The sequence below is a fragment of the Mytilus californianus genome, unplaced genomic scaffold (assembly GCF_021869535.1).
Source record: "Mytilus californianus isolate M0D057914Y unplaced genomic scaffold, xbMytCali1.0.p SCAF_4, whole genome shotgun sequence".
In the NCBI taxonomy this organism is placed as follows: domain Eukaryota; kingdom Metazoa; phylum Mollusca; class Bivalvia; order Mytilida; family Mytilidae; genus Mytilus; species Mytilus californianus.
In genome coordinates, this window is record NW_026262690.1 from 40,044,835 (window position 1) to 40,333,192 (window position 288,358).

The window sequence follows — 288,358 nt, forward strand, 5'->3', positions numbered from 1 at the left end:
CTTTTCTCATCACTTGGCGTCCGTCGTCCGTCGTCGTTAACTTTTACAAAAATCTTCTCCTCTGAAACTACTCGGCCAAATTAAACCAAACTTGGCCACAATCATGATTGGGGTATCTAGTTTAAAAAATGTGTTCGGTGACCCGGCCAACCAACCAAGATGGCCGCCATGGCTAAAAATAGAACATAGTGGTAAAATGTAGATTTTGTCTTATATCTCTGAAACCAAAGCATTTAGAGCAAAATCTTGTTTATCAGGTCAAGATCTATCTGCACTGAAATTTTCAGATGAATCTGACAATCTGTTGTTGGGTTGCTGCCCCTGAATTGGTAATTTTAAGGAAATTTTGCCGTTTTTGGTTATTATCTTGAAAATTATTATAGATAGAGATAAACTGTAAACAGCAATAATGTTCAGCTAAGTAAGATCTACAAATAATTCAACTTGACCAAAATGGTCAGTTGACCCCTTAAGGAGTGATTGCCCTTTATAGTCAATTTTTAACCAATTTTTTGTAAATTTTTGTAATCTTTTACAAAAATCTTCTCCTCTGAAACTACTAAGACAAATTTAACCAAACTTGTCCACAATTATCATTAGGGTATCTAGTTTAAAAAATGTGTCCGATGACCCCGCCCGCGAACCAAGATGGCCGACATGGCTAAAAAATAGTACATAGGGTAAAATGCAGTTTTTGGCTCATATCTCTGAAACCCAAGCATTTAGAGCAAATCTGACAAGGATAAAATTGTTCATTAGGTCAAGATCTATCTGCCCTGAAATTTTCAGACCAATCAGGCAACACGTTGTTGGGTTGCTGCCCCTTAATTGGTAATTTTAAGAAAATTTTGCAGCTTTTGGTTATTATCTTGAATATTATTATAGATAGAGATAAACTGTAAACAGCAATAATGTACAGCAAAGTAAGATCTACAAATAAGTCAACATGACCAAAATTGTCAATTGACCCCTTAAGGAGTTATTGCCCTTTATAGTCAATTTTTTACAATTTTCATAAATTTTGTAAATTTTTGTAAATTTTTACAAAATATTTTCCACTGTAACTACTGGGCCAAGTTCATTATAGATGGAGATAATTGTAAGCAGCAAGAATGTTCAGTTAAGTAAGATCTACAAACAAATCACAATCACCAAAACACAATTTTGTCATGAATCCATCTGTGTCCTTTGTTTAATATGCACATAGACCAAGGTGAGCGACACAGGCTCTTTAGAGCCTCTAGTTATGAAATTTTACTGTTTTTGGTTATTATCTTTACTATTATAATAGAAAGAGAGAAAGTGTAAATGGAAATAATGTTCAGCTAAGTAAGATCTACTAATAAGTCAAATGATCAAAATAGTCAATTGACTCCTTGAAGGAGTTATTGGCCTTGAAACGTTTATTTTTTACATTTTTTCGTGCAAGTCTTCTTACTTTTTCAAAAATCTTCTCTGAACCTACTGGGCCAAATGCTTCCAAACTTTAACTGAATGTTCCTTAGGATATCTAGTTTATAAATTTTATCCGAAGTTTTGATCCATCAACAAACATGGCCTCCATGGCTAAAAATAGAACATAGGGGACAAAAGCAGTTTTTGGCTTATATCTCAAAAACTACAGCAGTTAGAGCAAAAGTGAAAGAGAGTTTAAGTGATAAATGGGTCATGAAATTGTCAGACGAGTTCGACAACCCATTGTTGGGTTACTGTTGGAAATAGTTTATTTTTATTAAATTTTACTGTTTTTGTTTATTTTCTTTAATATTATAATAGATAGAGAGAAAGTATAAATGGCAATATATGTTCAGCTAAGTAAGATCTACAAATAAGTCAACATGATCAAAATAGTCAATTGACCCCTTGAGGAGTTATTGCCCTTAAAACGCTTTTTTTTTTTACATTTTTTGTGAAAGTCCAATTACTTTTTCAAAAATCTTCTTCTCTGAAACCACTTTGCCAAATACTTAAAAGCTTTAATTGAATGTTCCTTAGGGTATCTAGTTTATAGATTGTATTCAGGGATTTGATCCATTCAAAAGCATGGCGGCAGTTTCTCAAAATCGGAAATAGGGGTCAAATGAAGTTTTTGGCTTTCATCTCAAAACTAAAGCAGTAAGAACAAAACTGACTTAGGAGAAAGTGTTGAACAGGTATAGATCTACCTGTCAAGTAATCTTCAGACCAATAGGACAACTTATTGTTGGGTTATTGTCCAGAAATAGTATTTTCTAGTAAATTTTACAGTTTTGGGTTATGTGTTTAATATTATTATAGAAAGAGAGAAAGTGTAAATGACGAAATTGTTCAGCAAAGTAAGATCTACAAATAAGTCAAATGCCTGAAACTGAAATTATAGCCAGGTGAGCGATATCAGGCTCTCATGAGCCTCTTGTTTATAATTACAGGCACTTGTGAAAATTTAATTACACATATATACTTAATGACAAGCAAACTATTTAGTTTTTGCATCACCTATAATGAATGATATATTTGTTAATTACATTGAAGAAGTTTATGTTCATACTAGAGTGAGTAGATAAGTTTCTTGATCAATAAATGCAAAAGGTTTATTTCTTTTGATTCTGAATTTATTAAAATACTTAGCATCTTTTTCTGAATGTTGTTGCATTACATTTTAATGTGATATACCTGTTTGAGACAATCTTTTAGCAAATTAGACAATTTCTATTTATACACATTTGTAATGTTTGAAAAAATAACAAAACATTTTGTTAATCAAAATACGTCTTCCAATTTTACATATATTTTATTTTACATTAAACCTACACATCAGGCATGGGGTAATGCAAATTTGTAATTGTAATGCATGGTAATGCATTACATTTTTCCAAGTAATTGCATGTAATGTGTAATGCAGCAATTTGTGCATTACATGTAATTGTAATAAAATGCATTACTGTAGCAAACAGTTGTGTAATTTCATGCATTACATGGCATTACATGTCATTACTTTCACATAGTACATCTTTAACATATTGTTGGAGTTTTAACTAAACCAAATTTAAGATTTCTTGATTAACTAAGAATATGTTAATCATTAGAATATATTCTTTATTTCATCTTATTTCATACATTTTCCTGCATAAACAGATTGATATTTGAAAAGCATAACTGTATTGTTGTCATAAGATCAAAGAATAGCTTGTCTTGCTTAAATAAAAGATAATTAAACTTTGTTATAAAACACTAATTAGTTTGTTTTACAATCAATATTTTCACCATTTAGACAATTGTTCATTAATTAAGGTCTAATTCACAGTAATTAAATATTTCGTTTAAAATAAAAAAAAAAAAAACCAAAAAGTATATTTATAAAAGTAAAGTCAACATTAAGTAATAATAATTAAAATTGTAAAAGTCGAATTAAATAGACTTTTTAAATGTATACGTATATTCAATTCATGGAACAGTTACTGCATATGCTAGAATCTTTTGTGACTTCTAGTTGTTTTTCAAAATGTTTAATTTTTCTATTCACTTAATAAAATTTTCAAATGTAATGTGTAATTCAAGGCATTACTTTGCAAAAGTAATTGTAATATAATGCATTACTTTGATAAATGCATGTAATTGTAATTGTAATATAATGCATGGTTTGGTCAAAGTAATTGTAATATAATGCATTACATTGCAATGTAATTCGCCCCATGCCTGCTACACATATTGCAATAGCTGTCTTCTTGTTTATTTTTAGTTTTTTTGCAGTACAGAAGTATGAATTAAAATCATTATGAAGTTGACCTTCATATTCCTATTTTTTGTATCCTAACTTTTAGTAAATTTAGCAGATTTTGTCATTCAAATAGAATGGTATCTGTGTCAAGGATAAAACCACTTTGAATTGTTCAAAATAGTATAGAATGTAGAATTACTACTGTGTTCTCAGTCTTTTATTTGATCCTTAGGACATTTTAATTTGGATCCATTAAGACAAGCTTTTTACTTTTTGTATTATGTTTTTGTCGAGCCTTCGACTTTTGTCGAAAAAGCGAGACATAGCGATCCTATACATTCCGTCGGCGGCGTCCACAAATATTCACTCTGTTGTTAAAGTTTTTGAAATTTTAATAACTTTCTTAAACTATCCTGGATTTCTACCAAACTTGGACAGAAGCTTGTTTATGACTCATAAGATAGTATCCAGAAGTAAATTTTGTAAAAAACAAATTCCTGTTTTTCCGTATTTTACTTATAAATGGACTTAGTTTTTCTGCCAGGAAACATTACATTCACTTTGTGGTTAAAGTTTTTTAAATTTGATAACTTTCTCAAACTATCCTGGATTTCTACCAAACTTGGACAGAAGCTTGTTTATGATCATAAGATAGTATCCAGAAGTAAATTTAAAAAAATAAAATTCCTGTTTTTCCGTATTTTACTTATAAATGGACTTAGTTTTTCTGCCAGGAAACCTTACATTCACTCTGTGGTTAAAGTTTTAAAAAATTTTTAAATTTTCTTAAACTATACTGGATTTCTACCAAACTTGGACAGAAGCTTGTTTATGATCATAAGATAGTATCCAGAAGTAAATTTAAAAAAATAAAATTCCTGTTTTTCCGCATTTTACTTATAAATTGACTAATAGCTTTTCTGCCAGGAAACATTACATTCACTCTGTGGTTAAAGTTTTTAAAATTTTAATAACTTTCTTAAACTATCCTGGATTTGTACCAAACATGGGCAGAAGTTTATTTATAATCAAAAGCTAGTGTCTAGAAGGAAATTTTTATTAAAATTTGTACTTGTTTATCCATATTTTACTTATAAATGGACTTAGTTCTTCTTCCAGTTAACATTACATACAGTCTGCAGTTAAATTTTTTTAAACATTTATTAGATTCATAAACTATCCTGGATTGTTACCAAACTTGGACAGAAGTTTCTTACAATAAAAAAATTGTATCGAGAGGAATATTTTTATTAAATTTTTTCCTCATCTCATTTTTGTTGAGCCTGCGATTAACAGCAAAAGTAGGCGAGACACAGTGGGTTCCGCGGAACCCTTACGATTTTTTTTTATTTTTCAATACAATACAGATCAAGGTAGCACGGTAGTATTTGCATTCCAGAATTTAGGTTGCTCTTTTGTGTACTAAAGTCAATGTATCTGAACATTATGATTGGACAAAAAATACAGTATCAACTGAACATACTTTCCCAAACTGAGGGATGAATCAGGTGTAGAAAAATATGAAGTAATTTTACATACAGATGAAAATGAATTTTTGAGAATTTTTTTAAATTTTGTATTCACTGCACGATAAAAGACCTAAAAGCACTAGTGGCCTTAGGTTCTTAAAGATAGCAAAAAAAGTAAACGGTCATGATACATATTCAAATTCATTTCTGAATAGTAAAATGAAAGTACTTCAGTTAACTGTGAATGTAGAATTTTTAGCAGTGTTAGAAAGTGGTGAAAATTCTAAAAAGGCTATCATTATCCCTTATGGGCCAGGAAATACTACCGTGCCACCTCAATAGACTATGTTCATATTACCGACTTTTGACTCCGGATTATATAATTTGTCGACTGGTTACCTTGGACATCATTATACCAAGTCAGGTAAGAGCAAGCGAAAGAAGTAAAACCAAGCTTTCAATCGGTACAATTTTTGGGGGAAATTACCTGGTTAATATTTTTTTTCACTACAAAATCATCGGAAAACAGTAAACGTTCCCCTCAAATTACACCGATTATATGTTTGATTTTACTTATTTTGGCTGCTCTTACTTGACCGAGTACCATGATGTCCAAGGTAACCAGTAGACAAATTATATAATTCGGAGTCAAAAGTCGGTAATATGAAAATAGTCTGAATGCATCATATCCATATAAATATTTCAAATGTTATTGGAACATTTGTATTTGAAACTTAGTCACATGATTTCCACTGTCCATTTCAAGAGTCAAGATTGTCATAGATTTATAAATTTAGTGTCAATAACACGTGGTATTTGAAAGTTAATGTATCTATTTCTGCATAGTATGCATACACATTTCTTTAGGAAATTCTGCTTTTTAGAAATAAAGTCTTGAATTGGACGAATCATATAAACATATCAGTAAAAGTCCAATAATTTGTGGTGTATTTTTTGTATTTTATACAATGGAAATATTAGTTGTAACAACTGATTGTTATTAAGTGTCTTGTATTTTTGTTGATGTAATTTTTATTTGTTGACTTTTATATTCTATAGTTGTATTGCACTAATTTTGTTATTGTGCTAAATAGTAATATCCAGTTATGGTTCTAGAATTGACAAATTAACTGTCATATGTAGCATTTTCATACACATATATATATTCAACCTGAATTCATTATTTTAGAAGTGAAAAGATCTTATTTACTTATAATAAGGCAAAGTATAAGTAAGTGGGTACATCAACTAAAAATTTGTAAAATAGGTCACTTTAGATTTTAATTTCTTAAAATTCCATCCTCAGAAGTTTGTATAAAAATGATATTTTATTACCTGTTAATGGTTATAACAAATATTTATTTATATTACTGTATTTGATATTTCATGGAAAAGATAAATGCTATAAAAATGTTGTTATTTAATAACTGCATTTGGTATCTTCCTGTAAAAGACATCAGTTCCCTTATATATAGGTTGAAGTTATACTCAAAAATTTTGTTTGTTTTTTTTTTCTTTTGAAAATTTGTGCTATGTTTTTGAGTATTGCACAAGATTGATATGTCTTCCTGAACTGTTTTTTACATTGCAATATGAAATCTTCTATGAAGTACATCAACCAATAATAGAGATTTTTATATCATCAGTTAAAATACTTTGGGCTAGCAGTCAGTTACTGCTGTGTTTTTGTTATATATCATATCACTATTTAATAGTTAAGTGCCTTAACTGTACTGATTTTGTTATTTGATCTTTTATGTACATTTTGTAAGTCTATTTATGGAAATTGGAAAAGACGGTTGAGATTGAAAAAAAAACATATTTAACCTGACAAAATATTTATGTGCCTGTCCCAAGTCTGGAAATATTAGTGGTTGTTTTTAAATATGCCATTTCTTAATAATTGTTTAGCTCACTTGGTGGCCCTTTGTCCTTCAATGTAAACTTGGGATAAAATGTCTCCTCTGAAACTACTGGGCCAAATGAAATCAAACATTACCTGAACGTTCCATAGTGAATCTTTGTTTAAAAACCATCTGATGATTTCATGTATCACCAAACATGGCTGCTGTTGCTAAAACGAGAATGTAGGGGGTAAAAAGCAGTTTTTGGCTTATATCTCCTAAACTAAAGCAGTAAGAGCAAACCAGACATTAGAATTAAAATTATCAACTGGTCAAGGTCTGTCTCCTTTAGAATTTTTCAGGAAAATCTGTTAACCCATTTTGGAGTTATTGCTCTTGAAATTTAAATTTTAAGCAGATTTCACAGTTTTTGGCTTAAATCTCAAAACTACAAAACGGTTACTGACAGAAAAACTGACATAGGAAAACAATAATCAACAGGTCAAGGTCTATCTCCTACAGAATAATCAGGTAAACCAAACTTCCCATTTTGGAGTTCGTTCCCCTGAAATGTAATTTTTTTGGTTATCTTGGAAACTAATGACCAGAACAATAAGATCTACAAATAAGTCAAAATGGCAGAAATTGTCAATTTACCTCTTATAGGAGTTATTGCCCTTAAAAGACATTTTTAGCACTTTTTGAAGAAACTATAGACTAATTTCAGCTGTTTAAAAATTTAAGAATGAGTCAACATTGCCCAAATGGTCAATTGAACACTTATAGGAACCTATTTTTGCAGAAATCACAATACATAGAAACTGTTAATACCAAAAATGTTCAGCAAAATAAGATCTACAAATAAGACAACTTGATAACATAAAAAGTACAAATGTGTGCATATTTCCACAAAAATGTCTCTTCAGTGGTGCTTGAGGCCAAAATATTTGAAAATCCAAAACTAATATAAACTTTGAAGAGCTGATCAAACAAAAAAGAACCTAAAGTATAGCCAAATCCTGACAAGGAATCAGAGCTTTGCATGAGGGAGATATATTCCTTGATTTAAAATGATTTCCAAAATTTTAATTACATCAAATTTCAATCAAAACAATGTCTGTATTTTCATGCCAGTTCTGAAGAACTGGGTACCGGGCTGGTAATTCCCTCATGGACAAACTGTTGACCTGCAAGGGTATGACCTAGCAGTAGTAATAGAATTGAGAATGGAAACGGGGAGTGTGTCAAAGGGACAACAACCAAACTAAAGAGCAGAAAACAGCACAAGGCCACCAATGGCATTTTTTTACAAAGTGAGCAATTCAGGCTCTTGGGAGCCTATTGTTTATTATTTGGAGAATTAAGTGTTGAGGGTAGATCTAAAGAGTTTCTGTTAAAGGAGCAGGGGCAATAAGGCCCTTATTTGGCCCAAATATTACTGCAAATTTAAACATTATCATACATATTCTTAAATTTGTCCTAACTAGACTAAGGTACAAGGTATTCAGAAAATAAAAACAAATTTCTCATTTAACGAGTTACCATGTCAACAAACCATGACAAAATTTGTTTATTTTGTAAAATTTCATGATTTTCATCAAATTTTAAGTACATTTTAGATTAGCAAACTATGTGCGCACCCAAGAAACAACTTTATATTTGGTGAGATTATGACAATAGTTATAATAAAGCTTCTCTTAAAATGTTTTGTTGTTTCTTGGCTGCGCACGATGTTTCCATAATGGAAATAACAATGGAAAACTGCATAAATTCTGTATTTTTCATCATTTTCATGAAAACGATACATATTATGATGTAATTGTGATGTCATCAGATAAATAATCTTAAGTTTTTCATTTATATTTCTTGGCTCTATGCATTTCCAAACATTATGTGCCAATTTGAAATAGTTTTCAAACATTATGTTTTCTTGGGCCAAAACCAGGCCTTTAATGCCCCTACTCCTTTATTCTCAACTTTTTCAAACACAACACGATTTAATGATTGACATATTGTATCAACATTTGGCCACTTTAGAAGGTTTATATTGCCCTTTGGATGTTTTTTAGCTATATGCGTCATAATATGTTGCTGCACCATTGACTTATAATCAACATCTTCATTTATTCATATGATCAAAAACCATATCATATGACCTTTATTGTTCATTTTTATGTTGTTATTTGGAGGAAATGTGTTTCTGTAATCATTAAACAGATCTGAAATTACTGTACATTTTGAGAAATGAGAAAACATAAAAGTGTAAATGAGTATTCATTGAAAACTTCACATTTTAAACAAATTTATTTGTACTACCATTTCAAAATTAACATTTATTTATCAAATAATGTTCTTTCTGCAGACAGAAAGGGATGCAAAAAATTAACAGTTTTACTGGAACTTTTTTTAAAATATCTGAGAAACCTAACAAACAAAGATTTTTTTCATCACTTTTAGTATATACAGACACAACATATTATAGCCTTCTCTATTGTACAGTGACAGTTGAGCAACAACATGATTTGTCAGTGTTCTTAAATGTCTATTTAAAGTAATCAAAATTTAAATTTGTAGAGAGTTTAAAAGAATAATATTATTTTATCAAATTATGAACTTTTATAAAACCTTAAATGGACTGACATATTTTTCTTTGATTCTGTGTTAGGAAGAACATTTTTTTGTGTTTTCTAATGATTGCAGTTTTATGGTTTACTCATTTCACGAATTGCACATTAGTTCAAAATCAAATGTATGATATTAATGCCTGTGAATAGTAACTTTAAGTGTTATTAGTTGTCTTTTTATGACAGGGATTTATGCTTGCCTTTGATAATAAAAACATGAAACTTTTCTTCGTAAATTTATTTAACTTTGAGTAATATGAGGCACAACATCCTTTGATGCAGTAGTTTTATATTTTTATTAAAACTAAAGTTAAATCTGTTTAAACTTAAATAAACCATTAAAATTATTCTAGTGCTATTTTTCCAAAATGACATTTCAAAAATAAAAATAAAATTGGTATATGTTAGGCCCAACTGGCTCATAGGACCAGCATGAGCTATTTGCACTACTTTTGTATGAGCTGACCTTCCATCCTTAAGATATATATGTTCACCATTGCCTTTGATACAACTGCACAAATATGAATTTAAACCATACTTGAAAGGAATTATAGAAAAAGTTTATTATTTTGTTTTTATAGGACATAAACAAATCCACTAGAGGCAATTGGTGATTCTGACTGGAACAAAGCAACTTTTTAAACTGTTTAAAAAAACACCAAGGTTACCTACTTTTGATAAGAAAAAATTATCCTCCTAGAGAAATATCTTTACAGTAAACATTATGATTATAAGTCACTTTGAATCTAAAAACGGAATGCAATGTTAGACTAAATCTAGGTCAGTGAAGCATAATATGAAGGTTAAAGTGACCTAATTCTGGTAGGACCCTGTGAATTCTACTTGTTGCATCCTTACAGAAAGTTTGATTGAAGGTCACTCAGTATTTGAATACTATACTGAACATAACCAGAGTCATTGACACATAAAATGACATTTTAATGGGAAGCTGCTATACTTCCTAAAAGCATAGTTATGCCTTGTTATACAATTATGGATCCATTGGTAATTAGAATTGAAATCATGGTTCAAACCTTATTCAAAGTCACTGAATGGTAAAATATAGGTCAGTATGGCCTAATTTTAAACCAAGCTATGATTGTAAATCATTTGTATGTGAGAATTAACTGTTGACTTCAAAGTGAACTACAGTTAAAGAAGCTTGAATTGAAAGGCAAAGTGAAGTAACTTTAGTAGGAGGCAAATGTGCTCGGATGGATTCCTTCATCTAGTTACATAACTATAGGTAACTTAGTATCCTAGAACTAAATGTTGACACAAAACTTAACCAAAGTCACTGAAACGAGAAAAGTGGTGGGAATAACCAAATTTTGGTAAGAAATTGTTCATCTCCCATTAACATATTCTTACATCTGTTTTTTTTTTTTTTATTAGACTGATATGAAAGTAGGTCCATATATATCTAAAAAAAAATTCTCATTTGATTTGTTTTACATTTGTCATTTTGGGCTTTTTATAGCTGTTTATGCAGTTTTGATCATTGTTGAAGGCTGTACAATGACCTATAGTTGCAAACTTCTACCTCATACTGTCTCTGGTGGAGAGTTGTCCCGTTGGCAATCATACCAAATTTTATTTTTATATTGTCTCGGATGTAAACCTTTGCAAAAGTCACTCTTAAAAGTGTGAAATGCAAGACAGAAAAAATCTAAACTTGGTAGGAGACTGGTAAAAATGTTGAAAAACAAATATTTAGCCTAAAAATTATGTCATTCAAAACTATACAGGAACTTGGTGGCCGAGTGGTTTGTAGTTCATCCACAGTGATCATTAGCCAGTCAACACTGAGGTTGTGAGCTCAAAACCCCTTGTGGCAAGATACTTCCAACTTGTATCTTAAAGTCGAGGTACAGAAAATGGCCTGTGTAACAGATTTTGGTAAAATTTGCTTACAACTTTGGCTCAATGAACTATAACTGAAAATAAAAAAAAATAGTGCATAAATCATCATAGGGTTACGGTGAGACCAATTTCTTTTTATGGTATGAATCATTCAAACTGGAGTTCTAGGTGAAAAATACCACAAAGCATAGACAGAAAAGAAGGTAACAGATTTTTAAATACACCAAAAACAAAGTTAGTGACCCTATGATTATTTGTCATCATCAAACAGAATTTATGTATCAATAACATATTAATTTTTTTTTAGAAAATTCTATGGATTTGTTATTGGAGATTTGATGATTATCTAAGACAAAGGATTGCCAGTTTTCCTGCCTAAAGCTAAGGTTGGTGGTTCTCCACGGATACTCTGGCTTCCTCCACCATTCAAGCTGGCCGCCATGATATAGCCAATATTGCTGAAAGTGGTGTTAAAGACCAACAATCAATCAAAACTATATGAATCCCGAAAGTAAAGAAAAGGCTCCACGGAACCTGACTTGATATAAAAAGAAGATGTGGTATGATTGCTTATGAGACAACTCACCATAATAGACCAAATGACACAGAAATTAACAACAATAGGTCACCCTACGGCCTTCAACAATGAGCAAAGCCCAAACCGCATAGTCAGCTATAAAAGACCCCCAAATGACAAATGTAAAACAATTCAAACGAGAAAACTAACGGCCTAATTTATGTACAAAATAATGAACAAAAAACAAATATGTAACAAAGCAACAAACGACAACCACTGAATTACAGGTTCCTGACTTGGGACAGGCGCATACAGAATTTGGCGGGTTAAACTAGTTTGAAGGCGCCGACCCTCCCCTAACCTGGGACAGTGGTGTAACAGTACAACATAAGAACAAACTATAAAAATCAGTTGAAATAGGCTGAACTCATCAGATGGATACAGATAGAAATACATCTAACAAAAACATAAAGTGGATGTGGATGGGTACTTGTACATCCCAACAACAAAAAGACAGTTAGCACAGATCTGAGAGTACTCGCAGTTACTGACAGCTAGTTCAAAGTAAATAACAACTAATAAAAAAATCTTGCATCTAAGACTAAATCTGCATTACTTTGGTTGAAAAGAAATTTAACAATACATGTAGTAACAAGTGGCTTGTAGAGTGTCTTTAAATCATTAATCAAGAATTTCTCCTTGTAGTAAGAGAGGGGAAGTTTTTTAAAAATCTGCTCTTCAAAACATTAAACTGGAATTTTTTCTGTAACCAGTATTCAAATCATCAAGTTAAAACGAGAGATTCAGTTTTAAATTTTTATTTCGCATATAAAAATACCAATAATTATATTATAATATCACAGAATCGACACACTCCATCTGGCAGTTCTTTATACAAAAATAAATTACAGCACTAACAATTCTATTTCAGCCTATCTCCAAAATCTATTAATCTATGTGCCCATTAGAATTATTATGTATAAAACTAAATTTACAATTAACATATATATGTCTCTTCATATTGGTCAGATTTAAACAAGAGTAAAAACTTCACAACTAAATAGTTATTTTCAATAATAAACTAGAAGTAAAAAAATTAAACTGAATTAAAATAGTTCTTTTATTTTGTTCCTTTTTTCATAACCATGATGTATTACAACTTCTATAAACACTGATATAAAATAAAAGATTAATGAAAAACCATCAAAGGTTAATATCATTTCCAAAAATCAATATACATGTATTACAAATATTATTTCAGGCAAGATATAAAAGCATATCTTAATCAAATTAATAAATAACATTTATGATACAACTTTACAAGCTTCTAGTTTCTCTAACATGTCAATTGACCAAACCAAACCAAAAAAAACTGGTAAAGGCTCCTTTGTGAAATATACATATCAGGTATGCTAAATGTTATATATTCTGTGAAAACAAGAAAAACTTCTTCATTTTCTAATTAGACTTTGATATTAGCAGTACATTTCTAAAGAAATATTTGTCCTACATGTATCTATATTATTTTTCTCTCCTCGTTATATGCGTCACAATGTGGCAACCCTTATCTGATTGGTCATGAGCTCTGCTTCTTCTGTAGTTGTTTCTTTCTCATGTTTTCTTGAAGCTTCTACAATTGAAATAAGATATATTATCAAACTCATTTTCATATCCCACAAATGATTTAATTTTTGTATTCACATATGAATATAAATCAAACAACTTTGAGACAAATCTATAATAAGATAACAGCTATATTAGTTGAACTATATCTGTTGGTTTGTAGCTTAGTTAAAAGAAAGTATCAAAGTTTACTAGACTATAAAAAATGCTCAAAAACTAAATTTACATGTCTCTTATACACAGGTAATACGCTTTGTACTGACTGCCATTTCAAAGTCTTTTTTGCAATATTTCTTTCCATAACACAGATTGAACAACATTCTGACTCTAAGTAGATTTAATTTTGCATACCGTTTCATTTAAACTATATTTTGGATTTGAAGCAACCTTGAAATTTCAAAAAATCATGAATAAAATATTCATAAATTTAAGGAGGATTTAGTGTTGAACATCTGTTAAAGGGGCATAACTTCTGAAAAGTATAAGCCGCCATAGAGAAATCTGATTGCAACCCAGGAAATGTGTTACAATGTTCAAGCAGCAAGATGGTGAGAGTTGCTGATGTGAATTAGTATCCAATTAATCATTACATAAATTGTGATTATATTCGGTCAAGTGGCTTTAAATATGCTAATGTATTAGAAAAACATTTGTAGATGAATGATAGAAGGGAGTGGATGCTAAGTGATGGTACTACCTTGAATAGTCTTTGATAAGGTGGGCTAACAATGACATATATTTAGTATAGTCCAGCACATAAGATAGGTTGGAAGTCATGCTTTTTTCTCTTGTGTGATTATATTTGCAAAGATCCAATAATAAAAAAAGCAAGGATGTATATTTTTATTAAGATATTGTTTCTGCAAATTGAAAATTTAATGCTGAAAGTCTTAAAATATATATAAAAATATATACACAAAACTTGTTATTTGTTCAACTCCTTATTTTAGCTACTAATATCCAGAAATAACTCTCTGAATGCAAACAAAATGTTTCCTTAAGGTGGTACCAAACACCTTGACTAAAATTAATTTGACTCGTTTAATTTTTATGAAAGTTTTGACAAAATATTTACTTTGACCCTTTGACAAAAATATAAAAATTTCAAACTTGAACCACACACTTTATCGGAAAAATTTCATTGGATATATAGCAGTTTGACAAACACTAATTTTGATCATTGAGAAGCTTAATATTTCCTTAACAATATACTGTGATTAAAACGTTCAGCTGATTTTTACAGAGTAATTTCCCTGTAGTGTTATGTACCACCTTAAGTAATATCATAAATTGAGGTAACGTCTTGAGGAATATGATGTTATCAGACATAAAAATATTGATTTTTAAAATCTCATAACTTTTTTCCACAGATCCATATCCTTACTATAAGATGTATGTAAAATATACTAAGCACAAAAGAGAGGATACACTTTAATTTGTTTAATGATAAATGTTCAGTTGTTGAAAAGTAAATATCATTGATTGATACTTTTTGCATGGCTTTTGGTTATAAAATCAAAATTGTACACTTTGGCTAAAAAATTGTGAAACAAGGTGATTGACAATACAGCATTTCTATTTATTGTCTTTCTTGCCAAAAAGTTGATAAAATGGACAAATGACTTAAATGGCCAGGTTGCAAAGAAAATTTCTTAACCAACCTACAACGAGCATTCAAATATATTGAAATATATAATTGGAAAACTGGGGAAATAAAATCATAAAACAACTCCATTATATCTGGAAAAATTTGAAAAGAGTTCCTTATATAAATAATTCCGTAATAGCAAGTGTTCAACCTTGTTTAAGCAAGTCAAAAAAGGACATAAAATGCAAAATTGTTGTTAACTAAATTTTGTTTTTTTCAAAATGTGATTTTTTGTACTTATTAAAGTTGGTTTTGGTTTTGGTTAAATCTTGTATCAGATCTTGTAACTGCACGTTTTATGAGTGGGTTAATTGACACACCTATATAGCAAAGTGTGACAATTAGGTCAAGGAACTGTAAATGGGCTATATATGTAACACTCAGAAACGTGTCCTTCCCCCCAAACGTGTCTGATTCCCCCAAACGTGTCCACATAACGTCACTGAACTGCAAAACATGTCTAGTTGTAAAAGGGCGCCAAAGCGTGTCATTTGTATAAACGCCCAAACGTGTCCAATTTTTTTATTAAACACCCAAACGTGTCCATATCAAGCTTAATTGTTTTCTTTTACTGGAACTATCATTCGTGTCCATATTATAAATACATAGTTTATTTGGTTATTGCTTTTTCATTAACGTATAATCATTTTACTATTTCATTAAAAAATAGAAATACATTACTTTAGGTCTTTTTTAAACTGGCAGTCTAACCTGGGTAAAAGTGGGGGCGTCAGTTTCGGCTACGTTGGATCCAGGCTCAGTTAAATTGTAGATATTAAATTAGATACCTCTATGTCCCATTCTCTGTGCATTAAAACCTTTGTAGCATTTCACTCTTTCATGGTGCCATCAGTTGTATATTGGAAGGCAACGTTTTTTTTAAAAATTTCCACAACTTTTATTTAAAACGGCCTCTATTACATAACAGAGAATGAAGTAGTTTCTTACTGAAGTCATTAAAAAATTGGTCTTTACTCGCTCTTAATTTTTTTAGATTAAAATCCCAACTAGTGTTAATCCCGAATAACCGTAAAAATTTAGGCCCAATCCTAAATGTCCGGTATGATGATAGAACTTATCTACAGTATTTATTGTTCACATGATGTCGTTCAAATAATGCATGACATATTTGGCACTGGACGTTATGTCTCTTGTTCGTGTGTCTTTAGTGATGCTCGAAACCTACAATTTATTAAAAAAAAACCTGATAACCATGCAGTTTATAATTTGAAGAGCTTTTAAAATATCAGAACTGTTGAAAAAATGGAAGTCAATTCTGCTGATGTGCAATATTTGGATTAATATAAAAGGCATCATCGGAGTTTATTAGTAAAAAATAATTTACATAGTAAATGATTATTTCAACTGTACTAGAATTATTTGTATGTTCGCTCTAAATGAGCATGAAATACTTGCACTGGACAAGTAATTTCAGTCAAAAGTTAGTTCATACCGGTATGTTACAGATTAAATTTGCAATTATGATAATCATTAACAACCAGTATTGAACAAACTAATGCTAATAAATGACCACTTAGTCAACTGTGTCCCCCATCGTAGAATTGCCGTAAACGTTATTGATTTCATTTAGAACATACATGTATTAGCTCTAAAAGACGTGAGACGTTCTGGCGTTTTACAGTGGACACGTTTTGGCGAATAACAATTATCGGACACGTTTGGGGGTTATGAAATTGGACACGTTTGGGCGATATCAACTTTTAAGGACACGTTTGGGGGAAATAGACACGTTTGGGGGAAATAGACACGTTTGGGGGAATCTGACACGTTTGGGGGGATGGACACGTTTGGGAGTGTTACATATATATATATGTCAGTCACTGGACCATGACTTAGGGGGAAGGGCCTCAAAATAGTCATCAAACTGAAATGTACTGACAGTAATAAATAGTCATCAAACTGAAATGTACTGACAGTAATGCAACTTCATACAAAATATCATTGATTTATCACAAGTAGTTCTTATCAAACTAACTTTGGCAGAAAACTTAAAACCTATGACAGGGGCATAAAAATTGTAAAAGTCTTATAACCCCCTTATGGTCTAATCAATATAGTGGTATATTATGGTCAACAACACATGATCCCAAACATTCCTATTAAATATGATAGCTTTGTGTAAAATGGACTCAGAGGTGTTGTATTCACAAGGTGTCATTGTTACAATACTAAAAAATGGTAAAAGTTCTATACTCAGACCTGTCAAGATTGTAAAAAAAAAAAAAAAAGGAGTGCACAATTTCTCGCCCGCTTTACTTTTCATGATTTATCTTATGTTGATAGTCCTTAAGATAAAGTTTTAATACAAGTATCACATAAACTTGACATTATCAATGATCCATGAAAATGAGGTCAAGGTCAGTTGAACCCTGCAAGACTGCAAAAAGTATAGTTGACCTATTGCTTATAGAATCTTATAAAAAGACCTTACTACTGAAACTTAACATTGACCAATGAACCATAAAAATGAGGTCAAGGACAGATGATACCTGCCAGACAAACATGTACACCTTAAAATCATTCCATTCACCAAATATAGTTGACCTGCTTATAGTATTAGTAAAAACAGACCAAAACACAAAAACTTAACATTGACCAATGAACCGTGAAAATAAGGTCAAGGTCAGATGAAACCAGCCTGACTAGCATGTACACCAGACAATCATACCAGGTTGTAAATACAGCTGTTTCTCAAACCACGCCTCTTTTGGGGAGATATATAATATTCATAGATATTTCGTTTTGTTTACGTACTGGTTCCCAGATATGATCTCTATGTTTCATCTCATAGAGACATAACTTGGGAATGTTACCAGTATAAAAACATATTGTTGCGGTGAAAATTGAATTCTGAAGTAGGCACAAAGTGAAGGTAGGGGTAGTACACAATTTTAGTATAAGTTTAAACTCTAACAAGTTCGGGGCATATAAATGTTGAAAATATGCCGCACAGCCCCATGTTTTGACTTTTGAATTAAATAGTAGTGCATATCAACTTTCCATTCTAGGATATAATTTTTTACGACACTTCATAGTAAAAGTGGCACAGTTTTAGCCATAAAGGGAGTTCCTATGGGAAATTGCATTGTCTATATTTACAGAAATGCAACCTCCATACACCAAATATACCATAGTTGACCTACTGCTTACAGTTCTGAGGAACAGACCTTACTTTTGAAACTTAACATTGACCAATGAACCATGAACTGAGGTCGAGGTCAGGTGAACACTGTCAGACAGACATGTAGGCCTTGCAATAGAACCCATATACCAAATATAGTTATCCAATTACTGATAATAAGTGAGAGGTTCACATATCAAAAACACTAAACTTTTTAGTGTCACTGAACCATGAAAATGAGGTCAAAGACAACAAAAAAATGACAGACAGAAAGTTTGTAACATAAAGCATCTGCATACATGGTATGAAGACTCCAGATCTTCTAGCCTCTGAAATGTAAAGCTTAATACAAATAGTGTACTCCCCCAGATTGCAATCCTTATGTCTCGCATTCTAAGACTTTGTCAGAGGCGAGACAAAAAAGGCACGGTCAACAGAATATGGCAATTCCTACTAAGTATGAAAGCTTTCTGTCAAACAGTCTCACAGTATTGATGTGTTTCAGACAAACAGACAGACAGATAGGCCACAGTCCAGCTTGGGACAAAATCCTTTATATTTCCAACAAACAGTTTAAAAGTGTATCCTTTCACTTCTTGTTTAGTATATTTATATCAGCTATTTACTTAAGACTTATTCTGAAAACTACAGAGAGACCTATTATCTCAACAAACATTTAATTATACATGTATATAAACTACAATTAACTTAATATCTACCTGATACTATTACCTGTTTTAGATCATTTGGTTGTAGTATACAAAAGTATTTTCTTACAAACTAAATCAACAAGGAATTTTGTAATTTTTTAAACATTTTTCACAGGAAAACATGAAGAGTCCTTTTCTTTCACATTATTTTTAATAACATTTATAAGCATAAGCAACACATTTCACAATACATTTATGAAATTTCTATAACATATAGTAGGCAATAATTTCATCTGAAAAAAAATAAAAAAGACAATTTTTGTTTTTGATTGTTTCAATGAACTATTAATAGTCTTTGGTCAAAATTAATGCTCACTTTTTAATCAGTCTGAAACATGTGTAGAACTAGACCACAAAAATTTTAATAATTGAGATGACTTGGACTTCTTTCAAGCTAATTGACCAAGACTGTCAGTGTTGCCCTATTCAAACTCTTCGAGATAAATGTTAACTATTCAGATTATCTAATGATGGATTTTGAGAGTTCACTGTTTATGTAACCAATTACCATATATATATTAATCTGATCTTAACCCCTTTATGCACTACAACCAACTATTAAACTTCAACACTTAACAAACATTTAGTTATATGTAGAAAACACACACACACATGTGTAAAAACAACACTATAATATGATACAAATAAATGTGACAGTTTTAAAGTACCAGAATATTAGTGTACTCACACAATGGTATCTCACTCCTGTTAGCGAGTAAAATGATCAGTTATTAGGCTGGTTTTATATGGTTTATCATGATTTATGGATTGATGAAACATGAAAAAATGCAAAATTGAGTTTTCTAGTGAATGATATCTACTTTCTATCAAATACAGGCTAATGAGTGAAAAAGTTTGTGTCTTAAAATATCATATCTCATCCACTTAATCCAAAATAAATAGTTTTGCAAAATATCTTCCTAAATGTATGGCAAAGACATAGACTACGATAAAAAAACAAAAATTTTTGTAAAGAGTAATTCTGGAAGTTTTGCTTATTCAATTGAAATAAAAAACCGATCTAAATACATTAATAGAAATTAGCAAAATTATGAAAAATATATTTTGACAAAGCAAAAGATTTTTATTTTTGTCTTTGCAAATTAACACTGCAACATACTTTATCACAAGTAGACTATTCAACAAGTTTGGTTTTAAGGAGAATTTTACACAATGCATATCTGTAGAATCAATAAGGAAGATCCTTTAAGAATGAGATTTTTTGTTTATTTGCATTTCTGTGTCAATAATGATATGTGTTTCATGCATTATATTGTGTTTACAGCTATAATCCAAAGAACAAAGAGGGTATGGTATAGGATAATAGGACTTTAAATCATACACCCAATGTATAATCAGGGAAAGTCCTTCATAGGAAATAAATTCAGTAGAAAACCGTCACCTTGAAACAGGAATTTTTGACGTATATTTGGAAACCTGAAATTCATGAAGTAAATATGAATGCAAATACTAAGCAATGAATGACTAATGACTGAGTATAGTTAATGATTATTTTACTGTACGAGACTGCTTACTCAAGATGTGAAGATATTAACCATTATTAGTAGCATTTAATAGTCACAACTCTGATAAAATTAGTCTTTATCATTTCAACAATGATTTATATTAATTTTCCTATGTTACTGACAACATCTTGAGTACAACACATGTTGGTTTCTGATGTCACTTATTTGTAATCAATCATAAATTCATAAAACGGAGAAATATTATTTCACCAATAAGTATCAAGGGAGACAATTTACAAAATGCTCTGCAAGGATTAATTGTATCCTCTCTGAATTGTTACTTTATAATGGGTAGATACGACACTGTTTCTTAATTCATTTATCTTTTATTATGTTTATTGCGAACCCAATGAAAGTTTTCCACAGTGCCATCTCTATCTTGACCAGGTATTTAAACTTTTGCAAGTTCACCTGTCCTATTGAATAAATACAATAGCTATTGTTCTCTGTGTAGTTTATTCTCTGGGACCTTTAAATTTCTTCTAAGAGAAATCTATCATTCATTGATTAAATTACCTGAGTAAAAAAAAATTCTTACATGTAGACAAAAATACTTTTTTTATACTCATTAATTGCGTGTGATGATGTAGTTATTCAATATTAATAATATATTTTCATTCAGTTTAATATAAACATTGATTCAATCATAAAAAGTTGATTTCTGACAAAACTTTCAACATTGTTCCTTTTAAAAAAAATTTGTTTGACATGAATAAGAACTTGAAAATAATGATGTTTCAAATTAAGATCTTCTTAAATGTATTTTATAACCAAACAAAAAAAAAAATCAAATTTCAATAGAAACATTGATAAAACTTTTTTTAGAAATCAACTTTTTATGATTGAATCAATGTTTATATTAAACTGAATGAAAATATATTATTAATATTGAATAAATACATCATCACACGCAATTAATGAGTATAAAAAAAGTATTTTTGTCTACATGTAAGAAATTTTTTTTACTCAGGTAATTTAATCAATGAATGATAGATTTCTCTTAGAAGAAATTTAAAGGTCCCAGAGAATAAACTACACAGAGAACAATAGCTATTGTATTTATTCAATAGGACAGGTGAACTTGCAAAAGTTTAAATACCTGGTCAAGATAGAGATGGCACTGTGGAAAACTTTCATTGGGTTCGCAATAACTTTGGGGAGACCAAACTGTCCCCCCTTTCACCTTAAGACAAAAACTAGTTTTGTTATATATTTACTGTAAAAATTATTAAATAAAAAAAATGTTTCTCATTATTTTAAATATAACCCTGTTTTTTTCTCATGTAACCAACATGTGCTGTATCTAGTTTAATGTTTTGACACAGTTAAGAGTTATCTTTCTTGGTACATACTGCTGTCTTTGGGGCATTGATAGTAAACAGCTGAATCATTCTCTGTGTAATACATCAAAGGTTGTTTACAAAATGTAGTGAGATAAAAACAAAATACAATAAAGTGGACAACACGCTTGACTGGCCAGTACTTAAAGAATATATCCCTCAACAAATAAAAACAAACTCCTTTCTCTTCTCTGTTTCAGTAGCAAGGTTTTAATCAAATATATAACTCAAAGACAGACCCCTTATTTGCCACAATTCTAAAAATCTATAAAACAAGAATGTGTCCATAGGACACTATGCCCCTTTATGCTATCACATTTGCAACTTCAGTCAAAACCCTAATGAGGCATACATTTTAAAAAATGCGCACTCAGAGTCAGTAAAGTGACAACTACTTCATGGTAAACGACTTCTTTAACCTAAAACTAAACCTAATACTGGTCAGAACCAACAGACATACAGACTGTTAAACGATACAGTCCCCAACACTTTGATTTGTGGGCAGGAAATAAAAAGAACATAAACCCTGGTATCGAACATTCCAACCAATTTTTATAAAACATGAGTGATAATTGATATCAACAAAAGTCCAGTCCTAGTAATGGATTTCTAAATTCAACCATTGTTTCCATTCATGCAATATAAAAACAATACTGGATGCACATTGCAAATCAAGTAGGCAACCATTTAAAAACTGAGAATTACAATTAGGTTTACATGAAAAACAAGGAATTTCTACCTAATGAAAAACTAATAAAAACTGTGCACATCACAATGCAATATACATACTTTATTTGAACTAGTAAATGAACACCTCTTAGAAAACTTCACTTCCTTCTATGTAAATATAAAAATAAATTGGCAAACTTATCTTTTATTTCTTTTTGAACCTATTCTTCAACAAAAGGAGCAAGTAAGAGTTGACAGATTATAACTTCAAACATGATGAGCTGACAAAAGTACTAAACAAACAAAACTAAAAAAAAACATGATAAGATTTGTTTAATGACCTCATTCATATTTTTAACTTTGAAAGCCAATTCTTACCTTTATGACTTTTTGGATCTATCTAGTTTATTCACTGACCTATATCAATAGGGGTTCCTTCAAAGATATGTCTCTAAATTACTGGCCAGTCATGCTAAATCTTTTAAACACTATTCCACAAATAAGAATAATTTTGATCTGTTCATTGAACATATTCACATTTGTTTAAAGGTTGGTGAAAAAAAAAAATATGAAATCATCTATTTGTTAATTTTTTTCTTGCATATGATACACAATTTAGAACCTTAAGTCCAAACTTTTCTTAAATGTGGAATGATGGTGAGTTTTTGCACTATCCTTGCATTGCTCTTTTATTTACAGGTATGGTTTACAGACAACCTGTGACAGGAATATACAAATATGTATTCACTTACAAATAATCTTGATGGCTGTGTATAAAATGAAAATAATTCAAGCTAAATATCAGAAAAGCTTTAAATCAAATCATTTTCTAAAGTAATATACACACTAGCAGACAAAAAATATGCAAATAAAACTGCAAGACACAAAGCTTTTGATTTTATGTCTATTCTAACCACTGAGTTAATATGAAATCCATATCACAAATGAGATTTGCAAATTCCCAGAGAAATTAAGAGATGGATTGTGAGTGTTTCAAAGGTTCCAGAAACTGTTTTCATGGAATTAATCTATTAAATTACTAAATTTAGCAATTTTGATACAGAAATTGAGATCAATTTATTTCTAGTTTTTTTCTTCATTTACTTATAGACAACTTTCTATTAATCTATCTTAATTAGAGTAATATATTTTACAAATACAGATAATCTTTTCAAACAAAATTTTTAAAACTTATATAAGGAAGGATATTCATAAATTATCGATGGTTTTACAAACAAGAGGGTGTTTCTCAGCTACAATCTCATAGGAGTGCGACAGCCCTAAGGTGACATGTGGCCAAGAAACATACTCAAGTTTGAAAAACCATCGATAATTTATGAATATCTTTCCTTATATAAGTTTTGAAAATTTTATTTAAAAAGATTGAAGATATATAAACCCATACATCTATGGATAGATCAATATAAATTTGTATATATTTTAACAATATGTTTATTGATATTTTTCCTACGACGTCATTGATGTTTACATTGACAATGGCACATGCGCCCTTAGTTTCTTTTGATAATTTTCTACATGATATGAAAAATCATCACAAAAAAAGGATCAAAGGAAAAATACACAAAATAACGCTGACTCAAATTATTCAGTTTTCATAAATGTATATTTTTGCAATATAGTAAAGTTTAGCAAGAAAACAAGTATGGTGACCCCATTTTTTCTGAAAACATTTATAAAAATAACAGGATGTGGCATGATTGCCAATGAGACAACTCTCCACTTGAGAACAAATGACATAGAAGTTATCAACTATCGGTCACTGTATGGTCTTCAACAATGAGCAAAACCCATACCGCATAGTAAATCTTAATCACATCCAATATTAAAATAATTATTATGACAGTTTCTAGAATCCAAACTAAATGAAAATTTAAAAGCTATGTGGGACAAATGAACATCACATGTTCTTTAAGAAATATTAGTAATTCCCTAAAGGAAAGAATATAATGCAACAAGGTTGAATTTTAACTATACATCACTTGATTATATAGCTTTACATTGTATATAAATCTCTTTGATGTAAAAAGAAAATAAAGAGCTGCACCATGAGCACATGATACGCCTGTAGCCCTCTTAGCTTGTCTTTATGCTTTAAATGAATGTATATGATCAACTAGAAGTATGTGATTTTCAAAGATTTTTCAAAGAATACTGTTCCATAACTCCACAATGTCATATAAAAAAAAACAAACAAAATGGAGCTTATTTCAATAGATATAAACAAGTCACCAAAGTTTCATGAAACCTGTTCAAAGTGTTTTTGAGTTATTGACCGAAAACCTTTTATATGAATAAAATCCAAAAACTCCAGAATGTAAAATTAGAAATTTTTAAAAATCGAAAGGGAACTTATGTCAATATATATAAACAATTCACCAAAGTTTCGTGAAAATTGCTCTAAGTATTTTTGAGTTATAGTCAGAAAACTGGACAAAAACCATTTTATGAATAAAATCCCATAACTCGGAATCGTATATAATCTAAAATTTATAAAAATTGAAAGGGAGCTTATGTCAATAGATATAAACAATTCACCAAAGTTTCATAAAAAGTGGTGAAAGCGCTTTTGAGTTATTGTCCGAAGTGTTGACAACGGACAGAAGGATGGACAGATGGGCAAGAGGTATACCATAATACATCCCCTCTTAGACGGGCGTAAAAAAACTATAAATAGGATTTATAATTAAACTCAGTGGTTAAATGAAAATTTCTCACCAATTTGTTTGCTATTAACTTTGTTTGCAATCTTAAGAAGCTGATTTTACTATTCTACTCAAGTCTTAGATACAAACCTTTTGGAATTCTTTGACTTTATCTCTACTAGCTGCAGCCCTTTTTTGTTTTTCCTCTGTTGTCTCTCGACTCTTTGGACTCTTCTTTTTCTCCTCATTTGGGGTTTCCTCAGGTTCCTCTATACCCAGTCTATTTTGTAATCTAAACAATCGAGGGTTGTATGCCCTATAAGTCAGTAAATCAACAGAAAAAAGACAAAATAAATCCCCAGTTGCAAGTGGAAGATGGAAACTCTGGTTCCCATCATGCCTCAGCTGTGATGCATGGTACAGCCAAATATATGGCCAGTAAAGATTAGATGTTGCTTCTTTCATAAAAAGATGTAATTGCTTTTGTCTTTAAAAAATAGAACTGTTTCTCGTTTACAAAACTTACTGTAGTGAGTATAGCATGGTTATACTATATCTTCAAAACCTAAAAAAAGGATTTCTGTACACTAATTTTCATTGGACACTTTTTAGAATTTGAATATGCAATTATTGTCAATATATTTCAATGCAAAAACTTTGATCATCATTATATTTGTTTGTAATTTTTTAAAAATCAGGTATACTAGTAAGTTTTAGCAAGAGATTTTATTTTAAAGATTCTAAACTTTATCAAATCATCAGTGTTACAAAAAATCTTGCAGGCACTTGAATATAAAGACTTTTGTCAGTATGCTTATAATTATGAATAGGTACTGTGCATTATTGATAATTTAAAAAAAAAAATGTCACTTTTATGTAAAAGCTATTCAACATTCAATCGTGTCTGGCCATATATTCAGCATACCTGACACCACCTGATCAATAGGAACCTTAATCTCACCTACAAATATCAATCATTACATGGTTATCTTGCACCAAACAACCTTGTTGGATAAATAAATGATTGAGAGGAATTGTAAAATATATTCTCTAAACCTGACAAATCCAATAACTGTTATAGATGAATAATTGCAGATCAAATATATAACCATGATTCCATCTGCATGAAAAGTAATGATAGTTTTATGTTTATTTTCAAATATTCATAAAAAAGTTTGAAAATACTCATTTAAGTCTTGGACATACAAACAAGCTAAGTAAATTTCCCTGTTTTTTTTTAATTTTAAATTCATGGTTACAAGTTTGATTCAGCCAAAATCGTTGCTACATTTTTTTTTTAATTTTAAAGTTTTAGAGGACCATGATTTCTATAATTATTTTCCTGGTGAATGATAATACTAAAATTAACAGTATCCAACAAGATTTTCCTGTGCCTTTGGGAATATAAATCAATTTAATTTTTGAATTCTAACTATTATTTTGGAATGTGAAAGTGGGCACACTCAGCCATATTAGAAACTTGGTCACATGACATAGAACATCAGTTAAATGTGTATTGTGAGTCACTGCATTTTTCTTTAAGGTCAAACACTGCACAATTATTTGAGGGTCAACTATATGGGAAAAAATAGGGAAATGGTGTAATTCATGACAAAAACATTACAAAACCTTAAGTAAAGTATGTGTTGTGGTTATTTTCCTCAAAGTCTAATAGTGAGGCCTTTAACATGGATCAATAGCTCACACCTCACTGAGGAAGTTCAAGATGAACCCTAGCACTGGTTTGAGGGAAACTCTTTGCTTAATTTATTTTAAAAAATTTCTCACTTTAACCGTATTACTCAATACTGTATTTGCCAAAATATTAAAGTCTTTAAAGTCTATAGCTACTATTAACAAAGAGACATATCTGACCAGCAAGACTAAAATTGGCAATCAAATGGGTTTGAACAAACTGACCTAAAATTGATGCCCTATCAAGAGTATTTCATCTTCGACTGACCAATTCACTACAATTGCAAAAAACTCAAAGTCAAAGGATTATATCTGTGATGAGAAGATGGATCAATTTTGAAGTGTCTCCAATGATCTAGACCTGTTCCCACAGTTTAGTAGAGACAACTAATTATCTAACACCAACATTGTATGTTAAAATACAAACACATGAAGACAGAGTTGAACTAGTTTTCTGAGTAGCCAAATTCTCCACTTTTTATATAGATCAACGGAAACAAAATTAACAAAATTTATTTAAAAAATGTGCAATAAGAGTCAACATGATTAATCCAATGATATCAATATTACAGATTGTGTTACCATAGCCAACATGTTACATCCAATCCATGTCAAATCTTTACAGGAAGAATTCAACTCATAATTATTAAAAGGTCTCATAATATTTCTACTCAAGAGGCTGTCAAAATGACAGCAAATGGGTTCTCCATACATTAATAAGTTTGTCATTGTTAAAGCAAACAAGGGCCAGCATTCCCGGACAGCATAAGTGGAAACCAATATATATTCATACATGACCAGAAATAACCTATTAACATTTGAAAAGAATCTGTTAAACCTGTTGCTAAAAAAATGCAATGAAACAAAAAACAAATAAACTGTTAACACAGAGATATGTCTCGCCTATTTGTTATTTTGATAATGCAAATGTTGAAATTAAAATAACAATACTTTAACATGTAAGTTATGCAAATATTCAAAGTCAATGAACCAAGACTGAAGGTACAGGGCTAAACAATCTCCATGGAAATGAGATGTGCCAATGCTAATATAAATATATACCAAATACCATTGACTTTTCATAAGTTATTCCCTTTAAACAAACCTAAACACAAACATTGTAAAAGTTTCAAAGTCAATGAACCATGATGAGGGGGTGGGGCTATATAATCTCCATGGAAATGAAACTTGCACATGCCAATACATTCGCATACCAAATATCATTGACTTAACATTAGTGGTTCATCGTAAACTGACCTAATCACAAACTAATACATGTAAACTAGGCAAAAGTTTCAAAGTCAATAGACCATGACTGAGGGGTAAGGACCAAAAATTCTCCATGGAAATGAGATGTTCTAATGCTTATACAACTGCATACCAATTATCATTGACCTTCCACTAATGGTTCCCCTTCAACTGACCTAACCACAAACTAATACATGAAAACTAAGCAAAAGTTTCAAAGTCAACAAGCATTCTGAGAGTATTGCATGGCAATACATAGTCCCCTACTGGTTAAAAATTCATTGTTCTGGAACAATATGCTAACTTGATCTATTACTTGTCGTGGTGTAAACTATATAACAAATATCAAGTCAATATCTTCAAGCATGACGGAAAAAAGTGTGGAAAACTTATTATTTAAGTGAATTTTCTAAGTCCAAGGACCATAGCTCTGCACAAAATCATCAATGGAAATTCAAACTTGATATGTAACTCGTCATTAAAAATTTAAAAACCAATTATCAAATCAATATCTTCAAGCATGACGAAAAAAAGTGAGGAAAACTGATTATTTGAGGGAATTTTCTAAGTCCAAGGACCATAACTCTGCACAAAATCTTCAGACCAGAAAAAAATTCGAACTTGATCTGTAACTTGTCATGATAAAACTATGTACCAATTATCAAATCAATATCCTCAAGCATGAAGAAAAAAAGTGCATATACTAATTATTTAAGTGAATTTTCTAAGTCCAAGGACCATAGCTCTGCACAAAATCATCTGACCGGAACAAAATTTGAACTTGGTCTGTAACTTGTCATGATAAAACTATATACCAATTATCAAATCAATATCTTCAAGCATGACGAAAAAAAGTGTGGAAAACTGATTTGACGGACTGACAGACAGACAGACAGACAGACAGACAGACAGACAGACAGACAGACAGACAGAGTGCAAACCTAAAGTCCCCTTCGACGTCGGTAGGGGACTAATAAACCATGACTGAGGGGGCAGGGCCAAATAATCTCCATGGAAATGAGATATGCCAATGCTTATACAACTGCATACCAAATATCATTGACCTACCAATAGTGGTTCTCCATAAACTGACCTAATCACAAACTAATAAATGTAAATTAAGCAAAGTTTCAAAGTCAATAGACCATGACTGAGGGGGCGGTGCCAAATAATCTCCATGGTAATGAGATGTGCCAATGCTAATACAACTGCATACCAAATATCATTGACCTACCACTAGTGGTTCATCATAAACTAGACCTAATCACAAACTAATACATTGTTGACGCCGCCGCTGCCGGAAACAGCATAGCTATGTCCCTCTTTTTGACTCTGTCAAGGCGAGACAAAAACAATACACCATTTTTCAATCAATCAAGGAAGTAATAACAAAGCAAACAATGTAAATATCAGACTGACCTAAATTTTTTCATGAGAAACAACATAACAAAATTAGAAAGAGATCAGTTGAATGGCTCTGAAGTCATTGTACGGAACTGTTTGGGACCCACCTACCAACTATCTAAAATTATTAACTAGATTCTCTGTAGTCACAGTAGATAATTTTGGCAAATATCGGTACAAAGTTTTGTAATTTGTAAAAAGATTACCTACTAGAATTTTCCAAGTATTAAGGGGGGTACATTAAGTATTGATTAAGAACATGAATGACAATTTCTGCAAGTTGGGCTGGACATTTATTGTGTAAACTATTCTCTCAAACTTACATATTTATTAGTACACCAAAGTTTACTTTCCTATAATCACTTCTGTAAGGATTTTCTTTTAAATTTTAGTTTTGTCTTATAAAAGGGAATTAAGACTTCTTTAAGATGCATGTTTTACTCAAATGGAGTGAAGAAATTATCTGTTAATCCAACCAGATACCACCATAGAACAGTGTAGTTTTTTAAATGATATTTATAATGAACATATGAGGATTCATTAACATAAAATTGTTTAAAGTAAAATCCATATATTTTGTTTTTCTTTCAATAATTGATTTTTTCCAATCTAAAGATATATAATTTGAAATATATTGTAAAACATTTGATTAATACGAATAAAAAAAAGATAAATAGTCGCAACATTAAAAATGTATTTGATATATATGTGGTAAATCAGTTCACATGCATACAATGCTATTTAATTCTTTTTAAATAATCTCAGCAAAGATGTGTTTACATGTATCATTTTACGTATAAATACATATGAAATAGCATACATGTACATGTAGCATGCATCTATCATGCTTTTATATGTTTCAGTCTACAACATCTTTGAATAGTTTAACAAAGTCTCCTCAGAGCAAAAATAGCTAAGACAGATAGAAGCTCTTTTCAGCAGCAGTGATTAAGAAATTTAAAGCTGTAAGTACTCCCTAAATAATAAATTGAAAAAAAAGTCATATCAAATTTGGTTTCTTTTGCTTAAAAATTTTGAATTCTCTCAGTCTTAGAGCATTAAACATTTCTATTGCTAATAATGTCCAAGATCTGCAAATATTAGAAACAAACTCGTTAATTTTTTTCGTGCATTGTTAAGAAAACAACATTAATTTGGAAATATCAACGTTTTGTGAATGTAGGCAAGGCAGGGTGAGGATATTATCAACATTGGCAAGTTGTGCACACTTCACACCAAATAACAGTGGATTAATCAGTGGAAAACATGGGTGATAAAGATAGCACTGGTATTATCATGTAATAAACAAAATGCTCTTATGGTTCAACATTTTGTTTACGAGTCAAAATATCCAGTCTCTGGTTAAACAAATGTAGGTGAGATTTTTCACAAACTTTCTTGTTTTCTATTTTATGTGTTCTCTAATATTAAAAATATGATATTTTTCTTAACATTTGATTTGTAGAAGTAAGTCCACATGATGCTTTGCTAAAAGTTAAGTCTGATGGCATCAACGTATCAAGCAGCTACAATCGAATAACTATATAACAACTGCAGTTTATTTCATTTGCGATATATCAATCAACAAGAAGGAAATTGGTTGAAGACTTTGACCTTTGTCTATATACTTCCCTTTGGTTGACATTATCACAAAAAAATAACATAAATATCTAACAATTTTGGTTGCCAAATTTTACCTTTTCAAAATTTGCATGGTTTTTACCAGAAAACAAGAACGTTTGTGACTTAGCTGCAACTTCCACTTACAAGCCCATATCCCACACACGAAATGCTTCCACCCAAAATTACAATAGCTTATACATCTGATATATATAGCAGAAATCTCAATAAAGGAAATAGTTGCCACAGAAAACTCAAAGGAAAGAATCAATATTATGTTCAATAATAGTTCAACTGAAGCCATACCTAAAGTTATACTAAACACCATATTTAAGAAGTATGCTTACATATTTTTCCTGATAATTTAGAGAACTATTGTCAAGCAGTTTTTGCAGTACTTTTTGGATCAATGAGGAACTGATACAATGTTAATTTGGTTTTCCTAAACATAACCCTATAAACAAATATCTCACAGATATATTACTATTAACTCATTAACAAATATCTCACAGATATATTACTATTAACTCATTTTAAATGCCAATATTGTATCAGATTTTTGTAGTTCCCTCTCCAAAGCATATATAAATTATCTGTGGAATAATTGATATGTAAATACAGTTCTTATATGATGTTTAATCAATTTCACATTTTTTTAAACAACAATATGTTTTTCTGAATTATTTTTTGTCTATTCTGTATGAACAATTTGAAAAAAAAAATTTTGTTTTTTGTTCTAAACAGGTCAATGTATAACTTTATCAAAATTTCTAATCTATAACTAAAATTTCTAGCTCACAGAAGCAAAAGCTTATCTTGTGAATTTCCTTCTTAAGTAGCAATCTATATCAGAAATGGTGATAAGCCCACCCAAAACATGATAAATGAAGCATTGAAATTTGATCATTCCATTTTATATAGCCAATGATAATGATGAATATATATTACAACATAAGATTATGTTTATTTGTACTGCAACTATCTTTATCCACAAGGTTCCAGTGAATTATTTTCAATGCATAATTATTTTTGTTTGTTTCCCTAAACAATAGATAGCACTTAGATTATTAGGTACACAATGAGAAAGCACTGACAAATACTGGAACCATTGTAAATAAAGAGTACAGTACATGAATACAGTTACCATGCACCAATGTATATGATTGGATATGTTTTACCTCATACGACGTTCATAAGCTTCATCCTCTTCACTTCTGGAACTTGGTTTAGGGAATTCTGTAACTCCATTTGGAAAATGAGAAGATTGCTTTGGTGGTGGAGGAGGCCCTGAAATATGTAATAATTGGTAAGGACATTAAATTTTCTCTATTTTTTTCAATTTTTTTTTTTCCTTTTACTGAGACATACCTATTCTTGTATTGAGACACCTTATTTTTTTAAGTTGATAAGAACATATCATTTCACAATGGTATCATTTTGTGCTATCACTGTCAGGTCAATGATTGATAGGAATTGTTTTCCTCTAGTAACATAGTGTATAGCCCTCACCAAATGTACAGGAAAAACAGGAAACAAACCTGTGACAGGATAAACTATCGACGTACATTTCTCTTTGAAAAGCATACTGTTCTATTTACAGTTGAAATTGCAAACTAAATGAGGAATAGGAATGATTACAAAAGTAAAGTCCCTTTGTTCAAAAATGTACCGTCTCCTTTAAAAATAATAAGATGTTATGATTTCAGTTAAATGAGTTTTAACACCATAAGATATACAAAAGTATATGAAATGCACTGAAATTCTATTTCTTGTTCTTGTAGAATGTTATAATTACTTGTTTCTACTTCAATTAATTTTTGTTTTTTTATAGTTTTATTTTAAACAAATGATGCAAGCTTTGTCACATAAGATTAACATGTTAACTTAATGTCCCTTCAAAAAGGATCATTAACTGCTTAACAAACCTGATGATTTTACAGCTCTACTTTTCTTCCATGAAGACAATGTTTTAGACATATGAGAATTTCCTGCTGGTTTTCCTCCCTGAGATTTCCCATATATTCCTGGTTTCCCACTCAAACTGGTTCCTGTTTCTGCCTTCTTTCCTATGCTATATGATGACACTTTTGATGACTCCTTTGCCTTTCCATAGAAAGATGGAGATGATTTACTCACAGAAGCTGGTTTAGTATTGATACTAGGTCCTGGCTTATTCTTTGTTGTTACCAAAGCAGAGTTATTTTTCTGAGAAAATGATTCAGATTTTGCTGAATTGTCATCTTCATTGGAAATTTGCCTTTTCAAGAAATCCCCAAGACTAATAATACCAGCAGATTTAGAATGTCCTAGAGATTTCTCATCACCACTAGATGTTGAAATTGATGGGACAGATCCTGCACTTCTAGGCTGAAGAGCTGGATTCAAATTTCCTGATGACTTTGACTTGGAAACTGCTGTCACTGGCTTCTCAGATTTTTTATTAACTGAATCCTTCTTAGATACATGCTTTGGTTCAGCAAGCTTAAAACTAGGTCTTGCACCAGCTGCCAAAGCAGGTAGTTCTTGTTCCCCTGATAATTCTGATGCCCATGTTAATGGTGCCTTTGGTTTTATATCAGAGTTTAATTTCATAGAAAATGATAATGTTGGACTGACTACAACAGGAACAGCTCTAAACACAACATCTTCCCCTGCATCTCGTTTCACTGAAGGCATTGATTGCTGTCTTCTTTCAAATGATTCTTGTAATGTCTGACCAGCAAGGCCTGAGTGGTCCTCCTCTTCCCCTACAAGTGTATAGAAATGTATATGTAATACATTAACAGGAAAAAATAATGCAAGTCTAAAGATTAGTGCAACAAAACAGATTACAAATTAAAAGCAATGATACCATATTAAAAGGCACATATTTTGGCACAACAAATAGCCTTTGTTGGTGCAGATCTTTAGACAAAAATTTTTAATTTTTTAAGGAACATAACCCTAGAACGGTAAAAGTGACATTACCAAAATTCAAACATGCTCTGTGTTTTGTTGTAATAAGCATTGTGAATAAGTTTCATAGCATTTGGTTCAGGCAAACTAAAGTTAGAGAACGGAAACTTATTTTGAGATGTATTGACGGACAAGGATAACACTTAATGCCCCCTCTGCTGCGGTGGGGCATAACATGTGAAATATTGTAACTACTTCCTTTTATCTTGTTATTTTATAACACTGACCTTTTTATGTTCTTTTTTTCATTCTCAATTTTTAGTTTTGATTTTTAAAAGAAATGGACATTGCTAAAATGAGGGCTGCAAAGACCAAAATAAACTGTGATGTAAACAATAATTTTGAAATATCCTTTCACCTAAAATAGTAGCAGGATACCATATTTGTAAACTACTATTTGTATACTGGTAGTAAAATGGCCGATTACGAAATAAACTATATATCATTCCCATTGAAGTCTACAAAGTCAGTTAACTTTATATGGAGATCATAGATATGATGATACCTTTATCCTGAGGTAAATCAGGAAAATCATTCTCTGTTATGTCTGGAGAACTCCTTGCACTTTGCTCATGTTGTTCAAATGACCATACTGAATCATCATTATTGCTACACTCTGATCGATGAGTGAGTTGTCCTTCTTGATTTATGCTGACTTCGGAACTTTCTGTTACCAATGTCAAGTCTGGTTCATCAGAAATACCTGCTGTAGTGTCAAGCTGAATAAAAAAAAAAACCAATTGAAACAAACAATGTAAATAGTTTTCACAAACTTTCAAGTGTCCTGATATTTGTTTGTTTTTATAATAACATGTACATTTTAGCATGTTTTGTTCTTTGAATAATTTATAATAAAAAAGCTAAAAATAATAATCTTAATATCAGAAATTGTTTTTTTTTTTTTAACAAATTATGGAATAACAGTGTTTGTACTTTTAAAAATTTATCATCTTTTTATTAATTATGATAATGTTTTAAACATTTGCATATGTTGTTTCAAATATCATGTTCTGTCTGACCTATGGAGTTGGCACCTTACATTAGCAGTTTTAGGTGCTGTCTGACCTGTAGTGATAAGGACCCAACAATAGCACTAGTATGAAGTGTCTGACCTCTGGTTATAGATGCCTTACTAAGCAATTTTATGCCGTGCCTCTCCTTTGGTGACAATAACAGTTTTATGTAGTACCTGACTTTTGATAGTAGTTTACTCTGATGCCTGACCTTTGGTGATAGAGGCCATAGCATAGAAATTGTATGTAATGCCCAACCTTCTATGATATTTCCTTTCAATAACAAAGCTTTATTAACCAACTTACTATAATATGTATAGAAATGCCCATGCTTTATAAATGGAAAATTTCGCCAACTGGTCATTATGAATGGAGAAATTGCTACAGCCAGTCATTACGAAATCTCAGTCATGCATTACGAAATCACACCCGTGCATTACGAAATCACAGCCATGCATTATGAACAGATGAAACGGGACATCGATTAAATCAAAATGTACGTTTATTTCTTTAAATAAGTGACAACTTTTTTTAAATTTATGAAGGTTGACAATCAACTAACATTCCATTATTTGAAAATTACAATTCAGTGACACATTGTTATATTGATATATTTTTTTATGTTAATTAAAAAAATCAATGGTATTTTCATTCCTTATCTTCCATCATGTCCATGGGCACAGTAAGCCAATACAACATTATACATTTAGAGTTCACTTCAAGGTCTTCAACATTGGGATTCAAACTCAACAGACAACGGTTAACAGTCAATGCAAAAAGAATAATTGATATATGGTCTATTCCAGTTGTCAAAAATGAAACTCAAAGAACAAGTGCACACACATAAAAACCAATTCTATCTAAAAAATAATGCCATGTTTCATGAACAAACACATATTTAATTATAAAATTTGTCAACAGAAGCATCAAAGTACATATGTTTTTTTTTCCATAATGGCCCTGATACATATATCCTTAATATTAATTATGGACTCTGACTGTTCTTGAATGAAGTTGGTTAATAAAAGTATCAATATATGGACTTTTTCATATTGGCCCTGTAACATGCCCTTGGAATTAATAATGGCCTCAGACAGTTGTAATGGCCCTCAGTGTTGCCTCTGGGGCATTACAACCATCCTTGGCCATTATTAATACCTCGGGCATGTTACAGGGCCAATATGAAAAAGTCAATACATTAATACTATAATATTGCTCCTTACATTAGCAGTTGTATGAAGTGTCATGGTTTCATATGAGTAACATGCTGAAGACTTACCTGTGACAACCGTGATAGAGCAGAATCTCCAAACTTGTGTCCGACACTATTATCTATAGAGAGAGAATCAACTGTCTTGAAGTGGTCCTGTGTCATATCAGCACTAGAAGCTGTGATCATCATTGGACTTACATCATCTGTCACATTAAAACTTGACTCTGATGTCTCTAGCTTTGTTGATATCACTTCTGGCTCTAATCTCAGGCCCATCATTTCAATCAAATTGTTATTGTTGCTATTCTGATTATCATTTTTCCTTTCAGGCGTAGATTCTGTTGATTGTTCTTCCCATTCTTTGTTTTTTGTAATTAACTTTTTGTGTTTTGCAATGAGATCTCGAGATTCCCGTATCAAATTGTCCAAATTTGCAAATTTTTTCTCTACAATGCTGTCATTATCATCATTTGTAGAATCTAATGCATGCTGACTGAGAGACAAATTATCTGTAGCAGGCATTTTTGAAGTATGCATTAAATCTGAGTCACTTAGCTTTCCATGGGTCAAAGATTTTTCATTTGTTTGAAGTGAATATTGACTTAAATGTCCATCAACATGATCATGTCCTGAAGACTGAGTTGTCTCCGCAGTTAAATCAGTGCTAAAGCTATATTGTGTCATGGATTTGTCTCCCTTTGATAAACTGAAGCCAGATATTTGCCTTGATGGATCAAGACTATGTTGACTAAGTGAGGAATCATCTTTGGTGTCTTGGCTAGCAGAAGGTTCCAAACTATACTGGGATAAAGATTTAATTGCTTGGTCAGGTGAAATATTTTCTGTGGTTTCAATACTATATTGACTAAGTGGTGACACATTTTCTGACCCAATGGTGTACTGACTTAGTTCTTTACCAATCAAAGTAACTCCTGGTGTATCAGATTTTAAACTATACTGACTTAATGTGACACCAACTTTCTTTTCACCAGACCCCTGGTCCGAGAAATCAGATCCAAACTCACCACTTCTTGAAACAAATGCAGGAGTTTGGTTTGAACTGATGCCAAAAGATTGAGGAATAGCTCCACTTCTTACTTGGATGTCTCCTGGAGTCAAATCATACTGAGATGGTTCTGACAATAGTTGTGATGACATCTTATTTTCTGTTGTGTATGGTGTGCTGGTAAAACCACCCTTTTCTGTATATTTGCTGGAATCAAGATCTATTAAATCATCACTTGAATTAGGCACTGAGTGATCTTTTGCAGTGAATTTAAACTGACCAATGAAATCAAAAGGTCTATTTATTCCACTCACAGCATCTAGATCCATGTAACTACTTGCAGATGTAGCAGTTGATGCTAAGCTTTCACCAGTTCTCAGAAGTTTGCTGTCTTCAACATTGTCTTCAGCACCGCCCAATGGGGATTCTCTAGCAGATGATTCATTAACAGCAGAACTTGAAGTATATCCCCTTGAACGATCATCACTGGAAGACTGTTCCATCTGTCCAGATTTTTCAAGTAATGGATACTGAGAAAGTTCACCTTGTTTATTTGATCTCTCTAAAGGAGTTATTTCTGACAGTTCTTGTATATTCAACCTACTGGAAGAATCAGAAGAAATACTTTCATCTACATGCTTAAAGTTACGACTATTGAATGAGCTGCCAGGTTTTTCTATATTTGGTTGTTCTATTTTCATATGAAATACATCATATTTCCTGTCCACTGGACTTTTACTTGGTCGTCTATCATCTGTCGCTTGATGGTTGAGTTTTTCCTGACTAGAAGAATTAAGCACCCTAGAACTTGGTTCCAGTCTAGAATCTGCTGATGTTTTACTACTGTCGTCCATCTTCATGGAATGATATTGTCCACTGTAGCTTGATAATTCATCAGCCCATGACATTCCGCTACGGTATGAGCTGTCACTACGGCTATTGTCTCTTCCCTTTTGATTGACAACCTTAAAAGCTGGGGCATCTGAAGGAGAGTTATACTGCGTAGATACATTACTGTCACTAATAGGACCTGAAATTATAACAGTAGGTATATAATGATAATCTTAATAAGTATAAATTTATGTACATGAATATTCATAGAGACTCTTCAGAAAAATTCTTTCCTGTTAAGGTTCTAAAATGATTTTTTTTTTACAAACAATTTTAGTATTGAGGCTATTTCAAAATGATGATGTAAATAAACATCCTTCAAATATGTATATGATATTAATCTATTTTCAATTATTTCATACTTTTCATATGGTCCAAAAAAATATCATGACAAATAGTTCATCTTCCAAGTAACTAAAAGCATGATATTCATTAGGGCATTATTATCATAGTTTAATTCATACATGTTCAAGTTATTGAAAGCAACAAAATGAATCTGACATATGTACATTGTATATGAAATCTTTTCCTGAGTACCATTACAATTACACTTTTATAATTGAGCATGCTTTTAACATTACATAGATAAAAATATAAAATGAAATCTACACAAATATGTGATGAGAGAATATTAAGTGTGTGTTTATGTGTGCCCAGCTGGTATGTGGTATTCTTAGTAAATCATAACGAGGAAACAGATCTTTTCATTTAATTATGAACTTGTCTAAATGTAAACTGTTTTGTTCAAATGTAAGCTTACCATTCTCACACAAAAAGAAAATTAATATCATCAATAGTAAAATTTCCTGAATATGTTTTTGTTTGTACTTTTGTTTTAATAAATTTGAAGAATGAAAACTTTGAATGACTTCGAATGCACCTAGATGGAGAAAAAAATAAAAAATTTGTGGAAGCTTGATTTGGTCATTTTAACAAATTCTGCGTTCAAGCTTCCAGAAAATATTAATGTTGTCAAACACTTAAATTTGTGCTTAACCTTTCTCTATGAAATCCATGAAAAACAGTCCTCAACAAGAAATAATGAATCCACAGTAATTCAACTTTCCAAATAATGATTTCTAACTTTCTGTATAAATAAATGGGGAATGTGTCCATGGGACACAGATGATGCCCCCGCTTGCATATCATATAAAGTTATAAAGGGACATAACGGAAGAACTGTAAAAGTGACGCTACCCAAATTTGTTATTGATCTGAGTTTTGTAGTAATAAGTATTGTGTATAAGTTTCATAACATTTGGTTGAGGCAAACTTAAGTTTGAGAACGGAAACGAAAAATTCAGCAATTTTCCCTTTTGTAAAGGGGCATAACTCTAGAACGGTAAAAGTGACACCACCAAAATTCATACTTGATCTGTATTTTGTGGTAATAAGCATTGTGTTTAAGATTCATAACATTTGGTTGAGGCAAACTAAAGTTAGAGAACGGAAACCAACTTTGGGACGTACGGACGTATGGACGTACGGACGGAAGGACAAGGGTAAAACTTAATGCCCCCTCCGCTACGGCGGGGGCATAAAAACTCTTTCAATAATTCTTTATGTGACTGTCAGAAAAGAAAGTCAATCTTTCAGTAGTAAAATCTGTTTTGCTAGATTACAATAGGTGTTTTGGAACAATTTTTTATACATGTACTGAAAATGAAACTATCAGGTCATAATTATATGTAAATAATATTATTATACATATAATGTATTATTAAATTATAAAGTATAAGGTGCCATTAATATTATCTGAACTAACCTGTTGATAAAGAATCAGGAGTAAGTGATCCCATGGATAATGACATGTTACTCCCTGGGGTGCCTCCTTTCTGTGGGGGTGTAGCAATATTAGCAAAAATATCATTGGTTTGTTGCTTCAGTCGATCTACAACACTAGGGTCAAACTCTCTAGCTCTTTCAAGTATCTGTTCAATTTGCTGAGTTTGGTAGCCAGTCTCTCCTGCAGTCCTAGGATAGGTGGGTGTGACAAACTGTTCTTGTGGTTCCTTTTCCTCTGGGATAGTTCCTGTGGACAAGTGGTAGGAATCCAATGATCTTCTTGACACTGAACTGCCACTAGATGAAAGGCTTGGCTTTCCAGATTCTAAAGATCTCTGTGCACTCCTTGGAGTATCTACCTCCTGTTCAATACAACAAAGTATTTTAAACTCGACAGAAATTCTTGAGGGAATTTAAGCAGTTTTTATAATTTATTCTTGAAAATTAGAGGGCTATAATCATAGTACAAAATATCTACAATTCAGAAATACAATTCCAATCTTTCCATGTCTTCTTTTGAATTATAACAACACACACTTTTTAAACAATTTATGCCAATTTTTCTAGATGACTTTTGTATTTCATTGGGGAACACTGCCCTGAATTGTTTCTTGTTGTTTCTTACCTGTATGGTACTAAGCTCATGGGGTCTATGTTCACCAAGAAGATTTAACTTTTGTTTCTGCGGTGGACCTCTCAGGTGTTTAGTTGTCAAGATATCTCCTCTTCTTTCCTCATCAGTGTCTACCTCTGTTGTTGAATCTAAAAAATTTAATAAAATTCATAAATTTCACCACAATGACATTATCTGAGTGTTAAGAAACAGTCACACACAATTGAAAAAATCCAATATTTCATATAGAGTGATTTACTTATATTTAATACGATTCAATAACTAATTAATTAAAAATTAATTGTCATTGTCACAGCTCTAATATGAAAAATTAATGAGTTAAAGTAAAAGAGATTACACAATTTCAAATCTTTCTGCTGCAATATCATTTTCAAAATACTGTATACACTTCTTGTATGCAGTGTAAAATGTTTCAAAATAAGTATTAAATTCTAAATAATATAATCCCACCTGTCACTTAATAAACAGTGGTCACTATGGAATAATTAATTAATTAATTCATGTCAGTTAGAACTATAATCTGTAGTATGAATTACCTTGGAAACTATGGTCTTAATTATTGATTTATACTTTAAAATTAGTCTAAATAAAAACCTCATTAATATCAGCCTAAATTTTACAAATCATAATAGAAACAGTTCAAACACTTTGTTCATGGAATAATGACAGTTATAATCACCATTTTGTTCTACGGAAGACACAAATATTTTGAGGAAAATTTAATCATGTAACATATACATTTATAATTCACAAAAATTTAATGACACATCCTAATAACAATCTCACAGTTATTAAAAAAATATCTTCAAAACTAGATCGACTTCTCTGTAATACATATCTGTGTCCATATGGAACACCCCTCCTTTTCACACTATATTCCTATGTTCAGTTAAACTGTAAATTTGTGGTCAAAACCCAAATTTAACATATAATTTGAATAGTTCATATCATAATGTACAGATGTACAAAGTTTCAAGTTGATCTGACCACAGCTTCATGGTAAACTACCTTAACCAAAAACTTTAACCTGAGAATGTACTGATTCAGTGAACCCTGAAATTATGGTAAACAACTGTAATTGTGCATATCATATTAAAAAGTTCACATTATAATGATCATGTATACTAAGTTTCAAGCTGATGTTATCACAACTATCATAGGAGGGACGTACAAACTATTGATAAACATTGTACTGTTGAAAAGGAGTGTAGTGGTGCAGTATTATTGAAATACACCTTGGTATTTAAAAATAAGTCCTTATTGCACAATGTAAAGTCATTCAAGTCCTAAATTTAGACTAAGTGAATCCTATCCTACCAAAAAGTGTTACATAAGGGCCTTAATGATGCAAGGTCACTGATATTTTACGAAAAGTCTATGTAAAATTGAGCTTACAACTTAATCAAATTTGGACTGATATAGAGAAACAACCATAAAACCTATGTCCAAAATAATATGTCATTTAGGAGGCAAGAAGTTAAAATAATAATTGAAAATATCAGAAACAGCTATCTATCACTTGTAAATCTCGATAAATACAATTTCTGATAATAACTAAAAGTTGAGAACTAAAAGTAATGGAAATATGCATAAAATAATTGCCAATGAACAAAAAGAAAACAATAATTAATCAATTATAACTTGTGATAAGTATTGCATATTTTTATTACAATACTCAGATTGGAAGTTCCCACCGTTTCATTTCTTATGAGAAAGTGGGACTCATGTTTGAATTTTGGATCTCAGTAGTTGAAGATTAAACCCTATAAAGTCACAAAATAATAACAAGGCGTTACATACCTTCTGAAGTGAAATCAGGAGTCAATCTTTTCTCTTCCTCTGCCATCTGGTATTTAAGTCTTTCCTGTTCAGCATGTAGTCTAAGATGTGCCATATCATGCCTCTGTAATATGGCCTCTTTCTGTTTCTGTATTTCCTCTAATTGCTTCTTTAACTCCTGTTGTCTGTTATCATATATTTCATTTTGATCTCTTCCTGTACTCTGACTTGATGTATCCATATCAGATTCTGCTGACTGGGCTGATCGTCTTCCATTCATTGGTAATTTAGGGCTCCCTCTGTCTGTAGATGATGACATTACTGTATCATCTAAATCTCTTCTATCATCTGTTTCCATTGTAGAGTCAAATTCTGTTTGTCTAAATTTTCCACCAGAATCATGAACCTGAGTGTAAGGTGATTCTTGTAGAGATTCATCAAAAGGAAGAGACTTTTTAACATCTCTAAATTTATTATTAGTCTGACTTAGTTCTGGTTTACTGTTTATCTCTTTCCCAATTCCCAATCTTTGTGCATAGTATGGATCTGAAGCAAGTTGTGTCACAAGTGAAGATATAGCTGTCTTACTTGGTGATAGTTCTGTTGTTTGTGCAATTGTCTGGCTTACCTCAGGTGGGGGAGGAATATTTGCTCGACTATCTGCTGCTGTGATTTGTTCATCTCCTTTGTTTGTTTCAGGAGATTGACCAGCTAATTGTGGAAATCTCTGTAGTAATTCCTGTCGCCTTTTTTCAATTTCAGCTCTGGTATCAGCAAGCACTTTTTTACTTTGTTCATGACGTTGTAGTAAGTATTGTTGATAATCTTTAATCTTTTTAGAGTGGTCTTGTTGAGCAGCATAGGATGTTACTGGTATCAGACCAACTGTGGATGGAATGGGAAGAGATGGAGTAGGAAAAGTTTGTGGGTAATACTCTCCAGACGACCCAGATAATGAACTCATTGACAATGAAGGATGATGAACAGACTCATGACTAAACACAGAAACTGGTGCTACACTGGGCGGAATATATTGTTGCTGCGACTGTACTGCTGGCTGCCTCACTCCAAAACTTCCAGCTTCATGCTGGGTTAGGATCTGTGAGAGGGCTGAGGTGTAGGCTGGAGGCTGAATTCTACTACTCACATTTACCGATGACAGTGGTGGCATGTCACCCTGTTGTCTATGAGACAAAGGAATATACTGCTTTGGTAATGATGATACAACTGGTTCTCTTGGCAACAGAGTAACTGGTATGGGATATGGTTGTTCTGATACTGTCATACCAATTCTGTCAGTATGCTGAACTGGCATGTGCTGTTGTATTTGTGGCTGGGCAGTACCAGCTGTTGTCAAATATGGTTTTGCTGTGATGGGACCAGTTGACAATGGAGGTTGATGCATACTTTGGGGTACAGACCAAGAATATCTAGAGGACATCTGTTCTCTTGATGTAGCATGTCCATTCATTAGCTGGGTATGTATTGGAGGATACCCTTCATTATGAGCTAGTCTAGATTTGGCTGTTTGTTTGTAAGCAGCATGCTCCCCTTCTAGAGCTTTCAATTTCTCCTCTAACACTCGTTTTTGGTTTCTGTAAAAAATCAATCAATGAAGATTAGAAAACAGTAAATGACCTTTTTGATGCCATGTTTTCATCAATGATAATGTTACAACAGTAGGACTTTTCAGTTAAAATGGAAAGACAAATTAATTGTATTCTGTCAAGATATTGCAAAATCAAATTCCTATTCTGCAATTTATTATGTAAAAATTTTATCTCTATGGCATCTTGTTAATTCACCTTTTATTCTGAGTGAACAACTTAAACCAGACAGTTTTAAATTTGGTGAAAATGAGGCAAGCAAACTTCAACTTGGTCAAGGTGAGACAAAAATTAAGGAAAAATAGGAAATAATTATTTTTGTAGATTTTCCATAAATGTCCTGTTATCATTCAGGCAAAGACAAGAACAAAGGAGTAAGTTCGGTAAGGGCCATATTTGGCCCAGACTATTAAGTTCAATGTTTCAAGCTAAAAAATGTTAAGCTGTAAAAGACATTGAGGAAGTTAAATAGTACTTTTTTTGTCCTAGCTTTAAAGTGTTGGTTTTTACATCCAAAATAGGCCAAAAATATAGATTTTTGCAATTTTTGACAAAATTGTCTGCATTTCAACTAAATTTAGGCCTAGGAAACATAAAGTGCAGGTATCGACAAACTAAATATTCAAGTCAGATATGTAAAAGGTTATAAAAAACATAATGTGAAAAGATCTTTTTTGTTTACGCATGTGCTCTATATTTCCTGTCCAAAAAATAAATGGAAATTTACCTGTTTTCATTGAAGTTTTGTAGAAAATCAAAATAAGTGCTATTTGTGACATCATGAATAGAACGCAAGAAGGTAACATATCAATAAACAGACATATTTCCTTTCTAGTCATTGTATTGGCTTTGATTTGTTGTGATATTGGCCCATAAATACTTATTTGAAATTGTAGCTAGAAATAGGGGCCGTTTAAGGGGCTTATCGAACCTACTCCTTTATCAAAAAAGCAGATACTTAAAGGAAAGCTTCATTGACAATGGATAATAACTGTAAAATGGTGCCAGCTGCTTCAACTGGACTTGCTGAATAACAAGACTCAACTTTGCTAAATTTCTGACAATTTGTAAAGGATACAAGATACTGAAAGCTAATGTGTGCACTTTATCATGAAATAATGTGTGAGCTATAAAAACAATACAGAGTTTAGAATATAAGTTCAACCAGGAAATCCACAGTAAGTAAAACCAGTTATAGATTGGACACCAAACAGCATCAAATATTCTACTGTGACAAGCAATCTGTTGTGTGATGTAATGTGAAAGCCAAAATGCAGTATGTTAGAACACCTATGTGCAAAAAAGTTTGTCACACTTGATGACAATGGTTTCAATGGAACTGTAATAAAATCTGTCTTCTTACACCAACCCTTAATACTTTACAACAACTGATGTGGAATCTTTTGTTTTAATTCCCCCTTCTTCTTTTAGATTTATTTAATCCTAAGGTACACATAACCTTTATTCAAATTTGTTTAAGGCAAATAATATCAAAGATATTTCAAAATAACCTAACACACCTAATGACAATTTTGTCCCTCTAACTGGTCTTAATGATAGCAAAAATCAAAAAAAAAAGAAATTCTGATCCCCTCTAGCTACTTATACATGTATTGACAACTCTGTATCTCTTTACCAATTTTGAATAGGCAAAGTTTATATCTTAAGTACAAGCAAAAGGGATACTTCAATGAACAATTGTATGACACAACAATCACTGCTTATAACAATGCTGTTTCTTCTTTTTTGCTTCTCTAGCACTTATTTTTGCTTGTTTTATGTGACATTTGTATGATATGTCAGTGTTAATTTAAACATGGTGTTCAAGTCAAGTTACAATCAGACTTAGCCACAGCCTTTTAAAAGGTTTTCTATACAACTTTGGCATGCTGAGCTAATGATTCTTAAAAAAAATTTTTTTTATAATAACAAATATCATGGAATGAATATTCTTAAAACAGATGCATATTTGTATAGAATGCACATAAGGCAACATTCTTAAAACTATTAAATTCATCATATCTCAATACTAAATCCATCATCTAACCTGCATTCCACTATTAAAAAAAACAATTCATTGATATCTTTTAGAAATTAATATGTTGTTGCTAGATGAATTTCTGTTTCATTCATATACAACGAAAATAAGGCTGCCTTATTCCATTTTGATGTATCAACAATTATATTGCTAGATTTAAAACGGAAAATGTAAAAAGGAGTTCAAATTGTAATGTAAAATAAAAAAAATTAAAAAATCTGTGACATTGCCCCTTTACCATTCCTTGACCTTAAGTGTATAAATGTGGTATTAAGGATTAAAATATAATATGATCTCAAAAGTCAAGAACATGGAAAGATGAATAAAGGTAACAGAACATTGGTGGAAAATTACATTTGAAGTTTTTAGGAGGGATATATATGCTTATCACCCTTGATTGATGAGGAGGAGAGAAATGTGATAATGACTTTGTTGATTGCTTGAGCATGAATACTTACATCATGTTAGTACCGTACGCCATCAGATTTAGTATCGGACTGTAAAGTTTAAAGTATCATTTTATTTTTTTAGGTTATCAATCTGATTTACATTTTACCAGTAGAATATGTTCTGGCTGTTACATATTAAAAGGTATATGAAATAGGTAAAAGTCAAATGTCTGTTAATTCATGACATTTTATTTTATGTCAAGTAAAATCAGATCAGCTCTGATGATAACAGGGATAAAAGAAGACTCTATCCAAAATACCAAACTTATTTTTGTGCAGTTTTGATATCTCAGGATAACTTTTTATAGGATGGATCCCTTTAAAAAAAGGACAAAATTCCACTTCATAATCTTTAAAATATTTTTTTTTTGCAAACCTGATGTTCAAAATGTTTAAGCACATTAATTCTGAGTCTTTGATATCTTTTTATACTAAAATTGAGTTATTAAGATTAATCGTTTAAACCTCAAACCTCAAATTGACGGATCCTATTAGGTCCTGTTGAAAACTTGACACCTCTCTGTTATATGTAAAAAAGATCACAACTTACTCTAACTCTTTCTGTTGTTCTAATACTGAGTCAACAGATATGTCTCCTGTACTTTCAGGAGCACTAAGCTTGGTAGGAACCTCATCTGTTTCAGTACCAGGAACATGTCTACCAGGTTCAAGTACCTGCAAAGATAATATGTACATTCATACATTTAAAAACATGTTTTCACTGAATATTCAAATGGACATAACACATGACTATTTAACATTTAAAAAGACCTCAGTAAATGTTTCTTCAATTTATCAAATTAAGTTTTCATGGTTTCAAAAGTAATGCTTGCTCTATAAATGCAATGAGTAATGGTATATATTAACAATACCATTTTGAGTGTACCATATTTATATTTTTCTCAGTGTAAAAGACTGAGACTGCATAATATACATGTCATAATCAATAAATAAGTCGTCATTCAGGTCATACAATATAATGTACTGCTAATTATGAAAATCATACTTTTGATATAATCCCTTATTTAAGAAAGCACAATGGTTTATCATTATAATGTCATGATGGGCTTCCATACAAAGTACTGACATCTGATTAGTTTTAGATGATGATCATACATCGTACGATACATACCAAAGGATGAGGGTGCAAACAACTACAGGATATATAGCATTCAACAATAAACAAAACCCATACAGTAAGCTATAAAAGGCTCTGGCAAATCAAATTGTGAAACAACTCAGCAGTCTCATTTATGCTTAAGACAATAAATGAAAAAACAAATATAGCAGACAGCAACCAACGACAATAGGAGTCAATATCTCTACCTCCTACAAATAATGTGGGAAAAAAACTGTAAACTTGTAAAAATATTCTACAACTAAAGGGGCATAATTCAGCAAAAAAAAAAATCACCAATTGAAAGAAACTCAGATTTGATCAGTAACCTCTTATTACCACATATAAAAAAAATAAATAAATTTGTCTATTACTGGTACAATAAAAGCGCACAAATTAATTCCTCGAAACTAATTCCATGAAATGGCTACCTATCAGAATGAGAGACAATGGTTACCATGATTGTTACTTTACGTAACATGAATATATGTAAAAAGAAAAAAAAAAGAAGGTAAATTTAACCTCCTTCAGAAAAAAAAAAACCACAGCAAAACTCAAGCTTGGCATACGGACATACAGAAAAACAGAACAGACCACTTTAATTTTTATCTGACAAGGGACTATCACAATTAATCTGTAAATACTATTGTTCTTCGTCATATTGGAAATGAGCTTCTTTATTTATCAAACTACAGTCATTTACATAATCGGGATTCAAATGGAGGATAGTGGCGGATCCGGGGGTGAGTTCCTGGGGTTGGAACACCCCTTTTTTTTGACAATCAATGCTTTTGTATGGGAACGTATGGTTGGAACTCCCCTTTATCCTTGGTTGGAACCCCCCTTTTAAAAATGGCTGGATCTGCCCCTGGAGGAACAAAGGATTGGATTATAATATTCAGAAACCTACCTTAGTTGTAGTATCATCAGGAATATTGAGATCAACATTAGATTTAGATATCCATTCATCTCTTTGGGATTTTATTTTATCCATTAATTTCTTCAACACTTTTTCTGAAAAAAAGTGAAATAAATATATCATATTTTTCACCAAAGTTGTAGACTGTTAAATTATCAGTTTAGCTCTGCAGCTACAAAATAAATAATCCACTTTAAAAATAGTTTTAGGTATATTACCTAAAAAAAGAGAAGCAATGTTGAAATAAACTTCCTTACATCCTTTATCTATCATTTGCTTTTCTAAAAAGTCAATTTGAACCCTCTTCTAACCACAAGAAATTTTTTTTCTGGATCAAACCTTTTCTTAACATTTACAAAAGAAAGCCTTGTTAAAAATATCTGTTTGCAATAAGTTATTTTTGTATGCCTCTATGTTACAAATTTCATACAAATAATAAGCTAATTTTTCATTCATCTGTCCTTTTAGAAACTTTATCTAGAGTAATCTAAATAATAAGTCTTGAAATGAATATTGCTCAAGTGAAATAGGTACTATGACTTTTCTTTAGATTTAACTGAGACAGGCATCAGCTATCTTTTAAAGCTTATCCTAGGTTGCAATCTGATTATACCTGGTTTCTTTACTGGTGACTTTTCTCCCTGTGCTCTTGGTATATTAGTCATATCTCTAAGAACTGGTGGAATTCTGGGTAATGTAGGTTCCTGGACAGGTGTTCCATCTGTCATTATGGATACCTCTAATGATTCTGTTGTAGAAGGTGTCTCTGGAGGTGGGTGTGGGTCTAGTGCTAAACTTAAATCACCTACATAATCTGAAAATGATTTTTTTGAAACGTTAGATTTCTTTATTGTTGTTAGTGCTTTCACTTAAGAACTCAAATGACTAGGGTGGTTAATATAAATATATAAACTGAAAGATAATTGTTGCTTGGGACACAAATGTGCATGTAATGGGTATTGCTTTAAATAAGTCAATGGAATGATTTAATCTTTTTTTTCTATTTTTATCTTCCATTTTGATTAATCAATAATTTCAATAAATTGTTAACACAGAGATATGTCTTCCTGTGTAACCTAATAACAAACTTTCAAAGTTGTTAATGCCATGGACAACAGTATACCTAAGTCGTGTTTCCTTTTTTTTTAACTGGAAGGGAAAACTCCTCTGTTAACCTATGCACTGTGTGCTAACAAAAGTATGACTATATATATTGAATAAGAGAAAGTAATATAATGGAAAAAGAATGTTGTACAAATATCTACATTAAGAGATTCGTTATTGAAGAATTGTGTTGTACCTTTGAAATTGTATTTACAGTATGATTTCCCGTAGTATCAATTATCCAATATTATTCATTTATTAATTTCAGCAGTATTTGTTCCCAATTATTTGGTAATCAATCTTTTTGTACTTTGTATTATGAGATGGTTAATTGTTTTTATTTTGTATATTAATTAAACAATTTTTAAACCATAAAGGCATTTTATTTTTTGTTGGTATTAAAGAGAACCTACCTGTTTGAGCCATGTACATGTCTTCAAATGCTGTTTCTAAATTTCTTTGGTGGTCTTCTCTGTCTTCTATCCTTCTGTGAGGTGGCTCAAAAACTTGTTTCTGTTAAAACAAAAATAGTTTAAATAATAATCAAGGCACATAACAAAACAAGTAAGATGCCGTCTAATTGATGGCTACCAGTTGTAGACCAAGGTAACTCAAATGTTGTTGATGTTATAATGTATCTTAGTACTGGACAGAGTGATTTTTCTTATGTAAACTTTTCAGACAGAACCTTAGGTTGAGGTTAAAAAAAGATCAACCTTCTATACTTTCCCAAATTTGGGACCAATTATCAGAAACATTTTATTTATTTTTCTTTTGGTTGGGGTCAAGTTCAACTGTTTATTGACAAGAACCATTAATAATGTAATATATCATCAAATTTAAAATATCTGATTTTGAAATAGAATTTTTTTATCAACTTTCCCTGTCACATGCAACTAGTCATGTTTGTTATTTAGATTGGCTAGTAAGGTCATTGGTAATAGGATACAAATCTAATGGGAAACAATCATTAAACCATTTTACCAGAACTTAGTCCAGACAAGCCATGTTTATTGCAATGTTGGTGTGTTCAATTTGTGTTATAGCTGGGATGGTTTAATGGTTGTAAGACATCAGACAGGATTTCTGACTAAGCAATCTACAACCATTTCAAACAAGTTTGTGTCAAACTGGATAATTGGAATCTGGAGCAGTCCATGGAAAACAATTGTGGATGAAGGACATATGAATAAAAGTCAAAGTGTAATCTAGGCGTTACAGAGGAAGCATTAAATCACATAAAATAAATAGATAACCATATGTTACACAATTATATTAAAAGTAACCAAATATATATGTCAAGTAAAACGTCATGCAGCAAATCATTTAAAATTAAAATTCTCTTAATAGAAATAGCTATTTAATGGGAAAACAAATTAAACTTAAGGAGACAGTAATCTTACCGGAATGTTTGCAACAACATGTAACCTCCTTTCTCTGTCTGCTCTCTGTAAATCACTAAGGTCCATCAGCATCTTATCATAGTCCTAAAAAGTTCAAATTACTTTTACAAATTATTGTAATATAAACAAGTATATTATACAGAACATACAACTTGTGAAAGACATTACTAAATGAAAAGTCATATATGAAACTCAGAAATCACTTCTTTGCCCTTAGGGCTGTTCCATAAAAACATATATGGGACCCAGGGAAGGCAACTTAAATTTTCAACTATGGGTGGGTATGAAATATTGTGTTGTATGGGTTAAAATGTATGCAGGACTCCAAAATCGCTTCTATGGGGGGTCACTCTGTTTGCAAAGTGCCTTCCCTGGGTACAATGTATGTTTTAATGGAACAGCCCTTTGATCTAATGATTTTTTTTTAGCATTTTTACACTAATTTTATCATAAATTTGGTATATGTATGTTAGATTCAGATTGATGTCCAGTCTCTAATAGATGTCCCTTTCTCAAATAGACGTCCAATATTAAGTTACGTTCTCAAATCAGTGTCCAATATTTTTACGGTCTTATCAAAGTCCAATGTGACGTTGTGTTTAACCAAAACAACATCCGATCAATCAGAGTCTCCTCTCAACGATGGCTAATATCATTTAATCATTTATTCTGAGTTTGATCTCTGTTTATATTATCTATATAGTTATGTCTTTGTGTAAAGCCGCTTAAAGAAAATAATTGTTTTTATATATCTTTATACTTTACAAATCATAATGACTTAATTAACATATATGAGAAGGAACAACAAATTAGGCACTATACTGTCCCAAATAATCAATCAAATAAAGCTAGAAGGACACACATAAGTAAATAACAATAATACAAACACTGATATCATATTACATGTACATGAATTAAATATTTTGTTGAAAGAAGTTAATCCACTCGATCTACATTGTGTTATTCCCCATATATCCATATAAGTAAATGACATTTGGATATAAGACAATGAGACAAAAACCCAACAACAAAAATAACTGAAAGACATCTAAGGGACAAATACAGTCTCAAACAATATACAGAATAAAACAGTACAGTCAATTGTTGAAAAGTATTATTATTTGGACTCTGCAAGATTTAAAATCTTATGTTTTTTAACTATTTTTTTAGTTTAAGATTCAACCAACCATTTGAATTCAGAAAATGCCTGTATTAAATTAGGAATATGACAGTTGTTTTCATGAAATAAAGTTGAGACATCTTTATGGCAAAGTTCACAAAAAGAACGTCAATTAGAGAGCCATATATTGGACGTAGATTTGAGAACAACAAAAAATATGTCAATTAAAGGAGCATAGAATTAGCCATCGATTTGGAATCTTATTTCATTATGATGTCAGATTTGGATGTTGATTTGAAGAACAGACTTTAGTTAGAGAACAGACGTCAATCTGAGTCTTACATATATATTTCTCATCATCTTTAAAAATTTCTATTTTTCTTTTTTTTTCAGAACAGTTACTCAATGAAAACGTACATGACTAAGTATTTCTTTTTCCAGAGCATTATTATGTCTGACTCTCGCCCTGGCCATTCTGTCATTACTCAGTCTGACTAACTCCTGAGATCTCTCCCTAATTCTCCGCTCTTCTTCCTCAGCCGCTGCTCGCGCATCTTCCTGTAAAAGTTTTCATTATATATGAATCATAATTTGTATTAAAACATATGCTGACAATACTGTAACTGGGCTCATTTTGTCTAAATTATCAATGATTTTTTTTTTATCAAAAGAGAATATCTACCGGTATATTATTTTTGTAATTGTATCCTTTCCAGGGTTTAAACTTTACTTTAATCATTGGTTAAATCAACTGAATAAAGGACTTCTTGTTTAATCCCTACATTTCATTTTGTGAGATTTTTTTGTTTTTTATCATAATACTCTTTAACATGTGAAAACTGTCAAATACATTTCTTATATAAATACAAATAACATTATTTTGATAGAATTAAAAAACAAAATTTACACTTAATATTTGACTGAAATGTATCCTTTCAACCATTACAACACCATATGTATCTTATTCAGGTTAGGCAAAAAACTGCTATATCAAATAAGCAATGAAAATAATAAATATCATACTAGTTAAAGTGTGTAAGGCACAACTTTCTGCAACTATAAGAGCTTAAGTAAAGGTGCATCAACTGGAACAGCCAACATTAACATCTCATTTTCTCTTGTTATGTGGAGAATTTGGTGTTGATGGCAGATCTTTTTAACAATTTTTGTAGATTCAGAATGATAAAATTAAACTTTTTACCCACCTGTGTTACAGAAAATTAAACTTTTTACCCACCTGTGTTACAGGATTAGCCTTATCAATGGAATATTGTTCTAAAATATGGTAATGTGTTGTTGTAAAATTATCTACATCAGTCATCTTTACTGGTTTTTCTGCAAAAAAAAATAATATAAAACTATACAAAAAGTCTTGTATAAAATTAGGGCTTGTAAAGTGCAAAAAAACTTAATGAAATCTCACTTAGATGCAAATCAATAAATAAAATATGAGGAATATGACTTCACTAATACTGCCTCATTACAATTCAGAGTTGTTTATTCTTCTCTTCTACTAGTCACAATGAACAAATTTGAGAAAGAATTTTCCTAAAAAATACATTTCATGTACAGTCGAACCTGTATAAAGCAGTCACTCATGCAATATTGAACGTGACCACTCAAGAGAGATGACCTTTTTTAAAAAAGGTTCAGAAAAAATCTGATTCTGCCATTGCCCAAGGCAGGGATCACGCTAAATTGTTTTAGTGTTTTCAATCGGTAGTTATCGTTCTTGAAGCAGTGAAATAAAAAAAAAAAATGGCAGATTCTGGCAAATTGTAAATTGGAATAGAACTTTCAAAATATATTAATATTTGTGGAGAAAAAAGTCGGTGATACTGTTTTCAATGGAAACTGAAAAAGAGTAGAACACAAGGAATTTATGAATTCACCTCCTAGGCCAAAAAAAACAAGAGTGCACACGCTGAAATGTCTCGCCTTCTTTACTAATCATTGATATTATGTTGATAGTCCTAAATATAAAGCTTTATTACAACTGTCACATAAACTTAACATTAACCAAGTAAACTAAACATTGACCAATGAACCATGAAAATGAGGTCAAGGTCAGATGAACCATGCTAGGCAGGCATGTACAGCTAACAATTCTTCCATACAACAAATAGAGTTGACCTATTGCTTATAGTTTAAGAAAAACAGACCAAAACACAAAAACTTAACACTGAGCAATGAACCTTGAAAATGAGGTCAAGGTCAAATAAAACCTGCGTGACTGCCAAATAGATCATAAAATATTTCCACACACCAAATATAGTTGAACTATTGCATATAGTATAAGAAAAACAGACCAAAACACAAAAACTTAACTATAACCACTGAACCATGAAAATGAGGTCATGGTCAGATGACACCTGCCAGTTGGACATGTACACCTTACAGTCCTTCCATACACCAAATATACTAGACCTATTGCTTATAGTATCTGAGATATGGACTTGACCACCAAAACTTAACCTTGTTCATTGATCCATGAAATGAGGTCGAGGTCAAGTGAAAACTGTCTGACGGGCATGAGGACCTTGCAAGGTACGCACATACCAAATATAGTTGAACTATTGCACATAGTATTAGAAAAAAAGACCAAAACTCAAAAACTGAACTTTGACCACTGAACCATGAAAATAAGGTCAAGGTCAGATGACACCTGCCCGCTAGACATGTACACCTTACAATCATTCCATACACCAAATATAGTAGACCTATGGCATACAGTATAAGAAAAACAGACCAAAACACAAAAACTTAACTATAACCACTGAACCATGAAAATGAGGTCAAGGTCAGATGACACCTGCCAGTTGGACATGTACACCTTACAGTCCTTCCATACACCGAATATACTAGACCTATTGCTTATAGTATCTGAGATATGGACTTGACCACCAAAACTTAACCTTGTTCACTAATCCATGAAATGAGGTCGAGGTCAAGTGAAAACTGTCTGACGGGCATGAGGACCTTGCAAGGTACGCACATACCAAATATAGTTATCTTATTACTTATAATAAGAGAGAATCTAACATTACAAAAAATCTTAACTTTTTTTTCAAGTAGTCACTGAACCATGAAAATGAGGTCAAGGACATTGGACATGTGACTGACGGAAACTTCGTAACATGAGGCATCCATATACAAAGTATGAAGCATCCAGACCTTCCACCTTCTAAAATATAAAGCTTTTAAGAAGTTAGCTAACGCCGCCGCCGCCGCCGGATCGCTATCCCTATGTCGAGCTTTCTGCGACAAAAGTCGCAGGCTCGACAAAAATATGTGTGTTTACGGTCACCTGACTGACCCTCATTTTATCGCTGTGACCCTAACCTTTTATGGCAATTTTCTGAAATTCCGGAAATTACCGCCTTTTCCGTCACCGGTATTTAACATTTTAAACAACAACGGCAGCCTCCAGTGGAAACAAATTACATTTAAATAAAATGCTTCGCTGGGGCGCAGCTTGATACGACTGCAGAGGTCGAACCCTGAACAGTTGGGGCAAGTATGGACACAACATTCAAGCTTGATAAAGCTCTGAATTTGGATTGTTATTAAATATTTGACACAGCTTAGGTTTCTGACACAGAAAGAATGTGGTCTAAGAACTTGAATTTTTTTAATTTACCTATTATGGTCCAATGTCCAAAATCAAAATACATGGTTAGATTCAGCATATCAAAGAACCCCATATATTCAATTTTTGTTAAAATCAAACAAAGTTTAATTTTGGACCCCAACTTGGACAAACTTGAAAACTGGGCCCATAATCAAAAATCTAAACACATGTTTAGATTCAGCATATCAAAGAACCCCAAGAATTCAATTTTTGCTAAAATCAAACTAAGTTTAATTTTGGACCCTTTGGACCTTAATGTAGACCAATTTAAAAAACGGGACTTGAAATTAAAAATCTAAATACATGGTTAGATTTGGAATATCAAAGAACCCCAATAATTCAATTTTTGATGAAATCAAACAAAGTTTAATTTTGGACCCTTTTGACCTCAATATGAACCAATTTGATAGCGGGGCCCACAAATAAAAAATCTAAATTCATGGTTATATTCAGCATATCAAAGAACCCCATATATTCAATTTTTGTTGAAATCAAAACAAAGTTTAATTTTGGACCCCAACTTGGACCAACTTGAAAACTGGGCCCATAATCAAAAATCTAAACACATGTTTAGATTAAGCATATCAAAGAACCCCAAGAATTCAATTTTTGTTAAAATCAAACTAAGTTTAATTTTGGACCCCAATTTGGACCAACTTGAAAACTGGGCCCATAATCAAAAATCTAAACACATGTTTAGATTCAGCATATCAAAGAACACCAAGAATTCAATTCTTGTTAAAATCAAACTAAGTTTAATTTTGGACCCTTTGGACCTTAATGTAGACAAATTTACAAAACAGGACCAAAAATTAAAAATCTAAATACACGGTTAGATTTGGAATATCAAAGAACCCCAATACTTCAATTTTAGATGAAATCAAACAAAGTTTAATTTTGGACCCTTTTGACCTCAATATGAACCAATTTGATAACGGGGTCCACAAATAAAAAATCCAAATACATGGTTAGATTCAGCATATCAAAGAACCCCACATATTCAATTTTTGTTGAAATCAAACAAAGTTTAATTTTGGACCCCAATTTGGACCAACTTGAAAACTGGGCCAAAAAATCAAAAATCTAAATACATGTTTAGATTCAGCATATCAAAGAACCTCATATATTCAATTTTTGCTAAAATCAAACAAAGTTTAATTTTGGACCCTTTGGACCTTAATGTAGACCAATTTGAAAACTGGACCCAAAATTAAAAATTTAAATACACTGTTAGATTCGGCATAACAAATAAATAAATGTGATCAAAGATTTTACAAATCTAATGCGCCATACTGTGCAATTAAAGATTACTTCTTGAAATTTTTCAATATTTGAAATTTGAAAAAAAAATAATATTTGAAGAATAATTCTTTTTAATTTCTGAAATCTGAAATGAGAAAAAATTGACCCCCCACAATTTCTTTTTATCCCCCCCCCCCTTTTTTCCCCAAAAAAATTCTTTCCCTCAAAATATGGTCATAATCTCAATTCAAATTTCCAATGGAGTTGGCAACCATAATTACCCATTTAAATTTACCATAGTGCTAACTTAATCTATTTTATAATAGAATTAAAAATATACTGTCAAATCTTTCATATGGATTTTTTTGTAAAAAAAAAAGATGCAACATTTGCAGATATTTTTACTGGTCTTCCTTTATAGATATGCATTTCTTTAAACATAATTTAAAAGCAGTGTAAGGGAAGTAACCAAAACGTTGTATTTTGATTACCTCCCTTACACTGTTTTAAATTATCTTTATTGTTCATTAACCATTACTTTATACATAATTTAAAAGCAGTGTAAGGGAGATAATCTCAATGATGTATTTGATTTATCTCCCTTACACTGCTTTAAATTATGTTTTGTACAAAAGTATTTGTCCATTAACCAGGACAACCTTGTTTTTCCCCCTTTTTTGCCCCTAATTCCTAAACGGTTTGAGCCATAACCCCCCAAAGCAAATCCTAACCATCCCTTTGTGGTATGGAAACTTGTAGTACAATTTCAGAGAGATCCATACACCGTTCCACAGTTATTGTCTGGAAACTAGAAAATGCTTATTTTTGGCCCCTTTTTGGCCCCTAATTCCTTAACTGTTGGTACCATAACCCCCAAAATCAATCCCAACCTTCCTTTTGTGGTATTTAACCTTATGGTCAAATTTCAAAAAGATCCATTCACTTAAACTAAAGTTAGAGTGCGAAAACCAGTATGTCTTCGGACGACGACGCCGGACGACGACGACGCCAACGTCATACCAATATACGACCACAAAATTTTTTTGCGGTCATATAAAAAGACAACAGTGCACACGCTGAAATGTCTCGTCTTGATTGATTTTATGTTGATAGTCTTAAATATAAAGCTTTACTACAAATATCACATAAACTTAACATGATCCAAGAAAATGAGGTCAAGGTTAGATAAACCAAACTGGAAATACATGTACACCTTACAATCATTCCATACACCAAATATGCAAAGTTGACCTATTGCACATAGTATCTAAGAAACAAACTTCACCAAGAAAACTTTACATTGATCAATGAACCAAGGCTTCCAAAACAATCATATATTAAAATGAGGTCAAGGTCAGATGAACCCTGCCAGACTGACATGTACACCTTACAATCATTACATGCTTTAAATGTAATCGACCTATTGCATATAGCATCTAAGAAACAAATTTAACCAGGAAAACTTGACCAATGAATCATGAAAATGAGGTCAAGGTCAGATGATAATTGCCAGACAGGCATAAACACCTTACAATCATTCCATACAGCAAATAAAGTTGACCTATTGCTTATAGTATTAGAAACAAAAACAAAAACTTAACATTGAGCAATGAACTGAAAAAATGCGGTCAAGGTCAAATAAAACATGCCGGACTGACATGTACATCATAAAATATTTTCATACACCAAATATAGTTGACCTATTGTATACAGTATTAGAAAAACAGACCACAACACAAAAACTTAACTTTAACCACTGAACCATGTAAATGAGGTCAAGGTCAGATGACACCTGCCAGTTGGACATGTACACCTTACAATTATTCCATACACCAAATATAGTAGACCTATTGCTTATAGTATCTGAGATATGGACTTGACCACAAAAACTTAACCTTGTTCAATGATCCATTACAGTGTCTTCTGTTTCTCTGTATGTAGCTATATGTATCAAGATACTACAATTGAGCTCCCCACCCACCAAAAAAAAAAAACCAAAAAATACCTATCGACCCTAGTTTTTTTCAGCATGTGACAGTAAACTCACATATTTTTTTCCCCAGTAATTTGGTTGCAAACGGGTTCCAATTCTCATTTTGACTTTGATACTGAACACATATATTTTTTTCATGATTATATTGGTAGTTAAAAACATTAAAATGGCCTTTATCAAAATTTGAAATGATGATTTTGTGGAAAAATAAGTTGACCGCTGTATAAAGAAAATGTTTGGGAGGGTCTAAAAGTGACAGAGACAAGTGACAGCTAAAATGATGTGAGCATTAAGGCAGGTTTGAATGTACTGTAATAATTTATAGTCATTTTGCATACTGGGTACTTTTTGAAATTTAGACATCCCAGTTAACACTTCATTTTATAAATTTTTAAGGAATTTCCAGCTATCAGATATATCAAAAGAAACATTATATTGACTGAAACAGCCGTGTCCAATAATCAACTATTTTGAAAGCAAACTTCGGTACTGGTATTTGAAGAATTACTTACTTGTTGGTATGTTGATATCTAGAAGTGGATCAGGATCTGGTGGTGGCAATGAAGCTATCATAGCAGCTCTTTTTCTCTCTTCCTCTAAAGCAGCTTGTCTTAAATATAGAAAGTTAAACAATATTAAATAATTGATGAAGCCATTAAAATGTTTCAATAAGCTCATTTGATATTTGAATTCTTATGTTTGACAAACTGACTCTGGGATGTGACAGTTGACAGTCTTGCCATCACTGACATTTAAGGAGACTGTGGTATGAAAAATTGGGTCAAGATTAATAACATTAACCTTAGCATTTGATATTACCCTGCTGTAAATGCTCAACAACAAGGTACAAAAGAAAAGACTGGTTGGTCCTGATTCAAAATGATGCTTCTGATGTCTGAAACACATAATAGAAGGTTGAGTGACTAAAAACTAATTCAACCCTGCCACATGTTTATGTGTCTGTCCAAAGACAGGAATCTCATCAGAGGTTGACTGAAGTCATATTTTAGCTTTTTTGCCCTCATCAGGATTTGGTATTGATGTTAGTTCTTTGATAACTGAAGATCTTGCAATATTTTATAAACACATATCTCTAATTGATGCTCATTTTTTACCACTATACATGCTAAATGGCTTTTGAATTTTAGGTTCATCATTTCCTCGTATATGACTAAAAGGAAATGTGGGGTATATGTCAATGTGAAGATAAAAAAAAGACACCTTTTGCTTTGCAACATTTCATGGTTGTTGTCTTAAATAATGTCTTCCATTAATTCAACAAAGGGTAAATGTCATACCTTTAAACATTAGCTAAATATGATTGACAAATTGTCATTATCAATAACAGAAGTTTGCACTATAACTTTTTTGAATTTCTTAATATATTTTTGATGTTCAAGAAACACTCTACATTACCTAGCTTTTATTTGTTTTGTTTCTTCAAATTCGCGAAACATTCTTTCCCTTTTGAGTTTGTCCATGGCTGCTGATCCCCTTGCTTCAGCTCTTCTGTTATCTTCCTTCTGTAGAAGTTCCCTTTCTTCAGTTCTGTCATACTGTGTAAGAAACAGAAAGTTTCACATTTAATGAAATTGTATTGCAAAATATTTTAAGATATCCAGATATTATAAAATTCTAAATACCCATGAATATCACCTGACAATTGTATTCTGAAACTTGAGCTAGTTCAAATGTTTAAATATCAGAAAGTAAGAAAGGATCTAAAAATTGTCATATTTGTCAGTAATGGCTTAAATTTGGGCTTACCATCTGGTGTAACTTCCATTACATGAGTCCCTTCTACTGAGCTGTTTTTCCAATTTAATTTTTGGCCAAGAACAATAATAACACTACTTTTTGTCATCAAAATACATGTATTCATTTTTTTATGTCTATCTTCCTTACAAAATATCAATCTGAGATTTTCCCAAGCCAGCAGGTTAGAAACAAGCAGAATGATCTATAAAAACATTTTTTTAAACTACCATAGTATGCCTTAATAAAAAAAAATGAAGCATTACATGTAGGCCAGAGTTACATACCTAGTACTATATATATATATTGAATGGATTTATACTGTCCCACACATCTTTACATAAAGTTATATAATCTCAGGTCACTCAATTTGGTCTGACCATTATATGAAATATCTATAACTTACTTGTTCGACTGCCTCTTTATGACCTTGACCTATGCTTTTCAATGAATTTTCATACTGAGTCTCTAACTTCCTAACTTTTTCATCTTTCTCTTTTTCTAACTGATTCTGAAAATAAAGAATTACTTCTTTTTAGAAAACGTCTTTTTTTATTAATTCATCATGTTTAATAATCTGACAAATACAAGTAAAACATCAAAATTTGTAAACTGGATAATCTTATTAAGATATAGGCATCTGAAGTCAATATATTTCAATTTCTATGTTCATTAGCCAATGTTCACTTTCACCAAATGATATAAGTAAAATGTTCAGCATAGTTTACCTGTAATTCTACAGCCAATTTAGTAACTTGTCTGTCTCTTTCTAGTTTAACAGCTTGTCTTATCTTTTCAGCATTTTGCTTGGACTGTTCTCTTACCTGTAAAAGACATGTAAAACAATAATAAATACGACTCAAATTTAAAAAAAATAGCAGAGTGAGGATGCTCAGTGTATACCTGTTTAATTTGTAGATAAATATAGAACAGAATGGAATCAGAGTTTATTATCACTGATAAGGAATCAAATGTAACTTATTCTTAGATCTAACATTTTTCTCTATTTAATGTATTTTTTTATAGATTAAAGCAAAAATGGTAAAGAATCTTCATGTAAGAGCAATAATTCCTAGAAGGATTGATGATTTTGGCCATTTTGATTTATTTGTAGATCTGGTCTTGCTAGTTCTTTTTGCTATTTTAAGTTTCTTTTTATCTACAGTCTTACAGTTTTTAAGATAATAACTAATAAAATGCTCTGCTGGGCGCAGCTTGATACGACCACAGAGGTCGATCCCTGAACAGTTGGGGCAAGTATGGACACAACATTCAAGCTTGATACAGCACTGAATTTGGATTGTGATTAAATATTTGACACAGCATAGGTTTCTGACACAGAATGAATGTGGTCTAAGAACTTAAAATTTTTTAATTTACCTATTCAAACCATATCATTATTATTTGCTTTTATATATAAATCAGAAATAACCAATTAAAAATGGAAAATTTTAAAGAAAAAAAAAATCCCTCCCCTAAAATTTTTGAACCCCCTTATGATTCATCAACCCCAAACTCAATTCCAGCCTTCCCTTTGTGGTATGGTACCTTGCAGTACAATTTCAGAGAGATCCATACACTTGAACACAAGTGATTGTCTGGAAACTAGAAAAATGCTTGTTTTTAGGCCCCTTTTTGGCCCCAAATTCCCAAAACATTTAGGGCAATTACCCCCAAACTCAAACCCAGCTTTCCTTTTGTGATATGGAACCTTGTAGTACAATTTCATAAAGATCCATACACTTACACACAAGTTATTGTCCTGAAACTAGAAAAATGCTTGTTTTTTGCCCCTTTTTTGCCCCCTAATTCCTACAATTTTGAGGCAATTACCCCAAAAATCAATCCCAGCATACCCTTTGTGGTATGGTACCTTGCAGTACAATTTCAGAGAGATCCATACACTTGAACACAAGTTATTGTCTGGAAACTAGAAAAATGCTTGTTTTTAGGCCCCTTTTTGGCCCCAAATTCCCAAACGTTCAAGGCAATTACCCCCAAACTCAAACCCAGCTTTCCTTTTGTGATATGGAACCTTGTAGTACAATTTCATAAAGATCCATACACTTACACACAAGTTATTGTCCTGAAACTAGAAAAATGCTAGTTTTTTGCCCCTTTTTGGCCCCTAATTCCTAAAATTTTGAGGCAATTACCCCCAAAATCAATCCCAGCCTTCCCTTTGTGGTATGGTACCTTGCAGTACAATTTCAGAGAGATCCATACACTTGAACACAAGTTATTGTCTGGAAACTAGAAAAATGCTATTTTTGGCCCCTTGTTCCTAAACGTTTTGGGCAATTACCCCTAACTCAATTCCAGCTTTCCCTTTGTGATATGGAACCTTGTAGTTCAATTTCAGAAAGATCCATACACTTACACACAAGTTATTATCATGAAAATAGAAAAATGCTTGTTTTTTGCCCCTTTTTTGGCCCCTAATTCCTAAAATTTTGAGGCAATGCATTAACCCCAAAATCAATCCCAGCATTCCCTTTGCGATATGGAACCTTGTGGTATAATGTCAGAGAGATCCCTACACTAACACACAAGTTATGTCTGGAAGTTACAATAAAATGCTTCGCTGAGCGCAGCCTGATATGACCGCAGAGGTCAAACCCTGAACAGTTGGGGCAAATTTGGACACAATATTCAAGCTTGATACTGTCTGAATTTGGATTGTGATCAAATTTTTGACATAATATAGGTTTCTGACACAAAATAAATGTGGTCAAAGATCTTATAAATTCATTGCACAATACTGTGCAATTGAAGATTTCTTCTTGAAACTTTTAAAAAATTTGAAATTTTAAAAATTTTGAAAAAAAAGTATGAATCCCTTAAAAAATTTCTTCCCCCCCCCCCCCAACTTTTTGAAACCCCCCTTGGAGCAATAACCTCAAAACTCAATCCCAACCTTTCCTTTGTAGTATGGAACCTAATGTAGTACAATTTCAGAGAGATCCATACACTTACACACAAGTTATTGTCTGGAAACTAGAAAAAATGCTTGTTTTTGGCCCTTTTTTGGCCCTTAATTCCTAAACTGTTGGCCCCATAACCCTTTAAATGTATCACAACCTTCTACTTGTGGTATTAAACATTGTGGTACAATTTCGGAGCAATCGAAATACTGATCCACAAGTTTTTTTCCTGAAACTAGAAAAATGTTTGTTTTGGGCCCCTAATTCCTAAACGGTTGCGACCATCATCCCCAAAATCAATCCAAACCTTCCTTTTGTAGTATTGAACCTTCATAAAAAATTTCATAGCGATCCATTTACTTAAACTAAAGTTATTGTCCGGAAACCAATATGTCTTCGGACGACGACGCAGACGACGACATCATACCATTATACGATCCCAAAAAAATTTTTGCAGTCGTATAAAAACTGCCTTTGGTTGTGTTAGGGCCATTCAAAATTTGCAGTGAGTTGTGAACTTTTATTTCAGTGTTACAGGCCTCCATTTGACTTTAAAATGAAAAAGTGCAATAAAGTGCTCTTCCTTTACTTAGGGTTTTGTGTCATGAAAGCACCATATCAATTCTACTAATTACGCTCTTCGGCTCTTCGAGGATATAACTTTAGCATTCTATTTGCCGGAGTTCGACGAGGCATAATAATTAACTCCCTTCAAAGAGGTCAAATTCCTGACCTATGACGTACTAACATGCTCATATAAATACGGCCCAGCTACCTGTGAAGCTCATATTTATTTTCCGAGCGGCGAGGTATATGCTTGTGAAAATTTTTCTCTGAGACGTTGTCCAGATTTATGAAATAAAAATTTTTAACTGAGAACGTTGTTCCAGTTCTTTACAAACAGAAAGTTATAACTTGAGACGTTGTCCAAGTTCCAAATTTAAAGATACCTTTACGCTATCTTTGTTTTTATCACCTGTGTACAGGTGTGTTGTGTACAAATGGCGGACGACGATGTGTTGTCGCTTTCAAACTCAGGTTGTGAGGACAATCTTAATTCTGATTTAGAGAGTTTGTTTTGTGAAAATACACAAAAGATAAACACTAGGGCAGATTCTCATAATGTTGAGAAACCTACATGTAAAACTAAAAGCAGGGTTATCAAGGGAAGTGCATTACCCACTAAACGGAAGTTGACTCCCGCTAAAGGCCCTAAACAAAAACAAACTAAACGTTCAACAAAGTCTAATGTCGAGGACATAGACAAGTTGAAAGATAAGCTAGGGATTGATAATCTCAATAGAAATATAGTTTCTTTAACAGCAGCTTTTCAGAAACATATTACCGGGCCAAACCCGAGCACCTTGACGCATTCCAGTGTTGATACGGAACGTCATGAGAATAGACCACGAGATAATATATCCGTGACACTTAATAAAAATAGACCGGGTGTTGAAAGTAATGAAAGGGTACAAGTACCTACACCCAGGTCAGAGTTGATCAGCTGGGGTGACCATGATATTGGTAGCGACCCAATTCACAATTATGATTTTAATGAATTTGATACTGATTACTTATCAGATAGTTATAACCCTAACATGGGTTTTATAACACCACCTGTAATTGGTGCTAACCCAGCTGATGCTTTTCATAGAGCTTTTAATGAGCCTACTAGTGAAGTAGACAAAGGTGAGGTTTTCGATGAAAACCCTGAAGATACTGAGTGGAACATTCCTCAGCTTAATACAGAGGAGAAAACTGGGCCCAAAATAGGGACAAATCTATCAAAAGCAGTTAATGCTTCCTTGTCTATCAAATCTAGTAAAGATTGTATTACTGAAATAACAAAAAGGCATTTAAGGCCTGACAATTGTTCCTTGATGGTTGTGCCCAAGGTGAATAAAGAGATTTGGGAGAATATCCCCAGGCAAGTCATTCTAGTGATGTGTACCTGCAAGAGGTTCAAAAATCTATGATGGCAGGCATGGTGCCTATTGTTAATCTTGCAAATCAATTGGCCATTAAAAAGGAGCCAATTGATCCTTCTATAGTCAAAAGTGGGTTATCAGACTCCATTAGCCTTATGGGCAATGCCTATTATAGTTTGTCTATGAAAAGGCGATATGATATTAGAAGATTTTTGAACCCTAGGTATCAGAGAGTTTGCTCACATGATATTCCAGTTAACCAAAATCTCTTTGGTGACAATATTATGCCAAGAATTAAAGAGCTGGGCGATCCAACTAAGATCCCTATTGGCATTAATAGTTCTCGTCCAAACAGGAGATACATGTCTGGAAGTTTAAACTCCAGAGGCCCTGCTGCAGGAAGCGAACAGCAGCAGGGCAACAGGCCTACTTATCTGAAAGGCCGACCTCAGCAAAGGTCAAGAGGAAGAGGACGTGGTTTCCACCTTCCAAGACGATAAAAGACGTCAATTCTATTTCTAAGGTAAGAAAATTAAAGAAAAGTTTCTGGAAAACAATTACATCTGACAAATGGATACTAGATGTTGTCGAGGGATATAAGATAGAATTCTTACAGAAACCAGTTCAATATCGTAAACCGAAAGCTATTTCGTTTTGTACGAAAGAAATTGAACTTGTAAATAAAGAGGTTAAAACCCTTTTGAAAAAAGGAGCAATTGAAAAAATTCATGAAAGTGGAAACGAGTTTATTTCAAACTTATTTCTGGTGCCGAAAAAGGATAATAGCCTTCGGCCAGTCATCAATTTAAGAAAATTGAATGAATTTATTGAGTATCACCATTTCAAGCAGGAAAATTTAACATATGCTTTAGGTTTGATACAGAAAAATGATTTTTGCTGTTCCATAGACATGAAAGATGCTTATTTTAGCATTTCAATTCATGAAAATTTCAGAAAATATCTATGCTTTTACTGGAAAGATGATTTATATAGATTTACGGTTTTACCATTTGGTATTGCTTCTGCTCCAAGGGTCTTCACAAAAGTGTTGAAACCTGTTTATGCTCTGTTTAGACAGAATGGCTTCAGATGTTGTTATTATATTGATGATTCGCTTTTGATGAATCAAGATTACGAAAAATGCTCTAAAGAAGCCTCAATTATGGCCAATGTTATTGAAAAACTTGGTTTTACAGTCAATACCAAAAAATCTGTAGTAATTCCAACTCAACGTATAGTTTTCTTTGGTTTACTTATTGACACTGTCAAATTTAGAGTCTTTTTGACTGATGAGAAAATTGAAAAAATTCTTTATTTTTGTAATTTGATTTTACACCAGAAAAGAATTACCATCAGGTTATTTGCAAAACTAATTGGATTGATTATACATGCATTTAATGCTGTTTTACAAGGACCTCTACATTATAGAAATTTAGAGCGAGATAAGATAGAAAATCTTAAAGGGTCAAACGATTATGATAAAATCATAACTCTGTCTGAAAAAAGTAAATTAGAACTTAATTGGTGGTTAAAAAATGTAAGAAAATTAAATGGAAAACCAATCAAACAAGACAATGTTCTGTTCTGGATAGAAACTGATGCCTCTCTAAAAGGATGGGGTGCTTGTTATGAAAAACAAACAGCTGGTGGTCGTTGGACACATCTAGAATCCATATGTCATATTAACTTTTTAGAGTTATTGTCAGTTTTTTATGCTTTAAAAGCCTTCTGCTCAAAATGTAGTCAATGCCACATTGGAATTAAATCAGATAATTCTACAGCAGTTTCTTACATTCAATTTATGGGCGGTATGACATCTGAAAAACTTGACACTTTAGCCATTGAGATATGGACTTGGTGTTTAGATAGAGATATCTTTCTAACAGCTCAGCACATACCGGGAAAAAGTAATTTACAAGCTGATAAATTATCAAGAAACTTTTCTGATAATCATGAATGGAAACTTAGCGAACCTATTTGTAGTAGGATTTGTTCACAATTATTTACTCCAAATGTGGATCTTTTTGCATCTAGACATAATGCTCAAATGAACAAGTTTGTATCCTGGATTTATGATCCAGAAGCAATGAGTACAGATGCCTTTACTTTGTCATGGACAAATTTTGAACCATACATTTTTCCTCCTTTTTCTCTAATAGGGAGAGTTCTGAATAAAATTTCTGCAGATAAAGTACAAAGAGCTATATTGATTGTGCCATTTTGGCCAACTCAAAATTGGTTTTCTTTACTGATTTCAGCTTTGATTTGTAATCCTATTAGATTACCAAGACACAAAGATCTTCTCTACTTGCCACACACAATAGAGTGTCATCCACTGTCAAGAAAACTTGTACTTGTCGCATGTGCTGTATCAGGAAATCACTGCAAAATTCAGGATTATCAAGATTCGAAATATCTATTATCTTGTCCTCATGGAGGCCAGCAACAGTTAAACAGTATCAGTATTGTTGGAAAAAGTGGACAGTTTGGTGTCATGAACAATATACCAGTATTTTTCGACCGTCTGAAATAGACGTTATAAAATTTCTAACCACTTTAGTGAGGAGAAAGTTGTCATATTCTCTAATTAATACATTTAAATCTATGTTAGTTCAAACTTTGATATATTTTGGTGTCACTTGGGTGAATAACCCAGTTTTTCTACCTAAGTTTTTGAGAGGATATTATAATTTAAACCCTCCAAAACTAAAATGTACTTTTACATGGGATGTCTCTAAGGTTATAAAATTTTTAAGTTCTTTAATGCCTTTGGCAAATTTATCATTAAAGATGCTTACGTTGAAAGCTATAGCACTTGCGGCACTTACAACTGCTTCTAGAGCTCAAACTTTAAGTGCACTAGACATAAGATACATGGGAAAATATATTGATAGGTACATTTTTTATATTCAAAAGGTTCTAAAAACCTCTAGGCCAGGAGTGCCTTTACCAAAAATTTATTTTATCAAATATGATAAACCAGAGTTATGTGTATATCTAACTTTAGAAGAATATGTCAGGAGAACAAGGAATGTTCGTAAATGTGACAATTTGTTTATTTCATACAGAACTTTTAATAGTGTAACAACCAGCACTTTAGCTAGATGGCTTAAAATGGTTTTGAGACTTTCAGGAGTTGAACATTTTTCCGCTCATTCATTCAGGAGTACTTCAACATCTGTTGCGTATGGATCTGGAGTTTCTTTGAAAGAAGTTATGAACACTGCTAATTGGTCAAGTAGTAGGACCTTTTATAGATTTTATCATAAGGAAGTTATCCGAGATAATAAATTTGCTCATGCTGTCCTGAACGATGATAATTAATATTTTGAGTATAGTGTGAACTTTGAGTACAGCTATTGAACATTGATTAGTTATTGAACTTTAGTGGACTTTAATTTTGTGAAATGAATCAAAATGATTTTGTTATTTGTAGATTTTGTTGAATTAACAGTAAAGTTAAATGTTATTTAGTTTTCTGTTTATCTACGCCTTGATTAGTTTATGCCAACTCTTTGAACATGCTAAAGTTATATCCTCGAAGAGCCGAAGAGCGTAATTAGTAGAATGGACTCTCATCCAAGCATAACTTGGAATGTGAAGGATGAGAGTCATTCTAGTAATGGAGCCTGAGGCTCAAGAGGATATAACAATTACCCACCCAGTTTTTGAGGGTATTATTATGCCCATCCCATGAGATGTGGTTGCATAAACAAACTTTAAAAATATGAGCTTCACAGGTAGCTGGGCCGTATTTATATGAGCATGTTAGTACGTCATAGGTCAGGAATTTGACCTCTTTGAAGGGAGTTAATTATTATGCCTCGTCGAACTCCGGCAAATAGAATGCTAAAGTTATATCCTCTTGAGCCTCAGGCTCCATTACTAGAATGACTCTCATCCTTCACATTCCAAGTTATGCTTGGATGAGAGTCCATTAGTGTATTTAGGTAGAATGTCCATTTATGCATCTTTTTTGTTAATGATACCTACAAAGGGACTCACTTTACTATATATGTTTCGGATAATTATTTCAAATTTATGCTTTTCAAAGAAAATTTTTTTTGGGGATTTGGTCTACACACGTTTAATTGATTAAGTAGGAACATAATTTAAAAAACATCGTATTGTATCTGTTAATATTACAATACTGATTACTGTTAAGGCCTGAAGTCAGAATTTAATTCAACTTTAAATAGCTTTTCAGGTTTATTTATAAAATCCGGCAAAATGAGAATACTAATTAATACTAACGCCACTTTTAAGTTACTTATCAGATTATTTGTGGTAATACACTAATCCATAATTCTTGTTTTACCTAATACATTTTGAAATAATATGCAATTCATAACTTTGATAATAAAACTTGAATAAGCACATCAAATGAAAATATTCAGGTCAAAATGTTGTCTTTTACTATAAAATATTTGCTATAGAATTCCTAGAAAGTGTGAACAGGTAGTAATGATACGATACTGTAAATTCAGAAATTATTGCGATGTTTAATTTTTATTATTGCGAAAAATGCGACAGGGTTATAATCGCAATAATTTAGACTCGCTTTTTGAAATTTTTTATATGAATTAAACAGGATTTTTCTCAATATCGCAAAAATTAAAATCGCATTTTAGTCTAAAATGACAAAATCGCAATAATAAATGCACGCAATAATTTCTGAATTTACAGTATTCAAGTTATGAACTTATGATACTACAAACCTGGCCAACATATAATATACTATTTAGTCTTTTTATAAACAAAACATAGTGCATAACAAGATTTATAGTATCATGTGTTTGTTCTTAAACTTTCAATTATTTGTTCTCTCTCAGAACACACACTAAAAAGTAAATTTTCAAGCAAGTATTAGCTTTCCTACTTGTCTAGCTTACTTTTAAATAAATATGCCATGTTAAAAAAAAAATTATGAATACAGATGCAGCAAACTTAGATTATTTTAGGCATGTATATATATATGTATCAAAGAATTAACAATTGTATAGAAAATGCAGTAAATAACTTCATAGATCTAAAACTTAGGCGAGAATGAAAAAAAAACTCATCAAAGATCCAAGTTGATAATTTTTTTTTTTTTATGCCAGACGTGCATTTTGTCTTCATAAGACTATCAAACGGCACTCAAATTAAAACAGTTGAAATGCCAAATACAAAGTTGTAGACCTTTACAGATTATATCTATAATTTTAATCCACTGTCAATACAAAGCTTCTCTACTGGAGATTCAGCAATGTTTTCTAGATTATATGAATATTAAACTTTGAGGTTAAATTACTTGTATAATTCTCTGTTTACGTCTTCGCTCAGTTTCATCTTTAACTAGCTGTGCCTCTTCATTTGGACTCAATCTATACTTCCCTCTTTTAGCCTTCATAGTACCATCTGAAGTGTAAAACATAAAACCATTGTCAGTAATTCATAGCACTTATTTAATATATATCTGAGTCTAGTGATGTTCTGATGATGGATTATAATTGATTGTTGGTGGATAAAGCATACAACTACTAGATAATCAATTGTAAAAGGAGAAGGTCTGGTAAGGGCTTATTTCGGCCTAAAATTTGAAGTTCATCTGATGAAAGATTTTTGACATTTTTTAAACACTTAAGTGTCTACTTCAGTTGATTCAATTAGTTGTTGTAAAAGATTTGGACTGATTTGGTCATAAAAAACGCTCAAATTCAACCTTAAATATGAAATTTCTATCAAATATGCAACGTCACTTTTCAGATGTTTTTTGTCTAAAATGGAAGTGGCCGCATTCGTGTACACTCTCAGTATTTATATATGTTATGTATTATCATTTAATACAACATATACTTAAATATTAAGACTGAACAAAAGTGCGGCAACTTCCATTTCAGACAAAAACCGTCTTAAAATTAGAACAAATGTTAAAAATTGTGAAGATATCAGTATGTTTGCATGAAATAATGATGCTAGTACCTGATGCATGTTCATTGTATTATCAAAAACAGTCCATATTTTTGTAACAAAAGTATTCTACTTTCCAATAAATAGCTAAAAGTTTACAATTTAACAACTTTGTAAAAACGCTATATTTTGGGGCCAAAAAGGGGTCTTACCGGGCCTACTCCTTTCATAATTGATTATAATCACTTATAAATAAATATTATGAAAGGCTAAATTGGAACCCACTTTGGATGACTGCAGTATACATACATGTAATATAGCTGCAAATATGTTCTAAATCATCAACCAATGTGTTTTTTTGCTAATACAGTACACTTCAACACATTACTTTTCATTTGTAATGTTATATATATAAATAATTGAGAATATCAATAGTCAATAAGAATTAAATCTGATTAAAAATATTTTCATGAAAAAATAAAATACAACCTCATATTAAAAGTTGTATATATAAAAATAAGATGTGGTATGATTGCAAATGAGACAACTCTCCACAAGAGACCAAATGACACAGAAACTAAAAGGTCACCGTACGGCCTTCAACAATGAGCAATGCCCACACCACATAGTCATCCAGTGTGTCCAGAAATTTGCAATTTGTGAGTATAAATAATAATTTAGATGATAAGTCTTACAAAATTAGTTTAGAACAAGAATGTGTCCATAGTACACAGATGCTTCACTCGCACTATCATTTTCTATGTTCATTGGACCGTGAAATTGGGGTCAAAACTCTAATTTGGCATTAAAATTAAAAAGATCATATCATAGGGAACATGTGTACTAAGATTCAAGTTGATTTGACTTCAACTTCATCAAAAACTTTAACCTGAAGCAGGACAGGCGGACGAACGGACGGACGAACTAACGAACACATAGACCAAAAAGCATAATGCCCCTCTACTATCGTAGGTGGGGCATAAAAATTCTGGCAACAAGTTAGCTTCAAATTTGTAGAATTAACATGATTAATATGAAATAAGAAGATGTGGTATGATTAACAATGAGACAATTATCCACCAGAGACCAAATGATGAAGATGTTAGCAACTATAGGTCAATGTACAGCCTTCAACAATAAGCAAGCTAAAACAGGACCTGGCATAAAATTTTGCTCTGGATACTGTATTTTGGTCATCAACAAGCTTCTGTCCAAATTTCATAAAATTCCATGAAGGTTTGACAATGTTATTGATGACTGAAAAACTTTAACCTCAGACTGAGCCTACATGTTGATGACACTGACGCTGACAACAGAATTTAGGATTGCTACATCTCACTTTCGCGACATAAACGTTGCAGGCTCAACAAAAATGATTGTATTTGTAGCTCTCTAACTCTTGGCCTGGTTGTTCAAAAGTGTCATTACACTGTGCTAAACTGTCTTTAGGGTGTCATTAAAATTTAACGACAATGTTGAACAACTGTTCCCAGGCAGCTAAGAAATCAACATTAAAATATGAGTAAAGTTAGGGACAATGGTAGTAAAACCCCAAAATAAATGTGCAGCTGATTATAGCTTATGGTTGACAACAGATTAAATAACACTATATCTGGCCAAAAAGGTAACCAAACATCCTCAAAGTTCTTATCTTGTTATAGAAAAAAGAGAAAAAAAACTTTGTAGTACATGTAAATACATTTTGTTCTTTTTATATTCATTTTTGTAAAAAAAAATCAATGTATTGTCATCATCTTTGATACATGTTTATGAAGGATAAATAATGAACATTTTTCATATAAAACATTTTCAAAACCTTATTATAAATTTTGTAGCTGGACATAAGTTGTCAGATAGTGTTTTGAGCTTTACAATGTACCAACACTTCATTTAGGAACATCTTTATATCTTTCCCACCGTAATGTCATCCTTAGCAAGCTCATTTCCTTACTGTTAACTGTTTTTGAGGTAATACATATTGTATATATATATATATATATGTATCTGACTAAACAATGATGTTCACTTCTGAGTAGTTTATTATTGATAACATATGATTTCCCCAAAACATGAGTTACATGACAGTCTTAAAAGTAAGATACATGTAATTAAACTTTTGGATCAGACAGACTGAATGTCAGGTATAAGTTACTATAACAAGCTCTCTATATCTCATTTGCTCAAAGCTACTTTCACATCTTTTCATCAGATGTGCTTGTTTTCAGACAAAACTACAGGTGCTACATATATGACATATATATGTCTGCCTGTTATATAAATATCGATTGCATTGATCATTAAAATGATATTCACAAAGCAGCTGACACTGTTCAACTAAATTCAATGAAAAGCTTTGTCCTACTAAACTGAAAACTATCACAAATTCATATCTAAATTTGCCCAACCAAATAAGAATGATATCTTTTATTTGTGTGTGGTGTAATGACAAATTCAGCTGATACCAACCTTTCTGACTATCAGTATCATAGTAATAATCCAAAATGTTTATTGAAATGACACTATCATGTTTGACTACAAAATTCATCACTTCACAAACTATAAACTAATTTCGTGATATACATAATTTTATAGGTGTAAATTTTCAGTATTCAACACTCTTCATGCTCAACTTTTACTGATAACTATACAATGAACAACTTCTTTGGGCCTAATTCTCTATTTAAATACGGTTATTTAATATCAAAGTAATCAAGTGCATCCCAAACAATAAGAGATTTTTTTTACAAACCAATTTATCATTTCATTTAATAAAAAATATATTTATATATAAGCATGATAAGATAAGGTTTTAAATAGTCTCTGCTGAGTTGCTTTGTTTTCATTATCAACAGATAAATCTTTAACCCTTTGTAAATTTTCACAAATATTAAACCTAATGAAGAATAATAAATTAAAGAGGTCCTAAGTTGTCAACATCAGTTATGAAAATTGTTGGCAATAATCCTAAGTGTCAAGGCTCTACTTAATACAAGATTTGTGTCAATGTAATCAGAAATGGTCCTGGTCTGCTTTATAGTATAAAAGATATGTGAAGATTGTGTATCTTAGCTCAGTGTTGACTGAATCACTTAAAAGAAAGCACATAAAGACTGAAATCTACCTGCTTTTAGGGTATGTTGCTATTAAATGCAGACATTAAGACTACTATAAAATCTGCATGCAATACAGAAAGTTCTAAAATCACAAAAACACATGATTGCTCACCAATGGTATAAATATTCAGTAAACAGGAAGCAATGAATGTGAAAATGCATCACACAGTATAGTACCTCTCACATGAACCTTGATACCAAATTTCAGGAAGCTCCGATTCATAGTTCATGAGGAAAATGAGACACAGGAACAGATGTAAAACAGTATATCCCTACAGATTGGAGCAGGGTTATCATCAGTAAAATTCTTAACAGTTGTATCTATAGCATGGTACATGTAATAATGCATGTTGACATACACTACCTATTTCAGTGCACACTCAGGAACATGCATAAACAACAAATGTAATATATATATGTTAAGCAATTTCTTGCAAACGATCAATTCTGTTCATACTGTTTACAATTCAAGTATTTTAACTAGAGCATGAGAGGTTCAAAGAAGTGTAGTATTGTTTAAATGTGATCTACATGTTTACACCAAAATCACTACAGGTCATTTCAGAATACTTTTAACATTTCAATAACAGAACAAAATGCCAATCGAAATCCAAAAGTTTATTACAGCAATGTTTGTGAGACTACACTAGCAAAAATTTTTTTATAAAAGAAAAGTCTGATACATTATTTCTGTCAAACTTGGTTCAGACGGGCCATATATTTTCTAACAAAGGAAATCTGTATGGTATAATTGCTGTCAAAAAGGCAATCCCGATACAATATAATAAGTCTACCAATCATCTTCCTTTAAAGCTCTGAAAAGGGTTTGACCTATAAAAAAAAACTAAGTCCATTTATCAGTAAATAGCGGAAAAATGAAAATAAATATTTTCAAAATTTGCTCTGGATACTGTATTTTGGTCTGACATAAACAAGCTTCTGTCTAAATCTCATAAAATTCCATGGAGGTTTGACAAAGTTATTGATATCTAAAATAAACTTTAACCACAGACTGAACCTAAATGTTGCTGCCACTGCCAGAATCTAGGACCGCTATGTCTTGCTTTCGCGAAATAAATTTCACAGGCGTGACAAAAAGATCTCATCAGATATGTCAGATACATGTATGTAAAAATTAGAGGTTTACTGTTTATTTCATACAGAATCAAAAGGACAGTGGAAATGTATTTTAAATTTATTTTAAGAAATTTAGTTATTGCAAAGGTTGATGCAGTAATGGTAATACTAATACACGACAGAAATTACACTGAGGGACACAAAAATGCAAACGTTGATGGCACAAACAAACAAAATTTTTATTAAATACTGGTATATGGGATATCATTAACAATTCGACACATACAGACAGACAAGAAAGATGAGGATTAGAAATAGTAAATACATGTAGTGCATTAAAGATGAAATCTTTCTTCTGCAAATCAGGTAAAATGATGCAATAAAAAAACAATAACAAAAAGAACATGGATGTTTTGCTTCCTGATATTATACAGGAATAACCCTATATAAAACCTTTAGCTGAGAAAATCAAATTACATGTATATTCAAGTTTATATTGAGAACTATAAAGATCAAAAGATCTTTTAAACAAACAATGAACTGAATGTATTCATCTTTTATAATAACTATGCAAAAGGTTCATAAATATATTTAATGTCTTTTTTACATGTTAAGCATCTTTAATCAAGCTAAAGAGAAAACTATACACCTAAGTTGTATTAAAATGACATCTGACATGATACAATTTTGAATACAAAACATCTTTATATGTATATAATATCTTTATGATTTATTACATGTTTCACATTTCAGTTATAAAAATTAATTAAATGTTTTGGACTATGAATTTGAAGCTTCTTTTCAACCTGACATGAGAGCTTTTCAGTTTGACAAAACAAACGTAATCAGTTTGTGTTCTTTAACACCTGGTACATCATGTACAACTAAGATTATACAGAGAACCACTCTGAACTTCAGCATTTATAAAAATGTTTGTTTGCTGGAATTTAATGATTATTTTTGAATCCTTTCATACAAATTCCTTAAACTTGTGGCCAGTTTTACTAGTGAGGAAAAAGAGAACCTTTGGTATCAGATACTAGAGGGTTTAATAAAAGGAATTTACTCAAACACTGATTGTCTTGTAAATATTTAATCATTATCTAAGCTGATATGAACTGAACAGAAACTCAACACCTAACTGTAACATTCTAAAAAACTGGCAGTATACAAATGTATGCTGAAATTATTTATGTAGTAAAAAGCAAAGTAGATACATAATATAATAATAAGGAGATGTGATATGGTTGCCAAATATCCACTAGAGTTCAACTGACAAAGATAAAAGCAATTATAGGTCACCCAACAGCCCTCAACAATAAAAAATCCATAATGTATAGTAAGTCATAAAAGGCCTGGACATGTGAAACAATTTAAAGGAGAAAACTAACAGCATTTTTTATACAATACAATATACAAATACAAATCTATATGACAGACATGAACCAACAACAACGACTGAATTACAGGCTCCTGACGTGGGACAGGCATATAAAGAATGTAGCAGGGTTTAATATGAATGTGAGCTAGCAACACTACCCCTAACCAAGAACAGTGGTGTTACAGCACAACAGTTAAACAATTCATCATTTAAGTGAAATCACTCCTTTAAAGAGTCTACTCACCATTCAGAATATTTTGACTTATTTGAAAATCTTATAATTTTGCTATTTAAATCGTCTATCTATCTATTATCATGAGTATAAGTTTTCAAGATAAAAGCTAAATGCAAAAACACAAAAAATTGGTAAAAAATTCGTAAGGGTTCCGCGGAACCCAGTGTCTCGCCTACTTTTGCTGTTAATTGCAGGCTCAACAAAAATGAGGAAAAAAATCAATAAAAATATTCCTTTAGATACTATCTTTTGATTGTAAGAAGCTTCTGTTAAAATTAGGTATAAATCCAGGATAGTTTATGAATCTAATAAATGTTTTAAAAACTTTAACTGCAGACTGTATTTAATGTTAACTGGAAGAAAAACTAAGTCCATTTATAAGTAAAATACGGATAAACAGGTACAAAATTTTAACAAAATTTCCTTCTAGATACTAGCTTTTGATCATAAACAAGCTTCTGTCCAAGTTTGGTACAAATCCAGGATAGTTTAAGAAAGTTATTAAAATTTTAAAAACTTTAACCACAGAGTGAATGTATTGTTTCCTGGCAGAAAAACTAAGTCCATTTATATTACAGTGTTCTCCCCAGGATTTTTGGATAGCACCAGGGTAACGCGTGTGAACAGCTTGGTGAAATGATTCATACAATCAGTTGTGTCGCGTTGCGTCGCTATATTTCTAGTTACTGCAGTTTTTATGTCTCTTGTTTAGTTTTAATACTGTGGTACTGTGTTATGTCAGAATATTATTGGTTAAAAGATCAATAAACAGTTTGTATACTTTTAATATTTTTTAAAAATAAATATAACATGATTCATTACATAATATTTATCTAAATTTAAAGTAATTAAATTTTTTATAAAATCCATGATCAATAAAAATAAAATATCATTCAAACAGGAACATATAAATTGTTAGATATACTGTTCCCAGATTCAATTTAAAAAACTTTCTAGTTTCTAGAAAGAAAGTTGTTGTATGTGAAAGGATTCCTGTCATAAGGAGATTTAAAATTAACAAGAACAAAATTGTGTAATAATTTAAACCAGTTTCTATCTTAAATTTTAATAAAAAGAAATTTTTCATAAATTTTAAAACATTTTGCCATAGATTTCATCTGGGAACAGTATATCTAAATATATATGTTCCTGATTTCATGAACATAGATACAGACTTAATATTGCACTGAAATCTAAATCTTTATTTGTCATGATCCATTTAAAAAGAATTCCTGAATCTATAAATATATCTTAGGTCTATAGATCTTTAAGTAGCATATTCAATGTCAACAACAAAGTCTCCCTATTTTCCCGCCTAAATGACAGGAAATAGATATAAATAGATTTAACATGTGCTTATGGATTAAAATTACAAGATCACTTCTGTTATTCATTAATGATCATATGGATATATATATCCAGTTTGAAGGTACAGTCATGCATTTTATTTATAAAATAGAATAGATTGCAGTTAATTGTAAATAATCTTGAATATTCTACGTGAACTAACTGGGTCATGTGATCCTTCCTCTTTGGATTACTTGTTGACAGTTTGAAACCGGAATATCATGTAATAACTATGTCATAATTAAAGATAATTTTGGCCATGGTTTAATCAGAGACATATCAAACTATAATATAAGTATTGAGCTAACTTTATAATGTACAAAATATGTACCGTCGTGTGTACAACTATCGGGTCAACACCGTTTGTTTACAAAGTATTTGCCGACTTGTCAGGTGGTGAGTGAAGCCTTAAAATAGTTATCTTTGATCATAAAGTTATGATCTCTAAATTAAAACACAAAAGAATCATGTAAAAAGTGTTAATTACATCGATTAAATCCAATCAACAAAGGTTAACCACATAAAGGTAAATCGATCACGTGGTGTAAACAATCCGTGTTGAACTGGTTTGGACTGGTCAAATTTCACCTGGAATTTTATACCGCACGGAAAAGTTTTAACAAGTCGTTTAAAACTTTACCGATTTACGATTTTTTAACTGAAAATTTTAGCACCACGGAGAAAAATTATACATCGCGGTAAGAACGATACCACCACGGTGAAAAATTATACATCGCGGGCCCGCGGTCCTTTAAGGGCCTGGGGAGAACACTGTTTATAAGTAAAAAACAGAAAAAATGAATTTTTTTTTTTAACAAATTTACTTCTGGATACTATCTTATGATCATAAACAAGCTTCTGTCCAAGTTTGGTAGAAATCCAGGATAGTTTAAGAAAGTTATTAAAATTTTAAAAACTTTAACCACAGAGTGAATGTATTGTTTTCCTGGCAGAAAAACTAAGTCCATTTACAAGTAAAATACGGAAAAACAGGAATTTTATTTTTACAAAATTTACTTCTGGATACTATCTTATGATCATAAACAAGCTTCTGTCCAAGTTTGGTAGAAATCCAGGATAGTTTAAGAAAGTTATTAAAATTTTAAAAACTTTAACCACAGAGTGAATGTATTGTTTTCCTGGCAGAAAAACTAAGTCCATTTACAAGTAAAATACGGAAAAACAGGAATTTTATTTTTACAAAATTTACTTCTGGATACTATCTTATGATCATAAACAAGCTTCTGTCCAAGTTTGGTAGAAATCCAGGATAGTTTAAGAAAGTTATTAAAATTTTAAAAACTTTAACCACAGAGTGAATGTATTGTTTTCCTGGCAGAAAAACTAAGTCCATTTACAAGTAAAATACGGAAAAACAGGAATTTTATTTTTACAAAATTTACTTCTGGATACTATCTTATGATCATAAACAAGCTTCTGTCCAAGTTTGGTAGAAATCCAGGATAGTTTAAGAAAGTTATTAAAATTTCAAAAACTTTAACCACAGAGTGAATATTTGTGGACGCCGCCGACGACAAAGACGGAATGTAGGATCGCTATGTCTCACTTTTTCGACTAAAGTCGAAGGCTCGACAAAAATCATCATTAATCGACAATAACTCCAATATGTATCAACTGAAGATTTCGGTTATAGTCTGATTTGAAGTTCTTGTCTTGCTGATAATTTGGGATTATAAAGTTTCCATCTATCTTTTATAATTCTAAGATATTAGACAATAAATGTGGATAGTGTCCACATGTGGACACAGATGATGCTCCCGCTTGCATATCATATAGTTATAAAGGGACATAACTGAAGAACGGTAAAAGTGACACTACCCAAATTTGAACTTGATCTGAGTTTTATGGTAATAAGCATTGTGTGTAAGTCTCATAACATTTGGTTGAGGCTAACTTAAGTAGAGAACAGAAACTAAAAATTCAGCAATTTTTCTATTTGTAAACATGCATAACTCTAGAACGGTTGTGTATAAGTTTTATAACATTTGGTTGAGACAAACTGAAGTTAGAGAACAGAAACGAAAAATTCAGCAATTTTTATGTTTATAAACGGACATAACCCAAGAATGGTAAAAGTGTCGCCATCAAATTTTGTACTTAATCTGTATTATGTAGTAATAAGCATTGTGTATAGGTTTCATAACATTTGGTTGAGGCAAACTAAAGTTAGAAAACGGAAACAAAAAATTTGTACTTGATCTTAGTTTTGTGGTAATGAATATTGTGTATAGGTTTCATAATGTTTGGTTGGGGCAAACTTAATTTACAGAATGGAAACTAAAAATATTGCAATCTTTTGATTTATAAAGGGGCATAACTCAATAATGGTTAAAGTGACACTACCCAAATTCAACTTGATTTGTGTTTTATCAGTGGAAGTCAAAATTAAACACTGCATTGTATAAAGCATTGATTGTAGTTGATTCAACTATAATCATGGACAAAGGAAGATAACTCCAATTTTAATAAAACGCTCCGCTGGGCGCAGCTTGATACGACCGCAGAGGTCGAACCCTGAACAGTTGGGGCAAGTATGGACACAACATTCAAGCTTGATACAGCACTGAATTTGGATTGTAATTAAATATTTGACACAGCATAGGTTTCTGACACAGAATGAATGTGGTCTAAGAACTTAAAATTTTGAAATTTACCTATTCAAACCATATCATTATCATTTGCTTTTATATATAAATCAGAAATAACCAATTTAAAATGGAAAATTTTAAAGAAAAAAAAGGAAAAAAGGAAAAAAAAATCCCTCCCCCAAATTTTTTGAACCCCCTTATGATTCATCACCCCCAAACTCAATCCCAAAGTTCCCTTTGTGGTATGGTACCATGCAGTACAATTTCAGAGAGATCCATACACTTGAACACAAGTTATTGTCTGGAAAATAGAAAAATGCTTGTTTTTTTGGCCCCTTTTTGGTCCCAAATTCCTAAACATTTAAGGCAATTACCCCCAAACTCAAACCCAGCTTTCCCTTTGCGATATGGAAACTTGTAGTACAATTTCATAAAGATCCATACACTTACACACAAGTTATTGTCCTGAAACTAGAAAAATGCTTGCTTTTTGCCCCCTAATTCCTAAAATTTTGAGGCAATTACCCCCAAAATCAATCCCAGCCTTCTCTTTGTGGTATGGTAGGTTGCAGTACAATTTCAGAGAGATCCATACACTTGACCACAAGTTATTGTCTGGAAACTAGAAGAATGCTTATTTATGGCCCCTTTTTGGCCTCTTATTCCTAAACGTTTTGGGCAATTACACCCAAACTCAATTCCAGCTTTACCTTTGTGATATGGAACCTTGTAGTACAATTTCAGAAAAATCTATACACTTACACACAAGTTATTATCATGAAACTAGAAAAATGCTTGTTTTTTGCCCCTTTTTTTGCCCCTAATTACTAAAATTTTGAGGCAATGCATTACCCCCAAAATCAATCACAGCATTCCCTTTGTGATATGGAAACTTGTGGTATAATATCAGAGAGATCCATACACTAACACACAAGTTATGTTTGGATGTTCCAAAAATGCTTATTTTTGGCCCCTTTTTGGCCCCTAATTCCTTAACTGTTGGTACCATAACCCCCAAAATCAATCCCTATCTTCCTTTTGTGGTATTGAACCTTATGGTAAAATTACATAGAGATCCATTCACTTAAACTAAAGTTAGAGTGCGAAAACCAATGTGTCTTCGGACGACGAAGACGCCAACGTCATACCAATATATGACCGCAAAAAATTTTGCGGTCATATAAAAATTACTTGATATTTAGAAGAAAAAAAAATTTTGCAATTTTTCCATTAATAAAGGACATAACTCTAGAACGGTTCAAGTGACGCCAACAAACAATCAAACTTAATCTGTGTTTTGTGGTAATAAGCATTGTGTATATGTTTCATAACATTTGGTTGAGGCAAACTTAAGTGAGAGAACGGAAACTAAAAATTTTGCAATTTTTCCATTTATAAAGGGGCATAACTCTAGAACGGTTAAAGTGACACCACCAAAATTCAAATTTGATCTGTGTTTTGTGGTAATAAGCATTGTGTATAAGTTTCATAGCATTTGGTTATGGCAAACTCAAGTTAGAGAACGGAAACCAACTTTGGTACAGATGGACAAGGGTAAAACTTAATGCCAACACCGCTACGGCGGGGGCATAAAAAAATGCATAAGGTTGGTAAAAAACCTCATTAAAGGGCAACAACTTCAATAAGAAGTCATTTGACAATTAAATTTTGGCAATGCAAACTTATTTGTAGATCTTGTTTTGCTGATCATTTTTGTTAATAGAAGTTTCAAGATAATATGTAAAAAAGAACACAAATTGGTAAAATTCCTCATTTAAGGGCAATAACTTCAATAAAAAATAGTCTGACAGTTTTGACATAAAAGGACAGTAGGTAGATCTCAACATTCTAAATATTTCTGTCAGATTTTATCTATCTTTCGAGGTATTGAAGATAATAGACAAAACCAGCATTTTACCCCTGTGTCCTATTTTTTAGCCATGTCGGCCATGTTGGTTGACAGGCAAGTTCAGCAGACTAATTTTATAAACTAGATACCCTATTACCTAATGATAATGTGTCCAAGTTTGGTTAAATTTGGCCTCATAGTTTCTATGGAGAAGATTTTTGTAAAAGTATTCAGACGACAACGACCACAGACACCAAGTAATGAGAAAAGAAAGGGCCAAATGAGCTAAAAACAATAGACATACACAAAGCACTGATATAACAGTTCTCATAGTTACTGAAAGCTTAACTTCAAAGCCAATTATAATAAATAAATAAATCATGGGACTGCATAAAAATGTAGAAATACATAAAATATTTTAAAACATTAATTTTACAAGAATGCATGCATTGTTGTGCTTTAAACATGCACTAACTTGTAATTCAAAGCAGGGATCACCACAGGCTATTTTAATTTAAGGTGGTGCTCCTCCATCCTTGGATATCCAGCTCACTCTTGATTTTCTTATAATATCAAAACCTTATTTTTCAAATTATAGTACTGTATTTTGAGATAAGTTTCGAAAATAATTCTAAGCTATAGAGTATAGACAAATGAAACCCCCAACCCTTGTTACTGAAGTTTCCATTTTTTAGACTTCTGCTCTTAAATTTTAACAGAACCGCAGTAAACTTGTATTAATTACAACAAAATGAACTTCTATTAAAGAGAAGGAATAAAGATGAAGCAGTTAGCCTAGGGATATAATCATGGGGATATTGTACAGGAAAAAACTTTAGGTTGGCTGGAAAATCAAACCTAAAACATCAGGTTTATTTCATTGAATATTAGATACTGTCTTCAGAGTTCCAGCTGAAATCTCAGGACAGAAGGATGCTAGCTGACCATGCTGACCCAAAGGGCACTTTGATGCAATCATTGTTAGTTTTGTTAAGTTATTTAAGTTGCCTGTTCATTTTTGTAGACTGGTACTGTACATACATAAGTACCAAAACATTGAAAATTTTGATGTTTTATTTTTTCGCCATCATTATTACATGTATATATCTTGCTTGATTGTATAATAGTGTGATAAAATATGAAACATCAAGAAAAAAATAACTGTCTCAATATGCTTAAAATATGGCCTAAAGTACATGTATATATCCTAGAAATAGGTAATTTTCAGTGGATGTGCTAACAGCTTAATAATGTTACATTTATCAATAAAATGCTCTGCAGAGTACAGCTTGATACCACCGCAGAGGTCGAAACCTGAACAGTTGGGGCAAGTATGGACACAACATTCAAGCCTGATAAAGCTCTGAATTTGGATTATTAAATATTTGACACAGCATAGGTTTCTGACACAGAATGAATGTTGTCTAAGTACTTAAAAATTAGAAATTGGACATTTACAAATGTACCTGTTGTGGTCCATTATCCAAAATCTAAATACATTGTAAGATTCAGCATATCAAAAACCCCAAAATTTTTTGATGAAATCAAACAAACTTTAATTTTGGACCCTTGGACCAATTGATAATGGGTCCCAAAATCTAAAATCTAAATACATTGTTAGATTCAGCATATCAAACATGTCAAAGAACCCCATATATTAATTTTTGTTGAAATCAAACGAAGTTTAATTTTGGACCAACTTGGAAACTGGACCCAAATCAATAAAGAGCTGCGCCATGAGCGCATGATACGCCTGTCACTTTTTCAAAGAATAAAGTTTCATAACTCCTCAATGTCATATCAGAAAGTTATAAAAAAACTAACGGAAGGTTATTTTAATAGATATAAAACAGTCACCAAAGTTTAATGAAAACTGTTCAAAGCACTTTTGAGTTATTGTCCGCAAACTAGAAAATCACCGCTTTTAATGAATAAAATCCCATAACTCGGAAACGTACAACCTAAAACTTATAAAAATTGAAAGGGAGCTTACGTCAATAGATATAAACAATTCACCAAAGTTTCACGAAAACTACTCAAAGCATTTTTGAGTTATTGTCTGAAAACTAGAAAATCCCTGTTTTTTAATGAATGAAACCCCATGGCCACAACTCGGAAACGTAAAATAAAATATTTATGAAAATTAAAAGGGAGATCACGTCAATAGATATAAACAATTCACCAAAGTTTCATGCAAATTGGTTAAAGCGTTTTTGAGTTAGTGTATGACATGTTGACGATGGACGGACAGAGGTGTACCATAATACTTCCCGTAAATGGGCCTATAAAAATCTAAATACATGTCTAGATGCAGCATAGAATTAAATTTTTGTAAAAAAATCAAACTAAGTTTACTTTTGGCCCCTTTGGACCTTAATAAAGACCAATTTGAAACCAGGCCCAAGATCAAAAATCTAAACACACGGTTAGATTCAATACATGTACATATATATCAAAGAACCCAAAGAATCCAATTTTTGTTTCAATCAAACAAAGTTTAATTTTGGATCCTTTGGACCTCAAGGTAGACCAATCTAAATACAGGGCCGGGGGCCCAAAATCTAAATACATGGTTAACGTTAGATTCAGTGTATTAAAGAACCCTAAGAGCTCCATACTTTGAATTAAACCCCATTGAAATTGGTCAAGAAATAAGCAATTTATACAAAGTATTAGAAAAAAAAGTATTGTCTTTTGGCCCAAAATTTCTAAACAGTTTTGCCCATCACTGTAAACTAGAAGCTCCAAGGAGTCTGTGTCGCTCACCTGATATTTTTGTTTACAATTGATGCATGAAATAATGCAACTGATATACTTTTGCTTTAGTTTCAGAGATATAAGCCAAAAACTGCATTTTACCCGTAATGTTATGTTCTATTTTTAGCCATTGCGGCCATCTTGGTTGGCAGGCAGGGTCATCGGACACATTTTTTAAACAAGATACCCTAACATGTCTAATGATGATTGTGGGTAAGTTTGGTTAAATTTGTCTCATCAGTTACAGAGGAGAAGATTTTTGTAAAAGATCACAAAAATTTACGAAAAATTGTTAAAAATTGACTTTAAAGGGCAACAACTCCTTAAGGGGTCAATTGACAATTTTGGTCATGTTGACTTATTTCCAGATCTTACTTTTCTGAACATCATTGCTGTTTACAGTTTATCTCTATCTATAATAATATTCAAGATAATAACCAAAAACTGAAATTTTCTTAAAATTACCAATTCAGGGGCAGCAACCCAACAATGGGTTGTCTGAAAATTTCAGGGCAGATAGATCTTGACCTGATGAACAATTTTACCCCTGTCAGATTTGCTCTAAATGCTTTGGTTTCAGAGATGTAAGCTAAAATCTACATTTTACCCCCATGTTCTATTTTTAGCCATGGCAGCCATCTTGGTTGTTGGGCCGGGTCATCGGACACATTTTTTAAACTAGATACCCCAGTGATGATTGTGGCCAAGTTTGGTTAACTTTGGCTCAGTAGTTTCAGAGAAAATTTTTGTAAAAGTTAACGTCGGACGCCAAGTGATGAGAAAAGCTCACTTGGCCCTTTGGGCCAGGTGAGCTAAAAATCAATCCAAACCTTCCTTTTTTGGAATGGGACCTTGTGGTACAATTTCATAGAGATCCATAGACTTATACTCAAGTAAATCAGAAAATCCTTGTTTTTTTGCCCCTAATTCTTAAACACTTCAGGGCACAACCCCAAAAAACCAATCCCAACCTTCCTTTTGAGGTATTGAACATTGTGGTACCATTTCATAGAGATCAATTCTCTTACATGTACAATGTATACACAAGTTATTGTCCTGAAACAAGTAAAATGCTTGTTTTGGTCCCTAATTCCTAAACAGTTAGGACAACAATCCACAAAATCAATCCCAACCTTCCTTTTGTGGTATGGAACCTTATGTTACAATTTCATAGAGATTTATACACTTATACTCAAAGTTATTGTATGGAAACAAAATGTCTTTCGATGATGACAATGTCATACCATTATAGGAATGCAAAAATTTTGTGGTCGTATAAAAATTCTTTATAATGACAACTTTCATTGGCACATTTTCCATAGTAAAGGATAAATAAGAATTGATATTTTTGTATTCAATCTTGTTGATATATAGAAAAATTTGCTACATTTTTTTCTGTAAACTATAGACATATAGAAATTTTCATTCAATTTTTTCTGGTAAAATGCTACACTTTGCAATCTTAATCATTGTGAACAGGTCTCACTTATCAGCAAAAAGAAATAAAATTTAGCAAAGACAACATTCATGACATTAGAGAAAAGAAAGTTTATAATTTATAAAAAAAAAATCATTTTTTTAAAGTTGATTATTTGTTGTTTTACAGGGTTTAAAATTTTGTAGCTGTTAAAACATTGCACTGATTTTCAGTTAATAATACAGTTTTTATAGTATTGGATTTAAATAATACAGTTAGTAATTATAAAGTCAAAAATAAATAAACGATATTTATACATAGTTGATTGAAGATTAAAAGTAATTAACATGATTAATGACAATGTTGAGTTTTCAATAGGTGTTCACTATTTACAATGATTGTACAATGTATATTCTGGCCAGGTAATTGTAAAGTAATATATTTGATGAAAACAGTAAACACATTATCGGTAACATATTTTTAATAATAAATAAAAACTAAACAATCCCTATTTTTTTTTAACAAATGTTGAATTTCTTCATCTATCACTATAATGAAATAAAAGAAAATCACTTTAATAAACATAAATTAAAAAAAACAAACCATTTTAATGCGTTTTTTTCATTCATTTATTTTAAATAAGTAATTGTTAGATTTCTTGACGCTAAAATAGTTTTCTTAATCGCTTAATTAGTCTTCTTGTCGCAAAATGATTAGTAAGACTTATTGTGAACATGTCTAAATATTATCACAAAAGGATTATAGAGCTTCTGCATGTACAAATGTACATGTACAAAAAATGTATATCAAGCATGTTGCATTTGATAAAAACTCACAGTGCTCTGGTCCATCATGTTTTAAGCTGCTTGATTCAATAAATCCTGCAATCCAGTGATTTTTGGCAAACCTTTTACAGAAGGGTGTCTCCATAATTAAAACATAGCAGAAACACACTTTAAATGGCACAACTTAAATGCAGGTACCAGCTTATCTCCTTTATTCCAAAATAGGACCTAAGATTATGTCACATTAGGTTTTAAGTAAATCCCTAAAACATGTAACATCACAAAATTTAACAAATCCTTAAGCAGAGTTTGTAACTTATTTGATTTGGATAAAGGTTCTGACAGTTACGATACTTCTTAACTCCAATATCCAGGTAATTTAATACAAACTAACCAAGTTCAATCAGTGGTTTACTTTACGACTTTGGTAAATGACAAACAATGGAATACATGCATACTTTTCGTTTGGTTTGGAAAACAGGCAATGTTATTCGTCGAATTGTTTTCATGGGCCAATGATCAGTTATTGTTTTGTCTTATCAATCATTGATTTTAATAAATTGGTTCAATCTTTTGGGACATTGTTTACAATGGAAACGAGGTGTTTCGTTAAAAATTCCATAAATTTAGTGGATAAATGTGAATCCACGGGTTTACTATACAACTCACATGTCTATGTCTTTATTTTCTTCCCGTTTGCATCATTTTTTATGTCATTTTTATCTTAGAAAATGCCATACCGCTGAAGTAATGACAGGTTCAGACATAAACAAGAAAGTTTGAACTTGCTGCTTCCGGTTGCGTACGTTTTCATGACCCAGATCCGAAGTTGACAAATGCACTTCCGCTCTGTTTGTAGCAGACAGCTTGCTGACGTGACATACAAAATATCTGCATTTAGTTATTTATTATCTAATAGAAAGGTAAAACATTGTGCATATAGATTATGATAAGAAAGAACGGCTATATTTAAAGATTTTAGTTGTTCTGAAAGGGAAAAATCTATCTGTTTGGCGTTAATTGTATTTATGCACCTGCAACTGTGCAAACCATGATGTCTGATAGGTACTTGGGGACAGGACTTTTTTTTAGCCCTCCCCCTTTTTATCAAAATCCGTTTTTTTTTTGTTTTTTTTTTTTTATTTCAATTTTTTCGCGTTTTTCTATATTACATGGACATAAATAAACTAGAAAAAACTTGTATTTGTTATTCATGTTCATGTAAATTGTAATACAGAAAAACGAAAAAATATTGTATTTGTTATTTATGTTCATGTAATACAGAAATACTGGAAAATAATTGAAAACAAAGAAAACCAAAAAATAACGGATTTTGGAAAAAAGGGGGAGGGCTAAAAAAAATTGTCCTGTCCCCAAGTACCTATTGTAATGACCGTTGAGGAGGAAAAGGATTCAGGTAAGCTATACTATAGTTGGATTTAAAAAAGGACCAGGCTTTTTCCCATGACAACTTCTTATCCGCATTTCATTCAGGTGATCAAAAACTTAGTGACTATTGGCAATACACCTTATCGCTATTTGTCCGCCATTACTGGACATCACACAAGTTCCCGTAAAATTTTGACGTCATAATAGAAAATATCTGACGCCACAATGGAAAAGTGATTGTTGTATGACGTCAAAAGTTCGAGCGGGACTGATTCTCGGGTCAAGCGGGATTAGCGATAAGGTGTATAGTATTGGTAATGTGAGGCATGTGCTACCTCAGTTGAGCTCTTTAAGGTGTTTTTCAAGTTAACAATTGGATTTTTCATGTTTGTTTTACTTCTATTCTTATTTTTAGGTAATCAGATATACAGTTTTCGTTTTTTGCAGGGAAATCATATGCTTCTTTATGATGTACCTAAAACCCCTAAAAGAACGAAAACCTGATAAAGCTGTATTATGTATAGCTGCAATAATGGAAGTTTTCAATAAAAGGCCATAGTATATAATTGAAAATTCCATAGTTTATCCTCCCTTTGCTAAAAAATAGATGTCCAACAGATTTACAATATCTACAATTTATGCTTGTCAAGCTGGATCTTGGTCTTTAATAGCTCAATCAGGCTATAAAAATATTTCTATGCCAGGTTGATTTTTGTATCTGTGAAGTGCAGTCTAAACTTGACAGGCATAATACACCTTATTGCTATTTGTTTGCCATTACTGGACATCACAAAGGTTCCCATAAAATTTTGACGTCACAAAAGAAAATGTCTGACACCACAAATGAAAAGTGACTGTTGTATGAGGTATATAGTTTAATTGTCGCAATTCTGAGGTCAAGTGTATGTATGTCTGTGTACACAATTTCAATTTTTATTATGATTTTTGCAAATTTTTCAGAGGGATTATTAGTTTTAATTCATTATATTCAGATATACTTATTTAACTATATATATGTCTGCAAAGTTTAGATTGCAATTCCAAATAATAAGTGAAACACCGAAATTTCTGAGCTTCATATATGGCCCATTCAGCTATAGTTATACTTATAGCTTCAAGTGCAGATTTACAGAACATGTTCATGTGAACTCCCCCCATAGCCTTCTCGCCATTTCAACTCCTTTTCTATATTCATTCCCTTTAGCTCCTTTTCTACAAAAATTTTTTTAATTATAAAATTACAAAGGGGTAATTTTAAACTAAATTAGGTTAAGGTTAAACCTATGGTTCAAAAAATGCATGTATCAACCAGAAACCCATTTTGTCTAAATTTTTAGCTAGCAGTTCCTGTTGCAACCTTGACCTCAGAATCAAAAAGATGTGTTTCATCCAACAGTGCATTATCAAATCAATTTTTATGAATATCTATAAATTTACTGCTGATTAGATATTGTTCTCAATTTTCCAAAATACAATCGATTTACACGTATATATATAGGCACTTTGAGTTGAAGTTGACCTACTAACCTTAAAATCAATAGGGGTCTTCTTGAAACCAACATTAAGTAGTTGATGTGAACTTGACCATTGACCTCAAAATAGTAATAGGTCAAATATTTTGTCTAGAAACCATTTAGTGTTGACATCAGAACAGTATGGATGTCCAGACTGCATTCATCATATTATCAGCCAATGTCATCTTTGCTTAAAACCAACTAAAATCTTTTGTTTATAGTGACTTTATACATGTACACCTCCATTCATACAGATAAAAAAAAAATAAAATGCAGAAATTGAAAGCAAGCAAATTATATACGTTTGGTTTTTTTTTCAGATTTAAGAGATCCTCAGGATGAGGCAGCTAAAAGGAAAAGTGAAGGAAACAAGAAAAGAAAAGAGAGAAAGAAAATCAGATAATTTAAAAAATAAGGAAAAAATATGGACAGTTGTCATACCAGTGATGCTAACTATATCTGTTATTATTATAGCCTATGTTCTGTTAAGCACAAAAGCTCTCTGAGTTTAACTTTAGTTTTATGGTCAAGGGGAGATAATCTCTGTTAATATCTTTATATACTCAAGATATCATAATTTATCATGTTATCATATTTGGGCAAGTCATTATCATTGTCATAACAGTGGAGTTAATTTTTGTATTGTTACTTTATTCTTATTCAGAAATATTTATGCTTCCATTTACATGTTGATTTTCAACGTATTTTAAGCATAGGTGATCAAAGTTAATATTGATTGTTGATATTTATCTGGTGGTTTTATACATGTTCCAGTATTTTAAAAATGTGGCAGATTTTATTTGTATTTTAGTTTTAAATGTTAGATATAAAATTTGTCTATTGATATTGTTTTCTTATTCTTTTTATTGACATCACAGTGATTTTTTTAGTCACTTTACTAAAAAATTATTTTCCATTTTTGTGATGGTATGCCTTTTTAAATAATGATTCCCGTCCAACAACTTTGTTCAAAATGAAAGTATTGTTGCAGTTCTAAAAAAAAATACCTTGAAAGTAACCCTTGACTTGAATAGATCATTGACAAGAGATTGTTTTCAATGCATTTAACTAAATTATATACCCCTAAACAATGTATTAGAATTGCTAGTACATGTATATAATGTTATTCAGACCATTGTTTAGATACAATGTTTCGAAAAGCAAGTGATTCATAAACCCAAATTTTTATTTGCCTGAAGAAAAAAATTGTATTATGGTATACCCATCTCCATCTATCCATCCATTTCAGTATGTTTACTATAACTGGAGTTAGTCAGATACATATTGGGAAATTTTTACACTATGTTAGCCCATGAAGCGAAGTTCCCTTTTGACTTTTACAATTTTTCTTGTGTAGTTGGAACTCAGTGCATAAGAAAACAGATTTTTTCCTCACTTTTCTGACAATTGTATTAATCAATATCTTGAATAGATTTAATTTTCAACATTTAAAATGGTGAAATATAATTTCTTTTTTGTGCATCTACATGTATGGATGGCAACATTCTGCATTTATTAACCATAAAATTGTTGCAAAAAGGGACGTGAAAATGTCGCATGTTCCCCCAAAATTTCGCTCAAAGTAGAATTTCTGAAACTATAGACATTAATTTAAACAAGAGTGCACACGCTGAAATGTCTCGCCTTCTTTACTAATCATTGATATTATGTTGATAGTCCTAAATATAAAGCTTTATTACAACTGTCACATAAACTTAACATTAACCAAGTAAACTAAACATTGACCAATGAACCATGAAAATGAGGTCAAGGTCAGATGAACCATGCTAGGCAGGCATGTACAGCTAACAATTTTTCCATACAACAAATATAGTTGACCTATTGCTTATAGTTTAAGAAAAACAGACGAAAACACAAAAACTTAACACTGAGCAATGAACCTTGAAAATGAGGTCAAGGTCAAATAAAACCTGCGTGACTGACATATAGATCATAAAATATTTCCATACACCAAATATAGTTGAACTATTGCATATAGTATTAGAAAAAAAGACCAAAACTCAAAAACTTAACTTTGACCACTGAACCATGAAAATGAGGTCAAGGTAAGATGACACCTGCCAGCTAGACATGTACACCTTACAATCATTCCATACACCAAATATAGCTGACCTATTGCATGCAGTATTAGAAAAAAAGACCAAAACTCAAAAACTTAACTTTGACCACTGAACCATGAAAATGAGGTCAAGGTCAGATGACACCTGCCAGCTAGACATGTACACCTTACAATCATTCCATACACCAAATATAGTAGACCTATTGCATACAGTATAAGAAAAACAGACCAAAACACAAAAACTTAACTATAACCACTGAACCATGAAAATGAGGTCAAGGTCAGATGACACCTGCCAGTTGGACATGTACACCTTACAGTCCTTCCATACACCGAATATACTAGACCTATTGCTTATAGTATCTGAGATATGGACTTGACCACGAAAACTTAACCTTGTTCACTGATCCATGAAATGGGGTCGAAGTCAAGTGAAAACTGTCTGACGGGCATGAGGACCTTGCAAGGTACGCACATACCAAATATAGTTATCCTATTACTTATAATAAGAGAGAATTTAACATTACAAAAAATCTGAACTTTTTTTTCAAGTAGTCACTGAACCATGAAAATGAGGTCAAGGACATTGGACATGTGACTGACTGAAACTTCGTAACATGAGGCATCCATATACAAAGTATGAAGCATCCAGGTCTTCCATCTTCTAAAATATAAAGCTTTTAAGAAGTTAGCTAACGCCGCCGCCGCCGCCGCCGGATCGCTATCCCTATGTCGAGCTTTCTGCGACAAAAGTCGCAGGCTCGACAAAAATGATAAAAAATAAATTGGGTGCCTTTTGACTCATTTTTTTGTAAAATTGAATCAAAGTTTGCAACAAAAAAGGTTGAAAAAACACTACAATAATTTCTGGACCAATGTCTGGTTTGGATATAAAAATACAGACACAAAACAGCCCATAATATATACATTACACAATCACGATGTTTATATAAACCCAAATTGAAGGCTATATTAATTTTCAGCTATCCAAAAATGATTTTATTACACACTAACTTTCATATTTGAAAAACCCACCAGTACCAAAATACGAAACCACACACCTAACTATGGAGTGCTACCTTAGGTTCCATAAAGACAAGCTCCATTTCAATTTTTTTTTTTTTAGTCTTTATGAGGTCTCAAGTTTAGAATGCACACAATGGCTAAATATGGGTGAATAAGTTGTGGGTGTTTTTTATATACCTTTTACTTGGTTGCTCATAAACATTACTGACTTAAATCTCTGATGATAAAAGGTTGGGTATGTGTCAATGAGACAACTCTAAATTGTCTAATAAAGTTGTGAATAAGTTACAAAGAAACTATCAAATCCACAGGTTTGTTGAAACTAAATATTAACAGATTGTTCCAGTTTGGTCCTAATTTATAATTATATCCAATATATATTTTTTCAAGTTCTCTCCAGTAAAACTGCCACCAACTTTGCTAGTAGCAATTTATTTCAGCATTTCCGAATATAAAATTGACAATATTCATATAAAGAGCAAGGCAAAATTCTAAGTTACAACATATGAGTAGAGAACACCACATCACATCAATCATGACATTTCTAATATACAAGACTCAGGAAATCTGTTCACCAAATTCTTGTCATAAAACAGATCTTAATGAGATCAATGTGTTTTATATATTCAGGAGAAATGTAACCACAAGGTAATGAATGGTATTGCAACATTTATATTCCCATCCATTTAAGAAATATTTGTTCTTTTTATGCTAAATTGTATGCCCAAAATAGCCCAGAGTCTAAAATAAAATTGTGAATCAATTTATCAGAGACAAAGATTTTTAAGATCTACCATCATACAAGCTGACCTATTTGCAGATCTTGTCTTGCTGATCATTTTTGCTATCTAAAATTTCTATCTATTAAAAGTTCAAGATAAAAGGAGAAAACGCAAAAATAATTGGTAACAAGAGGCTGTCAGAGTGACAGCAAACCGGATTTTCCTGCAGAGGTAAAACCCTGATCAGTTGAGCAAGTATGGACACAACATTTAAGCTTAAAACAGCTCTGAATTTGAATTGTGATTGAATATTTGACTTGGCATAGGTTTGTGACACGAATGAATGTGGTCAAAGAACTGAAAAATTTGAAATCGGACATTTACCTATTAAGGTCAAATATCCAAAATCTAAGTAATTCGTTAGAATGAGCATATCAAAGAACCCCAATAATTCAATTTTTGCTGAAATCAAACCAAAGTTTAATTTAGGACCCTTTGGACCTCAATGTGGTATTATCTAATTAATAATGCAAATATAAATACAGGTTGATTCAGCATTTCAAAGAACCCTATATATATTCAATTTATGTTGAAATTAAACACAGTTTAATTTTGGACCCTGATTTGGACCAACTTGAAAACTGGGCCCAAAATCAGAAATCTAAATATATGTTTATTAATACACAATATAAGCTTAGTTTTTAAAGGAGTTTGCTTAATCAAAAAAAAAAAAAATATTAATTGCGTTCAGAAAATTAGTTTATACAGAATAACAAACAAACCTACCACAAAATTCTTCAAACAATTTACCAAAGAAAAGAAAAAAAAAATCCCCAAATGTCATTTATCATTATTACTATGTCTTTTAAAAATCTATAAATCTTATCTATAATTATCTTCAAAATGTCTAATAATGAACAGTAAATTTCAAACTATATTTATACTGTCCTACAGAGCTTATCATCATCAACACTTCGGAAACAGAAAATTTTCAAATAAATCTGTTACTCCAATTATAATTGTGTGACTGATATTTCCTTCGAAAATCCAGTTAAAAATTGTGATTAAAGGGAAATAACTCCAACAAGGAGTTGATGGACAATTTTGGTCATGTTGTTTTTGTTGATGGTGCCATTTAAACATTCTATTTATTTATTATAGTTTTCAAGATAATAGGCAATATCACAAAAAAATGGTAATTATTGCAATAAAGGGCAATAACTTCAATAAGGAGTTGACTGTCTATTATAGTTTTAAAGATAATAGGCAAAAATCTTCCAGCCAGGTGACCTGAAAAGACATGAAAAGAGACTTTAATAAAACATTGTATTGAATTGAACAATGAAAAGGCCTGACTTGGGACGGATACAAACATATTTCTAGATTAAACAAATATTTTTTCAGATATCAACCTTCCTGAAATGTCTACTGGTACTCTATTCATACATGTCATACTCTATACAATAATATTGCTGCCCATGATCCAAGGTCACCGGAGGATAAAGTATTGACATTGTGTTAATGCCATTTCAATCTCAGTAATGACGTAATGGGTAGAAGGTGTTTTTATACTAGTTCATGTCTCAAGTACATCAACACTATAAGCACAAAATAAAGAAACAACATAAAATTTAATGAAAACCTGTTTTTTAATATAAAAATGAAAATAAATAACAATCTAAAACATTAAACTTTAATTTTGTATCAGTTATCAATATAAATTTGCTTTTTGTTATGAAAAGTGCTTACTGAATATCTGAGATAAAACAGAATCCCTATATTGCACATTATATTTGTGGTTAATGTTTTCTCTACTGTAAGGAAAATTATTTTTTGCCTAAGTAATCCATCATTTTATGTTTCTTAGAATTCTTCTGCAGTAAGATGATTTAATTTCTTGTAAAGCTTCATCTAAAACTTTTGTCATATGCACTAGATTTACAGGATCTGTTTGTAAAACAGTCGTTTCTCTTAGTCCTGACTCTTCTGTGTGAAGTTTAAATAATACTCTTGGTGTTGTCTGTCTTCTTAAAGATCTACTGCCGAGCTGAAATGAAAAGATCTAACAATAACATTTTGATAAGGATTTATAATCATTATTATACCTTGCCTCACAGAGTGGTTGGTATAGTGCAATCAGCTAAACAAATATTGAAGTGTGTGGTATAGTTCAATCAGCTTAACAAATATTGGAGTGCGTGGTATCAAGTGCAAACAGCTAAACAAATATTGGAGTGTGTGGTATAGTGCAATCAGCTGAAAATGTATAGAATGGGCGGTTAAGAGAACTCAGCTAAAATATATTGTAGTGTGTGTTATAGTGCAATCAGCTAAAAAAATATTGACATTTTTTTTTTTCAATTAAAGATTGAGGGATACTTCCTCTACACCCCTACCTGAATGTCTGTTTATCCATTAATTCCTTTGTCTGTTAATTTTGTTACATATTTCTTAGCATCTATGTTAAGGAATGATTTTATATTTGATATGGAACTTTATAAAGTTTAATTGTACTGTGTAAAAGATTTTCAAAACTACTGGGGATTAATTCCTGTTTGACAAAATTCATTAGAAGCTCTGATCACAGAATTTAAGTTGGATATACTAAATTCAGGACATCATATTCAACATTTTATGTATTTTAATGTAAACTGCAAAAAGATACCAGTCCATTTATCAGCAAAATATGTGGAAATGATATAAAAACATCAATTTTGATCATAAAGAAGCATCTGTCTAAGTTCATAAATTACATGAAGTTTTGTCAGTTACTGATGTTTAAAAAAACTAAAATCACAGACTACCTAATTAAAGGTGATGACAGAATGTAGGATCACTATGTCTCGCTTCCGCTAAAAAATGGTGCAGCCTCCACTATCAGTGTATCCCTCACTTGTAATCAAAGTGCTTGTGAGCACTGAAGAGTAAGGATTGCATGCATTTTGCAGTGGGAACTAAAAGTTAAATTAAAAGAATTGGAAGGTTCAACTACAGATAGGATAAGATAATTAGGATAAAATAAGATAAATTTTTATTTCCAATAGAGGACCCCATTATGGGCAAAACCAGTACAGTGATTTTTATATTACCTGAAAACAATTGCAATATAGACAATACACAAGAAAAACAACTCAAAACATGAAATATAAATTGAGTTAATAATATATATGGTCATATAAACCATTATGTTTAGTGTTTATTTACCATGCACCAGAAGCAGCATCACATCTGTTACAAAAATAGCTTTTATGTATGAACAAATAGTATTACTACAATTATGGACAAAGAAAGATAACTCCAATTTTGAATATTAATTTAACAATGAAATAATTTATATTTTTAGAACATTAATTTATGTAATTTTCTTGGCAAGTATGGTTATACACATACACATCATTTTATAACTTGGATATCTGAGTATTTAGTTCATTGATTAATTTCTTAAAATGTTCATGGATAGGATGGATAGAATACATTGCTCAAAAGTAGTGATAAAGTGTGGAAACTTGATAACTGTCAAGTAAGCCACATAAGGGTTTTGATTGCATGAATGCGATCTTTACCTCGAAAACACTTTAACATAAGGTAATATCCTGTCCATGTGGTTCTAATTTTGTATATAAAAATCTTATTAAACCAAGATTCATTATTCTGTAGACAAAATATCTTATGTACATATAGCAATTGAGATTCTAAACTAAACACCCAAACTCAAAGTTTATCATTGAACCATAACAATGATATGTACACCTTAACAAAAAATTAAAGAACAAAAATAGATGATCATCTGACATTGATGAAAAAGTCAGGATCTCCAGTCTGTCAACTGTTTTATATATCAAACTAAGTTGACATATTACATGTACTTATAGCAACTTAGGAACTGACCTAAGCCTGAAAACAAAACTATCATCATTGACTCTAGGAAAAAAAAGTTCAGACTTAAAGTAAACAGAAAAAACTCAGCCATCAGGTATATAAGCCTTATATTGGACGCATGGGGTATGTGATTTTGGTCACTATAGGTTCTCTAATTCAAATTGTTTTCAGTATGCTATTGTGTGCATACAGCATTTTTGTACTTGTCAGGCAAAATTGTTTGTATCAACATATTTTACATTGTTTAAAGGTTACAATGAATGTTTATATACTGACCTGAACATCAAACCTCCATTCTAAGTTATGATAATGTGGCAAGTCCATAGACATCTCTGATAATATGGTCCTAATTTCTTTTCTATTTTGTAGATATAATTGTAACAACGTCTGTCTCATCTCTTCTGAAAATCCTAATGTTAAAATAGAATCCTGGAAATCTATCTCATTTAACTGCAAAAAAAAAACATTCCATTGAAATTTTTGGAAAAATAAAATTGTGCATTTAATTAATAGATAGATTCTCTTGTAAGAAAATCCCAGAAGTCTTAACGTTTTTAACAGGGAACAGACTTTATGAAATCCTCTGAATCATCTCAATAGTACTTTAAATCAAAGTGCTTCAGCTTGTGACCACTGAAGGGCAAAGACTGCTTTCATTTTGCAATTTTGTGAATTAATAAATTGCTTCACCAAGTGCAGCTGGATACGACTGCAGTGGTCCAACCCTGAACAGTTGGGGCAAAAATGGACACAATATTCGCACTTGACACAGGTCTGAATTTGGATTGCAATTAAATATTAGACACATAATAGGTTTCTGACACAGAATAACTGTAGTCAAAGTACTTAGAATTGGTAATATGATTTGTATTCAATTTTTTGCTTTTGTGCAATACACTATGCTGTTGCAAATTGACCTCCCCCCCTAAAAAAAATGTACCCCCCTTTTTTTTGCTTTTGTTTGTGCAATACACTATGCTGTTGCAAATTGACCCCCCTCCCCCCCCAAAAAAAATAATTATTTGAAGAAATTTTCTTTTTAATTTCTGAAATCTTAAATGAGAAAAAATTGTCCCCCTTCACAAGTTCATTGTTACCCCCCCCCCCCCCCCCCCCCCCCTTTTTCCAAAAAAATATTCTATCCCTCAATATAAGGTCATAACCTCAATTCAAATTTCCATTGGAGTTTGCAACCATAATTACCCATTTAAATACATCATAAAAGTCTTAAAATAGGAAATGACATACATAATCATGGCTAAAATTAATATTCCTTAATCAGAATTTTTAAATAGTAACTTCAAAAAATTAATTGACAGCTAATCACCTTAAGACAAAACAACATTTCTTTATACATAATTTAAAAGCAGTGTAAGGGAGGTAATCCAAACATAACATTGTACTTTTTTTTAATTGTCCATTAACCAGGAAACCCTTGTTTTTCCCCCTTTTTTGCCCCTAATTCCTAAACGGTTTGAGCCATAACCCAGCAAAGCCAATCCTAACAATCCCTTTGTGGTATGGAAACTTGTGGTATAATTTCAGAGAGATCCATACACAATTCCACAAGTTATTGTCTGGAAACTAGAAAAATGCTTATTTGGGCCCCTTTTTGGCCCCTAATTCCTAAACTTTTAGGACTATAACCCCCAAAATCAATCCCAACCTTCCTTTTGTGGTTATAAACCTTGTCTTTAAATTTCATTGATTTATATTTACATTTACTTAAGTTATTGTCCGGAAACCAAATGTCTTCGGATGACCCTGATGACGACAACATGATACCAATATACGACCGCAAAATTTTTTGCGGTCGTAAAGAAATAAAACACAAAATTGTATTTAATAAGGCAAATTCAAAATTTGAGTTGGTTAAAATTCTTTGTTCAAAAAAGTTTAGTAATTCAAATCTGAAACTACTATTTTGTTTGAACTATCAAAGGTAGTGATACATCTTAAAAGATATAGATATCAAGTAGGTACCATAAAGGTTTTGATTGCAAACACCTTAACACAAAATAGATTCTGAGTTAAATTAATTTCTTAAATTACTTTTACAAATTTCTGTACAACCATATAAGAAAAAAAAAGAAAAATTTCTGTTCAGTTAAAGGGACATTAGCTGTCAAATTCATGTTCACCTATTTGAATCAAATTCTCATATTTGAATAATAACATACTAAAACGTATATCCAAATAATTAAAAGTCTAAAATAAACAATTTACGATGCATGGACTCGATCATATGTGTGTATTTCAGTCTAGACGCCATCTAATTAACCATTGAGGTGACCTCCAAAGACTGCCGACGGTCAATGACCAGATATAAACATAAACATAGATATAAATAGATAGCGAACTTGTGCAATTGGATTTTTCTAGGTCTGTTTGATTTCATTTTATAGCTTTAAAAAATATGTTAATAATTGTTTTTACCTGTATAAGAATGAGTTTTTGTAGATCGAATCAGTCAACCAAATGGTTTACCCTTGTTTCACTTCAAACATTGACATTCTTTTCTTTTTAAAAGCTGAACACGCCTAGTTCATGCGTAACCTATCTCTAGCTAAGGGGTTCAATTGAAGTTCACATGAATACGGATTGAATGAGGTCGAATTATTGACTTGCAAGTGAATAATTCATTAGTGATGTTTCTTTGCTTATTTTGACAAAACTTATATCACCATTTCACTTTCATTAATGATTGAACAAAAAGAAATCATATTTCATTTTTTTCTTTATCTCGTAGCTAATGCCCCTTTAAAAATTCATTTATTTGGAAAGTCTTTTCTGTGAAATAAATTCAAAACAAATGTACATATCAAATTGGATCTGGAACTAAATACTAAAATATATACTATAAGAATTTTAAGATATTTTAACAACAGTCCTACTTTAAAATTTACTTTATAAACACTTAACACCTACATATTACAAAACTCCACTGATACCAGCATAAACAAAAGACAGTTTTTAGCTTATCAAGGGTCGCAACACTCACTTCTGTGAGCTAGCGAAAGGTCAATATCATATAAACTTCTCAGGAAGGTTTTTATTCAATATGTGCCATAAAATACTGTCAATCACCCTTAATTTGTTGCAAATCCATAGGATATGATTCCAATAAAATTCTTGGGCTGCAATGTTATTTTAGCAAAATTTCAACAGTATTCAGGTATTAATTTGTTTCACATGATAATTTGCCATATGTGTGAGGTATCGTCATTCAAACAATGGAAACCTGAATGTTCCATGAATGAATCACTCTGAAAAAAAGTTACATTTATATTTATACTTGCCATTAATTTAGAACTCTCTGTTAACAAATACATCAAACCTTCAACCCCATGCTGAACAGTTTCTGATTCAACTTTTAATTTTTCTGAAAAATATCCAATTAGATATGGTTATATAACAGTACTGAAAGGCAGATAGTGAATGTACAAGTAACATCTAATTCTCAATAGCTTCCAATTTTATTCATTCTATATAACGAATTTCTCAACTACATATATGCAGCATATCAAAATACAAAATGTATTTTTATTACAACACTGTACTAATATTCCATTTATTTCCAATAAATAACAAATTATGTTCTTAGATAGGTTCTCAATCTGAAATCCCAAATTGTTGATGTTTAAAACAATGTACAACTGTGATCTGAATTATCTCCCTTCATCTCAATGAGGCACATCAATAGTTTGCTGTACTGAATTTTACAGACAAGTGTGTTTGTAAAGTGATAATGGAGTGTCAATTAACTTTGCTTTTGGCACGTTTGATGTTGAATCACATGGAGTTATCATTAAATAACCTTTGACATTTAAGAACAGCAGCTCATCAAAATGCACAGAAAGGACCAAAATTACTGTTCGGTCAAATGTGACTCTGACCAAACTTGGGGCAAAAATATGAATCATATTATTCTCTGTAACTTCACATTCAAGTCAGATGCCTAAAAAAATATATGTTTCTTTCAAAGATCTAAAATTATGACAGACTTAGTTCACCCTTGAAAACTTCATTTATTAAATTTTACCATTTTTCAAGCATTTTGTAACTTAAAAGTAAACATAATTAAGTGGCATGTCTTCTTACAATAAAATAATTGGAAAAGTATTAACTTTACTATCATATTAACCACTCTTTTAATTAATATTGATCAGTATCATTATGTCATTTAATGAGGGCTAACTCAAATTTTTGTTAAAGAAAGTTGCAGTTGAGATTTTTACAAAATACTTACGGGCAGCTCCTAGATAAACCTTTGGGTTTGCCCCTTTCCTGATGAAATCCATACTAATTCTACAAAATTCTTTTACCACTATCAAAGAGAGAAGAAAAGAGTTAATTTAGAATAATGCACAATGCCTGTTGAAATTGTTAAAACAGATTGCAGGTACATGCCATAGCTTATGATATAATTGTACAGAGATATTTTTTAGAGAGATAAACAATATTTGAATAGTTGTCATAACTTTTCAGATCTCTCAAATGAGGCCAAATTTGTTTGGTTATTTTATATATAATACTAATGGAAATTTGTCTGTCCTGAAGTATTTAGGGATTTATATCATTAAATGTCTAGAAGTTGTGCGAAACGTAAATTAATTTACTTAATAATGATGATTATTGTAACAATTTTATGGTTCAGGTCTTACCTGGAATAAATTTTATATGATTTGTATAAGAACCACATTTAATATTTCATTTCAATGTAAAATAATTTTTTTTTAACAAAATCAGTGTACTGTTTTGTGTGTATAGGTGTTATGCTGCCCATCAAGGCCCTTAATTGGAGCAGTAAATATTCTTATTCTATAAAAAACCAAATGAACCATTTTTTAATTCGATTAAACTAACTGACATCTGCTTTATAACAGCTTATATGAAAGTTATTATTGCAGCCACACCCATTGGAAAAGAAATGGTGATGTCATGTTTTGTGTGTTGAAGACATGACAAAATTCAAGTTAAACTTCAATCCCATATAATGTCAACAATGCAGTGCTGATACATTCATAGTGAACCTTACATCTACAAATTTTCCATCTACAGTAACACAAAATCTACTTAACACAAAACAAGAAATTATACTAAAGATTTCCAGCAATTTTGGACTACAGAGTTCAGACACTTCATAATATTTGGCCTATATGATGAGTGTGTATTACTTTCAAAATAAAGGGTTTTAGATTCTATTTCCTTATCCAACTGGATATTGTGAAACAACTTGCATGACATTAAAGTCTAATGGTAATTCCTTTCTTGAAATGTGTAAGCTTTTGAGAGCAGATAGCTAAACACTTGTCAAATATGACACATTTGATTCAACTTCCCAATCAAACAATATAATTTTTAATTTCCGTCTTGGTATTCTTTTATTTTTCTAGTGTTAACCATATTAATCTCCTTATCAACTCAATGAAGAAGTGACATTGATAAGAAAATAATCCAATATTAAATGAGTCAAATGACTTAATCCTATCACATTTAGATAAATTTCAAATATTCCAATCATTTCACCTTATCATGCCATTTACCTTCAAATAAACTATTTATTACAACTATTATACAAGAATGCTAGTCAAATTGAATCAACAGGGTAAAGAAGACAAGACTATAAAATGTCTTGCATCAAACTGAAGACTATTTTGAGAAATATTTTTGCAAGAAAAAAACTTCAATAGAAATATTAGAATTTTGGACTACCTGCTTATTAAGTGTTGTCCTTATTGGGATTCAGAGATTAAAGCCCCCAAACCTTGCAATGTAGGGGAGTTAATTTTTAAAAAAACAGCTCTATCTCGGTGTATAGCTTAATCATAAAACAGTTCCTTTCTAGTCCCAATAGGGAAGGGCTTAATCTAAAGATAAGATAAGATATTTATTAGTGTAAAATCCAAAGAATCCTATTGCTATTAAATATATAAAATAACACAAATAAACAATGAAAAATACAAATATGTAACATTCTCCAAAAAATATTTAAAAAAAAAAAAAAAAAAATTTCTTCTCTTTAATATTAATGCTAGACAGCATGCCTCCCCTCAAATAAGAATTAAAATTATTAAATTTAGAAACATAGAAGATCATTTGAATTTATGTATTTATGTTACTATGAGGTAACTATATCAGGATTTCCATAATTTGATTTCAGGATATCATATCCTGAAATCAAATTATGGATGTCCTGAAATAATTGTGGAGGTCCATAAATATTTGTGGATATCCTGATTGGATTGAGGAGGATTAAATAAAAGCAATTCTAAAGGATTATTTGTGGAGGTCCGGAATATTTCAGGATATCATGATATGGAATTATGAAATATTTATGGATATCCTGAAATTGAATTATAAAGGTCCTGGCATATTTCGGGAGGTACATGATTATTTATTAATTTTCATAATTTCTTGAAAAAAAAGTTTAAATCTGACTATCCATCCATGAAACATAATTAATAGAACAATTTTGTGTTATGTAGATGATGATGTTATACCTAAACTAATGCTCTTAGTGTTAGTTATTGTTGAAAACTATGAGTTGGTATGAGTTTGGAGTGGTATGAGACTGCAGTGGTAAGAGTTTACAGTGGTACAAGTTTACAATGTTACAAGTTGATTATAATTACACATGGCATAAAAATTCCCTCATTCAAGCCATTCTGGTTGGATATATTCATTCATCCTGCACTACCAAACAAAACCTTCCCTCAACATGGCTTTTACCTGTGTGGATTAAGGTTTCACTACAAAAAGGGAAAATTCAGGCAACACTGTTCATGGGAACTTGTCCACGTGGATGTCACATATATAGCCTGCTATCGTCATCAAGAATTTCTCAAAAACAGTGTACCCCAACCATCCTACACTGTTGTTGTTGGATAAAAGAGGTACATGAATATTTTAAAGGGCTATATATCCTGAAGACAAGTCCCTGGTCCTCATGAAGATTTTAATGGGCTAATGTCCTGAAGACAAGTCCTTGGGGTACATGAAGATTTTAAAGGGCTATACATCCTGACGACAAGTACTTGGGGGTACATGAAGATTTTAAAGGGCTATATATCCTGAAGACAAGTACCTGGGGTACAGGAAGATTTTAAAGGGCTATATATATATATCCTGAAGACAAGTCCCTATCACCATATTTAGAAACCGAAGTTACCCCTTTATTCAGGGTGATTCCAAGAAACACTAAGCCCTGAAGAATTCCGATCCTGCACCTTAACATTGTAACCAAAGTATACAAAATGAAATTACCCAGAGAAATTACAGTACCAAGTAGAAACAAGAAAGCACATAGAGACCAGTTGTGTCAAACTAAATATTGACCTTAGGATCAGATCAGATCCCTTTACACACAGGACAGGAATTAAGTTGACAATATAATGACTCCTCTTTACATGTTTAAAAATGAGAAATAATGAATTTTCTAAAACTTTAAGTGAGAATCATTATAAATCTTGTGTACATCTAGCTACCATCAAAATCTAAATTGAATGTTATTGCAAAATTTTGGTAGCAATCCTATATTTTTTTATTAGAAACCAATAAGATATATTTATCTTTATCGGTTACCATCAATGTCAGTATTTGTTAGAAAGGATAGGTGCTCCTTGTGATGATCTTCAAACATCAACAACATGGTTAAAAATTTATAGTTGTTTTTTCTTCTTTTCTGTTTATGGACACGCCCACCATTTACTATAGTAGTGTGATGATTTTTGTCTTTAAAAAAATACAAACACTTGTTTAAATTGGTCTATCATTCATTATTCATTAGATTAATCCAAATATCAATCTTCAATCTAAATAATGTTTTAGAATTTGATTATAAAACAATCATTTAACTGTTGGCAATTTAATTTGTTTGGGAGGAAAGACATTAATTTAGCACTTTATAATAAAAACCGGAAGTAGACCCATTTACGATACCAACCGGGTTGTTTACATCGAGAGGGAAAAGTTGACTTTTTTCAAATGCAAAAAAAAAAGTACGACTTGAAATATCCTATACAGTTTACCTGTAGCATTTAAGAAATTTTGCATTGAGAAAAAAAAGGGATGCAAATTCATGAAAATCATTCATCTATATCGGAAAGTTCAGGCAAAAGCATGTCATCAAAATATTTGAAACAGGTAACGACTTGTTTCAAAATAAACAAATAAAACTTACTTTCCCGTAATAAAACTGTCTGATAACTTTAAATTGTATTTGATATGATCTTTCATGTATTTTGAGGAAAATGACACATTATAATAAAGGTTTGTGAATTTAAACATTTTTATTTGGCTTAATACATGTATTTATCATCTACAATATAGATTTGCAATTGAGCTTGCACGGAAAAAAAGATGTTATTACTAAATATTGTTATTTTGGTAATAAAATTCACTATCAAAAGTGAAAGAAAAACAATCATATTTCTTTCTAACATGTCTAATAAAAAACATAGGTTGTACATTGTCTACATGTATTTAAAATAAATATTTAATACAATTTGACATGGAATTCAAATTTATGTTATTGTTAAATTAAGTTAGGTGCTATGTGATGAGCTCATGTAGGCTGGTATTGGGTCTGTTCACCCTAATTTTTATAAAAAAAAATATTAATATTAATGGTATAATTTAAGGTTTTATAATCTTATTCAGATATTTAAATGGTAATTATCAAAGAAAATATCCATTTTTCCAAATTCATGAATAAACATGAAAATTATTAAAAAAAATATTGGTTTTTGTTTTGGAGCATTAATCAGGTTGATTGGCTTCATTGTTACATTTGCTTTCAGAATTACTTTTATTGACTGTTGATTGTAAACATGGTAAATAAACTCATCATAGATACCAGGATTAAAATTTTGTACGACAGACACACCTCTCGTCTACAAAAGACTTCACCAGTGACGCTCGAATAAAAAAAGTTAATAAGACCAAATAAAGTACAAAGCATTGAGGACCCAAAATTCCTAAACGTTTTGCCAAATACAGCTAAGGTAATCTATTCCTGGGGTAGAAAAGCTTTAGTATTTCGAAAATTCAAAGTTTTGTAATTTAGAATGCTGGTTAGGTATAATTACGATGTCTTTGATCTCACTGATTGTGTTTGGTGGATAAATAATGATTTTTGTCGTGCCTTCGACTTTAGTCGAAAAAGCGAGACATAGCGATCCTACATTCTGTCGTCGTTGTCGTCGGCGGCGTCCACAAATATTCACTCTGTGGTTAAAGTTTTTGAAATTTTAATAACTTTCTTAAACTATCCTGGATTTCTACCAAACTTGGACAGAAGCTTGTTTATGATCACAAGATAGTATCCAGAAGTAAATTTTGTAAAAATAAAATTCCATTTTTTCCGTATTTTACTTATAAATGGACTTAGTTTTTCTGCCGGGAAATATATCATTCACTCTGTGGTTAAAGTTTTTAAAATTTGAATAACGTTCTTAAACTATCCTGGATTTGTACCAAACTTGGACAGAAGCTTGTTTATGATCATAAGATAGTATCCAGAAGTAAATTTGTTAAAAAAAAAATTTCATTTTTTCCGTATTTTACTTATAAATGGACTTAGTTTTTCTGCCAGGAAACAATACATTCACTCTGTGGTTAAAGTTTTTAAAATTTTAATAACTTTCTTAAACTATCCTGGATTTGTACCAAATTTGGACAGAAGCTTGTTTATGATCAAAAGCTAGTATCTAGAAGGAAATTTTGTTAAAATTTGTACCTGTTTATCTGTATTTTACTTATAAATGGACTTAGTTTTTCTTCCAGTTAACATAAAATACAGTCTGCAGTTACAGTTTTTAAAACATTTATTAGATTCATAAACTATCCTGGATTTATATCAAACTTTGACAGAAGCTTCTTAAATTCAAAAGATAGTATCTAAAGGAATATTTTTATTGATTTTTTTCCTCATTTTTGTTGAGCCTGCGATTAACAGCAAAAGTAGGCGAGACACTGGGTTCCGCGGAACCCTTACAATTTTTTTTTTAAATAAACAAGTCAGCTTGGAATGAGTTGAAACAATGATATAAGAATAGTAAGACATTAAAAAAATTGTTTTCGCAGCTTGGCTTCTTTGATCTCAAGGTGTTGGATCTTGTTATACCTGTTAGGATTGTTTTGAAATTGTAACAATGTTTCAAAAAAGATAAATTCATACAGATAACTTGATCTCCAGTTCTGGAACATGCTGAACACTTCTTCTTCCTCCAAATACTACCCACATTCAACATGATGAATATTCTGGCAAGAATATTCAATGCAAATCAAAGAAAAATAATTATCTGGTAGCAGCAATACAACATAAATATTCGACGAAGTTTTCAACAAACTTTAACATAATTAATTCAAATAATTTATATTATACAAGACCACAAAATAAAATAAAATCAGGGCAAACCAGCGAACCGAATTAGGGCGAATGGACCCAGAGCGAACAGGTATTAGGGCAAACAGGTACTAGGGCGAACGGGAATCAGGGCGAACAGACCCGGTTTCATGTAGGCTACTTTGTATTACTTGTTATCTCTGCAATGTCACATGACTTTTCAGCTGCTCACCTCCAGCTTGATCAAATTTTTATGGTCTTATGAATTATTTAATAAAGCTTTGTGTGATTTAAGAACAGTATGTTTGCAAAAGATGTATTATTATATATTTAAACGCTTTTCACATTTTCACATATGAGATCAATTGAATGGGAGTTTTATCACAACCATGTTGAAGATTTTTCAGGGCCATAGTGAATATATTATAATCTACTATTTCAGTACTCTTTGGTCTTTGGGACTTACCATTTTTTCTTATTTACTGTATATAGATGTTTATTTTTACTGATCTGTGAAGTCATGCAACCTCTTCTTGTGAGATTACTTCTCCGACATTCACAATGAATTCTGGTGCGAGTCACTGTATAAACCTGATCACTTTTAGTGCCTTTCTTGGTTCCTCAGCTGATGAGGTTTCTGTTATCTGTCATGCAAATGGAATTCGACTAGACTGTGAGCAGAAAAAGACATTTTTAGTTTTTATGCTTCACATATGTTTTCAAATTTTGGAATACATTTTTTCTCTTCTAAGTCATGTAAGTGATATTGGTGAAATCTCAAATGTATTATATAAAGCCATTGTTGTTTTCTAGTGTAAATTTGCAGTTAAGAACTTAAGGCAACAACATTAATTTGAAAATCCAATTTTTAGTCTGTGGTATTTTTGTGGACAATGCTGGAAGTAAATTTTCATGCAAATGTCATCCAGTGATTATAATAGGATACATATAAATACAAAGAGATGTGGGGTATACATCATTTAGACAGTGACCAAACAACAAAATAAAATAGGAAAAGTCATCTAGAGATCATCCGTTTGAATTCATCAACAGATGTGTCCATGTCGTTTTATGCAAAGCACTTGTTTTCCTTCAATCCAGATCTAGACATGCCTTGAATAACTTTAACAGGACTACCAGATATCTGTCATTCACATCCAATTACTAATAGAAAGAAAACAAGGGTAAGATTTAAACAAAGACAACCCTCTTCCAAAGTTCTTGACTTGGGATACCTGTAGGTACATTAGAATATAGTGGGATTCAGATTTAAACAATAGCTAACCATTGACTAAGTTCATGATTTTGGATAAGTACAATAGAATGTTGGGGGATTAAACTATCATTTTAATACTCCTGCCTCCCTCTTTCATTTCAATCAGTGGAATAATAAGTGTAGAGAAGAAGATATTATAGAATATAAATAAAAAAGAACCTCTTCATAATGTTGGTATTGAATATGACCAAAAAAGTGTAATACAATCTGAATTATAATAATATCAAAGAATTTCCCAAGCTATCATGGTTACTGAAAGCAAGCTCAAAGTACTTGACAAAGAAGCTGATCAAACAATATTATGCTGATATACATGCTTTTTACACTATGTTGTCTGTAATTACTGTAGTCAAAATAACATTTAGAAATTGTAGCAATAATCTAGATGTAAACTATTTTTATGTGCGATTTCAAGACATATTAATTAGAACACATACTTTGCTTTTTTGAAATAATTGATTATTATACATTTTTAAGTGTTGGGAATTTCATGTATATCTAACTTTGAAGGTATTTAAACTCTGGATTAACTATGCAATTTCATTTGAGTCAAGTATAGTGAAAATAAACTGATCAAATACAATACTCTCAAGTAAATATCATATTTTTTATCAGATTTTAGTTAACTTTATGAAGATTAATTGAAATGTCCTTCATTCTTATCTCTAAGTATGCAGTCTGTATACTTTTTTAACTCTTTTTCTTTTATAGTTTTTTATTTGTTTTTGTCAGTTTCTACATAATTCATCTTTATATGTCAGTATGTAATATTACTAATATATTTTCATGGTCATCTAGAAGCTTGATATTTTTACCCATTCTTTTCTTGGTATAAATTACACATATAAAAACAAAATAGGCTGTTCCAGTTTAAGTGCTTGAACAAATAATTTGGTGCATTATAGTATAATATGATATGAGCTGTGTCGGATCGAAATCGACCTTATGCAAATCAATATCAATACATCTGTTTAACCTATATTGGGTTGAAAAATCTCTACTGGAAGTCTGTAACTGTTTGAAAATTGAGTTGTTAAAAGAACCTTACAAAACAGACAAAATGCATCTTTTAATTCGTATTTGAATGTTCCAAAATCAATCATAGTGTTATCCATGTACATGTATATGTACACTTGCATAAGGCCAATTTCTATCCAACGCAGCTCATATTATAATGGTTAGATGCCTAAGACAAGACCTCCAAAGGAAAACACATGAGATATGTTCAAATGGCTTTAATGAATGGATGCCTAACTTTCATAATGCCTTTCTTGGATACAGCGTTCTATTTTAGTGGAACAGTAATAAAGTTTTCAAAATATAATTAGTATTTGATCCAAACTAAGTTTTGTATCAACATGAGAGTACTGTATAAATTTTGGAAGTGAAAACCATCTTAAGTATTTTGACAGTTACATGTATGTGTTTATAGAGGAGATAAACATGTTTAAATATTATCTTTTAAAATTTAAGTACAAGTTAGAATAGCAAAAAAATATATATAATATCAAAAATTCTCATTGTTTAATGGTCAAAATTCCACTCTCTGCCAAATACATGTTACAGTATTGTAAACATCATTGCTTCTTTCAGTTGGGGTGTCATTGAGATAAATAAAGGTAAAATTTAGATAAGTGTATGTTCATGAATAGAAAATATGTCTAAACAAGCAATTCTTATCTTGTGTGTTTTTGGTGGTTTTTTGGGTGTTTCAAATTAAGAATATCTTGAATCTCTTTTTATTGAAATGGTTTTAATTTCTTACAAAATTTGTTCTGTAGAAGAAATGAGGAAAATGTCAGTTCTAAGATTTTAATGAAATATTTCCGTAGCCTTGTTTTTAGTACTTATTTGAACAGACAAAATGTAATCATTGATGATCAGATATCTATATACATGTACAGTAGAAGAAGTTCTACCATTTCTATTATTATAATTATTCTTTTTGTAATAGGTTTTCGTGACTTTATAAAAGCCCAGTTGACTGATGATTCCATATTTGAATTAAGTATTATGGAGAAAATCACAGACTTATGGCAGCAACTACAAAAAGATAATAGGTAAAATAAGTTTTAAGCTTAGTGTGCATGTTTCTTTGTACCTTTAAACTATAAGATTCTGAAAAGAAAGTCTTCTTTGCTTCCAGTATAGGTACTATTTTTTCTTAATTCTTGTGTAGAGTTGTGACTGTGTTTCCTCTTCTTACTGACCCAGTGCATTAGAATAAAATATTAAGTTATGAAGATGGGAATGTTTAAGAATCATGATGATATTGGATGAAGAAAATATGCATGTTTCAATGTAGATCTTGTTTCTTTAAAAACTATGGAACTTTCATAGTCAGTAGACTCGGTATACAAGAACACAAGATTATTGTATTTGTATTAATAAGATGTACTTGACTTTATGTGCCGTTTGGTTGTTGTTACATTTAGCTTTACCCCACATCCTTTAGTTCATTATATAAGGTGAAGTGCTGTTCAGAAAATAAAGGAATGTTGAACTTTTTATGAGTGATAAAGGCAAGAAACGAATCAAGGATTAATTAATTAACGGCAATATTGCAGATTTTAAAAATCCTCTGATTTTCTTTGTTTTATTTAAATTTTTACATAGATATTGGACTAGAAAATATGAACACATTCATGTGTATCTTCTAAGGTATGAAATCTTTTCTTGAAATATTCTGTTGTTTCTTTAATGAGTTTGATATTTGATTATTGCAAAAATGAAAATTAATTGCCAAAATAGCCTTATTGTCAATTTGTTGAGCCTGCCACCTAAGTCGCTGGGTAGGGACTCTACATTTTGTCTGCAACATTTAGGTTCAGTCTGTGATAAAAGTTTTGGTAAGATATCAATTACTTTCTCAAACCTTTCAAGAATTTTATGAAACATGAACAGAAGCTTTTTGTGAATTAAAGTAATAACATCTTATGCAAAATTTGCAAATATGTTTTTTTCATTTCCCTGTATTTAACTGATAGATGGACTTAGTTTTTTTCAGTTACATATACTTGCAGTTAAATTTTTTAGACGTCAATGACTTTGTCCTATCTTCATTAAATTCATCAAACTTGGACAAAAACTTCTTGATGATTGGGAAATGACATCTGAAGATAAAGTTTTATTTTTTTTTGTTTTTTTCATATTTTACTGATATTTGCAGTCTCATGCAAGATATAGGGTTCCCATAACCCTTTACAATTTTATTGAATGAAATGGTCACATAATTATAAAAATTGTATCATCAAAATTCGTGTTTAATTTCTTAATAATTCATTTGCACTTGTATAGCTCTTTTCGTCTCTATAACTTTCAACTTTTTCTAATAGAATTTTAAGTTATTGGAAATGGATAGGTCTTTATTCCCTTTATTTTACATTTTACATGTTTGTATGTTTCTCTTGATAAAATAATCCTTTTTGATGAAAAAAAAAAAGAGAGACCAAGATATGCAAGAAAATCTCTTTGGAATCATTTACAGAGTTATGAATCATTCCTTTATCAAACATTTCAAATACTGTATGATATCCTAAACAATCACCTGTCCTTTGTTACAACAATGATGGTATGTCACATCTTTCCACAGTACAGTAAAGACAATGTTTGATTCAAGTACAATTGATCTTTTGTTCACATGCAAAATATGTTTTACTATTGTGCACTGTAACACATACTCTTTGTTCAGATTTTCTCTTTATACTAATGAAGTATAATGTTTTACTGCTTGTTTAAATTATGGGAGGAAAAATTATGTGCTTTAACAATATATTTCTCTCTATCATTTATAATAACTTAGAAAGTTCTATAAAGAAAAATTAATATGTTACACTTAATTAAATATTGCATTTCAGTGTTGTCGAGTAAAGCAGACTTAATTTATTAAGGTAAATTGTGTGCTGTAATCCCCACCCAGAAATATGGTGTGAACACATAACATTAAAGTGAGAGATTTGATAATTTTGTAATTGCATTATAATATCAATGGCTAAAACTCTAGTTTAATTTTAGTTTTCAGAGTAAGTGTAATTTTATTACTCCAGTATTACAAAAAAAGAATTAAACAAACAAAAATGTCATCAACTACATGTATAAGTTAAATTTGTTTTGGTGGCAAATCAATGGTTCAGCTTGTAACTAAAACATTTAAAATTTGACTATTCAGTAATAGAGTGGAGCTTTATAGATAAATACATTGAAAATGTTACATAATTGCAAATCTCTTTCCTGTCAGATAGACACTTTAGTTTTCACTTTTCATTATTTTCTGATAGCTTTTTGTACAACATGTATTTAAACTTTTTAGTTTTATATAATTTTAACTCATTAGGGATGATTTAAAAAAGGCATTTTAAAATTTTTCATAAAGACCTTGATAGACACTTCTGATGGTAACTAAAGGAGATATATATATACTGTTCCTTCCATGTCCATTATTTGGAAAGTTGTCTGATGTATCCAATTTCATTTTTTGTCCTATACTAAATGTCGCAGGAAGGTGAGACATAGAGATGGCAAATCAGTAAAGCAGGCAAGAAATTTCAATGTGTCAAGTTTCCCCTAATATACTTTTTTATTGCTTTCTAGTTCCTTTATCTGTCCCTTCAGTCACGACAAGAGGACACTGAATAAGCAAAATAATGCTCCAAAATATTCTTAGAGTTTATTGTCACTGTAGAGTAGCAATTCTGTTTCAATGTACTTAATAAAACCTCTAAAATCTTCAGATCGCAGATTTACTATAGATTATAGTGATCATGGCTGATGAACTGAGAGAAAAGTAAGTATCATGTGACAGTCACATGACCTGGTGTCACATATTTGGCTAGGTAGTACATTTGCTTGGCTGAAGGCAAACAACATTCATTTATTCCAATTTCAAAGTTTGAAAACAATTTGCAAAATTTAGAAAATCATAATTAATTTTAAGGTTATATGTAGTATGAAACAATATTTTTAAAATCCTAATAAAAGTAAGATGCACTAGTTTCTATAAAAGCCTTTCTCAGTTGCATTTCAGTCCAATGAATATAAAAATTGCATTGTTATTCATGTATCTTTGAATTGAGTCTTTTAACAATTGAGCATAATGCAAAAACTATGAAATCTTATGGTTGATTTCAAAACTGCAATTTATGTCCAAAAAATTTCTTAGTCTGTTGGTATGTTCACTACTTTTAAGATTTTATTATATAAGCCTCTATGTTAGTGTAACAATTTTTAATCTTTGTCAATATTTTGAAACTAAAAATTCAGTAATGTAAATAAATGATATTGTAAATAAAAACAAAATATTAATGTCTCTAAAGTTTGTTATAGTACATTAAAATCAGTGAGTCTGTTTATTTTATGGATATTACTGTTGGAATGATCCCTTTCCACAGATTATAAAGTGCTTGTAAAATAAGTACATAGTATTTAGTATGGTTTTATATACTTTGTAGTTATATTTGCACATAGAATAAGTAATGCTGCTGGTAGTATGATTTTAATTTAGTATAACCTTTTGTGGAGTGAATTGTTGTGTTCCGAGGCTTTAAGAATACTTAACATGGAATTATCACTTGGATTGAAGGTTTTATTAATAATAAGTTATTTTATGACATTTCATGCAAATCGTGGTATTTAGATATTTTCTCTTCAGAACATTTTAACAGTTAGATTAAATTTCAGTTTGACATTGAAATAAAGACACAGTCTAAGGTCAGACTACTTTTTGCATGTCATATCATGACTGCTGGATTAGACATATAAAATAAATTTTGCAATTATAAGAAGCATGAATTAGATGGTAGTATTTTTAAATTACAGCTGTAGTGGATTAACAAAGAAAAGAATCAAATCTCTGTTACATTTTGCAAAATAAACTGTTTAACACATTAAGGAATTATAGTCCTTGAGTTATAAAGCTGGTGTATTAAAGAAAGATTACATTTTAAATAATGAATATATTGCTGACTGAGAATTTTAAAGAAAACTAGAAAGGTTAGATTTTTGTTTATGATTGTAGTTTCATTATAAAATTTTATGAGAAAAAAATTGTATTGTATTTTTGAGCTGTCTTCTTTAAAGTGTCCGTAATTATTGTAATCCTTATTATAATGCTTAAGATTTTGACACTGTAAATAATACAGTAAAGGTTTACCTGGGGTGGGTTGTATCAACACAAACATATTTCAATAACCATACAGAGAGAAGAAGGACATAGGTTTACCAATGTTAGCTTATCTGCAAGACAGTTTAGTCTAGTTATCTGATCATTTTTTTGTGCACTGGTTTTTTTGGGTAAAAAATTGTATGCTTGGGTTCATAAGAGTTATTGCCCTTGAAATGGAAAAATTACATGAAAATCATCATTTTAAGGACCCTTTTTCCGTGTTACTACTGATTGAACAGTTTGTTTTATGGTGAATAATTTTAACACAGATCTGATTTATTTATGAAGAATTGTCTGAATTTGATTGATATTTGTAAGCTAAGCATCGAATGGCAAAGTGTTCGCACATATTCAAGAAAAAGTATTTGTTTTGTGGTTGTGAGTTGGGAACTAGAATTATTTTTTTCTTTTAGTCTAATTTATTTTGTGCTATCCAGTTTTTGTCCTTGGAATGCATTATTAATGATACATAAAGTGCATAGCTCCTTACGACAAATGAAGGATGTATATTAAATTTTCCTGTAACAGATATTAGCTTATGACAGAAGATGCTAATTTCTATAACAAACATTTTTTCTTTTATAAGTCTACATAAAAAACAATACCCAAATCTAATTGTTTACTTCCAGTGCTACATAATATTACACATACACTCCTGCTTTTGATATTACTTTAAAAAAATTAAGATAAGATTGGTTTATATGAGAAAGTTGATTTACAAATTTGTTCAGTTTACATAGACATAGGTCAAATGAGAAAATAAATATAATTTCGCCATTTATATAGTTCCTACAGATAATATTTGCTTAGTAAATGAAAGCACTCTCCTGTCCCAGGATTCAAGCTGGAATAGTGTATGTGTATTTTATTTTGCATATTGACAACAATGATCTGAAACATAAAACTTGTTAAAGAAGGGTATCCATACAATAAAATCATTCAAAATGAAATAAATGCTTCCTATTACAGATTACCCAAAGGTGTATTGACATCTAGCTGTGAATCTGAGCTTCAGGAATTGATGCATCATATTGATGATATGATGTCAGGTAAAAAGAGAGATTGGGAGCATCAAATTCAAAGTCTACAAGATAGGATGGACATAAAGGACAAAGAAACTATGTTACATAGGGCTACTATAGACCAGAAACATAAAGAGGTAAGATAGGATGGACATAAAGGACAAAGAAACTATGTTACATAGGGCAACTATAGACCAGAAACATAAAGAGGTAAGATAGGATGGACATAAAGGACAAAGAAACCATGTTACATAGGGCTACTATAGACCAGAAACATAAAGAGGTAAGATAGGATGGACATAAAGGACAAAGAAACCATGTTACATAGGGCTACTATAGACCAGAATCATAAAGAGGTAAGATAGGATGGACATAAAGGACAAAGAAACTATGTTACATAGGGCTACTATAGACCAGAATCATAAAGAGGTAAGATAGGATGGACATAAAGGACAGAGAAACCATGTTACATAGTGCTACTATAGACCAGAAACATAAAGAGGTAAGATAGGATGGACATAAAGGACAAAGAAACCATGTTACATAGGGCTACTATAGACCAGAAACATAAAGAGGTAAGATAGGATGGACATAAAGGACAGAGAAACCATGTTACATAGGGCTACTATAGACCAGAAACATAAAGAGGTAAGATAGGATGGACATAAAGGACAGAGAAACCATGTTACATAGGGCTACTATAGACCAGAAACATAAAGAGGTAAGATAGGATGGACATAAAGGACAGAGAAACCATGTTACATAGGGCTACTATAGACCAGAAACATAAAGAGGTAAGATAGGATGGACATAAAGTACAAAGAAACCATGTTACATAGGGCTACTATAGACCAGAATCATAAAGAGGTAAGATAGGATGGACATAAAGGACAGAGAAACCATGTTACATAGGGCTACTATAGACCAGAAACATAAAGAGGTAAGATAGGATGGACATAAAGGACAGAGAAACCATGTTACATAGGGCTACTATAGACTAGAAACATAAAGAGGTAAGATAGGATGGACATAAAGTACAAAGAAACCATGTTACATAGGGCTACTATAGACCAGAATCATAAAGAGGTAAGATAGGATGGACATAAAGGACAGAGAAACCATGTTACATAGGGCTACTATAGACTAGAAACATAAAGAGGTAAGATAGGATGGACATAAAGGACAAAGAAACCATGTTACATAGGGCTACTATAGACCAGAATCATAAAGAGGTAAGATAGGATGGACATAAAGGACAAAGAAACCATGTTACATAGTGCTACTATAGACCAGAAACATAAAGAGGTAAGATAGGATGGACATAAAGGACAAAGAAACTATGTTACATAGGGCTACTATAGACCAGAAACATAAAGAGGTAAGATAGGATGGACATAAAGGACAAAGAAACCATGTTACATAGGGCTACTATAGACCAGAATCATAAAGAGGTAAGATAGGATGGACATAAAGGACAAAGAAACTATGTTACATAGGGCTACTATAGACCAGAAACATAAAGAGGTAAGATAGGATGGACATAAAGGACAAAGAAACCATGTTACATAGGGCTCCTATAGACCAGAAACATAAAGAGGTAAGATAGGATGGACATAAAGGACAAAGAAACCATGTTACATAGGGCTACTATAGACCAGAAACATAAAGAGGTAAGATAGGATGGACATAAAGGACAGAGAAACCATGTTACATAGGGCTACTATAGACCAGAAACATAAAGAGGTAAGATAGGATGAACATAAAGGACAAAGAAACTATGTTACATAGGGCTACTATAGACCAGAATCATAAAGAGGTAAGATAGGATGGACATAAAGGACAAAGAAACTATGTTACATAGGGCTACTATAGACCAGAATCATAAAGAGGTAAGATAGGATGGACATAAAGGACAAAGAAACTATGTTACATAGGGCAACTATAGACCAGAATCATAAAGAGGTAAGATAGGATGGACATAAAGGACAAAGAAACCATGTTACATAGGGCTACTATAGACCAGAATCATAAAGAGGTAAGATAGGATGGACATAAAGGACAAAGAAACTATGTTACATAGGGCTACTATAGACCAGAAACATAAAGAGGTAAGATAGGATGGACATAAAGGACAAAGAAACCATGTTACATAGGGCTACTATAGACCAGAATCATAAAGAGGTAAGATAGGATGGACATAAAGGACAAAGAAACTATGTTACATAGGGCTACTATAGACCAGAAACATAAAGAGGTAAGATAGGATGGACATAAAGGACAAAGAAACCATGTTACATAGGGCTCCTATAGACCAGAAACATAAAGAGGTAAGATAGGATGGACATAAAGGACAAAGAAACCATGTTACATAGGGCTACTATAGACCAGAAACATAAAGAGGTAAGATAGGATGGACATAAAGGACAGAGAAACCATGTTACATAGGGCTACTATAGACCAGAAACATAAAGAGGTAAGATAGGATGGACATAAAGGACAAAGAAACTATGTTACATAGGGCTACTATAGACCAGAAACATAAAGAGGTAAGATAGGATGGACATAAAGGACAGAGAAACCATGTTACATAGGGCTACTATAGACCAGAAACATAAAGAGGTAAGATAGGATGGACATAAAGGACAAAGAAACTATGTTACATAGGGCTACTATAGACCAGAAACATAAAGAGGTAAGATAGGATGGACATAAAGGACAGAGAAACCATGTTACATAGGGCTACTATAGACCAGAAACATAAAGAGGTAAGATAGGATGGACATAAAGGACAGAGAAACCATGTTACATAGGGCTACTATAGACCAGAAACATAAAGAGGTAAGATAGGATGGACATAAAGGACAGAGAAACCATGTTACATAGGGCTACTATAGACCAGAAACATAAAGAGGTAAGATAGGATGGACATAAAGGACAGAGAAACCATGTTACATAGGGCTACTATAGACCAGAAACATAAAGAGGTAAGATAGGATGGACATAAAGGACAAAGAAACCATGTTACATAGGGCTACTATAGACCAGAAACATAAAGAGGTAAGATAGGATGGACATAAAGGACAGAGAAACCATGTTACATAGGGCTACTATAGACCAGAAACATAAAGAGGTAAGATAGGATGAACATAAAGGACAAAGAAACTATGTTACATAGGGCTACTATAGACCAGAATCATAAAGAGGTAAGATAGGATGGACATAAAGGACAAAGAAACTATGTTACATAGGGCTACTATAGACCAGAATCATAAAGAGGTAAGATAGGATGGACATAAAGGACAAAGAAACTATGTTACATAGGGCAACTATAGACCAGAATCATAAAGAGGTAAGATAGGATGGACATAAAGGACAAAGAAACCATGTTACATAGGGCTACTATAGACCAGAATCATAAAGAGGTAAGATAGGATGGACATAAAGGACAAAGAAACTATGTTACATAGGGCTACTATAGACCAGAAACATAAAGAGGTAAGATAGGATGGACATAAAGGACAAAGAAACCATGTTACATAGGGCTACTATAGACCAGAATCATAAAGAGGTAAGATAGGATGGACATAAAGGACAAAGAAACTATGTTACATAGGGCTACTATAGACCAGAAACATAAAGAGGTAAGATAGGATGGACATAAAGGACAAAGAAACCATGTTACATAGGGCTCCTATAGACCAGAAACATAAAGAGGTAAGATAGGATGGACATAAAGGACAAAGAAACCATGTTACATAGGGCTACTATAGACCAGAAACATAAAGAGGTAAGATAGGATGGACATAAAGGACAGAGAAACCATGTTACATAGGGCTACTATAGACCAGAAACATAAAGAGGTAAGATAGGATGGACATAAAGGACAAAGAAACTATGTTACATAGGGCTACTATAGACCAGAAACATAAAGAGGTAAGATAGGATGGACATAAAGGACAGAGAAACCATGTTACATAGGGCTACTATAGACCAGAAACATAAAGAGGTAAGATAGGATGGACATAAAGGACAAAGAAACTATGTTACATAGGGCTACTATAGACCAGAAACATAAAGAGGTAAGATAGGATGGACATAAAGGACAGAGAAACCATGTTACATAGGGCTACTATAGACCAGAAACATAAAGAGGTAAGATAGGATGGACATAAAGGACAGAGAAACCATGTTACATAGGGCTACTATAGACCAGAAACATAAAGAGGTAAGATAGGATGGACATAAAGGACAGAGAAACCATGTTACATAGGGCTACTATAGACCAGAAACATAAAGAGGTACACATAATATATAATATTAGGAGGGTTTGACCCATGAAAGAGGGCCAAAATATGTATGCTAGTTTCCAAAAGGTGTACCTATTACCGGTATACAAATTATTTGATGTCATTATTTAATTACCAGAAAAAGGTATGCATTTTTCAATTTTCACTGAACATTTTTCTGTATCTTAATATGGTATTTTTCTGAAATTGAATAATTCACGCCTGAAAATGACTAAGATAACCACACCAGTGTTTTTAGTCGACATTTTTTAAATCTGCATGTGAGTTTCCACTGAATGGAGAAATTTTTTCATATCTAATGAGATAAGAGTAATAATTTCTATGATAAATTTAAAGAAACATAAGAAATTCAAGGTGTTTAGACGAATCAATTTGTTTCATTCTAAGCTCTAAAAAAATGTTAGGAAACTCTTAGCAAATATATATTCAAGGTTTTACAAACTATTTACTAAATGCTTTGGTTTTTAGCCTATAACAGACGGTGAAACCTAATTTAAGTATGACTGATTAAAACTTTCTATCATGAGAAATGTAAAACACTTCAGATAAGTTTTCATGCTTAACAACTACACAATGGGGATTATTGTCAAGAAGTATCAAAACAGAAATGTAATGAAAATATACAGGGTATTCCCATTTTACGTCATATTGATCACAACTGAGTATTTTTTGTTTGAATTATGGGTAGCACACTGAGTCTAAAACTCTAATTTGAGGTATGAAATGTAGACTAATATAAAATAAAATATGCATGTTCCATAGTGCTTCTTCCAATACAATTGGACAAGAAATCGATGAATTAATTCTTAACCAGTTTATTCATTTATATTTTTCATAATTTAGAGTAAAATTCCTAGGTCTGTCTTGAAGGTAACAATAATATATTTGGAAATTTTGTATTAGTTTGACTTGGTTAGAAAGTTTTTAAAGTAGTTTTAATTATATCTGTCAAGGATAGTAGAATATTGATTTTAAAATAGTAGATTATGTAGAACTCTACTTTCAAAAACGGACAATAAAGTATGTGCAAAGAACAGTTCTTGAGAATTCTGTGTAGTGCTAGAACTGGAATGAAATGCTACTAAATTTGATTTGTTTTAAACTATTTTTGATGATTCAGATTTAAAGTTCACTTTGTATTGAAAACTCTTGTTAGATCATTTCATACACAACATCTATAAGTAGGAATAGACAATAAAATTATCTAGTGTTGGTTTGATTATACACTCATGTACTTACAAAAGTCCTTTGGTACAAAATAATATTAATGGCTTTTCTTCTCAGCTGATCATGACTTCTTTTATCATGTGTATAGTATAACACTATAGCTATTCAGCAATATTTGGGCAAAATAACCTACATTTCAAACTTAAGTGACTATGGTTTAGTTTTGTGAAAAAGTCAATTCTCAGATCTTTGATATTTAATTTCTATACTGCTCTTTTGTATTATTGTACATTTCATTTAAGATTAAGTTAAAATGTTTATTTCTTATATAATTAAACAGTTGTATTGCATCACAATAATCCTCTTATGTACACAGTTTAGCATAGTATGATGCACACTAAACTATGTTATTCTCTTGAGCAATTTCTCTGTAGTTTTGGGCTAAGGACTGTTTCCTTGAAACTTGGTGATTAGTTCTATATAAATATTTTAGAAACACTGAGCTGTAACTATTTTTGCATATTTTTCTGTTTAATCAGGCATACATGTTTTATAGACAATCTTTAATTCAATCAGTTTTTTTTTCAAAATTAACGGGAAACAGAAACATGAAGATAGGGCAATAGTTGTTGTCAATTGAAGTTTATAGTAATATAACATTTATTTTTAGCAGTAAGAAATCAGAGAGAAAAAATATGAGTTAAAAATTGTGTATTGCAGATTGGACATTTAAGACAGCAGTTAGAAACTATGGAGAAATCTCACAGGGAGTTAGTTAGTTGTTATGAAGCTCAGCTGTCAACTCTCAAGTCTGAGGTTTGTTTTAAAAAATAGAAGACATAAGTTCATCAAATGAGCGTATAAATTTTTAAACAAGAAAAAAAAAATTGTCATTCATTGAAATTATAATTTCCCACGGTTCGATAGTATAGTGGGAAATTACTGTATTAACGGTACTAGTGAATAATATTAATACGTGTACTTCTTACATGTATAAGTATCTAATATCACGTGATATGGAGATTAAGTGGGAATATTTTCCCTTGTTGGTCACTTCTAGCCAAACATCAGACTGGACAACAGTGAAATAAAGTTCAATATTATTTATAATTAAATACCATTTTACATACTATATTGTGTTATTAAACAGGTATTTTATTTGCCTGCATACTAACTTCATATGTATTCAAATACACAAACATTTTATTTTTTTTCATACTGTCAAGTATAACTCTCGAGACGATCTTCCGAACATTTTGGTTCTGGACACAGGTTTCCGACATTTTCCACTTTAATTCAAATGTAATTATTTGAAGGCATTTTAAATGTAGTTTGACCGAGTTAACTCGTTTTTGTTGGTTTTTCCTGGCCGGCGGGATCGTTGATGACAGAGCAAAGTATTTCTTGAACACACATTATCATAAGGTTATTTTTGATTTTTATGTACATAAATTGTGAAATTATGAATTATATTTTGTATTGATAATTACAAATACTGTGTGTTATATGAATAAATTCTGTGTTCACCAGTCTTGTTGGGCTATCGGCTATATATATAGATTGTAGTATTTTATTGATTTAGTAGAGTTGATACTCCATTGAGGTGAAACAGATAAATCTGAGGTAAATTGTTTTGTCATAAATCAGACTAATGGGTTTTTATTTTGAAAATTATACCATATCTCCTTATTTTATATAAAGCAAGCTATTTCACCAGTTTATAAATAGCTCTGGATAAAATTCAAATTTAACAGACCAATTGGCTGCATTCTTGGTAATATTTTCATGTGCATTCACCAAAACATTGTGAATGGCTAACAACATGGTAAATAATGGAACTTTAAACACTGATGTGATCTTATTTCCATTTTTGTCGAGCCTGCAAAATTTATTTCGTGAAAGCGAGACAAAGCAATCCTAGATTCCGTCATCGGTGTTGACGTCTGCGTCGTCAACATTAAGGTTCAGTCTGTGCTTACAGTTTTTTCAGACATCAATAACTTTGTCAAACTTGCATGGAATTTTATGAAATTTGGACAGCTTTTTTATGACCAAAATACAGTATCCATAGCAAAATTTTGAAAATATTTATTTTCATTTTTCCGAATTTTACTGATAAATGGACTTAATTTTTTTTACAGTTAAAATTTAGATTTAGTCTGAGATTAAAGTTTTTCAGTCATCAATAACTTTGTCAAACCTTCATGGAATTTTATGAAATTTGGACAGAAGCTTGTTTATGATCAAAATACAGTATCCAGAGCAAAATTTTTAAATAGTTATTTTCATTTTTCTGTATTTTACTGATAAATGGACTTAGTTTTTTTTACAGTTAACAAATAGATACAGTCCATGGTTAAAGTTTGTTACACCATAATTATTTTGTCAAACCTTCATAGAGTTTTATGAAACTTTGGCAGAAGCTTTTTAATGATTTTGGTGTAAACAATATTTATTATTATGAATAATACAAGTATAATTATAAACACATTCACAATTAGGATTCAGAAACAAGCAACCAGTGCTTATATTAATCCGTCTCCTTGATAAATTAAATACATTATACACAAATAAATCAAAACTACATGCTCCGTTACATAATAAAAATATTGATAATGTCAGTTGAGTTACATAATGAACTGAAATGATTTAAGAGATAATGTCTGAAGCAAACCTTTGAAAATATATTTTTTTCATTTTTAGTATTTTTCTGATACCCGATAGATGGACTTAGTTTTTTTACAGTTAACATTTACAGACAGTCTGGGATTAAACTTTTTGACATGGTTAATTTGTAAACATTCATGGATTGTTATGAAACTTGGACAGACGCTAATCTTCAAGGCCAGGAAATAGCATCTAAAGAAAAAGTTTGATTTTTTTTTAATTCTGTATATTACTGATAAATGGTCTTACTTTTTAAGTCAACCTAATACTTTTACACTGACAGCAACAATCACACGCGAGACACAGGGTTCCGCGGAACCCCTTACGAATTTTTAGGTACGAACAATTAAATTACTCATAGTCCTTTAGATCCGAAACAGCCAATTGCAAGAATATGAATATTAACTGAAATACTTGAATGGGTTTGTTTCTTTTTATAGTTGTTAAGACATTTGGAGGAAATTATATATGAAAGATATATGGATAATTTCCTCCATAATGGTTTCTTTCATAAGGTCAAAATGGGAAAGTTGATGCAAACTAGTGGAATGTTAATACATGTATTAAAAAAAAACATAATGTTGTTAGAGCATCTAAAGTACTGTATACACAGGAAGTTTATATACCGTGATTTTTAGTGAAAGTTTATGGACTTCTTAAAAATTATACTGGTGTAAAAGTTCAGGTGAAACTTGTCCTACCTTTTCAATTGTACATTGTAATGAAAATTTTAGTATGAATAATACCTTTAGTTTTTAATAAAATAAATACTTATACATAATATACTTGTCTATGTTTTATTGTACAGATGGAAGTTTCCTCCATGGTTAAACTTTCATCTTTAGAGATGCATAATATGTGCTTCTTTTTTAAATTATAAAATTCCTCTATTTTAAATTTCATTTTACAGCTTCAAAAACTGAAAAGAGACTATGATCGTCTTAATAAGAAACATTCCAAACATTCCAAAGAATCAGAACGCGAAAAAGATCGTACCAATACAGAATTACAAGACAGTATGTCTCAGGTCAACAGGCTATCATCAAAACTAGAGGTAAGGATTGTGATGAATGGATACAATTTAAGGTTAGAGGTTTGTGATTATGTTTTATATTATGGTAAATATAGGACTTGTTGTGGTGAATTTTTACATCATTGGATTTGATATAGCACTGCAAGCATATAAGGCCATGGTTGCTTTATAAATTTCATAGCTCGCTAGATTGGATAACAAACAGCTGTTCTCAGAATATAAATGTGGCTTTTAAGCAAACCATATGTCTTAAAACATTTACAAACAAAGAAGCTGATATTTGGATAGTTCACATCATTGTTTTAAATGTATATTGATAGTATGTTATCCAATCACTCAAATTTGATAAAATTATTAGTCAATTTTACATTGCTATAAAAGTCATAAATATAGTTCACGCAAATATTTGACAAACAAACAGTTGAGATCTAATTAAATCTCAGCTAATTTCTTCTAACATTCAACATTTGAATTGTTTCAATTTACACAGCTTTCTACAGTGAATAATGGTGCTGCAATTTTTAAAGAAATTTTTTCCCCTCAAGGATTCTACATTCCATTGGTATTGTTTGATGGTGTTATTTTTAACATTATCACAACCAGCTCACCAACAAAATAATGTGAAAAAGATTTTTCTAATAAATCCAAGCAAGTCATCATTGCTTCTCATATCTTTTGCTATACTATACCAGTTATTTTATCAATATGTCCTTTTTCCATTTTTAACTGGATTTTGCTTTATAAATAGATTTTCTTAATTAAGCCACTTTTCTTTAGACCCTAAATTCATTTAAATTTAACATTTATAGTGTCAAAAAGATGATTCCACTGGTCTCCTGTACGTCTGATTAAACTTTTATAAGATATTCTGTATGTCCTTTAATCATACATACAGTAGCAGAAAAGTAAGCAAATTCACTCCCAAGAGTATCAAATTGTATTCCATATTCTAAGCAATAAAAGTTATCACTAATGGAAAAAAAGCAAAGGCTGATACAGAATTTATGACTGTAGTTTCAGGCAAGAAAGTTCAAAGATTGAAGGCGTGTCACAGTTTATTTTAATCAAATAGATTCTAAATAGAGTTGAAACAATTATCTATTTCGTTTTGTAGTCTTTGGGATTTCCATTGATATGATTGTTTATCCATTTGTCTATCTATCAGATGTTGTGTCTTTTTTATTCGATTTTAGTGAAACTTGGAATTCTTAGGTGCCTGATATGATATACTTCTTTGATATTTTGTGTTCAAAATTAATTTTAGGGTTTCCATAAACAAACAATGATTTGGCATAGTAGGTATTGTGTTTCTTTGGTCCCTTTGATCGTTTTTTTGGCTGCATCACTTTTCTTGTGAACCTAAAACGACATTTTAGTTCTCTTATTTCATTTCATTGTCTGCCAGAAAGATTTGACTAAACAATCCTTGACCCAACAACAGATCTTAATCCAATGTTAAATTAAACAATAATCTTGAAGTTATAAAGTTATGAAATTGTAATCTCATTATAATAAAGTAATACTTTAAACCCATTTCACTAACTTGTATAAAAGATTGCTTTTCTAAAGCAATATGTCATATTTATATATTGAGAAGCAGTATATTTGGAGACTGACAAGAACAAAGGCTCTTTGTTATTTCACTGTTGAAAGTATTTAATCAAAATTAACATCAACAAATCCTTTAATTATTTTTTGGGGTTTAAAAATATTTGTCAACTAGTAATAAAGACAAAGAGCCCTTGGTTGGAATTTCTTTATAATAATGCAGTTGGGATAAGATTTTTTTGTGAGCAGTGAATATTTTTATAACTTTTCTGGAATTAGGAATATAAACAGAGGTCAAAGGATTGGGAATTACAGAAAAGAACTCTAGGGAAGCAGCTTGAAACTTTAGAAGCTCAAAGAAAAGCTATGACAGAAAAGTGTGAATTTATTCAGGTTTGTGTGTACACAAGTGTGTAATATTAAGTGTGAAGTCACTTGTGTTTTAAAAGCTTGCAACAAACACCACATGTATCACAATTTAACTTCTTCCTCATGAAACTATGCTCCATATTACTTGATGTTTGACCTGAAACATATCTTCTACAAACCAGTATTAGAAGAGTGTCTGCTGTGGTATAATATGGTGTAAGGCTGACTGGCTGGCTTTCATTAGCATGCTGCACTTTTCATGTCAGTTATTGGAATTATCATATGGATTTAAAGTAATCATGTTTATCTCTATAAAATGTCAGACTTATGAAGCCCTGAAGCTGATAATATATAAAGTATCCCTGATAAATTGAAACGGTTTGAAACTACAAATATCTGTTCTCTGTTTTGAAAATGTAGTATTGTTTAATCTTTCTTCCATATTATATAAGACTAAAAGTCAGCAACAACCAGGAATAATTCCTTCTATACTTTTAACCATTGATAACTTTTATAAGAATTAATTTCTTGTTTTTTTGTCCTGATTTTTTTCTCCTCTCAACCTTGAAATTAAATTTTACTTCTGTAACAATTTTAGTGTGTATGTCATGTTTATAAAGTGAGTTTGGCGAATGATTACTATTGTATTCAAAAATAGAAAAAAATATATGGTTTTTATTGAATATCTTGGTTGCTGCTGATTATTTAATAGGTTTGTACACATGTAAACAGAATTTCCTGTATTACAGAAAATGTACTTGAGTCTCATGGCTAAGGTAGTATAGTATATATATTGTACATACAACTAAGTTCTGTACATTTCACTTATTCTTAATATAATATAATCATCTATATATAAATAGGGTAAAAGTTACATAGTTTTGTAATAAAACAATTTTCTTGTTAGTGTAAAAACAAATTATTTTATTTATAGGCCTTTTTTTTTCTTAGAGGTGGACATAATGAATTAAACTTCTGTTAATACTGTAAAATAATAATACATAGACCATTAATAAAGCTTGCTGGTGAACAATTGTCTGTATGTCATCAAAACTTGATGTAATGAAAAAAACTAATACACAAAATCATAGTAAGCATTTTTCAGTTTGACTAAGTGAAAATAAAAAAAGATGAATTTTCAGTTTAGATGTGAAAAATGTGTTTTTATTAAAGACCACTTTATGAATGTGGTTTTACTATCTACATGTAAATTCTTAATATACATTTTCAAAGTTTCATATTTCTTTGCATGGAACTGAAATAGAAAGTGCTAGATATTATCTAATTGGTGTGTTAAAAAGACTTTGTTGTTGTATGGTGTGTTGAATTGGTCTGTGTAGTTGTGTGTTCAAAGTATTTCAATCACAGCTACTTGTTCACACAACTCAACTTTGTTAAATGTTTGAAAAAAAAATGGACGAAACACTCATATTATACTTTTAAGTTAATTTAAAAGAAGATCATGTCCTTGCTTTAAGCTGCAGTTTAATCAAATATTAGATAAAGATGGAAATGTTTCTTCAAAATTGTATTTAATGATACTGCCAACAAATCAACTTGTATACCATAATTTTAAATACCATATAAATGTTGAACAACCACATTTTGATTATCATTTTGAAAACAATCCTTTTCATGCAGCTGTTGAGAGTCAATTGATGAGGGTCCATTGAGGGATTAGTGTTATATTAGTTCCTTTTAATACTTATTTTCAATGGCTGCTATCTTTCAACTTATATGGCCACTGCTATTATTATTTAAATATTGTAAGATTAGGAAACCTTTATCTCAAATATTCTGATTAAATAATTGATGTTGCTCAATTGAGGTTGTTTTCACTATGACAGGAATGTTGCTAGGTTATTGATTTTCAAATTTACATTGGACTCCACCCAGCATCCAAAATTTAGTCACTAGGGAAGATACATCTTGGTCATTTGGTCTGTGGAGGATAGTTGTCTCATTGGCAATTATACCATATCATCTTATTTTTATATAGTTTTAAATAAGTGCATTGTTAATAGGACCACACCAGTAAATCTCATCCTTTAAAATGAATAAACAGATTGATAACAAATTGACCAGAATAATTGATTACACATTAAAACATGGTACTTTCCATTGGAGAACATAGTTCTGCATAGCTAGCTGGTACTCAAATGAGTAAGAAGCCTTGAATTATCCTTTTATATATATGTATGAAACAAATTTTTTGAAAGCATTCTGCAGCATAAATTATTATTCTCATCTATATATGATAGGCATGTTAATGCATATTCCAAATGATACTGGTTATTACCTATTAGTCTTTTCCCTCCTACTAATTTAATGCCCTTATTTATATTTGTATTGGCTTACCATACATGATAGTCCCCTCTCATAGGGCCTCCACTTCAGCTGAGAATGTCTGACCTTATCATAGGAGTGGCCACTGGTAAGGTTTTGAATTTGAAAGAAATTACTGTTTTGGTATATGGTTATACTGTACTTATAATATATTCTTTCATGAGAGGGGCCCTATTTGAGGTGGACTAGATGAACTCCTTATATATACATCCACCTCTATTACATTGCTGAAACAGGTATAATAAACTGTTTAAAGATATGCAAATGTTCTATCCAAAATTTTTTTTTTTGTACTGTTATCTGGAACACGTTATTTACAATAATTTTGGAGGGGGGATCATTTGCACTAAATAACAAATAAAATTAAACTTCATGCTGATTTATCTACTAATTATCTATGAATATCACAATGTATGAAATTTTTTCACGTTTGTAACTAACACATCATTTCAGAGTCAGTCTCAAACATACCAGTCACAACTGAACAGACGTAAACAAATACTCGATAATACAGAATCTAGTCTCAAGTCACAAATAGCACAACTAGAAGGACAACTACAGAGAGCTAACGAATCACATTTGTCACAGGTAACATGATCACAACAAAATGAATTCCATGTAGAATGAAGAAAGGTTGGAAAGTTATATGAAAAGAAACTACATTTATAAATATTTGGATATTCACAACTAATTTACCACAATAATGCACAAAGAAAAAAATTTCATGACTGAATGCTACAAAAAGGTATAAGATATTCAAACAAGTAATGTAATCATTTATTTGAACAAGGACTTTGCAAGTTCACATTGTTTAGAATATTTGTCTATAGGTAAACAGAGTTTTTTATATGCATTTGTCAGCTGTATTTATTCATCATGATGACAAATATTTAGCATAACTATTTTCATTGAATTTAGAATAACAACATATTGCTAGTGGCTTCCAAACATAACATTTGATACAATCATGTATGTTAGACATTTTATTTTGAATTCAGGTAGAAATTTTCTTGAAATTATTCATTTTACTTTATTTTGGTGTTAGTTCAAATGTAATTTTATTGGAATTTCCATATCAACTCTGTTCATTAATAGAAGTTAGATGAGAATACTCCTATACAATCAATGCATTATATATGTTGACAAAAGATTTATTTGACCTATTGACTATCAAATGTATCGTGTGTAAGTATTGACCCAAACTTCTAAACTTATTATTTTATGTGATTATGACAAAATGCTATTGTGTTATCCAACATATTGTGAAGTAATTCAAATTATTATTTCCTTAATTAGCTAAAAACAGAAAATTAGACATATTATCCTTTAAAACTTTTTATTTTTGATATAGAACATTTTATCACTTCACATATGTTTTTCTTATAGGAAACTAAGGTGGAGAAGTTGAAATCATCTCTAGATGATGCAATCAATAATCACAAAAAAGCTATGGATGAAAACGAGAGATTATTAGTCGACCTGAGAAAAGCTAATACTCATGCAAGAGTATGTATAAATAGTCAGTTATTTCAGTGACAGATTTTTAAAACTCACATGAATATTCAAAGCATATATCTCTCCAAAGTTCATTTGAATTAAAAAAAATGATAAGTATTTTATTGAAACAATATTGATTAAATTATAGTATTGGTATAGTTTTTAAAAGAATATTTTAAATTGTGGCTTTTACCCTCAAATCTGACACCCAATATTTTCATACATGTTCAAGACAATCCAGATGTAGATATCATTAATAACAGTAAAGAAATTATATTTCTTTTTAAATGTTGAAAATACCATGAAAATGAATATCTACATTCTTTTGCAGAGGATAGATGAAGAAAAGCTTCAGTATGAGGCTGATCTAAAAACAAAAGAAGACTTATTAAGAGCAATAGAGCAGGATGGTGAAGCTCAGGCTGAGGAAATGGGTAGAATGGAACAAGCTCTTTCTGAAAAAGACAGGATTATTCAGTATGATAATAAAAAACAAAAACAAACAATACAAAACCTTATAGTGCAGATATAGTAATAAGCAAACATATATTTGAAATGTTGCTTTTACTTTTTAATTTTAATATTTTGCTTTTTGAGATATAAAAAGTTCTTGACATGAGACATAGCTTAACTGTCATTATACCATATATAAATCAACACAAACAAAGATCTATGAAATAACTCTGAGAATTTTATACTTTCCATAGTATAATTGTTAATTTTTTTAAATTTGTAAATTTATTTTAGTTCACTAGGAAATATAAAGAATAAGGAAGAGAGTGAACAGATCAAACTTCTGAGACAGTCATTACAGGAAGCCAGGGAAGACACAAGGTATATATGTCATAGAACTTCTGAGACAGTCATTACAGGAAGCCAGGGAAGACACAAGGTATATATGTCATAGAACTTCTGAGTCAGTCATTACAGGAAGCCAGGGAAGACACAAGGTATATATGTCATAGAACTTCTGAGACAGTCATTACAGGAAGCCAGGGAAGACACAAGGTATATATGTCATAGAACTTCTGAGTCAGTCATTACAGGAAGCCAGGGAAGACACAAGGTATATATGTCATAGAACTTCTGAGTCAGTCATTACAGGAAGCCAGGGAAGACACAAGGTATATATGTCATAGAACTTCTGAGTCAGTCATTACAGGAAGCCAGGGAAGACACAAGGTATATATGTCATAGAACTTCTGAGACAGTCATTACAGGAAGCCAGGGAAGACACAAGGTATATATGTCACAGAACTTCTGAGTCAGTCATTACAGGAAGCCAGGGAAGACACAAGGTAAATATGTCACAGAACTTCTGAGTCAGTCATTACAGGAAGCCAGGGAAGACAAGGTATATATGTCATAGAACTTCTGAGACAGTCATTACAGGAAGCCAGGGAAGACACAAGGTATATATGTCATAGAACTTCTGAGACAGTCATTACAGGAAGCCAGGGAAGACACAAGGTATATATGTCACAGAACTTCTGAGTCAGTCATTACAGGAAGCCAGGGAAGACACGAGGTATATATGTCACAGAACTTCTGAGACAGTCATTACAGGAAGCCAGGGAAGACACAAGGTATATATGTCACAGAACTTCTGAGTCAGTCATTACAGGAAGCCAGGGAAGACACAAGGTATATATGTCACAGAACTTCTGAGACAGTCATTACAGGAAGCCAGGGAAGACACGAGGTATATATGTCACAGAACCTCTGAGTCAGTCATTACAGGAAGCCAGGGAAGACACGAGGTATATATGTAACAGAACTTCTGAGTCAGTCATTACAGGAAGCCAGGGAAGACACAAGGTATATATGTCATAGAACTTCTGAGACAGTCATTACAGGAAGCCAGGGAAGACACAAGGTATATATGTCACAGAACTTCTGAGTCAGTCATTACAGGAAGCCAGGGAAGACACAAGGTATATATGTCATAGAACTTCTGAGACAGTCATTACAGGAAGCCAGGGAAGACACAAGGTATATATGTCACAGAACTTCTGAGTCAGTCATTACAGGAAGCCAGGGAAGACACAAGGTATATATGTCATAGAACTTCTTAGACATGTAAGAAGGTTTCTGTAGATATTACATTTATAACAATTATGTAAGGGGATTTTACCAATAAAAAATACTTCAAACACAAGTTTGTATAAACTATTGCCATTTTCAAATAAAAAATTTGTATATCTTAATGATTCTGAATGTATTTTCATATTTCCTTCATTTAGGAACTGCAAAAAGAATGAAAAGAAATTAAGAGAAGAGGTATCTAAACTTCAGAATCATTTGAGACAGGCAGTGGAGGATTGTGAAAGAACTACAGATCAGCTAGAAAAGAAGGTATGAAATCATTTACTTCAATACTGGAGAACCTTGGTTTATTTGTTTATATTAATATGTAATGAAAGTCTCATAATTTATTTTCTTCAAACAAATTAAATTTTAATTGTAAATTATTTAAGAATAAGCTTACACAAATGTTTTTCTTGCGAGACATAAACATGATTTTCCCAGAACTTGCAGTTACAACTAAAGATTTTTTTTATAACATTTTATGCATGTATTTCAAAAGTATTTCAAATTTCTGAAGGTAAAAACTAGAAGAGTTGGATTATCAATATTTTATAAACAGATGCAATTTGCTCTAAAGTTGCCACTCTGTTATTTTCATGGCTTAGTTATTGCATAATAATACTTAGTAAAAAAAAGTCAGTATCTGCAATAGAAACTGTTCCTACAAGATTTTAGGTAGGGAACATCTCAAAGGAAAATGGTTAATAGAAATGAGGAAGAAATGAAAAATGATGTAATATTTCCCCTTAATAATTATTTTCTAAAAAGAGAAAATATGATTCAAAGACAATGCAATGAAGGGTTTACTAATTTAATGTGCATTCTATAGAAATGAACATCTTTTTTAAGAATATTAATATAATAACAATTCAGAAAATAAAAAATAAATGCATTATTTATTTTTACTTCAAATTTTAGCTAGTTTTAAAACCAGGTTTAATTCACCATTTTCTATATAAGGAAATGCCTGTACCAAGTCAGGAATATGACCGTTGTTTTCCATTCATTTGATGTTTGAGCTTTTGATTTTTCCATTTGATAAGGGACTTTCCGTTTTAAATTTTCTTTGGAGGTCAGTATTTTTGTTATTTTACCTTTTTTTAACATGCCTAAGTTCATGCAAATTTTATAAAAATTAATGACATTATCCATTTACTGTGAATTGACTTCGAGCGATGGAGAATAAACCTAGGAGTTTTCACAACTTAATAAGTTTTGAGTATAAATATATGTACTCTCAGTAAAAAAAAATATGACATCTATATAGTTATCTTCTAGGGATCTATAAAACTATGTTTGCTTTTCAATCTTACAATCTTTGTTCTTTATAGTTAAATATTCACATTTTATTTATAAAACAACAGTTCATTTTACACCTAATTTAAATTTTCAGGACAGTGAGATGGTATGTGTATTTTAATTGTTTATTTCTCACAGGGCTAGAGTTAAATTGTTTATGGTACTCCAGTTATAACACATTAAAGCCTTTTATAAAATGTTATCACAAATGGTTGATGATCATCTGGCTGAGCAAATGGCATTTTGTTTTGTAAATCTCTGCTTTAAACTGTGGATTAATTTATTTTTGGAATACCATTTTCTTTAGTGTGCACTTCTCAATTCCACACACTACAGTACACATGTGTATGGTGCAGGGTTATCATTTTGTGAGCTTTGTTTGCAGTACCTTTTGTTGCTTAAAAAAATATCTGACAAATCTGCCTTAGGACATCACAGTCAACTTACGTCATCAAATCAACACCATTATGAACTTTTTCTGAAAGCCTTTATCCAGAAGTTCATGAAAATGTATCTTGCAATTTTTTTTTCTGGCAAATTTGGACTGACCAACTAATCCCAAAAATGTTCTCTTATGTAGTTTGTCACTGTTCTAAAAGTCCTTAAATACCACACGAAATTATTCCAGGATTAATGATCGAACCACAGTATATAAGCCTTTGGGATGTTAGAATAATACATAGTCTTAGGAGTAATTAAAGTTTAGCCAGATGATGTTCACACAACACTGTTATTTAGTTAATAGTACAGCATGTGGTTGTTTGGTTTTTTTTTGGTTTTTTTTTTTATAGGTGCCATGACAACCTATATTCAGAATGTTGGATTTCTAAAAAGTTTTGTTTTCATATTCGTTATGCATTAGATTCTCATTCTTATACTTTTTGTCATATGAAAGCTTGATATTTCTATTCAAAGGTCAGAAATTAATTAAAACGTGTGCAAAATTTGAAGATAATGAAACTATAGTTCTGTGAACAACACAGTGCTCATTCATATTTATGTCACCAGATCGACAATGTCGGGTGACATATTGCTTTTCCTCTGTTTCTTTTTTCGTATTATTATTATACTTCCACCTGTTTTGTCCGGGAGTTTTCTCAGAGCCAAAGGAACCAATCTAAATGATTATTCACTATAACAAGGAACACCAACTTTTGCATTGCAGTGGAACTTTGGAACTAAAAAATGGCTGCCGTTACCATGGAAACAGAAAAAGTGTGAAAAAATAAAATTTTGGGGTTTGAGTAATTATTTGTGTATGCTTAAACTGAAAATCATTAAATTTTGATACAATGTAGGTGTCCACTATATACAGGTTTTGCTTAAACTAAAAATCATTAAATTTTAATACAATGTAGGTGTCCACTATATGCAGGTTTTAGATGATTTTGACAATCATTGGAATTACTATGTTGCCATGGAAACTTCAGCAAAAATGTCAAAAATATCAAAATGCTCCAAACTTAATGAAACTTCACAAAAATGTTGACTGGCATGTGAAGATGTGGCATCTGGCTTTGGAATTTCCAAAATGGCTGCCGTTACCATGGAAACAATGCAAAATATGTCAAAATGCTCCAAAAACCTTAAAGTAGCATTTCCTCTCTAAAAATGGTAGGTCAAACTCATTGGAACTTTGATGGTATGTTCACTCTCATGTACCAATGAAGCATCTGTCATTAAAATTTTGGGAATGATGACCGCTACCATGGAAACCGAAAAAATGTTTAAAATTTCAAAATGCTCCAAACTTAATGAAACTTACTGGCAAGTATAAATAAGACTTTTGACTTTTGAATTTCCAAAATGGCCACCGTTGCCATGGAAACTGCAAAAATGTGTAAAAATTTCAAAATGCTCCAAATGTTCTCAAAATTTACAGAAAGATGTATAGCCATGCATGTATGTGCATTCACCGTTTAAAATTTTCAAAATGGCTGCCACTTAGTGGCAATGGGGGAAGGGTGACATCAGCTATTGCTTGCAATGGCAATTCTAGTTTAATTTGTTGTCCTATTTTTGGAGGTGCAAATTCACAAGGGATGGATGGTGCCTCAAGGAATGGAGATGGTATGCTGTCTTAAGAGAAAAACATCTAAACCCCTGTTTACACTTTAAATGATATTTTAGCTCACTTTGCCCGAAATACAATGTGAGCTTTTGCTATCACTTTGCATCCGTCCCTCTGTCATCTGTAAACTTTTCTTTAAAAATCTTCTCTTCTGAAACTGCTGGATTGAAACCAATGTTTGTCTGCTTCATCTATAGGTTGTCAACTACAAATTTTGTAATTTTTGTCCAGTTTGATCAACCAACATGGCTACCTTGTCTAAAAATAGAACATAGGGGTCAAATACTGTTTTGCTAATATTTCTAAAACTATAGCAATTAGAGAAAAACTGACAAGATAAAAATGATCAGCACAACAAGTTCCATCTACTTAAAAAATTATGGAAATATCTGCCTACCTGTTATGGAGTTATTTCCCCTAAAATGCTGACTTTTAACTTTTTTGGCATTTTCTTACCATTGTTTTAAATACAATTGGAGCTAGCTTAAAAGTTTAAATTGCAAAAAAGGATCAGCATATAAAGATATATATATCCATCCTGAAAATTTGAGAAAAATCTATTATCTTGTTTTAGAGGTATTGCCCTTGAAAAATTTAATATTATAGGAGCTTGGTTTAAATTGTAAATAGCTAAATGGATCAGCATGACAAGATGTATCTACCCTGAAAATTGTTAAAAAAAAACTGTTAACCTGTTTTGGAGTTATTGCCCCTGAAATATCAATTTTTGCAGATTACTGTTATCATGAAAACTATAGGAGCTAGGTTAAAAGTGCAGATTGCAAAATTGACCAGCATGACAACATCTATCTACGTTATAAGTTTCAGAACCCTTTTTGGAGTTAATGCCCCTGAAATGTTGATTTTTTTACTGTGTTTTCTTTTCAGTTTTGGCTGTTATCTAAAAGACTATAGGAGCTAGGTTAAACATGTTAATTACAAAAAGGACCAGCAACACAAGAGTCACTATATTATGTGCATATAAAAGGTCTAGTTAGGAAACCAGCAATTTTTTTTTTCGCAAGGTGAGCGATTCAGGCACACCTGTGCCTGTAGTTTTTCAATTGGCTATGCTCATCAAATCTTTCTTTATTTTTGCTTTTCCTCCTGTTCTAAACACAATCCTGGATATACTACCGCAGTTCATACATTAACTTCATCAATAGAACAAAAATAAAATTATTTCATCAGTGCATAGATACTGCTGTATACAAAAAAAAATGTCAATGTCAAGTGGAAAAAAATTTCTATTTTACAGAAAACAGAGTTGCAGAGAATTGAATCTGGAGAAGTGAAGCGATTAAAACAAGAGGTGAATCGTTTAAAAGAAAGTATTTCTACTAAGCAACAGTCACATGAAGCTGAACTGGAGGGAATGAGGTCAGAGGTCAGCAAATTAACATCTGAACTACATGAGAGAAGTGTTACTTTCTCAACGCTGTCAGACAAATCAGCCAATGTAGAGAGACAGCTGAGGAATGAGAATGAAATATTAGAGAAAAAATCTGCAGAACTACAGGTTTGAATTTTAGTCAGGAAATATTATATTAATTCAATATTTCATTTAATGAAGTTTATTATATTTTGGATTAGATATTAATAGAGATAGAAATTTCAACATAGATGTAGAAGCACTTTCCTGGTCTCTATTTTAGTAGATCATATCAACTTACTTCAAAAACAGAAACTTATTTATTGTAAATCTTTCATTGATCTTTTCATTATCATCACTTATTTTGAAGCTCTATTCTTTCAGGTTCACCAGCTGATGATATTCTTTCTTTATCATGTGGTTTTCATTTTTTCATTGGGAGATGGAAAAAAAAAGAGATTTGTCAGATAAAACTTGAAATAATTTTAGAATTAGGCAATAATTTACATGTATTTATTATTTGAAACATTTTATGTTAATGTGTATATATTACATTATAATACCTTGTATTTAATTTGTTCATTAATACATTAACAACAAATTCATTTTCAAGTCAAAGGTCAAATGTCATGAGGATAATAATTTGTTAAAGACCTTTAACCTTTGACTCATTATATAAGCATTGTTCATCACATTGTTCCATTGCACATTTGTATCATTTCTACACATTGCATATTCTGCTCACCTGATTAAAGGCCAAATGAGTTTATGCCATGACTTTTTATCCACTTTCTGCCCATCTGTCCATCCATCAGCAAACCTTTTAAAAAATCTGAGTTATCCTCGGGGGTCTATTTTGAAACTTATATTCCCCAACTGGCAAACCTACATGACAGCAATGACTGAAAATAAATGGATTGATTGACGGCTGCTCAATGTCAATTGTCAAATATTGCATGAATATGAAACCTTATTTGTACTAGGTCCACAGGGTGAGTCTGATTTTTAGCTCACCTGACCTGAAAGGTCAAGTGAGCTTTTCTCATCACTTTGCGTCCGTCGTCCGTCGTCCTGCGTCCGTCGTCCGTCGTCCGTAAACTTTTACAAAAATCTTCTCCTCTGAAACTACTGGGCCAAATTTAACCAAACTTGGCCACAATCATCATTGGGGTATCTAGTTTTAAAAATGTGTGGCGTGACCCGGTCAACCAACCAAGATGGCCGCCACGGCTAAAAATAGAACATAGGGGTAAAATGCAGTTTTTAGCTTATAACTCAAAAACCAAAGCATTAAGAGCAAATCTGACATGGGGTAAAATTGTTCATCAGGTCAAGATCTATCTGCCCTGAAATTTTCAGATGAATCGGACAACCTGTTATTGGGTTGCTGCCCCTGAATTGGTAATTTTAAGGAAATTTTGCTGTTTTTGGTTATTATCTTGAATATTGTTATAGATAGAGATAAACTGTAAACAGCAATAATGTTCAGCAAAGTAAGATTTACAAATAAGTCAATATAACCGAAATGGTCAGTTGACCCCTTTAGGAGTAATTGCCCTTTATAGGTGTAACACCACCATTGATTTTCCCCTATTAGTCTTTGTTAAATTTGCACTTTTCAAAAAATTGTGCAGAATTTATCTTTGTTTCAAATAAACAAATACTTGGCATGAGTAAAGTTTTATCCTGTCCAGTACTATAGAAAAAATTTCACACAACATTTCATTGCATATAAGAAAATAACCATCACTGGAAGTTAACCAATCAAATTTTCCCCCTTTTTTAACCTGTGTACAAGCTTTAGTAACCATGTAACCTCAAGTTTCCAAAATATTCTATAGAAACCCCAAATAAAGAAATAATGGTGCTTTGAAATACCCAAGATATATGTTTATGACTCAGAAATGTTTTACTGCAATGAAATGTAGGATCAATTACCTACAACTGTCAAATTCGAGGGAATATTTTTTTTCGACCTATTTTCGTATGCAACCGGATGTGACGTACTATGATTTGGTGGTATTACACCTAAAGAAGACTTTTTTGTTAAATAAACTGAATGTGACTTTTTTCCTTTGTAATACTGGTTATTTCAAGCATTCCTGTCAATTTTTGTCATAATCAGTTCAATAGTTTGAGAAAAATCTAGTATAATGTAAGACGACATCTACAGCGATTCGAGCAAAATTTCTTCGAAAAATTCAAACCAAGCCGCATCATGATAGAATATAGTGTGGACCAATAAATGATCAAATATCTATCTCATCTGCCTACAAACAGTTGAATATGATACAAAAGATGACTTTAGGATGATAAATACTACTAATGGACCTCTTTGTCTTCCTTATAAGGTCTCTTTTGGTCCATTTATACCTCTCATTTCCTCAAAATTTCTACTTTTTAGGCCAATAAATAAATATTTTGGGGTAACTTTCACTCATTTATGATAGAAATGTTATTATAAATGATTAATTGAAGTATTCAAGCTGAATGAACTATCCGTATAAAAGTTTACTGTCTCCAAGGAGGTTTCAATAAGTCCTTACGTAAAACTTAAATTTACGCCGCGTTCCAGAGAAGGACATAAAAAACTTCTCTTTTGGTGAATAATTTGTTGTTACTGCTTTAAAAATAATTTCATTTACTTAAAACTATATATTTATTAAAGTATTTCTTAGGAAAAATTTTCTAGTATAGCAGAATATAAGAAATAAGGAGAAAAAGCTCCCCAAGACTCTAAGTATGGCTTGTTCTGTCAACTAATATTCATGGTAAAGTCCTATTTCAAGGAATTTTTCTCATAAAATGTATTTTGGAGACTCACTCCACTCAGAATATTTTATTATTTGTAATATTTCACTTAAATAGCAAGAAATTTTAACACATGAGAGTACTCACAAGGTCAAAGGTGCATGTACAGCTTCCCATATTAGGTGTAACACCACCATTGATTTTCCCCTATTAGTCTTTGTTAAATTTGCACTTTTCAAAAAATTGTGCAGAATTTATCTTTGTTTCAAATAAACAAATACTTGGCATGAGTAAAGTTTTATCCTGTCCAGTACTATAGAAAAAATTTCACACAACATTTCATTGCATATAAGAAAATAACCATCACTGGAAGTTAACCAATCAAATTTTCCCCCTTTTTTAACCTGTGTACAAGCTTTAGTAACCATGTAACCTCAAGTTTCCAAAATATTCTATAGAAACCCCAAATAAAGAAATAATGGTGCTTTGAAATACCCAAGATATATGTTTATGACTCAGAAATGTTTTACTGCAATGAAATGTAGGATCAATTACCTACAACTGTCAAATTCGAGGGAATATTTTTTTTCGACCTATTTTCGTATGCAACCGGATGTGACGTACTATGATTTGGTGGTATTACACCTTTATAGTCAATTTTTAACCATTTTTCGTAAATCTTAGTCATCTTTTACAAAAATCTTCTCCTCTGAAACAACTGGGCCAAATTAAACCAAACTTGGCCACAATCATCATTGGGGTATCTAGTTTAAAAAATGTGTGGCGGAACCCGGCCAACCAACCAAGATGGCCGCCACAGCTAAAAATAAAACATAGGGGTAAAATGCAGTTTTTGGCTTGTAACTCAAAAACCAAAGCATTTAGAGCAAATCTGACATGAAGTAAAATTGTTTATCAGGTCAAGATCTATCTGCCCTGAAATTTTCAGATGAATCGAACAACCTGTTGTTGGGTTGCTGCCCCTGAATTGGTAATTTTAAGGAAATTTTGCTGTTTTTGGTTATTATCTTGAATATTATTATAGATAGAGATAAACTGTAAACAGCAATAATGTTCAGCAAAGTAAGATTAACAAATAAGTCAACATGACTGAAATGGTCAGTTGACCCCTTTAGGAGTAATTGCCCTTTATAGTCAATTTTTAACCATTTTTCGTAAATCTTAGTCATCTTTTACAAAAATCTTCTCCTCTGAAACAACTGGGCCAAATTAAACCAAACTTGGCCACAATCATCATTTGGTTATCTAGTTTTAAAAATGTGTGGCGTGACCTGGTCAACCAACCAAGATGGCCGCCACGGCTAAAAATAGAACATAGGGGTAAAATGCAGTTTTTGGCTTTTAATTCAAAAACAAAAGCATTTAAAGCAAATCTGACATGAAGTAAAATTGTTTATCAGGTCAAGATCTATCTGCCCTGAAATTTTCAGATGAATCAGACAACCCGTTGTTGGGTTGCTGCCCCTGAATTGGTAATTTTAAGGTAATTTTGCTGTTTTTGGTTATTATCTTGAATATTATTATAGATAGAGATAAACTGTAAAAAACAATAAATGTCGGCAAAGTAAGATCTACAAATAAGTCAACATGACCGAAATTGTCAGTTGACCCCTTTAGGAGTTATTGCCCTTTATAGTCAATTTTTAACCATTTTTTCGTAAATCTTAGTAATCTTTTACAAAAATCTTCTCCTCTGAAACTACTGGGCCAAGTTAATTATAGATAGAGATAATTGTAAGCAGGAAAAATGTTCAGTAAATTAAGATGTACAAACACATCACCATCACCAAAACACAATTTTGTCATGAATCCATCTGCGTCCTTTGTTTAATATTCACATAGACCAAGGTGAGCGACACAGGCTCTTTAGAGCCTCTAGTTTATGCAGTCTCCAAAGGTAACCGTCCACAAGAAAACATGTCACACTTATTTTGAACACAAGCTGACAATTTTCTTTTTCTAACTGCTGTGAGCTTAGTGGAGAAACAGTTATTACTAATTTAAAAGTATTGGTATGACCCAGTTTGAACATTATCATTAAAAAGCTTCCAAGCATTGCATCATAAGTTATTTTTAAGCAAAATTGAATGGGACTATTGGAGTATTCCCTAGCATCCACATTTGAGTGAATATCAGTATATGTGTCTACTGACTTTTATCAGAAACTAAAAAACATGCAACATGTAAGGATGCATCTTAGGGGATGAAGTAGCCTTACTCAGAAAGTGGTCAGTCTGACCTTTATTTTATGATTCATCGACTTTGTTTATGTCTGATATCAGATCTCATATTCTTTATGACTTACAATCATAAGTTAATTTATTGATGCACCTTGCGGAGTATAGCAGCTTCCTAAAAAAATTAAGTCACTGACCTATTTCTTTATAATTCATTGACCTTACTTATGTTTGACTTTTGAGCTCCCTTTTCAGTCATATAACTTGGTGTATGAATGTATTCAATAACATTCTGCCAAAAATAGCTCAATGGCATACATTTTAGGCCTTATTGATTCATATTTAATTTTCATATACTTTAGAGATCACACTTTGATTCATTCTCACTGAAGTTGAATATTTGTTTTTATTATTAGACAAAGTTTATTAAGTCAATTTTGGGATGAGTCAAACGTTGCAATTGTAGATTACCTATATGTTCAAAATAGTGTTGACCTGTATTTTCATCTCTGCCATTGAATGTAAAATAATTGCCCTGGTTGGTAACCTGGTGAATGATCTAGGCCCTACATTTCACATCACAGTTTGGAATGCAACAATTGCAAAATTTTATATCACATTTTACTTTTAATTCAGTTTTAGATATTCTGTATCAATATTTAAACAAGTTTGTTATAAAAAAAAATAATTTAATTTAAAAAAAATTCAATTTTGTGGTCAGATTGATGTTTTATTTTTACTTTGGGTGAACAAAAAAACAAACTGAATGATAGTAGCATATTCATTATTTATTTGTTAATCAATTTCAATTGAAGTTGCGAAATGTGACATAAAAACAAAGCAAAAAGCATGGATTTTGGAGTCAATGAAATTTCTGTTGGTATATCAGTTTCAGAACTTATTTATATTTGAAATATAATAAATCATTTTCACAGTGGATACATTTAGATTCATTATTCTATAATCTTTGAATATTTATAAATGTATCTTCTGGTTTCATTTTCATTAAGTCTTAAAAGATCATTTCTAAAAACTTTCATTATCATAAATCAGACATCTTTTCAGTTTCATGCATATAATTATATATCAACATTTCATTTTCAATTCATGCATTTGTTCAGCTACTGTTAATTTGTTGTTCAATTTTTAGGTCAGGATTTAAGATTACTAAATAATAAGACAAAACAATCATTTTGAAAGAGGTTGAAAAGTAAAACTACTATAGTTAAACCCTACCTAAGAAAATAACCAAATTGACAGTAGCAATCATCCTGTTTTCATGGTAACAGTAGCTAACCTTTGTTTTGTAATACCTCCCTGTTGTTAGGTTGCAAATGCACAGATTGAAGCACTTAGGCTAGAAAACAGGCACTTACGGCAGACCATTCTACAGCAGGCTCATTCAAATGCAGACAAGGGTCATACTCAGGAGCATCTACGGGTACTGAAAAGCTCCTATGAAACAACAATATCAAAACTAGAGGTAGAAATATATCATCACATTTATTCATTTTAGGAAGCAGTCAGATTAAAAAAGGGTTGTTGTCTCTTTGACACATTCCCCATTTCCATTCTCAATTTTATCATTGCTGACACAAGTCAAAGTTCTGTTAAAATATGTATATTTAAATATATGACATCAGACTTTTGTAAGGTTATTAAATCATTTTTCAAAAGTTGCTTTTAATAGGGTTAATTTAAAATTCAGAATTGAAGAGAGATGTTCATGTGGCATTTTCTTTTTAAATCTTCATGTTTTTATTGAACTATAGGGAAAGCCATATAAAAGTCAGGTTATACTATTTCATGTTTGTCCATTTGATGTTTTGATTGGCTAACTAACTCCTATTATAAGCATTGCAGTTTATATATAAATATTTAGATTGATGTGAAGTGAGAAACCCATGTATACTGTCATGTCCATGCTTTTTTATCCCTTCTTCCTGAACTTGCAGTTACGTGATTGTATTATGTATTTTAGTCTTTTAGTCTTCACCAAACTGATTTTCTTTTGGTTTAGATTTCTGGAAGACATTCTCAAAAGTTCAAAATAAGTACATTTCAATATTGTTTGTTGTTTCTCTTTATTTCGATGATATCAAGTTGTCAGCTTTTCAATTAAATTTTTCAAAACTAGAAAATTTGACGAATTAAAGTACTTGCCCAGAATTGATGTATGTTAATTCAATAAGCGAAAAATCAATTTGCTGTGACTTATAAAAGTTGAAATATGAAGCTTGATTGATACCTTATGTAGACTTTAATGCTGCTGATAAGAAGTATGGCTTAATGTAGCAACCAATCAGGGCTGAGGAATCAATGGTGCATGTAGATGTTTATGAGGGGATTTGTACACATTAAAAAGCTATCACTAATAATTGGTTGATCTCACTGGGGATGTTATATAATAATTTTTGTCTCATGTCAGTGACACTTAGGCATGCTGTGTCTGGCTTCGATGTCAGCGGCGGCATCAACAATGTATTTGTTTGTGATTAGGTCAGTTAATCAGGAACCACTAATGGTCAACAATGATATTTGGTATGCAGTAGTAATAGCATTGGCACATCTCATTTCCTTTGAGATTATTTGGCTTCACTCCCTCAGTCATTGTCTATTGACTTTTGAAACTTTTGCTGAGTTTACATGTATTATTTTGTGATTAGGTAGTTTAAAGGGGACCATAAGTGGAAGGTCAATGATACTTTGTATGCAGTTGTATTAGCAGTGGCACATCTCATTTCCATGGAGATTATTTGATCCCGCCCCCTCAGTCATAGTCTATTGACTTAGAATGTTTTGCATAGTAAACATGTTAAAGTTTGTTTTAGGTTTGTTTAAAAGCAACGACTTATGCGAAGTTAATGATATTTGTATATGACCCAACCTCCTCATCATGGTTCATTGACTCTTAAATGTTTTACATAGCTTACAAGTTATAGTTTGTGTTTAAGTTTGTTTAAAGGGAACAACTTATGATTACATGTTTTGATTTCAACATTTGCACTATAGTATCAAAATTACCAAACACGAGCCATATCTCTGTGTCAACAGTTTATCTCTTTGTCAATGGTTTTTGCAGTCTTCAGATATGTGGTTTTGTAGGAAAATTCTGATGTCCTATAAAATAAAACTGATAATAATTTGACAATATTTTTGTGATGAAAGTTTTGACATTAAAACACAACATAAAAAAATGTCAGTACTAATGTTAATTAGGATTCTGACAATATCACTGTACTGTTAACGTTTGTAATGTCAGTACAGGTTATTAGGCAGGTTGAGAAAATATATGTCCTCTTTAAAGTCAGATTCTACCTTTTTAAAACAAATATTTAAGCTATGTTTTTTGGCAAATAATAAAATACTATATTCTATACTTTTAACAATTTAGAGAATTATGAATTAATTTGTTAATTTGAGATAATTTGCTTATTTTAGCAAGAGAACCGTCAGTTAAAAGATGACGTAACTTCTATGAGAGAGGAAATGACTGAAATGGAGGATAAGTTTGAGGAACAGTTGAGACAAGCTTTAAAAGAATCAGAGGCTTCAGCACAGGAAATGAGAGATATTGAAGATAGGTAAATGTTCTTTCTATACAATTTTCCTCAGTATTATTATTGGAGCTTGTTCATTTGTAGGTATTTTGTTTTTAGAAGTTTGGTCAAATAGTTTTTAGAAAGCAATGCAAAAGGTATCTTGATGTTTTCTTGCTATTTATATTTGTTTTATCTATTTCTTATAACTCTAATATTTCAGTCCAGTGTTCTCCCCAGGCCGTTTTTAGCGTCGCGGCACCGAGACGCTATATTTTTTTCCCGTGATGCTATAATAATTTCCGCGACGCTATAATTATTTTGAGGATGCTATTTTTCTTGTCTCTATATCTAATTACCGCTTGTGATCATAAAAATTATATCACCTTTAATTGTAATCCCTTCAAGTCCGACAATAGAGGCAATTTAGAGTGATTAAATAGGTGTAAATTGCCCTTTGGGTGATAACTGAATGGATACGAATACCCCAAGCTGACACTTGTGACACGACTAATACCACGTGGTCCAATCGCAAATTTCAACATGGAGAAAATTTAATCAGAAATTCGAAAAACAATTCGAAATCTACGTTTGCATTAATCCAAATTCAAAGATACAAACGATTTCTCTCTTTAAGAAAAGAGGTTAGGTCGTATATTTTTACAACTTTTAAAAAAAAATACTTTCTTTCATTTCCGGTATCTAGTTAATCGAGAGCGTACATGGCGTATATTAAACATTTTGATTTTGAGTTAAATAAGTTTAATACTTCTTTAGAAAGAGATCATAATTGGCTTTAGTTAATGTTTCATCCATTTAATGCATTTAAAGCGTCATATGCATTCCCAATCTCTTGTCAAACATTGTTTATTTTCATAAATTTTTCTTCCGCCACCATTATATTTGTGTAAACTGCGGATCGGAACCGGACCAGATATGACAAAATTCCGCATTTTTACGATAATAACTACAGATGCACACATGGCACAGTAGACAGAAAAAATGATCACAAAAGAGAAAACTACGCATTCCACACGCATTAACAGACTATCTATTAGATATCTTTGCTAAATGTATTCTCTTTGAAAAAGCATTGTTTTAATATACTGACTTAACATGCTAAAGTAGCTTAACTAGCTTAACTTTGTTAAAAATATATATCATTTTGATATAAAGAAACAACTGGGACTAATTCATTGAGTACCATTAAACAATGAATTTCATAGACATGATAAAGAAAAAAGTTTTTTAATTGAAATTTTATTGCTATATGATATATTCTCTTCCCTTTTTATATAAAAACCAGTTCTTTTTTTTTGCTAGATATTTAGTATCGTGTATATACAGGTTGCACTATAATAAACCATTCATTCATTCATTCATTTAGTTGAGTGGGTAGGGTAACTGGAACCACACATATATCTTTATATTTGGTCCAAGAGGAAAAAAATAATTCTGTAACTATAAATGAATATAGAAAACATAAACTGAAACAACTGTTATCATGGTTATAGTTTAATTGTATTCTCAGTTATGAATTGAACAATATAAACATATATAACATAAAGGAAATAGATTATCGCCGGGACGCGTCAAATGTCATTGAAAAAATATGTTTATTTTTTTACGCCAAATGTGATGCTATCCAAAATTTCTGGGGAGAACACTGCAGTCTTATGATTTTCTTCAAATCAATTCGTTTAAGTTTATGTTGATAAAATATCTGAAAAACAATAACCTGGAAGATTATTTCTGTTTGCAGTTTGTGTTTGTGAGCATGAACATTTAAGTGCTTTATTGTTGTTTTATGATTATAAAACCCTTTTTTTGCCAACATTTCGAAAGCCATTACAGTATTTTTTATAGCGAAATACAAATCTAAAAATTGATTACTTGTGACATTAAATCTATGATTATTCAGTGTAAGTGATTTTTTGCCATTCTTAGTGATTTTGATGGGTAAGGTGTTTTATTAGTTAATAATAACATCACAATGACCCATTTCTTCATTTCCAGCACAATAAGCTGTCTCTTTAGTTCTTAATCTAATATGTGTCTGTTTAAATTACCATTTTTGTATTTTTATATGAGGCAATTACTGTAAATTCAGAAATATTTGCAATGTTTTTTTTTTTACAAATTGTGGCGGAAAAGGTTTTGCAGAAATAAAATCTTTTAGATTTTGATAGCATATATGTATGCAACATTTCCAAATCTGATAATTAATCTCACATTTGTTTCCATTGTTCGACAATCGCATTGATAAAGGCACCCAAACATTTCTGAATTGACAGTTTTACAGTGATATAAGTTGTTATTCAAATTGTATGTATATTTTATAGCTTGGATTCTATCTCTACAATTAAAAGGTGATACCATGACACATGTGTGTTTCCATGTTCTGTGTGAATTTAACTATGAACTGTGTGACTTTCTGATACTATGCAACAACTCTCCTTCAACAAATAGCCCAAAGCAATCAGTACAATGCATGCAGCATGCCAAACCCATTCTCCTTTCTCATAGTCAAATAAATATAATAATGACAACCCCTACAGAAATAATTAAATTAAGATGATATTGGTTTCCCTTCTTTCAAACAACACAAAGAGGCTTTGATGCTTTATGTACCATGCCACTTGATAAACATCAACTTCCTTGAAACTCTTGTCTCCTAGCATATCTATACTACTAAAGGAAGAGACCGATTTCATTGAGCCGCAACTCCTCTGAAACCATACAAAGTCGGAAATATTTGTGATATGACATATAAATGTAGTGTTTTGTACTTCCTAAATTTGTCTTTGAAAAAATCTTTTTTCCACAGAAAACGCCAATTTTTGAGAAAATATCCAAATTCATAGGCGGTTATCGATCCGTGTCTTATACACTATCGCGCATGCTCAGTCAACGTACTGCCCTCAGAATTTAACTTTATATATAAATAAAACTTTATATATAAATAATATAGGACAATGGTGTAGATTAAAAATTACACCATTCCAGGCCCTTTTGTTTTCCACATAATTAATATTACCAGTAATTAACAAGTTCCGGGTCGAATCCGATACCGATTCCAATAGTATATGTCACAAAATTACCTGATCCCTGTTACCTAATCTGTACGTTCTGCTTCTGTCAGACGCACAACCAAACAGTGTATTCAGGATTTGCTATAAACACGGATAATAATCACACCTGAACTTCGTCATTATACAGGGAATAACTGTGCACCTTATAATCAGCGTGACTTTACCAAATGACAATACGAATTCTAAAAATCCAGGCTAAAAATAATTCAGTCAAGGACCCGCGATGTCGCGGATATGGTCTAGTTAAAGATAAAGTTTTGAAATTTTTTGCAGTTTGTTCAATACTCAGGACTGCTTCAATAACAAATGATTTTTATAATTCTGTTCACCACCTAATTACCACTCTCCCACAAATCTAACAGTAACATGTAATTTTATTCATATCTGATGGAGCAGACTTAATTTTTTTCTAATTTGATTGTGTTCTTATGGCCATACAATGACCTTCAGTTGCTTACGTGTATGTCTTTCAGTCAATTGTGGATATTTGTCCCAGTGGCAATACAACATCTTGCATTTATATTATATATGCAAATCAAAGTTTATTAAGAATAGAAAGTGTTGTGATTGATTGTTGGTTGCTTATTTCCGACAGCAAATTTGTTCTGCTTATTCTGTATGAGAACAAATCAAATAGTGTATAAATTCATGTGATTTGAAATGAGGCTGGACAATAAAAAGAGGCAGATATCTGACTGAAATGGATAACAACGATATTTTGGGATCAGAAATTAGGTTACCTGTATATAATCTGATAATACGTTAGCTACAAATCAACCTGAATAGTTGGGGTTTTTTTTGTTATTAAAGATTTTCATTCAGCCAACACCTGCCTTGAATATAATGTCACTTATCATTTTAGAAAGGAAATAAAGTTAAAAGAAAGTTAGGCAATATGGTCATGATAGTTAAAAATCATTAGTAATTTTATTTACCCTTTGCAGTGCCTTCAGAATAACAAAAATTAGATATGTAGGAGGCCTGTTCAAATAATATGTAGTATAGTGGTGTATGTTGAAAATTATATGTTGTAAAACAAATGTATTTATTTTTCATGAATACATAAACATTGTTGTTTAATTATTGCCAAATAAATATTAAAGGATATCAACATAATCATTCAGATATGATAAGATAATCATTGATTATTGGTTATGCTTTGTTGCATTAATTACAAAACAACAAAAAACAAACAACGCATGTTTTATTTTCAATTGTTTTTTTTTAGATGAAATGCGTGAAATGTTATAAATAATCTATGAAAATATTACATGTTTTTGAAAATGTGTCAGCTGAAATTACAGCTCAGTCTAGTGTGACATATGTCACAGATTTATATAGAATGTAATTAATAATAATAAATTAATTACATTTTGCTTTGTATTTATTATTTAAACAATCTTTATTAAAAATTAACACAATCTGTATTACCTGTTGATTGAGATTTCACAGTTTTATATTTGTGGCAATAAATTATGATAACTCCATGTTATATTTATAGTTCTTGTTATTCATATATTGCCACAGATAATCTTGCATCATGAAAGACTGTCTCACAATTGAAGATTTCTGCAATGATTTTTGTAGGCGTATGTTAAGTATAGAGGAGTCAGCCCAAAGGAGAATTAAAGCTATGGAACTTCAAATGAATTCTACTGTTCAGCGATATGAACAGGAGACTAAACTTCTACGCATGCAGAAATCTCGGCTTGAAGATCAGTTAGACATGGACAGAAATGAAAGTCATTTTAGTAAGTATAAACTTTAAAAAAAAATCAATGAAGACAACAACAAAAAATAACAATAGAACAAATAATTGGAAAAAGAAAGGGGAAACAAAAGGATAAAAAGCAATGAAGGATTTACCCCAGCATTTCTAGAAAAGGAGAATGTATGGAAAGGCTATGTTTTTTGCTTCTTCAATTTACAGTAAAAAGAAATATAAATCTATCTGGTAACATCCTTTAGATGTTTACAAAACATTAGTCTGTCAGTTATCAGTATAGGTATTCTTCAATATGGGCTTATTTATTTGCTTTAGAAATTCTGACTTTGATTTAAAAATAATACAAACGTGTGGAAATGGCCTCATTTTGAGATTTTGACAATATTAAGATGAGCAACAATATTAACCCCAAACATTTTTTGTTTCAAGATGTCTTATACATAAATTTTGATGTAAGATTGCAGTTTTAAGTCCTATATGTCTTTCTGATATTGTTAAACATCTAACCCCCTTGTTTTATTAATTTTGTATTTACATTGTGTCATAGATCAAATTTATTCGTTCAGTGTATGTTCACTTGTTTTTGTTAATATGTCTTTTGATTGAGTTAAGCCATTTCAATTGATATTTTATAGTGTGTCTTTCTATGTTGTGATGTTACACTATTGTTTCAGGTAGGGTGAAGGTTGGCGCCTATTAAAACGTTTAAACCCGCTGCATTTGTTTGCACCTGTCCTAAGTCAGGAACCTGATGTTCAGTGGTTGTCGTTTGTTGATGTGATTCATAAGTGTTTCTCGTTTTTTATATAGATTAGACCGTTGATTTTCCTGTTTGAATGGTTTTACACTAGTCATTTTTGGGGCCCTTTATAGCTTGCTGTTCGATGTGAGCCAAGGCTCACGTGTTGAAGGCCATACTTTGACCTATAATGGTTTACTTTTACAAATTGTGACTTTGATGGAGAGTTGTCTCATTGGCACTCATACCACATCTTCGTATATCTATAAGTATATCTATTTTGACAGGTCTATGACATATAAAATACATGTGTTCACTATAATTGATCATTTTATTCATATATCAATAAATTTACATAAATTTGAAAGGATTGAAAAATTTGACAGCTCATTTTTAAGAGAACAAAAATTTAAAATTTTTGTTTTTTTAATTTTTTATCATTAAACTTTGTGTGTAATTGCATTCAAATTGTCATATTAATGGAGAAGGTCATGACTTACCTAAATGTTGCACTTCACTGCCTAATATGCCCAACCTACAATAGTAGAAGGCAATTTCTGGTCTGGGCATTTGTCTATCTGTTAGTCAATCCAGTATGAGGTTAAAAAATTTTCCTTACAGTATTTTACTATGAAGCTGTGGGTGGGAACATCAATTTGAAGCTCCATACACATTTTTTCATTGTGAGCTGAAACATTTAAAATTATATGACAAATTGTGATTTGACCTAGATTTTACAGTTCACTGAACACGGATAAAGGATGGTTAGAGTGGGGCATGTTGTCCTACAGACACATGTTCTTGTTTAAGTATTATGTTCAAATTCATATCTCAGTCACTTACTTTACGTGATAGGATAATGCAAATTAGTATATGGGTGCATCCTTGAGAGTAAATCAGCATTCAGGCAAAAGAGGGTCACAGATTTGACCTAAATTTTCCACTTCATTGAATTTTTAATAAAACTTTATGTGTAATTTCATCATGCATTATCTTTATACATGTATAATGCTACTTTATAACATCCCACTGCACTTGCTTTATACCGGATACTAATATACAGGATTTCACTAGCAGTGGGCTAAAATTTTCACCAAATGATCAGTTTGAAGATACGAATTCAAACTGCTAATTGAAAACAAATTTGTCCCATTGGTATTGTGAAAAGGAAAAGCCTATTGTGTAGGCACAGGAATTTTTTTTTTCAAATTAAAGAAACTCCCTTTGCATCTAAATTCCATTTGAAACTTTTTTCCTAAATTTGAAAAACAAGTGGATTTGATTAAAACCATGAACCAACATGAAACCTTTACAATAGCATTGTTAATTTTTATTCAATTTTACAGGACTGCAGGACGATCATGAAATAGATCTACATTCACTTGTTTCGGAAGAAGACTATCATGAATTGAGACCAAATGGACACTATGCAAATGAAAATGGACATTTCACAAGAGAAAATAGATTATATACAAGTGACAGTGGACATTTCACCAGTGAAAATGAGCCTTATATCAGGGAAAATGAGGATTATATCCATCAGAATGAACATGGACCACTTCATTTAGTGAATGGCGACAATCAAAATGGTGAAGATCACCATGACAATAGTTATTCCACAATATTAAGTAGCCGTGCTATGTCCATATCAGAAAGTGTACAGGAACCTTTAGATCCTGAAGAGGTATAACTTTATGTAAAATTGTATCAGTCAAAATTTTATTATACTATACATTGCACTAGTATATTTCCTATTTTTTATAAACTTCTAAAGCTATATTAGTCCCCAAAATTTATTTTTTTACTGAAAAAGGTCTTTGAACATGTTGAAATTGTACATGACTAGATTTCAGGTTTTGAAACATTCGGTTATAATTTAGCAATATTCGGATATGGTGTATAAATTTTTGCACCTCATGTTTGCGGTATACCATCTTCTCCGCAAGTTTATTGTTTTCTGTTTGGTATTAAATTAATAGTTAAGATCCATGTTAAATCTGGTGATCAATTTATTTGGCAATTGCCAATGGCAGTCAGCAGGGTTTAAGAACATCCATTGTTCGACCTGTTAGTCAAATGTGTTTTGTTAAAATATACTTTTCACTTTTTTGGTCTTTTGGAAAATGTTGTTTGTGCTGTATTTAGACCCCTCTACCAAGAAATTTGTTTTACATGCACACGTATAAAAATTGCGGTTTTTATCCAACGCAATCATAGGTTTGAACATTGTTTTCAATTTAGACTTGTATATATATATATATATATATATATATATATAAAGTTAAGATATATATAAAGAATAATTTCATAATTTTGAATATAAGAATGCAAGGGCCCAGAATTCATAAGAAATATTTTACATGTTGATTCCTTGTAATTCCTTAATAATTTTTTGTTTTTATTTTAGTTAAGTCCAAGAGATTCAGTAGCACAGAAATTTTTAGCAGCAGAAAACCAAAGAGCTAGAGAATTGGAACTACTCATAGACTCACACATAGAAACACTTAAGAAAGGAACAGATGCTACCATCAAAAGACATTCTAAAAGATAGTGCTGAAATGTTTCACAATTTATAGTAGTTCATTCCTCAGGGGACAATTTTCTTGAGTTGTAATGCATTAAATGTGCTACCATAGTTTAACTAGTACTAAATGAAAGTAAATCATGAGAAAACTGGATCGTGTGATTGTGAATGTTATGAAAAGTAATTTGTGTAACTGGTTTATGTTTAAAAGTTGTAAATGATGTAAAGTTAAAATGTTATATAGTTAATATAGATAGCATTCCACAGTTGTAGCAGAATATTATGATATTTTTGTTTCTCAGGTGCTGAATTTTGAGTGTGCTATTGTCGTATTCATGTGACAACTGCTGATCGTATGATATTGTTAACAATGCACCAGGAAATAGACCTAAACAGCATTGTTTTTGTGTTTAAATGTTGAATATTGTGGATACATGAATGTTATCCAAATCTAATGTTTTTTTTATTTATGTGCAATTGTCTATTCCGTCCAATAATATTTAATTGTACTTAAAACAAAAGATATGAATATTTAGAGCTTATTTTGTTGAAATGTATTTGATACTGGAGAGTAAGAGAGAATTTGCATAATTCTTGAAATTTTTATTTTGTTATGTATGCGTCCTGCAGAACCTATCATTAAATTATCCATTAATACTTTTAATTAAAATGGAAAAAAAATCCATGTTGCAGACTTTTTTTTAGGAAGAAAGCCAACTCTAAAATAAATATTTTCATCACTGGAGGAAACCTGCCACCTGCTATTGATTTCTGCAGTTGTCCAAGAAATAAATGACCCATTTGTATAACTAGTTAAAATTGTATGGCATCTTATTTTTAAACCAAATTCTCCTTTTTCTGAATGAAAAATCCCATTGTTTTTTTTTATGGTTAAATTGTGTTTTGTGCAATTGTTTGTGGTAGATTAGAATCAAAAGTCATCAAAGAAACCTGTGATAAGGAGGACTTTATCGTCTCTATACAAATTAGATTGTGTGTAGGTGTGTGTTGTGAGTGTGTGTTTGTGTTGTCTGTGTAAGGGTAGTTCTCAGTAGTAGTACAATGTACTTACATTAATTTATGGTGGTAGGTGATTTGATGAAATGCTGATTAGTAGTAGAAGTTTGATTTAAAGTGATAATTGCACTAACAAAATAAAATTAAAACTAACCATCAACATAAATTTAAGAAAAACAATAATTTATATTATACCCAACTGATACTATATACTCAGTGTCAGATAGATATTGTAAATCAATGGATAATAAAAACCATCTTATAATTTTTTTATTTGTTTTCAAAAAGTGTTGTCAGTGCAGCTATTAATTATACATAATTTCCTGTACAAAGTCACATTAATTTATTAGAAGTATGCATATACTGACAAATTTAATATATTTTGAGTAAATACTCTGAAAGAAAATTGTGTTTATTATTATTACTTCATGAGCCTGATTTTCCCCCTCAGTATTGTAGGGTTTTGATGCTGTCTTATTTCTCCTTACACGATTACAGACTGAGGCAGTAGAGATACCATGAAAAAAAAAGGATACGAGGAGGAAACACTTAAATAACAAACATGCATAATTGTAATTGAGTTGCCTGGCAACATCCAGCTGTGGTCAACACAGAGGGATCAATTCTATCATCTTGCATTGTTGTTCCCATCGTCCTGTCCTGTTGTTAAATTGCAACTCCATATAACCCGTTCAACCAAATCTCAGATTTGTGTATAAGACATGAAGTTATTTTATTCTATTTTATTTTCCTCTAAATGTTTTTTTTGTGGTTTCCAATATCAAAGCTTGGACGAAGTCATTTCTGCTTATATCAGTTTGTTAATCTGCAACTCCTTGAAAACAGCTTGACAGAATTCCACTAAACTTGCACAGACTTTTCTAAAGGACAAGAAATCGTGCAACTGCTATTCTTATTTTTGTTTTGAGTGGTTTTTGGGGTGCCAATACCAAAACATGTTCTTCATTTCTGCTTATATTATTTGGAGACAGTGGAGTCACACATTTTTATTGTTCTATCTTAAAGACAGTTTGTTTAAATGTCTGTAAAAAAATAAGATGATGTGGTTAGATTGCTAATGATACAACTCTTCACCAGAGACCAAATGACATAGAGGTCAACAACTATAGGTCACCGTACGGCTATCAACAATGAACAAAAACCATACCGCATAGTCAGCTATGAAAGGCTCCAAAATGAAAAATAAAAAACAATTCAAACAAGAAAACTAATGGCCTGATTTATGTACAAAACAGAAACAAACGACAACCACTAAATTACAGGCTCCAGACTTGGGAGAGGCACATACAACCCTCGCCCTAAGTGGAACAGTGGTGTAACAGTACAACATAAGAACAAACTATAACAAGAATGCACACGCTGAAATGTTTCGCCTGCTTTACTGATCATTGTATGTTGATAGTCCTAAATATAAAGCTTTAATACAAGTATCACATAAACTTAACATGATCCAAGAAAATGAAGTCAAGGTCCGATAAACCAAACCAGAAATACATGTACACCTCACAATCATTCCATACACCAAATATAGTTGAACTATTATTTATAGTATCTAAGAAACAAACTTAACCATGAAAACTTAACATTGACCAATGAACCATGAAAATGATGTCAAGGTCAGATGAACCATGCCAGCTAGATATGTTCACCTTACAATGATTCCATACACCAAATATAGTTGAACTATTATTTATAGTATCTAAGAAACAAACTTAACCATGAAAACTTAACATTGACCAATGAACCATGAAAATGAGGTCAAGGTCAGATGATACCTGCCAGACAGACAGACATATACACCTTACAATCATTCCATATACCAAATATAGTTGACCTATTGCTTATAGTTTAAGAAAAACAGACCAAAACACAAAAACTTAACATTGAGCAATGAACCCTGAAAATGAGGTTAAGGTCAAATAAAACCTGCCAGATTGCCATGTACATCGTAAAATATTTCCATACACCAAATATAGTTGACCTATTGCTATAGTATTAGAAAAGACCAAAACACAAATTTTTTACTTTAACCACTGAACCATGAAAATGAGGTCAAGGCCAGATGACACCTGCCAGTTGCACATGAACACCTTACAATCATTCCATACACTAAATATAGTAGACCTATTGCTTATAGTAACTGATATATGGACTTGACCACGAAAACTTAACCTTGTTCACTGATCCATAAAATGAGGTCAAGGTCATATGAAAACTGTCAGGCATGAGGACCTAGCAAGGTACGCACATACTAAATATAGTTATCCTATTACTCATAATAAGAGAGAAATTAACATCACAAAAAATCTTAACATTTTTTTCAAGTACCCCGGTAGTCACTGAACAATGAAAATGAGGTCAAGGACAATGGACATATGACAGACGGAAACTTCATAACATATTAAAGGCATCTATATACAAAGTATGAAGCATCCAGGTCTTCCACCTTCTAAAATATAAAGCTTTTAAATAGTTAACGCCGCTGCCGCCAGATCACTATCCCTATGTCGCGCTTTCTGCAACAGAAGTTGCAAGCTCGACAATAAACAGCTGCGCCATGAGTGCATGATACGCCCTTCGCGTTTTCAAAGAATATAGTTCAATAACTTCTCAATGTCATATCAGAAATTTATGAAAAACTAAAGGGAGGTTATCTTAATAGATATAAACCAGTCACCAAAGTTTCATAAAAACTGCACTTTAAAGATATTGTCCGAAAGCTGGAAAATCACCCCTATTTAGCTCACCTTTCCAAAGCAAATGTGAGCTTTTGCCATCACTTGGCATCTGTCGTTGTCCGTCCAGTGTAAACTATTTCAAACATCTCCTCTGAAACTACTGAACCAATTCCAACCAAACTTAAGCTGAATGATCCTTAGGGTATCTAGAATAAAGTTTGTGTTTTATTTTCTGTTTTGTCAAAAGCATGACCACCATGGCTAAAAATAGAACATAGGGGTAAAATGAAGTTTTTGGCTTATATCTCAAAAACTAAAGCATTTAGAGCAAATCTGATGGGGTAAATATGTTTATTAGGTCAAGTTCTATCAGCCCTGAAATTTTCAGATGAATCTAACAACCCATTGTTGGGTTGCTGCCACTAAATTGGTAATTTTAAGGAAATTTTGCAGTTTTTGGTTATTATCTTGAATATTATTATAGATTAAGATAAACTGTAAATAGCAAAAATGTTCAGGAAAATAAGATCTACAAATAAGTTTTATATGACCAAAATTGTCAATTGACCCTTTAAGGAGTTATTGCCCCAATTTTACACAATTTGTTTATCATGTTTTCGAACTTTAAAAAATCTTCTCTGAAACTACTGAACCAATTCCAACCAAACTTAAGCTGAATGATTCTTCGGGTATCTAGAATAAAGTTTGTGTTTTATTTTCAGTTTCCTCAAAAAATATGGCCACCATGACTAAAAATAGAACATAGGGTAAAATGCAGTTTTTGACTTATATCTCAAAAACTAAAGCATTTAGAGCAAATCAGACAAGAAGTTAAAGTATTCATAAGGTCAAGGTCTACCTGCCCTGAAATTATCAGCCAAATCGGGTATCTGATTTTTAGGTTATTGGCCTGAAATGAAGATTTTAAAGATATTTTGCAGTTTTTCGGTTATTATCTTGAATATTATTATAAAGATAAACTGTAAACAGCAAAAATGTTCAGCAAAGAAAGATCTACAAATAAGATTCATATGACCAAAATTGTCAATTGACCCCTTAAGGAGTTATTGCCCTTTAAAGACATTTTTTCACAATTTGTTTATCTAGTTTCCTTACTTTAAAAAATCTTCTCCTTTGAAACTGCTGAATCAATTTCAGCAAAACTTGGGCTGAATGAGTATCTAGTATAAATTTTGTATTTTATTTCCTTGTACATCAAGAAACATAGCCACTATGGCTAAAATGGAACATAGGGGTAAAATGCATTTTTTTGCTTTTGAAGAAAATATGACAGATACAAAGAACATTTAAATGGCATTTTTAATTTTTAAGCCATTCATTGATATATATTGAAAAGCAAAAATCATCATTGATGAAAGATTTAAGCAAAAATGTACAGGTGAGCAAATCAGGCTCTTGAGAGCCTCTTGTTTATGAATAAAATCCCATAACTTGGAAACGTAAAATCTAAATTTATAAAAATCATAAGGGACCATACGTCAATAGATATAAACAATTCACCAAAGTTTCATGAAAATTGGTTAAAGTGTTTTTGAGTTATTGTCTGAAAACTGGAAAATCCCCCTTTTTTTAATGAATAAAACCCCATAACTCGGAAGCGTAAAATCTAAAATTTATAAAAATTAAAAGGGAGCTCATGTCAATAGATATAAACAATTCACCAAAGTTTCATGCAAATTGGTTAAAGAGTTTTTGAGTTATTGTCCGACATTTTGACGACAGACAGGCGGACATACGGACGGATGGACGGACAGAATGACAACGGTATACCATAATACGTCTTGTAAACGGGCGTATAAAAATCATTTGAAAAGGGCATAACTCATCAGGTCTATACAAAGAACAAAAAACTAACAAAAACATAAAAGACACAAAGTACAGAGTACTCACAGTTACTGAAATAGTTCACTATTTAAAATTCAAAATTGGCAGAAAAGTATCCCTGAAGGTGCCCATATGACAGCTTGATTTCATATTATTGCAATATCACAATGAAAACAAATTTACTTTTGATTTTAAAAATTCAAATTTTCTGAAATAGGATATGAACTGTACAGCTATAACATTTGGAACAGAGCTGAAATATGTGAAATCCATGAACATTGTCGTCAAGCTTCCTCAAGATTTAGTAGTTATTTTCATCTCTCTATGGATTTATGGAAATATTTGAGACAAACATAAGATTTAAAATATAGCTTCCTATTACAAAAATTATTTTCATTTGACTGGTATAAATAATCTTGGTCATTACAGTGTAAGAGATCTTTAAAAAAACATTACTTCTAACTTCCGATATATGACTGAGTTCCAAGATGAATGCTAAAGTGTTAGATCTCAAAGAGGGTAAAGTCTTGATTTAATCATCAACATAACAATTTTCAGTGTTTTTTATTAGTATATGAGAGCTACCTTGTGAATATGTTTCTAGAAACCCGACCTGATACTGTCACATGTTTAAGGTACCCATTGATGTGATATGAATTTGGTAGCTCACATAATAATAGTGCAGGAATAGTTCAACAATAATCACTCCGACAAGACATGTAAGCATTACTCAGCCGATATCCCTCTGCATAAATACATAAATCCAGCTTAACATGAGAAACAGCAAATAAATTTTGATAATCTGGTTTTATCCAGCAGGAAATTGAACCCATGACCTTCACTACACGAGATGAGTCCTGTACAACAAGACCACTGAGTAAATAACATCCTCATCCTCAAAGATAAATGATTCACATCATTGTTTTATTTTTAAGTGAAAAAGGATCTGAAGAAACATATCACTTTAATTTATCCAAGGTCACTGGATACATATTTGTTCATAAATGTTGTAATGATCTTTTAGGGAGAGTTCTGATAATCTGACCTATTGAATTTACATTTTACTTGGGGGAAAATGCATGCTTCATGATCACCTCAAAAATGGATGTCAACAGCTTACTTAATGATTGTTTTTAACAGAGAAATTATTTACCTGTACAATAAATTTTGTTTATATTCACTGAAAGACTTGGATTATAGGGATCTAAGTTATAACGGATCAGACATATATACAGAATAGCACCTTGTGATCAGATTGGTAAAATAGTTGACTGTAAGATCAAGCACACTTTCCAAAAAATGTAGAGACCAAATGTAGTTGACCTATCTTTTATAACAACTTAGAAATTGACACATTAAAAAAAAGTGACACATATATTTGGGATTCAGTAAACTATAAACAAAAGAGGAAGAATATTAATGTATCAAACTGACTGCCTCTAGTACAACATAAAGACTAAACAGTAAGCCTAAATATTCAGTTTCAGATATTCTGATCTAAATTCAAAAACTTCTGTCACTTTTATAGTTAACAAACAATTAAAAAGAGGTCTGTAGACAATATTTTTTCTCCCATTCAGTTTGGTTAGCGGCATGGCCGTCCCACCCTGCCTTTCCCTGCTGATGTCTAGCAGCCTATAGATTTTCTTCCAAGCTGGGGCCTTGATTTATATCAGATAGAAAATTGTTCATATGAATAACAGATTTAAGCCTCATTACCTTCTAAAATGTTATGACTTCCTTCATAAGAACAGCAATATATGTCATCTGCAACAATGTTTATCAAAAGTGAAGAAATCCAAAACTCTCAGACTAATTGTAACAGTATGAAAGAGTCTTCCTTGCTTCAATTCTGACAATTTTTCATTCCATTCAAGCAAATTTTACATCATTTGTAAGAGGTTATAGATCTTATAAATCAATAATTGATGGTGGATTGGTCTGTGTTTAAGGTCTAGTGCCAATATTACATGCCTGTCAGGACCTGGACATATTGATGTGATGAATATGAACCCTGCTTTGTACAAGACTGACAAACCAAGTTGGATTTAGTGCTAGTTCACTAGGTATTTGCAGGAAGGAATGTCACCCTACCCGGACACATTTTTCAGACTGAACTGGACAGTCGACTCCTACTCCTAAATTGCTGTCTAACAGATATTACCCTTATTCAAATTCATTACATGAAAGACAGATATTAAAGGTCAGATGTCAAAGTTTATGATCATTATAATCATGCAATTTGTTTTAACTATTTGCCCAGTTCACTCAGATGATCTGCTAATAAAAGACAGTAAGGTTGAAATAAAACAATAACACAATGTAACTTGTATAAATGCAGGTTTTACTTGATCAGAAACTGTCATATTTTGCTGTTAAATCATACAATTATAACAAGTGGTCTGATAAATATTGTGCACAAACTATATGTAGTAGGCTTTGAAATAAACAGGTGCAAAAAGAACATTTATAAAGAAAAATAGTTCATGATAAATGAGGTCATTCAGTACAGTTATCATACAAAGACATTATAATATGATAATTGTATTGCTCTTAAAAGCAATCTAAGGTTACAGTAATTAAATAGTAACATTGGGATGATGAAAACAAATTTATCCATTTAAGATGAAATTTACAAAGAATTTTCGGTTTCAACTCTTTTGACTTCTTAAATTTGAGTTGTCTTACCTCTTTTTCTGTTAATAAATATAAACCAAGAATTTCAAATTTTGTAAAACAAAACTATATTTTTTTCCTAATATCTGACTATTAAACCATATTTTGATGATATTTTTTACCAAATAGTACGGACATGTCATCGGAGGGCCTTATAGGGACAATCATTGTCCACATTTCTTGATTTCTTGATTCTAACCAGTAGAAATGGGTGTATATTGGAATATGTTATCATTTACAACTAGTCAAACCATACTCAAAGTATTTTAAGATATATAGACAGATGTGAAAATTTCATATTCCATTTATCAATCTTTGGACTATGTCAAACTTTTAGAAATATTTTCAAAACAAATCCAAAATTGTGCATAATATTTCAAAATTATAGTCCCCCCCCCCCCTCTAAAAAAAGATAACTCCAAAGTCTAGAAAAAATTACAAAAAAACAGACAGTGATGTTTGGATAAAATATTTTTATAAAGCAGCTTCAAAAATTTGCAATTCCCTAATAAAGACAAATAAATATAATTACTACAGATATTGAAATGAATTATTCTCTGTCAAACAGTGTATTTAAAAATAAGCTTATCTAAAAGCTCCTTGATCAAACGCTAAAAAAGATTTTCATTCAATATTCAATACAAATATGTGCATATCTAGTTTAAATGCTAATATTATAACATTAAATAGGAGATTCAACAACAAGCAAAAAAAATGGTAAAACAAATATAAAAACAACCCATTAATGGCTTCTTTGAATGATGAGTATGAAATAAAACTGGCAGTTTACAAATGAACAGATTAAAAATATATTCTTTACATAAAAAACTAGTCTTTTAAAAAAAATGTTTTAAAATAAAATATGTTTACCAGTAGTTTTCCATGCAGTGAAATGTTTGAAAGAATAAGTTTAACATAAATCATCATACAATATTTTAAAGAGATTGAATAACACTTCAACCATTTACCGAATCATTTAAGCCTTTAAGTGAGGTTAAGGTCATCTGATGATAATTGGCAGACATTGTCTCATTGTAAACCATCTCAATATAAATTTTTGATTTAACAAGATAAGAGAAGGGGGGAGAAGGTTTATATAAATGTATTTGAAACAGCTGGTTTCCCTAAACAAAGTTACTCATGGTGGGGCACTTATCACATGTGAGATAAAAACATCACATGCAACATAATATTGCTAAAATGTAGGATATTTGACATAGAAATACTATTTGTCTTTTATCTGAACATACATACCACAAATATATTTTAATATGAACATTAATATGTAGCAATTTCATGAGTGCTTATATACTTGACTTCTTACAATAGTCAGTACTGTGCATTACATAAATGGCTTCAAGATTTCAATATCACAGATATCTTTATTTTATAAACAATTATTTTATCAACACAAATACATCTTAAATAACTGGACAGTAAATATCAGCAGTTGTTTTTAAAATAAAGTACAGCTCTATCAATTTAACACATGTAAAATTGCAGCAATAATAACTGTATACCTGTCTAAACTGATCCCTGTGTGATTGAAAGTTTTTGGAAAACATAGAAAATATAATTTTATTCAATGATCAGAGAAAATGTTGAGAATGTTATGAAGAACAAGCTCAGAAGATCAAATCAACCTTTTGAATTTAAATAATTCATCTTTAACTGACAATAGTGTGAATAAAAAATATGGAGGTTACAACTCTCAAGACACTTTTTTCAGAGTTCACTTTAGACAGATTAATGTATATTTTACTCTATAAAATTGCAGTATGTGTTCTATATCAGCAGTTTAACACTTTCTATAAGTTATTCTACTGGATACTAGTATGTAAAAAGCTTATTTATCACAGATACAACATGTCATTTGACACAAAAAGCACAAACATATTTGCAATAAACATACAACATAACATTTGAAATTCATTAGAAGCTCAGTCTCAAATTTAAGACCATCAGCTTATAAAATATAATAAATATTATATCACATATTATAAATATTATAAAATAACAGGGCAGTGGGGTTGTTTAGATTGTAGTGCAGCCCAATTCACAATTTTTTGTGAAATTTATCATAAAAAGTTATTATTTTGATGAAAAGTATATTGGAAAGCATGTCAAGTGTTTAAATATTGGCAAATGACACTTTATTCACTTTGCTTTATATGCATATTTTTATAATTTGACATTTATATAATTTTGGTAAGATTTTCATACAATTTTCACCAAAAATTGTGCAATTTCATCATTTTCTATGGAAATGTCTTGTTTGACCAATGATGGTTCATTGTGGTATTCTGGAGATGGAGTTCATGTCATACATGAACTTTAGCAGAAGTATTTTCTACCAACATTAATCACAAAATTCAAATTTAAAAATGGAATCATTATAAAATTCACTCCAAACTGGCATTCTAAAATTGCTGCACCATGAACAGGATGTGCATTGTTGAATAGCAAAGCAATAAAAACTCATGTTGGAACTAAAAATATTTTAAACTAGCATTTATTGCACACTGTTTAATATAATAATCTTTATACATATACAGTATGTTTCTCTAAGTATGTACAAGTATATTACACTGTTTCTCTAAGTATGTACAAGTATATTACACTGTTGCTCTATGTATGTACAAGTATATTACACTATGTACAACAATGTATGGTTTAAACAACCTTATAGAAACAACGTTTTCCAGCTTTAATCCTGTAAGATATTACATATATCTGTTGTTGATCATAGTCGTCTGGTTATTTGGTTTGTCCAATAAGTCAATGCAGTTAAATTTATAGAAATTACAAGCAGTTTTATACATGAAGGACTTTTTTTTAAATATATTATTTCTTATTAACCAGATAATGGTCACTCTTTAAACTTTTTTGTTATGCAGACATTTCCACTTTTCTGATTTTTTTTTAAACTTGTGCTACAATTTTAACAGTTACAAATTTCGTTAAAAAGTCCTGCACAAATCATAAATGACAAAATTTTAAGTTTTGATAAAAGCATCTATTTAAAATCTAACACATCAACTAACAACAAGTATAGGTTTTCCTGGTTTTTTGTTCTGTTGTGCAGTGATTTGATCTGCTCTTTCTTTCTTCATTCTTTCTGTTTTCAGACTTTTTGATGTCAAATGTAAAGGAGGCAAGATTTTATCTATTTTTGGAGAATTCGGGAATTTCAATAGTGTTGCTACTTTATCTAATAAAGTCCTGCAAGAAAAAACAAGAAATGATTACACTTTTATAACATTAACAATACAATATATTTATTATTACTAATGAACAGAACATAAAAAATAGTGCTTTTAATGGACGAAACTTTTACACCCTATCCAATTAATGGACAAAACTTTTACACCCTATCCAATTAATGGACAAAACTTTTACGCCCTATCCAATTAATGGACAAAACTTTTACGCCCTATCCAATTAATGGACAAAACTTTTACGCCCTATCCAATTAATGGACAAAACTTTTACACCCTATCCAATTAATGGACAAAACTTTTACACCCAATTAAGAGTCAACAGTAGTTTACAGATATTTAAAACTCATAAATATCCAAAAAGATAAAACAAGACCAATACAGGGTCTGGACCTAATTGCAATTAATTATTAAAGGTAACATGTAAACGTGGCATAACTAATCATTCCCAAACCACAAATTAAAATCATTCCTTTTCAATTGGAGCAAAGAAAAGTTTGACGAAAATTTTCCTTGTACAATAGTACAATCGAGTGTTGTCAATTTTCAAACTATCTGCAAACAGGAAATGGCTACATGGCAGATGTAAAAATTGCAAACTCGCTACAACTCAACATTATCAAGCTGCAGACCAAATATTAATTCATTCCCTTTTATAGAAGACGAGAAAACTTTGACAAAAATATACCTTGTACAATGAGTGTTGTAAAGTTTCAAACTAACAGTAAACAGACAGATGTAACAATTGCTCACTCGCTACAACTCATCATCATCAACCAGACCAAATATTAAATCATTCCTTTTCATAATAAACTGTTAACACAGAGATATGTCTCGCCTATTTTTTATTTTGATAATGCAAATGTTGAATTTAAAATTACAATACTTTAACATGTAAGTTATGCAAATATTCAAAGTCAATGAACCATGACTGAATGTACAGGGCTAAACAGTCTCCATGGAAATGAGATGTGCCAATGCTAATACAACTGCAAACCAAATACCATTGACTTTTCATAAGTCGTTCCCTTTAAACAAACCTAAACACAAACATTAACTTGTAAACTATGTAAAAGTTTCAAAGTCAATGAATCATAATTAGGGGGTGGGGTTATATAATCTCCATGGAAATGAAACTTACAAATACCAATACATTTGCATACCGAATATCATTGACTTAACATTAGTGGTTCATCTTAAACTGATCTAATCACAAACTAATACATGTAAACTAAGCAAAAGTTTCAAAGTCAATAGACCATGACTGAGAAGTAAAGACCAAATATTCTCCATGGAAATGAGATGTGCTAATGCTTCTACAACTGCATACCAATTATCATTGACCTACCACTAACGGTTCCCCTTAAAGTGACCTAATCACAAACTAATACATGTAAACTAAGCAAAAGTTTTAAAGTCAATAGACCATGACTGAGGAGGCGGGGCCAAATAATCTCCATGGAAATGAGATATGCCAATGCTTATACAACTGCATACCAAATATCATTGACCTACCACTAGTGGTTTCCCATAAACTGACCTAATCACAAACTTATACATGTAAACTAAGCAAAGTTTCAGTCAATAGACCTTGACTGAGGGGGTAGGGCCAAATAATCTCCATGGTAATGAGATGTGTCAATGCTAATACAACTGCATACCAAATATCATTGACCTACCACTAGTGGTTCCCCATAAACTGACCTAATCACAAACTAATACATGTAAACTAAGCAAAGTTTCAAAGTCAATAGACCTTGACTGAGGGGGTGGGGCCAAATAATCTCCATGGTAATGAGATGTGCCAATGCTAATACAACTGCATACCAAATATCATTGACCTACCACTAGTGGTTCACCATGAACTAGACCTAATCACAAACTAATACATTGTTGACGCCGCCGCCAACGACGCCGGAAACAGTATATCTATGTCTCGCTTTTTGACTCCGTCAAGGCGAGACAAAACCAGATGGACAGATGAGCCGTTACATACTTTTTTTATATTTACATCCTAGCATAAAAGAATTTGTTTCTAAATAACTAAACCAACAGATTGGTGAGTCTACTAAATTCCTAAGGAATAGCCAAGCATTTATTGAACTCAAGTCCATTAATCTTAAACAAGCAAGACGTCAATTAACAATCTATATGATAGTAGTCTTAAGTACTTTTATAAACACTTACTCTACTTTGATTTTCTTCTCACTAAGGAATATTGCATTATCATCTATTTCTTTTGGAGGTATATTTTCTGGTGCCACCAACTGAAGAAATAAAACAGTCATTTAATAGATTTATAAACCTACTCCATGTTGTAAAATTAATATTACTTTCCTTTGATTACCTGTAAGAGGTAGAAATGACCAAATTATACATCTACAAGTAGATGGTGTGTAGATAAAATGTTCAGAAGAAGAAGAAGAAAAAAACTTAATCTAGAAAAGACCTGCATGTAAAGTTAATTTGTCTCCACTGGTTTGTTCAAATTATCTCGAGTAAGCTAAATATTTATTAGATTGTCCACCTGTATATGTAATTCATAAAACAATAATGAGTGGTTTGCAATTATGATAGTAGACCAGGAGTCATGAAGAAAACTATTATCTTATTATCCTTTTTGATTTCATATTCAAGGGGCCAAAGAATGTTTAATCAGTGAGGCATTCAAATATAGATTTTACATGTATCCTTATATTTTACACATACTGTCTAATTGAAAAACTGTTACAATGCAATACCTTATATAAATATCAGTATTGAAAATTTCCTTCTGTTATTGTATTATTAAAATCAAAATAGTTAATAGTACACTCATCTGACTGCAAAGACCCAACAACTATTTTCAGTGGCAGTGAATGGTTTTCCTTCTGTATAAATCAAGTAATTATTTTGCCCATCATAGTTTATCCAAGTTATTCTTTTTTCACAGAATACATCAACACTAATGTACAGAGTTTACATCTTACCTTTAGTTTGGTTCCAACATTAAATCTACAACTTCTTTGTTTGGCACTAAATGTTACAGCTATATTTTCCTGTCCCATAACTCGGACGGCCATGTTTTTATTGAGAGCAAAACAGATGGGTTGGAAAGGTGGGGCATGAACATGAGTTTCTTGGTCTTTCCACGACCATTTCTTTTTCTTGGCACCTGTATCATCCAATTCTACACCTCCAAACTGGTCCAAATACAATCTAATAAGATGTTTTCAATGATTAAAAAGGTAAACATTTGATTAAGAATTCTCAGAATTTACATTTTCATCTTTATTTTGAGTCACTGATCCTAAAGCAAAGTTTTCAAAGAAATATTAACATAAAATATTAACAACTAAAGCAACAAAGAATAATTCCATGTCTTGTATAAATGTATTATAATTGATCTGATAGTAACCTCATTCTATAACTAATGCAACAACAGTAAATTCATCTATGCAAGCATTACTTATATAAATGCATTTACAAAGTTATGTCAGAGTAACAAAGCATAGCACAATACTTTTTTACTTTTTACACACAATTCATAGCAAACAGAATACATTTGGGACAATTGTTGAACTTAATGAGGGTTGATGTGTGCTGTGTGTGTTATGTTTTTCTCTCCCAGCTTGTAAGCATTACATACATTTTTCATGCAAAAAATTATTTTCCTGATCTAAAGAAGTTTTAGTGTACCATTCTTTTTTAAAAAAGCAATGACTGCATGTGTAGAATTAGATTTTTTTTAAGTAATAACCGTGTAGAATGACTTATCCAAATGGGAGGTTTAGTGTTGAAAACAAAGGAATAACTCCATACCAAGATCTATGAAAATGCCTGTTCAAAGACGGTAATATGTCAGCCATTTTCTAATGTTCAGTATGATAATAATAATCTGCTGCATTGATGAATTTGGCTTTGGATTTTAGTAGGTTTGTTTTTTTCCCCCAATTCTCACCTTACTGTTCCATTTGTATGGTAACAACTGCCATACCCTGCAGGGTCAAAGGTCGATAATGTTTTAGGCATTGGCTGGTCATCATGTAAAACATAATGATACTGTCCTAATTTAACTGATGACACCAAAATGGCTAAATTACCACTAGGATAACTGGTCAGTTGTTAAGGTTCAATATTTTACACAGTTTGTATATGTATTAATAAATATGAATAAAAACAACTCATATTCATGTTATTTCAATATTCAACCCCATCAATATTTGAGCTTCATTGTAATAGGTAAATTGTACCATAGCTGACACATGTGCCATGAACTTATTAGATGTTTTATTTCAAGTTTGATATCGAGTTATCTTTTAGCTTCAATCATTACAATGTTACCAAAAGTAAATCAAAGACTCAAATGGCTGGGTTGTGCAGAATGTTTCTTAAACAATGGAGAATGCTCTATACTGAACATTTAAATATTTGAAGGATGACTAAGTTCCTAAGTCTGGAAAAATAAGAAAAAATTCCTCAAACAATTCCATAATAGCAGGTTCACAACTTCAACATATGTGTAATCTTCCTTTGAAGTTTCAGGAATCTGGGTTAAAAACTGTAGGAGTTGTTGATTACACAAAACTTGTACCCTCTTTCATAAACTTTGCTGAAAATTGACTGAGTTAATTCGTTAATAGCAGGTGCACAATTTCAACTTATGTGCAATAGTCCTGTGAAGTTTCAGGGATCTCGGTTGAAAACTGCCCCTCCCCTCGTCTGTCCACCCGGCATCACCATACTATAAGCCGGTTTTGGACTTTGTCCATCCTGGCCAATAAATTTATAATTGCAAAGCATCACAGTGACATTTCTCTTCAAACAAGACTGAACAACAGCAATTATCAATTAGCTGAATCATAATATTTTCATTGAAATATATAAATATATGTATAAATTCAAAGGATACAAAACATTTCCTGTACCATCTGGAAACAAAGTAACAAATTTCTGTTCATCATCATAAAACTTCTCTATCATTGGTCTTTCTCTCCACTAGAATATAAGCAAAAATAAAAGTTTGTTTTGAAAAAAAATTCATTTATGGTGACATATATGTCATTTTGATTACAAAAGGATCCCTTACCAATAGATGCTATGTACTGATGGCCAAAACTATCTGCTTCTTTCAATTTATCAATTACAATATCCTTTGAGTCAGGCTGTTCATTATAATAAGCTAACTTTACCTAAAACTACATGTAAAATTACCATTTTAGGTAAAATATGTCAATTTTAACATTTTTATGACATCACATGCAGAGAGATAGCAGATAACACTTCTGCACTACAGTACACAGACTAAATCGTCCCTTTCATTTATGAATAAACTTAGTATAATTTTGAAAGAATTGAACTGTTTTATTGTTATTGCAATTTCAAGGACCAAATAATGATCCTTATTATATCTTCTTTCTGGTAAGTGTTTCAAATACACCTTCAGTGTTGTAAGTATAAATGCTAATACTGCATAGTCAATGGATGCTCACCTTTCCATCAGCAATCATGGCAGGATCTAATGGTTCTGGTGTGAACACATCATTGTCATCATCTGGTAGAACAGGACTCGGAGGCCTAATTGTCCAGCCTTCATTTAAACACATCTGTGATGACAGCTGGTATTTTATAGTCTTGACTTGACGAGCGACTGTAAAAAATAATTAACAAAACCTTGTAACATTGATACTGTAATTGGGAGTTCTATCAATTTCAAGCATACCTTCAATTTTAAATAATTTTGCATCAAATTTTCTAAATTCAAAACTGATCCAATATTTGGCAAACATTTTCTTCTTCCAAATTTCAAAAAAATCATTCAAAATCTCATTTTCAGGTGTCTGTGCTGATTATTTTTGCTGAATGTTATGAAATTGAAAGTATGCTATCACTCATTAACAAATAATGCAATCCTACATTATTAACATGTATAAAAACCATAACCAAATTGAACTAAATAAATATTTCCATTGATTACATAATGAATGTTAACTGATAGTTCATGCAAAGAAATAAAATTGATTAATTTCAATTTAAAGAAATAATTAAATAGCTTATCATTTACAGAATTAAATTCTATAAAAATAAAATTGTAGTGCTTAGTTTTGTTAAAGACTTAAAATTAAAAATTATACTAATAAAGGAAGGGGAGGGAATACAGTATTTGTTAATATATCTACGTGGGAAGTTACTCACAAACAGCATGCAGGTTGGGGTTTTAGTTCAAGGCACTTAACAGATTTTAACTACAACAATTTTTGTAAATTTAAAAGTAAATTCTACACTTAATTTTTTTTTTAAATTTATTTTAGTAGTGGTGAATTAATAAACTGTGATCCATATGAACATATAAGAGTGAAATTATAAGATGTGTTTTAGTATTTCATATAAAAAAGTATTTAAATGTGCACAATTGGTCTTTGGACAAGACATTTAAAATCTTCTTCAAGATTTATCTGTAATGTTCCTTTATAACATCACTAAGCATAAATCATTTATTTATATATCAATATTTTGGCTGATTCAAAGTCAAGTTAAGGGAAGAATTTCTATAAAAACTCCCTTTTACCATATTCGATGCAAGTTGTTGTTTCTTGTTCTCTTATAAACTGGTACCCAGACAAACAATTGCTATATAAAACCCATTTTTTATTGATTAATTAACTGCTAAACGAAAAAAAAATCACTATAAGAAATTGACATAACAAGACATTTACCTTCATAATGGTCAGGTATGTCCACATCAGAAAGTTGAGCTACTATATTGTTAATTGACCTAGACAAATTACTCTTTTCTCGTGAGGAAGTATAATGATTTTCTACAAAGTTAACAAAGTGTGTCCAAAAATACTTATATCTTATATTAAAATTTCCACAGTAAAAAACAAGGAACAGAATTTTGATAGATTTACCTTTAAAGTAATTCCATGTTAATTCATAATCTTATTACATATATTCATATTTTTAATCAATTTAACTAAAATGTAAAAGGTTTGAACACTTGAAATGAACTTGAATTATCTGACATCATTAAAATCATTCTATGAATTGGTTCCCATCACCATATAATCCTTTCAGATGCAGATTTAATATCACATCACATGATATAAACATTAGGAAATAAAGCAATAAGCTCTGGAATTTTTTCTGGGGTATAAGTCAACCCATATCCTTTTGCAAAATACATTGGTTCAAATATTACACCATTATCATCATTATGAAGCATTTCTGTTAAAGCAATATAGTTCTTTTACTCAGCTCTCCAGAGTTTTCGATACATACCTCTTTTTGGTCCTATTCAGAATAATGACTTGTAAGAATGGACACTATGATACACCTTTTTTCACAGAACATGGGCAATTTGCTCAAAAACATGGACAGAAGCAGAAAATAAACCTTAGCAGCAACAGTATGAGAGTTACTGCAATATCTAGAGGCGCCAATGAACATTATTGCTCACAAGTCTTCTATGTATAACATTGACATAATCTGAGTACCAGTAATTTACCATGTTTTTAAGTAGAAGGTCTGATTAACTGATTATTCAGACCACATTTGGTTTAATTTGGAATGATGCATCACTCTATTTCAGGTAACATGGAATAATTCCATTGGTTGAAAAACTGCAGTGAGCATTATATTGGACAATGTTTGGAAATGAAAACCAAATTTCTGAACAACAGGCCTAAGTCAAATAATGTAAAAAATGAAAGCAGATTTTTTTAAATGATTTGTCAATCCTTATAAGTTCTAATGAGCTGCATAACTGCAGGGAAAATAATGAAAACTGTTGTTTGATAATCCCTTCCCATACGTAATGTCATGATGTGGCTCCTCAGCAGAAGTTTGGAAATAGTTTTTAGATAAACACCAAAAAGGATCATTTAATAGACCAAATTTTCATCTAACTGGATATTGATTTCAGAGAATTCATATCTTTTTAAAATTTTGATGGATTGACAATAAACACAGACGGCAGGCGAAGACAATAGCAAACACTGGCAGTTTAAGCCTGCTGAGCAAAATAGATGAAATAATTTTTTTTTTAAATTCCTCTTGATTGGTGACCATGGTTTAACTAATATCACGATGTGAGAATTCAATTATTTTTTTTAAAGTAACTTTTTTGAAAGTTTCAGGTAGAAACACATGTATTAATGTAATGAAAAATGACTTTATACAAATACTTAGTTTTACATTCCTATATGGTTGAAATTAATTGAAAAATTTAATTTTTTGTCAAGGAAACAGTTTTTACATACAATTATCTGAATCAAAAATCTCTTGACCATTACATGAATAGGACAGCTGTATAGTTTTCTATTTATTGATGTGAATGTTCTCAGCTAGGCGAATCCATAAATAATTTACTTTAAAGTCTTTAAAAAATAAGTATATATATATGTTTTCTATGCCTTGCATTAATGCATGAAATATTAAAAAACAAGTGTATATAATACTGCTGGGTAAAAAAGTAAGAAGAATTGTCTTGAAAAGAAAATATAAGAAGAAAAAATATGTGATACAGACAAGCATCTGTTAGATACATGAAAGCAAGATATTGAAGAAATCAGACATGAAATATATCTTTGATCAATTAATAGTTTATCTCCAATTAGCACATGTAATCAATTTTAAACCAATCAATTGTTCTGCAATTTTGATAGTATACCAACAACTTTTCAATACAAAATGCCAAATTTGTCAAATTTATACTTCAAATTTTTAAAATGTATACATGCACATTTGTTTTTAAATCCCATTGAAAAATGATTTAAATGTAAATTTATCCAAAATATCAAAACAAAAATTGAAAACATACTCCATATCTAATTTTAATCTATCCCATATACTAAAGCATAAGCTAACTAAGTTGTTTATCTATATCTTTTTTAAGGAACACTGAAGGTGTTTTGTTTCTGGTAATCATGCAGTTATCCCATGATTCCACCTACCAATCGGCTGTGGAGCTATTCCAGGTCCACCTATTCGGGCAACAGATGGTGCTGCCCTGGCTAAAACAATGTACAGCATATATGTAAAATCAATCTGAGAAAAGCTTGAAAAGATAGAATGATTAGAAAGAAGAAAAAGAGATATGAAATGAAAAAGATAGTATGAGAAATCTGTTCAAGAAGTATGTCAGATATACAACTAGAAGTGGATCTTGTGATCAAAGATACCCTGCTATTTCAACTCTTTCTATGTTTGGATAGACTCACAAACTTGTACATGGTTTTATAATACACCGTTTTGGATGGCAGTATTAAAAGTTAACATGGCACTTGACAAAAATAAAATGGACATAACAGATTTTCTGTTTTTAATTCTGAAACTCATTTAACAACTTTTTCTCCACAAATTTCTCATATAAGTTATTATGTATAACAAATGATGTATAATGTAGAAGTATGTATCATGTAGAAGTATGTATCATGTAGAAGTATGTATCATGTAGAAGTATGTATCAGGCAGGAATCACCACAACCTATTAAGACTGGAGGTTCTTCACCCTTAAATTTTCAGCACCAGACTTCATTTTTCTTCTACTCCACTCTTGATTTTCTAAGCACCTCCCAGTTACAACTTACAATCATGATGATGTTTAATTGTAATTTTGGAAAATTTAGTTCCTGATAATTGTTGTAACTTTATGTTCCAAAGGATTTAAACATGGTGAAGTTTTTTTTCAAAAATTAAATTAAAAACCATGTTTTATTCCAGTCAGTACTCTTGCAGCACACTTAAAATGTCCATGTGGTGATTCCTGCATTGAGACCTGATGTATATGAAAATATTAACATATTTTTTTAATGTATTATAAATCTATAAATATTCAGTGGCAAATTTAGGAATTGCATCATACAATAAATGCATTCTTTTCTCCAAATAAGGTCTTCTTACAAGAACGTCTCATATTCCTAGATCTACCACATAACTATAATATGTGTCTATTGAATAATGGTTGAATTTCAATACTGTTATCTGATGAATAATATTTTACATAACAGAAATTAAAGTAAGCCATTTCATATTTCTAACATGCTAAAATATGAAAGATTTAATTAATATGCAACCCTAAATGTCTATAAACCCAACACCTTTGCAAGAAACAGAAATGATAATAAATGCAAATAGATACACAACACATCATATTCAAAGCCCCAGTATATCCTTATTTGCATGAATACGAAATAGTTCTTTAAAGGCATTCTCAAACATTTGGGTACACACTTTTTGAAAAGTTTGGGTTCAGACAAACTTTTTCCTTTGGAAAAACTGCAATAGTCTAATAGGGGTTAAAAGCAAATCTCACCAGTTTTCGTCCCATGTAATCACATGTACCAAATTAAATGTAAAAGATAATTGCTAATTACATCACATTTAATTGAGGGATTTATTATGGTTGACATTTTGCCATACACAACAAATTTAGAAGTTTTTTGGGTTAAAAATGTAGAATATCCTAAAAATCTGTAATATCTTAAAAAGATTGGTCAACTTGCAAAGCAGATTTGTTGTCGGTTTGAACTTTTATTGGTAAATGGAAAAACACATGTAAGTGTTGTGTTGTGTTTCTAATGGCACTCAGTATATTTATAATTCATTATATTATCATTAGCTGCATCAGCATGCAATTGCACTATCTAACATTCTCATTTCACTCAAATGGCAGTGTTGATTTTTTTATAATATTCAAACAATAATCAAGGATTAACTATATTGTATTTAAAGAGTTGCCACCATTCATTTTGACAGTGGCAAAAGCAGTTTTACTGTCAAAAGGAGCAAACAACATGTCATGTAGTGATGTACAGAACAACAGTCCTTGTCCTTAAAATTAATCAGAATATGAAATAAGGTCAAGGCCATATAGCATATTTCAGTCAGGCATATACTCCTAACAATCAAACATCATCCAAATAATACAGACCTGCTTAACATGATCACTGGAGTGTGATAAAGAGGTCAAGGCCATAAGACATCTACAACCAATTCAATTACCAAATGTTTTATATACATGTATAGCAAATGATGAACAGAAGTAATACAGAAAGACTTATCCTGACCACAAATTAACTTTTTCAAATTGCAAACATCATAAAGGTGATACTAGTTTATCACCTACAGCATAGACAAAATTCAGCAAACCTAAATAATTTGTATTGCCTTTTAATGTGAGTAAAATGCTATTATGTATTACACTCATCCCCTTTTTGGCCCTTGAAACTGAAGAAAAAAGTTACTTCTATTGTATAATTTCAAGGCTTTTGAGAAAAGTCCCAAATTCAAATTAAGTAAGGCCTTCATTGAAAGACAACACCATTGTCAAGAGAAAACAAAAAAACAGTCAAAAACAACAAGTCAAGGAAAGAAAGACAACACCATGGTCAAGAGAAAACAAAAGAACAGTCAAAAACAACTAGTCAAAGAAAGAAAGACAAAACCATTGTCAAGAGAAAATAAAGGGACAGTCAAAAACAACTAGTCAAGGAAAGAAAGACAACACCATGGCCAAGAGAAAAAAAGGACAGTCAAAAACTACTAGTCAAGGAAAGAAAGACAACATCATGGTCCAGAAAAAAACATATGGACAGTCAAAAACAACTAGTCAAAGAAAGAAAGACAACACCATAGTCAGGAGAAAAAAAAAGGACAGTAAAAAACAATTAGTCACGGAAAGAAAGGCAACACCATGGTCAAGTGAAAAAAGGGACAGTCAAAAACAACTAGCCAAAGAAAAAAGACAACACCATGATCAAGAGAAAACAAAGGGACAGTCAAAAACCACAAGTCAAAGAAAGAAAGACAACACCATGGTCAAGAGAAAACAAAAGAACAGTCAAAAACAACTAGTCAAAGAAAGACAACACCATGGTCAAGAGAAAACATAGGGACAGTCAATAACCACTAGTCAAAGAAAAAAAGACAGGTAACATCATGGTCAAGAGAAAACAAAGAGAAGGTCAAAAACCATAAGTCAAAGAAAAAAAGACAGGTAACACCATGGTCAAGAGAAAACAAAGGGAAGGTCAAAAACCATAAGTCAAAGAAAAAAAGACAGGTAACACCATGGTCAAGAGAAAACAAAGGGACAGTCAAAACCCATAAGTCAAAGAAAAAAAGACAGGTAACACCATGGTCAAGAAAAAACAGTTCACAAAATACAGCATAAAAACGAAAGCTCATGAAGCTCTATCACTAAACAAAAAACGATTTCTGTTACTTTTTACAGTCATTTCATTATCAACAAAATCTCTTTTCAATACTTAACTTATTTAATAAGTGCAATAATTATATCTTAATTTATTTTATTATCTATTTATTTATACATACAATTGTGCTAAATCAAACCATGTAAAAAGTGTTATCAACACACAAACAAACACTTTTCAATTTGTAGCCTTTCCACACATGGAATAACAGATTGAATAGACTCACAATTCATAAAGTTTGACTGCGTTGTCATTCCAGATACTTCTTGCTGTCTACGTGCCATTTCTCTATCTTTCATCCTGAAAACAATTTTTAAAAATGTACTGTAATACAGTAATATCTTGTGTCGTAAAAAAAAATATCTTAACAAATTATAACATATATAATATCAAAAATAAGATAACAAAATGAATTAAACAAAAAAAATTCAGAAGTCAGAAAGATATCTAAGGGGTTGGGCTGAATGCAGAGGTTAATTCTTATTGTCTTTATCAGTCTGCTCATCTATTCAAGCTGTCTGATATATAAACTATTCATTATTGAGTTTAAGGATTTGGTGTTTTTTTTGTTTTTTTTTTTTGTTTAATTATTGCATATAATCTGCAGATATATAAAAAGTTTTTTTTTTCTTTTTTAAATATTTAACAATAATCCCAATTATCAGATTAAATATGTATGAATTTGAAAAACAAGCTGTGACACTACATCCTACGGTCAAAGGTTTGGGTTTCTTACAGGCATGATTGCAAATCATCTGTAGATACAAAATAAGGTTTTAAAATTTGTTGTTCTTCCATGTTCTAATTTTTTTTATCATGTTTGTTATTTTTGACTGGATAAAATAATCAAATAAAAACCCAAATTTGCAAAATGTGTCAGTGCAGCAAATTTTTCTGACTAAATAGAGCAGACAGTTTTAGAGAAAAAATGTCCAGAAAGTTTTACTTAGCCTAGATCAAAGAATGATTAGAAAGTGAAACGTCTGCTTTGATTCAAAGCTGTCAAGATTTCATGATCCACAAAATACTAAATAACATTTGTACTCATTTTGTTAGTTTAAAACTATATGATACTTGAAATATAATTAAGATTGGTCTGCTTGGTGTAGGAAGCTGTACTACTCCTAGACACAACCCAAACCAAGTTACAAGGACTGAAGGACTAAGAGGATAAGAGAAATGCAATGCAATATGAAGTTTATTCAAAGTTAAATTGGATGTTAAACTTTAAACAGAGAATAATGTAATGGTCATAATGGGAGGTTATGCAGACCATGTAATGAAAATGAATCTGGATGCTAAGAGGTGTAGTAGATAAATTGACATAGAAGTGCACACTAACACATGAGCAAACTGAAGATATAGATACGCAGATACAAATGTGATTCAGAAAGAATAGAAAAAGAATGTGTCTGAGGACAAAACGGCCCCTTAAGCTTTGCAATGAAAATGGGACGACATAAAGACGGACAGACGGATGGTCAAGGATAACACTTAATGTCCTGTTCACCTACGGCAAGGGCATAAAAATAGCATAAAATACAAAATATCAAACTTGTACACAAGATCAACTTTACTGAATTTAATATAAATGATCAAAGTTATTAGAAAAAATAATAAAATGCTCCGCAGGGCGCAGCTTGATACGACCGCAGAGGTCGAACCCTGAACAGTTGGGGGAAGTATGGACACAACATTCAAGCTTGATACAGCTTTGGATTTGGATTGTGATTAAATATTTGACACAGCATAGGTTTCTAACACAGATTGAATGTGGTCTAAGAACTTAAAAATTTTAAATTGGACATTCACCTATTATGGTCCAATATCCAAAATCTAAATACATGGTTAGATTCAGCATATCAAAGAACCCCAAGAATTCAATTTTTGATGAAATCAAACAAAGTTTAATTTTGGACCCTTTTAACCTCAATGTGGACAAAGTTGATAACGGGGCCCAAAAATCAAAAATCTAAATACATGGTTAGATTCAGCATATCAAAGAACCCCATATATTCAATTTTTGTTGAAATCAAACAAAGTTTAATTTTGGACCCCGATTTGGACCAACTTGAAAACTGGGCCCATAATCAAAAATCTAAATACATGTTTAGATTCAGCATATCAAAGAACCCTAAGAATTCAATTTTTGTTAAAATCAAACTAAGTTTAATTTTGGACCCTTTGGACCTTAATGTAGACCAATTTGAAAACGGAACCAAAAATTAAGAATCTAAATACACGGTTAGATTCGGCATATCAAAGAACCCCAATAATTCAATTTTTGATGAAATCAAACAAAGTTTAATTTTGGACCCTTTTGACCTCAATGTGGACAAAGTTGATAACGGGGCCCAAAAATCAAAAATCTAAATACATGGTTAGATTCAGCATATCAAAGAACCCCATATATTCAATTTTTGTTGAAATCAAACAAAGTTTAATTTTGGACCCCGATTTGGACCAACTTGAAAACTGGGCCCATAATCAAAAATCTAAATACATGTTTAGATTCAGCATATCAAAGAACCCTAAGAATTCAATTTTTGTTAAAATCAAACTAAGTTTAATTTTGGACCCTTTGGACCTTAATGTAGACCAATTTGAAAATGGAACCAAAATTTAAGAATCTAAATACACAGTTAGATTCGGCATATCAAAGAACCCCAATAATTCAATTTTTGATGAAATCAAACAAAGTTTAATTTTGGACCCTTTGGACCTCAATGTGGACCAATTTAAAAACGGGGCCCAAAATCCAAAAACTAAATACACGGTTAGATTCAGCATATTAAAGAACCCCATGAAATCAAGAATAAAACCCCATTGAAATTGGTCAAGAGATAAGCAATTTATAGGAAGTATCTTCTTTTGCACAATCCTGTGCTATTAAATATTTCTTGCTATTGCGCAATACTGTACAATTGACAATTTCTTGCTATTGCGCAATATTGTGCTATTGGATATTTCTTGCTATTGCGCAATACTGTGCAATTGAAGATTTCTTGCTATTGTGCAATACTGTGCAATTGAAAATTTCTTGCTATTGCACAATACTTATTATATAATAACTTACACATCCTGTTTGGTGTGTATCTCCTACCATATCATTATTATTTGATTTTAAATATAAATCAGAAATAACCAACTTAAAATGGAAAATTTTAAAAGAAACAAAAAAGGAAAAAAAGAAAAAAAATGAAAAAAAAATAAATCCCCCCCCAAAATTTTTTGAACCCCAATTATGATTCATCACCCCCAAACTCAATCCCAGCCTTCCCTTTGTGGTATGGTACCTTGCAGTACAATTTCAGAGAGATCCATACACTTGAACACAAGTTATTGTCTGGAAACTAGAAAAAAATGTGTTTTTTGGCCCCTTTTTGGCCCCAAATTCCTAAACGTTTAGGGCAATTACCCCCAAACTCAAACCCAGCTTTCCCTTTGTGATATGGAACCTTGTAGTACAATTTCAGAAAGATCCATACACTTACACACAAGTTATTGTCATGAAACTAGAAAAATGCTTGTTTTTTGCCCCTTTTTTGGTCCCTAATTCCTAAAATTTGGAGGCAATTACCCCCAAAATCAATCCCAGCATTCCTTTAGTGATATGGAACCTTGTGGTACAATGTCAGAGAGATCCATACACTAACACACAAGTTATGTCTGGAAGTTACAAAAATGCTTATTTTTGGCCCCTTTTTGGCCCCTAATTCCTTTACTGTTATTACCATAACCCCCAAAATCAATCCCAACCTTTCTTTTGTGGTATTGAACCTTGTGGTAAAATTTCATAAAGATCCATTCACTTAAACTAAAGTTAGAGTGCGAAAACCAATGTGTCTTCGGACGACGCCGGACGACGACGACGACGACGACGCCAACGTCATACCAATATACGACCACAAAAATTTTTTTGCGGTCGTATAAAAAATCTAAAAGCTTATCTTAAGTGATGAGCACTGAAGATGATAATTATGAATAATTTCCTGTTTACCATGGTTGATAGGCTGCTCTTCTGGAGGTTGAAATAGAACAAAGCACATCATAGATTAGTCAAAACAAGCTTAAAGAACAGAAATTAGAAAAAGAGAATAAAGATAAAGTATAGAACAGACAGATTGTATAAGTATGATATATGAATGTATAAAAGCTTGAATCTCCATTGAATCCTGCATTGGTCACTTTTACATAGGTAGGCGGACACAAAGTCACAAATTTGATAGGACAAAAAGACACAAATGATTTGTTTATAATTGTTTGAATACATATGAAAAAGTTCTTATTGCATATATTCATTTTACAGTTTATGAAATTGTTCACAAGCCTTAATAAATGAAGATTTATAAAATCTCAATCATGCAAAGGATTTTTATTGGCACCATGGAGCTATTAAAGTACCAAGCCACTTTGACAATTGTTTTATCATTATTGATTTCTTTTGGAATAAATTTTGTTATCAAAGCTGCCAAAGTTATAATAGTTCGAGAAAACTACAAAAATGTTTTTAATAATCTCAAAACTGAATTGTGACTATTTGTCCTGTGACTTTTTGTCCGTGACTTCTGGTCTGTGACTTTTTGTCCTGTGACTTTCTGTCCTACATTCTTTTACACCTATGCAAAATACTGGCTATTTTTCTCAGATTTAGAAAGAGCATCATGCTATGAATTCATTGATATTTAAAACCAAGTTTAGAATGCAGAATGACATAAAGAAGAAATAGTGAAGTAATACTTAAAAGACCACATGTATACAGTTTTAAGAATGATGTATCAACTTATAAAAGTAAGAGGTTAATAGGAGCCTGTATATAGAATCTATGCATTATAATGACTATTGTGGGATTTAGTACAGTAATGTACTATTTACTGGCTGGACAGCCATTCATAAAACCCTCCTACTAATCCTGATCAGTGGAATAACGACACTAGAATACAAAAAAAGCTCTGTGCAGATTCATTTCTTCTGAGTTTTAAGATACATGTAATTATCAATAAAAATTCCGATTCTAAATTTCCTTTGTATACCTTTTCTCTGCTCGTTCTTGTGCTGCTTTTTTCGCTTTCTTGTCAGAAAATGGACCATGTGCTTTGATATTAATCATCTTTGATTTCTTCTTCTGTTCTTCTGCCATAGAAAATGCAGTCGTCGTTGCAAAATCAAAGAATTCTCTATACCTGTCACAACAGAAAAGTTGATCTGGTGGGTAATTTAACTGCTGTTCTAAGGTTGGGAAAGGTTGTATATCATGTCCACAAAATTCACAAACACCACCAAATATTCCATATTGTAATCCACGGTCATCTTTTGGAAAATCGTCATCAACCTCATCATCAGCCAATCGAGCATCTGGATCTTCCACATCAAATTCTTTCTTTTCTGATTCTCTATTATACTAAAGTGTAAATAAGTATAAATGATAATTAGAAAATTAATATTCCTTGTTACATAGCTCATTTAATGTATCTAATAGTTCTTCTGAAAGATTTTCATTACAATAATGTATGTATCTAAATGGAATCATGTTTGAACAAAAAGTTTATTCTGTTTAGACAAATTTTGTTCCCTGATAGAAGGACTATATTTTAAGGAATACTTAATATCAGTTCAGATGAAATAAGTTCAGTGAAGGTTTGGAGTTTAATTTACATGAACTGCACACTATATTTATCTTTTTCACTTCATGTTAAAATTTACATGAATTTCACAATACTATAAATGGTGTGTGAAGTTGTTACAATTTATCATTATTCTTTCATTTATCCAGAACTCATTATCAAAACAGCAAGGAACAAGAGTGTACATGCTGAAGTTTCCAGCCTGCTTTACTGAATATGATTGAGTTTTATATATATTGAGTCTTTAAAATCAAGGTACTGTTACAGGTATCACAGAAACTAAACATTATCAATGATCCACAGAAAATAAGGTCAAGGTAAGATGAACGCTGTCAGAAGGACATGTGCACCTAAAACTCATTTTATACATCCAATAAAGTTGACTGATTACTAATAGTATTAAACTAGAGGCTCTAAAGAGCCTGTGTCGCTCACCTGCATCTTGAACAATGGCCACTTATTAGTAAAAATCATCATTATAGGGGAATAACTCTTTAAAGAGCTAACTGAACATTTCATCCATGTTGACCTATTTAAACATCTTATCCTTCAGATCATTTTCTTTTTAAAATCCATTTATCTATTATAGTTTTCAAGATAATAGACAAAAAATGCAAAATTAGAAAGAAAAAAAAATATCATTAAAGGGCAATAACTCCAATAATGAGCCAACTAAAAATTTCAGCCATGAGCATATTTGTAGATCTTGTCTTGATGATCATTTTTGCTATTTTAAGTTTCTATGAATCTATTATATTTTCAAGAAAATAGCCTAAATAGGCAAACATTGGGAAAAATTATCTATAAAGGGCGATAACTTCAATAAGGATTCCACTTAAGGCTTCCTTAATGCTGACTTTTTTATAGATCTTGTCTTGATCAATTTTGCTATTCTAGTTTCTACCTATCTATTATAGTTTTCAAGATAATATGCACCAAAAAAAAGGGCAATAACTTTATGGTATTGACTGATGATTTCAATCAAGTTGAATATTTGAAGATTATTCCTTGCTGATTATTTTTGCAATTTAAAGTTTCTGTCTATCTATTATATTTTTCAAGATAATATGCAAAAATGCCAAAAAATGGGAAAAATTGTCATTAAAGGGCAAAAACTTTTATAAGGTGTTGACTGATGATTTAAATCATATTTGACTTATTTGAAGATCTTGTCTTGTTGATCATTTTAGGTTTTTCAAGTTTCTGTCTATCTATTTTAATTTTCGAGATAATAGGCAAAAATGAAACAAATTGATAAAATTTGTTGTTCAAGTGCAATAACAAGGTGAGTTTGATGATCTTTGTAAGTTAAAGGACGACGACAAATTTACCCATTACTTATAGTATCGTAGAAATTAACCTAATCTCAAAACATAACATTAATCACTGAACCATGGAATGAGGTCAAGGTAACATGAAAGCTTTCTGACAGATATGTATAACTTGCAATGTTTCCATTTACCAAGTATAGCTACTCGTAATAACTGAAGAAAGCACACGATTTACTTTTTTTTTGAGTGGTCATTGAACCATGCAAATGAGATAAAGGACAAGGAACATATGCCCAATGAAAACATCAGGCCTTGCAGTTATAAAAATTTCGAGCACGATTATCATACTCAAGACTCAGAGATCAACCAATCAAAATACTGGATTTGGTGTTTCTAGCACACATTTTGTACTCCGGGTACTGCATAAGGTTTTATGACTGAGACCCTGTCTCAGGTACACAGGAGTCGGTTTCACAAAAAAACTTACAACTAAGATTGATCGTATACTGAATTGTTCATGACTTACGATTAATCTTAGTTTTTTTGTATACCAGATAAGGATTACCAAGCTCTTCTTCATTGTAAAGTATGAACCTTTACACAAAAAAGATTCAGGATTAAATTCCTATGACTTGCATTCTGCAATATTCTTAGCAAATGTTGCAGTCGCAGGCAAGATTATAAAATGGAAGGTATCAATACAATATTAGCTACCACAACATCTAATTATAAAAACTAAATTTTTAACAATGATATCTTGTAGACTTGAAATAAGGAAAAATTGGACCTAATTATGCACTGTTGACCTTAAAGGTGATTTCAAATAGGTTCGCTAGTGATGAAATAATTTACAGGAAAACAACGTATTTCTCTCACAGACATGTGTAGAAACTAAAGATTTGTGTATTTGAATTTAATCAAAATTTATACTAAAAGCCCTAAGCTTTAAAGTCATGAGAACCAACATATTCAAGACCTGTGTTTTACATTACAATAAATATGTCATTATACATGTAACTATAATGAATTATGCACTATGAACTACTAAGTAATGGTGAATTTGATGTTTTGAACTGGGAAACCTAAAAACTCAATTTGATTAAGAAACTAAATATGGAGATGCAAAACTATACAAAGAGTCAAGTCATTATGAAATAAAATTGAGAATGGAAATGGGGAATGTGTCAAAGAGACAACCCGACCAAAGAGCAGAAAACAGCCCAAGGCCAACAATGGGTCTTCAACACAGCAAGAAAATCAAGCACCTGGAGGCGGGCTTCAACTGGCCGCTAAACAAAAATGTGTACTAGTTCAGTAAAAATGGCAGTCACACTAAACTCTGAAACATATAATAGAACTAAAATTAAAAAAAACATACAAGACTAACAAAGGCCAGAGGCTCCTGACTCGGGACAGGCGCAAAAATGCGGCGGGGTTAAACATGTTTTGTGAGATCTCAACCCTCCCCCTATACCTCTAGCCAATGTAGAATAAACAAACACACAGCAATACACACAGTAAAACTCAGTTTAAAAGAAATCCGAGTCCGATGTCAGAATAGGCAACAGAAGAAACTAAGCAAAATGACAATTACAATGATACATAAATTAACAAAGGACTACTAGGCTACTAGCAGTTACAGCTCCAGACCTCAATTAAACTGATTGAAAGATTATGTCTTCATCATATGAAAATCAAGCACAATCCCTCCCATTAGGGGTTTAGTATCATACCATCATAAAATATATGAGAAGAACATAACCCATATCATGCCAACAACTGGTTTTAAAATAAATGTTTATTTCAGATGCAAAGACCCTATGAGTAAATCAATATTAATTCCAAAATATGCCATCTTTAATGACCTGACAACAGTATCGTAACTATATCCATATATGATATGTTTGTTTTCATTTTATTGTAAATTATAGGGGATTTTGCATTGACATACTTCCCAAAAGGTACAAATGCACCTCTCAGGAACCTGTAAAATTGAAAAAAGCTATCTTAAGTTAAAAAGGTGTTCTAAAAATTGTCTTATAAAATATCCAATTGATGCTAAATATTTCATTGCATTCAAAAGCATACCATGGGGCATATAAAACTGTTGAAAATATTAAGATAGTAATTCAAATAAAAAGAATGCATATCTCTTCATCCTGGTAAGCAAGCATTCAAAATTTCACTGCATTTCATAACATGAAGTGGTGCTTACAATAAAAATGTTGACAATTTTCTATTTAGTTTTTGATGATTAAGGTCTGAAACAAATAATCCAAAAATTAAGAAAAAAGGTATGTACACATCCTATTCCATTAAGCACACCATGGTAAGCTGGGCAAAATTTCATTGCATTCCACAGCATCTGAAGAACTGGTATTAAGGTCCATGAGAAGAGATACTTAATGTTAGGTGTTGATAGGGAGGATGCTAGAAAAATAACACCTAGTTAGCAATGTTAAGTCAAACAAGAAATGATTGTAACAGGATGCTGTTACGAAGTCTCCCAAACGAAGCTCCCATAATTCGTAATTCCCAGGGTCGCCTGACATTGGGCAACGTCCAGTGAAAATTGGTTTGGTCCAGTAAAGTTATATGCATTAGTGATGCCTGGGGACTAACCTTGTATATCATTCAAATCATCTTGGCATGACAAACGAGAATATACATGGTTTAGGGGTGGGGATCTCGACCATTTACAAGATACTAGAACATTGGGGGTGGGGAGGAACCCCTGGGGACTGGCCCTATACGTCATTCAAATGTTCATTACATGACGAACAGGAATATATATGGTTTAGGGGTGGGGATCTCAACAATTTACAAGATATTAGAACATTGGGGGTGGGGGGAATCCCTGGGGACTGACCGTATACATCATTCAAATGTTCGAGACATGACAAATAGAAATATATATGGTTTAGGGGTGGGGATCTCAACCATTTACAAGATATTAGAACTTTCTCAAATGGCAGGGGGTCGGGATGACCCCTGGGGACTAACCCTGTTTATCATTCAAACCATCTTAGCATGACAAACAAGAATATATATGGTTTAGGGGTGGGGATCTTGACCACTTAGAAGATATTAGAACTTTTTAAATGGCAGGGGATGGGGGTGACCCCTGGGGACTAACCCTGTATTTCATGTGATGTGCTTTATCATGACAAACCAGAATATATATGGTTTAGGGGTGGGGATCTCAACCATTTACAAGATATTAGAACTTTCTCAAATGGCAGGGGAGCGGGATGACCCCTGGGGACTAACCCTGTTTATCATTCAAACCATCTTAGCATGACAAACAAGAATATATATGGTTTAGGGGTGGGGATCTTGACCACTTAGAAGATATTAGAACTTTTTAAATGGCAGGGGATGGGGGTGACCCCTGGGGACTAACCCTGTATTTCATGTGATGTGCTTTATCATGACAAACCAGAATATATATGGTTTAGGGGTGGGGATCTCGACCATTTACAAGATATTAGAACTTTCTCAAATGGCAGGGGAGCGGGATGACCCCTGGGGACTAACCCTGTATATCATTCAAACCATCTTAGCATGACAAACAAGAATATATATGGTTTAGGGGTGGGAATCTTGACCACTAAGAAGATATTAGAACTTTCTTAAATGGCAGGGGGTGGGGGTGACCCCTGGGGACTAACCCTGTATTACATTTGATGTGCTTTATCATGACAAACCAGAATATATATGGTTTAGGGGTGGGGATCGCGACCATTTACAAGATATAAGAACTTTCTCAAATGGCAGGGGGTCGGGATGACCCCTGGGGACTAACCCTGTATTTCATTTAATTGGCTTTATCATTTAGAACATTTTCAATTAAAAAGATTGTGTCTATCACAAACGGTTTTCAATTTATAATCATTTGAAAATTTAAAAAAATAAAATCCCATAGGGTTCTATAGTAAAACCCTCTTTTCTTTTTGCCCCTCAAAGTACCCCTTTATAAACCCCATTGCACAAACAAAACCCTGATTGCACCACTAGACATGTTAGTCTAACATATTGTGAAACCCTAAGTTAATCTGACAAGCGGTTTTGGAGAATGGGTGCGGACAAGTTCAAATTTAAAAGTGGCGGAAGAAGAAGAAGAAGAAGAAGAAGAAGAAGAATAATAATAATAATAAGAACTGAGCAAAAACAATAAGTCTTCCCAAACTTCGTTTGGGAGACTTAATAAGACAATACACCTTCTTATTTACTAACACTTACAGGGTGAAATTAGCTACCTAATTTCTGTAGAAATTTTTGGAATTTCCTATTCAAATTATATTTATATATCTGCTGTCAAAAAAATTCATATTAGGATATAAATGTGACAATCATATAACTTCTTATGCTGCTAGTGAATTTAATATGCAAACTTTTTTGCAAAACAGATTAAGCATTAATCAAAATGAGCTATTCCATGGGAAAAGGCACAAAAATAACAAACAAAAGCAATTTTATAAAGTGAGCATATTTATTGAAACCAGACTTATGAATATATTGACATTCAATGATTCTTTAATTCTATTGAGATGTAAGTTTTAGTGTATTCTCACTCATTAAATTACAATTGGCTGTAGAAAAAATTTGAACTTTCTCCAATGATAAATTACCCGTTTTCATTTTACACTGTTAGCCTGGAAGGTGTCTTTTTATGACAAAAAAAAAGAAATATTTTTGTTTTCATTTATCATTGTTTAGGACATGTTTCTTAATTTTGAAATGATTTTATTGTTCACCTAGATAAAAGCAAGGACTAGGCAATCTCATATGTCAATAATTCAATGACTGTCTACTGACCATTGGACTGTATATAATCTAAAACTTACATGTAACTTATTTCATATTGTGACAGAATATACTATTTAAAGAAGTGAAAAAATCACTTTTCATAAAGAAAAAATTATTTGGCTGAAAAGCTTTGATAAACTTTCATTATTGATCTGACAACATTATGCCTAATTATTCATAGTACCTTTTCACCTGGAACAGCTCATATGGCTATATTACTCAATTTTACTATCAAAACAAAACAATGTTTAACCATTCAAACAAAATATTCTGATTCAAATGCTCTTTCAGGATTTCTCAAAGTTTGTTCTTTTAGAATATTTTAAATCCAAAATGAGCAAATTTATTATTAAAAAATACATGTACATATAGTATAAAAACTTGTTTTTGATCACTTCTTTGCAGTATCAGAAACTTTTGTAGTCTAGATAATTTTTTCAAAGACATACTAACTGTTTGATAGTTATAAATATACGGACATCTCCTATATATATGTCATACAATTTTTTTATTTTGGTGGTAAACAAGAAATTTTCGATTGTTTTAACGACTATGCACCATTAAGCAAAAACAGACCTAAAAACAGAAGATTTATTTTGAATGGCATAAAATGTAAAGAGAAATATGACAATTCAGCACACATATTAGCTTCTACCACCACAAATTAGTAAGCAAAAGTAACACTAAATCTGCACACGCCTTCACCAATATATACTACCTGTAAAATATTAGGAGGCCCAATACTTGGCATATAATTATAATCCTCCTCCTCATGTCTCCTATAGCTGTCCTCATCTGAACTCTTTAGAAAAAGTCATAAGTAAATAACTAGATATTCATATTTTTGATGAAATTCTCAACAAAAAAAATATGATACCATACCATGTATACCTATTAAATATGTTTTCAGCTGCTTGAATTTAATAGTTTTTCAATTCAAGGTTAAGCATTTCTAATGAATATTACAAATCAAAACTGCTGTAAATTCAGAAATTATTGTGCTACATGTATATTACTGTATATTTGTTTAGCAAACATATGAGAAAATTAAAAGTAATTTAAGTTTGTATATGAAGAAACTAGTAGAACAGGTTTTCAGTCATCCTTGTCTGACCAGTTCTACAATTTGATTGGCTAGTAATAATTTTATATCTTAATCCTTTGTGAAACCATTTTTCTATCTAACTCCTTACCATTTTGAATGTCAATGAGACAGATGTGTGTCAACAAACATCAAAGTTACTATTTCAGTACATTTTTGTACTAATTAAAATTTCCTTTTAGTAATAGACTTAAAATAATAATGAATTGCTTGCTGATCAATTACCAGAACTTATGGTCACAATAAATGCACAGATATATCATAATTCAAAAACTAAAGTAAATATGTACAGTACAATCATATGACATCTTAACTTACAGAGTCTGAATCACTATCACTGAGATCTAACTGTGGTATCCCATAATCTTCTGGGGGTGGTGGACTAGGTTTTATCACATCCTCTTCTTCTGGTTTACCTACAGTTAAAACCTTATAAACGTAAAATTCATATTACAAAAGTTTAAACTATTGCCAATTAAAATTCATATTCTGAAATTTTCATTATTTTCTGAATTGCCTTAAGATATTCCAAAACCTTTTTTTTATCTTCTTAATGGGTATTTTTTGTCCTATCGGAATGTGTTTTTGTCATTTTGGGTATTATTTGTTCATTTGTAAAACACAGTGGTTGTCATTTGTTGCTGTATACATGTTTCATATTTGTTTTTCATTTGTTGTTTTCTAAGTAAAGGTCCTAGGTTTTCTCATTTGAATAGTTTTACATTTGTCATATGGGGCGTTTTATATCTTGCTATGAGGTATGGGTTTTGCTCATTGTTGGAGACCCTACAGTGACCTATAGTTGCTAACTTCTATTTTGTTTTGTATACGGTGGAGATTTGTCTCATTGGCAATTAAACCAAATCTTCTTATATTCATGTCAAAATATCTTTTTATATATTTTAAAGGTTTTGTCTATCATAAGATAATACATATAACATGAGTGCATATGCTGATATGTCTTGCTTTTTTACTGATCATGATTGAATTTTATGCTGAAAGTCGTTGAGATTTTATTTTAGGTATGACATAAACTTAACATAATCAAGGATCAATGAAAAGCAGGTTACAGTCAGATGAACCGTGACAGAAGGACACCTTACAATCATTACAAACAACAAATATAGTTGACTTTATGCTAAATGATAATGATGGATAGCTGCTTAATGTCCAGCGGCTAATTAATATGCATGTTCAGGACAAGAACATGTTAATGTAATACGAATATTTACCCTGCTTTGTACTAGACTGACACGCTGAGCCAGATTTTTAATGTGCTAGTTCACAAGGTAACAGTCGGCAGACATGTCACCTTACCCGGACACACTATATTCTGAATCTGAGCCGACCAGTCTTTGTTCTTACTCCTTAATGCCACGTTCTTAGTGGAGAAGCAGCAAATATCAATTTTAAAGTCTTTGGTTTGACCTGGTCGGGGTTTGAACCCAAAACATCCTGCACTCCAGGTGAACACACTACCACGAGACACTGAGGCGGTGACTTTATGCTTAAAGGATATGAGAAACCGACATATAACGACTAAAACTTTAGGTTAACCAAAAAACATAAAAATGAGGTCAAGGTCAGATGAACCCTGCCAGACAGACAGTAATACTTTACTCATTCCACTCACCAAATATAATTTGCTGGGGATTTGTATCTGAGAAAATTCCTTAACCAAAAACTTAAATCTGGGTTAAAACAAAATATATTATTTAAATTCACATCATAATGTGTACTTAGTTTCAAGTCCATCCACTTCATTTGAATTCTGGTGGATAGTTGTCTCATTGGCAATTATATAACATCTCCTTATTTTTATATTTACCATATTTTTATGGTAAACTACCTAAACCAAAAATTATATAACATGAATCAGGACAGACAAATGAATGGATGTATAATCTATTAACGAAAGGCAAGGTACAAAAATGCGTAAAAATAAAGAAATGGTCATGGTATAATCAGTGTCCTTGCTAGCTTAAACTGGAGGCTCTAAAGAGCCTGTGTCGCTCATCTTGGTCTATTTGCATATTCAACAAAGGACACTCTCCAACATTGTACAGGACAGACAAATGAATGGATGCATAATCTTTTAAAGAAAGGCAAGGTACAAAAATGCGTAAAAATAAAGAAATGGTCATGGTATAATCAGTGTCCTTGCTAACTTAAACTAGAGGCTTTAAAGAGCCTGTGTCGCTCATCTTTGTCTATTTGCATATTCAACAAAGGACACTTTACAACACTGTAGACAGGAATAGAATTCATGACAAAAAAATTTTTGTTGATCTTGTATTGCTGATCATTTAGTCTGTTTAGTTTCTCTCTGTCTTCTTTAGTTTTTGCTTAGAACACAAAACAAGATAAAAAAAATCCTCATTCAAGGACAATCACTCCTACAAAGAGTGACAGTCTTCTAACTATATTGGCAAAATTTGACTTGTTAGAAGATCTTGCCTTGCTGATCATTTTTTTGCTTTAAATTGTCTATCTATCTATTATAATTTTTATCATATAAGGCAAAATGCCAAAAATTGGTAAATTGTCATTAAAGGGCAATAACTCTAATAAGGAGTCATCAGACAATTTCCTCCTTATGGTCTTAATTGTAGATCTTGTCTTGCTGATAATTTTTGCTACTTCATTTTCTCTCTATCTATTATAGTTTTCAAGATAATAGGCAAAAATGAAAAAAATGGTAAAATTTGTCTTTTAAGGTCAATAACTCCTATAAGAAGTCGCCTGAAAGTTTTGATGTACATGAACAATTGGTACAGCTCAACATTCAGAACACTTCTGCCTTTGACAGATTTTCTCTGTTTATATTGGTTTTCAAAATAATAGACAAAACTTGCATTTTACCCCTATGTTCTATTTTTAGCCATGTCGGCCATCTTGTTTGGCAGGCCAGGTCATCAGACCCATTTTTAAAACTAGATACCCCAATGATGATTGTGGCCAAGTTTTGTTAAAACAGATGACGGACGCCAGTGATAAGAAAAGCTCACTAGGCCCTTCGGGCCCAGTGAGCTAAAAAGAAGGGCCAGCTCTCCTCTGCCCTTTCTGTGCACCCCTCTTACCTTGTAATACTGCCTTCAGCATATGCATTTTTGTTTTTTAAAGGACGATAAATTTTTTCATTGCAAAAAAAAAAATATTTTGACTCTGGGAAAAGGCATTTTATATCCCTTAATTTTATAAATCCAGAAAATATGCATTAATTTTTTTAATTATTTCATTTTGTTATCTATAAACATGATGTCCCTATTCGGACTTAGTAACTCTGCTAACTTCATCTAAAATCCATTTCCCTAAATCCTAGCTAGAACACTGTAACTATTAAGGTTAAAATGTAAAACCAAAACAATAAAAGGTAAATGACTAAACTGAAATTATTTAACATTGTTATAATACTGCAAGGTAAAAAAATTATCTTGATATGTAGTTTGCATATTGACCCAACTGAAATGTATCAACTTCATGAAAAAGACTCAATGAAACAACTTCATAAAGGAAGTGAAAATTAACAATAGTATAAGAAAAGTTGTCCTTTTTCTTAAATTTTGCATACTGGTAAAGGTTTCCATAAAAATGCATATATTAATGTATCAAATTCCAGAAAAGAAAAAAACACCTTTGCGTCAATATTGACTCTAATCATATACTACACAGTGAATCCGTTTTTTAAAATAGAAACTGTTACAGTGCAACATTACCTGTTGGAGACCAAGGACTATCCCGACCATCTTCATGCTGTGACTGTGTACCTGAAACCAGAAGTGCAACCATCTACCATCCATCTAAATGTGATAAAACAAGCTAACCTATTATCTCATTAAAGACATTAAATAGCCATGGACTCTGGTATAATTACCTGCCCTTAGAACCAGATGGTAATCAAAATCAAGTCTTAAAGATCATTGCAGTGATGATCGATCAGATTAAAATACAGCTTTGCTAACAAGGATCTGACAACACCATTCTACTTTCTGTTCTGTTAAATCAGCCAATGAAATTTTTTCCTCCAAATTTCTGAAGGTCTTTATTATTAGGACAAACCAGAGGATGCTGTAAGGTCTTTAAAACAGAAAGTAGAACTAAGCTTTGTCAGATCCTCGTAACTGAAGCCTGGACACAGGAACTGTAGTTCAATCAGATTGAGTGCTGTTAAGGTCTGAATTCATATGTAAAGATTACTATTTTTACTACAGCTTTTCTTTAGGGATACGATAAAGACAAACACTGCCGAACAACCTCCATTTCTGATCTTCTCATTCATATCTATATATGAGCAACAGTCTTCCATCAAAAATATTTTAGGTGGAAAAACATTTTACATGTAAGTTCTTTATGTATGAAGTAAACTAGTAATGCCATTATAAAAGGCTTCAAAATTAACACTGTTCTGTTGATTAGGGCACATTACATTTGCGCGCATTTGGGGATTAAATCAAAACTTTTGATTACATTTGCGCACATTACCTTTACAGGTAACACAGGTGAAAATAAAGATAATTCACAATTCATGGAATCATTCCATGCTCACTACAACATGTACAATGAACAATTTTATTCAGCACATCCATGATTTTTTGTGTGTCATGACACTATTTTAAAATTTCCAAGCACCACATTTACATGTATCAAAGTAAGAGGACTTGATACACCAGCAGTAGTACACAGGAGAAAGAGAAAACAGGTTATCTGATTGAGCAATAATGAAAATCCCAGAATGGAGCCATTAATAGAATTTCATTTCTTAAAGCAGTGGGCTTCTAATATTCAGCATGTACTGACATGTAAAATCAGTACTTTTACTCTTAAGTTGCTATCTTTCTACATTTGTATCTGTCTACTTTTCCAGGACTTAGTGTCAGGTGCATATAAAATGGACTTATCTTGCTCAAAATCTCACTTCCACCTCCTCTTATGTGATCTGGAGACTTAGATTAACAAAAGAGGTATTTGTAAATATTCAAATAAATAAATAGATAAGTACAATCTACCTGTATTTACATTAGTTTACCTGTAAACTTAATATGTGCAAAAGTAATCAAATGCTGCACGCAAATGTAATGATTTTTACATGCAAATGTAATGCACCAGTTGATTAAGTCTTCTAAAAATCTTTTCAGACCAGTTACTCTTTTGGCATTTTTGACAAAACTTCAACTGAAGAGGATGTCATTTTTCTTAGTTGAATATGATACATGTATATAACTCCAAAGAGAGCAAATGTTATAAGAGATAAAAAAATTTGTGTTATTTCTATTTTACAATCTCCTAATAATTTGATCAATACATTTAAATTTAGCTTTACATTTTGTAGATATTAAATAATTAATGTATTAATATAACTCATGCAGTTAGGCACTGACAAAACTCATGCATTTAAATAACCAAATTAAATTTTGTACAAATGTAATTTCATATATAATATCTTCAGCACAAAAGAGTAATCTTTTCCAGTTACTGAAGAAATACTGTATAGGTTTTGAAATTTGTACATTTTGATCCTTGTTTTCTTTCTTTTTTCAAAATTGATACCCTATTTTTATCACACAAACATAAATAAACTTTATGTGAACTTTGCTTGGTCTTTTTGGTTACATTTCTATCAGAATACAACGAATATCATTGATAGCTGGTTTTTTCAATCATTTTTAAAGGTCACAGGTCCTTTTTAAAATAGACGTCAGGCCGCCTGCCAAAAATTGTATTCAAAAAGTAATAATGTTATTACTTAACTGCGATATAAATTAACACAACACTGAACAATTATTTTCATATTAGTGTAATATATATTTTGCTTCTTTGGTGGAAACATTTATGTATTCATGCTGGTCTCTTACCCTGTGAGGATATGAATGTCTATGAAAATCAAAATCATAATGTTTAATATGATACAAACACACATTTTCTTAAGTGTATGCTGTCTATCAAATTTTGTCATTCAGCTTATTATCATTCTTAAAAGCAATCAAATGCATACACTTTTTCAATGAATGTCACATGATGAAGTTTTATAGTTCAGAAATATAAAAATATAAGCTAAAATGTTATTAAACAAACATTTACTAATTAAAAGTGCAAATAAGTAAATCAACATTATTTAATAAAACACACAAAACAACTAGCTTAAAAGTTATTAAAAAAAAACGAAGTTTTGGCACATATAATTCAGATGAAACCTTTAGAGCCTCGACTAGACATTGAAGATCTCAAGGATATTTTTTCTGTAATGTAAAAAATTTATTACTGAAGATAATAATCTTGTCAATGCAAGCAAGGAATTTTTAACATCAAAATAAAAAGGAAACACCAAAGAGTGAGGACTAAATAATGAAAAAAATCTAAATTGAACTCTGACTGATGTAATCTTGCATACACAAATCTGCTGGTACCTATAACTTTTAACATGAAATACATAAATCTCTCAACAGAATTCCAAATAAAACATGAATAAGTATTTGTTGCAAAAACTGAGTTATTTAAAATAGTTGACGTTTATTGTGTAAAGCATATTAAAAACTTGATTGCCCATTTCCTTAATACATGTATCATGAAATCATAATAGTTTCCTTTGACTTTTCTTCCCACCACACACAATTATCTCCCGTTACCAGATTGACACATTTTGGCCTCATATCACTTACTTGTTCTGCCTGTTAAAATTTTAGCTTCTTCACCATGATCTTGATACCATTCCCAGTCTGTTTGAGTATTCAGAGTAATAAAGGTTATTTTTCTTCCATCATATGTTACTTTTTCCATTGTCTGTTTACTTGCCATAGATTTGCTATAAAGAGGTCAATGCTTTCATCACCATGAACAACAAATATCTACTTATCTGATATGAATCTCTCTAACTGAATATGACATATATATCATACATTTTTTTTATTTAAAAAAATTTGTACATTTGCAACTTACTGTTCATAACAAGATCAATATCAATTCAAGGAAATCTTACCATAATGCAACTAAACTTTTTCCATTATCATGTTAGTAATATATTGGAACATTTACTTAATAGATTAACAATAGATACCAATTGTAATTCTGTAACAAAAATCATTTGATTGATTGATATTTAATGTTTAAAGCCACTTTCAAAACTATTGTGCTATTTCAGTGTTGACAGTCTAGTGATACAGTAGTTTGACTATGTAAGACCACTCGGCATCCGAGGCCCCCAAAATCATTTGAAAGAGTGTACATTACAAATGTACTATTTAATGTACTTACTCTCCTGAGAATGTTACAGATCTTCTAGAGGAACGTTCATCATCTGAATCTCTGTCAACTGATATCTCACGTTTAAAACCTCGAACTATGGATGGTCTTGCACTTCCTGTCCCAGGTTTGTCTAAAGATGCTGATGATACTGAAGGAAAAATAAATTTTTTATCAAAAAATGTATTTACCATGTTTGTTTCTAAATCAACATCTCAATCATGTTATAAACTTCTCTTGTTAATTTCTTAGTTCATTTTTGTTTATACAAATGTATGAACAATATGAATACTCATAAACAAATAATTGTTTTTTAACCTGGGTCTTTTTTATCAAATAATTACTTACATCATGTACATATCCCAATTTTCAAAATCATACATATACTAATAAGATACAACCACTTCTAAAGTGGGTGGGTTGTATTAAAAAGTGTATTTCAAATCAATATGACAATCAGCTGTTTCCTTTGGTTTCATAAAACAAAATTCTGCATCTCTTCTAGAACGGCATAGACCGATAGTATAAACATGTACTTCTTTACAAATTTCAGGGTATCCAAAAAATACTTTTTAGCAATTTGGGGCATCCAAATATACATCCATATCAGACATGGGGTCAATCACTTTCAAAAGTTATTAATTACATTTCAATTAGTACATTGCAAACAGCTTCAATTAAATTACAATTTCATTTACCTATTTTTAGAAATGTAATTAATTACAATAAAATTACTGTAGAAAAGTAACATGTCACTTTAAATTATACAAACATAAATCAGAAGTTTGGAAGACAAATACTTTTTGCTTAAAATGTAGGTAGAATTATTTTATGAGTTATCTCCCTTTGAACAGAAATGTGGTTTAAGATAGTACTCTAACATTAGATATGATCAAGAGTTATGGTCCATAACTCTGGACTAAATCATCAGACTGGAACAAAATTCGAACTTGATCTATAAATTGTCATGATAAAACTATATAAAAAATATCAAATCATTATCTTCAAGAACGAAGAAAAAAAGTGTGGAAAGCTGATTTGCCGGACTGACGGATGGACAGACAGACGGAGTGCAAACCTAAAGTCCCCTTCGACTTCGTCGGTAGGGGACTAAATATATCTTTGTGCTCTCTTTAAAAAAGACTAGAATACCTGAATATTTCAATTTCTATGAATATTATAGATTAAATGTTCTATTTATTTAGCTAAATAATGAATATCATTATAATTTACTTTTCAGATGTGCCTCAAAATTTAAAGTTTATTTTACACTCCAACTTATTTGTGCATTACTTTAAAGACATTTTCCTTGGAAGTATTTCCAGACTTAAAATTACAAGGGACTGTTGGGACATCATTGTATAGTACTCTTTTAAGCAATTTTACTAGTAACTAAAAAATTACTTAATTACATCTACATTACAGTACGTATTCAATGTATACCTATGTCTTATACATATCTAACGAAAAGAGAAATAGCACTATTAAAAAGGACACAATTAAGAAATTAAAACTACTTTTAATAAATTATCAATTTGATCAACATTATTCAAGCTTTAGCTATTTTGTTAAAAAAATATTTTGGAAACACCTTTTAAAAAAACTTAACCAATTCATCTTCTATATTTGGTTGAAAAAAATCATAAATTGTTTCTTTGCATATACATTTTGTACTTACAAAAGTAAACATACGGGGGATGTTGAATGCCAATAGTTCTGTCTTTCAAAACCATTGCAAACCTTCCTAATCCATGACTTATTTTTAATAATTTTATTTCATATGTTGTCAAGTTAATTTGGACTAGTCATAATGTACATTGTGTTTCATTGGCTGTCAAAAGAATTGTCACTGTCTGATTGGTTGATGTGTTGATTGTGCTCTGTAACTGTGTTTTTTCATTGAATAAATAAAAGAATGAATCTGATTGGTTCCAATTACAATTATTTTGTTCTAATTAGTAAAATATTTATTAGCAGTTATACTATCTTACCTCTTGAAATATTTGATTTAGTAGATCTTGTGTCATCATCTCCCTTTCCTATTTCATCATCACTAAGGATTGAATCAGTCTCTGAATCAGATTCTTCTTTGGGTTGATGGTCACCTTTAGCACCAATTGGTGGCAATGGATTAGATGTTGGAAACTTTACAGAATTCCTGGAGCCTGCCCTTGAACTGTTTGGTCGAGAATTTGGTGCATTTCCTGTCACTACAGGTTCTGCTGGTGGATCCATTTTACCACCTACTTATTTGCAAATTTCTGTCAAATTATTTCAGTTGAAATCTATAAGAAAATACATAATAAGTTATTTAAATATGCCTTGATAAATTAAAGGATTAATATACTAAAATAATGTCCCCTACAAATTGAAATATTTTGAACGTCTGCTAAGTCAAACTCGTCACTATAATGCCAAGATGTGAAGTTTTACACAAGTTTTATTTCATTATGCAAACTTTTTGCAACAATGAATATGGTTTGACAATGAAGAACTAAGTGAAATATTCAAAAAACATTCCACTGAAATCTTGTAAGTGTAATGTGCTACCACAGGGTGCATAAATGGTCGAAGGGTCAGTTTTGGGTCTAAATACATGTACATGTATCATGCTATAAACACTTTGAACAACATGGTGTCAATAAAACTTTATTCTGGTTTCTCTTTTTAAGGGATTTTTGTAAACCATCATAAAGTAGCACACAATTTCACCCAAATTTGTATCTGATTACACAAAAAGGAACATAGTACCCATTTTCAACAGAATATTTGCTGATTGCAGAAAAGTTTGATGACTAGTGCATGTAAAATCAACGCCCAATAACATACGGGAGTTCACCTGCATAAATGTTATTAAAGTATATATGGTTTTCTGCATGTTAATTCATCATGACGTGTACCTGTATATTGTAAGATAATTTATCTACGGTATTTTTTTTACATTTTGCTTTTTGATTACATGCCAACGGCACGTTTATTTTGAAATAAAGAATGTGTGTTTGTAGCGTGTGTAGTTACCCTACGTTCAAATCATCAATAATAATTTACCCCTGTTGCAATGTCATTTTAATAAAATCGTTTTAGAAAGAAGATTTTTGCATACCCTCCATTATAGTTTACATCGATGGTAATAGCGACGGTCATGTGATCAAACAACAGTTTTGATTGGTGAACTATATTCCTTATATTGTCGTAAAATGAATATAAAGAAATATTTTTCATATATATAGCATAATTTTAAAAGACTAATATTCTTCACTCTAGTTTGACACTTTTATATTATTAGAAATGCACATTTTTTACAAAACAAAATAATTTACGACATTCTATTGGTTTGACTTGCTTGCTCTATTCCGGAACAGTCATCTGGGACTTGTTCTGTTAGGTCCCAGATCATTTAGACAACCTTAAAGATTACGAGCTGTTTGCGTGTATGAAGACCGAAAATAAGATCGACAAAACATGTTAAGTTAATTAAGTATTAAAAATTGAAAATCCTATTCTAGTCGATTAACTTTTTGAAAATGACCCTAATTGGTCTTTGTTAGGAGAGAACTGCTTGCCATTGAATTCTGAGTCGGGAGGGAGGCTGACAAATTTGACGAGGTCTGAGCGTCTCTTATATTTGTTACCAAGCTATTAAGAGGTCGGAATATATATTTTCTCTGAAACCAGACACAGAATATTTATTTTCTGCTCATCCAAAAAGTGACACTGAAACTGCCAGCCCTCCCCACTGACCCTCAAAATGATATTTGACTCAGGTGGTGTTGTTTTTTCTTAAAATACTCATTTCCTTTTTTCATTATATTGAGTTTGGTGTTTCAAAACAAAAGTGTTCCAAAAATCCATCTATGTACATGATATTCATAAACTCGCACCTTACAGGAAGCTTATAATAATTAAGACGCTTGACATTTTCAAGATTTAGACGGTTGTGTATAAATTAACCGACAAATGACCAATATAAAGCATAATTTGTAGATTCTCGAACTTAGTGATATCTATTATTATCTGAAATTTACATGTAGATCTGTAATTCTGAAGTAAAATTTATCGGTATCTGCTGCACATGACTGAAATTTAATAGCACAACGATACTTCTGTGACCATTGAAGTTTATCTAAATATGGCGAACAAAGCGCGCAAACAATATTTTGGGGTTAGAATATTTATTTCAATGTGTGATAAGGGAAGATTATTTATTTCCATCTTACGGCTGGGGATTGAATATAATGATTTCCAAATCTGGCAGCCCCATTTCGGTGATATGAGCTAATGTTATTATATGGCATCAGTCATGGCCCGCCGCGCAGTCCATAAACGCTTCAAAATGCCATAAGTCTTCTTTACAACTTCTTATCTAATTTAAACCAAGCATAGAAATGATTTGAAAATGTATACTACAAAGAACACATTCTTTGGTTCCTCCAATGAAAAGTAAGGTCACCACTGAAAGGTAGTCCAATCCTGGCCTCAGTGACTTAATTTCATTTTTCAGTATATTTTGTGTTGTCACTGACTGACGACAAAAAAAAAATGAAGATAAGCCACTGACCAGGACTGGACTACACTGAAAGGCAATCTTTGGTTCTAATAAGGTAATTGAAAAAAATATTTTCTTCTGAAATTATGAGGCGAAATGTTATAATTGAAAGTTTAACAGGTTGAAAATTGGGAGACACTCTATAATTATATATCCGTATTCGATATTGATGGCATGGCAGCATTGACTGCACATAGTTCCAATGGGCATTGACTGCACATAGTTCCAATGAAAACCCTTTGGAACAACGCCTTAAACAAAATTAACTAAATTTGACAGGTCTGTAAGTCTTGATTTAGTTAAATTCTATACAAATTGTTTTCATTTTGTTTAAATCGAATGAAAAAAAACTGGCGACCAGAGGAAATATTTTCAATCTCATTGACAAATTTTCAAACAATGTTAAGTTTTGCTGTCTAACGCAAACAAAAACAAATATATAATTTCATTCGAGATAATCAGGGAGGCCTATCAAAACCAATAACGAAAAAAATTAAAATTCGTGACTCATGTTATCCTGCTATCAAAATCTTAAATTTCATAACTGTGAGTATAATTATGCTGAGTAAAAAAACGTGCTGAAATCAGTCTTCTCTCATGTTACAATATTTATCAATCTTTTTTTTAATATGGGAGTGTGTTCTGATGCCCTGGCCTTCTTTGTGAAACCAGTGTGACATTTAGTATTAGCATTATGTTCTGACTTGTGTGCATGCATCAAATATATTGTCTTAGCGATTAACTTTTCAAAAAGCTTGTCTGGCATAAGTATCTATTAAATGTGAGAAGTGCGTTACAGAATGTAGGAAAAGTTCTGGTATAGGTTAAGGACTTCAGTTAAAGAGGGACTTAGATTCCAATTAAGGTTGGACTGTCTATTGCTACTAAAATTCGGAATCATGGTAAAAATTATACGTACAACTTATTATCTTTTTCTTTTAACTTGGTTTTGACTTCTGGTTTTTACAGATAAACCCTAAAGCCTAACCAGGGAGACGGATTTATATAAGTTCTTTTTGTTTCCGAATCCCAGTATTTATATTGTATAATTGTATTTTGTGCACTTTTGAAAATAAAATATTGTTTAAACTAAAGCCTAATCATTTTTCTAATACGAACAAACCAGCAAAAAGTAATTGTAAATATATTTCTAATGAAAAAAAATGAGCCCATAGGATATTCTGTGAAAAATTGTTTTTTCCTAGACAACAATTCTTATCTACTTTAAAATGGCAATTCTTACCTATAGCATTACATAATTTTTCTTCAAAACTTGCAGATCAGTATATTTTTTTTATAATTTGTTAAGACATTTTATAGCGATTTCATTATTTGCAGCTTCGATTTTTTTAGATATATTACATGAAAAACACCAATTTTGATTTTAGAATTTAACACTATCTGTTATATTGCTTTATCCTGCAATCGACCTTTCTACTATACTAATACAGTTGTACAGATAACACGAAGCGATATACGTATACTAGACGTATACAGTCTCCTGGTATCCTGCTTCTGTTGCGAGCGAACGGTTATGTCAAATTACTGTTTACGACACAGTTCAATTTGGGGTCCTCATTGCGGCCCGCGTTTAAGTTATGTCGATTTCTTTCAAAAATAAATTCAACGATTGGGATGGAATAAAAAGTACAAATTTAATTGCAGGATAAAGACAATAACTGTTTAGTGTCTTTAAATATCAGCTGTATTTGTACTCGGCTCGAAACAGGAGTAATAGCTCGCACCTGTTTCTTAGCCTCGTACAAATACAGCTGATATTTAAGGACACTAAACAGTTACTGTCTATTTCTGAAGTACATATTTTATTGTTTTCAGATATATTGTTGTCAAAAGCATCCAACTATACATCATCATCCATACTTCCTTTGACAAATTCTAAACGTAAAATGCTTGTTCCTCAAACCGCGGGTACAGTACCAGTAATACTTTAATTTATGTCTTTACTACGTAAAACCAAATTAATCAGGTACCGCTGTTTCAAATTTGAAAAGTGTTGATCCAAAAATTTGTCTTTCATATTAACATCACCTCCGCTAGTGAAGATGATTACCCTGAACTTTTATAGTTCCCATTGTGACAAAACCCATCAATAAATACTGACGTGTATCTTTTGAACATTCTTCTTTGAATTCAATTCAATAATATCAAACCTGCATGGTTACTTCAACAATTTCTCAATTGCTTGTTTACTTCAAGTTGTATATACAACATCTTATGATTTAGGTTAAGGAAGTTTGCTAGTAAATTTCATTTTAATATAGTTCTGTGATTGTTGATATACTTTGAAAGACATTTACTGAAGTAAAATAATTTAGCCAGAAAAACAAATAATGTCCATGCGTTTGTTTTTCAAATATATGCATTCAAACATTTTGGTGGGATCAGGAGTTCTCTCTTGAATTTTCGTTTATTTTGTATACATTGTTTATAATGCAATGAGGACAAGAAAAGTAGGGGTTTATGCTGGTCAAAATTTTCATTCATATAGATATTAGAAAATTAAGTAGAGCATAACTGAAGAAGTCTTCATCAAATTCGCAAGAAACTATACTGTACCAGATCCGTTTTGAAACACCTGTTACATTTTACAATTCCAGTCAATACAATCTTACTGCTCCCATCTCGGATATTGTCAATCGTAGAATTTTTAATTGGCATTAGAAAAGACATCGAATGCCCATTTTTGCTTATACTTTAATTTATCAAAAAGGCTTTGAGTCCGTAGTTTCAAGAAGTACAGCTGATAGCTTTAACTGCAACCAAGATTTTTGATTTAGATAACTCATGTCTACAACACTTTGCGAAATATGTTATCCAAAGCTTTATTTTTATTAGGTCAGCAATACGAGAAAGCGGAAATCAGAGGTCTTTAAGTATGGGGTTTTCTTATTGTTGAAGGCTGTATAGTGGCCTTTAATTGCTGACATCCACTTCATTTGAATTCTGGAGGATATTTATCTCATTGGCAATCATACCACATCTCCTTCTTTTTACACAGTCTCTATTTTCGAACGGATGGGTCGTAATCTTTAACAGTAAGTAGGTTTTATTGCGGTGCTCTTCCAAGGACTTTTTCTTTTTGATTCGAGGTGTATTTCATACAAGAGCTCTAGAAATATAAAACAACAAAGAGATAGCACTATTCTTTAACTTTATTTACATTTAAAGGCACTAAAAGTAGTATGTCTTTTCGCGTAATATTGCATTAATCTCTAGAACTTGAAATCAAGGATAGTATATAGATATACTAGAAGTATAGAAGTAGTATATAGATATACTAGAAGTAAGGGCTGCATCGTGCCTACAGCCTTACAACAGCTAAGATCAGAGTAGACCTAACTTATAACAAAACTGATGGCTTCAGATGCCACAACATATACTGGCAGTTCACATGTCAGTTATAATTTTGTATCACTATCCCGATTTCCTTGATAGATGGGTGTCCCATACAAGTGAGCAACCTATCTTAGTTTCATACATTACCTCAAGATCAAGACTATTAAATGATAAAATATAAAATATCTCCTCTAAAAAAAAGATTCTGATACGCCATCATGACCAAACTGATCATTCGAATTATCTTTGTGGAGATAACCATATATATGTACCATTTGTCGACTCACATAAAAAGTATTAACAAAAACACCGAACTCCAAGGTAAATTCACGACGCTCCCTATTTGGCTTGTACACGACTAATCAAAGAATATTTACCGGTCACGAACAGCCGGTGCCAACTATAATTCTGTAGGTTGGTTCGTGTTGGTGCTCATTTTTATGGGTATTTTTTCACTATTGTTTGTCCTTTCGTGCTTTTTTTGTTGTTGTCATGTTTTCGGTCCTTCTACGACTATAATTTTTTACCCTTTTGCATCTTTTTTTATTTTTACATTGTACAACTATTCAAAACATATTGTTTAAACCGTCCTATGTTATTCAAAGTCAAGTTTTATGACCTTAGCAATTATAAATAAGATAGAAAGTAAGGACATGGAACTTTGACGCATCCCTGTGTAACGTTATAAATGTATTATTTTTGGTTCGTGATTTAGGTGGAATTATTCGCTTCTGATATCATGAGGGTCTGGAAGGGGACCATCCATTTCTATTTTTGTATTTTTTAGGCCATTGTTCTCTATTCTTTATAATTTTTGTCCATTATTCTCTATTCTTTATATTTTAGCACCTCATTATTCTCTATTCTGTATGTTTTTTGCCCATTATTCTCCATTCTGTAAACCCACATCCACATCCTCAGATCATGTGTGGGTTACAAGAGAGATAACCAGACATTTTCTTGTTATTTTAAATACAGTGTCGGGCTGAGTTTGACGAGACAGAGTTCCAAAACAATGCCGAATGTTGTCCATATTTACACAATGGTAGTTGATTCTTTTTTATTTCTATGTTTTTGGCAATGCAAGATGTTTGCTAATTTTTTATCGAAAGAAAGCTGTAAATGACTTGAAATTTTCTAATGCAGATCCAATGAATATTTTAATCCATGTATATATTCAGTTTGTTATTTATCAGAAATTTACTTATACCCTAAAATTGTCCAGTAAAATCAAGTATAGTTGTATTACATTATTACGGTAGCACTTCTTGAAACAACGCAAAAATTATGATCGACCAGAAGAGGATACATGCAGCTGTTTATGTTTCGTTGATTCAAGGTCTCATTTGCGTATACACAACGTTTCATTTGATCAATATAAAACAAAACATTTTGAGGTGGTATATGGGAGTATAAACGAACTAGAGGCTCTCAAGAGCCTGTGTTGCTCACACGTATCTACTGTGGAATTGGTAATCATGTAAAATAAGATTAAAATCATAATAAATAGTATTAGATACCCTAATAATGATTGAGGCCAAGTTTGGTTTAATTTGGCCCAGTAGTTAAATTAAAAGCAGGTCATCATATTAATATTGTACATAGATTCCTATGTTAACCCCTATGTTCTATTTTTAGCCATGGTGGCCATTTTGGTTGGATGGCAGGGTCATCGGATACATTTTTCGACCAAGAGACCCTATTTAAAATTGTGTCTAAGTTTAATTCTATTTGGCCCAGTAGATTAAGTGGAAAAGATTTTTGTAGACACGCCAACAAATCCTCGCTCAAAACTCCGGTGGACCTCCTACGGCACCGATTAGTAGATAAAGTATGATTTCCTTCAACAAATTAATTTATGACATGCATGTACGTGTCGCTTAGAACACGGCCATGTGCCAAATGGTCAATATTAATCATCCGTGTAATTTACTCTATGGGATGTTTGCAAACTTTCAACGGAGGCAATTTCTTGGCATGAGAGAAAGGAAGAAAGACCATTCACAATTTGTCTAACGTTTTTTTTTTTTTTTTTTTTTTTTTTTTAATTAAATAAAAAAAATAAACCAGTTACCTTTCAAATATAGAGTTCACAAGATAAAAATATTCCCCCCTTTTTTTTGCTACCTCTTGAATGAGGTTTTCCAATCTAATTAAAGTTAAAATCTTGCTTTCGAACCGATCTATTCATGTACAGGACCGGCAACTCTCTTTATTTAAAAAGAAAATCTACGGTGCCGTTATACACATGCATGTTGTCTGCATGGAGTCCCCGCCTAAAAGAGAAAGAAATAGCCCAACTCCAAGATAATATATTCCTGCATCACGTGATTTTTACCATGTTGGACTTACATTAGAATAAATACCGAATATAAAAAGTGAAAATACAATTCCAAACATAAAGTCCAAAGATACATAAGAGAAAAAGAAGATTTTTGTTTTGGCAAAGGGTGCCGAGGGTACCCTCTCTGTGTTTAAAATATACTGGCATGAAATATTTGCCACTGCACATTGTGTGTTCTATGAATTCTAACCCTGAGTTTTCTATCTGTTACTACGGATTACAAAAATTTAAGAAAAAATGTTAAAAATTTACTATAAAGGACAATAACTCCTTAAGGGATCCAATGACAATTTTGGTCACATTGTCTTATTTGTAGATCGTAATTTGCTGAACATTATTGCTGTTTACAGTTTATCCCTATCTATAATAATATTTAAGATAATAACCAAAAACTGCAAAATATCCTTAAAATTACCAATTCAGGGACAGCAACCCAACAACGGGTTGTCTGATTCGTCGGAAAATTTCAGGGTAGATAGATCTTAACCTGATGAACATTTTTACTCAGTATACCCTAATGATGATTGTGGCCAAGTTTGATTTAATTTGGCCCAGTAGTTTCAGAGTAGAAGATTTTTGTAAAAGTAAACGACGATGACGGACGACGACGGACGACGGACGGCAAGTGAATGGAAAAGCTGCTAAAAATGATAAAAGCAGAAAACACATTAAAGGCAAAATGTAGTTTTTATTGTGATATGTTCATAAATATAATAAAAAATGATGGGTCACCTAGCTTTTTTTTATGTGAAAAAATGACACATTTTGTATGGATTATAGAGGAAAAAACATCATAATGCGAATAGAATTGAAATGAAATAAGAAAAAAATCGCTCTTAGAAAATGCTTTGAGAATATCAAAGAAAAGATAGGGTCACCGTTTGTATTTTTCCTGCTATAACATAAAATAGAAAAATTTCATGTAGATTCCTGTATTATTTCATAGTTACATCACTTTAATACGCTAATTTAAAAAAAAAATGAAAATCAAGATAAAATAAATTACGTTTGTAAAAATATTAGTTATTACAAGTTAAATATTGTTCATTTAGATGAAAATTCACATTAGTTTAAGTTGCATTCCTCCATGAATTTTTTCTGACTTGATTGAAAATTTAGAACTTTTGTGTTTTGCTATTTTACAATCCATGATGGCGAAAGACGCCCATACTACCTTAAGGCACTTTTTTAATAATTACAAAAGAAAAGAAAAAAGTCTAAAATAAAAGAAAAACAAAACCAATTTGCACTGTAAGATTTCTAAATGTTGAAATAAATAAATAAATAGTTGTTATAATTGTTATACATAATAAACCACCGATAATCTTTCTACTGATGGTACAATACAATTACTACAAAGCAAAACTTTAAAACAAGCTGAAATACATTTGTATATATAAGTCCATATCTAGTAAGCATTTTTTGGTTTTTGACTGTTACAGTTTATTTGGAATAATAAGTGCGGCGAGTACATGTTCCCCCGGGTGCATAAACATTTCCTCTACTCTTTTTAGTCCATCCACCACCATTCTCAAAGCAACTTTTATTTGTAAATGAGGAATCAGTCTGATGGATGGTTTGTTTGACCGTTGTTGTGTACTTAATTGGTGTACTCAATCTACAAAAACAAATATGAAGACTACATATTATGCACGATGATTAACAAAAATAAGGACATCTGGCATGATGGCCAATGAAACTACCATCCACCAGAGACAAAATGACTCAGATGTTAGAATCTATAGGTAACTGATCAAAAATTTAAAAAAATAAGAAATGAAGATACATGTGAATGGTTTATCATTTCTGTGTTAATCTAACTTTTCTCTTCCCCAGAAGGCAACATTTTCGTGGCTTCAATTTTTGCTTTAAGTGGTATATAATTTTCTTTGCATTACTTTCTATAAATGAATATTACCCAATATATGAACATTACCTTTTCTCTTCCTCAGCAAGCAATATTTTCATGGCTTCAATTTCTGCTTTAAGTGGTATATAAGATTCCTTAGAAACATGCAGCTCTTCTAACTTAACAAACAGAGCGCTCTGCATTTCTTTGAATCTTCTTTCCATCTCATGAAGCTGTGCAGCAGCCATAGACCTTTCTTGTGCTATTAAAGCCTCCAATGATCGTTTCTCCTGGCCCATGGCGCCAATCTAGAATCACATTTTTTTTATCATGGTTGTTATATTATCATTACAATATTTACATCATTTTTAAATGGTTTTTGCATGTCAATAGTGTTTAAATTAAAATGGCTTAAAACAAATAGAAAAGAAGTACCGCGTTATAGATTCTGTCCTTTTACATTCTAGTGATAGACCTTTCCAGTGTAGTGTAAATTAAGTTTTGTACTAAGTGGTAATGTCCCAGCCTTTTCTTCAAAAATTGTTTAAATAACTGTTCGATGTTCAGATTTCCACTATATACATTCTAATTTCCCATGACAAGACCTTTCCAGTACACTATAGATTTTGTACCTGAGGGGAAGAGGGAGGTCCCGCCTCCCCCTCTTATCATACAGTGTTGAATTTATAGAAAACAGTTACGATCACTGAGACAATCGAATAAAACAAATCAGTGATTGCATTTCATTAATGTAGTTATCAATCATTAACTCACTTGTGCCTCCAATGCTGCGATTCTTGTTTTCAAATCGCCGAAACTGCCCATGATTTGTGTTTTCTCCTGCTCCAACTTTCCTATTACACCAGCATCACCTTGTAATTGTGTTTGCAATGCGGAAATCTAAAATAGAATGTTGGAATGAAGAACTTTGACTTGTACACATTAAAGAAATGTAAAATCATCAAAACAAATTTCTATAAGAATTGGTTGTTTACTCTCAATATGTCAGTATCTTACTCTCAATATGTCAGTTTTCTTAAAATCTCAATACGTCAATATTCTTAATGAAATCGAGAAGTATCATATTGTCTCTTGAAAATCATTCTCTAATTTAAAAACCTATCTGTTATTCAAGATATTTTAAGCCATTTAATTCCTTGAACTCTCCTATTTGACTTTTATGTTGTCATTGTTTTCTTTAAAATATATACACATGCAACCCTGTTGCACCCTTTAAGTAACGCTTTATTCCTTTTACCGAATTAACTGTCACATGTATACTCAATAATTTGTATTTATCATCTAAAGATTGACATTTTTCTATTTTTATCTTAGATTTTAGTTGAAAAAATCGTTAATGAAGGATTTCTGGTACACTTTTAACAAATAAAATTGGTTCGACTGCGTCTCTAACTTAATTAAACAATAATACTGCTGCATTTATCTGCTACTCGTTGCTGCATAATATTACACCTGAAATATTCATGTGTGTAGCCCTTGCCAAATTCATCATTTGTTTGCTATTTAAACCTTTGTATAATATGATAGTTATATTTACACTTTTGCTATATTTTAATTCAGCATCTGATTGGTATTTTCTAAGTTCCTCTTCTGCAGCTAAGCGCACTTGTTTTAGCAGATCCTGGATATTTGTTTCAGATTTGCCAGACTCTCTAATACGGGTCTCCATAGTCATTATAGTAGACTTTGTTGCCTCGAACCGTTGTGTCATGTCAGCCAGCTGCTGGTTTAATACATTAATGTCAAATTCTGCTTTCTTTTTATATGCAGCAAATGCTTCTTCAATACCCTTTCTAAAGTGTACTTCTTTTTCCCATCTGAAATGGTTTATTTATATTAAGCTTGTTCATATGAAATGTATGGCTTATGCTATATATCGGTTTTCCCTAAAAAATATTAAGTCAATAAAAACAAAACAATAAAAGTCTTGCTTAATTCCGACGTTTTTGGTTGAAGCATGCGATTTTCTGGATAAGAATGGCAACCTTACTTAAACTTCGCTTGCCTTAAACCTCTGGTTTTTCTGGTGAAGGATGATTTATACAAGCTCTGACAAACGTAGCATCTGAAGTAACGCCGGTTCAATTTCGGTGGTTGTGGTCTATTTACTCCCAGGTGTGCAATAAACCATTAACATATGGTTCAGCAAATACCAACATTAATTTACTAAATATATTTTTTCCATTGCCATTCTAAAAATTTCCTTTTGGTGTCATTGGGTTTATGTTTCACTGATACACCCACATATTTCTTATTAAAAAAATATCAATCTGATTAAAATTTTGATCAATATCAACTCGCGTGCTCGTACATAGTATAACGAAATTAGATAACTATATTTTAATTAGATTGAAAACATATATGAAACCGATTTTGATTTGATGCACCTTTTTCGAATCAATATAAGTGGTACTTGAAATCAAATATAGGAAATCAAATGTACCAAAAGTAGAATCATTAAACCCACAATAACACACAAAGTAAAGACACACTTTGCATCGGGAGGATTACTATAGAATATTACATTTCACATTTTTCAGTTGATTGAATTATTTTCAAGTTTCAATATGACAGTTATAATAGGTCAGTAGAAATGCTATGGCTACCGGGCTTGTGATACCTTCAGAGAGCTATCGGGCTTGTGATACCCTCGGAGAGCTACCGGGCTTGTGATACCCTCAGAGACTTACAGTCCACCAGTAGTGACATTACGGCAGTGATAGTGATACATAGTTACATGATGCCGAATTTTATATAAAGCACCGTATGCTCATTGATATTTTATATTTGGCGCTCCAAACAAATACCGGTATAGGAATAACGAAAGTTTTAAAAGTTGAAGAGCAATAAACAAAATATACCATAAAAAAGATGACAAAAACAGCATATTAACTATTTGTATTGGGAGGATACCTCAAGAATTTCATAACTTTTACACTCTTCAGTTGAAAATTTACTAAGTATCAATATCAAATAATTTGTAGTTGGCAGCTGGGGACATATAGTGAACATATATGATCACCGAGATTAATTGTAAGTATAGGATTTGAGGACACATTTTTCTACCCTATTATCTCGAGTAATTATAATATATTCGTCCGTGTTATATCACAAAACTATTCAAAATTCATTTCCTGAACGGTTCCCTTTTGCCAAGTTTTGATGATATTAAGACAATATTTTTTCTTAGGACTATTACCTTCCCATGAAGTCTTCTCTATCCCTAGAAAGATCTCCTACTTGCTTTCTCAGCATTGGACTTTCGTCAACAGCTCTAGGTGCTGACTTTATCTTAGTAAGTTCTTGTTTTAAGTAACTTATTTCCTGTTCATATCCATTGATCCTTTCAATTAGACCTCGATTTTTTTCAGATTCCAACGACAAGCTGTAAAAGCAGATTAATTTTAGTATTCAATACCTCAAAAATAAAACTTGAACAGCATCTGAGCAGACAAAAACATTGAACACACAGTAAATACAGACACATTCATATATTTTGTGTTGTGTTGTGTTGTCTTGTCTCAGAAAGATAATTTACTAATGGATTACACTGGCAATAGGTTATATACATTGTACAATTGGATTAGCAAATCAGATGCATCATTTATATAGTACTGCGCTCTCTAAACGTTTAAGAACCCACTACATATACGGAAATCTAATAGTTTAACCATAACATACACCGACATATGATAGTTTGTATACGACCGCAAAAAATTTTGCGGTCGTATATTGGTATCACGTCGTCGTCTTCGTCGTCAGCGTCGTCTGAAGACAGTTGGTTTCCGGACAATAACTTTAGTCTAATTAAATAGAAATCTATGAAAATTAAAAACAAGGTTTATAACCACAAAAGGAAGGTTGGGATTGATTTTGGGGGTTATGGTCCTAACAGTTTAGGAATAAGGGGCCAAAAAGGTGCCCAAATAAGCATTTTTCTAGTTTCAAGACAATAACTTGTGGAACGGTGTATGGATCTCTCTGAAATTATACCACAAGTTTCCATACCACAAAAGGATGGTTAGGATTTGCTTTGGGGGGGGGGGGGGGATGGTATGGATCGAACCGTTTAGGAATTAGGGCAAAAAAGGGGGAAAAACAAAAGTTTCCTGATTAATGGACAATTACTTAAGACAATTAAAAAGCAGTGTAAGGGAGGTAATCCAAACACAACGTTTTGATTACCTCCCTTACACTGCTTTTAAATTATGTATAAAGAAATGTTGTATTGTCTTGAGATGATTAGCTGTCAATTTATTTTTAGAAGTTACTATTAAGGAATATTAATTTTAGCCATAACTATGTATGTCATTTTCTATTTTAAGACTTTATGATGTATTTAAATGGGAAATTATGGTTGCAAACTCCATTGGAAATTTGAATTGAGATTATGACCATATCTTGAGGGAAAGATTTTTTTTGGGGGGGAAAAAGGGGGGAGGTGAAAAAAAATTTCGAGGGGGAGGATAAAAAAGAAATTGTGAGGGGTCAATTTTTTCTCATTTCAGAAATTAAAAAGAAAAATTCTTCAAATATTATTTTTTTGCAAAAAAAAGTGTGTTGGGGGAGGGGTCAATACGCAACAGCATAGTGTATTGCACAAAAGCAAACAAATGAATATAAATTCAAATCATATAACCAATTCTAAGTTCCGTTTGACTACAGTTATTCTGTGTCAGAAACCTATTATGTGTCAAATATTTAATTACAATCAAAATTCAGATGGTGTATGTATAATGCAATATGTAGTTGATCAATTTCATTTCTTTATTTTACTTGTTTGGTTTTCATTCATGTCTTATTTCTCTCATTGAAAATCATTATTCGACTTTCATCAGAAATCCATTACTAGGTAAAAGATTCGATACAATTTTGAATATTTTGCAAAGTCCTATACAAAGTTTTTTTAAGCATTGCATTTAGCAGACGTACCTCTTTTTCAGATCTTCAATAGTTTGCATGTAGATCCCACATTGTTGTTGGAAGTTGTTTTTATCACGTGCATTGTCTTGTAGTTGCTTTCTTCATATGAAAATAAATTAGTTTATTTTTTTTTCATTATGGTTATTTCTTCAACGTATGAAGCTTTTAAGAACACAGTTGCACAATTTACTTATTATGGTAAAAAAGTTGGTTTACAAATACATGACTGTGTTTTTCATAAACAACCAACATCATTTTTGAGTGATTGGTATTTTCTTTTATCTTGCAATCAACCAACTATTGTACAAATAACAGGTACACACTTGTACAAATAAAGTCTCCTGTTACTCCGCTACCAATTTGAACAAAAGGTAATGTGAATATTTCTTTTTTATGCGACAGTTCATTTTGGGGTCTCCTTCGCGGTTCGTGTTTAAACTATATTTGATTTCCTTGAAAAATCAGAGACAACTATTTGGATTTAAACAACTCAACATTATTAATGGGGCATTAGCTACGATTTAGACAAAATTTTTAAACACGATTCGTTTTGTTAGTTAGTTTGGCCCAAATTGGTCAAAATAAGCTCAAAAACATCGCTGATGTATTATTGACTTGTAAATCATTGTGAATCCTTATTCATGTGAACTTCAATTTAACTCCTTGGCTGGATATCGGTTACGCATATACATGGCTTATTAAGTTATTAAAAGGAAAAAAAAATGTCAACACTGAACACACGAACTGCTGATATATATTATCGAGTCCATGCAATGTTAACCCTTACCATTAGGGGCCGTAATATTACGGCTTTTACCCAAAATACCGGTTTTTGGCTCCAATGGCTCTCTATAACTTAAGAGGGCAACTGTATGAAAAATATTTGCAATTAAAAAAAACGTTATATATACAATTATTTTTCAAATAAAATCTTCGATAATATAATATGACCTTTTTTTTAGTGACAAGGGAACTAAAGCATAACGTTGTACCTTATTTTTTAGTGTCAATGGTACTTAATTAAACATAACGTTGTACCTTATTTTTTCAAGTTCGTGTTCATATAATCCTTTAAGCTTTAAAACCTCTTCTTCCAGGATTTTTGTTGACTTAATGAAAGCGACGGAGTCAATTTGTCCTCGTTGTTCCCAAAGCTGTCTTACTTTAATTATATACTGTGACAACCTGTCATTCAACCTCTGTAGTTCCTCTTTATCCTCTAAACGAACTGTAGATGTAAAACTTTTCTGGTTATACGTATTTCCAGTTTCTTTTCCAGTGTAAGTGTAACTGCTACTTGAAGTCATTCCTCCACCATTTTGCCATGCCTTTGGTTCTGCTGACGATGATCTCGAAAACGACTGAAATGCGACGGTCTTGGGATTTGAAAAGGCGTTGATATTTCCTTTAGTTTCACTGGAGTTGAACATATAGTTGCCTCGGCTGTGTGGTGTATTTCCATAACCGCTGTTACCACTAAAAAGAAAACAATTCGGTTTCATATCCTAATTCAAGTGAGAGTGTTTCATCAATTCATATAAATATTGGTTTTCAATATCAGCTCTAATCTAAATCTTAATTGAATCAAAGTTTAGGATTTGATTAAAAACATGTATAATTTTAAAAAAAAGTTACTTCTGTTTTATCGGCCACGTGTTTTTTTTTATCGAGATTCAATGAAAAAAGAATTATCAAACTGATTTCTAGATCTCATCTCGTTCAGAATCATTAAAAGATCAAAGTGAATATTTGATTCACAGTTAGTGTGGATGTTAAAGTGAGTGAGTATACAAGTCAACAAACAGTAGTCAACACATTGGTTTTTTTTTGTTTGAAGTCGAATTTATCATTAAATTCAGCTGTTAATTATTTCGAATTAAAACATTCTTTTGAAAAGCAAATGCATGATTCCGAAAATCAGACAAAACAGTGAGAAACCCTCACGGAGATGAGCTAGTACATTGCAGAAAATTCTGATAAATATCGGCGCCCTATTTGGAAAATGAGGATTTAGTGAAGGATTTCAAAATTATAATCAAAACATGTTTATATTTTAGTTTTATGTTCAAATGTCGGTTTTTTAGATTTCAATGAAAATATGAATTTTTAAATCAATGAATTTTTCTGATTTTTTTTTCTTTTTCTTTAAATCAATGGTTTTGATGAGAAAACAACACTCTGTAAACATTAGAACAATTGAGCATTATTTGAGCTTGGTACCGTGTAACCAAATTTTATCATATACAGAAAATGCATTGCTTTGCATAGTTTCCTTTGTTGACGAGTATATATTCCTATTACCAAATCTAAATTGAAACATAATTAACCAACAAATGAAAAATTAAAGAAAACGTTCTACAAAATTTGCATGCAGACTTGCACATTTCACTCCATTATTGAAAACCTAAGGTGACTATATTTCTATACCCCAGTCAACCCTTGCGGTTTACTAGTGTGTGAGATGTTGGGCTAAGTAGACTTATTAGACAAATCAAATTAGTCTTACTTTTGAATGGAAGCGGGTCAAACTACTTTTTAAGTCGATGTACTCTAGTTGCATGATATTATATAAAGATTGGTGTATTAATGTAATAAAATATGGTTGTATATATACACACGTATCCGTTATAAAATTGTTAATACGCTTAGCATGTTTTTTTTTTGGAGGATTTTTATTTGCACTGTTTATAAACTGTCAACGACGAACACTGTTCGTTGTTTGTGTGTGAGGTTGTCTTTTGTCTATTTGCAGTCGAAAACTGTTTATACGCAAATATGTACACTGGTAAAAAAAAGCGTGTCTTTTATTGCCTGAATTTTCTTATGACGCGACGAAACATTTTTGAACCAGATCGTGCATGGCGACGGATTTAGAAGTTTCCATGTGATTTTCTTATTTCTGTCCTATTCATAACATCTCAACAAAGATGATATAACAATTTATGATCACACACACACACACACAAACGACAACAACACCAAAAGGAAAAAAAACACACAGCGTTAAATGCAAGACAGCAAACTGAAACATATATTCTCATGTCACGACCTGCCGAAATCAGTGTTTTTATTGTATTTATAATCATTTTTATTGCTATGTCGTTGATGTAGGCTATACATGACTTGGTAATTCGTGGTTATATTGATGTGAAATATTATTAGGTTGAACTTTCATATAATTATAATTCCAAATAGTGTTATGAACCAACCATTCGTCTTTTGTGGGAAAGGGGTATGGACTGATTTCTTTTAAATAAAATGTTTGATTCTAAAATTATTGAAAAAAACTCATTTCATTTTTACTCAGAAGAGATGTGGAAAAATTGTTTGCTTCCACTAAAATTTGGGAGGGAAAAATATAAATTCATCCTTGAGTTTTAAAAAATAGCCTTTTCCTGTTTGTTATTGAAAAATAAGTTAGTTATTTATCAAAGTTGAAAAATATGATAGATTTGACCCCTCTCTAAGACAATATTTTTGTACCTACGTTGGCCATTCATTTTTATGAAAACAAAATTGGAACAATTATTTCAATCTGTCTTTAAGTTTGGAATAGGAAATACTTGTTTAAGGGATAGAAAAAATAAATGTTTTAATTCTATTGCAAGATGAAAGAGACTTAGAGTGTATGCTGATCTTTGGAATTTTTTAATATCCACATCTGATTCACACCACCCTTAGATTAAGTAGTTTCACAATACTAAAACCTTACTTTGATTGCTGTTAAAATTAATGTTCATAGTTTGGAAAGAGGTTTCGTATAGCGCTTGGCAGACCCAGCAATGTATCGTTGTTTGTAAGGACACTTATGTAACTTAGGAACCAAATACAGTGAAAGAAGAGACAGTTCTGCACCTATAATTGAAATTCCAAAGGAACATAGAACACACCTTTGGTTATTTAAGATTTCCTATCGTGGGGTTATACGTGGAGTGTCTTAGTGAATTGTCAAATCTTAATTCCTTTATTAAGCAGTTTATGTAGTGTGATTTACACACCAAAACGCTGTTGTTTGGAACTTTATTTGAGGGAACAACAACAGGGTTCACCACAGAATGATAATTAAGGGTGGGGTCATGAAGATAGGACAGGTGCTTAGCAGCTAAGCAACATTTGGTCTTTGATGGTCGATGTAACAGGAGTGTTCATAGACCCATTCAGTTTTTGATTCAAATTTGTATCAAGACCTGAAAGTCTTAACCAATTCGGAAAGAGTATCAACGTCTTCCTTTTCACGTTTAGTCCATTGCCTAGCATAATCCTCCACAGAAAAGTCCTGAGTTTTACATATTTTCGAACTGATGATTATAGTGTCAAATTATGGATAAAGAATGAATTATTGTTGTTTGGTATCAATTTGGAATATCCGAAATAACGGGAAATATTTGGCAGGTATTACTATAACGTGAAAAGTTCGGTTTGAAACTTTGTCTGAAAGAGAGAGAGAGAGAGAGAGAGAGACGAAAAGATTAATTGTTTTATCACAATCAGCACAATAATGTACCAGAATATTTGAGTAACTTAATTCCACCAACAATCCAAAGTATTCATGTCTTTCGAATTTGAAATTAAACAATAATTGCATTCTGCAGATTCGAATTGACTAATGAGTCATTGGTATGAGCAACTATTCAATGTAATTCCCTTGATACCTCAACCCTTGATGCAGATACAATTGGTAACTAACTGAACAAAGAAACTTATGCCCCAATAGTAAAAGACTTGTACCGAAACAGGAGCAAAACGAAAACGTCTTTTAACATTTCGTTGTGTTTATAAGAGGGTAAGGAAGATTTTTTATTATGTAGATAGTACACAAAATGACCACATATAAACGTTATCTAAGTTAAGTTTTATTTTTTATCATTTTCTTTGGGTTTCTTTTCTCTCTCTCTTTTGGCAAATTGCTTTTCTGTGTAACTTATATAAAAGTATATATGATATTCAATGTATGTTTTATATTATTTACATGATTAAATCTCTTGAACGTTGAAGTCTCAATAAGTCTAGTTGACTTGTGTCTTATTCGATTCATCCTTCAGCAAATAAAATCTATTTAAACTATACCTTGAACTGCATATTTTAAGTTGTAGAAGGAGTTGTGCGAGTTTTTAAATTCTTAAGACTTTTTCAGAGTTTTAATTTAAGCAAAATGTGTGTAAAGTTATCTCAGAGAATATGTTTCTTATAGTTTAAACATTTATATGTAAATGACTGTGTGCAAACATTATAGGTACATGTACCGATAGTTTAAATGATTTAAATCATCTTGATAGGAAGACACTTACCAGTCATGGCTTAATTTCAAAATAAAACAACTGCATGTAAAACAAACAAAAAATAAACTTTGCACAAGTAGGGAATAACCAACACAATAAGACTTGCTTCTGTTTCTTTTAGAAAATTACAGAATTAATTATTTTTCGTTACTGTTGTTCAATTATACAGTAAGTTGCTGTGTGCTTTGCCGGTTGAAATATATGTGCTGTCTGTTAATGAATTGCTAGCAACTCGTTCCCAGTAAATATACGACTGATTACGTTAAAAAGCCTTGTCCTTCATAAACATATAACAGAATTTACGATTCAAATAATACCGTTTGGTGTTATTTTCCAACCTATGACAGAAAGTTTTTGAATTACAGACGAAAACGATTCCGATGGACATATATCCTTCAATAAACAATTTGAACACTGCGTTAACTTCAACTGGCTGGTAAGGAGCAAGCTTGCTTTATGTAATATTCTGGGTTTTATTTGTCATGGAATATCATTTTAATTCAATTTTGCTTTGTTTTCCTTTGGTACAGGTAATCAATACAATTATACAGTAATGAACGGGGAACACAGAAGGTCAAGACTATTGTTAAAGATGATCCTTGGTGGGTCCGGCGGTGGCCTGTTGCAAGTTAAAAGGTATTCGATTCATTGTATATGCAAAATTTGTTGTCGCGAATGCTCCAGCGAGTCATAAAAATGGCCATCAAACGTCAGAACAATTTCGGACTATTGATTGTTGATAATACTGTATTTTCAATGGACAGGGGCAAATAACTTGTCCTACGGCCCCAGCAAGTCTTATAAAAGACCTCATACGTAAGAGCAATCTCGGAATCAATATCATACTATCATACTATCTATGGTTTATGCTACCAAGTTTCGGGTCTTTATGGTATTAATGACTATATTTCGATAATGAAACGAATTACATGAAATATGTAGTATAATGATTCTCAGGGCTTTAATACAATGCAAAATTGGTGATAAGTTGCTAAATTAGTGTAAATATTCAGGTAAGAAATAATGAATTAAAAAAACAAACTGTATAAAAGCTCTTAAAAGTTTCGGGTTTTTTGTGTGTTTTCGTGTGGGTAATGAAAAGGTAATTTAGTGCAAAGTTAGAAAATCACAACGTTAATAAATGTTATAATGATACTAAATATACAAGTTTAGCACTGAATTCTAATTTTGGTAAAGATGGTCATTTTTTAATACTTTGTAAATGAAATGGAGAGGAAAAATGAAAAAACGTTATTCTTTTGAGAACTTTGAAACTCCGTAACTGCTGTTATGACAAACTATCATATTTATGTATTTGTTATGGAGGGACTGTCATTCTTATCATTCAAATACACATGTCAGGAATATCCTCTGTACCTTCGTTGGTAACAATACATTAAACCAAGACTGAAAAGTTCACTAGGATTTTAAGTCGTGGTAAGTATTCTTTAGTGTAAGACTTATATTCCTACCTTTTATATCGGACTCCAGACATCCACGGAAACATATTGAAAGTTAGATTATATCTACTTTGATTCAATCATTACATGTCAGTTTAAACATAAGTGAAAAGTAAACTTGGTTTCTATGTATATATTAAGGCGGTGCTGATGTATCCAAGGGCTAATATTGTGTTTTCACTTTTTAAAATCTATGCTTTATTAAAATCAAATACGGAAAGATTTGTTAACCGTAACAAAGATTCCGTTGTTTTGGTTTATCTTACACTTCATCTGACGTGTTATTAAACGGGAAAAAAGAGAGATTGTTTAAATCGCATATTTTTGTGATTTTTTAAAATTATATAAATGATCCTTTGTTCTACCCAAGTTGTTAGCAACAAAGTTATCATAGATACACGTGAATTTAAGCTATAAAATAGATTTAAAAGTTTTAAGCATTTTTCCAAAATTAAGTGTCATGAAATTTGAGAAAATATAAAATAACTATCATATAGTGTCAAAACGTAAGGTCCAAGTGAACTGAAACATGACTCATAATTTTTGAAACCATAATGAAGTATATCATAGCAATTTGTATGCTTTAAAATCATGCTAACGTAAATTTGTATATTTTTTTTTCATATAATGTCATACAATTTAGAGTCATTTTAAAAATGTGAGCTGCATAAGTTTGTCTCGAAACTTTTAGAAAAGAAGGCTTTCGTACGAAAAATATATTTACAATAAAATATACATGTGGTTATCAAGAAGGTGATTGGAGAGATGTGTAGCAGTTTATAAATTGTACTCCGAGTATAACAAGATAAAGAAATTTAGTTCTGACAATGCTTTTCCGCTTTTTTAAATTTTACTTTTTAGACAGTTTTTTATTCACTACGGCATGATGATTAAAAAAATTCTCCAAAAATAATGAGAAATAATAAATGAAGACCTTAATACATGTTTGTCTTTTGCTTATACCTTAATAATAAATACTAGTTGACACTTGTCTTTTGTTGAAAAATAAATTTTATCCTCTAAATGTCTCTTATTTTTTACGTTGTTAGGTTGCTGTTTTTGCGCGTCCTTAAAATCTACTTTAATGCCACAATGCGTATAATTTAAAAGTTTAAGTCACACAAACTGAACTGATTCGAGTAGATTTATGCTTACCTTCTACACCTGTTTTCACAATATGATGAATTCCACCGAAACATTTTACTTACTCTGTAGTTAATTTAAATTTAAAAAGTGAAAATACCTGTCAATGCATATTTATTTATATATTACTTGTATACGCAACGGATCCTGTTTCTTTGTTTATATAACGACGGAGTGAATTGTTTCCAAGGAGCCTGCTTGTTACTATTTTTAAAAGTAACTTTTCGTTGTAATTATTCATGTAAATCACAATACATTACATTGTATAAAATTCATAATATTTTGAAGGCCTACTGTAGAGATAGTGATAGATTTAATTGACCTGACCGTGAACTTATGTTTTTAGAGGAGGAATTTGTCAACTTATGCACGAAAAGAAATCTGCAGAATTTGATACAGAGAAAGGATAAAAATGTACCATAGAGAATTGGAAAAAATCTAAGAATCAAAATATTTAAACCGATTCGTAATCTCCGATTCGTTGCTGCACACTATTAACGTTTCTATCTGAGAAAGATGACAAAGCAGTATATATAACTTGATCGTTTTTATTCTGTCCTTTCTTAAAGGAATTTTGTGTTGATGTAAGATCTTGGATAGTTTCTGTTATACTATTATAATTCTAACTTTGGGATGATTTGTTGTTTGTCTTATTGCATAGAAAGGTGTATAATTGTCGATGACCAGTACCCCACATCTCCTTATATTCAAGCGAATTGTAATAGTACTTTACTGGACGGTGGTCTATTATAGCCACGATAAAAGCAGCATGATATATAATTATCATAATATATAAAATTTGTCGCCGTCATACAAAAGTTGAAGGATGTCTTCGTTCCAGTATGGTACATATTAGCATCTGTCAATTTTCGCAGTCAGCCTCTCTTCTGCGTTCGTCATATCTATTTTACATGTACATACAGTTAAAGATATTTGAAGTGCGCTGACAAGGTCTAAAAGATTAGTGACGTAAATCAGATCTCGAAATATTTATTTTGTTAAAAAAAAAATTTAATTTAACATTTTCCAATGAATTTTTACAACATATTTACATTCCTCTATATGGATTTAAAATAATCTCAAAATTTCAGTGCATCGTTGCTTTTTTTTTTAATTAATTGCTATGTCAAAGAACAAAAAATGTGTGCCAATTACAAATAAAATTATAATCAAATGAAAACAGACTATGCAAGTAACGTACGATAAAAATAATGTATAAAATTTTGTGTGAAGTGCAAAAAAAGTTTTTAAAGAAAAGGGTAATCTTTTCTTTGCGCGCTTCAGTAATTTTTTTAACACTTAATGCACATTTCATTTCAAAATTTTAAAGTTTAATTGTGTAGCGTTTCATAAATATGAAATGTTAAACATAATAATATAATTGCATGGGACAAAAACATTTAAATGTTATGTAACTATGTAAAACAATTCAATACTATCACAAATATTATGGGCATGTTAATCTTCATATGTAGCACCAACACACTGGCATATCATTATACAATTTTCACTTGAACTATTGCCGGGTCATCTTAAAAATTATTTAAAGTACACACCTAATTCAATTACTAGCATTGTTTATGAATAAAAGAAGACGTGGGGTATACATCAACGAGTTAGCAACCCAAAGATACAAACAAACCAAAAAAGACAACATTCGGCCTTCAACTAAAGATAGGTGTATATTCAGTATGTTTGTATGGCAAACTATAATTCACGTATTCAATGCGTGTTAACGAATTGTTACAATAATTCTCGAATTCAAATGATATTTTTGAAGGTCCTCAATTGGCTTCCGTACAAAACCAGTCAGAATCATGAAATACGAGTTTTGCAATTTTGGAAATCGTGTAGTGAAAAATCCCACCCTCCATATGTTTTCATATCAGTTGATGTTAAGTTACACTGTCTTTCTAAGCATTGACAAAGCTGAGTATCACATTTTCTAAGGGGTCCCCTGACAACCAAATTAACATGTTGTGATTTTTATCCTAACAATGACACTCTTTTCTGTTTACCACTTGTACAAAAAGATTGTCTAAATCATTTTGTCCTCAAGCTTTTGGTTTATATTTTCTTTTTCTATACCCTACAGCGTGAATTCAATGTTCACATAGCATTTGTTAGTTTTTACTGGTTAAAAAATGTATATATACACAGTAAGAATGAAGCAACAGAACATTGCCAACAAGAAATAGGTCACATTACAATGGGAAAGGAAAATTTGTTCAGGAATTATAAATAAACAAAGGTTTCAACTCCCTCAAAGTTGACCTTGCATGATTTGGGCTATTTTGTTTAGATCTTTTTTTGGTCACAAGGCTACTTATTGTGTTTCAGCGTATTTACACAACTTTGGCTTTCAGATGTTTAGGTTTGAGAGCTAATGAAGGAAAATCAAGAAATGCACTTCGGACTATATCGATCTTAATGCATAGTGTGAACACAGATTGAGTTATAAAACGACGATTTGTAGACCGGTATTAAGAATATATATATTACACAATTATAGCCTTTGTATGAGGTCGATACAAGAATATATTGACCTGAAAGAAGTATATTGACTGAGGGAGAAGTCTGAGGTCTATATACTTCTTTCGATCGATATATCCTGTATTAAAAAATCGATCATGAATATAAACTTTTTAAAAAGTTTTAACAATATCATGAAATTCATTTGATGACGTCATAAAGTATATCGATATTTAGATATTCTAAAAATAACCGTGCAATATCACTTTTCTATCCGTCGTTTTCAATCGACCTTCGAAAATATAATTTAACATAAAAAGTTAAATCACAAAAATACTGAACTCCGAGGAAAATCCAAAACGGAAAGTCCCTAGTCAAATGGCAAAATCAAAACCACAAACAACATGTGACTATTCCTGAACGAATCAAATTAGTCAAAATATACAAATTAATAATATTAATATATATAAGTTATTGATTCAGACGGAAAGGCATATTTATGAATACACGTCTATAAATCGTCGTTATTTATCTCAATCTCAACCATATATATAATACCCGGTTTTTATCCAACGCAATCATAGGTTTGGACGTTGTTTTCAATTTATATTTTTTCGTTTGGGCTTGTATTATATTTGCCTTCGGGTTTATATAATCCGTTCATCCTATTTCGACTCTTCAAAATTCAAGAGTCAATCTTAAATTGAGGAAAATTATATGGCCTTCCAAATACCGCTTCGATTCCTAACATCACTGAGGATCCGGATATGGTGTACAAATTTTTGCACCTCATGTTTGCGGTATACCATCTTTTCCGTTTATTATTTTCTGTTTGGTATTAAATTAATAATTAAGATCCATTTTGTTACATCTGGTGATCCATTTATTTGGCAATCGCCATGTCAGTCAGCAGGGTTTAAGAACATCCATTGATCGACCTGCTAATCAAATACGTTTTGTAAAAATATACTTTTCACTTTGTGGGTCTTTTGGAAAATGTTGTTTGTGCTGTATTTAGACCCCTCTACCAAGAAATTTGTTTTGCATGCACACGTATAAAAATTGCGGTTTTTATCCAACGCAATCATAGGTTTAAACGTTGTTTTCAATTTAGACTTGTTTATAATACCCTGTGTACACACATGCTAGATTTAAATCGGATCATAATGAAATTCGATGTATATCTGAATTTTTATTCATCGTATCGAAATTGAACCCCGTTTGCCTTCACACATGCGTCTGTAATGTGTAATTGTTAGTCTAGATTAAATTTCGCGTACGAGTGAAATATATTCATGTCTGCATGCGATTTTCTGGCGCAAAAGTTGCAAGCGCAAGTTGATAAATTCTGTATAGAAAATGCATTTGCCATCACACATATACTCAAATCCGATGTTGAAATCAAGTTTTAAACTAGTTTGACTCTGGATTCACAAATTGTACACGCATTTAATCCGGAACATATGTCAACTTAAACCAATACTGTTGTACATCGGATTTCAAATTAGATTTTGTTGTGTCTTGTGAACAGGGTATACATATTTTAAAAAGAACTTCGAACTTGTTTAATTGTATTGTGGGTGGTGATCTGATAGCGTTTTGTTTATAGAACACTTAAGGTTGTCAACTTACACGGTTATAAATGCAATAATATATTCCCTGTCAGCATTACAAAGTTATTTCTTCAGAATACCTTTGAAAATAGAATACTGAGTCTTCAAATAATTGCTTCGATAAATGCATTTAACCAACTATTCAAAGTAAACAATTTGGAAGCTTTATATCAATTGTTACTGTGATTATTTTATCATTTCAATAGTTAATGCACAGAACTTGTAAACGTTTAAAAAGTTTTTCCACTTTTGTAGAATGGTACGATAACCTTTCTGGAGACAAGACTTTTATCCATACTACTCATGCCCAAGCTTTAGTTTTTAGTGCTTGTTAAATGAGACAGCAACCCAACGGCATGTGAAAGCAAATGTATCTAGAGGTCAACATGTGGTCTTCTACAATAGAAAAGTGTCTATACAACATTTCAAGATCGGGGTCACCCAGCGCGATTTAAAAAAATTTAGCAAAGACCACAAAAGATCTTCCGTCAGCACCAGATTCCCGAAATTACTAAATCATTAAGTTATAAATAAAAACAGCCATTGAGGAGGTTCATGACACGGGGGAGGATATGATGCTTTTCCACTTTTTTATCGATTCATTGTGATAAGTATCATAATTCAGTATTATTCTTTATGATTTGTTTAAATCGCTAAAAATCTGCGCAATATAACATCCTAGACGTTGATGTGATTTGTTCACTAGAACATGTTTTAATATTTCTTAACATCTTCAAAAGAAGATATGATACGGTGAAGATACTCGCGTGACATCTAAACCAGAACGAACACACTTTTTAAGGGTCACCGCAGTATCCACCATGATGCAATATTTTATTTTCTATAATAGAATATTTCACCGTAAAAATAACACACTGAAGTGCGAAGAGAAATATACACAAGAAAATGAAAGCGAACTGTATTACTTCTATACTTAAGATGTTTACAAAATTGGTATAACTATAGCTGGACCAGTGACAATGCAATAAGTAAACATACCATGTGCATTGTAACTTTCAGAATGAAACTTTTCAAAACCATATACATATTTATTTCTCGTCCTTAGTGCTTGGAGCGCAAAATTTCCTTTCGTTTTAAAGGTAAAAAAAATGCGCTAACGCCCTGCTTATACTGCCCTAATATAGATAAAGTAACAAAGTGTTCTTTCCACTTACATTATAACTTAAATTCAATGATAAAGTATTGATAAATTAGATACAAATTTTAAAATGTGAAGGAACATATGTGAGGTAAAGCAATATGGATGGGCACATGACGTCTGCGCTTTTTTTGGGACATTTGCGCTTAAACTATAATACACCAAACTAAACTAACCGGACATTTACACTTTTTACCTATGATAGTTTACCTGTATTTTTAATCAATTTACCAAGATCATGAAACGATGTTCAAAAATTCTTTGGAAGTTCTCCCGTACAAACGACAAAACTACCAAAACAAATTAATATTCTGGTAAACGATAGAGAAACAAAAAAAACCCCGAATTTTTTATGGATGGAACATTTGAATTTTGCCTTTAATTCTTCAAGCAGCTTTGAACAATTAGGGGATTTAAAAATGGAAACTATACTCCTCGTGTGTCCATCCTATTGCATAGTAAGTCCGAGGAACTGTAACATCATAGTTTATCTAAGTTTGTGAAGACCGAAATTTGATTTATCAAACCCTCAGCTATTCATGTTGACTTTTAGAATGAGTCATGGTTGTTATAAAGAATTTACTTCTATCCGCCCTCTTGAAATGTTGCCGTTTTCATCTGACACAAGCATGATGGCGAAAGATTGTCTTTTAGCTGAATGATTTTTTTTTAAACTTGTAACTGTAACCAGAATCTCACGTGAATTTCACCTCAAACGATCTCATACGTGAAACTCACGTGAAATCAGTTCATGTGAGTTTCACATGAATTTTTTTTCACGTGAAATTCACGTGAATTTTAGAAATAAAGTTATTCAAATAACATTTAAATTTTCAAATTTAATCAAAATAATGAAAAATACCAATTTTTTTTTGTAAAGTTCACGTGAGATTCATCTCAATTCACATGAATATTTTCATGTGAGTTTCATGTATAAGCTCGTTTGAGGTGAATTTCACGTGAGATTCATGTCAGCAAAATTTGCCTGTGTATGTTGATAAGGCACAAATGTCCTTTTTTTAAAGAGCAAATGCCCTATCAATTTGTATTGTTATATATATTGTATTGTGGAGAAGACTTTATGAGTATGTTTTACTTGTGTCTGACCCTTTTTGCTTTGAGCAAAAAATAATATGTTTTAACTAATCAAAAAGCGCAACCGTCCGGCGCCAAACAGTATACCGGCAAGGTTATATATGTGTGTTATTTCTACTAATTGTTCTCATTATAAACTTATGTTTTAATCTTTTTGAAATACAGTTATATTTATATACTGGAACAAAAGACATTATTTTACCTAAAACAAAAAAATAAACAAAAAAATAGTTTGCTTTTATTAGACTTTACTCCTCGTTTAAATGTTACATTGTAAAAGAAGGTGCAATTATAAACAATCACAAATTTTTAAAGGAAGACGAAAATGGTATGAGTAACTTAGCGCAGTTTTGTTTTTGTAGAACATTTGTATTTATTTTACAGGATATAGATATATTGTGCAGTACTTTTTGTTCGTCTACAATGCAAAAAGTCTTGAATTCGATTCTAATTAGCTAGATTCTATCGATGCTGTATTTGTTCCTTTATATTTTCAGCCCTATCAAGCTCAGAAACAGAAGGAAAAAAAGAAAATAAAGCTGTTCTTGCTAATATAAAGACGATTCGATATTTATTTCTGTAAAATTCGTAATGTGATTTAAATGTCCTTCAGCTACGCTGCTCGGTTTGAGTGTACATGTACCTGAAATTCACGCTGAAAAAACCCACTATACAAGATAAATTCTTTCACATCGATGAAGTTTTTATTTTACAATTAGTTAATTATTTCATAGATTGTTTGTGATGTAAATATAAAGTGATTCTTTGATGTACACGATACACTTGCAAGTAGGGCAAGTGAAAACTAATTTTAATAGATATAATTCAATTCAATTCAATTCAAATAGCTATAATTACATAGACATAAACAAATGTTATGTCAGGCTTAGCAAATGTAATTTTTGATAAAAGGTTTGTGAACCATGAAAAATTTATGTGCAATTACATGTATATTATGACATTGGATGCAATTAAAATTCATGAATTCCAAGTTAAAAAAAACTGATATTTCACATTTGAAATAAATCCTGTATTTCATTTCCCAAACGTTATATTACAACGAACAATGCAATAATTCACATTTAAAAATGTTCCAGACGAACTTTTAGTATAAATAAGAATTATGAACACTTTTGATGAAAAGAAGTTTCATAACAAAATATTTCGAGTTTTTTTTTATCTAAACTGTTGGTATAAAAGGAGTGTCATTTGTCTTCAAAATAGTTTAATTTTGATTTGATATTGGTAAAACATTCTTTACTGTAATAAATTATTTAAAAACAGGAGATGTAACTACCACTGATGCCGACAAAGCCATAAAAGCATTGGAATTGGTGATATATACTAGTCAACAAAAGTAACGATACACAAGTTTGAACTCCAATTTATCATAAAATATAATAAATATGTAAAACTGTTAAATTATCCGATGAAAAACATTCATTTGCAAAGCAAATGCATATGATTAAAAGAATCTGACCAAATTGGAAAATGAGAAAATACCGTGTTATTGAAGACAGGGGTCAAATTAATTTGCGGAAAATGATGACAAAAGTCGGTACTTAATTTCGAAGATGAGAATCAAGTATTCAAATATCTGCAAAGGCATTCAAAATTTTAAGCAGACCATGTTTAAGTTTCAAGTTTTAAGTTCTAATAACGATTTTTGAATTTTTGGGTGAAAATACGATTTTTAAAATAACATAAATTGCAACAACAAAAAATCGAGTTTTTGCCTTAAATCAATGGTTACTATATATATATATAAATATTAATTTTCGCGAACCATTTAGGTCACGGAAATTCCATTTTTTGCCATCAGTAAGGAGAGTTGTACAAATAATGAGAATACACAGAACCCCGATCCAATTCATCTTTGGCTAAAAATATTTATCATTTTCTGTTTTGTATCTCCTAACATCATTCCATTTTTCTCTAATTGCGATTAAAATATGCCAAAACCTGCAGTAAAAATAGATGCATGCCCCAAATAAACATTCCCCGATTGGTTGAACTACTATGGCGTCGATGTAAAGCAACGCAAGCCTCGATGTAAAGCACACGCTTCCCAAGAGTAAGGAGAGTTGTACAAATAATGTGAATTCACAGACCCCCGATCCAATTTATCTTTTGCTAAAAGCGTTCATCATTTTCTGTTTTGTATCTACCAACAACATTCCATTTTTCTATAATACCGATTTAAACATGTCGAAACCTGCAGTAAAAATAGATGTATGCCCCAAGTAAACATTCCCCGATTGGTTGAAAAGCTGTGGCCTCGATCTAAAGCAACGCAAGCACACGCAAAAATTTCCGTTGATATGTTGAACTTCGACCCCGGGATTCAGCCGAGGTAACCTTCAGCCGATTCACATAGAGATTTTCTTGCGCTCAAATGTAATTCTAAGTGAAGTATACTGGTAAAGTAAAATTATATTCTTTTACAGAAATATTTACACATTTTATCATTAATGTATTGTCATGCTTCTGCATATTTACGCTGAGCTTTAGTTTAATATAATTCTATACAAATTTTGTTACGTCAAGCATTAAGAGTAAGAATATATTTCGCGCCAAAACAAGAAAATAATCTATGTCACAAAATAAGTTTATCAGCATCTTTCTGAAATTTTCCAACAGAAAATAGCGTTAATTATAGAGAAATTTTGGTGAGTATTACTTATTAATTTTAAGGTTCTCCAGAGGTGGTTCTCTACACCTTCTTGGCGGTCAATTTAATCCCATTTATCAATTATCCCCGATGCCGATGGCGATGACACCCAGTCGATTTGTGTCATGAGCGAAAATCTTATCTATTTGATGAAATAACTTCTTCATTACTGTACATGCAATATTTTTGTAGTTTTTGATAACCGTGCACATTCCCATTGCATGTCCGCAAGATAAATGGGTTATGCATTTGTGAATTGTGTAAGTACAGTAATATTATGTAATAAGAAGAATGGTGGAGGATAAAAATTTGTGACCCAGTGCGTGATCACGTGACATTATTATTTATAAACAAACGGGCTCCCCATGTAACACGTGTCGGAACTCTCCAAACAAGGTGCAATCAATCATGTATTTCACTATTTGATGATATTTCTGTGTCTGTTTGTAGGTTTTGCAGATCAGATGTCACAGTGTCGTTTCATAGACAAAAAAGTACCATGAATGATTGTTCCTGTTCAGTAGTTGTGAATTTTTTTTATAGAATTAGAAGGTAAGTCTACATTAGTCATTATTTAAATTAAGTCTGAAAAAAATGACTCAACTCTCTAATTTTTCCCCAATTTTTGAAACATGCAGAATTTAAAGAGCATTTGCTTCCCTTGATCCCATAATGTTGGTCATGTGACATTCTTATAAAGTGAAAGTTAAAATGAGGGTGGTAATGGGAGTACCTTCATGACGAAAAACGGTAAAAAATCTTGCCAAATGACTTTAACGGTAATTTTTGGTGCATGACGATAAAATGAAGACTTTCTTCAAGACGATAAAAAAAATCGACAGATTTTGATGAATCACGTTAATTTTTTCGAGTTTTAGGTTCCACCTACCATTTTAGAAAACTGGGATTTCATTGCAGCTAGTCTATTGGATAACATTTTATAGTTTTTAATGTTTCTTCATCAGTTAACTAAAATTAGGTGGAGGTATGTTCTTATTTCTGACAGAGGGGTACTCAACCTATATCAATTTGCGCATGAAGCGATTGATAGTTGCTAGATACTGAATGATTTTACCACAAATTTGTGAAAGTTTTAACCGGTGTATATACTTAAAATATGTTAATAAAGTTCATGTCTTTTTCAGAACTTCTGATCCAACCATGTAGTATGGCATGTTTGTGAGATATGGTTTTGGCCAGTAGGATGTTCATGAAGGACCTGTAGTACAAAGTATATCACTGGATTGAGCTCATTGTCTAAGTGTATTATTAAAGTTCTTTGCTTTGAGCTCAGTTCATTGTTATGCAATTCATTCTTTGTGAAATAAAGATTTGACAGACAACTCTCATGTACAAGGAATTGTCAAAGTAGTATCCATTCTATGTACAATGTAAGTAATAGGGAGATAAAAGCATTTTATTTAGATTTGAACCAAACATTTTTTGTCCATTAGCCAAACTAAAAAAGAAAAGCACAAATTCACCAAACAATGCTACTGGTGCTACTAGCAATATGATGCTAGGTTCTTTTGTTACACTTTATTTTTTTACATCTGTACTGCCTACTGGCGACTCAGTCCTGAGTGTAAATGGTCATTCAGTATGTTATGAAAAAGACCAAAATTTATAAGGCCTATATGGCCTAATTGTTTTCTAAAATATATTTCATTGTACATGTTCAACATTTATCATTCATTTGTTTATTTCTTAATTTGTGTGAATTAACAGTAAATGTTAATTACTACACTTTCATACTATAACAAAACTGCCTTACTGTATTGGTATCACTTATATTTGTATCCATATAACAAAAAAAACTGAAAAGAGAATACTTTTGCAATAGCTTTTTCATATTGAATACTAAAACTTTTTAGATATTTAGACATATTAAGTAGATGTTCATAATATCCACTTGACATTTTATCATATGACTTCTGTAGTTAGTTATGAGTCTTTGAAGCATGCTCACAAAGGTTCTTTTGTTGATATCATTTTCATACTGGTCAAAACTTTTTTTTGCTTTGACCAGCTTTGGAGGAGATATTTTCAAAGAATTAATAAAAAATAACACAGAAATTCACTTTCTAGCTCATCTAGCCCCAATCATCATGTCAGGCATTGTCATTACTAAAAAACATTAAATGTCTTCTAAAAGAGGGACGAAAGATACCAGAGGGACAGTCAAACTCATAGATCGAAAACAAACTGACAACTCCATGGCCAAAAATAAAAAGACAAACAGACAAATAATAGTACAGATGACACAACATAGAAAACTAAAGACTAAGCAACACGAACCCCACCAAAAACTTGGGGTGATCTCTGGTGCTCTGGAAGGGTAAGCAGATCTAAACTGAGAAACAATTTCCACATTTAACCGAAATCTTTTACTTATGATACTAACAATCCCCCACAAAGTAATATAAATAGAACCATACAAATAGTAAGCAAATACATGTTCTCAGATACCATCTCCCATATAAAAAAATCACATTAAGAAAAAAATGAACCTATTATGTGTTCCTCTCCTAGCTACAAAATGTATCCAAAATCAAAGATGTGGAACATATATATTCTATCATAATCATTTGGTGATTAATGCAATTAGTATCTCTTCCATGCCCGTGTTGAACATAAAAAACTAAATATTACATAAACAACACCCCTAATGCTCATGTTGGTTGTCATTGTGCAACACAGTTAATACATAGAAAACATAAAACATAGAACTCCTTTTGTCATATAAAACACTGTCAAACATCCAATCATACAATCGACACTGATCTGTGTCCACACTTGTTTTGATAAGAAAATAACACTCTGTAAATATTAGACCAATTGGACAATTATTTACCTTGGTACAGTTTATCCAATTTCATTATATATGGAAAATACATTGCCGTGTATCGTTTCTTTTGTTGACTAGTATATAATACATAATACAAAACTCAGAAATGAATAATATTTCTGCACAGACGACTTAAATCGGACGAATTATGACATGGATATCTTTCTTAAAACCCCAAAATCTTCTGACATTCTTACTTCACAAATGAACGTCCCGTATATTTTTTGTGTATAATTGTAAACATGTTGCTGTCAGAAATTGATTTCCAGAATGACTTTTTTGCATTAACAAGATTTAACAAATTACAACAATAAAATTGAGAATGGAAATGGGGAATATGTCAGAGACAACAACCCGACATAAGAGCAGATACTGGCTATTTCAAATGTGTAACCTATGCAAGGAATCAAATTAAAAAAAAACAAACATCAAATGATAATGATATAAAGTATTTTATTAACAAGTTTAAGGATCCTTGAGTTTTAACCTATATGTTACAACAAATACGTAGTCGATTTACAAATATTTGTGAAGAAAGGCATATATATACCATACAAAAGAAATATACGAAAACATAATGCAAAATAAAGAGATATTTAAATAATTCTTATATGATTTGCATATTAGAGAATAAATTGATAAGGCGTTTAATCTTATAATATTGATGTTTTAAGTTTCCTATTTTTTATAGTATGTGCCTTCAATTTTAAATATGCAACCGACTATTAACACGTTTTTCAACCGCGAAAAGAATAAGGTTTTAGCCAGCCTGGTGATAATTCTAGTTATAATGCTTTCTATGCTACTTTGATTTAATGGACAGTGGTCATATAGCTCTTCAACTGTTCCGGTTCTTATACATCCTTGGCATTCAAATTTTAGCAGAAATCAAGAAAAGCGTTTCGGACGCATGAAATTAATCCGGTGTTGTTTTCATTTTTTTTTTCATTTTTTATCAAGACCTTAATAGTTATCAAAGGTACCAGGATTATAATTTAATAAGCCAGACGCGCGTTACGTCTACATAAGACTCACCAGTGACGCTCAGATCAAAACAGTTATAAAGCCAAACAAGTACAAAGTTGAAGAGTATTGAGGACCCAAAATTCCAAAAAGTTGTGCCAATATGGCTAAGGTAATCAATTCCTGGGATAAGAAAATCCTTAGTTTTCCGCAAAATTCAATTAGAATTCCAGTTACAAAGTTTTGTAACTGGAAATTTTTAAAAATGACCATATAATTGATATTCATGTCAACACCGAAGTGCTGACTACTGGGCTGGTGATACCCTCGGGGACGAAACGTCCACCAGCAGCGGCATCGACCCAGTGATGTAAATAGTTATCAAAGGTACCAGGATTATAATTTAATACTTAACATTTGTAGAACTAATGATTAAGTTAACTTGTGCTCAATGACTGGCTGAAAATTAAAACTACCATTGGAAAATGAGGATAAGTTGAATAGGGGCAGACATTTTGACTCGTAACAGGCCAGCAGCGGACCCCCCAGGGTTGTTGTAAGGTTTTATTAACGTGGAGGTTATGTAGCACTCACCCAACACTAGGCATATGATTAAACGTCCACATTCCAACCGGACGCGAGTTATATATTTTACATCCTACACAGCCAAACAGACACCCGACTTTAGCAATTGTTTTACTGGCAGACAAGAGAAATCCAGGGATGACCATATAGGCCCATATCCCGTTCAACCCTTAGGGTTTTTTATAAGACAAAGAAAAACTATTGTTTCAATCATTGAAAACATACAACTACATTCCGATAAATCTATTACGTATTAGGTTTTCATTGTATAGAGAATTAAAGATTATTACATGGCATTTTCAATATCGGCCCTTGTTTCACATCGACACTCCCATATCTGACTAAGGAATTTGGTCTCAGGTCTAGGTACGGGTCGAAGGATAATTAAAATGGCCGACATGGACATGCCATATGAAATATCTATTGATCATACATTTAGATTACGGAAATAGATAGACAAAAAAGAATAACAAATTAATTTAGTTTTTGTGTTTTTGCTATTGTATATTTATGACTTTACATGCCTTTGATCCACGAACGGCTCACACCAAAGACTTTAAAGTTGGTATTCGCAGCTCCTACAAAAACACACAGCTATTAGGAGAAGGACCAAAGGCTCAAATATATAGGCCTGAATAATGCATCCAGGAATGCCATCCTGCTGACTGTTACTTTGTGAGATAGCAAGAACAAAACCAGGCTCAGCGGTGTGTCGTTCCATTTCAAAATAGGTTTCAAGGTCATATCATATTGCCATATGATAAGCCTGAACATACATAGCATGATACCCAATAACCAATCGTTTCTTTATAGGATGAATATGTATAGTTTAATACAAACGTATATAATTGATTTCAGTGCTCACCTGACGTAATTATATTATAACCTTTCTGTAACTGCTAAACAATTTCTTTCCATATTAACGAAATTATTAAAAGGTCATCTTAAGACATGTCCATATCAATATTTGGATAGTCAAAATTAAGCAACTTAAATTTCTTTTTTTACTCTTGCTGGATGAACTTTTCGAAAACGAATGGTGTTTGGTTCTATGGGTTTGTTTCTATAAGGCTAATGTGTATGAACAGTTTTAAATTCTACTATCTAATTTGTTTACCAACCTGTTAAAGGTAAATACAAGTGTACATCTTAATTAATTTTGTACTTGCCTTCGATATCGGCTATTCCACGGGTACATTTCGCTTTTTCTTTTATTTCTATTCTAATGTTCAAAATTTAATAAAGTACATATAAACTGCCCCAATGAAGAAGAGTGTATCCTGTTTTTCCTTGTATATAACAACGGAATGAACTGTTTACCAGGTCTATGTTTGTTATAATTTACCAAAATTATCATTCAATGTTGTAATTAGTTATATAATTTACCAAAAGCCAAAATTAGAAAATCAATTATACCATTCACTGACAATTTTTTTTTCAAAGAGTTCACCACAAAAGTTTTCAATCGCGAAAAATTGTTTAAAAATTGCGTGCAAAAAATGTTTTATCTCTACCCGGGTGTACATCCTTTGTTTTGGTATGGGTGCGAAATGTTTATGATCGATTATGGTTAATTGGTGTATAGAGCAGGGATTTAAAATATATTTTGCCATTTATATTGCACGGAAATTTGTATCTTTTTGTTTGGAAATTTGTGTACGTCTGATACCTATTTCTACAATAAACTCCATAAAAAAACCCGCTCGGACGGAAAGAGGGACAGACTACAAGCAGAGCATATAGACAAATTGGTCTATTAACTGTATCGAAAATTTAAAATCCAACTATCTATTGATAACAGAGGTAAATCTGAAAAAGAAAAAAGGACTTTTGAAGTACAAGTACGGTTGACAGTAATGAAAACACATATTTCGTCGTTTACATATAAAAATACTCTGAATCCTCTTAGTTGGGATCTTGTATTTCTCCAGGCACAATATCCTTCTTCCCAACTAAACAAAAATCCAAGAACAGAATAAAACTAGACAAAATCAAAACACGCATAGTAAAAATCAAAAAAAGGAACAAATACACAATCTAATTAGATTGAACAAATACATGAACGCAAAACAACAGCAACCGAAAAAATGAACAGGAAATATGCAGGGAGTGAATGTGTCTGGTAAGGGTAAGATAAGTGGCTTCTTTATACAGAAATATCACGTGAAAGTTATTTTATCAAATTTAATGGGTTTTTTTTCTTTCTTCTTAAAATAATAAATTTTATTCACATTCAATTTACTACATTCAATACTGAAGATTAATTTATCTATAGAAATTAACCTATGCGTTGCTACATGTAACTACAACAATATTATTATTATGTTCATCCTTGATTTATTATATTTGCTGATGTATCCCCTTTTATCCATTATGTTCATTTTTCATGTTAAATCATACATTTGAACATGAATCGACATTTAAATTTTAAACTGTCGTTATTAAATTTGTATCTTTCCTAATAACTATATATAACATTAACTGAAATATATTAGTCATTCTATTTTTTCTATATAGATATAAGAAGATGTGGTATGAGTGCCAATGAGACAACTCTCCATCCAAGTCAAAATTTATAAAAGAAAACCATTATAGGTCAAAGTACGGTCTTCAACACGGAGCCTTAGCTCACACCGAACAGCAAGCTATAAAGGGCCCCAAAAATTACTAGTGTAAAACCATTCAAACGGAAAAACCAACGGTCTAATCTATATAAAAAACGAGAAACGAGAAACACTTATGAACCACATCAACAAACGACAACTACTGAACATCAGATTCCTGACTTAGGACAGGTGCAAACAATTGCAGCGGGTTTAAACGTTTTAATGGTACCAAACATTCACCTTTTCTGAAACAATAGTGTAACATCACAACATAGAAAGACACACTATAAAATATCAACTGAAATGACATAACTCAATCAAAGGACATATAAACACCAGTGAACATACACTGAACAAATACATTTGACCTATGATACAATGTAAATACAAAATAAATACTCTAAGGGAAGAATATTAATAGTAACATGTTATACCGCTATGCAATGTTAAACAATTTAAGAAAAACAATATGCTCGAACAAAAACATCAGCCATTTGCAATTACTTTAAACACAGGTTAATGAAAATAATTTTGTTGTGAGGTATACGTGTACAGTTCAAATAGAGAAAGGAAATATTTTAACAAAATAAATAATTTTGATGTTCATAGTACGAAGAAGTGAAAATGTATAGTAATACCAAACACTTATCAAAGCTGGTTTATAGACCAGATATAACCCTGAATAACATTAAATAACAAAAAAGCATTACAATTAGTATCAACAGGTCAAATAAACGAGAAAGTACGATTTGAGAGTACTCGCAGTTACTGACAGCTAGTTAAAAGCCAAACACAATTAATAATAAAAAATCATGCATCAGAGACTAAAATCAACTAAAACACATACCAGGGATTTAGTATTTTAACGTCATGGACAGTCAAAGAAGACATGAAGTCTCTTATGGGCAGCCATTCGGGAAAAAATTGAACAAAATTTAAACAGACGTTTAAACCAGAAACAGACTTCAAAAACAAAAACAGACATAAAAAATGTACAAACAGACGTTAAAAAATAATAAAAAAAAAAAAACAGATGTAGAAAACGAAAACAGACGTTAAGAACGAAAACATACATTGAATTAGAAAACCGACATTAAAATAAAAAATAAAAAAACAGACATAAAAAAAGCATACAGACATAAAAATAAAAACAGAGGTCAAAAACAATAACAGAGGTAAAGAACGAAAACCGACATTAAACAAAAAAAATAATAACGTTCAAATAAAAAACAAACATAAAAAACGAGCAGACATAAAAAATTTACAGAGACGTTAAAAATTTAAAAACAGAGGTCAAGAACGAAAACATGCATTAAATAAAAAAAAAACAGACTTTAAAATAAAAAAAAAAACAGACATCAAAAACGAAATCAGACATAAATTTAAAAAAAAAACAGACGTCAAAAACGAATAACAGGTTTCGCCACTGCAACACGCTAGAGGTCGCGCCGATGGTATCACTAACTTTTGTAATATATATGTTTAACAGTTTTTTTTATCATAATCATTTTTAATATAAAGTATTAATAAAATCGCAATCAACATAAATGCTATAGACTGTATATTGTCACTACACATTAAAGGTAATAAACTGATATTAACATAAAGTATTTGACATTAAAAAATAATATATATTTCGATATGAAAGATTAAAATAAATATTTAAAATATTCAGAAAAACTAATTCGAATATCAATGAATTTCTCCTTTGATAAAAATAATTTGAAAATGCGTCAAAAGCACCATTTTTTATTGTTCACCTTTGCTGTTGTTCATAAAATGCAGAGGATGACATTGTAGACTGCTTTTACCAATCTCAGTTGCAGCTTTTCCTATCAGATCAGGTGCCTGTCTCAACAGGGCAACCGCATTATTTACTGCCATTTTCAAAGGATTCTGGATGGAATCGGCGCGCTTTCATGTCGATCCGACCCCAATTAATTATTTTATCATTTGGCCGGAACGACTTGGGGCGGGAACGACTTGTGCCGGATCGAGTTAGAAATCGACTTGGGACCGGAAAGACCTTTTTACCATCGGCGCGACCTCTAGTGTGTTGCAGTGGCGATACCTGTTAGTTCTTGTATTTTGTCTGTTTTCGTTTTTGACCTCCGTTTTGAATTTTCTAACGTCTGTTTTTTAATTTTATGTCTGCTTTCGTTTTTCGTTTTTGACGTCTGTTTTTGATAGTTCATTTTTCGTTTTTGATGTCTGTTTTTGTTCTTTTCACGTCTGTTTTTGTTTTTGACCTCTGTTGTAGTCCGTTTTCGTTTTTGATGTATGTTTTTATTGAAACGTTTGTCTTTTTTAATTTTATATCTTTTTTCGTTCTTGACGTCTGTCTGTATATTTTCATGTCTGTTTTCGTTTTTGAGTATGTTTTTGGTTTTAAACGTCTGTTTTTTAAATTTTGTTCAAATTTGCCAGAATAGCTGCCAATAGTCCCTTTCGTCTCTTTTTTTCAAAATTTTTGTTCCAAAGGATAAGAGCCGTTGAATTTTTTATTTGTTTGTCTACTGTTGTTTAGCCTTTATGTATCTACTATTACATATCAATTTATCTCATGTTTTGAGGAAAATAGAATGAAATGTTCATTGGATATTCAGTTAGAAAAAAGTCCAACTTTTCCTGGGCTTTTGCATAATAATGTTGCTCAAAATAAACATCTATCAAGACATTTTTATTTATTTGTAACAATTTGAAGCTCTTTAAAATCATCACCCCCAAACTGGATCCCCCAAAAATATTAGGCTGGTCAAGAGCACCAACTCTATGATACAGATGAAAGCAACAATATCTTGTGTTATTTAGAATATCTTGTATTCATGGCAGATCCTCGATATTATATTATCTTAACTCCCAATTTCGGTTTTCAACTCAATGCTATTCAGTAATCGAATGATATATGATTTATCTACTTGAAAATGGATCTGTTACGATTTCGAGATAGAAACTTGCCGCCCAAAGGTTGGTCCGCAATTTCCATGTTTTCTATATGGACTGCGTACTGACGTCCCACGACCCGAACAATTCCTAAAAAAAACTTTCAGGCGTCAGAGCAATCTCAGAGAATTCTTGATATCCGACGAACGTATTATATATTATGCTTCAATTAAACTGTGTTGCCAAAAACTGTAATAATATCAAACATGAGAATGTACTTTTTGTTTCATTTAACTACATGTTTCTTTTGCTATTACATGTATACTTATCGCAAAAAGGATCAGACACATGCACGATATTACACCTTAGATAGACCTCTCCTAAATATAATAAGCTATAAAGTATAGATACAAAGGCATGCATTTCCCAAATAGATGACTGTCCTATGTCAAATGCTTATTCAATATACAAATATTTCACATGGAGAAAGAAAGATATATAAAGTTCAAAACGTTAACTTGTACTTTGTGTTTCTATTTTATCCCGAATAATACGCCGGATTAAAGTAAGAAACCTTTGATACGTATTGTTATACATATCATTATTGGTCATTACAAATGTACTTTTTCATTCCTGGTCAATACCAATTTTGGTTTTGGTGGCATATCTTTAAAATACTTTACTGAATTCATTTAAACTTTCTCTAGATACTTTACATGATACCAAATTTAATTTGTAGGACCATATGCACATTTTTGAAAAATAAAATGTCATAATCAAATAAAAGAAAATCCCAAAATTATCAAAAGGTGAAAGGTAATAAACCTAAAATAAATCCTTAAAAAAACACCAAAAATCAAGAATCAAGAGGCTAATGAAAATGAATGTTCTTAGTAAACTCCAGAATTGTCGTAAAATTGGTATGAAATTAAAGTCTATTAAAAGTAGAAATGGCGATAAAAAAGATATATTGATGATCTCATTGTGAATCTTTTTATTTTTATTTTTCAACGGCTTATTTTATTAAATGTCAACAGACTTCACCAGGAAAAGTGTAAATTAGTAATAGAAACTAGAGTAACGACCCCTTGATTAACCATTTTTACTGGAAAATACTAAATAATCTAAAACTATACAACCAGTATATATATGTTTATACTATAGTTCAAGAAATTCTGTAGTTCTAGAAGAATAAGACCAGAAGAATCTAGGGTTTATCCCAGACATTTTAACCTTAATCTAGAAAACTCTTAACACGAGATTGTATCCCGAGGTTCATTCAAATAATATTATTAAGAATTTTGTGGTGAATACATGAAAGCATATTATCGTAGCAAGACGGATAGCCAAATAACGAGCAGAGAAACATGACAAGTTCTACATTCTGTACCTCATTACATCCAGTTTGAATGTTCATTTCCCAAAAATCTCCATTCTTTCCTTGCTTTCTGTAAAGCAGCTGTGAAAGCATAATATGCAGATTGTCGATTAGATTATAGAAAGGAGATCAGGATTGGGAAGGGGTCAAAACTGTTTATACCTCAACTTCAGCAAAAATCTTCTTACTAAGGAGTCGATGTAAAACCTGGTACTACATGTATATACCCTAAATAGCATGTTGATACCACCGATGTCAGATATATAAATACAAAACAATTTCTTTCGCAAAGTTTCAAACAGAAAGTAACATAGACTATTCCAAAAATGTCGGTAGAGTCAGGTCTTCAAAAATATTGATATAAACGGATATGTTGTTGTTCATATTCCGGTATATGTCGTCTGGTCTTTGATGGATAGTTGTCTTGTTAGCAACAAAACAACATCTCTTATTTTTTTTTATAAGGATTGCAATCTTCAAAGCGATTTTTTTAAAAACGTTTTAAAAAAAAATAAAGGGTTGCATAGTCTGATTAAATCCAGTATAAAAAGGCGCACTGTTTAGCCGACTGTCACAAGTGCCAAACTGATGCAAAGGCGACATCTCAGTTATCTTAAGTGTATTCCTTAAACATTCAGGTGTGAACAATATAGACTAGGTAATTTTTGCGACTGAACCGCATAATGTGCCTACAATTAACGATGTAAAATGGAGGCATCTTTTTCTCTTATTATTTAAAAGAAATTTTCAAGTGAAATGTTCCGAACATTTAATCGTGAGATGAAGCCTGGTTCACAGTCGCCATTTGAAAAGCTTGTGATGCATCAGAATTTACTAAAGTGATCAGAGCCGGTTTAAAGAGAGAACTATAGATTATAACGCTAGAATTAAATAATTAAATAAATTTGTAATACACGAGTAAACGGTTATTGCCTGTAAGATGTATGTAAATGTCTACGTTAACGGTACAATAGTAATCTTTCACCATTTGAATCATCCAGTTTTTTCTCCAGAATTGGCAAACGTATGCATACTTTCATAAGTTAGTTTGTAGTTATGAAACTGTTCAGTATCAGTCATATTTATAGCACCTTGTCGTTTATAAAACTCAAGTGCTGACGTATTCCAGCTATACGCTCCCCATTCCATTTGATTACAACCGTCTTTTAGAGCTTCCTAAAACACAATAAACATGCTTTATATATACTATTCATCATCACTGTTGAATGTTGGTGGGTACAATTTAGATATATTTGTAATGTGATAATTTAAATCTTTATGTTTATTGAATAAAATATGCAAATCTTGTTCTATGCCCAGGAAACAAGGCGGTAAATTTTGGAATTGGATTAGTTATTAATAACCAATTAGCAGTAGCGTCAATTTTAGACGATCCGACACCTTTCAGATATGCTGGTTAGTTGTTTTCTTATGACTGAATGAATTCCAAGCCATCTCTAAATAGAGTTTTAACTATTTTGTCAATCCGAGCCGATATTTTGTATTGTGTCATTATTAGATACTTGTAATGAAAATATCACTTTTTAAAGTAGGCGCACTAGATCGCTTTTTCTGGATTTACCTTCGTTAATACTCAAATCAAAATGAATTCCCGACGAAAGACAAAATCAGTTCTAAAACACTTCACAGAAAACAAAAGATTGAGAAACATTATCCCCACTTAAACCCGCCAGTCAACTCATGAGCTCCGGAAGTGTATATATTCCCTGCTCTACTAGTGGCATCGTTATGGTTGTTCATGGCAAGAAAAATTCGATGTTTCAATGGATGAAAAGAGGGCTGGATTGGGCCTTAAGTTAAAACAAATCATTGGTCATCTGTGATACAGAAAGATATCACGATAACGGTCAATCATATTATGATGGCGTGCAAAGGGTTGACTTCATCTACATGATAGTAATGCTATGTTGTATAAACTTCCCTGTAAGCTGCAGCCTTCTTTCGAGGGAATCAAGAGAGGAAAAGTAGCATTGGGATATCGTATCGACAAGATGATAAATACTCACTATGCAGGAGCGTCTGAAATTTTGCTACACACAAATGAAAAGTTCACTACAGGAAAATTGAAATCATCTATTTCTCTTTAAGATTAGTTCGCAATCAATCTTCATTGTCAATTTGTTGTTCTAACTACAGATATAAAGCAAACTTATCTGTTATTGTTTTATCCTTTCCTTCATGTTAAATGGACTAGATTTGATCAACGTATGTTTTCAGTTTGATCGTGTGTTCTGCTGTCACACCACTCTCCCAGGTTGGTGTAGGGTTCGAGCTTTACGAGCATATTTAACCCGCTACGTACTTTATTATGTGCCAAGAAATAGACGTTCCTTCATAATATGAGTTCCAAAAGGAAGATATATTCTGAAATATTATTTCCACTTGAACACGTATTACAGTATTTGATCCATACAGAATCCTTACGGACACGTTTTCCAAGAGGAACACATATTATGGAATTTTTTAGAACTTATGTTAGGCGGAACACATAAACGTTGACATACGCAACTGTCAGAAGTCAGGAACCGGTAATTCAAATGGTTGTCGTTTGGTTACTGTCTGTCACAATTGTTAATTGTTAAATGCTTTTAGCATAAATCAGATAGTTGGTTTTTTCTTTTGACTTGTTTCACATTTTGTGATAAATTGAAAGAGTTGGTCCTGCTTTGTTTCATAAAAAAGAATGACCAATGTAGATACAAATATCTTGTCTTAGGGAGGGATAAATCCTACTATGTAAAAAATCAGTATCAATATGCTTGATTTCTTGATTGACAACATATTTGTTGCGTTAGGAGGACGTGGTTTTCAACAAACAATCGGCATTCCCATGGGAGCCAACTGTGCCCTCTTCTTGCCGACTTGTTCCTTAATTCATCTGAGGCTGACTTCATACAAGAACTTCTTAGGAAGAAAGAAAAGAAGTTAGCAGTATCCTTGAACTTTACTTTTCGCTATATAGATGTTGTTCTCTCACTAAATAATTCAAAATTTGGTGACTATGTTGAACGCATCTATCCTATCGAACTTGAGATAAAGGATACAACAAATACAGTTAAGTCTACCTCATATCTAGAAATTGACAATGAGGGTCGGTTGAAAACAAAACTTTACGAGAAAAGAGATGATTTCAGCTTCTCAATTGTGAACTTTCCATTTCTATGTAGCAACATTCCAGCAGCGCCTGCATACGGAGTATATATCTCCCAGTTGATACGATATTCCAGGGCTTGTATTTCATATCATGATTTCCTTGATAGAGAGTTGCTGCTTATAAGGACGCTATTAAACCAAGAGTTTTAAGTGGTGAAGTTGAAATCATCCATTCGTAAATTTTACGGACTCCATCACGAGTTGGTTGACCGTTATGGAATATCCGTTTCTCAGATGATAGCGGACATGTTCCAATTGTCGTAACTACAATCCAGTCCCCTTTTCCCCGAATGTGACATACCGAATTAGACTTATTACTACTAGTACTAACATGAGCAACACGACGGGTGCCACATGTGGAGCAGGATCTGCCTTCCCTTCCGGAGCACATGAGATCACTCCCAGTTTTTGGTGGGGTTCGTGTTGCTCAGTCTTTAGTTTTCTATGTTGTGTTTTGTGTACTGTTGTTTGTCTGTTGATCTTTTTTAGCCATGGCGTTATCAGTTTTTTTTTCGACTAATGAGTTTGAATGTCCCTTTGGTATCTTTCGCCTCTCTTGTCATGCCGGGTCTTTTTATAGCTTACCATACGGTTCGGGTTTTGCTAATTGTCGAAGGGCATACGATTAGCTACAGTTGTTCTCTGGTTGATAGTTGCCTCAATTGCAATAATTCTTCATACAGTCAGTGAACTTGAATCATTCAGTGGAACGTGAAGTTAACGGGTAATGTCTTTATTCTTTTTCAGAAAGTCATGTATGAAGTAAAATAACAATACTGAACTCCAAGGAAAATTCAAAACGGAAAGTCCTTTATCAAATGGCAAAATCAAAAGCTCTTACAAATCAAACGAATGGAAAACAACTGTCATGTTTCTGACTTGGTACAGGCATTTCCTTATGTAGAAAATGAAGGATTAAACCTGGTTTTATAGCTAGCTAAACATCTTACTTGTATGACAGTTGCATACAATTCCCTTATATTTACAACAATGTGTGAACAACACAATATACATAGACTTGTTCAATATCTGATATAGGCGGATTGTTTAATCGACCATTTTTAACCCAAGGAAATGCCTGTACCAAGTCAGAACAAACAATGTCTCTTCAGTGATGATCGAGGCCGAAAGATTGGAAAGTAAAAAAAAAACTAAACAAAAACTATACGAATGTTGAAGAACTGTTAAAAACAGAATAAAGCCAAACCCGGATCAGAGCTATGCATGAAGAAAACATTCCTGAATTAAAATGTAACATTTGAAAAAATTAAAAGCAACATTATTTCTATCTACATTTACGTTAAACCCGTACTTTAAAAACTGGTCACATGACTAGTACATTCTATGGCAAAAGTCTTTTAACAAAGCAAAACACCCAGCATTTGGAATATTTCAAATGATTAAGAATGGTTATATGCTATAGATTGGACGTGAAAGAATTTGAAATATAGATGAATGGGAATATTTTTCCCCATGTAAGGTTTATAATGCATGTTTTAAACTCGTGATAAAATCTTTATGACTTAACTCTTTGGTTTATTACAAATCTACGGAACTCATTACATCAAAACTTGTTAATTTAAGTCGTTTTCCATATTTAAGCTTTTTGACTAAAGGTTACACCAAGGGTATGTTCTAACATTTAATATTTCAAGGCTTGATTTAATTCGATTAAATAAAAACTATGGAGTGATTGGTCATCATCAATATATCTGAAAATGAAGTTACAGTGCTTTGCCGAATGTCAATAAAATGTCTTGTCTCGTTGGCGGCCTTTTGTAAATTATTCTCTTCTCATGTTATAAAAACTGCTGCCTCGATATTGTCAATTTAAAAAAACAATACATTGTGTTCAGAGAGCGTCTAGTTTTACTCCAATTAATCAAAACTAAATTAATATTACAAATCATGTAAGAACTACGTGATTGATACGTCAAGAAAAAAAAAAGAATAATTCACTGAGTAGGAATGGTAATGTACTTTACCTTGTCAGTCTGGTCTATGTTATGGTCAATCTAAGATAATTTCTACTCGGTAAATACAACCTCTTCTTTGAAAATTTTCCATCCTTTTCCATGGTCTTTTTTTATCGACATTGAAATGATCATCATTATTTTTCTTAATATTATAAAAATATAAGCTAAAAAATTTAAGTCAGTACCTTCACAGCTGTTCTCCACAGTCTGGTACCAACCCCATTTCGCTGGTGATTAGGTTTCACATACAAGTCTTCCATAAATACCTTTTTTCCTACCCACGATGAATACATAGTACAGTACAATACATAACCAACTATGGCTGAAATATATATATATATATAAATTTTCTAAAACTGTAAGCAAAATATCACTGCTGGAATTGATAAATTGAAAAATGTTAAGTTTTCATGTAACAAAATGTTAACCGGGATTAGTTCAAAACTTCGAATATTCATATTTTCAAGAACTAGGAGGACTGTACTAATATCAAACTCTGAAGTAATTGAATTACATTTAAAAATCATATTTCTACCAGGTTCTTTATACATGTTAGATAGACAAGTTTATTCAGTACTATCAAAGTAAGTACTTGTGTAACGGTATAACAATTTCTAATTCTGCACCCCTACTGGCCGACTTGTTTGTGTACTCATAAGAAGCGAAATACATACAGAGCTTTATCAAAGAAGAAAAAAAGGGGAAAAAAATCTTTTTTTTTTTTATTTCACTTTCAGATATATTGATAATGTTTTGTCACTCAATAACTCATATTTCTACGAGTGCTCTCTTACATCCTAGTGAACTTGAAATTTAAGATACTGCCCATACTAAAAGGTCTGCATAATATCTTGATCTTTTCCTCGATATTGACACAGATTCAGAATTCAAACTAGTATCTATGACAAAGGTGATGATTTCAACTTTAAAATTGTCAATATCCTGTTTCATACCATCTGTCACATCGCATGACGTAAGCGTCTCCTGATATGCATGCATTTCCCGTCATTTGAATCCATGTTCATATCTCAGTTAATTCGTTACGCTTGTGCATGTTTGCACTATGCGGACTTCATTAACGGGTATATGCTCCTAATACAATAACTGCTTCAACAGAGTTGAAAGGGAAAAAAAAATGGACACTACAAAACACTAATTGGTTGACCGTTACGATGGTTCTGTGTCACAACTAAATAACAACATGGTTTTGCTGTGTCAGATCTTTAGATACAAGAATATTCATCTGATCTGTAATTTACCGATTGTGTCCTATTGCCGTTTGTGACATTTTGAATGAGTGCGGATTTGCATTGCTGGGAATGCATGCATAGCAGGAGACAATTACCCTGTCGACGCCCCCTTTCTTACTTTCGGAGTTAATTTGTTTATTACCCTGATTTCTCTTCTTATTCGATTTATGTGATTTGAACATTAGAAAACTACTGTTGCCTTAATTTACCCAATTGCAGTTTGAATTCATCCTTACAAATGACCAACTGGTTAAATATTTTACCTGATTACTCATATGAGATGTAGTTAGTGTGAAAGAAGTGCAGTGTAATTAGGATTATACTAACCATAAAACTCTGTAATTAACAACGTTATTAGAAAAGCTCTGGGAAATTGTCAACTCTTAGTTATAAGAAACAGTTTTATTCATTCTTAAAATTGGCTCCGCGTGGTTATTAAACTATTATACTTTGTTCTTAAAGGGAAATTGAAATTTGTTTGCAAGATGATTTAAAATATTGAAGAAGAAAACTGTTGTAAACACTAACGTAAAAGAACATTGTAAACATTAAAAACTAAAATAACAAAAATACCGAGCTCAAAACGGAAAGTCCCTTATAAAATTGCAAAATCAAAAACTCAAACACATCAAACGAATGGAAAACAACTGTCATATTCCTGACTGGGTACAGGCATTTCCATATGTAGAAAACGGTAGATTAAACCTGTTTTTATAGCTATAGGATCATAGTCGTTGTACTTAGTATATGACATAAAGATTACATGTCATTGATTCTGCTGTAAATCAAATATAGTATCTCCCTTTTATATAAGCGTATCAGTAATTACAGAGCAATAATTTATTGGTAAAGAAAAAAAAAGTAATTGCTCATGAAATGTCGATTTGATAGAAGTCATACTTTTTTTCAAACCAGCGTTCCTTATTTTAAAGTAGTTGCTTAAAATGTTTCAAATTTGACCTGGATGCTTCATACGTTCAATACAGATGGGCTATGTTACAAAGACTCCATCTGTCATTGACCTCATTTTTATGGTTCAACGACTGCTAAAAACTGTACAGTTGTTTTGTTATAAGAATTTTTCACTAATTATGAGTAAGAAGACATATGAATTTTGTACATGGGATCCCTGCAATTCTACATAGATATAAGAAGATGTGGTATGAGTGCCAATGAGACAACTCTCCATCCAAGTCACAATTTGTAAAAGTAAACCATTATAGGTCAAAGTACGGCCTTCAACACGGAGCCTTGGCTCACACCGAACAGCAAGATATAAAGTGCCCCGAAAATGACTAGTGTAAAACCATTCAAACAGGAAAACCAACGGTCTAATCTATATAAAAAACGAGAAAACGAGAAACACGTATGAACCACATTAATAAATGACAACCATCGAACATAAGACAGCGTTCACCTGACCTCGACTTCATTTCATCAATCAGTGATCAAGTCCGTATCTCAGTTAATCTTTATTTTATTTCTGCAAATTGGGTAAAAGTATAACGTTTATTACACTGTACATGCTTTTTACTGACAAACTTTCTTCAGCAATGAACTAAAATATTTTACCAGTTGATTAGCTTGTTAAGATGATTTAAACTACAATTTGGCATTTGATAGGACAAAGCCTTTACAACTTGCACAGTTCAGGGAACTAGTTTGCATTGTGCATAGCTGATAGCTGAATCTTCATGTGGAATACAACTTTTATCATGTCTCTTTAATATCTTGTTGGTTTTTTTTTTATTATTTTTCCTAAATATTTCACTCATCTAAGAAATAAATTCTAGTGGTCTTTTCAGAACAGATAATAATAGTCAAATAACCACAGAAACAATGCTATGATTTATATTTCGTCTTTTGTGTCTTGGTGTGCTGTCGTAAATTCATGGGAGGTGTCCATTGTTGTTCTGCGGTTTACATGTTGTAATGTACTATTATATTATTTATTTATGTATTTCTCTGTGCTGAGTGTTCTTGCGTTTGTTTGTATTGTATTCCTGTCACGTAGTGTTGTCATTTTAGCGGTATTTTTAACATTGCCATATAAGATGGAGGTTTGGCTAGCAATAAAACCAGGTTCAACCCACCATTTTTTCTTAAAATGTCCTGTACCAAGTCAGGAATATGGCAGTTGTTATCAGACAGTCCTTTTCTATGTATGTTGGCGTTTGCTTTTGTTGTAGTTCAGTGTTTTTGTTGTTCCGTTGTTTTCCTCTTATAGTTGATGTGTTTCCCTCGGTTTTAGTTTGTTACCAGGATTTGTGTTTGCTTAATCGAATTATGACTATTGAACAGCAGTATACTACTGTTGCCTTTATTTATGAACAAATAAGCTACAAAATATCATTACGATGGAAGTTGGTAGATCAAACCATACGTTATTAAAACTTTTGTTCCTTGAAAAGAGTGTTTACATTTAGACCTTGTTTTTAATGCCTTTGAACAAATGTCAATCGCAGTATAAGATTATTCGAAATATTATTTTTTTTTACTGCAATTGCTTCATGCTTACAACCATCCATGTAATCTTGTCGGTCCTTTAAATCAACTTATACTAATTATAACCATTTTATATTGAAATCTATGAAGTGTTGTTTTCATTTTTTACAGCTCTATGTCAATTACGCTACTGGTGGACTACAGTTCCTGTGGGTATCATCAGATCTGTACTCATTACTTTGATACTTGCATGAGTTATAACAAACCTTTCTTAAATTGTCCATTCATAAATTTATATATTATTTTTATAAATTATAAAAAATATAAACTAAGGTTTCAACACCCTTATGCAAAGTTGACCTTAGATGGATTTGGCTATTATTTTTAGCTCTTCAACTGCGTCGGTTCTTATACATCCTTGGCTGTCTAATATTCGGCTTTAAGCGTTCCTGATGAAAGTAAATCCAGAAAAAAGCTTCGGACACATAGAATTTATAAAATGTGGTTTTCTTTCTTTTTTCAAAGCAGTGAAAAAACACGATAATATCGAGCACTGGTCACCAAGTTCAGTTTGTTGTGTCATCGATGTATACCCAATATTTCTTTTCATTTATGACGATCTTTTACAAACAAAAACAAAATGATTGTTGTATTTGATACTTGATTGAACTTCACTAGAAACGCTTGGCAGCCAGTGATAGAAACCCTGTTATACAAATATTGACATGAACCCCATTAGAAACAAAATTTCACCTGTTGATATTTAAATGAACCATTAATATACTGGTTTAACGTTGTAGTATTCTTTCCATATACATGCATGTAGAGTCGTCTAACTTGTTTTATCCTGCAACTATCCAACAATTGAAAAAATTAACAAAACATGCTTCCATTTTGAGCAAACGGTAATATCAAAACAACTGGTTAATGACACAGTTTATTTTGATTTATGGGTTAAAAAATAAAGCAATGCCGATAAAAAAATTAAAGCATAGCGATTGAGATTTTTTTAAATAAATGCTAAATAGCTTGACAAAAACATCCAAAAAATATGAAATGAATTTATTTCGCTTCGAAAAGGAAAAAAGTTAGTTGATACTAGCTTTAACTTCTTATTGTACGAACAGATATCTATCTCCGTCCAAGATTGTCTATGTATAATATTTACCATTCTCATATTCTGCAACAAAGCAATCAAAAAGACTTTTCTCTCCAAACCCATCGCTTAGAAGAACTGAAAATATATAATTGCCTGAACTGTTAGATTATATATTTCTTATACATAATTTTTTTATGATTTCCAACGTTTCCCATGGTATGTTGTAACCATTTTTTTACCGAAAAGCCCCGACTTTTATTCAACATTCCAAGAAATTATCGTCCAGCGAGCTTTTCTCGAACTATTTAACCAATGATGACTGATTGGATTGATTCTGGATTCTCCGTGAATGCTCACCACTGATCAACACTTAGTGATATATATTATATTGATATTGATAATTGATAATTCATAAATATCAATAGAATGTGAAAAGTGCGGAAAAACATTACAAAAAACGAACGTTGTTCCTATCCCATTGGAAAAGACATTTATAGATATAAGATTGCTACTCTGTTCAAAATTTCCTCTGCTGCTTCGAATAACAATAGTCTCAAAACTATCTCGTATGAATTGTTTAACTTTTTCTCATGTAAGGAACCTTTTATAGCTGACTATACTGTATGGGTTTTGCCCATTGTTGATGGCCGTACGATGACCTATAATTGCACACATTAACGTCATTTGTACTGTAGTGAATAGTTTTCTCATTGGAAATCATACCACATATGTTTATTGTCATACTCAAAGAACAAGCCGTCACATCAAATTCATTCATGAGATGATTGGGTGCAAAACAAATAATTTCTAACAAGAAATTTACATCATTTGCATTTTTAATAGTATGAGCAGTAAATATGATGTTACTGATTAACATTTATAAGGATTAGCTCTTAGTGATTGTAGACTATTTAGTGTAGTTAACAAGCTGTTTTCTGCTATATCCTGTTTTATTTGTACCTCTTCATCATCAATGTTTGTCACATTCATAATGGTGCTTGCAATTATGATAATGCTGGTAGATAAACCGGATTTTTAAAGTTTTATTAAGCCTATATTTAAAGCAGATAATATGTGCTAATGAAAACCATAAAAATAACCAGTCATAGTGCGTCATTGGTCTAGGAAATGATAATTTGCAAACATTGCCACCACAGCCTATAGCTTCATCAATCATTTACTTACATAAAAAAGGTTTTTGTTCTTCAATATTACATGTGGTCATAATCAAAACTAGAAAAAAAACTTGACAAGTTGTACTATAGTTTAAAGAGAGGCGGAAGACACCAAAAGGGATAGTCAAACTCATGAGTCGAAAACGAACTGACAATGCCATGGCAAACAACAGTTTACAAAAAACAACATAGAAAACTAAGACTGAGCCACAAGAAACATGTGAGGCTACGGAAAATATATTTCAATGTATTGCAAAATTAAGCTGCCACTCAAATATGAAGTTTTTATTGAGACAACTGATAATCATTTTAAAACAATAACAGCGAATTCACTCTGCATATTTTTGTATTTCGTTTTTGTTTAGAAGAGTTACCTTTTATCATCATAGAAATAAGGAGATGAGGTATGATTGCCAATGAGACAACTATCCACCAAAGTTCAAATAAAGTGGATGTAAGCAATTATAGGCATCCGTACGGCCTTCATCAATGAGAAAAAACCCATACCGTATAGTCAGCTATTAAAGGCCCCGACATGAAAAATATGAAACAATTAAATTGAGAAAACTAACGGCCTAAATTATAACAAAAACATTAACGAAAAACAAATATGACAGACATGAACCAACGACAACCACTGAAATACAGGCTCTTGACTTGGGATAGGCGCATAAAGAATGTGGCGGGGTTTAACATGTTTGTGAGGGCTCAACCCTCCATTAACATGGGACAGTGTTGTAACAGCACAACAGAAGAGCAAACTATAAAAATCAGTTGAAAAAGGCTTAACTGTTCATTAGACACGTTTATCATCTAATTTGATTAAATTAAGACCTTAATCAAAGAAATATTTTTATGTTCGGTAGATCACCTGAATTAGTCTTCGTTTTCGTTGGTTATTTCAGGAATTAATATTTTATATTTATTTGGCTTAGTAAGGTTAAAAAAAGTGTTACAGATAGATTCAGTTACAGACGAATAAAAACTATAACTATTTTCCTCTTTCGCGGTAATGCGGAGAAAATAAAAATATGCTATGTCCGATTGTCTCCAATTTATGAGTTTAAATGATCCCTTTGACCTCTCATTTTGTTTATTAATTACTTACTGTCTTCACTGATCATAACTTGATCTTCAGCTTTTAGAGCTGTAGCTAATTCCTGTAACAAAAAAATACAATCGAAACACATGCAACGTTATGATCTACATTCTACATCCTAAGAGTTGAATTAGGATATTACGTATTTGTAAGGGGATGGAAGCCATATCCCTTCTTACAGAAAACACAATTAACTCATCAATCAGACTTCTAATGTATGTATGCAAAGTCCGATATAATGGCATAATTGATCATTTTATGGTAAAAACATTAAACTTTGCACAGTGTTAGTTATGATGCTAATGAACCTTTTATTTAATGGAGCCACGAAAAAAAAAACCAAAATGTACGCCAAATTAAAGATGGCTGACATAAGGTACTTGGAATACAACACCATACACTTAATGATGGCTTCCAATATGCAAGAGAACAATACGTTTTCAAGAGAGACGAAAACAAATTGACAACACCACGGCTAAAAAAGAAAATGACCAACAGACAAACAATAGTACACAAAACACAACACAGAAAACTAAAGACTGAGCAACACAAACCCCACCAAAAACTGGGGGTGATTTCATGTGTTCCCGAAGGCTAAGCAGATCTTGCTACACACGTGACCCCGTTGTGTTGCTCATGTTAGTTCAAACCCGGTGATAAGTCTAATTCGGTATGTCACATTCAGGGAACAGGTGACGGGATTGTAGTTACGACAAAAGGAATATATCATATATATAAATGTCATCTGTAAAACGGATATTCCATAACAGTCAACCAACTGATGATGGTGTCCGTAAAATTTACAAAGCGATGATTTCAAGCTGAAATCATCTCTTGTGTCGTAAAGTTTGTTTTCAAACGACCCTCATTGTCAATTTCTAGATGAAAGTCATGATATGAGGCAGACAGAACTTTGTATCCTTTATCTCAAGTTCGATGGGATAGATGCGTTCAACATAGTCACCAAATTTTGAATTATTTAGTGAGATAACATCATCTATATAGCGGAAAAATAAGTTACAGGATATAGCTAACGTCTTTTCTTTCTTCCTAAGAAGTTCCTGCATGAAGCAGCCTCAGATGAATAAAGAAACAAATCGGAAAGAAGAGGGGCACAGTTGGTTCCCATGAAAATGTCGATTGTTTGTTGAAAAACACGTCCTCCAAACGTAACAAATATGTTGTCAATCAAGAAATCAAGCATCTTGATAATGTCAGTTTCAGAAAATTTTTTGTTTGAATCGGAGTGATTTTTAGCAAATATAAATAAAAAGATGTGGTATGAGTGCCAATGAGACAACTATCCATCAAAGTCACAATGTGTAAAAAGTAAACAATTATAGGTCAAAGTACGGCCTTCAACACGGAGCCTTGGCTCACACCGAACAGCAAGCTATAAAGGGACCAAAAAAAGACTAGCGTAAAGCAAAAGCAATTCAAACAGGAAAACCAACGGTCTAATCTATATAAAAAACGAGAAACGAGAAACACTTATGAACCACACAAAAAAACGACAACCACTGAACAACAGGCTCCTGCCTTAGGACAAGTGCATAAAAACGCAGCGGGTTTAAACGTTTTAACAAGCATAAAACCTTAAAAGTACTATTCGTCCCTCCCTAAGACATGATATTTTTTTATCTACGTTGGTCATACTTTTTTATGAAACAAAGCAGGACCAACTCTTTCAATTTGTCTTTTAGTTTGGTGGGGAATACTTGTGTAAAGTGTAGAAAAGTTGAATAGAACATCACAAAAAACCCTTGGTATTATATTTCTAAATATTATCATGTTTTCAGCTTAATTGTTCTGAAATCTTCTCACAATTAAAATATATACCACTCCATGAAAAATCGTCCAAAATGCTAAAACAAACCTGCATTCGTTGTTACCAATTACATGAAATACAAAAACTATTGAACATTTGATATTTTCTGATTGTTACTGTTTGACTTGATATATTTGGCCACATTTGACCTGTTTAGCAATTTTGTAGTCAAAATAAAGGGAAGAAGGCAAACTTTTTTACTCAAATAACTGTTTAACGGTAATTTATTCCCCGAGGGTATCACCAGCCCAGTAGTCAGCACTTCTGTGTTGACATGAATTATCATTGATATGGTCATAATTATAAATTAACTGTTTACAAAACTTTGAATTTTTGAAATACTAAGGCTTTTCTACCTCAGGAATAGATTACCTTAGCTGTATTTGGCAAAACATTTAGGAATTTATGGTCCTCAATGCTCTTCAACGTCTTACTTTATTTGGCCTTTTTAACTTTTTTTTATTCGAGCGTCACTGATGAGTGTTTTGTAGACGAAACGCACGTCTGGCGCAAAAAAAAAATTTCAATCCTGGTATCTATGATGAGTTTATTTACAACCACTGGGTCGATGCCACTGCTGGTGGAGTTTTTATTCCCCAAGGGTATCACCAGCCCAGTAGTCAGCACTTCTGTGTTGACATGAATTATCATTGATATGGTCATAATTATAAATAAACTGTTTACAAAACTTTGAATTTTTGAAATACTTAGGCTTTTCTACCTCAGAAATAGATTACCTTAGCTGTATTTGGCAAAACATGTAGGAATTTATGGTCCTCAATGCTCTTAAACTTCGTACTTTATTTGGCTTTTTAACTTTTTTTTATTCGAGCGTCACTGATGAGTGTTTTGTAGACGAAACGCGCGTCTGGCGCAAAAACAAAATTTCAATCCTGGTTTCTATGATGAGTTTATTTAATGGTCACCATTTATTGTACACTGTATAAGCTGTCTGATAAACAACAGAACAGGGAATTTTAATAAGGTAAAAAACCTAAAAATATTTAACCGACATATTTAAACTTAAAACTTTGAATTTTAAACACTGATAACTTTTATTAATTCGACTAAAAATAATCTGATATAAATAAGTAGTATTAACAAAAACAACAGATGCTTATTCGACTGTCTGGCTCGCCTAATGTCATTCCTGTAGCTTTAACTTTGAAAAGGATTAACATATTTTCAAGACCTTCTCAAGTTTTTGTCTTAATTATTCAAACTCAAAACGCTCATGTCAACCTTCTGAAATAAAAAGTTTTGTTGATTGAAACAGATTGGTTTTTTTGCAACAATGTACTTGTCATCTATGAACCCCAGATATCTATCACTTTCTTACACAAAATATTATGGCAATGGAAAATATTACACCTACCCCTGGACAAAATATTATTGCAAATTAAAAAAGTACCATAGGTGATGTTAAACTTGTCCTAAAAATACTTCGGTAAAAGATATTTAGATAATAAAAAAAAATCACATTTGACGAGTTACCATGGCAACAAACCATGACAAAATATGTAAAATATCTAGATTTTCCTTGTTTTACATCAATTCTTTAAGTAAAATTTGCATTGGAAAGTACTTGCGCACTCAAGAAACAACTTTATATGTTTATGGGGAAAAAACGAAAAAACGACGAAAAGACAAAACACTACATACAAAGCTAAAGACTGAGCAACACGAATGTCATCAAAACCTGTGGTGATTTCAGGCGTTGTGGTCATAGATTTTCGAGCACGATTATCGTACTCAAACTCAGAAACCAACCAATCAAAATACTGGATTTGGTGTTTCGAGCACAAATTTTGTAATCCGAGTACTGAGAAAAGTTTTATGACCGAGGGCCAAGGTGTTACATGTGACACCCGTATTTTACTTTTAAAAATAGGTTGATAAGTTATAATAAGTGATTAGGCATCCGAAATATTGTGTGGAAGAAAACAAACTAAACCTACTCAAGCCCTACTAATCCGGTAGTGAATCACGTCATTAAGACATTGTCGTCACTCCTTTTGTTAACCATTTATACGCAAAAACAACGTTAAACACCTCAGAATCAAATTTGTGCAATGTGAAAAGTAAGATTTAAAAGATCCAAACTGAAATATTCATTTTTACTGTTCATCAGCAATTACAATTGTCTTAATATATGCAAACATAATTTTTATAGACAAAAAGTAGATATCTTAATAATTCTGATTACATACTGTCTACAAATGCAACTCTTTGTGCTAACAAGACATTTAACCGACAATCTGCGGATATTGAACAGAAATATGTCTTTGGTAAATTACATACCTTAATTGCTGCAAGGATATCTTCACAGTCTCCTGGTAACATTCTACGAATAGTGTACTTTTCCATTCTGTTTTAAAATCATGTACTGTTAAATCAGAATTATATATTTTAAAATCAGAATAGTATCAATTCTAAAAATTTCTATATGTAAATTTTAGACAATATATATATATATATATAGATAGATAGATAGATAAGGAGATGTGATATGATTGCCAATGAAACAACTATCCACAATAATCACAAACGGCCTTCAAAATGTAAAAAACCCATACCATATAGTAAGCTATAAATTTTAGACAATATACATAATATCTCATTTATTTTGTTTCAACTATAAATTAACGACATAAAAATGGAACATCATAATTTACATATGTACAAATTCTTTAGTCTAACGGAAAAAAAGTAACATATACAAATATTTCTGTAATATTTCAATCCAGACGTTCATTACAAGGTGAAGGTAAGTAATTTAGACCAGGATCTAAGGAAAAATCGGGTTATTGAATTGGTGAAGTACTTACGCAATACATTAGAAACGTTTTAATCAATGCCTTTCAACTTTTAATACGTTTATACTTATGACATTATTGAGATTAAGTTCGATATTGACGAATTTCACTTTACCGTTCTGGAGTTATGGTACTTGATATATTGGAATATGATCCTTTATGTCGTTTCCGTTCAATAACTTATAAAACCTTCTATCAATTCTTTTCAAATTATAATATGTTGTTACTGATGACAAAATGGAGGTCAAGTTTGATATTGACGATTTTCACTTTTAATGTTCAGGGGTTATGGTCCTTGATCTGTTTGAAAATGGCACATTATGTCGTTTCCTTGCAAATTCTTATGAAACAATTGAACAATGCTTTTTAAAATTTTAATATATTGTAACTGATGAAAAAATGGAGTTCAGGTTCGATATTTATGGTTTTCACTTTCGCCGTCCAGGAGTTATGATTCTTGATAGATTGTAAACTGGCATTTTATATCGTTTCCGTGCAATTACTTGTAAACCGTTCAAGCAATGCTCTTTAAGTTTTGATATGCTTCATTGATGTCAAAATGGTGGTCAAGTTCAATATTGACGATTTTCATTTCAGCGGTTCAAGAGTTATGGTCCTTGATACATTGAAAATGACTACCTTATGTCGCTTTAATGCAATAAGTGATGAACCGTTCAGCCAATGCTCTTAAAATTTTAATATGCTGTTACAGATGAGAAAATGGTGGTCAAGTTTGATATTAACGATTTTGACTTTCAGGAGTCTTTGATAGATTCGAAATAGGCCTTTGTTAGTCTTGTATTATTTTTAATTTTAGTTTCTTGTGTACAATTTGGAGTTTAGTATGGCGTTCATTATCACTGAACTAGTATATATATTTGTTTAGGGGCCAGCTGAAGGACGCCTCCGGGTGCGGGAATTTCTCGTTGCATTGAAGACCTGTTGGTGACCTTCTGCTGTTGTCTGTTCTATGGTCGGGTTGTTGTCTCTTTGACACATTCCCCATTTCCATTCTCAATTTTATAGAATGTGGCAGGTCAAAAAAGCCTGCAAGCGCCTTAAAAAAAACAGGAAACCCGGTTTGCTGTCAATCTGACACCTCATTCCTTGTTTATGTTTTAACAGTTCTATTAAAGATTCTGACCTTCAGATATAAGTGTAAAACGTATAAAAAAAGTATATGTTTTGCAAGACTCAGACTCCAGAGTAGTGTTCTAAGGGACCATCTATTTAAAAAAAAATCTTATAGAAAACGCACTGTGTTCCTGTGGTCACGTAGAAAATACCTCTCATTACTTCCTCAAATGTTCAAAATATAATGAAATTCGTAGTGATACTATCGGGACAGTATCTTGTATCAACCTTAAGATTATATTATATTGGGACAGTTTTAAGTCTGATTAGGACAATAGGCAAATATTTCATAAAGTTCCTGAATATAAAAATAGAACAAAACGTATTGAAAGTTGACCTTGTATATGTTGCATAATAAATATTGATCTCAAATCGAGAGGATCGCGCGTAATCGACTATAATCGGACATGTGTAGTTGTTCCAGTGACTGTCTATCAAGATAATAAAAGTTAAATGTTTCTTTGTTTTTTGTTTGGTTTTTTTGTTTGGTATTTATTGAAATTTATTATATGCTACCTTAAACTGAATACACTGTTGACACGTCATATTGGTTGTCAAATAATTTGGGATTTTCGTGAGACGGATTTATAAAAGTTTTTCCAAACTTGCTTCCCAATCCCATATTTGAGTTTTATGTAAAATCGTACTTTTTCATTGTTATAATTTTACATAAATGAATACTGTTTAAACTAAATGTAAAACGCTCAGTGCCAAATAAAGGCAACAGTAGTATACCGCTGTTCAATTGTCATAGTTCGATTAAGCAAAAACAAATTCGGGTAACAAAATAAAACCGAGGGAAACACATCAACTATAAGAGGAAAACAACGGAACAAAAGAAACACTGAACTACAACAAAAGCAAACGCCAATACATAGAAAATGACTGTCTGATAACAACTGCCATATTCCGGACTTGGTACAGGACATTTTAAGAAAAAATGGTGGGTTGAACCTGGTTTTATCGCTAGCCAAACATCCCGCATATATGGCAATGTTTAAAATACCGCTAAAATGACAAAACTACGTGACAAGTATACAGTACAAACAAACGCAAGAACACTCAGCACAGAGAAATACACAAATAAATAATATAATAGTATATTACAACATGTAAACCGCAGGAAAACAACGGACACCTCCCATGAATCTACAACAGCACACCAGGACACCACAAACAAAATATAAACTGCGCGTAACATGAATGGATTAACATCACAAAAAGTCGTCGTATAGCAATGCGAATTCACACTCGGCAAAACATTCATTATGGGAATAGGTCACGTTCGGTACTAAGCAGACCAGACGACTTAGATGGTAAAGCACAATCTAAGACGTAGTAAACATGTCGTTAGTTAGTTTAGACACAGAAACATCGTATAGATCAACCAATTTGTGATGGTGTCCATACAATTTACGGAGTGTTATTTTAATCTTTCCTCCTCGTAACTCTGTTGGAGCAATTTCTGCATAAGGAGCACACTCCTGTATATGAGGTCCGTATAGTGTGAACATGCACGAGCATAACGTATCAATTGAGATATGTAAACACCATACGAGTGGGCAGAGGGTATGTTACTGCTAAGAAATGGGAAATTGATAATTGGGAAGTTGAAATCATCTAGTTTGTCATAGATTTTAGTCTGAAGTCGTCCATCTGTGTCAATATTAAGGAAAAGATCAAGGTATGAAGTAGTTTTTCTAGTATCAGTAGTATCCTTAAATTCAAGATCACTGGGATATATGAGATGCAAGTACTGACTGAAATATGGGATATTCAGTGATAGGACATCATCAATATATCTGGAAGTAAAATTAAAGAATTTCACAAGGTGCTTTTTCTTTTTGTCTTTTAGAAGGTTCTTGTAAAAAAGATGATAAAAAATTGTAAAAATTACATTGAATAATAATAATAATAATAATAATAATAATAATGATAATAATATTGTTTTCTATTGTTGAAAACCAAATATAGAGCGAAATTTCACATGACATTATGTCTAAAATTTGGCGGAATTTAACTACAAAAAAAAAGGAATCTGGCGGGCTTAAATTTTTTTAAGCATTCAATCTTCCCCTTAACCTGGAACAGGGGTATACATCGGTTATTAAGTGTTGTAATAAACAACTGATTTATAACAAAAAGCTCCTCCTATGTTTATACTTTTTTGCCGTTTTCTTGCAGTCTCGTTAGACATTTTCCTATGATTTCTTTTATTCATATTTAAATTCAAAATTGTTTTTAAATTTATGTTTATAGCAGTTGCTACATAGAAATAAGGAGAAAGAAAACACAATATAAAACATGTGTAATAGAAAGAGAAAAACAAAACTTAGGTATGAATATAAGAGATGATAACAACGTCAATGAAACAAATATCTAACAATTTTACCTAAAACGTTATCGATTTGTTACCAAACGGTTTCTAACAAATTCAAACAGCATGCAGCAAGTCCTGAATCGCTCCAAAGTAAGTGAAAATAAAAAAAGCATTCATTGAGACGAACACATATCTATCACCTACGACAAAGTACGAAACAAAATTTAAGAGACAGTTGTACCAACTTGTATGATTTTAGAACTTAAGATAACTTGGGACAGGCATTTTTCGAACACAATTTGATGTAAGATTGCCGGCTTTGTATATACTTTATTTTGTTTTGCAAATAATATGTGAAGCTGTTATCGATAAATAGTCGGGAATATCACTTATATAGTAAATTCTTATCTACAATATTTCCTTAAATTAGGACTGAAATCATCAGAATAATTTCAGTTTTCTGTTCTTAATCTTATACTTCTGCAAATAAAACATTGGTGAATGTTTTCTTGGCTGTTACAGACATGATACGCTTTTCAAAGGAAATTGTCAGGAACCTTGTTAGTATTTGGTATTGTCTCTTTAATTTTATGATGGAAAATTAATGTTGAAATTGAAGTTATCATCATCTCTGTTAATTCGATCACCACATGATATAATTCTGGAGATTGAAGGCGTTATATGACTTGAAAGTATCAGATTTTATACTCAATATGAATATGTATATTTATGTAAAACGTCTATGATTGCCTTGTATATCTTTTTTTTCACGTTTGTTACAGGTGTGTTCTTGTTAACAGTCTTTTCTCGTAAACTACTTCTTTATTTTAAGACCTTGATCTTGTTTTGATTTATGAGGTTGCACTTATTTCGTGATGTTAGATTATGATTTATTTTGTGTTTCATATGTGCATACACATGTACTCTATATACTATTTTCCGTCCTCTTTCCTTGAATGTGACTTACCGAATTAGATTTATCACCGGGTTAGTACTTACATGAGCATCAAAACGTCAATGCCATGTGTAGCAGAATTTGCTTACCCTCCCGATGTACTTGAAATCAACCCCGGATTATGGTGGGTTCGTGTTGCTCAGTCTTTAGTTTTCTATGTTGTGTTTTGTGAACTGTTTTTTGTCTTTTTGTCGGTTTTTTTGTTGTTGTTTTTTTTTTTTTTTTTTTTTGCCGTAGCGTTGTCAGTTTTTTTTCGACTTTTCGAGTTTGAATATCCATATGGTATCTTTCGTCTCTTTTTTCAGTCAATTATTTGATGGACACAGAAAAGATTCGCTAGATACAAAAACGTCGTATAATGAAATCAGAAACATTGTATAAAGAATACATAAACATTGTATGAAGAATCTAAAAACGTCTTTAAAGAATATAGAAACGTTCATACTGAACACATATTGAGGTGAAATTATGTAGGTTTAACACACTTCTCATTTATACGACCTTTTTCTTTACATAACAGTGTTAAAACAAATGATTTGTCTTAGTAATGTGTTTGTTCATAACTTCGTGTTTAGTGCTATTTATGAAATATACATTATTTTAGCGTGTCAAAAACAAAGATGTTATAATAAATCTTGTTGTGTAAGTATAATTACAATAGAACTGTTTAGTGGTTATAAATGTGTTTTCGTGTTATTTAGAATTATAAACTACAAAGCATGAATAACTCACCTAATACCTGAAAAATGTACCACTTTATAGACCTAGCGAAGATTCCTGACAACTTAAGTTTCGGATAGCTTTGTTCTCATCGATATCCTGACGTTTCGAAATATTTTGACTCGAGGTTTCAGAGTAGAAGGGAAACAGTTTTGATAATTGGCAAATAAGAATCAACGATTTCTTGTGACGGTCATACGTTTCATTCGATAGAAATCAAATCGCTTCTGCATAGAACACTCGTTGCTTTTGTTTTATAAATGGCATTACTAATGGAGAATAGCAAAAACAGTAGTGTTCGTTTTACTATACATTTCTTCGTGTTTCATTAGAAATACATTTGTGCATCCACTCCAAATATTTCCACCTGTTAAATACACATGGCGGAATTAATCAGTTTGTTCCACTCTCACCTTATACTTTAATTCTTTTTTTTTTTCTGTTTGGGAACAATGGTGATACTTTATCTTCATCGTGATTGTAATTTGATCAAAATTTCAGAGATTTTGGACGGTACTATTTATGGGCATATGTCGAGTCTGTTCTTCATGGAAGACCGTGTGCAGACCATTTGATTTTATTTATTGGTTTTTAGTTCAATTCAAGTTACTGCCATTTTTCTTTTAATCATGCAGAGGTTCTCTGGACTTTAGCATAATGTTTTAAACGTTGCTTTGAAAGCAACCTTAATTTGACGTAACTTAATATATAAAGTATTATTTTTATTTTTTTCTAGAATAACTCGTCAATTGCCAGTTGTTCAGATAATGATTTGATTGACAGACTCCTCCTCTAAAAGAAGCCAACTTTTAAGTTGTGAATATATGGTATAGTTCATTTCATTTGCTATGTCCTTATAGTACTGATTCCGTCTTAAATCACATACTTTTGTGCATATATAGTTTGAATTTCATTTTTGTATCTTACTTGTTAACTACTGCCCTTTTTGTGTAAAGGACTTGCATTTTGTTGGATAATCTTGACCTTGCTGTAAGAATTGAACGTTGCACTTATTTCCTAGATAAGAATCAGTTATGTAGTCTTTTTTCTAAATATATAAAGAAAATATCTAATGGACATAGCAACTATGCATTGAATACAAGTATGTCGTATAACGAGAACAGTCACGTTGCTTACTGAGTGCAAATTAACTTACGGTCTCTATTTTTAATCACCAACAGTGCAAATAAAAAACAAGTAGTGATTTATCTTTTTAATGATGGTATTTATAACTCCGAATGTAATGCTATTTATTTAATGTATAATATTCTAGCGTTCTGAGTGCAAAGTCGTTTCAACAGTCTAGGTAATGACAATACGGTTATGGTTTTGTAATTGTATTGTAAGTTAGATAAAAATGGCAGGAAACTAGAGGTTTCAACATGTTTAATTAACTCATCTGGTACCTGGCTATATTATAGAAAAGAAAGGTTATGGGGTATCCATCCATGACACAAACAGTACATGCACAGCAAAAAACACAAAGAGCAAAGAAATAACGTTTTAATCGCTGTTTTTTATCTCAAAGTCACATGTAAACCTTTAACATGGAGCAAAAAAAACCAACTCTCACTCAACTGCAAGTTTAAGACGTCCCCTAGCACCGGTTTGAGCGGAATTACTTCCATTAACTGTAAAAGCAAAGATAACTTCTGAAAAATTAAGCTCCCGATGACTTTGTTTTCATGGAGGTGTTAAGTTTAAAAAGATTTCGACTGAAGGTTTTAGAGTGAAGATATCTAAAAATTATTAAACAGGTTCAAGGATTTCCTGTAACGATTAAATTTTTAAACTTTCCTATGTAACATTATATTTCATGATATTGTTCTTCCATTATACATACACCATATCCCTGTATTTCCGACATATACATATGGGTGGATTAATTCCGTTTGTGAAAGCTCAACCCTCAAATAATAATGCAACAATTGGAATAAAAAAAGAGGCATTCATATCGAACCATGATTCATAGCGGAAAGCTGAAAACATAAATTTGTGCCAAAACTGATCAGTATCGATCTTTTCTTGTGTTAGTAAATGAAAGTAATGAGTACCTAAATGCAGTACTTATGCAAACAATGACATTGCTGGATGCTTAATTAGCTGGTCCAATTTAAAAAAAGGCTTTCGATTGAAATTGTAAGGAGCCTCATCAGCAGTCATCATTATTTGTTTGCGTTTCTGTTCGGAAAACAGTTGATATTAGATCTTATGTCGTCTCTTTTAATTACTTCATCGGTTTTGTTGAATTTAATGATTTCCTATCATGATTTCCTTGATAGATGATTGCTGCTTACAAGGAAGTTGTAAAACCAAGAGTTCCGAGTGGTAAAGTTGAAATCATCTCTTCGGAAATTTTACGGACATCACCACGAGTTGGTTGAATGTTATTGAATATCTGTTTCACAGATGAAGACGGATACTGTGGGTTCATTTATTTTCGTGGGTACTAATTTTCGTTGATTAAGAAAAACTTACATGTTCATGGATATTTAATTTCGTGGTTTTGCTGAAATCTGCATACAAGCCTTAAGAAAATTTGTCATTCGTTGCACATTTAATTTCGTGATTCAACTGTTCCCACGAAATCCACGAAAATTGGTATCCAACGAATAATAATGAATCATTAACCACAATCCCGTCCCCTTTACTCGAATGTGACATACCAAATTAGAATTTTTCCCGGGTTTGTTCTTACATTAGCAACACGATGGGTGCAAACTGTTGTGCAGGATTTGCTTACCCTACCGGAGCACATGAAATCACCCCGAGTTTTGGTGGGGTTCGTGTTGCTTAGTCTTTAATTTTCTATGTTGTTTTGTGTAAAATGCTGTTTGTCATTTGATCGTTTTTTGGCGTATTTGTCCATGGCACTGACAGTTTGTTTTCGACTTTTAATATCCATTTGGTATCTTTTCCTTCACTTTTACCTGATATTTAAGCACGTTTCCCATGTCTATTATAGATGATGGAGGGTACGACTGTCTGTTTAATGAACTAGTATTGCTCTGTCGGTTATGTCTTTTTCAAATTACCTATATGTTGATTCAATCATGAATAAATACTCTATACATTTTGTGTCTTGAATCGTTGCCTTAAAAGCAGCGATAATCTGAGGGAACTATAAGGACTCATTTGGTCTCTGGTGGAGAGTTGTCTCATTGGCAATTATACCACATCTTCTTATTTTTATATTTATAGTCAATGGCCAATTGTTTAAATGTTTGTGGCATTTGGAGACTCTTTCATCAAAGAAGCCAGATTATATGAACTCTGAGGTTTTTATTATACCTTGAGTCCAGTAAAGTTGCAATCTGATACTTTTTATATGAAGAATTATTGTACAACGAAAATATACTGATTTTATTCCATGCTGTGTTTACATTTTTATAACATTTAAGATACCTGCACTAGATTCGCATTTCCTTCTTGTTGCAGTGCTGTTAATATTAGCTCAGCTTTTTTCTTGAAAGCTGAAATCGTGTAAAGACATAATTAATAAATTGGAGCTACGTACGAGTTACGACTCTTGGTATATATATTTTTTGGCACCGCTATATAGAGAAATGTGAGAGACTGAACATGGAAATTAGAGTAGAACAGATGTATACATTATTTTGTTCCTGACAGAAAAGAAAACTTACTATTTTGAGATAAAAAATAATTAGAACTGTTATTGAACCTATTTTCACTCTTAAAGGAACTGCTAGTATAGTTCCTGAAAAAATTTGAAAGAAAATGAAAACATCTGTAGGCAATTCATTTGGGATAGTAAACCAGATAGATAAAGTAAAAACAAATTCGAGTATTAGTCGATATGAAAGGGAGGGATTAGATATAAGACGCTTTTTCGTAGTTTTGTGTGAATGTTGCCCCAGTTTCAGGTTGTTATAACAAAAACTCTACAAAGATACAAGCTCATGATTGTGTACGCCAGACGTGCGTATTGTCTATAAATGACTCATCGCTGAAAATGGGTAAAGCGCGAACCAGACGAACCAGAACTGGACACTTTGTCTGAATGGATCAAAGATATTCGATCATGCATTCAGAAGTGCATTCAGAAACTACGAAGTTCTATGAACACAAGGGTGTCTAACACATTCAAGAACTCGGAGGTTGTGGATGCTTTATCCTCTTTACATGACAAATATGTCGTTGTTCCAGCAGATAAAGCCTCCAATAATATTGTCTTCATATGTAAAAACCATTATTTGCAATGTCTCACTAAAGAGCTTTGAATAAACAGCACAACTGATAATCCTACATATTCTTTAACATCATTTACAAAGGATGAAATTTTACAAAATCATAAATCTGTCCTTCTATTTTTTGGTATCAACATCAAAGAAAACGAAGAAAATTTACCGTCATTATACTGGATACCAAAACTTCACAAAACTCCGTATAAAAAACGATACATAGCTGGATCATCAAGATGTTCCACTAAACATCTATCTAAAGCACTGACTACTATTCTTTCTACAGTAAAAGATGGCCTTCAAAAATATTGTGATGAGATATATTCTACCAGTGGTGTTAATCAGATGTGGATTCTCAAAAATTCTAAAGATCTACTGCTAAATCTTAGATCAAAATCTTTGAAATTTTGCAGCAACATAAAGACTTTTGATTTTTCTACGCTTTACACTACTGTTCCTCGTGCTCAATTGAAAGATCGACTTCACCATCTCATTAAACAGAGCTTTTTCTATAAAAATGGGAATCGTAGATACAAATTTCTTGTTTTGGATTATAATAATTCTTATTTTGTGAAGAACCACACTGATTCTACTAGAAAATATACTGAAGATGATATTATCAAAATGCTGCCCTTTTTGATCGACAATATATTTGTTGAGTTTGGAGAATTGATTTTTCAACAGACAGTCAGTATTCCAATGGGTACTAATTGTGCACCCCTACTGGCCAATATGTTTTTGTACTCGCATGAAGAAGAATTCATTCAGACCTTTTAAAAGACAAAAAGAAAAAGCACCTTGCGAAATTCTTTAATTTTACTTTCAGATATATTGATGATGTCCTATCACTGAATAGCCCATATTTCAGCCAGTACTTACATCTCATATATCCCAGTGAACTTGAAATTAAGGATACTACTGATACTAGAAGGACTGCTTCTTACATTGATCTCTTCCTCAATATTGACACAGATGGACGACTTCACACAAAAATCTATGACAAACGGGACGATTTCAACTTCCCAATTATCAATTTCCCATTTCTCAGCAGTAACATACCCTCTGTCCACTCGTATGGTGTTTACATATCTCAGTTGATACGTTATGCTTGTGCATGTTCACACTATACGGACCTCATATATAGGAGTGTGCTCCTTACGCAGAAACTGCTCCAACAAAGTTATGAGGAGGAAAGATTAAAAATGACACTCCGTAAATTTTATGGACACCATCACGAATTGGTTGATCCATACGATGTGTTTGTGTCTAAACTAACTAAGGACATGTTTTCCACGTCTTAGAGTATGGTTAACCATTTACATCGTCTGGTTTTTTAAGTACCGAACGTGACCTATTCCTGAATATGACTGTTTTACTGAGTGTTAATTCACATTACTATAAGACGTGTCTTGGTATTTGTTTATCCAGCGTTCATGTATTTAGTTACGAAGTTTTATTTGTAATTCTGATCGGCTTTTGTTTTCTGTCTTATATTTTGTAGTTGTCATTCTATCTTTTATTTTCTATTCGTATATAAAGTAAAGATAATTAATCACCCAGTTCATTTGTATGATTTCAGTTTAAAGCTACTTTGTGCACGGGATGTATTTGTTTTACACAGTTTGATTTAAGAAAGGCCGACATAGTTAATTGCACTATTACTAACACAATTCTATATTAATATTCTTGTAATTGTTATAAAATACATCAAATAACATAATTAGAAACCTAATCTTGATTTATATCCAATTTTATGAAATTTACCTGTAACGTTACTTTTTGTGGCGTTGATCCGTTCGTGTTACAGACACACACTTCGTTATTTTATTAAGCTGTTTTTGTGTACTGTCCTAAACTATTTTAGTTATTCGTTGTTATTCTGTGGTTAACATGAAGAAATGTACTATTATATTATTTATTTATGTATTTCTCTGTCTTTGGTGTTTTTGCATTTATTTGTACTCTGTTCCCGTCATGTACTGTTGTCATTTAAGCGGTATATTTAACATTGCCATAAAGCGCGGAGGTTTGGCTAGCCACAAAACCATGTTCAACCCACCATTTTTTCTTTAAATGTCCTGTACCAAGTCAGGAATATGGCAGTTGTTATTTAATAGTTCGTTTCTATGAATGTTGCATTGTTGTTTGTTTTTTGTTGCACTTCTGTGTTCTGTTATTTCGTTGTTTTCCTTTTATAGTTGATGTGTTTCCCTCGGTTTTAGTTTGTAACCCGGATTTGTTTTCTCTCAATCGATTTATGACTTTTGAACAGCGGTATACTACTGTTGCCTTTATTCATCATCGTAGCGCTCGAATCAAAAATTTAAAAAGGCAAAATAAAGTACGAAATTGAAGAGCATTGAGGACCCAAAATTCCGAAAGGTTTTGCCAAATACAGCTAAGGTAATCTACTCGTTGCGTAGAAAATCCTTGGTGTAATAAGGCAGTGATGTTTATGAGCTTCCAAATGTATTCCATTATCATATCTCTAATTTAACAGTTTTGTGATTGACAAATAAACGATGCAATTGGTACAACGACGTTGTATAACGAATACAGGAACGTTGTATAGTATTATATTTTGTAAGTCTATCACACGTCTTATATACGGCCTCCTTCTTCCAAAGACAAGTTAATAACAAGTCATTTGTCTTAGAAATAAGATATTTATAACCGAATTTATGCTTATTTTAAAACTGTACATTATTTTAACAACAATCAGTGCAAAGTCGTTACAACAATATCGTGGTCTCTGTGTTATTTATGACCGTCTGAATTATGTTATCTAATTTGGGTTCAAGGATATAAAAATATGGAAACAACGTGACGTTCCTAGGAGCCTGAATCACTCTTCTGACAAGTTTACAAAGAAGACAACATCTGACAAAATAAGTTTCCAATTACTTTGTTTCACCAATATCAGTAGTCAGCACTTCTGTGTTGACATGACTTATCATTGATATGGTCATAATTATAAGGTAACTGTTTGAAAATTTTGTACTTTTTCGAAGTACTAACGATTGTTTACCCTAGGAAGAGATTACCTTAGCTGTTTTTGGCAAAACCTTTCGGAATTTTGTGTCCTCAATGCTCTCCAACTTCCTAATTTAAATGGCCTTTTTATCTTTTTTGATTCGAGAGTCATTGGTGATTCTTTTGAAGACAAAACGTGCGTCTGACGTACAAAATTTTAATCTTGGTATCTATGATGAGATTAACCTGAAATTTCAAGACTTCGAGAATTTTTGTTTCAATTAAAAAACACAGTCATGTTTTCATTCGATCAGAACCAAACAGAATTAGAAACAAATATATATAGGAATGCTTTAATGCATGATTTCTGAAAAGCTATGTCTAAATTTAATTAGTTGTTTAATAGAAAATGACGAAAGTGGCAAAAGTGGTAAAAGTTTACAGAAATAATACGACGTCAGGCACGAAGTAAAAACAAACATGCAACTTGTCATTTATTTACTCTGAATGTTTCGAGTGTATTTGTTTGACTTTGAGGACGGACCAACCTGCCAAAATATTGTTTATTTATCATGCGAGTTCAGCGAACAGAAAAGAAGTGCCATAGTATTAAACTGTTATATACTGATTACATGTGCGCCATCCGGAATATGTGCATTGCTTGTGCAGTGTTGCGGTAGTTTCTTGTGTTTTAAAAAGTAAAATAACAAAAATACCGAACTCCAAGGAAAATTCAATACGGATAGTCCCTTATCAAATGGCAAAATCAAAAGTTCAAGCACATTAAAAGAATGGAAAACAACTGTCATATTCCTGATCTGGTAGAGGCTTTTCCTTGTGTAGAAAATGGCGGATTTAACCTGGATTTATAGCTAGCTAAACCTCTCACTTGTATGACAGTCGCATAAAATTCCATTATATTACAACAATGTGTGAACAAAACAAAGACATTTTAACTAAGACAGCTTTTACACCTCCCTATCCCAACTGTTTCTGATGAAGGTAAATGGATGAAATTTGTTATGCCATTCCCAGTTGACTCTATCAAGTGTTTCGGTACTGACCTGGCTTTGATTGCATATATATGATTAAATTCTAGTTTGATAAGTCTTGCTTTTTAAGTTGTTTCTTTTACAAAACTCTTACGAGGAAAGTTAATCTGAAACGTTTTTATCGATTCATTTTACACCGTTTGATTTAATAGCTCAAAATGAATTTATAAGTTAATATAGCATTTTTCTGTACTTAGGTAAGATTATGATCTTAGCTAAAGTGGTAGTTCCTTTATACGCTTTCAATTTCTACAACACTTTTGCCTTGAACCATTCTTATTATAAATATCTGGTATGTTCAGTTTACTCAAATAAGATGATATAAATAAAGGCAACAGTAGTATACTGCTGTTCGAAAGTCATAAATCGATTGAGACAAAAACAAATCCGGGTTACAAACTAAAATCGAGGGAAACACATCAACTATAAGAGGAAAACAACGAAACAACAGAAACACTGAAGTGAACAAAAAACAAACGACAATGCAACACACACAGAAACGAACTATAAGATAACAACTGCCATTTTCCTGACTTGGTACAGGACATTTTAAGAAAAAAAATGGTGGGTTGAACCTGGTTTTGTGGCTAGCCAAACCTCGCACTTGTATGGCAATGTTAAGTATAACACTAAAATGACACCATTACATGACAGGAATACAGTACAAATAAATGCAAGAACATTCAGGACAGAGAAATACACAAATAAACCATATAAATGTACTGATAATCCCATAGTAGTTAGTAATAAATTTTGCAATTTATACAAATGTTCTTGATGTATGTTTGGTTTTTCTTTTAATATATCTCTAAATGAAAATTTTGGAATCTATGACCTTTCACACTTTTTGCCCTAAAACATTTGATGATAATATTTGTTATTCTTATTCAGCAGAGATTAATACTGGACTGCACTTCCAATTGCTATGTTAGGAATATGTTTATAGATCTCCGGGAAATTTCCAATGTACATATTTGCATGTTAAACTGTCTGTTGTGTTTGCTTTCAGCATTCAGATAATTCAAATTGCAAAATAATAGAATTCAGTATGTTGGACAAAAAAGAAAAAAGGCAATGGCATATTAGACATTTATTCGTTCTCTTTGCCAAATAACTTTAAAAAAAAAATCATTTCAGATGAGATTTCAGTAAAAGAACATTTTCAAGATATCAAACTCGTGACACTTGTATATATTCAAAGGCCATGGTAATGAATTATTTTTCAGTTTTCTTCTTTAAACTGTTTACGATATTTTTCTGTCTTTTGCAAAGATTTCTTTTTTTTGCTCAATATTTTGCCTCTATGATAAAAAAAAATATCGTGATGTTATAAATAATATGATTAATTAACCAACTTTTAACTTGAAAGGTTTGAAACTGAACACCGTCTAACAAATATACACGCAATATACATGTATATGTATATGACCTCGTTTCACAAAACCTTAGCTGTATTTGGCAAAATTTTTGGTCGTCAATGCTCTTCAACTTCGAACTTTATTTGGCCTTTTTAACTATTTTTTTTTATTCGAGCGTCACTGATGAGTCTTTTGTATAGAAGAAACGCGCGTTTGCCGTACAGAATTTGAAGCATGGCGTCTATGATGGGTTTATTCAAAGCAAGACACTCTATCTCCATGTGAAGCATGGCATCTATGATGGGTTTATTCAAAGCAAGACACTCTATCTCCATGTGAAGCATGGCATCTATGATGGGTTTATTCCAAGCAAGACACTCTATCTCCATGTGAACCATTCGCCGAAGTATCAATATTTCGGCATTGATTTATTACAATGTGAATTTCATATAAACATTCTTTTGAATAACATGAATCCCTCCATCTCAATATCTTGATCAATGGACAAGCAAATTATATTCGGGTGCAGAATGGGTATCGTTAATGTTATCAATAAAATAATAATGTATTTTAAAAATGAGAGAAAGAAACTTCAGCTAATGTAAAATCATTACTCGTATAAACCATATATACTGTCAGCAAATTAATGCTACTTCATGTATTTTTATTATTGACCCTTCTCTTTAGTTTTTGCGCTTTTGTAATCCACAACATTTGTAATTGTATTTCAGAGAGCTTCTTTGTAAATATTTTGTAAAACAAATTACGAATAATATATATAAGAAAACATATTCGACTTATTAAAATTCAAATGTGCAAAGTCACTTGATTACTCTGAAATACATGACAATTCATAAATTAAAATAAAATACCAAATGCATATACATGGTGATTTTTTTATGCATATAAATGCAATATATATTTGTACACCAGTTTTCCTATTTCAAATTTGATAAATATAATTAGAAAGTACTGTTAGACCAAAGAAACCATTCATTGCAAATCATGCAGGTGTAATGAAATTGGTACCCCCAAAAATAAAAAAAAAAAACGATATTTAATCAGATTGTTTATATTTTTAAATAAGAATTAAAACATTGACATGGTCTAATTAAAACGTGTGAATTCTTTCAAAGATATTTGAATACTGAATATTCATCTTCGAATTAGTTGGTGGCATTTCGTTATCATATTCCGCAAAATGATTTGACCCTTTTGTTCAATAACACAGTATTTTCTCACTTTCCGACTATACTGTATATATAATATTCAAGAGTCTATCCTAAATTGAGGTAAATTATGTGGCCTTCCAATAACCGTTTCGATTCCTAAAATCACTGAAGAGACACTAATTGTCGAAATCCGGATATGGTGTACAAAAAATCTTTGCACCTTTGTTTGCGGTATACCATCTTTGCCGCAAGTTTATTGTTTTCTGTTTGGTATTAAATTTATAGTTAAGATCCATGTATTACACCTTGTGATCCGTTTATTTGGCAATCGCCAATGGCATTCAGCAGGATTTAAGAACATTTGTTGTTCGACTTGTTAGTCAAATGCGTTTTGTTAAAATATACTTTTTCACTTTTTGGTCTTTTGGAAAATGTTGTTTGTGCTGTATTTAGACCCCTCTAACAAGAAATTTGTTTTGCATGCACACGTATAAAAATTGCGGTTTTTATCCAACGCAATCATAGGTTTGAACGTTGTTTTCAATTTAGACTTCTTTATAATATATATTTATATATGTTTTGCTCGTTGATAAAGGCCATGCGGTGACCTATAGATGCTTACATCCACGTAATTTGGTGGATAAGTGTCTCTTTGACAATCATACCACCACCTATTTTTTATAATGATAAATATTTCTCGACCATTAACACTTGCTTTGAAAATGAAAGTTTATTATGTAAATAGTTTGAAATAAATAAACAGTTAATCAATCAGTAAATAAAAAGATATAAAAAATATAGAATGAAAAGAAATAATGAAAAAACCTAGCACCTAACGGTGCACGTCAATATCGGTCAAAATATACTTCATGGTCTGTGGTGTTAACGTACAATCATCCACAATGTCCATACTATCCGTTTCATAATACCTCCATTGTTTTACATAAAAGGCAGCACATAATATTCTATAGAAAACAACAGACTATTCTAATTATTGTTCAAAGACGTCACTACATTGTAGAGCATGACAGTTCCTTTTTTTCTTTCCTTTCAATACTTTCTCTACAAAACAAAGAAAGTTATCGTTATGCAGCCATTGTACTGATTGATATTTTAATCTTAGATACATGATTTTTTTTATTAGTTGTTATTGTCTTTGAACTAGCTGTCAGTAACTTCGAGTACTCTCAGATTTGTATTTTGTGTCTTTTTTGTTGTTATGGGTGTATAAATACCCTGCCACGTCCGGTCTATGTTTTGTTAGATTTTTTCTGCTATGTATCGATCTGATGAATTAAGCCCTTTTCAACTGATTGTCGTTGGTTCATGTCTGTCATATTTGTTTTTCGTCAATTATTTTATTAAATTAGGCCGTTAGTTTTCTCAATTGAATAGTTTCATATTTTTCATGTCGGGGTCTTTTATAGCCGACTATACTTTTCTCATTGTTGAAGGCCCTACAGTAGCCTATAATTTCTTGCATCCACTACATTTGAAGTTTGGTGGATAGTTGTCTCATTGGCAATCATACCACATCTCCTTATTTTCATATATGTCGAAATAATCAGCATTTAATATTTATGTGCCAGCCTTATGTTTCTCATTAGAATTTCATTCAGGGGTCAACATGTGCATGTGTCACTAACCTTGATTGAATAGAAGAATTTATTGCAAACAAAATTAAATAGGATCCACTCATTACTGTCAATATAAAAGTACGGAGATGTTGTATGAGTACCGATGAGACAAATATCCTTAGACCAAAGGACTAAGAGGTAAACAACTATAGGTTATCGTGCGACACTCAACAATGAGCAATACCGTATAAGTCATGAAAACATATTCAACCCAGTAGTTTCAGAGTATGAATTATTTACGTCTGGTTAAGAAGTCAACTGTGTAATGAAAAAGAAACCTTTATATCTAGTTTTTACAAACTATTCCTTTCACAAATCTGTTATTAAAGTAGGCACACTTGAAACTGAAAAAGTTAGATCTTAACTGATGGATGTCTTTTCTACACATTTTACTGTTTTTATCAAAGGCCAGATGTCTAGTAACTGCTTGACTTCGTCCGTCCTATCCGTGCTTCCGTCTTTGAAACATCTGAATAGTTTGAGCCATATTCAACAGTTTTCTTTCAACATTATTATTCAAACTTTGCACAGCTTGAAGATATTCAATGGCCATTTTTGACAGATTTTAAATTAGTTTAGATTTCCCATGTGTTGAACTTAGTTATTTCTGTCACTGAATACTATATCAGAAACCTAGTTTGTGTCATCTGTAACGCTTACAATTTTCCATCAACATTATTCAAAACAGAAGTTGCAAAGCAGGTACAAACACGGTATCTTCTAGTGAAACATAAAGTCAGTTAATCGTTTTTTTTTTTAATGTCCGTTTATATGAATCGATTCGTTTTGAGTCTTGATTAACTTCATAATCTGGTTCAGTTGAAAAAGTCTATGAACCTTTTGATACTAAAATACGTGGTATGCATGCTCTTTTTGGTTCTGATAACCTTATCTTTTATATAACAAATAAGATTGAGAATGGAAACAGGAAATTTGTCAAAGAAACAACAACCCGACCAAAGAGCAGAAATGTCGACTCTCTGTTGACCTCTAGGTATCTTTTGATTATTTGGTCGTTGGATTGCTGTCTCATTGACGGATATCCCACATCTTCTTTTATATACACGACTTGCATACAGATTTGTATAGTGCACAGGAAATTTTGTATAACAGAAATGTTTAGAGGTATATTTATATAAATTAAACACAGAATCTTCTATATGCGTGTTACTGTTACAGTTGGGATCAGTTGTAACCTCACTTAAAATCTGTCAGGAGGACAGGGTAGAATGTTCTAGTGTAGATCTGCTGCTTATAACAGGTCTATGACAGATTATTCTGACAGTTATAGAGAGGTATAAACTGATCACAACTGTATTTACAGAAATACACGCAAACTTTACTTTTCAATATACACTTACCTTTCCATATGGTGTTGATACTTGGTTCCGGTTTACAGGTGTTCTCAATCTAAAGACAACATCAGAAAAATGTTTTACGTTTTTTGTTTGGAAATTTGCCAGGCTAGTTAAATAACAATATCAATGTTGGAAAGGAGTTAAAACATCAAATTGCACAAACCGTAAATTATCCCAAGTATTCAAAACCACAGTAGATTTAGAAAATGAATATGACATTCCTAAAACAGACAAGCAACACAACAAGACAATGTTGATTACTCAGCAAAGCCCCTTAACAGGCACTTCAAAAATACATTGCAAGATGGTTCAACTATCAAATAAGTATTATGTTTCCTTATTCTCAGAGCAGAGACAAAACAATCAATACATAACAATAAGAAGGGCACAAAAATACAACCAGTTTTTAAGCACATCGTCACGTCAAAAAGAAACCAAGGAATGTCAAGCTTCTTGTTAGATTTAATACTATAACTTCAAAATTGTTCTCAAAAACGCAATCTAATTATGCAATGCACATAAAACAACTAATAAAACTTTATTTTAAAGTCGATTGATAAATAGTACGGACAAACTTCATTTGCATATTTTAATAAAATTATCTGTACAGATACAAAAAGAGAAATATCACCATAGTTTGTGATGATAAAATGCTGGAAACATCATTTGTCACGTTAAAATTGTAATTTACAACATTGTTTTGTATATATTAAATCGGCGAACAAATCACGTCTAAACAAACAATGAAAAAAGTTCGTTTGTAACAAATATTTCGATTTTTGATACTGTTGAATGCATAGGTCTTTTATAGTGATTAAGATTATATTACAATCTTGACTGCTGTACTCCAATTTTGACATTTTTACCTTCTACGTCTGTTTGTTTTGCTCACACATTGTTGTCAGTATAATGGAATTCTATGCGACTGTCATACAAGTGAGATGTTTAGCTAGCTATAAAACCAGGTTTAATCCACCATTTTCTACATAAGGAAATGCCTGTACCAAGTCAGGAACATGACAGTTGTTTTCCATTCGTTTTGAATTTCCCTTGGAGTTCGGTATTTTTGTTATTTTACTTTTTACATTATGTAAATATAGATACCTCTTTTCCTCCTCTGACAGTAGTATCTTCATGGCTTCAATTTCTGCTTTAAGTGGTATGTACGATTCCTTGGATACATTCAATTCTTGCAGTTTTGCAAACACAGCATTTTGCATGTCTTGCAATCTTTTCTCCATTTCACGAAGCTGAGCAGCGGCCATTAACCTTTCTTGTGCAATAAGATCTCCCAACGAAATTTTTTCTTGTGATAAAGAGCTTACCTAAAATAATTCATTAAATATAACGAAGTAATTTACAGGCAATTTGCTGTTTATTAATTGTAAAAAGTACATTTATTTGTTTGTCATCTATAAAGAATCTGTAATATGCAGTGAATAAAGTTTACATTGGACAACCCTTTTATTTTTGTAATGGAAATTGTTATTGTTTGTTACAATCTTGAATACGAAGGTTAATGTTTGTGAAAATTTTAACGAAATTGTGATGTTAAAGTTCATAAAATGTACAGAAGAGATAAAAACAGCAACTTCATATGTTGTTATACTTGTTATTCCATTCTCCTTCGTGTATGTAAAATGTATGCTTGTTGATATAGCTGCAAGTGTTCAATGGGATACCAGCAAGTTTTGTTGAAAATTGAAACGTGTATATCAGAAATCTTTTAGCACGAATTATAGTCATATCAAATATGCAACTACATGATTGTTGGAAGATTGAAATATTCAGTTCATTTTGTACATTTTTCAATGATTTTTAACATCATATTTAATATGAACATATATACTTGTGCTTCAAGGTTGGCAATTTTAGCTTTTAAGTCACCGAAATTTCCAAAAATTCCAGCCTTCTCCTTTTCTAGTCTCGCTAAAGCAGCGGAATCACTCTCCATTTTGACTCTTAAAGCAGAGATCTGAAAAAATAAAATAATTAGAAACTTATTGAAACAAAATTAAGATAAACGTAGATTATAAGAACCAGTATCATATATACTGAAAAATAATAGCAAAACGCACATTGAATAAAGAACTATCCCATTGATTTGATTGATTTTGTTTTTTGGTGTTTTAACGCCACTTTTAAGCACCGCTTTTGGACTATTTCGTGGCGGCCAATTTTTATTGGTGGAGGAAGCCGGAGTGCCCGGAGAAAACCACCGACCTTCGATAGGAAAACTGACAATCCTAGTCAATTAAGAGTGGAGTCGAGTGCACCCGCACGACTGGGGTTCGAACTCACAACCTCAGTGTTGACTGGCTAGTGATTACAGTAGTAACTACTTAGACCACTCGGCCATCGAGGCCCCATTGACAAATTTTAAATATACATTTGTAAAATTATTTTGATTAACATTTTTTTTTTTATTTGTTAGATTGAAAAGACTTATAATATGTGTATTACGCTGTCATTGTGTTTCCTCTCAGTCTCAGCCTGGTGCTTCCTCATATCTTCTTCTGCTGCTTGTCTTACTTGTCTCAGTAACTGGGGTATATCTGTGTCCGATTTGTTCTGCTCTCGGATTTTAGTCTCCAGATTCACTATAGTAGTTGTTGATGTATCTAAACGTTGTTTTAAATCATTCAATTGCTGTCTTAGAATGTTATTGTCAAATTCTGCTTTCTTGGAATAGGCAGCAAATTTTTCCTCAATATCTTTTCTGATTTGCACCTCTTTCTCCCATCTTCAACGTTAAAATGAAAAGGAATTTGAAATAACTGTGATGTGACCTTAAGACAAAGGACAAAGAACACAAAACTGAAAACCGACTTTTCTTATGCTGTTCAATTAAAGCTCTCGTTTGCAATATGCTTAATATGACTTGAAATTATCTTTAATATGCAGTGATTATGTATAACAAATATGAGACGCTTTGCCTAGTCGAAGACCTAAATTCGTCCATTTCATTTTTCCTTATCACAAAAAGAAGAACTCATTTTGTTTAAGTTTAAATCTTTTTTTATTGTCCTTTGTATTTGAATGAAAGGGCTATTCTGTTTAATGGTCTCAGCTGGCTTCCTGAAGGTTGCAATTTTGACATAAAACTATTGGTTTTTGGAAAAGATACCCTTTCCTACGATCAAAATGTGCAAATTGTTAAACAAGTCTTAAAATTTATGAAGAGATCCTTGGTGTTATAATATCAACATAGGTAAAACGCACATCGTCATCCTAATCTCTGTCGTTCTTTCTTTGTCCCCTTTCCTTTTTCAGTATAGTTTAGTAATATTTATGTTATTTATATTATATAATGCTTGTTTACATTCAGTTCGTATTGTTATATATGTTGTATTGGGATGAAGACTTTATTAGTATGTTTTATTTGTATCTGATCCTATTTGCTGTGAACGAATTAAAACATGTTTAAACCATGGAAGTATAATACTTCCATGTTTAAACCATGGAAGTATAATACTTCCATGTTTAAACTAAACAAAAACTGATGGACTTAGTAAAACTATGCTGTAACATGGTGTATTATTTTGAGCTTAGCTTGTCTATTCCCCCATTAAAATAGAATGGAATTATTGTTTACCTTCCTTTGAAATCTTCTCTTTCTCTGGAGAAATCTGCTACTTGTTTTCTTAGCGTGGGACTCTCGTCGACAGGTTTTGGTGCTGACTTTACTTTCGTGAGTTCTTGCTCTAGACAACTTATCTTCAGTTGATAATTATTGATACTATTGACTAGTTCGTTGTTCTTATTTATTTCTTGTGTCAGCCTAATACAGAAACGTTAATGAATTACAACAAATAAACACAAAGTACACTGGATATGAATAGATCCCTGTTTAGAAACATTTACTAAATTGATTTAATTATGAAATCTTTTACATGTATCACTGAATCTTAGAAATTCAAATTCAAATTCAAAATTCAAATTCAAATTCTTTCTTTCCTAATCACAGGGCCCTTTCAGGCATTACAAAATTTAACACGATCATTCACACTTTCATACCAATCTTTCTCACTCCGCTCGCTCTGATTATGTTAATTAGATACAGTACATTAGAACATACAAAACAGTTATTTACCATATGAGTATAAACGACTCCGGGTGCGGGAGTTTCTCGCTGCATTGAAGACCCATTGGTGGCCTTCGGCTGTTGTCTGCTCTATGGTCGGGTTGTTGTCTCTTTGACACATTCCCCATTTCCATTCTCAATTTTATTTTAAGTTCAGAAAGTGAATAAAGAGAGATAACTCTGAGTTTAATGTCGCAGCTTGAATTTTCAAGCAAAATCAATTTGATTTTCGTAGGAGGTAGTGGATTTAATGACTCTAGCTTATTTAAGATTTGCATTTGACCTTTTTTTTATGCCAATGATTTTCTATTAAAATAAAACATTACCTGTTTTCCAAATCCTTTATAGCTTGTAAATAGCTACCATTTTGTTGTTGATATTTGTTCTTTTCAGAAACAGTATCTTGAAGCTGTCGTCTGCAAAAAATCAAACTAGTATATATCGCTTGTATATTGACATGGTCTCCCTATTGCATATAATCTGTTATATTCTGCCTCCTAATCGTCTTAATAGAGAGTTTGTTTGCCTTAAAAAAATCATTTTCTTCACAGCGAACAACGAATATCAAACATTATGAAATCGTATAAACTTGTAAGTTAAATATAAATACCATTAAGAAGGCGGAATAACTCAATAAATCTTTTCTGTTTACTGGGCTACATGGACTGAAGAAAGCAAAATCACATCATTTGATTAACCTTTTTGTATATTAATACAAGGGAACTTTCAAAGAACGTAAAACTTTTTGTTGTGTCAGAAGCGCTGGATTTACTATCATTGGAGACGTTCATACCCAAAATATTGAGGGTCGAGGATATATAATTAACTTAACAATTGAAGAAATACCAGTATATGATCAAGAGGTGCCAAAAAGAATATCCAAATCCATTTAAGGTTAGATTTGCCATAGGGAGTTGGAACCTTAGTTTTTTTAATAATTCCTCAATTTAGCAATGGAGAATTTATAATAATTACAAAAACATGTTATAGATCTTGTCACTACCGAAGCACCGACTACTGTTTTGATAATACTTTCTGCGGGGACTAACAGTACAACAGCAATGATATAGACCGAGTGCTAGAAAAGTGAGAATAACTCTTATTAATAGATTCGTTACGTCTAAAGCGCTTTAATGGGTTTACTTCAATTGGAACACTCATACCTAAAATATTAAAAGCCAAGGATGAACAACTATACATAAACACGTGATGATCAAAAGAGGTTTGCAAGAAATATACAAATCCATCTATTTAAAGGTCAACTTTTAATGAAGAAATTGGAAATTTATAGTTACACGAATTTTGTTTTTTGAATTTTCTGTGTCATTTTAAATGCTTTAAATCTTAGTACTTTGATTTATTGGGAGATAAAAATATAGTTTGAAACTGTAAACGATTTGATATTTTCCATTTGATAGAATGACATTCAAATGAACAAAATTGTTAGCTTTAAGCGTAGTATTAATTTTCAGAGATACTGGAGTATTTTGTCTTATTATTTCATCCAGATTTGGCGCTTGCAGTTGCAACAAAATGATTAGTTGTCAGCATCTTTTCAGTTTTTGAAAACATATTCAACTATATTATCAAGACATTCTAGAAACGAAAATTTCTTACCAAGAAGTCACACGAATTTTGAATTTGACAAATATTTTATGATGTTTCTAGTGAAAATAAACATTTTCCACGGTTCATAATCATTGTAGAGAATTGAATAGAATATACAAACATTCTAAACATTTTAGATATATAACTTTTGATTAGTCAATGCAACAGAACGATTTAGTAGACTGTAGAACGACTTTAGACTAAATTTAAAAGTAGACCACATCTTTGTTTTTTTTTTTTTTTGTGCGAGTGTGTACGTATGTATGCTTTGCTTAAGAAGTGTGTTGATTATTTTAAGCCCTCTGGGTGTAATCTCAAAATATGTTCGTATCGTATAGAAACACATGTATTTCGCATGGATTTCGGTCTTATGCGTTTTGTACTACCACTGGGTAGGTACCGTTGTTTAGTGAACTATAAGTCCACGAGAACGCAATCTGCAAAGTGCACGGTGCTTTTCTTCTGACAGGATTAAAATAATTCATTTTGTCTTAAAATTCCAGTTCACAAATATAGAATTGTATTTAAACTAAGGTTGCAACTTCCCCCAGGCAAGGATTGCATTCCATTCGACGGCTTTTTAATTAGTGACATATATACAGTCATTTAGTCCATGGTGGAGAGTTGTCTCATTGGCAATCATACGACAACATGTACATCTTATTTTCATATATTTTGGCTGGATTTGACACATGTTATTCCAAAAACATGTTACATCGGGATAAGACAGGTTTTAATGTCTTTTACTTTTCAGAACTTTCAAACTCGATTTTAACAGAAAGATGGAACTTGCTTTGTTGAATAGTTTTGTGCATCTAAATGAAATTTAGAAAAGTTATACGATAGAAATATTATTTAAGGTATGTTAACAATATACCGCCACCTTAGATTGTAAAATAGCAGTACACAATCGGTCTAGTTCTTTGCTGAAATTTGCAAATTTTGAGACAGATTGGCAATTAATGTGTAAGACTTTATTCAAATTAAGAAAAATAAGTAATGTATTGCATTATTTAGACTGTTTTAACAAATACCAAATATTTGTTATGTTTGATTCAATTTTTCAACTTAGCCTTGTAAGGAGAGATACATCTTTCAATAAAAAAATAATATAAATGAATGTTCATGAAATGTTCATGTTTTACTTGTAGCAAGAACACAAGTTCGGTGACACAATTTTTTATTTCTATTTTCTTAAAAGAACATTGTAAAACCTATCCCATAGATTTCTGTTTTTATTCACAAGAAAAATGTTTGAAAAATAGGCACGGTGACCTTTACTTTTTATTATATTTTTGAAAAAAAATGATAAAATCTACATTTTGGCAGAGTATGAGAAAATTCTATCTGAAGAAATATTTAGTGATGACCGATACCTAAACCAATTGTTTGGTATCCCCATTGGGTATAAACTTTTTTTTAGTATATGAATAAAAGTAGATTCGCAGTTATCGTCATTGAAACAGCAACACAACGATAATAAAAAAACACCATCTGGTGGGTATTACTTGACACAAATTATCCATTTCTATGTATTGAATTGACAGGTACAGAGTCAAACCGGATCAAACAGCCGTCGAAGTTTTAGCAGGTCATAAAATGTGATATTTACTGTATTTTGTAAATAGACAGAAGGAAACTGTGTTCCAAAACAATCAATCAGTAAATTTTACATACTCCTTCTTCGTTAACTTTTTTATTTAGTAATTTTATAAACAAATATGTTTAACATATTCAAGTATATGTTACCTTATATTTTGAAGTTCAGATTCATACATTGCTTTCAGTTTTCCCAATTCATCTTCCAGTATCTTAATAGACTGGATGAAAGCAGCAGAATCTGTTTGTCCATTTCTTTCTCCAAGCTGTCTTACTCTAGTGATGTATTCAGATAATCTATTATTCAGTCTCAGTAATTCATCCTTATCGGACAATCGTCCGAATGAAGATTGTGGTCTGTAGTTGGTTGTTGGTGTTCCCGGGCTGTACTGTAAACTTTGTAGTCCCTGAGTTGCTGA

At 31.6% G+C, this 288,358-nt stretch overlaps 7 protein-coding genes and 1 long non-coding RNA gene across 68 annotated transcripts in view; 2 read left to right on the top strand and 6 right to left on the bottom strand.

The window, feature by feature from the left end:
* Positions 1–12,816: 12,816 nt before the first annotated feature.
* On the bottom strand, positions 12,817–89,083 carry LOC127737994 (uncharacterized). Of its 10 annotated transcripts, XM_052248979.1 has the most exons (25): positions 88,322–88,654; positions 71,102–71,208; positions 61,685–61,780; positions 61,363–61,467; positions 60,618–60,757; positions 59,714–59,811; positions 53,573–53,670; positions 52,753–52,893; positions 51,216–51,299; positions 50,226–50,325; positions 49,322–49,522; positions 48,700–48,803; positions 47,223–47,347; positions 46,682–46,720; positions 42,600–44,173; positions 40,791–40,927; positions 40,146–40,527; positions 36,550–38,519; positions 34,763–34,976; positions 33,228–34,049; positions 32,481–32,589; positions 25,486–25,651; positions 23,425–23,439; positions 19,826–19,842; positions 12,817–13,644 (listed from the first exon to the last, which is right to left on the bottom strand). In XM_052248979.1, exons 1-24 carry the CDS (start codon positions 88,413–88,415, stop codon positions 19,837–19,839), a joined length of 6,927 nt encoding a protein of 2,308 aa, XP_052104939.1. In that variant the 5' UTR covers positions 88,416–88,654; the 3' UTR covers positions 12,817–13,644; positions 19,826–19,836. The 10 variants fall into 10 exon arrangements, with proteins under 10 accessions (XP_052104939.1, XP_052104941.1, XP_052104934.1 ...); XM_052248981.1 differs by lacking the exons at positions 19,826–19,842; positions 23,425–23,439; positions 88,322–88,654 and adding exons at positions 22,016–22,057; positions 88,940–89,083; XM_052248974.1 differs by lacking the exons at positions 19,826–19,842; positions 23,425–23,439 and adding an exon at positions 22,016–22,057 and having other exon boundaries at positions 25,486–25,627.
* A 24-nt stretch (positions 89,084–89,107) lies between these two features.
* LOC127738017 (uncharacterized) lies at positions 89,108–92,019 on the top strand. Its single transcript, XR_007999911.1, has 2 exons — positions 89,108–89,193; positions 91,494–92,019. It is a non-coding gene; the product is annotated as an uncharacterized LOC127738017 (long non-coding RNA).
* A 4,612-nt stretch (positions 92,020–96,631) lies between these two features.
* LOC127738031 (COMM domain-containing protein 2-like) lies at positions 96,632–106,611 on the bottom strand. The gene is made up of 5 exons (XM_052249087.1): positions 106,465–106,611; positions 103,130–103,207; positions 102,180–102,262; positions 99,157–99,330; positions 96,632–97,048 (listed from the first exon to the last, which is right to left on the bottom strand). Exons 1-5 carry the CDS (start codon positions 106,529–106,531, stop codon positions 96,851–96,853), a joined length of 600 nt encoding a protein of 199 aa, XP_052105047.1. The 5' UTR covers positions 106,532–106,611; the 3' UTR covers positions 96,632–96,850.
* A 200-nt stretch (positions 106,612–106,811) lies between these two features.
* On the top strand, positions 106,812–157,442 carry LOC127738024 (centrosomal protein of 63 kDa-like). Of its 46 annotated transcripts, none has more exons than XM_052249031.1 (19): positions 106,812–107,025; positions 112,459–112,564; positions 114,362–114,394; positions 115,235–115,287; positions 117,634–117,823; positions 123,881–123,976; positions 126,738–126,881; positions 128,688–128,801; positions 131,577–131,711; positions 132,510–132,629; positions 132,952–133,097; positions 133,368–133,454; positions 134,864–134,975; positions 139,337–139,597; positions 145,727–145,882; positions 147,841–147,983; positions 152,618–152,781; positions 154,842–155,179; positions 155,903–157,442. In XM_052249031.1, exons 4-19 carry the CDS (start codon positions 115,265–115,267, stop codon positions 156,044–156,046), a joined length of 2,373 nt encoding a protein of 790 aa, XP_052104991.1. In that variant the 5' UTR covers positions 106,812–107,025; positions 112,459–112,564; positions 114,362–114,394; positions 115,235–115,264; the 3' UTR covers positions 156,047–157,442. The 46 variants fall into 46 exon arrangements, with proteins under 46 accessions (XP_052104991.1, XP_052104995.1, XP_052104994.1 ...); XM_052249035.1 differs by lacking the exon at positions 115,235–115,287 and adding an exon at positions 115,952–116,082; XM_052249034.1 differs by lacking the exon at positions 115,235–115,287.
* Positions 157,443–163,903: 6,461 nt separating this feature from the next.
* LOC127738028 (glutamate-rich protein 6-like) lies at positions 163,904–202,855 on the bottom strand. Of its 5 annotated transcripts, none has more exons than XM_052249077.1 (17): positions 202,814–202,855; positions 201,702–201,995; positions 199,723–199,861; positions 199,131–199,273; positions 198,666–198,710; positions 196,191–196,241; positions 192,793–192,890; positions 192,091–192,174; positions 184,702–185,069; positions 179,895–179,968; positions 176,408–176,467; positions 172,946–173,103; positions 172,366–172,451; positions 171,415–171,567; positions 170,444–170,672; positions 169,662–169,741; positions 163,904–167,478 (listed from the first exon to the last, which is right to left on the bottom strand). In XM_052249077.1, the coding sequence occupies exons 2-17, from the start codon at positions 201,943–201,945 to the stop codon at positions 167,292–167,294; spliced, it is 2,199 nt and encodes a 732-aa protein (XP_052105037.1). In that variant the 5' UTR covers positions 201,946–201,995; positions 202,814–202,855; the 3' UTR covers positions 163,904–167,291. The 5 variants fall into 5 exon arrangements, with proteins under 5 accessions (XP_052105037.1, XP_052105038.1, XP_052105040.1 ...); XM_052249078.1 differs by having other exon boundaries at positions 202,759–202,830; XM_052249080.1 differs by lacking the exon at positions 198,666–198,710.
* A 6,776-nt stretch (positions 202,856–209,631) lies between these two features.
* Positions 209,632–239,353, bottom strand: LOC127738029 (prelamin-A/C-like). Of its 3 annotated transcripts, none has more exons than XM_052249085.1 (8): positions 239,208–239,353; positions 217,789–218,226; positions 216,760–216,849; positions 215,027–215,212; positions 213,365–213,644; positions 212,581–212,706; positions 211,894–212,114; positions 209,632–211,575 (listed from the first exon to the last, which is right to left on the bottom strand). In XM_052249085.1, the coding sequence occupies exons 1-8, from the start codon at positions 239,234–239,236 to the stop codon at positions 211,401–211,403; spliced, it is 1,545 nt and encodes a 514-aa protein (XP_052105045.1). In that variant the 5' UTR covers positions 239,237–239,353; the 3' UTR covers positions 209,632–211,400. The 3 variants fall into 3 exon arrangements, with proteins under 3 accessions (XP_052105045.1, XP_052105043.1, XP_052105044.1); XM_052249083.1 differs by lacking the exon at positions 239,208–239,353 and adding an exon at positions 224,645–224,784; XM_052249084.1 differs by lacking the exon at positions 239,208–239,353 and adding an exon at positions 223,502–223,656.
* Positions 239,354–245,898: 6,545 nt separating this feature from the next.
* On the bottom strand, positions 245,899–261,316 carry LOC127736918 (thialysine N-epsilon-acetyltransferase-like). Its single transcript, XM_052247483.1, has 5 exons — positions 261,253–261,316; positions 257,133–257,184; positions 254,919–254,984; positions 250,241–250,377; positions 245,899–246,081 (listed from the first exon to the last, which is right to left on the bottom strand). Exons 1-5 carry the CDS (start codon positions 261,292–261,294, stop codon positions 245,899–245,901), a joined length of 480 nt encoding a protein of 159 aa, XP_052103443.1. The 5' UTR covers positions 261,295–261,316.
* A 17,047-nt stretch (positions 261,317–278,363) lies between these two features.
* The window catches only part of LOC127738030 (lamin-L(III)-like), a 14,077-nt gene continuing 4,082 nt past the window's right edge, over positions 278,364–288,358 (bottom strand). Inside the window, exons 2-9 of the mRNA XM_052249086.1 lie at positions 288,090–288,358; positions 285,059–285,148; positions 284,244–284,429; positions 283,112–283,391; positions 282,498–282,623; positions 281,753–281,973; positions 280,652–280,700; positions 278,364–278,715 (exon numbers count right to left, since the gene is read on the bottom strand). The exon at positions 288,090–288,358 is cut by the window's right edge and continues 190 nt beyond it. Coding sequence (XP_052105046.1) covers positions 278,704–278,715; positions 280,652–280,700; positions 281,753–281,973; positions 282,498–282,623; positions 283,112–283,391; positions 284,244–284,429; positions 285,059–285,148; positions 288,090–288,358 — 1,233 coding nt within the window. The 3' untranslated portion in view covers positions 278,364–278,703. The remainder of the gene's footprint in view (positions 278,716–280,651; positions 280,701–281,752; positions 281,974–282,497; positions 282,624–283,111; positions 283,392–284,243; positions 284,430–285,058; positions 285,149–288,089) is intronic.

Bases quoted from the DNA above. Each gene is read 5' to 3' on its own strand.
- LOC127737994 (XM_052248972.1), bottom strand. From the start codon at position 88,415: ATGGAGACACCCTTCTGTAAAAGGTTTGCCAAAAATCACTGGATTGCA. The intron at 60,758-61,362 runs GTAAGTTATAGA...TTTCTTACACAG, and splicing joins ATAAAGAGGCAGTCGAACAA to TATGACAGAACTGAAGAAAG. The intron at 40,928-42,599 runs GTATGTAACGCC...TAAATTTTTTAG, and splicing joins TCCTGATTTCACTTCAGAAG to ATTCAACAACAGAGGTAGAC.
- LOC127738031 (XM_052249087.1), bottom strand. From the start codon at position 106,531: ATGTTGTTGATGTTTGAAGATCATCACAAGGAGCACCTATCCTTTCTA. The intron at 102,263-103,129 runs GTAAGTATTTTG...GATATTTTTCAG, and splicing joins GGTTTATCTAGGAGCTGCCC to AAAAATTAAAAGTTGAATCA. The intron at 97,049-99,156 runs GTCAGTATATAA...TTTTCATTTCAG, and splicing joins AATGGAGGTTTGATGTTCAG to CTCGGCAGTAGATCTTTAAG.
- LOC127738024 (XM_052249028.1), top strand. The intron at 133,455-134,863 runs GTATATATGTCA...TCCTTCATTTAG, and splicing joins GAAGCCAGGGAAGACACAAG to GAACTGCAAAAAGAATGAAA. The intron at 145,883-147,840 runs GTAGAAATATAT...TGCTTATTTTAG, and splicing joins CAACAATATCAAAACTAGAG to CAAGAGAACCGTCAGTTAAA.
- LOC127738029 (XM_052249083.1), bottom strand. From the start codon at position 224,688: ATGTTTCGGTGGAATTCATCATATTGTGAAAACAGGTGTAGAAG. The intron at 215,213-216,759 runs GTACGTCTGCTA...CTGCTTTTACAG, and splicing joins ATTGAAGATCTGAAAAAGAG to CTTGTCGTTGGAATCTGAAA. The intron at 213,645-215,026 runs GTAATAGTCCTA...AAACCATTTCAG, and splicing joins AGAGAAGACTTCATGGGAAG to ATGGGAAAAAGAAGTACACT.
- LOC127736918 (XM_052247483.1), bottom strand. From the start codon at position 261,294: ATGTTACCAGGAGACTGTGAAGATATCCTTGCAGCAATTAAG. The intron at 257,185-261,252 runs GTATGTAATTTA...TTTTTGTTACAG, and splicing joins ATATCCTTGCAGCAATTAAG to GAATTAGCTACAGCTCTAAA. The intron at 250,378-254,918 runs GTAAATATTATA...TATATATTTCAG, and splicing joins TGTTGCAGAATATGAGAATG to CCATAGTTGGTTATGTATTG.
- LOC127738028 (XM_052249077.1), bottom strand. From the start codon at position 201,945: ATGGATCCACCAGCAGAACCTGTAGTGACAGGAAATGCACCAAATTCT. The intron at 192,175-192,792 runs GTAAGTTAAGAT...CTTTTTCTAAAG, and splicing joins GTGATAGTGATTCAGACTCT to AGTTCAGATGAGGACAGCTA. The intron at 167,479-169,661 runs GTAAGTGTTTAT...TTTTTCTTGCAG, and splicing joins GAGAAGAAAATCAAAGTAGA to GACTTTATTAGATAAAGTAG.